At 43.2% G+C, this 288,358-nt stretch overlaps 3 protein-coding genes, 1 long non-coding RNA gene and 1 pseudogene across 11 annotated transcripts in view; 3 read left to right on the top strand and 2 right to left on the bottom strand.

Moving 5' to 3' along the window:
* NGLY1 (N-glycanase 1) overlaps positions 1 to 14,658 on the top strand; it is a 54,314-nt gene extending 39,656 nt beyond the window's left edge. For both annotated transcript variants that reach the window (XM_084795054.1, XM_084795053.1), the window contains exons 9-12: positions 1,307 to 1,471; positions 4,517 to 4,702; positions 13,337 to 13,514; positions 13,858 to 14,658. In XM_084795054.1, coding sequence (XP_084651180.1) covers positions 1,307 to 1,471; positions 4,517 to 4,702; positions 13,337 to 13,514; positions 13,858 to 14,033 — 705 coding nt within the window. In that variant the 3' untranslated portion in view covers positions 14,034 to 14,658. The remainder of the gene's footprint in view (positions 1 to 1,306; positions 1,472 to 4,516; positions 4,703 to 13,336; positions 13,515 to 13,857) is intronic.
* A 5,105-nt stretch (positions 14,659 to 19,763) lies between these two features.
* On the bottom strand, positions 19,764 to 21,462 carry LOC311605051 (60 kDa heat shock protein, mitochondrial-like; annotated as a pseudogene). The gene is made up of 2 exons: positions 20,963 to 21,462; positions 19,764 to 20,786 (listed from the first exon to the last, which is right to left on the bottom strand). The product of its transcript is annotated as a 60 kDa heat shock protein, mitochondrial-like (transcript).
* A 29,032-nt stretch (positions 21,463 to 50,494) lies between these two features.
* On the top strand, positions 50,495 to 114,498 carry TOP2B (DNA topoisomerase II beta). Of its 2 annotated transcripts, none has more exons than XM_084795052.1 (36): positions 50,495 to 50,736; positions 66,956 to 67,111; positions 68,270 to 68,360; positions 69,740 to 69,803; positions 73,297 to 73,442; positions 74,479 to 74,576; positions 75,202 to 75,414; positions 77,417 to 77,590; positions 80,371 to 80,472; positions 80,556 to 80,693; positions 82,569 to 82,707; positions 83,395 to 83,552; positions 83,673 to 83,798; positions 84,811 to 84,921; positions 85,007 to 85,112; positions 86,003 to 86,112; positions 86,402 to 86,494; positions 86,584 to 86,698; positions 88,206 to 88,327; positions 89,888 to 90,036; positions 90,521 to 90,752; positions 92,530 to 92,664; positions 93,488 to 93,688; positions 94,139 to 94,334; positions 94,475 to 94,566; positions 97,246 to 97,401; positions 97,557 to 97,640; positions 100,742 to 100,936; positions 102,810 to 102,954; positions 103,183 to 103,344; positions 105,500 to 105,701; positions 106,530 to 106,609; positions 107,531 to 107,641; positions 112,108 to 112,233; positions 112,983 to 113,077; positions 114,009 to 114,498. In XM_084795052.1, exons 1-36 carry the CDS (start codon positions 50,689 to 50,691, stop codon positions 114,174 to 114,176), a joined length of 4,839 nt encoding a protein of 1,612 aa, XP_084651178.1. In that variant the 5' UTR covers positions 50,495 to 50,688; the 3' UTR covers positions 114,177 to 114,498. The 2 variants fall into 2 exon arrangements, with proteins under 2 accessions (XP_084651178.1, XP_084651177.1); XM_084795051.1 differs by having other exon boundaries at positions 66,941 to 67,111.
* A 51-nt stretch (positions 114,499 to 114,549) lies between these two features.
* Positions 114,550 to 248,795, bottom strand: RARB (retinoic acid receptor beta). 3 transcript variants are annotated; one of them, XM_084795058.1, is made up of 8 exons: positions 248,043 to 248,795; positions 220,799 to 220,947; positions 183,698 to 183,839; positions 129,784 to 129,944; positions 121,226 to 121,402; positions 118,633 to 118,837; positions 117,718 to 117,876; positions 114,550 to 115,932 (listed from the first exon to the last, which is right to left on the bottom strand). In XM_084795058.1, exons 1-8 carry the CDS (start codon positions 248,197 to 248,199, stop codon positions 115,736 to 115,738), a joined length of 1,347 nt encoding a protein of 448 aa, XP_084651184.1. In that variant the 5' UTR covers positions 248,200 to 248,795; the 3' UTR covers positions 114,550 to 115,735. The 3 variants fall into 3 exon arrangements, with proteins under 3 accessions (XP_084651184.1, XP_084651186.1, XP_084651185.1); XM_084795060.1 differs by having other exon boundaries at positions 248,397 to 248,502; XM_084795059.1 differs by lacking the exon at positions 248,043 to 248,795 and adding an exon at positions 221,140 to 221,258.
* LOC311604626 lies at positions 191,559 to 198,616 on the top strand. 3 transcript variants are annotated; one of them, XR_014781588.1, is made up of 4 exons: positions 191,559 to 191,623; positions 191,748 to 191,852; positions 195,554 to 195,673; positions 196,084 to 198,616. It is a non-coding gene; the product is annotated as an uncharacterized lncRNA (long non-coding RNA). The 3 variants fall into 3 exon arrangements; XR_014781589.1 differs by having other exon boundaries at positions 191,571 to 191,852; XR_014781590.1 differs by lacking the exons at positions 191,559 to 191,623; positions 191,748 to 191,852 and adding an exon at positions 192,709 to 192,796.
* Positions 248,796 to 288,358: the final 39,563 nt, after the last annotated feature.

Below are 288,358 nucleotides of genomic sequence, written 5' to 3'. Positions count from 1 at the left end.
TTCGGCTTAATTAGCGATCCTGTCTCAAAAGTAAGATGGAAAAAGATAGAGGAAGAGATGTAATGTTAGCCTCTGACTTCCAGTCATGCACAAATAATAGGCACAGTGCGCACACACACCACACACACAGACACAGAGATGAATGAACTCACATGCTGAACACACACATGTGCACACAATATATTATTGCTGTGCTTGATAGTGAGTGTTTATAATTGTAGTGGTTCTAGCTGTTGAGAGGCTGAATGAAGTAGGAGGACAGTGAATTTTAGTCTAACCTGAACTACATGGTGAGACCCCAGCTGAAGAAACAAAACATGTATTGTTGAATTTTCCAACTGTATCTTGAACATAATAATGCACTTGTATTTGTGTGCAGACGTGTGTGTGTGTGTGTGTGTGTGTGTGTGTGTGTGTGTGTACACCCACATACTCATTATGAAAATGTCTAAAGTAAGTCATTGAATGTTTATAAGAGAACTAGGGACCTGAGATAGAAGGGCTATTGTATGTATGTATGTATGTATGTATGTATGTATGTATGTATGTATGTATGCAGTTTTGTTGCTGTGCCTGGCAATAAAAATGAAACCGATCATCTTAACCTGACTCTTGATTGACATGTGTGTTAAGGTCTCAGTCTACATACTCACCTTTAAGTCCCACGAGGAGCTTTTGAGAGACCCTCTAATCTGGAAATCTGAAGAACCTGGCTGGAACATTTTGTATTTGCTTTGCTTTCTCTGCCTTTGACTCTGCTAGGAATTCTGCCTTGCTTCCCAGAGATTTAGCTCACAGCTTGTTCCTGGTTTCTCAGCCTCTTCTCATACTGTTTCCTAACTGGCAAATCCCCGGGAGGGGAAAGGGGTACAATATGCTCCTTCACATTAGTTCATTTTCCCCTTGGAATTCTCTCGCATCCTGTCTCCTTGGTAGCTTCCTATTTTATGTACCCATTCACTGTCCCTCACCCCCTCTGTGTGCATGTGTGTGCACATGTGCAAACATATTCATAGCTTTTCTTAGCAAAGCCATTGGCATAATACAAGCTAGTCCATCACAAACCAGGACAGAAGGTGCTCCCTCCCATTTTAAAGCTATAGTAATCTAATTCATGGACAGTTGAAAATAGGTGCTAAATTATTTCTCAAAATATATAAAATTAAGTTTCTCATAGTTTTGAATTTTCTATGTGGTATGGAAATAAACTTGATTACTTCTTTCAAGAGCTCTGAAAAATACATTATTTTGCTTGAAAGTAGACTTCTGTACTCTCCTAAACCCTTATTTTAAACATTAATTACAGAGGCAGCTATCATTGTCAGAGAACAGAAGACAAGAGCTTCTCCAGAGGATAATTGTGGAGCTCGTTGAATTTATATCTCCCAAAACCCCCCGACCGGGAGAACTTGGTGGAAGAGTGTCTGGGTCGCTGGCTTGGAGAGTGGCCCGAGGTGAGACGGGTCTAGAGGTACGTGTTCTAGCAAGCAGGCCAAGTTGCACTCTGATGTCTAAAATCCAAGCTGATAGAAAATCAAAACAACTCTCTTCTTTGAGGTTTTATGAGTGTGAGATAGGGACAGTTATAATATGGGACAAGATTTACATCTCATTTTCTCTTTCATCTAAAAGTAAAATTAGATGCATTTCTAATAATTTGTTGCTTTAGTGGTCAAGGCTTTCAAGCTCTTCTTTATTTAGTCTGTAAGAGTTCTTATGTAGCCATTGCTGTTAGTACCCACCTGTATCCCTAGATGTTTCCCCAGCAGGAAAGTTGCAAGTTCTGTGTGGCCACGCAGTGAAACTTTTATCAGCATGAAAAGGAAAAGTAGGATGAGAGTGAAGCTCAGCAGGAAAGCACTTTCCAAGCATATGTGAGGCCCTGGGTTCAGTCCTCTGTACTGAAGGAAGTGCTCTTAAGACGCATTTAGTCTGGAAATTGGATGAATAAAATTGGAGCTGACTTGTATAGCTAAAGGCACCAGTGCAGACCCGGGGAAAGCCCGTGTGCATTGTTCTGTAATGAGCACTGAGACATAGGGCACTGGATCCCCTCTGCCCTCGGGAGCTTCAAGTAGCATTGCTGGTCTATTCAGCAGACATATAATCTAAGAAGCTACATAATGAAAAATACTTGAAAGGAAAATGACCCATTACAGATTGTCACCAGACAACTCAACAATTCCGAACAAATTAAACTTTTATATCACTTTTATCTAAATATGCCATTGTTGTCACTCGTTTTTTCATAGGTCCCAACAGAGTGAATTATCCCCAATAAATTTTGTGTTTGCTTTTTAGTTTATCCATCATCTGTGACAGGCTGTTAGGAATGTTGGTTTAGCTGTAGAATTACAACAGCCAAGCTCAACAAATAGTTCCAATCATTGCTGACACAGTGCAAGTTAGGAATCTGAATCTAGATGAAGCCATTAAAGGGAGCTCATTTCACTCACAGCTGTGCTCAGCTGAAATCATGGATATTATTTAGGCCTTGATTCCTTTTCTTTGGGGTGAGTGTGCTTCCTCTTACATGGGTGTTCACTGATTAAACTTTAAAAATATGAACTGGGTCATAGAATGAGCTTATTTTCCCCTTTTGAAAACTTTGAAACTGTCTCAGTTGCTGGAGACCATCTTAGTGCCATGGATTTAAAAAGAAACCACTGATTCCCACTTTACAAATGGGCATTCTAAAAGTGAGCATAGGGAAATGTTAACCCTAAAAATATTTGGATCTTAATCTCACAGTCATTTGGAGCAAGAAGAAATATTGCTGATGTTGTTTCCAGAAAAGAATGATGGCACATGCTTGTTGTTCCAGCCCTGTGAGACTGTAACTGGAGGATCCCAAGCTTGAGACCAACCTGATCTCAATTTTTAATGAAATATTAATCTTATTATGTGTTGCTTTGCTTTTTGCATACATGCTACATTCAGTGCATATTACTTTTTATTTTGACAATTGGTAATCATTCCAAATATTTCCCCTTGGTTAGCATTCTAAAATATCTTTGATGAAACAAGAGAATGTAGGTTGTAGAAATTTATGCCACAGATTCTCAAGGTGCTGGGTCCTCAGTACCACCAAAAGAGGGAGAGGAAGAGGGATAGAGGAAGGAAGAAGATAGGAAGAGAGAGAATGTTAAAATAAAACTTATTAAAATCAAATTCCTAAAATACAATAACATATTCAACTTTTGACAGCACAATATATGTTCTATTAAAGAATTACATTCTCTTTCATATATAGACTGATAACAGACTCTCCTTTTTTCTTTATTTTAAGATAAAGTCTTACAGTGTAGTTCAGGTTGGCACAAAACTTGCTATTCTCCTGCATCAGTTTGCTCCACTACACCCCACTTAGTGTTACTATCTTAAAACATTGACAATGATACACACACGCGCACATATGCTTGTGTTAAATAATTTTATACTGTTCATTGCTTCTTGTACATAGGGAGGATTTTTTTTTTACAGATTTTAATATCAAGAGCCTGGAGCTTAATGAAAAAGTGTAGCTTACTGTCCCGATGAAGTCATAAGTGGTATATCAAAAGCAAATTCAGGACAGCCAAGGCTGAAACCAATGATTCTCAGTGTGGGTGTTTTTGCCTTCTGGTTTTTTGTTTGTTTAGATGGTTGGTTTGGTTTGGTTTGGTTTTTCAAGACAGGGTTTCTCTGTGTAACAGCCGTGGCTATTCTAAACTCATTTTGTAGACGAGGCTGGCCTTGAATTCACAGAGATCCGCCTGCCTCTGCCTCCAGAATGCTGGGATTAACGGCGCACATGTGCCACCATGCCCAGTTCCTACTTCATGCTTTGAGATCACTGTTGTCTGTGTAGAGCATGGATAGAAAATTTGAGAGTGCAAATCTGGTACTGACATTTAGTGTTAGCGTCACACATGAAGGTGGAAGAATAGACATGAGAAAGAAATGAATGAGTCTAGGTAGATGTGTTAGTTTTCTATTGCTGGGGTAAAACCATCATGACCAAGATAACTTACAGAAGAAAAGGTTTGTTTGGACGTTTAGTTCCAGAAGGAAAGGAGTCTAGCATCATCACAGAGGGGAGCAGGGCAGCAGCAGGCAGATAGGCATTGCACTGAAGCTGCAGTTGAAAGCTCACATCTTGATTCACAAACAGGGAGCAGAGAGCTCTGTGAGGACTGCAAAGCCTGATCACATGACACACCTCCTCCAACAAGGCTAATTCTTCCCAAATGTTTCACCAAAAGAGATCAAGTATTCAAACATACGAGTCATAGGACCCATTCTCAAAGCACCACAGTACATGATGAAAATCAATTCTTAAATCACACTTCTTTTCTTGTGTTGTGTCCGTATTGAACTCATTACATGCAAGATGTAAAATGTTTTCTGAATTTTCCCTGGTGTGATACATTTTTCCTTTTCAATATGAGTGGCTCTCCTACTACTGTATGTAGCATTTCTTTTTGGTTTCATCTTCATAATGTTGAATATTCAGTTTCTACTTTTTTTTTTTAAGAGAAAGGAAACTCTGTTCACTCCTTCTGAAAATGAAAAGATTTCTAAGCAGTTTCATCTCCGTTATGATATTGTGAAGGACCGTTACATCCGAGTCTCAGACAACAGTGCAATCATTTCTGGATGGGAGAATGGTGTGTGGAAAATGGAATCCATATTCAGAAAAGTTGAGACAGACTGGAACATGGTAATTTAATGCATCAAACTGTTTAATAGTTGTGTCATTGTTTAATCAGATATATAGAGTGCCTTGATTTTCCAACTGTATATAACGTGAAACTGATGCTGTTTGGCTAATTCTTTAAATGGGAACAGGAAATCATGTTCCCAGTATTTAATCAGAAATGCACTAGAGACTTGTGTGCTATGTCATAGAAATACCCACTTTCTTCAGGGTTCAAATGTAATACTTTTTAAATGTTTCGCGAGACTTGTACATCTTTGCTTGTATGTGGTATGTATGTACACTGTGTACATGCTTGATACCCACGGAGGTCAGAGGAGGGCATCTGCTCACCTGGGACTAGAGTTTTGGGATGGTTGTGAACCACAGTGTGGGTGTTGGAAATTGAACCCCAATTCTCTGCAGAACAACAAGTGTTCTTAATTACTGTCTGAGTTTTAGTTCTTTTACCAGAAAAAGGAATCAAGTAGCCAACAACTCGCATGACTGTCTATTGTATAGCTATGTAAAAGTGCTACCATCTAATTCCTTCATAATCATATTGCCGGCCTACTAAATATTGGTGCTAGGGGGTTTAATGGATTTAGCCCGATGTTCAGAAACTATCTATCTCACAAATGTCATTAGGATGTGAGTATTTGAGCACAAGTATTGGTTATTCCCTGTTGGTGCCCTAAAAAGGTAAAGAAATGAAGGCTGCACTTTGCTCATTCACTTATACATACTGCATTGCACACTATTGTCATGGTTCCCATGAGGAGTAAGAGCTTGGAAACACCATAAGTAATCTGTGTTACCCACGTGGCAACAATAGATAATACTGTATTTTTCATTAGTAATGTTGGAGGGCAGAGGGTGGGCACATATGCCTAGGCAAATGTGTGAAGGTGGAAGAATTACTTTATGGAATTTATTCTCTCCTTTCGCCTTTATATGGGTTTCAGAGATTGAACACAGGTCAGCAGACTTGCTTGGCAGGTGCCTTTGTCCATATAGCCATCTTGCTGCCTCATGCCCTTGACTGTATTATTGAAAGCTACCCCATAGGTATTAGTTAGCTCATAGGGAGCTTTAAAAATTAACATACAAAAATATTTAAAGGGGGCATTGTTCACTTGTAATACATTGATTAGATCAAAAAAGTAAGTCATAGAATAAAGGTGCTTGTTCTTGAGCATCTATCATACAGTAGAAAAAGAGACAGCTAAGGTCTGCTTTCTTTCTTAAGTTCACTTGGGAACTTTTCTTTCTATACTTAGCTAGTACTACACTATTACAAGGTTCAGTTTAAATCATATCAAATGGGGGCTGGAAAGCACTTGGTATGCAGTCATGATCTCAGCACCCATGAAACAAGCTAGGCAACCCACACATACCTATAACTCCATCTTTGAGTTGGGCAGAAACTGGAGTATATTTTTAGGGCTTCCTAGTTTCCAACCTAACTAAGAAACAATGAGCCCAGGTTCAGAGAGCAACCTGGCTTCAAAAGAAATAGAGCATGAAAGAAGAGGCTGGCCACATTCGTACACAGGCACCCACACTCACATGTATGCATACACTCACACAGACACATACACACAAAAGCAACCTTTAAAAAGAAATAATTGCGTTTAATGATAAAGTATGGGTCCTTTTTACTGAACCACGAATAGGCTATGGGATTATTAAACTTGTAATTTTTCAGTATTTTTACTTAGCTGAAGAAATGCATAAAAACAAAACAAAACTTACAATTTCTCTGAGCGATGATAGCACACACCTTTAATCCCAGCACTCAGGAGACAGAGGCAGGAGGATCTCTATGAGTTTGAGATCAGTCTTGTCTACAGAGTGAGTTTCAGAACATCCAGAGCTACACAAAGAAGCCCAGTCTTGAAAAAGAAAAACAAAACAAAAACTTAGAATGTGCATGTCTGTAATGATTCTGTAGTTGGTAGAAGAAGGACAGCTTCTGGAAAAGTGTCTTTAGCTTAAAATTTACTAAGCAGGAAAGCAGAATGGAATAGAAGTTTTCCCTGCTCAGGAACTAGTCTATACTTGCGAAACTGAAGAAAGCTCATGTTTCTCCCTAGCCAGCTGTGTTGCTAGGGAAAATAATTGTAGAGGAAACGATGATGTGTGGCAGAAGGTGCAGTGCGCTGAGAAGAGGGCAGCTCTGGCACACTTCTTTGTCTTCTACACTCATGTGTTCATCTGCAGATATTTGCTGAGTGCCTGTTGTATCCAGGTCTATTCTCAGCTATATAAATGAATCAAATTCCTTCTCTCACCATCTAACCGAGAAAACATAAACAGCCATCTTAACCACCATGCAGAGTGCTATAATAAGGATATCAATGCATTGCTATGGAAACGCTGAGGTAATTAGCTGGCTGTGGGAGTTGGGCAGATCTCCACAGAACAGGCAGTATTTGAGCTGGACACTGAAAGATGAGTAGGTGTTCATCAAAACAGCAGGCATACATGGCCTGTTTTGATACATGGATCAAAATAGAACATTGTACTCAGAAAGGGCACATTGTATGAGGAGTAATGATGTGAATGAGTTGCAAAGGCCGTTAAACAGAAAGTGGATATGCCTGTGTGAGGCCTGGTTTGATTTAGAGTAGAATAAGGCACAGCACTTTGTTGAATAGTGTTAAATCAATACTAGAATCTTGGAGAGAGGAGGAAGGGAAGAATTGGAGGGAGAGAGGGAGGGAGAGTGGGAAGAAGAGACAGAGAAGGAGGAGCGGAAAAGAGAGGAGAGGAGAAGGGAGGAGAAAAGAGAGGACAGAGGAGCAATTATCATTAAACCTCATCGCTCCCATTTAGAGACAGCAGCCATCTTTAGTTGTTTTCCAGCTCTCTTATGTAGTAGGCCAATTCCCAGCACTCCTTTAAAGTTCAGTGACATCCCACACATCAAATAACATGCAGCCTGTTCTCCCAGTAGTAGAGACTCTGACCTGTAAGGGCCATACAGACTTACTGAGGTTTCTAGTTTCCAATATATTGTTCAGTAATTTTTGAACTGAAAAGAACATACAAGTTGAACCAAGAAGACTAGTCCACTCTTTGGAAGGCAAGTGATAGCACCCCACCTTTAAAATCAAGGCGAATGGCAGCCTAGCTCATCCCCCACCTCTGCATGGTCCCTAGTAATAAGCATGTACTCTACTCTATGCTGGAGAACTTTTTGCTGCATTTCAGTTGCTCTTCAGAAGTCATTCTTGCTGTTTGTCCAGCGTTGTCTGTGCTCTGCTTTGCAACTGTCCTATCCCTCTGCCTTTTCCTCAGAACCTCCTTTATTTTCTGTCTGACTGACATTTTGTTTGTTTGTTTGTTTTGAGACAGGGTTTCTCTGTGTAGCCTTGGCTGTCTTGCACTTGCTTTGTAGACCAGGCTGGCCTCGAACTCACAGCGATCGCCTGCCTCTGCCTCCTGAGTGCTGGGATTAAAGGCATGTGCCACCACACCCGGCTCTGACTTACATCTTGTCCTCAGAACTTGCCTTAATGTCCAGTCACAGTGAACTGAATACATTTTGCCTTCTGTAGATTCCTTTCACTATGTACCGTGCACCTTGCATTCACAGTTACTCAGCAGCTGTGTGTAAGCATAGACTTGCTCTTCTGGGTGTCTGTGGGGTGAATGGGGAACTTAGAGTGTACCTCAGCAGTCCAAGCTGAAGAAGTACTTCAGCCCTCACTGAAAGCCAGACTCCAGGAAGTCATAGCAGCGCAACACAGCAACCACAACGTGCTTAATAAGGACCTTTTCATTCTTCATAAACACTCAAGGAGGCAGGCAAGCAAATGTTTCTCAGCCCTGAAGCTAGTTCCTTTTGTGTATTTCATGACTCATACGTCGCACACACAGTCTGTACATGCACTGATCTGTGTGCAGATGCCAAAAAGGGCTGGGATTGGCTGCCAGAGAGAAGTTCAATGGTTTCTAATTTCCCCAGCATTCCTGCTAAAGCCAGACCACAGCTCTTATCTCCTCTGTAGACCCCAGAGTACATACAAATCTGTAGAAGTAACTGAAGCCTATAAATTAAAAAAATCCAGCGGGGTGCAGCCACTCTCACACCTGTAATCTCAGCACTCAGGGAGGCAGAGGCAGGCAAATCTCTGAGTGTGAGGCCAGCCTGGTCTACAAAGCTACAAAGTGAGTCCAAGACAATCAAGGCTACACAAAGAAACCGTGTCTCAAAAAATAAAAATAAAAACCTAGTAAGGAGAAACTGGTTTGTGAGTTAGGAAATTAAAAACAACCTCCAGGAGCCAGAAAGAATGCTCAGAGGTTAGGAACATATATTAGTCTTGTAGAGGATGCAAATTCAGTTCCCAGCATCTATACCAGGTGGCTCACAACTGCCTGTAACTCTAGCTCCAGGGGATCCAAATACCTCTTCTGGACTCTGTCAACACACACACATGCACGCGCACGCAGACACACACACACACACACACAGAGAATTTTAAAAGTTAAAAAACTTTAAAAATCAACAATTATAAAAAAAAAAATACTAGACAGCCAGGCCTGGTGGCTCATATCTTTAATCCCAGCACTCAGGAGGCAGAGGCAGGTAGATATCTGTGAGTTCGAGGCCAGCCAGAGCTAGCTACACAGAGAAACGCTGTCTCCAAAAACAAAAGAAACAAGCAACTAGACAACTAGATATTTATGAGCTTAAAAACGTTTTCCTTCCTAAATAGGTTAGAATTACTTGTCCTGTTGGTGTTTATTATTCACAAGTATTACTACAATCAAAAGTCTTTATATAAATCCTATTATTTTAGTGCATTTCAACTTACCAAACTAAATATTCTTACCATGTCTAAAAGTATTTCATCATTTAATTGTGTAAAAATACTATGGACAGAATATATTATATGAAAAAATATAGGAATTATTAATATAAATAGGTTCTAGTTTGTGTCCATATTATATTATTTTAGCATAAATGCCTTTTATTTGCTCACAGGGTGTGTGAGGGTAGGCATTGATGAATTAAAAACATAAACCCTAATGTATCTTAAGTTTCTATGGTTTTAAAAGCTACTACCTTTAAGACTAAGAAAAAATTAAACGTATAACCAAGTAGTTCTTTCAAGGCATGTTCAGCAGGTTTTAAAACCTTTAGGATACACTAAACGCTGCAGTTGTGACCCAGACCCTCTCAGTAAATCAAGGTAGTTCTTAAAGTAATCTAGTAATTTGAAGTTAACTTGACTTTAAATGATTATGCTTTATGCTTGTAGTTTAGGGGAAATATAACTAATGAGCTCCAAAAATACTCTGGGTGTATTTAGAAATGTATTCCGAGACATAAAGGTCTTATTTCTTCTTCACTGCTTTCTCCTAGACCTACTTCTTTCCAGCTGTCTTTCTTCTGGTAGCCCCTTCATCGGACTTATCTGCCCTACATGACAGCCTTTAGTAGCCACTGCCTTAAAGGGGTGTTCAAGCTGTGACTGATCCTGAGATGGAGAGCCAGGAGTTTAAAACAATTGAGACCAATGACTCCCAAGGCACATGGTGCCATCACAGAGTCCCAGGTTCTCATAGGTAGCTATAAGAAGAATGTAAAATAGGAAACGTTGAGCACCAGAGAGGGTGTTGTAGTGAGATTGTCCTGACCTGGAGTGGAACACTCAACAGCTCCATACAACCAAGCTTATAAACAGAAAGCAATAGGTGACTGTAGGTGTCTAGGCTGGGGGAGGGAAGTTTGTTTTGAGGCAGGGTCTCACTGTATAGCTATGGTTGGCCTAAAACTTGCTGTGGAGATTCAACTGGCCTTAAATGCAGAGATCTGCCGGTCTCTGCCTCGTCCTTTTTTTTTTTTAAGGACTTATTATTTTTAAATTATGTGTCTGTGTCTAGGTAGGCAAGTAGAGGCGCCTGTGGCAGTGAGGCCAGAAAAGGGAGTCAGATCTACAGCTAGAGATGCAGGAGGTTGTGAGCCACCTCATGGCAGTGCCAAGAATGAAATTCAGGTCCTCTGTAAGAACAAGACAGTCTTTAATACCCGAGCCATCTCTCCAGCCCCTAAGACCATCTTCTTAGAGCAAGGCTGTTCAGTAGATACAGTATCTCTAATTTCTAACTCTGATAACATTTCAAAATAAAAAAAAAAAATAAGCAAAACTGTAAAAATAAAAATAATATAAAATTAAATTAAAAATTAAAAATGAGCCAGGTGTGGTGGCTCACACCCTTAATCCCAGCATTTAGGTGTCAGAGGCAGGTGCATCGCTGTGAGCTCGAGGCCAGCCTTGTCTACAAAGTGCAAAGTGACTCCAGGACAGCCAAGGCTACACAGAGAAACCTATCTTGAAAAACCAAAAAAAAAAAAAAAAAAAAAAAAAAAAGAAAGAAAGAAAGAAAGAAAGAAAGAAAGAAAGAAAAAATGAAAATACAAACATAAAAATGAAAAATTAATAAAATAATAGAAAATATTTTAAAATTTTAAAAAGATGAAAAACAAAATAATGAGTATTGTCCTCACTAGGGTTTCTATTGCTGTAATAAAACATTGCCAGGACAGCTTGGGGAGGAAAGGGTATTTTATCTTTCTTCTTTGTAGTCCATCTGAGGGAAGTCAGCAGGAACTCCAGAGCACCCATGGAGGGTGCTACTCACTAGCTTGTTCCTCACGGCTACTTCTGTCTGTTACACAACAAAGGACCACATGTCTGAGCACGGGCCCTCCCACACCATCTAATCAAGGCAATGACCTTCATGCATATATTTTCTAACCAGTTTGTTTTGTAGCTTTAGCTGAAAGTGTCCCACCCCCTTCTTAACAAATGAAATTATCTAGCATTCATATTTTTCATACAATGAACTTAAATTGCTAAAAAGTGAACTGCTTCTCTGCTTTTCAGGTGAGATATATTTAAGGCCAGAGCTATTTCTTGATACTTGATTTTTCTAGTGGGTTTCGTTTTTGTTTGTCTGTTTAACTAGCAGGTGCTGTGTTTGTATATGTCAGTTTCAGTCCTGTCATAGTTGTAACCACTGGTAGCCTGGACTATCTGGTTCTGAGACTGATTCTATAATTGAGTTTTGTATTCACCATACCCCAGTCATTCCTCATCTATAATGTGCCCTGAATGCAGCCTCATTTTCCAGACACTTTGTTGTAGAATAAATTTTTCATCATTAGCCACAGCTCTGTCGTATTTTTTTCTATAAACATACAATTTTAGTAACACTATCTCATCTTACACGCAGCAACATTTCCTACTGGTAAGTGTTGTTTTCAGCCCCTTGCATATTAATGTAAACCTTAAGTATGTTGTCGAATATGAACTAAGGGCTATAGAATCACATGTTTTTGTTTATATTCTACTGCCATTTGCAGTATTCAGGAAGGGTAATTTTCGCAATTAAGATTCCCTCTTCCCAAGTAGATCTAGGTTTTAATCAGTCTAGCAAAAACAAGTCCATACAAGAAAAATAGAGTGAGGAAGATGCCAGTAGTGGTTATTTTTACCTGATGATAGCGACTAGAATACAAAATAGTACATACAATAGGTAGTTCCATAGTATGTGTGTTTCATATGGTCCTTTCAGCCATTTGCCCCACATCTAAAGAGTGTCAGTTGTGTTTCTAAGTGAACCAGTCTAATTTGAATATCTGCCCATCTGTGTATATTATATAATTACTTTTAACTCACACACCCCAATCCAGTGCCCATACCCTAGTATCCCTTTGATGTGGTTTCCTTAGACAAAAACACAAGAGATAATTACATTGACGTAAGGAAAGTCTGGCCAGTTCAGGCATGATGAAATCTTGAAGGACCTTGGAAGTTGACAGATTTAAGGCAAGATTCTGATATCTGAGGCACATAATAGACTGGGGGAGTGGTACATAAGAACTCAAATCTGATGAGAGTGGTTCTAATGGAGCAGGGTTAGGCAGGGCAGGAACAGCCAATGTTATACTGCATGACCAGTGCAGTATACTAAGGAAGGGGTCTTTTTCAAACAGACATACAGAGGCATTGCAAGAGTACAGATAAGTGCATAACAGTGAGATTCCTATAGTCAGGCCAACTGAGGAGTCAGCCTACAGAGGACTCAGGTACATGGCTCAGGTTCATGACACACATGGAAAGCTTCCTGTGACAGCGATATACTGGAAACAGCCAGTAGACCCAAGTGCCTTGAGCTATGGCTGCTTTAAAGTGGGAGGGAGAGTGCACTGGAAAGGCAGCCTGTATGTTGCTTCTGCAGCCCTTAGTGGCGACTGAGCTGTGCCATGCCCACTGCTAGGCTGTGGCCACACCACAGGCAAGGATGAAAAGCCCAGCTGAAGAGGTGAGTGACGGGTGCCATTCTCTGGAAGGGCAGGTCATGTCCAGCATTGTTACTCTCAATGCTTGCCTTAAATAGTGAGCTTCTAAGCAGACTATAGTTTGGGGACATGCATTGTCATAACTTCCTATATACAAAAAGATGCCACAGGAAAAGTTACTAATGGAAAGAAAAATGATAGCAGTAAAAATCTTTTTAGTGGAGAAAATTTCATTTTTAATTACTGTTGGCTCAAGGTACCCTACAGTGATAAGACTCTTTAGTTTTTTACAGTTTGATTTCTTCTGAAATTTTCTCTCACTTGCCCTGACTTTCTAGGTGTATTTGGCCCGAAAAGAAGGATCATCTTTCGCTTACATTTCCTGGAAGTTTGAGTGTGGGTCAGCTGGCCTAAAAATAGATAATGTTTCCATCAGAACAAGTAGCCAAAGCTTTGAGAGTGGATCAGTGAGATGGAGACTGCGGTGTGATACAGCTCAAGTCAGCCTGCTGGGAGGTAGGTGCCAACCAGAGTGTTTATCAGGCAGTGCCTGTTGGCCTGCCACTTGTGGGCTGCATGCATTTAATTGACATGTACCAAAGAGTAGCACATATAACTGATAATATTTTATTTGATGTAATTTTGTATTGGGTTGATGAGGATGTGTGTGTGTGTGTGTGTGTGTGTGTGTGTGTGTGTGTTGAAACAAATATAGGAAGAAGATACGTGTATATATATATATATGTAATGTTTTTTAAGAGTTGATTTTCAGTCCTATAAGAAGTGCCTTTGAAATCTCTCTGTGCTTTTCAGATTACAAAAACTCAATTGTAAATTCTTTTTTTTTTCCCTCCAACAGATAAAAATCTTCGTTCCTATAATGATTTTTCTGGTGCCACAGAAGTTACATTGGAAGCAGAGTTAAGCAGAGGAGATGGAGGCGTTGCTTGGCAACATACCCAGCTGTTTAGACAAAGCTTAGATGACCATGGAGAAAATGGCTTGGAGATAATTATAAATTTCAGTGACCTCTGAAAGTCTGAACTTCAGGGAAAAGCTGGCCCTAATCAAGGACCTGCCATGGCCTACAAAAGTATATTAACTCAGTGTGTGTCTGGTTGGCAGTTCACCCTGTCCAACAGGTTTCTTTTACTGGATATACATCATGTAATCTTCATTAAAGTATATCTTCACAGTGTAGACCATAAGAGATTTTCAATTAAATACCCACTTCTTCCTGTGACTAGAATTTGGTACAAGATATTTGTAAAAGAAAATGATGGTATTCATGATTAAATGCTGTTCATGACTGATAAAATCTGGGGCTACTAGTTACTAAACATTTTCTGATTAGATTTTCCAAACATTCTTAATTTTGAAGAACTATCAAAGTCAGGTAGCTCTTGGGTTATATGATGCATGCAGAATTTTATTATTGTAAATATATGGACAGTTAAAAAAATAAAATGGATTATTTTGCTTTACACCTTTTCAGTGCTTACCTTGTCTAAAAACAGGCTTTCCTGGTGAACATTGAAAACTACATCAGTATACACCAGTTATGAAAACATTTATCACTAACAGCTTAAATTCAAAGATGCATTGCAAATTCTCTAATGTATGGGAACTTGGATGTTCTTTACCTTTGAGTTATAAGCTACCTCATTGAATAAAATATTCTTGGCTTTGAAACTATATTGTATGACAAAGTTAAGTGATAGGAATGAGATATGAAGCCGTTAAACAGAAGGTACATGTTTAGCATATGCCTTGATATACTGTAGAGTAGACCACTATAGTTTAAGTTGCATGGATCTGTTTCTAGCTACAGGACTTAATACCAAATCAATAAAAATCTTAGTCTTATAGAGTGAAAGAGTATGGGCATGGTGTCTCACGCCTTTAATCCCAGGACTCGGGAAGCAGAGGCAGGTGAATTGCTGTGAGTTCAAGGCCAAGACAGCCAAGGCTACACAGAGAAATCCTGTCTCGGCGGGGGCGGGTGGGGGAGTAAAAATTGTAATTAAACTTCATCTCTCCCATTGTATTTCTCTTTTTTCTTATAAATATCTTCTAGCATAACCATGTCTTTAAAAAAAAAAGATAAACTGAATAAAGTAGGATCAAGAAAGAATACAAAGCTATGCTTGGCTACATGAGACTCTGTCTCAAAAAATAATTTGCCTTGTTTAATCTTTAAGTAGTTTATGTATCTGAACTTGTTGCTATGTCTTGAATGTAATTTTCTGGAACTCTCAAATTATTTATAGTATTATTGAATTATTTGTAGACTTGGAATTATTTATAGTAGCCTAAATGGCCAAGCACCTAAAGCTGGAGAGACATCAGCTAACGGTGTGGTGAGATGATCAGCTCAGTTGGGACTCATTGGTCAACGGAGATTAAGGAAACCCCAAGGTTTACAGCACTTCTGTCAGAAACATGGTTCTAGACCTGTTGAAACAACTGTTTCTCCTTAATCTTTGGAGAGAACACATTCTAGTTTTCACTGGATCCTTAAATAGAAAATGAGGAGAAGGGGCAATTAGACATTTGGAGATTGAACCCAGGGCCTTGCATACCCTAGGGAAGTGCTTTAGATGTACCCGAGCTTCCAGATTTAAATGTCGTCCATGTGAATTTTTAAAGGTGTGGAGTGTCTAATAAATGCTAATAAACATTTTATTTAAAAGTTGAGGGTTGGTAGAGAAAACTGAGAAGATTCTCAATAGTATGTGAAGGTCCATAGTAAAATGTAAGGGAACTGGTAAACTATGTGAGTGAGATGGTAATAGGAGAGCCTCGCTGATAGCCAGGCACTCACAGCGCGCCACATAGAGAAGTTGAGTTCCCACCCGCAAACACCTCTGTGTGGCTGCAGAATGCCTGGGAGGCCCCGTTCCCTGCTTCTGATAGCTGAGCCACCTGCCCCCTGTGCTCGTTATTGTTCATGTCCTGTAAATCCAACGCCCAGTTCCAATGAAACAGCTTCTGCTGCTGTGTTGTTTAGTCTTGGTGCTTTGTTAAAGATGGTGTCCTCAAGGCCAGTAGGCTATCTGATGCTTTGATCAACTTACAAGGGAATATGTGCCTCTGAATGAGAGACACCCAGGGAACATTCTATAACTGTTTAAATTATCCAATATTTATACCAGTAAAGAAGGCGGGAGGCCCAAAGTAAGGTAAAAACCTGCCGGCTTAGCGAGGTAACTTTGATTTTTGAACTGTGTACAAAATATGCTTACAAGCCTGATTCTACAACTAAAAACTGGCTCTTTAGAAATCTCTATCAGTCATTCTAGCTAGCTAGTCTACCTTTCTCTTGAGCTCCTCCAAACCTGAGAGGGCTTTCTTTCCTAGAATTCTGTATTACCTGTGTTCTTCCAGAAGCTTCTCTGTTGTTCCTGCAAGCCCAAAGAGAAGATCTCTATATCTTACCCAGAGCTCCTCCAAAAAGGCTTTTCCAAGCCCAAAAGAGAGCTCTAGAGCTCTATCAAAGGGCCAATCACTTATAAAAAGAAATCTCCAGCTCCTCCCCGACACCCTTGGCAGGCTGAACCATGTCACCATGAGGGAGGGGAGCACTCCAAGCAAAGTGGGTAGGGGCTGAACCAATTCACTTTTATACTGGGGTAGGTGGGAGGACTTTACCTCGGGTCATAGAGCAAAGGCCACAAGACCTCATCCAAGCAACTTGCCTTAAAATAGGTAGGAACTTTCCATTCTTTAGCATTCTTATCTACAGAGGCTTTTAGAGGAACACTCAACTGCATCTCTTCAGAACACACCTAACTGCATCTGACAAATGCAGTATCTATTTAGGCTCTTATATCCTGCTAACAATTAGGTTTTCTATGAACAATCATCAAATATCCTGTAACAACATTCACCTTGTCATGGAATTTTGAGGTCCAGAAGATTAGCAATAATTTAGCTCAGACTTCTTTCTCATTTTCTCTCTCTCTCTCTCTCTCTCTCTCTCTCTCTCTCTCTCTCTCTCTCTCTCTCTCTCTCTCTACTCTCTCTCTCTCTCTCTCTCTCTCTCTCTCTCTCTCACACACATACACACACACACACACACACTCAAACCCTCAAGACCAAAAATGTTAAAGGACCTATCCAAACAGTTCAGTAAATGGCAGTACAGGCAAGATTCTGTCCCGTCCCCTTCTTCCTGAAGTGTAAGACTCAGGAGTTTGTGGGTACCATTTTATGGACCTTCTAGGATACTTTAACAGCAGTGTTCTCAGAACCAGTGACTATAAACTATTCCAGATTCTGAGGGTCTTTAATAGTAGAAGTTGTGATGTTATGATTTTATTTATGCTCTGAGAAAATTTCATAAACTAAGAGATTCTAGCATGCCTTCATTAAATACTTTTGAGAGAAATGAAGACTAAGCCAATACAAATTGCAGCTGATTTATTACACATAGATGTTTCCCCTAGATTTGCCAAAACTGCTTTATTTTAACAACATTAGATGGTAGTTAGTGTCTTATCCCCAATTTATAGATCTCAAACTAAAAAGCTAAGTAGAAGCTCAATTGCTCAACAAGTGTCAATCTTAACTATTTTGATTTATTCTGTCCTCCCAAGCCTTTGTTTTGAGATAGTGTCTCTGTAGCCCACACTGGCCTCAAACTTAGGACAGTTCTCCTGCTTCAGCCTCCCAAGTGCTAGGATTACAGGAAGAACCACCACACCTGGCCTCTTAGTTTTCTCAAGACATTTAGAAATCTGCAAAGTTTAATTAACAGGAAATTCTTAAGTAAGCCGGAAGGAGTTCAGGAAAGCTAAACAACTCTGGAAGGCCTAGCAAGACGTCACTGAAATACACCATAGGTTGCTACTCAAGCTAGCTTATCAGTTTTCAAATGTTTACATTATTAAAGTTATTTTAGCTAAAAAAATAAACAGTGTGGTCCTGGAAATAAAAAATGCAGCCTTCACCCCCAGCTCTACAACACTGTTTTCAAAAGTGAGGGGCAAGGTTCCTGGTGTGCTGTTCTCAGGGCTTTCTGTGGGCTGTCAGCATGTTCACATACATCACTTTTCTCTATTGAAAATGCATGTGCAGCCTCTTTCTGCCAGCTTTCTTAGCACGGTTATAGAAATCTGTCTATTTCCAATCATTAATCTCATTTTACAGCATAGTATTTTGTGATTTATACATGTCCCTTTATTTACAGATTTTTGTTTTCCCTCATTTTATTGCTACTATTACTATGTAGAATGTATATCTCACATGGAATATGTGCAAAGATATATGTGTTTAATATTTTGGTGGCTACACACTTAGCAGTGGTGTTGAAGGAAAGCTGGGTCTTCCCCTTTTTTGCAAAAGCTAACTTGCAGCAATGGCAGCCAGCCAGTGTTCCGGCCTCCTCAGTCCCGTGCTCTGTTTTGTTCCCCTTCCATACAAAATTAGAGCTGGCTCTTGTATCCAGTCAGCTGATGGAAGTATGCTTGTGGCCTTCTGAGGTTTGTCATTAAAGGCCTTCGCTGTCTTCAATTGCCAACTCTGGAAAAGTTCATCTCTGTGACACTGGGAGCATCTAGCCATCTTAAGAAAAGGAGAGGAAGCCCCACCCCAATAGCTAGCACCAACTGGCCATTTCAGAGTGGCTGTGAGATTTCAGCTTCCCCAAAGCATGCTGCCCAGGTCCGAGCTGCCTCACCCAGGACCAGGACTGCTGTGTCCCTACCATGTGCCAGAGCCTCCAGAATCAGTGGCTTAAGGCACATGGAACAATTTTGTTGTGCAGCAAGAGATAACTAAAATAGCAGTGCTATGTTTTTGATTCTGGAGTATGAAAAAAGTCTAGTTTTAATTTAAATTTCCACCTTGCCTCATGAGGTTGTTTGCAGATGCTACTCACTGCAGCAGCACTTTCACACTCCATTCTCCTTAGCTAGTTTTCCTTTCTCTTTAATTTCCTGTTGACGAGTGTTTCTTAATAAGATTGCAGGCTAATATTAAGAGTCCATTCAGATTCTTGGGTGCGCACACCTACACCTTCGCCTCTTCCGTCTGTTGCATGAGTTCGTTGCTTGGATGTTTGTGTTTAACGTCTGGCCCCTCACAGTTGCTTTCTTGCTTGTCCTCCTGTCACCTGGTAATGGCAATGCCTTCTCTGCCCTTGAAAGTACAAATCGGAGCTCTTCTTGCAGAGTGAGCTCTCTCTGCATCTCAGTGCCTTGTCCATCACAGTTCTCCCACGTTACTGGTTTTTCATTAAATGTTTGCTATATTTGTGGTTAGGGAGCAACCTGACCATATTAGTAACTAGCTGGGGTGTCACAGCTCATTCTGTAGACTTCCTCAGACCCCGCCCCCAGTGGGGGACATGGCCTTCAGCTTGAGCTTTGTCACAGGCAAATGCCACTAGCAGTAAGTGGGCAGAGGCCACTTGGAAGACCCCCTGCCTCACCGGTGAAGGTTCATTTTCTCTAGGATGTTCCTTCTTTCCCTGGAGTAGCTTTTTCTTACATAAAACATTTACATAGTTGCAAAATGTTCCAGCTGAATGCTGAGAAACTTGCTTCTACCCATGCCTTCTCACCGCCCCACCTTCCTGGGTAGCCATGTGTGTTCCGATGTATTTCTCCCATTTTTCTCCTTTTTTTTGAAAAGGTAAGCAAAACCCACCTCTCTTCCCAATTGACTATTATAAACTACTGTAAGAGCTTCACCTTACCTTTCTGTTCTGTTTTGTTGGGGTTTGAGACAGGATCTCAATAGTAGCCCAGGCTAGCCTTGAATTCTGGACCCTTCTGCTTAAGCTTCAGATGTTTCAGGATCTTACTTTTGTAGATCTGTGCCACCACTTCCAACTTCATATCTCCCCCTCCCCCGAACTTTCTATTAAAGATATTTTTCCTCTTTTCTAGCATGGTCAATGATTCCCTTTTCTCACCATGTTCCCAGAATCTCCGAGCAGAGCATCACAACCAACCTCTGAGGAACTCTGCAGAATTTTCTCAACTATCTAAGATCCTCCAACGTCCGCATGCTTAGAAATAGTCACTGTGGGAATTTTGAGTGCTCTTTTAATCATTTCTACACCTATTTTCTGATCTTCATTAGCAGGCTTTAATGAATCCAAGGCATCACTTGTCCCTCCAGCCTTCAGCAGGGATACTCCATCTGAAAGTTTAACAAGTTGCTCATTCAGCTTTTCCTTTTCACATTCATTGGTTGTGATCTCTACCGGCTCCATGATTTCTTGGATACATTTTTCAATTTGAGCTTTGTGGCCTTTTCTTTTTAAAAGGATGGCCTCGTCTTTGGTGACAATGACCTCTCCAACTTTTCCTAAGTCAGGAGCTTTAACATCTTCAAGATTTAGATTCAAGCACTCTTCTCCAAAATCTGCAGCACCAGTAGCACAAAGCATGTTAAGCTGATTCTTCCTATTGTCCCCAAACCCTGGAGCTTTGACTGCTACAACCTCAAGACCAACCTTTAGCCTGTTCAAAACCAGTGTGCTTAGAGCTTCTCCGTCAACATCTTCAGCAATTACGACCAATGGCTTCCAGTGAGCACTGATAACCTCAAGAGCAGGTACAATGGACTGGACACTAGAAATTTTCTTTTCACTCAACAGAACATAGACATCTTGGAATTCACAGTTTTGGCCCTTTAATGAATTAATAAAATATGGGTAAATATATCTTCTGTCAATTTCATGCTTTCAATAATTTCTAATTCATCATTAAGGGTTTTTATATCCTTCACTGTGATGACACCCTTTCTTCCAACCTTTGTCATTGCATCAGAAGTGATGTTTCCAAGTGGTGGTGGTACAAGCCTGTGATCCCAGACCTCAGAGAGGCAGAGACAAGTGGATCTTTGTGAGTTCAAGGCCAGCCTGGTCTACAAGGCAAGTCCAGGACCTCCAAGACTACACAGAGAAACCCTATCTTGAAAAAACAAAACAAAAATGGATATTTAGAAATAATGTTTCCAATGTCTTTGTCTCCATATGCAGAAATTGTAGCAACCTGAGAAATTTCTTCAGAGATTATCACAGGTTTAGATGCTTTTTAAGTTCAGCAATTACAGCATCAGTAGTCAACATCACACACCTCTGGATTTCCACTGGATCAACCGGTTTTGCTGATTTTGTCAAAGCCCTTCTTGGAAATAACGTGACAGAATAACAGCAGTGGTAGTCCCATCCCCCACCTCTTCATTTGTGTTATTGGAAACATCCTGAGCAAGTTTAGCTACAATAGTTTTGTACTTATCCTTTTTTGTACTTATTGACTTTGCAACAATGACACCATCTTTTGTTACTTTGGGACTTCCCCAGCTCTGTTCCCTTTGGCCCCACTGTAACAGCTACAGCAATGACCCTGAATTAAGCATCCGCACCAAATTTTACATCTTTGACTAGGCCCCCAGTGAGATGCGTAGTCAGTGCCCAGGACACCAGTCTCATCTGGCAAAGGACTTTGGGTAGTTAAAGTATTTTCGGCAGGGTGGCCGCCGGGGAGCGCATGCTGCAAGGCAGGCTGTCAGCACCGAGTGAGAGGTAACTATATTCTTAAATATTCTGATTCCATGGGGATAAAATGTGAAAACCAACGCTCAACCAATGCATTTCACATTTTTTTAATCATTGATTTTTTTCGGGGGGGAGGGTATAGTTCCATATAAAAGTTACCTGGTTAGGAGTGTTCCGCCCTACAGGGATGCTCACGGTGTATGAATGCGTTTATATTTCACCCATTTAATAGAATTAAAATACAAGTTGCTTAAAGCAAGATTGACGTACTGAGTAGCTTGCAAAGAGGCAACTATCCTTGACACGGCAGGCGCTTAGGATCCATGAAGAGGTTGCTTAAGCTTCTGGCCGTCATTATGCTTATCAGCACAAAAATGCAGGCTGTGCGTTAATGCCTTCTCTTCCTTCAATCGTTCACGAAGCAAACGCACTCAGTTTTTGTTGCTGTCTTTGAATTCAAACTATGAGCGGCTGAGAATGTTTTGAAAAGAATATTGCCATGGCACTGCGGGAAACCACCTCTGCTGAGCTGGCCAGCCCTCTAGAGCACTCTTAATTTAAAAAATAAATAATAAATCATAATTAAGAGCTGGCCATGGTGACACATACTTGTAATACCAGTACTCAGGAACTTAGGAGGCTGAAAGAGGACTCAGAGGTCTGGGCTGGTCTAGCTACATAGAAAAATCTTATTTTTAAAAAGGAGGGGAAATTGGGGGCTGGGGGGATGGGAAGGTCCTGCACCTTGATTCTTTTTTACCAACTCGATGTGATTTTCGAGAACACCACACTCATGGTGGATTCCATCCTCTCTGTAACGTGTGCTCAGGAAGATGGTACTTTCTAAGTGCTGAAGACATTCCTACAAGGAAAGGAACTTAGTGGGGAGGGAACAGCGCAGCCTGGAAGCTATGAAGAACAGCGTGCTGCCAGCTGCCCTGAAATACCACCAAGAACCGGATGGTGTGTGTGACTGCAGTGAGCTTACAATTTGGAAACTACTGAGGCTTCAGGGAAGTGAATGTTTGGAAACAAGGGCATTTTTTTCTCATACCAAATTCCTGGGCGCAGAGACCCTGTCATCTGAAATGGTGTGATATCCCTTGCAGATGTAAAAAAAATGACTTAAAAAAACAAACAGGGCCTTTGATCTCCTCTCAATAAACCCAGCCATCGAGGATCTCACACTTGTTGTAAACTCACATTTGAAACAGATTAAATGCTGAAGGGGAACGGTGAGCTCCATAACACGAATCACAAGGCAGTGTGGTCCAGAACATTCTGGCTGAGGAAATGAAGCAACACTTTTGCTTGGATTTAGTCCACACCATGGCACTGACTGTGGAGCTCCTGGCCTCCCCAGCATTTCCTTCAAAAAAAAAAAAACAAAAAAAACGTTGCCTTCTGAAACTACCAAGTAGCACAGGAGCTGCCCAAAGACTCAGCGAGAGCCTAACATGGGCCTTCCTTCAGAGGTGGGGATGGGTGTTCCAGGGGGCGAGGCAGGAGGTTGCTATGTAGCCTTGTCTGCCCTGACACAATTCTCCTGCCTCAGCCATAAAACCATTGGGATTATGGGTGTATGCTGCTGTGTCCTTCTCTAAACACCAGACTTCTGCTCTCCAGATAGGTGGGTTCAAGGAACTGAGCCCCTGATAGATCAGCACCCTAACGCGTTCTCCCTCCATGATCCATAGAACCCAGTGGTGCTGGGTCTTCACAGACCAGAACAAAGGATTCCTCAAACTCTTCACAGGATTTTTAAGGGTTTTGTTATTTATGGAAGCTTCATTTTGCTTTATGAGTGTAGGTTAATTATTTTTCCCCAATGGAATGCAGAGTTGTGCTGAAGCCTTGTTTTCTGTTAAAAGTCCAGTTTCTATTTCACTTGTTGCAAAATGAGATGCGTCCAGAGGAAATTATACTTCTGTTTGTGAAACAATTCCTTCTGTGAACTGTTGGCGGATGTTTTACAATGGGAATGCGTAAACAGAGTCGGGAAGAAAAGAGAATACAAAGTGTGCACCCGCGTGCTGGGATTAAAGGTTTGCACCGCCACCAACCAACATGGTGTATATTCTAACTCTAGGGTTAGTGTCAAGTTGCCCACATGACAAGTACCGAGGAAGATGTGGGAAGCCAGCTTCTGCTTCGAAGCTATTTAAGACACGCTTGATTCTTTAGAGCTGGGGTTGACTATTTTGGCTTATAAGCTAAGTGTAACATTTTTCTCACTGTGCTAGAGTGGCACTGTTTGTATATAAACTCCCATTGTGTTGTTGTGACACTGGAGACTAATTATATGTGTAGATGACTGCAAGCCAAATTCAACTTGCTTCTCAAGGGTTCTGCCTCCAGCCAGCGTGATGATCCTAGACAGCTCTCACTCTTTGGTACAAGACAATACCTGTGGTGGAATCTGCCAAGGCCTCCCAGTAGCCACAGAACAAGTTTTTCATGCCCTAGTGTGATCAGTAGAACGAGCGAGGCAATTGCTGATGCCAGCATTTCTAATGCCTGGCAGTGGGAACTACCTTTTAAAGACATTTTTAAAAATTATTTATTTATTTATTTATTTATTTATTTATTTATTTGGTTTTTTGAGACAGGGTTTCTCTGTGTAGCTTCGGCTGTCCAGGACTCGCTTTGTAGACCAGGCTGGCCTCGAACTCACAGCATGCGCCACCACTGCCCGGCTTTAAAGACATTTTAAATGGAACCCAGTTTGGTGTCAAACTTTACCAGGTAGCCCAGACTGGCCTCAAAGTCAGTCCTCTTGCCTCAGCCTTACAGGTGCTGGAGTTAGAGGTTTGTGCCACCATGCCTGGCCTGGCTTATGTTTAAAATCTTTTGAGGATTATCTTTTGCATAGCAAGTGCTATCTTCTGCATAATCTCTTTTGCTTTATTTTATTCTTCTCAGGGCTGCTCTTTGACTTGGAGAATGTCAGAAGCTTGTGTCTACTGTTCATCTGACTCAGTTTGTACCAAATAATGAAGAACAGTAAGTGTGGTCATTCGAGGCAGGATCAGCAGCAGTTTTTGGAGGATTGCCTCTCATGGTGGGGATTCCTTATTCTAAATTACTTAGAACCTTACATGGTGGTTACATGCCTTTAATTCCAGCACCCAGAAGAGGCAGGAGGATTGCTACAAGTTTTAGGCTGGCCCAGACTCTGTGTGTGTGTGTGTGTGTGTGTGTGTGTGTGTGTGTGTGTGTGCGCGTGTGTGTGTGTGTGTACATACTATGTGTATATATACACACATTGGCTCAAAAGGGTTTTGGAGATGGAGCAATGGTTCAGTGGTTAAGAGCACTGACTGTTCTTTTAGAGACCCTGTGTTCCCGTGTTCCCAGCAGCTATAGAAGGCTCACAATTGTCTATAACTCCAGTTCAAAGGGCTCCCGTGTGCTCTTATGGCCTCTGAAAGCACTGCATACATGTGGTACACTGGAATACAGGCAGGCAAAATGCACATATTTTTTTTTCTAAAAAAGAAAACAATGAGTAGTTCTGACATTCATGACCACGTACCCTAATTTGTTAGTAGTATCTTTGTTTCATAAGTCTGTTTTCAGCGGGACAAAAGAGATGGATGAGCGGTTAAAAGCACTTGCTGCTCTTTCATAAGACCCATGTTCCTAGGACCCATGGTGGTTACCCCTCAAAAAAAAAAGTTGGAAGATGCAGATCTGGTTTAAAAGCTGGTTCTATTATGTCCTAGCTGGCTTGAGTCCCTCCCCCATTTAATGTCTGTGTTTGCATATGTAGAAAATGGATAATATAGTCATTGTTGGGTTGTTATGAAGATTAAGTATAAGATAAAATCACAGGGCTTGCTATACCCAAAGCATTCAGGCAGTCACCGGTAAAACTGTAGTCGTTAGCACACTTAAAACTAGAAATAAAAGTTGCTATGTTACCAACTAAGATGAAGTGTTGTGGAGCAGCATAGAAAAGCTATCTTATTATAAATGGAGAGCAAAAAATTGAATGCTCAATTCTTAGAAATCAATTGAGTTCAAAAGTATCATAATGAAATTAGCTTTGAGTTATGAGGAAAATGTTTTCACAAGCTAGAGAAACTTTTGGCTTGGGGTTTTGTTGAGATAGAGCCTGTGATGGTTGATGTTAATTGTCTTCTTGATAAAAATCTATAATCACCAGGCAGATGTGCACGTGTGGGGCTCTCTTGAGGACGCTGATGTGGGAAGAGCTGCCCACTGTGAGTGCCACCATTCCTCGGCTGGAGAAAGGAACGTTGCAGACTCCTGGTTGGTTAAGTAGAGAAAGGGGCTGAGCAGTAGCTCTCTGCTTCCTGGTTGGGGATGCACGTGACTGCCTGTTTCAAACTCCTGCTGCCTTGACTTCCCAGTCAGCCAGAACTACACCCTTGAACCGTGAGCTAAGGTAAACCCTTTCTCCCGTGAGTGACTTTTGCCACAACAGTTTATCACAGGACTGGGATAAGAAGTTAAGAGAGGGTCTCACTCTGTAGCTTAAGGTTGGCATTGAACTCTTGGCAATCCTGCTGCCTCAGCCTCAATGGGTGGGAAGACTGTTGCCATGTGCCACTATGTCCTCCTGGAGAAGCTTTTTGGTCAGAAGAAAAACCTTAAGGATAATGATGCTGCTTTGACACTGACAGTTTGACACCTGTAAAATTAAAAATAGGGGCTTTTCTATACCTGCTCTAGCTCCCAAATAATGCCACAGAGACCTGATTATTAGTAAGCTTCAAGCACTATAGCTGGGTGGATTCTCAGCTCTTCTAACCCAACTATTGACCTGGCCTCCTTCCCAGTCATGTGCCCTGTTACCCGCCAGCTTACTCTTGCCCTGGATGTTGCTGCTCCATCTTTGTCCACATGGCAACTTCTCTCCTTTATGGCAACCTCTCTTGGCAACCTTCTCATGATATGGCAACTCTTTCTCTCTCCTGGTGGCCTCCTCCTTCTCTCTTCTCTCTTTCCTTCCACCTGGGACCCTCCTCCTGGGATTGTAAGTCCCATCTCAACTGTCCTGCCCAACTATAGGCTGTTCAGCTCTTTATTAATGAATCAGAGCTGATAGAGAACAATTTTTATATGACATTGAGACAGGAGATGCTTTAGCAATAATGACAGTGCCCGCATCAAGACTGCAACCAGATCTCTAGGTACAGAGACCCGCATTTGAATACTCTTGTGCACAAAACCATCCCTCAACAGACAGCTGCCCAGAAGTTGAACAATCGAAGCAAAAGCTGCCCTAACTTCTTCAGAACACTCTAGACGGGCCTTCTCTTGGGGCTCGTGTCTGATAAGCAGATGGGGAAGCCAAGGCACAAGCTGATTTACATGCTTGGTGTTGCCTGATAGGCTCACAGCAGGATGGAAAGTGAAATCAGTTTAGTTATGGGACCATCTGCTGAGTGCAAACCAATCCTGGGGCCTGAAGATATGCAGAAGGCCACCATCCCCACCTGCCAGCGCCATCCACAGTCAGTGCCTCTGTGTGAGGATTTCAGATGTCCTCTTTGCTGTGCCAACGGGGAATGGGCAGAGCTGTTGTTGCCCCGCTGTGCCAGGCAAAAGGCATTCAGTTGCTCTCTATCATTCAGCAAGAAGCCTCTTGTGGAGGGCAATGGGTTCTCGTCTTGCCCACTAGGACCTCCCAGAAGTTTCGAGATCCAGAAGGATTTTCTTTGACACCAACGCAGAGTGGCCTCTGAGGGTTCCCCAAAAAGTTGAGTTTACTCACACAGACATTTTGTTTGATGGCATCATAGTTGGTGGCTGACAAGAACACTGTCACCCTTGTTTCCTTCCTTAGTAGTGTGCCCTACACTAAAAGCATCTTGCCAGGGTTCAGGGATAGTCTACAGCGATTTTTCTCTTGTGTGAGAGTCCACAAAATAAGCTTTGCAGCCTGGGTCTGGAAGGTCCCAGCAGGGGAAACAACGCACAGACAAGAAAGGCATCACAAGTGCTAACAGTGGATGCTAGGGCACGGCAGATTCAGAGAGCTGTTTTCACTCCTTACACTAGCCATTGGCCAGTCTCTCCCCGGCTGACCTGATCTAACTTTGTGACTCCCCTTTTGGAATGTAGTAGCTCAGACCACTAGTTTTCACCAACCCAAAAGATTAGGATACCATCAGAGAGCATCCGAAACCCACTGCTTCCCTGTAACCTCTGGCTCCATAGTCCCATAAATGTGCTTGAAAAGAAACTTGATTTATGACTTTGATTTGTTCTGTCACAATGAAACCTTTATGAATCCGTTTCTGTGGACTGGAAGTTTTTGGGGGGTCACCCGGGTGACCAGGACATAGTCACTCATACCTGGCTCCAGAATAAACTCTCTCCTTCTCTGTGAGCTGAGAGCTGTTTTACATTGACAGTGTGAAGTGGTGCTTAGCGTTTAGGGGCAGGAAGCACAGCGTCACTTTTCATTTTTACAGCATTCACGGTGCTTTAAGAACAGAGTGATGAGGCTTAAGTTGGACAGGAAACCTTAGTACTCTGGAAGCTGAGGCAGGAAGATTGCAACAATCTCAAGGCCAGGCTGGACTACAATGTGAGGCTTTATTGGTGGGGGGGGGGGGGCGGTAAGAAGAGGGAAGAGGAGGGGGAGGGAAAGAGGAGCAAAGAGAATACAGCCTATGAATCTATAAAATGAAGCCGAGGCTTTAAAAACCCACATCATGAATGAGTTTTATTACTTTTCTTCAAACCTTAATAAATTACTGGGTTTCTCTCCCAATAGCCAAACAACTAATAGCTTTGTCGAACAGCGTTCTCTTCTCTCCAAAAGGAAATTCTAATTAACTGGAGCAGTTCATTCAAACTCAGGGATTTACAGAAGGGGCTGTGCTCCATTGGTCTTAGTTTTCTGACGTCCTTTGTTAGCCTCATAAAAACTCGCTTGGATATGAATCTTCCCGGAGCTCAGTTCCGCTCTGTTTTGCATTCCTGCCTGTCCCTGGGGAGTGCTCCAGCTTGGCTCTGGTCTGGCGTCTGGCGTGCAGCTGGAAGAGGAATGTGGCTCGCGGGAGGAGGGGCTTGTCTGCTTGTTGCAGCTGTTTGAAGTCTGTGTCCCACACTATCTAGGGTTTTGTATGACTCTTAGGTTTAATGCGTCGCTTAGTAAGTTCTCAAGGGAGTCCATCGAAGCTGGACTCGTTTAGAGCTTATTTTGTTCAGACAGAGCCCTAAAGACAACCTATTTCAGGAATACTTTCCACTGTTTTCTTCCCCCATTGTTTTCCGGAGGCCTCGCCTCCGATTGGAGTTTTAGTTAAAGGATGTATGCTTCCGTCTTCGTTAATGCATCTACCACGCAGCTTCCGTGTCGCCCCAGAGGCAGAAGCTGGAGCTCCTCGCTGGGTTTACAGAGGAAGCTGCATTTTGAATGGCACGCGTATAGGACCTGTTACCACACCACGGTTTTCTTGATTTTTTTTTTCCAAGCCACACAGCCCAGCCATGGCTTGGCTTCCTCTCCTCAGCCTGGACTCACAAATCTTCTAGGGTCCCTTGGCCCTATGCTGCCTGCCAGTCTGTCACTCGGTTGCTGGTTGAAAGCAGGGTGAGGCCTCGCTCCCGTACGTCTGCTTTCCTCTGTTAGCTGGAAGCCCTTTCTTTGCTTGAGTTCCACACTGCCCCCTCCCCACCTCATCAATCCCTGCCATGAATTCCCGATCAAGCTCCTCCCATTTAATGGAATCCCGCCTGCCGTGCCGTTGCCCCAGAGTAAAATTCGTCTAGTCTTTTCTCAAGTCTCTGTTTCCTTGTACAGACAGGAACCCAGGAGCCTTGCTGCTGGAACTCAAAAGGGAAGAACTGGCAGTCTCAAGCATCTTCCTAGCGTCCAAGTTTCCTAATGCCCAGAGCCGCAAAGGTTCCAAGAGGCATCCCTGTGCCTTGTGCTTTGGCCAGCAGCTTCTTCCCCTCCCCAGCGGGATGCACAAAGTAAGGTTTCAGGATGGAACACGTTCCTTCGTTATTAGGCAATATTAAGATTCCAGCCAACGGCCCTGGATAAACAGAGTTCTTCAGGTAGATAATGCCTGGGTGTGCTATTTTCTTTACATGCACTAGGGTATTTTAACGTTTCCAGAATAACCAGTTTCCCTGCAGGATGCACAGGCCTAAGCTTCCCAAACCTTACACACACACACACACACACACACACACACACACACACACACACACACATGCACACACACACGCACGCGCGCGCGCAAACAGTTCTAGTTAAGGTATTAAGTATCCAGAATGTATACCTTGAAAAGGAGCCTCTAAGAAATCATTAATCTGCTTTACGACTGATATAAAATAAATGCCCAAATAGGAAGAGAATTGTGCACTTCCCTCAGGATTAGGCAGTGAAGCAGGAAGCAGAACTGGGCTTTGAGCTGGGGCACAAGCTCTGCCCACTGGGGCGCTGTACTTTGGCACCTACCTCTCAGCCAATGCAGAGCTGTGGAGCACATATAACCCAGACCAGGTCAGCTTGCAAGTCTTGCCATTCCCTCTATAAAATGACAGTGATGGTGTGGTTTTTGCCCTTTCAGGAAGTCGTTGGAAACCATAGGTATACCTGCTGAAGCCTGGGAAACAGAAGACTCCTGCCCCACAAGCTATGGCTAATTTTACCTTCAGACCTCTGTTACCTGGATTCTAATCAATTTAAATATTACCATTATTTTCTGCATTTAGAAATTTCATTTTATAGCTATTATTATAGAACTATAGTCTATCAGCAATTGTCATTAAGAATAGTGGAATTGGAGCCGGGCATGGTGACGCACATCTTTCATCCCAGTACTCAGGGAGGCAGAGACAGTCAGATCTCTGTGAGTTCGAGGCTAGCCTGGTCTACAAAGGGAGTCTAGGACAGGCTACTCAGAGAAACCGTGTGTCAAAAGACCAAAACAACAACAACAAAAAAAAAAAAAAAAAAAAAGGAAGAAAGAAAGGAAAGAAGGAAGAAAAGTGGAATTGGCCCAGCACAATGGTTTAGGGTGAAGTAGAATTCAAATTCAAGGCCAGCCTGGGCCTTGAGACTTTTTCTCAAACAAACAAAAGACCAGAAGCAAAATATAAAAATCTCAATAGAAAATTACTACTGTTATTAAGCTGTATTTAAAGAATAATTTTTTTAAAGGTAAGGAGCGTTTTCAGAGTCACAGGTAGGAGGGAACTTTGGGTAGGTTGAGGACCTGGCTGGAACATAAGAGCACCAAGTCAGAGCATGTCACTTGTTCAAAACTCAGGTGTTCCAGGATTAGCTGTAAAACCAGCTCCTCAGAGAATACTTGGGCCTTTGTACCTGCCATCTGCTGCCTCCCAGGCCTCGCCCTTCTACCATCTCTATGACTCTGGCTTGCTCCCCATGTGATAAATGAAGAACTCTGTCTGAGATTTCTGGTAATGAGAGCAGCCATGTGCAAGCCCCTTGGCCATGTGGGTGTATCCAAGAGGCAGGAGCTGGGGATCAGCTTGACCCACCACAAAAGCAGAGGAGGTCAGCCTGTAAAGGATGTCACAGGGGGCAAAGCCTCGGCACTCAGAACAAGGAAGCAAGCTTATGATGGAGACATGGAACGGACAGCAAAGAGACTACGGTGCAGCTCCTGATGTGACCTGCAGGGAAGGCCCACAGAGAGAACGGCAGCCAGGGTCAGAGTTCCAGGAGGTTGACTGAGTCAGAGTTGAGAAGGTGAGAGCAGAAGCTATCTAGAGGGCAGAGTGAGCTGGAGCTGAGGCCCTGGCGGAGGTGTATTCAAATGAAAAGGATAATATTCATTCCCTGATGAAAGCAAAAATGGGAGGACCAACATGGATTTGAGCATCAGAGATAGCCATCTTTGCTGTTGCTGAGCATCAGGCGCAAAGTGGACGTGGGTAAAAGAAACTGTGAATGCCCTGCTGGGGGTCTTTGATGGTTTTAAATTAATGTTTCAGTAAAAAAAAAAAAAGGCAGGATTATTCATCAAGGAGAGGGGAAGTAACAATGAACAAGTAAGGGACAGTTCGCAGACAAGTCCAACCAGTCAAGGCCAGTCTACAAAACAGGCCTTCAGCTACCTAGAGGGACAACCTCAGGCAGTGAGACAGGTGCCTCTTGGCTGCACCTGGAGACCCTGTTCCTTTGCGTTGGCTGTTGGTGTCATCTGGTTTCAACCTGCAACCTGGTTAATGCTTGATTCCCACTCCAGGCCTAAGCTGACCTGTGTGACTGTCCAGCCTTCCAGCACACCGAACCTGAGAAGTCTTGCTGTTTTTCTGAAGGCCTGGGATGGACTCAGACCTGGAGTTTTGCCAGCTGTTGAATTTAAAAAAGAAAAAGAGGAAAGGAGGAGAGAGGCCAAGAGGAGCATTGGAGGCAAGGCTCTCAGTCTGAGCAGGATGGAACAGGATCCGGGTTGTCAGAGCTGCAAGATAAGAAACAGGTCTAATGGGGCTGTCTTATAGAGGTCCTGTTAGAAACATCCACAAGAAACTGCAAGAAAGACACCAGGCTTGGTGCTTATTCTTCCTGAACACACAGAGAGGGGTGTGTTAAAACTCTTCGATCATCTTTCTTTTGAACTTAAATAGCTCCCTTTTTGGTCATCTTTGCTCTGGATGTGAACTTTCCCCTGGGCGGAGGTTTTGTGCTGGGAACTGGACAGCTCTGAGGAGCATGGGAGTCTGAGATAAGCAACATAGCCAAGCCCATCAGAAAAGGCTACAGCATGGTCCTCAGCCAAGCAAAGGAAGCTTGTCATCTTTCAGCTGTTTCCCCTTGACTTGAGTCTCCCTACTCTATTAGAAGCAGCCCTATTATGAGGAACTCAGATTAGGTAGCACCCAAGAGTCACACCTGGGCGGGGACTGTGTCTCTTTGGGTCATTGCTATTGGCAACCTCCAGAATGTGGCTCTGTGATGGGGTGATGGGCAGATGCAACTGAGATTCTGTTCAAAGAGCAACAAGAGTACCATCTTACTTTCCTTTATCGGTATTGGGGCTTTACCATAGGGCCCCATGCAGACTAGGCAAGAGTTTTACCCACAGCTCAGCCCTAGTGCATGCTAAATCTTATTAGAACACCGAGCAACATGCTCACTGACCACTCACTGGAAGAGATAGAGCCCAAACTCAAGGCACTTTGAAAATAACAATACAAAACTCCCACTCCAATACTCCAAAATCCCCAGTTTTCAGAGTTTTAAAATTTAGGCTCGATTGAAAAATTAATTTTCACTTAATGTTAATTCTAGCTCTGCCATTAGGATATATATATATTTAAATATAAATATATTTTAAAACAAATATATTTAATGCACATACACATATATGTATGTACAACACACACACATATATGTACACTCACATATATATGTACACACACATATGTACACACACATATATGTACACACACACACATACACACACACACACACACACACACACACACACACACACTCCTGAGATGGTTCAGCAGGTAAAGGTACTTGCTTCCAAGCCCGAGGACCTGGATTCAAGCCCCAGAAGCCACATGGTGGAAGGGAGAGCCAACTCCATACTCTGCTGACTATACACACAGTGGTATGCGTGCATGCACAACAATAGATAAATGTTTAAAAAGATGAATTCTATATAAAAAAATTCTAACATCAATAGTATTAACAGTTACTATCAACCAACCCTGAAACTGAACAATTTAACTACATAAAATAATTCCTTATAAAGTATTTCAGACGTGAAAAGCATACAAGATAGATAATACAATCAATACAGAATAATTTGTTCATATTCACCAACTTCAGACTAGCAGGGACCCAGTCAATGTTTGTTGAATGAATAAATGATTATCATTTATTTTTAATCACCAGGCTCCATACGTAGAATGTCCTTGGAGGCAAGGACAAAGCATCTGACTTCCAGGATGCCTCCACAATTATGGCTCCATAGTTTGTTCATTCTCTACCCCCAGGCTGTCTCTCTTTGTAGTTCTCTACAGAGAACTACAGGTTAAGCTCAGACCCTTGCACTTGGTTCTATTTCCTTCACCTCATATTTAGCCTAATGACAACCATCTTCTAGCATGTTCCTGATACATTTCTGAGAAGGGAAAGCAATTTTGGATGTGGCCTTTCATCATACCACAATAAACTTTACTATATAGTTTCTATATTTAGTGTTCGAATTAAAGATAGGCAATTGCTTGAAGTTCAGATTTTCCAGGTAGAGTAAGTCAAAATTTTATATTATAAAATAGTTAGGCCTAGGATCTTTTTCTTTTATTCAACTTATTTTATTTTAAATAATGTGCATGTGCGAGTATGTGTGCGTAGGCATGTGCACATGAATGCAGGTGCCCTTGGAGGCCAGAAGAGAACTTCAGATTTCCTGGAGCTGGAATTATAAATAACTGTAAGCCAGTTAATGTGCATACTAAAAACTCACTCTGTAGACCAGGTTTGGCTTTCAACTCACAGAGATCCACCTGCCTCTGCCTCCCCGGTGCTGGGAATAAAGGTGTGCGCCTCTGCCACTTGGCCAAGTGTCTTCCTTATTTTTATGAATTTTGCCTATGCTATGAAGGCTCAAACCTCGCACTCAATTTGGCTAGCCATTTTTTCTAGCACCATCCCATTGAAAAGGCCATTTTTTGGTGTAGGTTCTGGAGTCTATAACTGAATTCCTCTGGCCTAATAATTCTCCTGCCAGTGCTGCAGTGTCTTCGTTACTCCTCTTTGTAGTGAGTTTAGAAGTAGAAAGTATGACTCCATCTTTATTTCAGGATTGCTGGAGCTAGCGTCACTTGATTATATATGAGTTTTAGAATCCATTTGCTATTTTCTACAAGATGACAGCCGGCATGCCACCAAAGATTGGATTGCATTTAGTCAGTGTGGGGAGTAGGGCCGTTTTGTCAGTTCTGCCTTCCAGCCCAGGAGCATGGCAAATCACCCCATCTACATAGATCTTTTAAATATCTCACTGAACATCCTTTTTCAGTTTTCAGCGTGCAAGTTTTACATTTCTTTTGTTACATTTATTCTTAGGTATTTTATTCTTTTGGATGCTGTTTTTTTCTTAATTTCACTTTGTATCATTCAGAGTCTTTGTTTTTTTCAAGTAAATAAAGAGCTCAGCTGCAGGCTGGGAGCAGTGGTGCACGCCTGTAATTCCAGCACTCAGGGAGGCAGAGGCAGGTGGATCTCTGTGAGTTTGAGACCAGCCTGGTCTACAAAGAGAGTCTAGGACAGCCAAGGCTACAGAGAGAAACCCTGTCTCAGAAAACAAACAAACAAAACAAAACAAAGAGTTCAGCCACTACACAGTAGCTTGTGAGCCTGCATTTCCACCAATATATTTCTTGGTGGAATATATGATTCTACATAGATAAGAATGTTCTGTGGTTGAATAATTTTGGAAATGTTGTGTATGTGTTTATGCTGTACATAAGCATACAGAAGGGGCTGAGATGGCAAACAGGACCCTGAAGGGCGGCATCCTGTTCAAATCAAAGTCTCTGAGTGTTTCCGAATGGTCAGTCCTGAACGCAAACGTGCTCCAGATCCTTCTGAAGATGTGACAAGATACAGAGCTAATGAGGCTGATGGCTCTGTGTGATTCTTCTTGGAGTAGCTACTTATGGCCCGCCATAACATCTGTCATAAAATGTGCACTAAATGCTGCTAAAACAAGCTTCTTTTGTTTTTAAATAAAACACTTAAGTTGACCCAGTCAAACACTGCTTTTGATTGAAGTTTTTCAATAAACGTCCTGTCTTAAATGGGTGTTTCCTAACTAAATATTTTTACCAGCAGTCTATAATATTAAATGCTAAATATTTAGGAGTAGAGAAAATGGGCTTAGGGGAGCTATTAGAAGACTAAGTGCACAGTAAGTTAAGGTTGAAAAACATCACCCACGAGAGTGGGCACACATCTATTGAAAATGGTACTGTAGGCAGGTGGTGGTGCCCCACACCTTTAATCCCAGCATTTGGGAGGCAGAGACAGGGGGATCACTGAGTTCCAGGCCAACTCAGTCTACACAGTAAGTTTTAGACAGTCAGGGCTGTTACACAGAGAAACTTGTCTCAAAGAAAACAAACTGAGACAGAGAGGGAGAGAGAGAGAGAGAGAGAGAGAGAGAGAGAGAGAGAGAGAGAGAGAGAGAGAGAGAGAGAGAGACGAAGACAGAGAAAGACACAGAGACAGACACAGAGACAGTGGGAGACAGACAGACAGACAGAGAAGGGGAAGGATGGATGGAGGGAGGGGGGTACTCTTAGCTGACTGAGACTAGATGTATCTGATGGTCTTTGTAGCATCACCACTTTTATAAACCACAGAGTACAGTATATACATAACTCAAATATAAGGAAAGAGCATGGTGCCTACAATTCATTTTTGCAAAGCACTCTCTGTATCCCTGAGAGCTGTGTTTGGATGTAAAGTAACCAGCTTACAGTGTAGAAAGGACTGGAGACCATGGTCTTGCCAACCCAAGCTATCCCTCAAACTGACTCTCACACTCAAACAAGTTTCTCCCTGTACCATGTCATGTCTGCTTGCCACAGAACTCACCCCACACTCCTGTCTCAAACACAGGGCATAGCTGACGAAGCCACCTTCCTGGAAGTAGTATATTGGATGGGGAAAAAAAGGAAATAAAAAAAGGAAAGCACATGACTGCTCCTAGGTATGCTGGAGGAGAAGGTTTGCTGTAGATAAAAGGAAGAGAAAGCGTAGAGACACAGACATGGCAGAGTGCAGAGTGAACATGACCCTGAGCTGGGCCATGGGAAGAAAGGGAGGAAGGGAGAGGGCAGAGGAAGGACCAAAAGGGGCAGCCTGGGCCAAGAGGCTGGCATAGCCAAAATGGCTGAGTTATATAAGGGCCAGAGAAGTTGGGGGAAGGGAAACACAGCCCCTGGCTGGAGAATACCGGGAAAGCCTGGAGGGCAGGTCTGCTTTGGTATGTTAAGGGGAACCTCAGTTAGCTATTTGTCCCGAGTTTGAGGCCTAATGTATATGAACATTGATCCAACAGTACTTGTGGGGATATTTGCAATTTTTTTTTTCACTGTAGTTGCAGAAAGTTTGGAACTTTGTGGTGTTGCTGTGAGAAGGGGTGGAATTAATTTGAGACTGGGTACTTTTCCCTATGGTTACTGGCTTTTGCCCCTCTATTTTACTGCCTACACAGGATCCTGAAGTGCCACTTTCAAGGAGTGCACAGTGCCAGCTTTGCTTTTTTCTTCTTGTTTATTTTGCTGTGTTCTTTGCTTTGGTGGTAGGAAGTAGGGGGGGGGGTAGAAAAGGAAAGGGGGCACCTGGAGAATACCAGCACATTCTGGGCCAACTCAGGGATGTTTGTCTTCATCATTAGACTTTCCTCAGGTCTTTTTGATTAGAGATAAATTTCCAGTATCTGTTTATATGAAAATAGAATTCTTAGCAATGTACTGTGAGTTGTGACATTGCTATTTTTTTTTTAATTCTTGACTGTCTCATGATTTGAGTGTCAGCCAATGACTGGATGATCTATTTTAAACTCATGAAAATTTAATATATAAAAAAAAAATGCAGCCAATAAGTAGAAAGAGAGAGCAGCAGAAAAGCAATTCAATGTAATCAAAATCTACACAGTCTGGGGGTCTGGGGGGGGGATGTTCCCCTGGCTCCTCCTGCACAAGAGTGGCTCAGCTCAGGGTCTCTTCAAAAGAGGGGGGCATACTGGATGGCTGAGCTTGGAGGAAATAGTAGTTCCCCAGGAGTTTGACTTTTGTCCCATGACCTCTCATGAGGACACTCTTAACAAGAGGGCCTAGTACCAAGATGACTTTTTAAGTAGCCAAAGGCAGTTTTTAAAAGTTTGGATCTGAACAGGAGGGGGCTAGTCATCCCTAGACTCTCCCGCACCCCTCCCTCTACCCCCCAGCCCCCCAGTCCCCTAGCTCCCCAACCCCCCCACCCTCCCCCTCCAGATTGTTAGTGTTTAGTCCTGCAGCCTGCTGGGAAACAGTAGCTGCACTCATTACTTCTGTAAGCCAAAAGCCAACAATGTGGGTAAAACATGAAATGTTTGTTCTAAAGTTACAGAAAAGGTTCTCAGAATAGTTTTTGGAGAGGCAAGTCACACACCCACTGGTCATACATATTTCTCGAATTGTCAGTCTGATGTTTGGATAATGGTAAAAGTAAAAACATCACTGAAGTACTCAGATCCTTTGGTTTCCCAGAGGGAGGAAAAGAGACCGGGGGAAATTTTATTTTGAAAAGATTAATTAACATACTCGTTGGGGCTGAGAAATGAAGATATCCGTGAAAACTTTCAGTTAATCCCAGCACTTGGGAAACAGATAGGCAGAACTCTGTGAATTTGAGGCCAGCCTGATCTGCATAATGAGTTCCAGGTCAGCTGGGGCTACAGAGTAAGACCTTGTTTCAAACAAACAAACACAAACAGGGGGTGGGGGAGATTGGTTAAACAAGAAGAGCCACATGAATGAGTAAAAGTGGGAGACAGATGCACTGAAAAGTGAGATTCGTATAATAAGAATTTCCTAGTGAAAGTCACGTGCTAGGGAGCTTAGCACCTAGGTGTCTGCCACTTGCTAGGGCTGTTAGAGCCCTTTGAAAGGGGAAGTTCAGCTACTACAGAGTCTGTGATCTCCCGCCCCCCACCCACTCCCCCCACCCACCCACTCCCCCCACCCACCCACTCCCCCCCCCCCCCCCCCGCCCCGGCTTCCTACTGGTCTTCTTGTTCCTCCCAAACTGTTTGACTTCCAGTGTGAGTATGTGTATGTACACACATAAAATCTACATTTTCCTCATGGAGAGAAAGCATGCAGTATCTGTCTCTCCCTCCCCACTGTCCTCTCTGGTTCCACCCCCCTTTCAACCCTTCTGTCTCCACACAATCCCTTCTAACTTCATGTCACATACTTAAAATTTTACAGTCCAGATTCCACGTGTGAGAGACAAGCTGTAATAGTTGTCTTTCCTCCTCATCCTCTTCCACATGGTGCTCCTCATTCCCCCCCCCCTTTTTTTTTTTTTTTAGACAGGGTCTTACTCTTGTGTTGAAACTGCAGGTATGCACTATGCAGCTTGGGCTGCAGGAAAACGCAAATCAAAACCACATTGGAATTCCATTCCACTCCACTCCAAATGGCTGCTTGATAGAAAACAAATGACACGGGGGATACGGGAACAGAGAAACCCCGATACAAATGACCTAGCCTTCTAGTTCTTTTTCTGCTTTTCTTTTTTTTTTTCCCCCTCGAGACAGGGCTACACAGAGAAACCCTGTCTCAACCCCCCCCCCCAAAAGACATGTGCCACCATGTCCAGCTTTCCAGTTCTTTCTCTAAGTGCAATTTTTGGGTTCTTTATAAATTCTAAACATTAATCCTTTGCCAAATGACGAGGAACATAGTTTGTGAAAGACTCATTGCTGCTAGTAAGAGGGAGACAGTAATACACCAGAATGTCTCATTTTTTTTTTCAATAGTAAAAGGAAAGGAACATAGTAGCCAGCCTAGCTTACTTTCTAAGAATTGGTACCTGACCTTTTGGCAGTAACAAAGGAATAATATATACTATATATCAGATAATATAACATATGATATATATTAGGACAAATAAAATAATAAACTCCAAATGTAGTTGAGACATGCTCTGCTTACAAATTCTTCAGTGGTTTAACTTTTTGTTTGTTCTCCCACTACCCCTCACACCCACCCCATGCACAACTTTGTGTGTGTGTGTGTGTGTGTGTGTGTGTGTGTGTGTGTGTGTGTGTGTTTTGTTTGTTTATTTGTTTTCTGAGACAGGATTTCTTTGTTCTGGACTCCTTTGTAGACCAGGCTGGCCTCGAACTCGAGAGATCTGCCTACCTCTGCCTCCCTGAGTGCTGGGATTACAGGTGTGCACCACCAAACTGGGCTTTATTCCTAATCCTCAAAGAAAACATTGCTTGATGTAGCCCAAGCCTGTTTACCTGGATCAGATCTCTCCTTCAGCTGTGACTGTTCTTTCTCAATTCTAAGTGTCCTCTCCTGCCTCAGCCTCACATCCTCTGTTGGGTAGCATTGGTGCATTAACTCACTCCATCCTGAGAGCCCACCATCTCTTCCAGCAGCATCCTCTTTTGCTGCTCCCACTGTTTTCCCCAGATGTAATTACATATTTCAGCAGCTGGTTATTTCCTGTCTTTTCTTGCAGGTGCTTCATAAGAGGTGAGCTCTGTCGCTAGTTATTCTTCTTAAGCACCTGCTACGCCGCCTGACGCAGAAGGTGTTTAATAAACACTGGTAGGAATGAGTTACATGCCACGGATGCTAAAGGATTTATGCTAAATATCTGACATGCAGTAAATAATAATAGAAGCAGCTAGATAATCGTACATCTTCTGCACCCTCTTCCGGTGCTCTGTCTCTTTAGCCTTTCAAATACCTGTGAAACACAGAGCACGAGGGGCCAGCAGTGTGCTCCGCAATTCAGTGGAGCTGTATATCCACTCATGAGGATAAGGCTGAAGCGGCCTTGTCGGTAAAGCTCTTAGTGCAGTGACCTTGGAGCCCTTAGCCCTCTAACCTACGTTCCCTCTCTGAGCACTTCAGCGTGCTTAAGCATCATCTGCGGATTGCTGCTTGACCAACTCCTTAAAGTTTTCTATTTGGCCGAAATGCTTGCTTTGGTTTTGGCCCTTTTGGAAACCTGAAGATCGTAAGTCTTAACTATGTTGGAAGCAATTGAAGAGTGCTGGGTAGAGTAGTTTCCGTGTTTGCTTTTATTCTTAGCAAGTACTGATGTACACTGTCCTGTCTAGTCTCCTTATACCGGTCTTTAATGCACATTCATAGTAATTTGGGAAAACATTGAAAAGGAGATTAAAAAGAGACATATATCTGATGAAACTGTAACTCTACTGCTCACCTCACCAGAACACTGGGCAGTCAACCTTCCAGTATCAGTTTCTTGTCTATAGCGTGGTTTATAATGATGGTAAGTTATTCACTGAACCCTATTACAGTGTGGAAATAACAGCAACTCTCTCTGGCAGTGGGAGGGAAGGCACTCTGTCTTTTCAGGGGCAGCAGGTCTGAAGACACTGTTTGCACAGAGTCTTCACTGAGGATAGCGCTGGTGGCTGTTGCTATGATACTGGCTTCTGGCAGGTAAAGAGCAGGAATGCCAGTAGCATCTTGAAATGCACACACACTGCGCAATGAAGCATCCACCTCCGAGCCCAGCAGTCCTCCTGTCTGAGGGCCTGCTCATGGACTGAGAAGCAGGCTCTGAGCAAAGTGGTTATTATACAACCACATAGCCACAGATGTGCAGATGCCTCGCCAGCAAGACTGCAGGAGTGCTGTTAAAAACAAGTGGAGGAATCTCTGAGTGGAGCATAAGATTCCACTGACAGACAGTGGGCTCCTGCTGTGTGTGTGTGTGTGTGTGTGTGTGTGTGTGTGTGTGTGTGTGTATGTATGTGTGTGTGTGTGTTTCCACATACATACCCTGGAAAGACATAAGCCCAGTGGCCTGAAGCAGTGGGGAAAGGCATGCTAAGGACCATTGGCAAGTCTTCTTCTTCTTCTTTTTTTTTTTTTTAATAACACATAATTTTATTCTATTTGCATTGGTATGAAGATATCAGAATCCCTGGAAACGGGAGTTACAGACAGTCATGAGCTGCCATGTGGGTGCTGGGAATTGAACCCAGGTTCTTTGGAAGGGCAGACAGTGCTCTTAACCACTGAGCCACCTCTCCAGCCCCTTGGTAAGTCTTCTTACCTGACATAATCCTCTTCTGTAGGACTTTTCTGACCAGTAATCATGATGTAATTTTGAGAACTCTGAGAAACAAATTCTTAATTTACGCTGGCCATAGTGGCACATGCCTATAATCCTAGCACCTGGGATGCTGAGACAGGGGAGGGTTATAACTTCTTTGTCAGTCTGTACTACATAGTGAGTCTCAGATCAGCCTGGTCCTTACAGTGAGGTACTGTCACAATAACAACCACCACTACTGAACAACCCGCAATCCAAACAAATCACCTAAACCCCAGACTCCTGTTCAAATAGGATCAAAGTCAATAAACAGGAAAGGTGCCAGCACCATACCAATAAATAATAATAGTTATGACTATTGATACCAGGGAATTCCATATGTTTCATATTTTTTCACTTTGAAAATTGAGGTTTAGGAAGTAAAGTTGTGCACCTTAACATGGCAGATAAATAATTTTAGTACGGCTCTATGGTGCTTATGTGGGCAGAGACCTGGTGCTGGGATTAAAGGCATTCATCACCACTGCCTGGCATGAAGCAACATTTTGAAAGTAAACTTTTTTTTCTTTTAAAAGAACATTATTTAATTATTTTTAGGTGAATGGATACTTTGCCTACATGTATGTCTGCACACTATATGTATGCCTGCTGCCCAGATAGGCCAGAAGAAGGCATTGGATCCCTTGGAGCTAGAGGTACAGTTCCGAGCTGCCATGTGTGTTCTGGAGATCAATCCCAGGACCTCTGGAAAAGCAGTCAAACTGCTTCTCCAGCCCTTAAATTTTTTTTTCAATGTAGTGGTTACATGAAGAGGTGTAGAATACAGAAGTGCGCACACACACACACACACACCATCACCCAGTCGAGCAAACAGAAATGACTGTACTCAAGCTCACATCCACAGGTGCCCAGATCTTAGTTTCCACTAGTAGATTATTTTTACATGCTTTAAAAGTTTGTGTAAGTGGCAACCTATAGTGTGTATTCCTTTCTGTTGGTCTTCTCTAGCATGTTGTCTGAGATTCATAGAGTGTTTAATCATCAATCATTGCTAGCACCGGGCAAGACTCCACTGCATGCACAGAGAGTAAGTCTATTCAGTCAGCAATGGCCAGTTGGGTTGTTTCTAGGCTGGGGCTTCTTTGAATTGTGAGACTTGTACAATCTAGAGTGTATCTTCTGATACATGTAAGGAGGTATTTTTGTTTGCATATGCATAAGAGTGGACCTACTGGTCTTCAGCATGTGTGAATGTTCTAAACTTGTAAAATAAGCATGTTCTGATAACAGATACCACGCACAGTGGCATTGGTTCCATCAGTCTTTTCTCTAAGACACATATTCTCAGGATGTCAATAGAGACTCCTGGAAAGATCTTTTCTGTGAAGTTAATGCAACTACTGAACACTGGCTATGTTCAAGAATTTGTTCCTTGCAGGCTTTGTAAGCAACTGAAAATACAGCCTGGCTTCATAATCCTTACACACAAGAACTATGCAACAGTTCTGCATGTGTCTGCAGCAACGTTTTCAAAATGCACGGTTATAGCTCAGAGATCCAGTGAATTGAAACATCATTTGCAAAATGCTGGAAAGAAAGAAGCAAAAATGTAAGCCATAATGTGGGATACCCACAGCCTAGTCGTCTCCATGTGACTAAACACCTTGAAAAATATTCTGTGCTGCTTTAAATAGCTCTTTAGCATTGGAAGCTATCCAAAATGTGCACATAAGCACTGTCCCAGCATTTGTCTGCCTTTCCTCCTCAGCATTTGAAAGCAACTGCTGAAGAAACCTAGCTGTATTTTTAGAATAAGGACACAGGGTTTGAATGATAAAATTTAAATTGTACAGATAATCCATTATAAGACACAGGGAGCCATGAACCTCAGATTCTCTTTCATATTTTGGACTCTAAGAAGCAATTGGCTTTGTAATAATAAGGCAAAACAAAGCTGATGCAGTTTAGCTTTGAAGACAGTCCTCAGTGACACCAACTGTAGTGACTTGTCAACAGAGTTCAGCAATAAACAACCGGGGGGGTGGGGTGGCGGGGGGGGGGTGCGGAGTCAGGGGCAGGGCACAGGTGGCATGGGAGTTGCTGAAGAGGATTAAGGATTATTTAACCAGCAGTCCAAATTCCCAGCATGCTACCAAATTTTCTCTTGTGCCAAGTACGCTGGCCAACTTGGCTTTGTTGCAGATAGGGTATGACTTGAAGTAGGAGAGACTTGGCTTTGAATTTGACGTCTCATTTCTTGACCTCAGCAAGAACAATGACGCCACCTGTATCTTGGGCTGATGTTTGGCCCATACTGCACCAGCAGGGGGATGAGCATCTCCTTACAGAGTGAAGAAGGGCAAGCAGCACTATGAGGCCGTGATTGATTGCCATGGCCAGGGTCTTCCCTTCCTGCCCTCTAGTCTTTCTCCTGGCACCGCGATCTATCTTTGTCTTTCATAGCTCATACAATCTTGTTGCTTATTACCAAAGAGCAACCAGTTTTCCCCGCAAACCCACTATGGCTGGGCCTCTGCGGGATTTGTTATGTAGACCAGGCTGGCCTCAAAATTGCAGTGATCTTCTCTGTCTATTGAGTGCTGGTATTATAGGCATGGCTCATTTAATCAGTTCTTGATAGCATGTTAAGCCAGTTTAAGGTACTGTTACTCTCGCTAGTCTTCAGTGAAGAACACCTGAAAAATACCACAGACTTAAGATGTTGAAGAGTAAATGTCAAATGGCTGAGTCTGAGCATATGAATGAAGAATATCAATGTTTCATTGCATGGCTTGATCAGATACTTAATGAACATGGATTATGTGCCAGATATTTGATGCAGTTCTGCAACACTATACAGGATGGGGTTTAACTAAGCTGGCTGGCTTTATTTTTCTATTCTCCCCAAACACTTAAAACAGACATGTGTTCCTTAAAGAAGCAACCTTCTTTAGACTTCTGCATCTTCTTGCTTCCTGACAATCTCAAGGAAAGAAGCCAGCTGCCAGAGAGGTAATAGTTATGTAAAATGCCAAGTCCAAGCCTAGTCTAACAGTCTGAGAAGAAGAAATAACTTGAGTTGTTGTTAATTGGTGCATTAAAAGATGATGTGCCTTAGTGCTTTGTTAACCAATTAACACCTTCAGTGACTTTCAAGTTCCTTTGCTGCTTTATTTAAGAAGTTCTCTGTCTTTGAAGCCTTTCACTGGAGATTTTTCTAGGGTAGATGTTTCTAACCCATCCTGGGCTTCACATATCAATTAAAATGTTTTAACTGATTGCGGAAAGAAAACAATGTGGCAGCTCCAGCTTCAGAGTTCTATACTCCAGAAATGGGACCAGACAAGCAGAAAGTTATGGCTATCTTTTTTTTTTTTCAGGAATGACTCTTAGAGAACCGTGGATAAACAAGACTTCAAATGCATGTCAGTGTTGGGCAGCAGTCTAGGAAGGGCAGGCGATGGCAGCAGCACCGTGTGTTCTATGCTTTTCAGAACAAAACAGTTGTTCTGAGAAAGTCCAGTCTATTAGGCTCCATGGCGCAGGGCAAGAACAGCTTTAAGTGAGGCATGTGCTAATTGCATTTTCTACATTATTAAATTCAGGAGAGCAGTTAAGAGCCCCAAATCATTATTGATTTATATCAAGGAAAATTAAATGAAGATGTTCCTTCTGTCTACACAAGCAATTAAAACTAGGATCAGAACAGCTTACTGGCTCAAACCAATAAAACCAAATTTCTGCATTACAGGTAGGAACTAAAGACGTTCAGTTTTGTTTGTTTTGTTTTACTTTCTAATGATGAGAACATGTAGGAATGTGGTCATCACTATTGCCTTCCATTGTCCAAAATGCTTGTGTTTACACACACACACACACACACACACACACACACACACACACAGAGAGAGAGAGAGAGAGAGAGAGAGAGAGAGAGAGAGAGAGAGAGAGAGAGAGAGAGAGAGAGAGAGATGAAGTAGTCTGACAAACAAACATTAGATCACAATAGTTACTTGTAGAGATACTACAAAAATAAAATGCTACATTAAGAGACCCTTTCTTCCCTCTCTTAATCCTGTTTCTGAAGAAAACTAAATGGAAACAAAGTAAATTACAGCTAAAGGTTGAGCTATAATCTGGATAAGTGTCTACTAAGTATACTTCATGCCAGACATTGTAACTTTTCTTTTTGCTCAGTAAACTCCAGCAACTTTGTATATACTCAGTATCCACAGCTAGCAATGGGAACATCATGGAGTCTGGAGCAGCAGTAACAGCTCCAGGTGCTTGCTGGCCGAAACATCAGGCCTTTCTTTGAACCTCAGTCCTGGGGCAATCATGGTTTCACTAGAACTCTGCCCTACATGGCATTGCAGGTTTCAGTAGATATTTTCTATATTTATTTTACTGCTTGACTCAATTAACTACTGTGTATGAAGTTCAGTGATAGGTGTGACTTTGTGGAGTAGACCAGCTATAGAGAAGCAAATAAGCAAGTACAATGTTGCCTTTGGATGTAAAACATTGGGTCAAAATTATATAATGCATTTCAAAAACATCTAACAAAATTATATGAACTCAATGTAGGAAGTATTTTCCTTGTGTCTTCAGGTTTCCTTGTCCTGAGTACTTAACCCCCGCAGGCAGTTAATAGGTTTAGCACAGCAGGGCATGCCTGTAAGCTCAGCTCTCTGCAGGCTGAGGCAGGAGGATCCAAGCGGAAGGCCAGCTTGGGCTGGTCTCACTGTCTCAAAACTAAAGGCACATAAACCAAAAGCAACAAGCGATGCTGAGCATCGAAGGCTGCTACTGAGAAAAGTCATAGAACAAAGATCTTTAGTTTTAGTTATGGACACGACTTTGATTTCGTAAATTTTTTAACTAAAGCCCATACTCATTACTGAATTTAAGTCATCTTTACATGTAGCATGTTTACATATGCATAGATTACATAGTAGTGAAAAACCAAATCAAACCAAACCAAAACCAAAACCAAAACAAACAAATAAACAAAAAGGAAATATCAAGCCAGGCCTGGGAGCACAGGCCTGTAACTCCACTTACTGTGGGAATCTGGGGGAGGAAGGTAGAAAGTGTACAGCTTGGGCAACTTAGGGAGACCGCCTCAAAGTAAAAAGTAAAAATAATGAAGCAAAAGAAAAAGAAAAGAGTAGGGCAACTCATGGGGTAGGTACACATACTTAGCATGCACACGTATGTCATCACCATCACCATGCAGCAGGCTGTTGCTGTTTGGAACCCTCCATGCTCCAGTTACACTTCTGCCCAGAATGTGGGGTACAGGCATGCACTGCCAGGCTCCAGTGCTGACACAGGAGCTTTTCAACGAAATAGCTATTGTTAGAATGCTCTGTAAATTAAAATTACCTGATATTATTTCTCTTTTTAACCTTTGGAAAAACACGTATGATTTATAAGTAGAAATAATTTTAAATGACACAAGAGCCTATCAATGGAAAGACAAACACACTTGAAAATGCATATACCTATTTCTCAAATGTAAACTATATAAAAAAATTCATTTTCAACATTTAGGAAAACAAATTACAAATTAACTCAGCTTTAATGCTTTAGATCTTTACATCAATTTTGTTTCTCAGGTGAGAGAAAGCTTCTTTTTTCTTTTTTCTTTTTATTCTCCCCTCTCTCTCTTCTCCTCCTAGTCCTTCTCTTCTACTTCCCTTCTCCCTCTAATCCACTCCTTTTTCATTTCCCTTCAGAAAAGGGTAGTGCTCCCAGGGAGAGCAAGGAAACATGGCATATCGGGCTGCAATGAGACTAGGCACCTCTGCTCACATTAAGGTTGCCAGGGGCAGCCTAGTAGGAGGAAAAGCATTCCAAAAGCAGGCAAAAGAGTCAGAGACACCCCGACTCCCACTGCTAAGAGTCCCACAAGAAGACCAAGCTAAGGATTGTAGGAGCCAGAGGGGTCAAGGACACCACCAAACAAAACAAAACCTACAAAATCAACTAACTTTGGCCCACAAAGGCTCATAGAGGCTGAAGCCACAACCAGGGAGCCTGCATGGGTCTGACCCAGGACCTCTGTGTATGTTAAAGTTACTTGACATTATTCTTGAAAAGAAATTTCTGGCCAAGTTGTAAGCACTGGGTTTTATTATAAAAACATGTCTGTTAGGCACAGAGTCTTTCAGCAGTTTGGGTTTTATGATTTCTCACAAATTTCTGCTTTAAAATGTTCATTTACAGGGCCGGGCTTGGTGGCACATGCCTTTAATCCCAGCACTCAGGAGGCAGAGGCAGGCAGATTGCTATGAGTTTGAGGCCAGTCTGGCCTACAAAGTGAGTCTAGGACAGCCAAGGCTACACAATGAAACCCTGTCTCAAAAAGACTCAATAAATAAATAAATAAATATAAAAAATTAAAATGTTCATTTGCTCATTTAACATTGTGTAGTAAATTTTTAAAAATGTTGTATGTGACTACTTTGCCTGCATGTATATCTGTGCACCATGTGGGTGCCTGGTGACCAAGAAGGCCACAGAGGGCATTGGATTCCTTGAACTGGAGATACTATTACATTGAACTATTACATTGCACTGGAGATACTGTTACTATTACATGGGTACTCAGAACTGAACCAGGGAGGAAGTCAAGTGCTCTTAGCCTCCGAGCCATCTCTCCAGCGCCTAGCTAGGTTAGTGGTTTTAAAGGTAAACAAACATTAGAAAAGTTTATTCATAGTAAGAGACCTAATGGGTTTAATAGTGTCTTAGGTCAGGGAAATTGGAACATGGACATGAATTTTACTAATTAACTATTTGGATCTTGGGTTCAAACACTGAAGTTTAAGAGTTTCTAAAATAGCCAGGAGGTGGTGGCAGATTCCTTTCATCCCAGAACTTGGGAGGCAGAGGCAGGTAGATCTCTGAGCTTGAAGCCAGCCTGGGTTATAAAGTCAATTCCAGGACAGCCAAGGCTACACAAAGAAACCCTGTCTTGAGAAAAAACAAGCAAGCAAACACACACACACACACACACACACACACACACACACACACACGGAATTTTAATAGTGATGTTTATTAAAAGGAGACAAAAGCTAGAAGGTGGGATATGGTGGTAATACATACCATCCCCAGCACCTGAGAGGATTGACAGTTCAAGATCAGCCTAAGCTGCAGAGAGACCGCTCAAAATCAGAGCAAGACCATATAGCTTGGCTCCTACATAAAGCATACATAAATTTATATTTAAAACACTCAACCTTTAAAACCATATTTTCAAACATGAAATGTTTCAGTGCTTAGGGATATAAACTCACAGTATGTAAAAGAATAAAAATCTCCAGGTAAGAAAGTACGAAGTCGGTCTTGGGAAAGTTAATAACATGGTGGTTTTATGTCAGCCTCACAGCCTAACAGAGACCCTGGCCAGCGATTTATAAGCTAGAACAACAAATTCAAGGTAAAGAAAGGCTTTAGTGTTCTGAGTCACAGTCCCCAAATAAGCTGAACTTCCACGGTCTCCAGAGAGCTAATTAAGAACTACGTTTAAATTATTTCCATGTTTCAGAGTTCCCCCTCTTTGGATTCAGAATGCAGTTGAGAGGTGTGACCCCAGACGTTTTTTGTTTTCCCTCAAGGGAAATACTCAACTGCCAGAAAGACTCACAGAAACACCTCCGTACAAAGTTGTATGTTCCATCTGGATAAAGTTCTTCGCTGTCCTGTTAGTCACTCATGGAAGATTGACATCTGAGGCTGCTATCACTTTAAACCCATTGCCACGCCTGGCACAGCATGGCGGAATTATGCTCAAGGAGAACTTGTTGAATGCAATTTCATTTACAGGCTGGGTGAAGTCAAGAGCTCTTCCATCTGCCAAAGGCTTTGGTGTTGCTAATTTTGTTCTTAGAAAGCCATCTCTCTCTCTCTCTCTCTCTCTCTCTCTCTCTCTCTCTCTCTCTCTCTCTCTCTCTCTCTCTCTCTCTCTCTCTCTCTCTCTCTCTCTCTCTCTCTCTCTCTCTCTCTCTCTCTCTCTCTCTCACACACACACACACACATTGTATCTGAAAGAAGTGACTCTGGAAGTTCAAAAGGCTATGCGTGCCCTTTCAGGAATAGTGTGGTTCTTGAGAGACGAGAAGTGACAGAGACCTGTTCGCCTTGTTCAGAGGAAAGGTCAGTAGCTCCGAAAGGGAATCCTGACCTGCTCGCTATCCTTCCCGGAACGTTCTCTGAGCACCCTTATCTCTTAAGTTCTCTAAATGGTGGCGCTGCAGACTGACTGCTGTGTTCGGGGGCGGACAGATGAAGGACAGGGCACTGCCTGGTGGATGCTCTGTTGCAGCAGCGACCTGGGGCTTGCTTGACTGCCTGGTCGGGCTGCTAGTAAGCGGTGCACAGTCCCATCTGCAGTTTGCTAGCTTACTCTCGGGTCCGGTCCCTGGGGACGCCTAGGGCTTCCTGGCTCCTTCCCCCACCCTCCCCCGCTTCCCCCGCAGGTCTGCAGAACACTGCCCGGAGGTTTCCAGTGCCCTCGGCCCAGGACGCCCGGCTCCTGTCGCCGCCCCGGAATGACCCTTGACAGCCACCCGCTCTCCCTACTGATGGAAACCCCATTCACTCTCTGTCTCTCTCTTCTCACACACGCAAACAAAAAAACCCAAGTCTGCCTCTCGGTTGCTACCCGCAATGACGTTTTCCCCTCGGGTCCCGCCCCTCTGGGGGCCTGAAATTTTGGGATTGGTCGAAGGGCTGCGGTGACAAGGCCCTGATTGGGCGATCCACGGCTGACTGACAGCCGGGTGGCCGCCGCGCCCTCCCCCTCCCGGAGCGCGCCTGTGTGTGCGGTGTTATGCCGGACTGAAGGGAGGCGACCACGGCGGCTCTGTTTATTGTCCCTCTCGGCCTGTGCTCCCGAGGACCGGGTCACACGCCGCTCGGACGGCCTTTGAGGCGGTGGCGGCCTCCAAGGCGGCGGCGCTCGCGGCGGGGACCCCGCGGCTTCGGCGGCGGGAGGAGAAGCGGCGCTTCGTCCGTGTCGCGGCCCGGGCTCGCGGCTCGTAGCTGGCCCGCTCCGGCCCCTGTCGCCCCGCGCCGCCTCTTCCCCGGTCTCCTGTCGCACGCCCGCGTGGGCCGTGTGGGCCGCGGGAGGCCGCGCCGCTCGGCCAGCCGTCCCCTTCACCCTGCCTGCCGTCGGCCGCGCTTAGGCCCGGGCGCCGCGCTCGAGTTTGAGGGCGGCGGGCGGCGCGGCCTCCTCAGCGGCTCGGGGCCCGCGATGGGGCGCGGCTAGGAGCGCGGCGCGCAGCAGCGGTCAGTCAGTGCGAGCGGCGGGCCCGGCGGCCCCGGAGCGCGAGCAGCCCCTGGCCTGCGCGGGAGGCGCTGCTGCCATGGCCAAGTCCAGCCTCGCGGGCGCTGACGGGGCGCTGACCTGGGCGGTGAGTGCGGCGCGGGCGGGCGGGCGGGCGGGTGCATTGTTCGTGGGCCGTGGGAGATGCGGGCGGGGGCCGGGAGCGCGGCGGGCGCCCTGTCGGGCTGCAGGCAGGGCCTACCCCTGCGCGCATTTTCTCTCGGCTCCTTGCCTCCTCCGAGGCTCAGGCCGCTGGAGGATGCTCGCCTGAAACTTCAGGGTGCACACCAAGACGTGGGGAGCGGGGAGCGCGGGGGACCGCGGTTACGCGTGCCTATGGGCCGGCTCTCCAAAGCGCCGCGCCAGAAAATAGTGCAGAACCTGGGCCCTGTACCCGTGCCAAATGCTACCGCTTCCGGCGGCCTGCCCTAAAGGAACGTGAACTTGAATGGCCACTTCGGTTCGCGCCTCCGCTGGAAGGCTCGTTCCACCGAGAGGGTATCTGGGATGACTTTGACAGCAGGTTAGAGACCGCAGTTAGTCCATCTGCCGGTGGGATTATCGAAAGAGCTTACTTACGTCAGCCTCGCGAGTAAGTCGTGTAGGGGCCCGAAAGGTGTCCCCAGGAGGTGAGGGGGTGCTTAAGCCTGAACTTGGAGGATTGAGGAGCTCAGTTCTCGGTGGGAAGTGGAGGAGGCAAGCGCAGCAGCAGCAGTTGGAGAAGGATTCCCACGACAGATCGATAACTACAGCCTTTCACTTACTCAGCGCTGAGTTCAGACCTGGGTCATTTCCCAAACAAAACACCAGATTTAGCCAAATTGGGAGTGGGGGTGGGGCGGGAGTTGTAGCCAGGACGGAACAGTTACTCATTTTAGGGACTTTAACACACCCCCTTCCTGACGATCTCAATTCCCCGCCGCCTTTTGAACACACTAAGGAACTTTCGTGTCGGTTGGCGTTTTGTTTTGTTTTGTTCCTTGTTTTCTTTGTTTCGTTGAGGTTTAGAGGAGTCTTGAGCAGCAGTCGTTCCTGTTGACAACAAATGTTGCTTATAAAAAGGGGGTTCTCAACACCAGGAAGGTAATTTAAGCATTTGCATTACTGTGCCAAGGTGCTTTGCAGACTAACTTGCCCCGTTCTTATCTTCAGATCTCCAAAATTACTAGTATTACTAGACAGTGCAGTATGAGAATGTGTGTGGAAAAGGAAAGTTAGTGGGCACATGTGTCCTTGGAAAGAATGATTGAAATTCCTGTCTGTTACCTCTGTTACTAAGACTAAGCATCTGAAGATGGAGTGTGGTGATGTGCTAGTGTCACTCACCGTTATGGAAGCATCGAGATCCTAGCAGCTTGTTTGTGGCTTGGTTCCACAATAGCGAAATCTGTATTTATTATTTTATATGTATGGGTGTTTTGTCTACTTGCGTGCTTGTGTACCACTTGAGTGCTTGGTGTCTAGGGAAGCCAGAAGAGGGCATCAATGTGCTGGAACCACAGCTACTGATGATTGTAAGCCACTTCCTTTCTCTAGAAGAGCAGCCAGTGCTCTCAACTGCTGAGCCTCCTCTCAGATTCTGTCACCATGGCAAACACTTTGTTTCACAGTTGGATTGTTTTTAACTCATGGTAGCAATAGTTCGCTGTTATTAACTTTATAAACAATTTAATGGACACTTTGTCTTTTAAGAAAATTGGAAAATAATTTACATACGAAATTGAGCAGAACTTGTAGAGTTTCATTCAAAATTTTAAAAAAATCTTTTTGAAACTAAAATAGACTTATTGATTAAATTTACTATAAAGTAGATTATGGGAATTTCAGTAAAATAAAAATTTGATCTTATGAAGTATATCTTGTTGGATTAATTTTCTGAAAAAACCAATCTTATTAGAAATCCTCTTTCAGATTTGCTACATGCAAGTTAGTGATATGAGCATCTTTATATCTGTAGTAAACCTCATAGGCTGCTTTAATTTCTGGTGTGTGTTCAAGTGCATATGCGTGTGTGTGTGTGTGTGTGTGTATGAAAGCCCACCCATGGGCCCAGATGGCTTTGAACTTGTGACCCTCAATGCTTAGCTTCATAAGTGTTCAGATTATTCGTATGAGTCATCACACAGGGCTGACTGGCTTTCTTTCCTAGAAGATGATAGTGAGTTGATACGGGCTTTGTGATACAGGTTCATTTCCTGTCTGCAGCACATATTGTAGGTGAGACTTTTTTCAGGGAACTTAAACCTTTGTATTATTTTTGGTAAGCAGGGCATTGAGAATTGAGTTTGAATGCATCACTGCTGAATTAATGTTTGTTACTGGCAAAGTTTAAGAAAGCCATAATCTGGAATAATTGTTTGCTTTTGATTTTACATAAACTGTTTTAGCTAGGCAGTGGTGGTGCTCGCCTTTAGTCCCTGCAGTTGGGAGGCAGAAACAGATGTAGGAGAATCTCTGTAAGTTCGAAGCCAGCCTAGTTTACAAATGAGTCCAGGATAGCCAAGGGTACCAGAGAAACCCTGTCAAAAACAAACAAACAAACAAACAAACAAGCAAGCAAGCAAACAAACAAACAGACAACAACAAAGTTTTAGCTAGGTGAAAAATTAAATAAGCTTGAGGCCTTATTGCGGTGGCTTGTGTTCAAATCAGTAAAGCTAGTCTTACATTGGGAGCAGATTGTGGGCAAGGAGTTGCTGTGCTCCCTTCGATGAGTGTGTGTTGATGCTGTCTTGTGATACAAGACTAACTTTTAGTGTCAGACAACAAAGCAGAGTGGCGTTCAACACTGCCCTTCATTTTTACTTATGATTGATTTGATTTCAGTTTTCAGTATCTTAACTAAAATTTTAATAATTTAAAAGGAATATGGTATAACTTTTTTACAATTAAAATCGACACAACCGTGAATATTTGTTTTAACATATACATATATATTAAATTTAAAGCAATTAGTCAAGTTTCTTGAATTTTTAGCTTGTAAAACTTGATTTGTACAACATGATATTCTTTCATTTTGCTAATCTTTATTATCAGGTTGTAGCAAATGCTTGTGGTAACACTAGAATATACATTTATGATTGTTATTTTGTTTCAATGAATACTCAAGCTTGGTAGGTTAAATAGTATAGTAGGGGAACATGGAAGGGGTAGGAAGGGGGCCGGGAAAGGGAGGAAAAAATGTAATTCTATTTTAATTAAAAATAAAATAAAATAATTATCTTATAGACAGATTGTTAAAGTAACTAAAAATGTGGTAGCCAGAATAGTATACTATGTATCTGTTATCAGGCTTCAGTAGAACTCATTTCAGGATCACCTACCTTTCTCCACATTACTTTGAAATAATGCAGATCCTAGAATCTGATACTTTATCTGTAAATACTATAATTTTTATCTCTGAAAGTTGTTTGTCTTTAAAAATATAACTGCAGTATTATATTTTCTTTAAAATATATTACATACTTTTTTTACTGTGGATATTTTTAAAAATACATTTAAAAATTTTTTAGATTCTAATTACATCATTTTTCCTTTCCATTTCCTCCCACCAAAGTTTCTCAAGTACACCCCTTGCTCAATTTCAAATTCATAACCTTTTTTGTTTAATTATTGTTACACATATATGTGTGTATATGTGTGTGTATATTACTAAATATATAAATACAATCTGCTCAATCCATATATTGTTACTTGTGTGTATATGTTTTCGGGGCTGTTTGGTATTGAGTAACCAGTTGGTGTTCTCTTCCCTTGGGAAGATTATGTCTACCATGTTCAGCACTCTTTAGTTGCGTGTAGCTCTTTGTCTGGGGTTGTGGCCTCCTGATCTTGCTCCCTTTCCTCTTAGTTAACATGTCTATTCATGTCAGCCTTGTTCAGGTCATGCTCAGGCAGCTTGCTTGGTGAGACTGAGATAGCTCCTGAAAGTCCTTGGAGACACAGTATCCCAGCAAGCGTCCTGTTTTTCTGGCTCTTAGCAGTCTTTCTACCTCCTTCAACCCTTGAAGGATCTTCAGTCCTTCTCCCGTGGTCCCTGAGCTTTAGGTTCAGGAGTTCTGATGTAGATGAATCAGTTGGGATTGAGTTCCACATCCTTCACTTTGATCAGTTGTGATTTTCTGCATGTGCATTTTAAAAAATTATTACATTTATTGATTGAGTGTGTATGTTTGTTTGTACATGTGTGTGGGTGCACATACCACAGTGCATATGTAGAAGTCAGAGGTCAGCCTTTGGAGTTGGTTCTTTCATGCGGGTCCTAGGGATCAAACTGCTTTGATGGGAAGTACTTTAAATTACTGGTCTGTCTTGTTGGCCCATATCATTAAAGAAACATCACTATTTTTAAGCATTGTTTAAAGTTTTGTTTTAAGAACTTTAGTTTAGTGGGTGATTAATGCAAGCCAATGCTTGTAATCTGAGGCTGCTCTCCATTGAGGCTACTTTCTTATAGTTGCCGTAACGAAATGGCCTCTTGCTATTTCCCTGACATATTTACATTTCATCCAGAATGCCTCCTTCTTCCCTCTAGCAGTTTAATTATTTTATTTTATTTTATTTATTTATTTGAGACAAAGTTTCTTTGTGTAGCCTTGGCTGTCTTAGAACTAGCTCTGTAGTTGAGGCTGGCCACAAGCTCATAGAGATCCACCTGCCCCTGCAGACCAAAGGAGTGCACTACTATTACCTGGCTAGCGGTGTAAGTCTGAACTGTTCTTTAAAGCTAGCTTAGGAGTCTTACCAAACTTATTTTTCAGCTTATGTTCTTGCTATTTATGTCTTTAGTTTATGCTCTTTTTAAGTCAAACCTTTGTTACTTTATCATAAACATGTCTTTTTAGAGGATGTTCATGTATGATAGTTTTATCTTAACAATAAAGTAAACTTATGAATTCCAAGACCATATATTTTTCGTCTTTATATTCTTTGTAATGTTTAGCAAAAGTCTGGATATATAATCCATCCTCAGTCACTGTTGATGAAATAAGTATTCATATGCTACCTTCCTGAAGCTATCATTAGTTAAACACTTGTAGATAGCAAAGCTCGCCTCACTACATTCTCCAGTAAATGTAATCTCACAGTATTTAGAAGTACTTTTTGTAAACTGAGTAGAAGTAAGCTCTGTCACCTGTAATCTCAGGTCTGTTAAACACTGAGATGGTGAGAGTTCCATTCTACTAAGTACACTTTTAAAAGCAAGCCTTTTGTGTATTTCTAAGACCTTACTACAAATAGGACCCCTGTTTTAAAGAAAGGCTATTATTATTCCGAGTTGTCAAGAGGGAAACAGGACATAGAGAATAGATCAGGAGGTAGTTGTGACCTGGGCTAGTTCTCAACCATCGTTCACCACAGCCTTCCTCTAAAACATTAAAAAGCAAAACAACAGGACAGAGACTATGAGATAAGCCTGTCTCCTCTGTCTACTGATCTTTTTACTTTGATTAAACACACACACACACACACACACACACACACACACAGAGAGAGAGAGAGAGAGAGAGAGAGAGAGAGAGAGAGAGAGAGGTGGGGGGGAGAGGAGAGAGACAGAGAGAGACCTGTCTTGGAAAACAAAAACAAAAAAAGTCACCCCTCTCTTCCTTCTTCCCTCTTCCTTCTTCTTTCTTCCCCCTCTCTCTTTCTTGTTTCTCTTCCTCTGTCTGTTTCTGGAGGTACCCCCTCACTTCTCTCTCTATGCTCTTTTAATAAATTCCTCCAATGATGATGATGATGATGATGATGATGATGATGATGATGATGATGATGATGATGTAAGGACTTTATCTCCCTTTCAGGGTGTATGTACCTAGGCAGTATAATAGCATAATGGAAAAGTAGGAACTGTGAACTCAGATCACGTGGTTTCATAATCTGGCTACATTAAATGATACTTTTCTTAAGACTTCATGCACTAGGGAATCATGATGGAGGCATCTTCTTGGGGGAGCTCTTACATAAGTACTGGGATGCTCCAGATACCTCCCATCATGCTGGCTCAGAGCAGCTGTCAGATGAGTGTATACACATCTCTAACCTGCTTTTATTTTGAGGAAAGCTTGATTTGTCCTTTGGTTTGGGAGGGTATTTCTGAAGGAAATGTGTAGATAGGAGTCTGCAGACCTTGTGTATTGAAGCTGATTTCTGATGTTCCTAATGTCTTCAGCAACATTACTAAAACTGGCTAAGCTTCTTGGCACCTCTTTTAGAGATAAAGGTAGTGTTGATAACCCAGGAGAAGGCCTTCTTGTTTCTTCTTTAGCTGTTCTCCCCTCAGGCAGGGGAGTTTGTACTTAACATCTTTTTCTGGGCATAGGGCTGGCCATCCCATCAACTAAATAAGGGGCAATTTCTTTCTCTCCCCAAACCTCCAGATTTTGATTTTTCAGTGCCCTGCCCAGAGTAATCTCTAGAGTTAAATTTCTGCTAATCACCAGAAACTGAATGAGGCCTTTCTGCTAGAAAAGCTTGTAGATGTTTTGTGGGAACCTCTGTTGTTGGGGTTAGTGAGCCAGTGAGTAGTTCTCAGACATTTGTTGAGAACAGGAACATAATAGACAAGTTGGCTGAAATGTTAATTTCTGCTTTGCCAAGGTTGCCAGTATTTTGGTTTACCCAGAGAGTGATGAGAAAGTTTGGGCTGCAGAAGTAACAGCTGGATATAAACAGTGCCTCCAGACAAACATTCAGTTTGATTCTAGTTTAATTACATCTTCACATGCATGAATTAATAAGCTCTTAACACTCCTTTGTGAATTCAGTATAGAAAATTAGAAAATGTATCAAAAATAAAAATAAAACAACCCACATTTATACTTTCTATAGATAAGTTTTATTGGCATTCGCTTGGGTGTATATATATATGTTTATATTCTCTGCTGTGCATGTGTATATCTATATAATTTTTCTGATAAAATGGACTCTTCGTTCTTTTGTAACTTTCCTTAACAAACATAGTTATTTGTTTCTTATGTGAATGTGTCTGTGCCTTTATGTGCACATATGGGTGCAGTACCTGGGAGACTAGAAGAAGGCATCAGACTTTCTGGGACTAGAGATACAGGTGGTTGTGATGTGGGTGCCAGGAACTGAACCTAGGTTCTTTTTAAGAGCAGCAATTCCTTTTCACCATTGAGCCATCTAGCCTTGGAGCTTGCTTTGTATCCCAGCTGGCCTCAAATTTGTGGCAACTCTTCTGCTTCTGCTTCCCAAGTGCTGGGAATTCAAGTATATTCCACCATGCTCAGCTTAATACTGTAGTCTGATAAGCTACAAAACAATTTAAAAATAGTTATATTTATGTTGAATCTATAGTGATAGAAGTTTCTTTTTTTAAGATTTATTTTTTGTTTTATTTACATGTATATCATTATGTTTCAGTGAGTATCTACTTGTGGCTGTCTGTAGTGAGAGCAGTGCTTCTCAGCCTTCTTAATGCTACAACCCTTCAATACAGTTCCTCATGTTGTGACCCCAACCATAAAATTGTTATCCTATTGTTATGAATTGTAATGGAAATACCTGACTTGTATAATATCAGATATGTGGTCTCTATGAAAGCATCATTCGGCCCCCAAAGAGGTCATAGCCCACAGGCTGAAAACTGCTGCTAGAGGCTAGAAGAGGACAATGTCAGATCCTTTAGAGCTAGAGTTTCAGGTGGCTGTGAGCCACCTGTATGGTATCTCAACTCAGGGCCCTTTAAAGAGCAGCATAATATTCTTTCTTCCCCCTCTTTGTCTGTCTGTCTGTCTGTCTGTCTGTCTATCTATCTATCTATCTATCTATCTATCACAATATATCCTGACTACAGTTTCCCCTCCCTTCAGTCCTCCCAGCTCCACCTTCCCTCTCTTCCCTTTTCCTCAGAGTCAGTCCTTTTCATTTCCTCTTCAGAAAAGAGCAGACCTTCAAGAGATGACAGTCATAAGAGGCAAAACAAGATACAATAAATCAAGGCCAAAGCCCTCATCTCAAGGCTGGACAAGGCAATCCAATATGAGGAAAGGAATCCCAAGAGCAGGCAAAAGAGTCAGAGATACACCTGCTCTTGCTGTTAGGAGTTCCACAAGAATACCAAGTTCACAACCATGACATACACAGGAGGACTTAGTGCAGACCCATGCAGGCACTATGCTTGCTGCTTCAGTCTCTGTGAGTCCACATGTGCCCTGCTGAGTTGATTGGTGGCCATGTTCACCATAGCACACATTCTTAACTGCTTAATTATATCTCCCCTCTTGTAGACATGTTTAGTTTTTTTTTTCTTTCTGTATAATCAAGCATGGGTAAATTTATTTATCCTGAAATTCATCAATTTCTTCTAGGTTATCTAATTGTTGGCATATAATTTTAGCTGTGTCTTAGAAAAGCTTTCTTTTTGTGACAGAAATTGTAATGTCTTTTTGTTTCAAATTCAGCTGCATCTCTTTTGAAAGAACTTAGTCTAGCTAAAGTACGTTTGTTACTTTTGTGATGCTGTGCTAAAATACCTGATGGAAATAGGGAAAATGGAGGAGGTGTAGTGACAGAAGCATATCGTGGTAACTGTTCACATCAAGTAGATCAGGAAGAAGAGTGTTGTAGGAGTTCGGCCAAGGTATCTTTCAAAGAATCAACCTTAGTGACCAATTTTTTTTTTTTTTTGTAGCTAGACCTCATCACATAAAAGTTCTACACTCTTCCAAAATAACACTACCAAGCATTCAAACTTGAGCCTGTGGGGGCATTTCAGATTCAAACCATGGCAAAACCCCTGCTTTTCTTATACTCACGGTCATCTCACAGTACACAGACTACTCCATCAAACTTTTAACATTGCTCGCTTCTTACACACAAACTAATCTCTTTTGACCCTTTATAAGATGAAAATGTTATAAATGTCAATGTATGATAGCATGCAGTTGATATTACTGGTCCAAAAAGAAGAACAAAAGATCACCAAGGAAAGACCAAACCAAAGAACACTACTCATCAGGACAAACCCTTGAGTCCTGCAGCCCTACCATGTAGTATCAAGGGCATATAGTTGCATGATATGAGCTTCAACAGGCTAGAGCAGACCCACCCTTATGTCCTAGCCATTTGAAACCCATATGTGCCCTCTTGGTCTGGGTCTACTTAATGCTTGTAGTTTTTCATGGGGGTGTCCATTTCAAGCAAAGCATTATTCTCATAGTTTGATAATCCTCTTCTAGGTTACCTTCTGCAATTACCAACCTTGTTAGACACTACTGGTCTCATAGGCTTTTTTCAAATTTTTGATGGAATAGTCTATGATTCTGTAATTCCTACAATGTGAATATCTGCAAAAACAGAATCACAGTTTCAGATGCATCCTGGCCCTTTTGGACCACAACTTTTGTGGCCACTGAATTTTCTGGACAGTTAAGTCTGGGAAGCACTTCCTAGAGAGTCCTGAATAGTCAGAGCACTCCTGGAGCATTCTTTTAAGGGAATTCTTTTAAATGATTTTATAGTTTGGAGCCTATGTTGGATGGAGTCTTGCCAACAGTTCTTGAATGCTTTTAAAGTCCAGTTGTTATTGTCCTTGTCCTAGTGTATAAATTGCTTAGCTACATCGGAATAGTTCTAATTTCTCTGTTTAACTGCTATGGCCTCTTGGTCTGCTAATGTTCTTTTTCTGGCCAAATCACCTTTCTCCCCTCCTCTCTCTGCAAAGTTTGCTAATATTAACTAGCAGCAAAACTACATTCCAAGTTTTTCTGCTTTCTTGAAATTTCCTCTGCTAAATTGTCAGTCCGTTAAATTCAGCTGCATTCAGATTTCCAAGACACTGCAAAATATGCAGACATTCTTTGCCATTTGTACCAGGAGTGGTCTGTAGGCCAATTCTCAATAAAATCCCTGCTCATACCTGAAATGTTGGTGCTATGTTTCGCTGTCTATCTTTCTGTTACATTCTGATCTTTTAGGGCTCCCCTGGAAGTTACCCATTAAACCCTGCTTGTAGCATTTTGGGATTTCTCTATTCACACATCAAGCCTCTCACAATTTGTTCCCACAAACTAGTTCGAAAAGAATAACCCAAGTTCAGGTTTAGGCACAGCAATGACTCTGCTTTTTTGGTACCAGTTTCGGAGTTAGTTGTTTTTGTATTGCTGTGACTAAAATACCTGACAGGAACAACTTCACAAGGAGATTTATTTTGGTTCATGGCTTGAAGGTGTTTCAGTCTCATAGCAGGAAAGATTACAGAGTGTGTGGCAGAGTCATTCACATATCCGGCTCAGTACCAAACTAAGTGTAGCCTTCAGTGGCCTGCTTCTACTGACCTGTTTATGCAGGCTAGTACCACTTCCTCAAAGTTCTGCATCCTCCCAAAATAATACTAGTAGCTTGAGAACAGTCATTTGAAATATGAGCCTGTGGAGGACATTGCACATTTAAATCCTAAAAAGCATGTGTGTATTTTGCTGACCTTAAAACACAAAATAGCTCTCTCTTTCATTGACTTTAAGAACTTAAAAAAATTCCTGAGACAGCAAATGATGATTTATTTATTGTAGATACATTACACTTGGCTACAACTGAGAGAAGAACTAGTCTAGATTGCCTCAGGTCCAGGACAGAGGTCCAGCAGAGAACATTTTTGGTTATAAATGAGGCAGGTCTCCCAAGTGTACTTGGAGATTAGATGGTAGTGAAGTTCCAGATATAATGAGACATGTTATCCGTAGTAACACGTAGTCCAGCTACTTGTATCAGCACCTCAGGCACTGGCATTCCTTATTTCTGCTCCTGTCACCACCATGGGTACAGAGCTAGTTTACTTGGCCTTTGGCTGATCTTTCTTCTCTGGAGCTTTAGGTGGTGGATTCATTGTATATAATATGTATTCATTTGATGACATTTTTTAGCAAGCATTCACTTTTTCCACTTCATTCTTATGGCACTTCTGTAAGGAAGAAGACACTAAGACTGAGGGACTTGAGTCTGTCAATTTTAGATTTAATTCTATGGATAATATCTTATCCATGTATACTATTGGTTCAACATCTTTATTTTTAAGTTTTAAATGTGGTATCATTTTATCTTGATCCTATAAGTTTTTTTCCTCTTTTGCTTTTATGTATCCCCATATATTTTGAAAATTATCTAGTTATTTCCTCTTTGAGTCTTAGCTTACAAGTATATTGTTTAATTTCCACTATTTGGGTTTTCTGTTTCCCTTCTATTTATTTCTAGTTTCATTCTGTTATAGACAGAGAGGATGTATGTCTTTAATCTTCAGTTTGTTGAGACTAATTTTATGAGCTAACATGTGGTTTGTGTCAGAGAATGCTTCGTATGCACTTGGGAAGAATGTGTATTCAGCTGTTCTTGAGTCAGGTTGGCTGTATGCGTCTATTAAGTCCTTTGTTTTCATATTGATCTTTGGTCTGGTTGTCCTGTCCAGAGTTGAACATGGTATCTTCCTGGTAAATTATCTTTGTCTTTTGTCACAGTTTTTGTTCAAACAGTCTGTTTGTATAATGTAACTATAGTACCCCACTTTCTTTGGCTCCTGCTTGTATGAAGTATGCTTCCCTACCATCTCTCCCACAGCCCATGTGTGCTTAGATTTAAAGTGCCTCTGTGGGCACCATGTAGTTGGATTAAAAAAAATCAAATTGGCTAATACATGCTTAAACATACATTAAATCCATTAATATTTAAGGCAGTGAAAGGATTTACTGTTGGGATTTATTTTGATTTATATCTTGTAGCTCTTTTATCTTTTCTCCCATTGTCTTTTTTTTGTGAGGTTATACTTTCATTTACTTCTCATCTTATGTTTTGTCAATATTTTCTTTGTGGTTATCACTGCAATTTCATAAAACAGCTTAATGAGATAACATTTTATTTATTTGTTTGCTTGTTTGTTTTTCAAGACAGGGTTTCTCTGTGTAGCCATGGCTGTCCAGGCTGGCCACATTCAAATTTAAATTAATTTTAATTTCACCAATTGCATATAAAAGCTGTATCCATTCTTCTGCTACCCACAAGTGATTAAATTAGAGAGTTTTATTAGGTTATCAGCAATTACTAAAAAAAAAAAAAAAGGCAAAACTATAATAAAATTACAGCTTTTTTTAGTGTTGCATATTATTTAATATAGATTTATAATTGTATAGTTTTACTTTTCAACCTTTCCACCACATTCTTAAGTAAAGTATGTTTCTATATGCATGTTGAAAGTTCTAGAACTGGGCCTGTTGGTGCATGCCTTTAATCCCAGCACTCAGGGAGGCAGAAGCTGTGAGCTTGAGGCCAGCCTGAACTACAAACTGAGTCCAGGATAGCCAAGACTACACAGAGAAACTCTGTCTCTAAACTCTAAAAAAGAGAAAAGGAACAAAAACAAAACAAGACAAAAACAAAAACAAAAAAAGAAAAAAAGAAAAAAAGAGAAGGAAGTTCTATATTTGCTTTTCCCAGGAAGTCTTATGTTTTCATATGGCTTTTGCTTCAGTTTGAGGGGTTTTCATCAGTAACTGTGCTCAGCTTTTGCTTATTTTTTCTTTACAAACTTATTTTTTAATCGTTAAAATGTTTGTAGGGCAATTTTGCCAGATATTTTGCTTGGTAGGCTTTAATGTTTTGTCTTACTTATATTTTAGACTGTATCTGTTGCTAACTGCTGATAACCTAGTACCACTCTCTACCGTATGATAATTTGTTTTCCTTGTATTGCTGTCAAGATTATCTCCATTGTGACTTTTAGTTTTCTATGATGTTGGGAATTGAACTCATGCCTTTTGCTTGGGCCTGTGGCCCTATCCATGACTTTGACTGTTTAATCATATATCTTAATTGAGGTTCTTTCAGTTTGTGCTTGTGTGAATTCTGTGAGCTTCTTAAATTTGTCCATTTTTCTTCTCATATTTGGAAAGTTCTTCCCATTTTTATCTTCTCCTTTGAGTCATTTTCTACCATATATTCTGTTTAATTAATGGTAGCCCAAGTGAGCCAAATTCTTTTAATTTTTCTTCATTATATCTTTTTTGGGTTCTTTTCCATTTGATATTTCTGTCTTCATATATTCTATTTTTTCCTGTGGTTGGCAATGTCTATTGTTGAGTCTGTATATTTTTAGTTATTGTATTCTTTAGTTGTTTCAGAACTAATCTTGAGTCTTTTTAAATTGTTATCTATCTCATTTTAAAATTAGTATCTTACTGATTTTCTTGTTTAGTTGTGCATTTGTAAAGGTTGAGCTTCCTCTTATCTCCCTTTCATTTATTCATTCTTTTTTCTTTTCCATTCTTTCCCATTTTCCTTCCTTCTCTCTTCTTCCTTCACCAAGACAGGATCTCTAGCCTAGTCTGAACGTCATTTATAGCAATCCTCCTGCCTTAACGTCTTCAGTGCTGGGATTACATATGTGAGCACCTCATTTCCTTAGGGGCAATCCATGAAGATTGAATTTGTCCCTTTGAATGTTTTTGTGTTTCCCTTTTTCTTCATTTTTTTCTTTCTCTCAGAGTTGGCTTAGGTACCTCTTCTTAACAGTCTGGTTCCATTCTGGGTACTTTCATCAGCTGGTTAGTCCACCTAGACAATCAGGAGACTTTGCAAATGGTTTCCAGGGATGTGACATCTCTGGTCTTGTTCACTGAAGAGCTTTGTGTAGATCTATACTAGGGGACTGTCTGGTGTCTCCTCTGCCCTACAGTGTCTATGCTCACACACTGTTAATAAGCCATGGTACTAGAGCTCCACCTAATGTCTGTCGCTAGAACTACAGACTGGTTGCTGGACCAATTTATTTTGATTGCCTTTGTTCTCAGTGGTTCCCAGTTTAGCAGCTCCGCTTGCCATTGCTTGCTTAGATTCAAGGATGACAGCAAACAGTCCCTCTGGTAGCACTTCTTCTGTCTCTTTCCTTTTGAGATCCACTCAGGGGAAGAAGTTGTATTTCCTCTCTATTCTGTCTTATTGAGAAGGGTCATGGACTTGGATAAGGTTTCGTTTTCTTCATCAGAGGGACAAGACCTCTTAAGCAGTTTCTGGATTTCTTACAGTTTAACCTGTGTGTCTGTGGGGAAGGGTTTAGAGTTTCCTAATCTTCAGTCTTGTTGACATTATGTGTTCTGGTTTTTGACAAATCTTTGAACTTGATATAGGGATATGGTAGATTCTGGCCATTTCTTTATTTTCTCTTATAGCCATTTGGGAGTAGGTAGAAGGGGAGAGGGAGGTGGCAACTATTTGTTAGGAAAGTGCAGGAGTGTAGTTAAATTGTTGAAAATGGTATGAGGCAGGGTTTTGTTTGTTTGTTTGTTTTTTAAATCCCTGCTGTCCATCTCCAGATGCCAATTCAGCTTAGCAGAAACTCCTAAGGCCAATTTTGAAACCAAATTAGGTAGACACTAAGTTAAGGTTGAGTTAATCTTGAAAAAAAGTATATATATTTTGTGATGTTTGTTTTAGAGAAGTGAACTTGATGAGGAAGCTTTTTTCTTATGTGCTTATTAGATGTTTGCAACCTTTATGCCAGTAATCACATACTTTGAGGTGCCTTTCTAAGTTACTGGTAGAAAAATCACCTTCCTTTGATTCAGTAAGTCTGTCTTTTTAAAGTATGTAGACAATCATTTTAGTAATTATGATCTTTGCCCTAAGTATTTTGAGAACCTGTATTAGTTATTACTTCTCTCATTGCTGTGATAAAATACCTGAGAAAGCAATGTGAAGAAAGGAATTATTTTTGGTTTACAGTTGGAGGGTTCAGTTCAGCTGATTTAAAGCAGTTTGTTTTATGTGGTAAAACAATGGACCATCAGGAACAGCAGGTGCAGCTGCATGAGAATGTTTATGGTTAGGGGAACTTTAGTTTAAACTAGGACAAAATGGGGTAACTTTGAGTAGTTCAGAGGGGGAAGACATGGCATGAGAGTGCCTCTAAGTGAGCTAGCAGGACATACTGGTGAACTGATCCTATTACATGTGTGGTCAGGAAGCAGAGGGATGAACGTTAACCTGTTCTTGAAATATCCTTACAGATATAACCACAAGTCTTGTCTTCTAAGTTATTCTATGTCCCCTAAGATTGACAAGGTTAACTATCACAGTGCCCATTTTAACAATATTTTATTTCTATAAACATCATAATGGCAGAGAACATTATTAGTAATTTGAGAACTGGTATTTTAAAAACACAGTTTATCTTCTGGCTAGTAACTTCGTCATCAAACTCTTGGCAGAAAAAGAATATGAAAACCTTATGGAATTATTTTCTTTTGTACAAAGCTATTTTTAAGTGAATTAGCATTATTAGTAAGTATATAAATGAAATAAAATATGACCATAGCAAAAATCAGTAAAATTAGTATTTGAAATGTTATTAAATACCTTTAATATTATATAAAATTATGATCTTGAACAATTACAGTTAATATTTGAATTTCCATATGTTTTCCTGTTAGAAGTCTTACTCTTGTTTAGATTATTCAAAAAGCATGCATTTTCATTTTTTAGCATATATAATGACATTTTAAAGGAGTAACATATGGTGTTATGCTTATGTTAAGAAACTGAAGATAGGCCATCATAATCTCTTTATTAGTGAGTTGCCATATTAGTCAGCATTAGGGAATCTAGAAGGAAATGCTCTGTTGCTATGAGGAAGACAGGACAATCTTGGAAGTTTGATTTGGTTCTCAGCTGTTGTAGGAATGGTAACCATCACTATTACCTAGCTCTATATCCTTAGAACTGGCAGAGGAAAGAATCAGAAGGTGCTTTAGTATTGGGTCACCATGAACTGAAACTGGCATGCTCTACTAAGATGAGCAACGTGAGGACTTTCTAACCATGCTAGTCTTGACATACTGTATTTATTAACTACACAGGCTCTGTTGTGTGACCCTCAAAGCCACTCAGTTTTCATTCTGATTCTGTAACCTGTTTGTAACCTGAATCCTTTGGAAAATCTTGAACACAAACTGTTAACTTGATATCTTAGAAAGACAGGGTCTGTTGTACTAATTCTGATTAAGGCAGCCCAACTGCTAGAAGTAGGTCTTTAAAACTTGAACTTGTTTTGTTTTGTTTTGTTTTGTTTGTTTTTTTGAGACAGGGTTTCTCTGTGTAGCCTTGGCTGTCTTGGACTCACATTGGAGACCAGGCTGGCCTCAAACTCAGAGGTGATCCACCTGCCTCTGCTTCCTAAGTACTGAGATTAAAGGCGTGTGCCAACCACGCCCAGCTCTAGGTGGGCCCCTTGCCATGTGGCTATACCCTTGGTGTAGGATATTTAAATTTGATTTTTTTGGTTAATTTAGACTCTTTTTGATCAGAACAATGCTGCAAAAAAGGAAGAGTTGGAAACAGCAAACAAAAATGATTCTTCAAAGAAGTTGTCTGTTGAGAGAGTGTACCAGAAGAAGACCCAACTTGAACATATTCTCCTTCGTCCTGATACATACATTGGATCAGTGGAACCGTTGACACAGGTAATTGCTTGCTAAAATTGATTCAGATTAGGGAATATATATATCTTCTTTTAAAATATTTTAATAAAATTATAGGCATGTAGTTGGTAAGTCTCGGATTTCACGTCTGTGATCATGATTAAGAAGAGAGAGAGGGGAGCTAAGGATGTAGCTCACCATGCACGGGGCCGTGGGCCTGAAACTCATATGAAAAGGCAAACAAAACAAAATGAATGAACCCTGAAAAAGACCTAGGAGAAATGGAACCTGTTCATTACTTTATGGAGATAAGTACATAAAATATAGGCATGTGGAATATAATGGTGCCATAAGAATTTTCTTTTTAAAGTCCAACACAGTGCATGCTGTGGTTTACTTTAACAGTGGTACATTCTAGAATTAACTTATTTATGTTTACTGTGGACTTGGCTTAATATATTTATCTTGTTTGATTCTAACAATTTTGGGAAGCTTAAAGTCAGGCTCTTATTGTTTTACTCTGTGCTACTTATGCTTTAGAATAAAATGAAAGTATAAAGTAAATAGATGTTTTTCATAGTTTTAAATATTGTGTAGGTACTGTTTCTCGTGATTCTTAGTTATGGACAGAAACAGAAATCTCTAGGCCTTAGGGATTTGATTTGGGATCCCCATCTGCTGTAGAATGGTTAGAATTAGGACTGCTAACCTCTGCTTTGTGAAACTGGCAGAGAAACTGAAATCAGAGGTGTTTTGTTGGGCAGGGTCTTACACATGGCTAAGCATAAGTATTACTGAGTTACAGCCTTATATTGAAGCAGACCTTATGTGTGAACAAAATATAAGCAATATAAAGTGAACAACTTTCACTTTAGTTATTTAAGTTCATTGTGACTACTGAACTTGACTCTAGCTTTAATTTGAATGCTTCTTTTAAATAGAATAAATGCCAATATCGATGTTTATTCTTTTCTTTTTTGGGGACAGGGTTTCACTTTGTAGTTCTGGCTAGCATTGAACTCACATGTAGCCCAGGCTGGCCTCAAATTGTGGCAGTTCTCTTTTCTCAGCTTCCTCTGAGTGTTGAGGTTACAGATGTGAACAACTATATCTTGTTGACAATGTGGATTTATGCTAAGTAAAATTGGAGTTAGGGATTTATGTTGTAAAATGTGTTTTTGAATCATTCTTTTAAAACAGTTAATGTGGGTGTATGATGAAGATGTAGGAATGAACTGCAGAGAGGTTACCTTTGTTCCAGGCTTATACAAGATCTTTGATGAAATTTTGGGTGAGTATTAACTTAGGATGTAATGCATGTGTTTCTATTAATTTCAGAGCATTGGCCTGGCACATATCAAGCAAGCTTTGCAGTATAATTTTAAAAAGTATTTTGCTGGGTTTTGTTATTTAATATTTATACATATGTATATATATATTAATATTTTGTATTAAATATAAATAATATAAATGTTATATTAAATATATAACACATATATTAAATGTGTTCTTCAGAAAATTTATACACAGCTGTAATGGTTTTATATTTCTTTGCTTCCTAGCATTTTACTTATGTTTGCTCATGTGTGAAGTTAGTGTGTTGTATTTGTAATCCCATAGAGAACCTATCCTCTCATGCATGCTCTCATTTGGGGTTTATTAGCATCGTGATTATTTGAGGAGCATGTTACATAGGGAGACAACAAGGCCTTAACTTGGCAGATTGTGTGAGTTGGAGGTTAGACATATAAATTTAGTTTTTCTTACCCACTAATTAGGTGTTTCTGTTGGGCAGCTTAGTTTAGAAAGCTCTGCTCCTTTCCATCTCATGGTTAGTATAATTACAATGAAGTGGTATATCTTATTGACTCAGGCAGTGCTTATACTCTGTAAATGTCTTTAACCTTAGACTTTCTAGACATTCTCTCCTCACCTCATTAATATAGTTTGAGGTTTCTTACACTGTGATTATGTATATCTCTGAGCTTCTTCCTGTATATTCTTGGGAAAAGTGATGGAGTGTCCCTGGTTACACTTTGAATTCACGTGTTGGCCTCTGACTGGATGCTGTTATTTCAGGCTTATTACATGAGTTTTTAATCTGGAAATTGAATGCCTGTGCTTGCAATTTCTTGTGATACTAATATTACAAAGAAAAATATTTTATAATCAGTTCAAGATTTAAAAAATTAAAAATAATATTTAAAATAAGGGCATTAAGACTTAAGTTAAAAAATAATTAGTTTAATCTACATATAAAATTATTAGTTTATTGAAGGAGATTAAGACAAGATAACTATTTGTCACCAAGATACAAAGTAAGCCATATGGTTTTCTTTTAAACTGGATTGGGGATTAGATTTAGATATTTTTCTTCTTTTTTATATTTGTAGATCAATGAATACACCCTGCCTTATGTATGTGTGTATGTCTGTGTGTGTATGTGCAATTGTGTGTATGTGTGTGATTTCATGTGTTTGCTGTAACATAATAGTAATTTGGAATTACTGAGTAAAACTTTGTTTTATTTAGAAAACAATATTTTTATAGTTGAAGTTAATAGTGATTAAAGTTAATAGTGCAAATGTCACTAAGTTGGGATCCACATATAGTTATAAGTTGATATAATTCTGTATGCTTTATTACTCATTGTGATGTTTAATCTTGTAGTTAATGCTGCTGATAATAAGCAGAGGGATAAGAACATGACCTGTATTAAGGTTTCTATTGATCCGTAAGTATATTTCAAGCTTAATTTCTTTTATGCTAAGTTGTCTTATTCAGATAATCCCCAATTTATGATCAAATGTGTATTATATATGGGTCTATGGCTCTGTTGTTTTCCTGTTGTGTCGGACTTTGTCATTTTTTCTTTTTTGTCTTTTGTGTCTATTTCCTTGACCATTTTAGTTGTTAGAAAAGTTATCCGTCTTTTCTTCTTATTTTTCTTTCTTCAGGATATAAGGTTGAGACTGTGAGTGCTATTTTGGGTATGTTCTGAGATAAATATATTTTTCACAACTAGAATTTGGCTCTTTTCATTATATATGTCTTATTTAATAAATTGAATACTGCTGGGTATTATAGAATGCCTACCACATGTTTGGCTAGTTAGATTTCACTGTGATGATTTTATTTGGGAAGATGTATATGGAAGGAGTGGAGTGAGAATATTTAATCATTTTAATAGAATCTTTTTTTCTTAACGTCTTTTGTGAAAGCTTTGTATCTTTTAAATTAGGTAGTAATTTAGCATAATTAAGGATTTTCTCTAATAAACACAGAAGTTAACCATTTAAATCTTACTTATAGTCTTACTGCCAGTAATTTAGTTTCTGAGGGCATGACTAAGACTAGCAGTATAATAGAATTATAAAACAAAAAAAGTTAGTATTTGGTTGTACCATGAAATTAATTGCAAATTATACAAAAATATTTCCATACATATATCTGTGCTATTGAAATTTGTGAATTTTATATTGTTATACTTTTTTATTTCGATCATTTTATAGTTAATATATTCTAAAGACTATGTAGTTAAGTGTACAGGTACTTATAAGTTAAAACTTACTTTTCTACATTGATTGAGAGAGAGAGAGAGAGAGAGAGAGAGACAGAGACAGAGACAGAGACAGAGACAGAGACAGACAGACAGACAGACAGAGAAAGTGAGTGAGTGAGTGAGTGAGTGAGTGAGTGAGTGAATGAGTGTGTGTGTTGGGGTTGGCCATAGCACACATGTGGAGGTGAGAAGGCAATTGATGGGAATCTATTCTGTCCTTCCACCCTGTGGATCCCAGGAATGGAATTCAGGTCACTTAGTGTGAATGACTCAGTTTTGTATTCCATGAAGTTTCTTATAGAATTGGTACTTAACAGACTGTAGGTTTTAAGCCCAAGCTAGTACTGTTTGGAAGTCTAAAAACAAACACAAAAGTAGTGCAATACATGGCAGTTTTCCCAGGTCTATCATATTTACCTTTGGAGTTAAGACACACAAGTGAAACACTAACAGATAGAGTGAAAGGGCTATGTACTTTAATGTTTAGTTGTGTTTCCAGAAGGATTGTTATCTGCAAGGGAGAAAACAATTACCTCATCTCATGAAGGCCCTAATAAATAATTTAGGGTTGGTTTTTTTTTTTCCTCCTAGTTTTACAATGAGGAGAAAAATAATAAAAAGTTAATGGAGACCAAAGAAAGAAAATCCAAATCGTTTGATTTTATCAATGAAGACTCGGGAGCCAGATGCTGGGTTGAAAACCTGCTAGCTTAGAAAGGCAGAGGAAACACTCAGCTGATCTTCCTACTCAGCCAACATCCCAGAAAGAAAAAGCCAAAAGCCCTTTCTTCTTCTCCAAGCTGTCTTAAATACCCTTCTCTCAATGTTGCTCCTTTCTGTTAATCCTTGTTAACTGGTTGCTTGCTATGCCTGTTGACCTAGGGTTAACTTTAATCCTATTTACAGAAAGCTTTTGGATTAAAGGTGTGTGTTAGGGCTGAGCTATTCCAAACAAGAAACAGGCTTTTGTAGTTCACAATCTTGGGGTTCAAAATGGAATCAAATATCCTGCAACATAAACTGACCCTTGAAGTTTGGGCAAACTTTGGCTAAACAAAAGAAAGAGGTAAAAGTGTTATAATTAAGAGAAACAAATGAACAAAGAAAAAGGAATTGTGAATAGAAATGTTAAATAACAAAATTGAACCCAATGAAAATTAGGTTGAGTCCTACCAAGTGGTGGTAGCTGTTCACAGGAATATGGCCCATAGGCCTGTGACTTTAACCGAGGACTTTTGAGTTTGACTTACTGCAAATGTGGAACTGTATTGCTCTTGAGAAAGCTGTGTAAGCCTGTCAGTTATACTGAGGAGACTATTGCAGTGATCACTGTGCAGTGTCACTACACTAGTGTTACTAGTTTTACCTGGCTGTGACTGACATTTAGACTGAAAAATGGATTGACACTGATATGAAATTAATGTAGTAAGACTTAATGATTTCATTTTAGAAAATGATCAGGAAAACTGAGTAAAAAAAGTCATCAAAATTGGATATATTTGGGAGACATGAAATGCAATTGGACAGTAAGAAAAAAGACCATCAGTTAATGATTTTGGGGGAGTTTCTTTACCTTTTTGAGTTATTAATTATTCCATAGATCTTACATTGATTTTACTGTTAAAATTTTTATTACAGTTTGTTTACGTGTGTGTGTGTGTATGTGTGTGTATTATACATACATGCCAGTGTACACTTGTAGAGGGCAGAGGACTACTTGTGAGGTACTATCTTTTCACCATGTAGGTCCTGGGGGGGGTCACCAGTCTTGGTGGCAAGTGCCTTTATCTGGTGAACCATCTGACTTGCCCTCATTTTTGGCTCTTATAATCCTTTTAAAAAGTATAGTAACTACTAGAGTATTTGAAATATTAAGATATGCACTAGTAAGACATTATGTCTAAGAGTAATTGGGAAACTATCTGATTTGGCAATTGTTAGCTTTTTAAGGAGAATTTTAGTATTCAGTTTGAATACTCTGAAATGTCTCTGAAAATCTTACTCATACACAAGTGAATGTTTATTATACTTCCCAAAGCAAGATAGTAGGTAAAACTTTTTATCTCAACTACTGCCCACACCAAGGGTCTGTTACTAAGTAGCAGCCTCTGTCTAATACCATTCATGTTAGAAACTAATAGTTTTATGATAGAAAATTTAAAAGATTTAGAATAGGAAAGTTTTATATACGTAAGAATCTTTAAAGTTAATTTATGGCAGTGATTTGCAACATACAAGATATAAGTTGAAAAAGGGACACATTTTAGGCTGCTGTGTCTTTTCTGTGTATAGTGTCGGGCTCTAACAGATAGTTGGAATATTAAAATGGTAGTTGCCACTGGTTATATATACTCTGCCAAAATGCAGCAGAGAGAATCATCCCTAGTGGCTTCTTGTAAAAGTGTGCCTCCTTTTTATTCTTACCTTGGAGACAGAGAAAGGTTTCTTAAGAAATGTTGTGGTCCTATCTTATAGATCTTACTGATCCTAAAATGAGTTATGTCACTAATACCAAAGTACATGTCTTCATCAAGCTAAGCTATTTTTTTCTGGTTGACAATGACTTATGTTTTGCTTGTAACCATTCAAATTTATCTTACAGTTTAATATTGTTTTGTGGAAATTAACATATTTTAAGTTCTCAATTTTGCTTATGTATTTGCAGTGAATCTAATATTATAAGCATTTGGAATAATGGGAAAGGCATTCCAGTAGTAGAACACAAAGTAGAGAAAGTTTATGTTCCTGCTTTAATTTTTGGACAGCTTTTAACATCAAGTAATTATGATGATGATGAGAAAAAAGTTACAGGTAAAGTCTGAATGGAATTTTGATTAATAAGTAACATTTTTCTTAACATAAAATTTCTACGTTCTCATTTCTTAAAACATCTAATATAAGAAAACCTGTGATATTTCATTGTGAGAAAATCCTCTTTAAAGTTAGTATTTTTTTAAAAGTCATCTGTTTTGATTATATAGTTTTAATTGTATCATCTTAAAAGCATGCATTAAAAAACCACTTAAGCATGCTTGAAAAATACAGACTTTTAGAATAAAATTGCTGGAATTCTGACCTAATTGATAGTTGGAATTTTGATTTATGTAACAATACTATATTACCTGTCTGCTGTTATATACAGATATGTTCTTTTAGTTTTTGTGATTTTATTCTATGTGTATGGGTATTTTGCCTATATCTATGTTTGTGTACCCTGTGTGTGCCTGCTTCCCGCTGAGGCCAGAAGAGCTTGTTAGCTCTCCTGGAACTTTAATTAGAGAAGGGTGTGAGTCTGTGTGGCTGTTGGGAATTGAACCGAATGTCTTTAAACCACTGAGCCATCTCTGTAACTCCTGCACCTAGTCTTTTGATAATAAAATATTTTAGCTCTTTTCTTTAAGTAGGTCAAGGGTGAAAAAAAGACTTTGTATATAAGGTACTTTGGAAATATATTTTACCTCAATAGGTCGATAACTTCTTTTAAGTCCAGGGCTCTGAGAAGCTTAGATAAATGGATGACTTTGATACAAAGTTTAGATTTAATATTCACTTAGACTTACTGTGTCATAGGATACCTAACCTAACTTATTTTTCGTAAATTATGAAAGTAATGAATCACAAATGCTTTATTGATGCTCAGTTGTATGTTACATAGTGCCGATTATATTACTAAATCCTAATAATTTTTATTATAAAAATGTTAAACATAGGACTAGTCAGTCAGTAATTGATAAATTGATAGAACAAATAAACTGTTTTATGTCAGATTTTCCCTATGTTAGGTAAGTTAATAAACTTACTTTAAAATAACTCTAACTAAACTTTTCATATTTAACTTGTTTTACAGGGGGCCGTAATGGTTATGGTGCAAAACTTTGTAATATTTTTAGTACAAAGTTTACTGTAGAAACGGCTTGCAAAGAGTACAAACATAGTTTTAAACAGGTATGAAAAAGATATGTCTATTTAAAAATAAAAAAAATTGTTTTATTGTTTTGTTTAGATAATAGAAGTATAACTTTTTCTGTTTTTTCAAATTTTTAAATTATTATTATTATTATTATTATTATTATTTTTTTTTTACTATTAAGCAAGTTACCAAAGAGAAGCCAGAATGCCTAGGAGATTTATATAGCCTCTTTATCATCCTCTTAAGCAGGATGCTTTATTTAGTAGATGCATCCACTTAAGCATACTTGAAAAATTCCTTGTTGAGGAATTTAAGAAATGTTGGCAGGCCTTTGAAAAATTATTTTGAATTACATATGCTAACATAATTTCAGATAAACATGTCTTTTTACTTTTGTGGAAATCCATGGCATATTGAATGTGAGAGTTACTTCATTGTCTTTTAATAAAAGCTATACAGTTTATTTTCATGACCAACCTGGTATAATTATATTATTTATAATTTTTGACTTTAACATTAATCAGTTTCAAGGTGTTTTGTTGTTGTGAGGTTGGAAAATATAAATGTTGTGGTAAATGAATTTTTTTTTGTGAGTTGAGTCTATGTGTTAATGAAAGCTAGAAGCATTAAGGAAATACTTGCATGTATTTTCTTTTAAAGACATGGATGAATAATATGATGAAGACTTCTGAAGCCAAAATTAAACATTTTGATGGTGAAGATTATACATGTATAACATTCCAACCAGATCTATCCAAGTTTAAGATGGAAAAACTTGACAAGGACATTGTGGCCCTCATGACCAGAAGAGCATATGATTTGGCTGGGTCATGTAAAGGGGTCAAGGTCATGTTTAATGGGAAGAAATTGCCTGTAAGTGTCTTTTGTAAAGTAATTTAATAGTGTTATTTTGTAGACTGCAGATAGTTGTGTCTTGCTTTTAAAATCTTGTCAGATCTTATTTAACTGGTGTTATTTTAAAGTGATTATTGATGTATTTGATCTATTAATTGTCATCCTGTTAGCTAATTTTTATTTTTTGTATATTTCCTTTCTGTATTCTGAATTAAAAAAGGAATCTATTTCATATTATTATCCTTTGAAAATCTTTTTAGTAATTTCCATAGGGTTTGCAATAAGCTTTTATTTAATATTTCACATATTACACATATCTGTGTAAGTCTGTAACCCTAGGCTTTCTCTTCCATTCCTTGTGTTATTGTCATTAGACAGTTCCTGTGTGTGTGTGTGTGTGTGTGTGTGTGTGTGTGTGTGTGTTTGTACATGTGCCGTGCTTGAATTTGAAGGTCAGAGGATAATCCAAGCTGTTGGTCATCACCTTCCAGCTTGAGACAAGTTTTTTTGGTTTTTGGTTTTTTTTTGGTTGTTGTTTCCACTGCTGCATTGTGCAGCATATACCAGGAATGCTCGCTCTCAGTTTCTAGGGACTGTCCTGCCTCTTGCCCTAATTTTTCTGTAGAGGGTTGCAAGTGTGTTCTGCTGTGCCTAGCTTTCTATTGGTTCTGAAGACTTTGACTCAGGGCTTCAGGCCTTTACTGTAAGTGTTTTACTCACTGAATTACCTCCCAAGCCCATGGCATTTAGCTCTATTTATATAGGTTGTAAACGCCATATGGAGAAGAAAAGGAGGCAGAAGAAATATATTATCATAGCTCTCAGTTTCTGAGATATATACACACATGTGTGTTTGCACATACATATTTTTGTTGGTGTTTGTAGCTTTCTTGTTTTGGTGATGTAGCCATGTTGGTAAGCTACCCTGTGACTCCTAGGCTCAAGCAATCCTTCTGCCTCAGCCTCCTGAGAACTTGCAATTATACACATGTGCCATTTTGCTGTTTAATTTTTTACTTAATCGTAGACTTTTGCACGAGAATTTTCTTTAACCTCTCTTGTGGAACAACTGGCAATTTATTCCCTATTATTGTATGAGAAAGTCCTGATTTTTTTCCTTACCTATCAAAGGATATTTTCAATAGAATTGTGGGTTGACCATGGTTTTTGTTGAGCATGTAAAGATGCCATTCAATTCTTACCTGTCCTGGGTTATGAGTAGAAGGCTGCTGTGATGTCTTTCTCTGTGTTTTTTTCTTGGTAAGGTTAACACATCTTTTCCCTATGTCCTAAGGATTTTATATATTGAATATGTACTTAGTTTATGTGGTGGTTTTGTTTATGATTTCACTTATCCTATGAGATGTTCTTTGAGCATCTGGACTCTGTTGTTTGGATTCTGTCCCAAACTTTGAAAGCTTTTAGGCATGATTTTGTGAACTTCATGACCCATTCAGGATACTTGACCATACTCCTCCAGGCTTGGGCTCTTTCGTTCTGTTTCAGTTTGTTTAGTTTCTGCTCCTTGCCTTCAGCTTTATCACTTTTTCCTTCTACTTATGAGCCCTGCCAGGGGCATTTCTTATGTCTTCTGTGCTTTTTATTTTTAGCATTTCTATTTTGTTTTTTATCTCTTGGATGCCATCTCTCAGTTCTTAGCTGGGCTTGTAAAAATTGTTAATTTATTTGGTTAGCTGTTTTCCATAAGGATACAGATGTCTTTTGTTTTAATTTTTCTCATATCAGAACTCATGCTAGAAGGTCATGTTTGCCACTTGCAAAATATTAGTTTTATGAAAGACTTTATAATAATTTACCTAATTAGCCATCTTTTCTCATCTTTATCAAGTACACACACAAATGAATGCTCTAAGAACAGGCCTCAAGAAGAGAATGCTTGATGGCTTGCATATTGGGTAAAAGCTGCTATAAATGAGAACAGGAGTAAAGGAAATAACTAATGACTATATTTTATCCTATTGACCTATGAGTGATTGTTCTTTGTTTTATAAATTAATAGGTAAATGGATTTCGCAGCTATGTAGACCTTTATGTAAAAGACAAATTGGATGAAACTGGGGTAGCCCTCAAAGTTATTCATGAACTTGCAAATGAAAGATGGGATGTTTGTCTTACCTTGAGTGAAAAGGGTTTCCAGCAAATCAGCTTTGTGAATAGTATTGCTACTACAAAGGTAAGTGTCCAGATTCTTGGTTTCCAAGTCATTGGTAAAACAGTACTTTAAACAATGAAATAAACAAAAACAACAAAAGTATCTGGCTTAGTTATGTTAAAATTGACTCATGAAAATGGAAGTTATTTTATTAAATAGCTGTGTTAAAAGTGTTTAAATGTACATTTATCAGTCAGTATGCTTAGTGCTTATTATTGAACATATCTTATGGCCTTTAAATTGATAAGACTTGTTACTTTGTATTCAGAGTTTAGAGTACGGTAGAGAATAATAAGTGAGTTTTTTGAGGAGTCAGGCTGTAGAACATGTTATTTGCTATTTTAAGGAGCTTGAAGCCTCTTCTGCAGGCTTTGGATTTCAAAGTGAAACAGAATTCTTCTTACTTAAGAGCACTTGTTGGCTATGTGTGTAGCCTAGTAGTAGAATGTTCACTTAGCATGTCTTAGGCTCTGACTTTAATCCAGAGCTCTGCAAAGTATATGAACGAATAAGTAAATAAAGTAAAGGATTATTCATTGAAGATATATAAAGAAGTGAGTGATGCAAACATATACTGTAGCAGTGATTTATGACTCTTGTTTCATTCTTTTTTTTAAAAATAATAAAGCATCTTTTTTGTCAACAAAAATTTAATCTAATAATGATTGTATTCTGTTAATTAGACAGTGATTTAAAACTTTATTTAAAGGTTTTATTTTTTTCCTCTCATTTCTCACAGGTACTGGCAACAGACACTTTTAAATTGCTACTATGTTGTGCCATAATGTCATTAGGGCCTCTGTTTCTCATGTCTCTCTTTTCTATCACCTATGACATGTAGCTTTGTTTCCTGTCCTCAAACACTATTGAATTTCTAACCCCAGTTCCAAGTTCTAGAGAGAGGAAAGTGGTATTAAGCTAAATTGCCATCTTTTGGTCAGGAATATAATAGTTTTTCTTGAAGAACCACCCAGCCAGAAATTGCTAAAATATCATTGGTTGGAACTGAGTTAAGTGGCTTGTGTGTTCTTTTAAAAAAAATCTTGGAGGATGTAGCCAAACAAAAAACCATAAGCAGTAGTGTTCAGCGATATCCCAAGTAAAATATACTACAGAAGAGGGGGTGATATTGCTAGAGATTATGAAGCTACATGGAGGGGCCTGGAGAGATGGCTCAGAGGTTAAGAGCACTGACTGCTCTTCCAGAGGTCCTGAGTTCAATTCCCAGCACAACATGGTGGCTCACAATCATCTATAATGAGATCTGGTGCCCTCTTCTGGCCTGCAGGTATACATGCAGACAGCATTGTATACGTAATAAATAAATAAATAAACAAACAAATAAATAAATATTAAAACAAAACAAAACAAAGAAGCTATGTGGACTTCTTCTTCCCTGTACCTTATCCTATACATATCATGGCTTTTTCATGAGTTCTATCTTTGTTGTTAATTTTTAAAAATTGAAATGGATTTTTCCTCTCTCTTCTCTCTCTCTCTTTCTCTCTCTCTCTCTCTCTCTCTCTCTCTCTCTCTCTCTCTCTCTCTCTCTTTCTACCTTTGGTTTTTCAAGACAGGGTTTCTCTGTGTATCCTTGGCTGTCCTAGACTTGCTTTGTAGACCAGGCTGGCCTTCAACTCACAGGGATCCACCTGCCTCTGCCTCCCGAGTGTTGGATTAAAAGTATATGCTACCACCAGCTTAAAATAGATTTTTTTCTTACAATATATTCTAATTACAGTTTTTCCTCCATCAACTCCTCCTACATTCTCCCATTTCTCCTTCTACCCTAATCTACATCCCTTTCTTTCTCTCACTCTAAAAATTATGATAAAATATGATAAAAGAAAAACGGAGCTGGAGAGATGGCTCAGAGGTTAAGAGCATGGCTTCTCTTCCAAAGGTCCCGAGTTCAATTCCCAGCAACCATATGGTGGCTCTCAGCCATCTATAATGAGATCTGGTGCCCTCTACTGGCAGACAGGTTTACATGCAGATATAACACTGTATATATAATAAAATAATAAATCTTTTAAAAAACGAACAAATTGGAATAGGACAAAGCAAATAGAAGAAAAGAGCCAATGAAAAACCACAAGAAATACATTTAGATGCAGAGACACACATTCATACACAGAGAAATCCCATACAAATACAAAATTGGAAACCATAATATATATGCAAAAGACATTTAAGGTAAAAATAAAAAAGGACCTCTAAAAATGCCATTGAGTTTGTTTTGTGTTGGCCATCTATTGCTGGGCATGGGGCCTGCCCTAAGAATGGTTTATGTCCCTAATGAGGCACTCTTGGGGAAAATTAATTTTTCATTAATGATAAACTCTTAAAGGAAAGTGAAATGTGTTTCTGAGTTCTATGAACCATTTTATCAAACTGTCAAATCTAAGTGGGACATGTGATTCTTCTGGTTATACAGCAGGATAGAAGCTCAAGGGAGCTTGAAAGTTGAAGGCAATCCTGAGGAACTGAGCCACTAGTTAATGTGTAGTATCTGTGCAAACTGAGTCATATCACTTACATTCTTGAACACTCATTTGGTGTTCAGATAATCAGAGGAATGGTTTTGAGTATTAGGACACTCCATAGACTTGATGTTAGATGTGGAATGAGGAAAAATTACAAAAGATAGTTTATTGACACTAAGACCTAAAATATCTTTTTAAATCCTCACTATCATTTTCAGATACATGCTCCTAGAGGAAATAGGTATACTGAGGCTACCAAGTTGTTAGATCCTTTGGCTATAGAAGATTTTCTATTCTGTGCTTTTTCCTCTGCAGGGTGGACGGCATGTGGATTATGTAGTAGATCAAGTTGTTGGTAAACTGATTGAAGTAGTTAAGAAAAAGAACAAAGCTGGTGTGTCAGTGAAGCCATTTCAAGTAAGTGATACTTTTACATATTCCACTGAGTTACCACATCATGCCTGTTTTGATGTTGACAGTTTTTGTTGTGTTTTTCACAGGTTAAAAACCATATATGGGTTTTTATTAATTGTCTTATTGAAAATCCAACCTTTGATTCTCAAACTAAGGAAAACATGACTCTGCAGCCCAAAAGTTTTGGGTCCAAATGTCAACTATCAGAAAAATTTTTTAAAGCAGTAAGTTAAACTTTTTTCCCCCCTGAATTATTGAGAACAGAGTAAATAGGTTTACTTTTTAAATTTTATTTATGACTGAAGTCTCTCTTTCATTATAGTAACTATGGGTATAGGCATGTTTATATTATGAGCTAATATGCTTCACTCTGTTAATTTTAAAGTGTTGACCACACTGATTCACTAAACTATTATTCTGTCAAGCATGAAGGTAGGGAATTATATTGGTAAATTATAGCTTTGTATTGGCTGTTGCAAAAGTCCAGCTTTCCATTGCCAGACATGTGGAGCCTTACAGTCTTCTGCTTTCATCTATCTACTCTTTTGTTCAAATTAACCTATCGATATATATCCTACATATATACAAAATGTATTTTCAGATGATTACAAATTGCACTTGAAATTGCAAATGTTTATTTTGGCTATTCAAAAATTTTCTAAAATGAGGTTACAAGTAAATAATAAATCTTGGCTTCCCAACTGAATTTCATAGCCACTATTGGCTTCTTGTAATATGTTGTGCAATACTCAGGATTTCATTCAGTTCCCACGTTAGCACTACCACCACATAAACATTTACTAAATATCTATGTGATGCCTTTAAAGTTGTTTGACAGTAATCATGTGATCAACTACCAAAAATCATCTTTATCATGTTTGTCTGTCCATGCTGGGATGGCTGTGTGTTTGTGTGTGTAATGTTGCCCCTTTTCTTCTCCCCATTCTTTGGAAGTTTATAGTGTGGAGGGGGAATAGAGCATAGTTGCCATGGAGAATGTGTTTTTTAAATCCTCATTAGGTTTTCAAAGAGAGGGTCAAGAAATAAAAGTGAAATTGGCTTTTTCAGTTCTAGCTTTGAAACTTACTGAATACTTATAATGACTTCTGAGCTCAAAGTATATCATAGCCTTCTGCCATCATAACAATTGCTCCTACAGAGTGATTTGGTTGTAGATATTATATTGTTTCATTTAGGTGAGTCAAGTCTAGATTTAGCATAAGTCCCTTTTTTGTTATTATTAAAATGGCTAAAAACTATTTTATATGCCTGAAACCACATAAATAAAGATGATTTTTAAAAAGATTTTAAGACTTGGAATTGGGGCTGGAGAGATGGCTCAGTGGTTAGGAGCACTGTCTGCTCTTCCAGAGGTCCTGAGTTCAATTTCCAGCAACCACATGGTGGCTCATGACCATCTATAACACTATCCAATACTGTCCTCTTCTGGCATGCAGGTGTACATGCAGATAGAGCACTCATCTACAATAAATCAATCAATCTTTTTTTTTTCTGGGATGGCGGGGTGGCGTGGGGACGGGGACTTGGAATTGAAGATACATAGGTCTTTTAGGGAAACGGCTTGTCATCGCATCACATACCAATTCACTGCAAATCATAAACAGTGTGTTAGGTGAAGCCTTTGTTTGCATGAGTTTTCAAGTTATCCTAGTGTGATTTTCACATCAGTATTTTTTTCCTTATAAGGTTTTAGGATTTGCATTTTATATTGAAGGATATTAGAGATGTCAGTGTCTGAATTTGTCAATTAGTAAATTAGTGGGGTCATTAAGCTTTTACTATGTTAACTTGTAGTAAGAGCCTTATTCGAACCATCCATATTCATGAAGTTTACTATAACAGGATTTCCCCCATGTTTGTCTTTCAGACCTTTAAATCATTGTACGGTTGCCTGAGTTAGTTTTACTAACTATAATCCAGTTTTACTGCCATTGAGTAAAATTTGCTAGAATGTCTTATAATCATCATAATTTTGTCTTCAAACTGCTTGGATTCTGGCTGTCATAGACATTTCTATAAATTTTACATGAATTTATGAACTATTATCTACCACTGACCTTCGTTTAATTTTTTTAAAGGCCTCTAATTGTGGCATTGTAGAAAGCATATTGAACTGGGTAAAATTTAAGGCCCAGACTCAGCTGAATAAGAAGTGTTCATCAGTAAAGTACAGTAAAATCAAAGGCATTCCCAAACTGGATGATGCCAATGATGCTGGTAAGAGTTGAATCAAGTTTTAAAGATTTTAAGTTTAACCTTTATTCAGTTGCAGAAAAATTTAATTTATACCATGTTTTTCTGTTTAGAGTAAAATTGAAATTGCTTCATGCGGGGCTAGGGAAATGGCTCAGTGGGTAAACGTGCAGGCAGTGCTAGTATGAGGACCTAAATTTGAATCCCCAGCACCCATGGACAAAGCTGGGTATGGCTGTGTGTGCCTTTAAGCCCAGCTCTGTGGGACAGAGCTTGGGTATGGATGCAAGTTGAATCCCAAGAGCTCTCTGACTGCTCAGCCCAGCTGACACTGTGAGCTTCTGGTTCAGTGAAAGTTTTCTGTCTCAAGGGTATCAAAAGATGAAGGGGAATAAGAGCACAGCAGCTCATGTCCTGCTGTGGCCTCCACATGAGGGCGTATGCACCATAATACTTAGAGAAAAAAAAAAAAGGAAGAGAAGAAGGAAGAAACTTCTTCATGGACTATTTATTACTATTTTAAGAGTTTGAAAATTCAATATACTGAATTTACAATTTACAGTTTATAATGTAAACTTCACAAAGCATGATATAAGGTGACTGTTGTTAGTCTTCCATTATTATTGTTATGATAATTAATTTTTCTGGCTATATTTTTCTCATTAGTAAAGTAAGGATCTTAAAATATATATAATTTATAATATTTTTCAGGTGGTAAACATTCCCTGGAGTGTACATTGATATTAACAGAGGGGGACTCTGCCAAATCTCTAGCTGTATCTGGATTAGGTGTCATTGGGAGGGACAGATATGGAGTCTTCCCACTCAGGGGTAAAATTCTCAATGTACGAGAAGCATCTCATAAGCAGGTTAGTGTTCATTCCCCTAGGTACTCATAACATTTTGCTAAAATTTCAAATGTAGGTTTAGACTCACTTTTCATGTATCAGCAACTTAAAAATACTTTTAATGTTTTTCTTTTTGTATAGATTATGGAAAATGCAGAAATAAACAATATTATTAAAATTGTTGGTTTGCAATACAAGAAGAGTTATGATGATGCAGAATCTCTGAAAACCTTACGTTATGGAAAGATCATGATTATGACTGATCAGGTTGGCTTGAACGTTATTACATATTTACAGTTCATATCTTCAAATTATCTTATTCATATATGTATATAGGTATGTCTGTCTGTATGTATGAATGTATGAATGCATGCTGGACCAAGGACAAATATTTTACCACTGAGCTACCACTTTAACCTTTAGATTGACTTTTGGTAATTGTTTCAGGAAATAGCAAAGGGGAAAGTTATGTGCTTCTAGAGGACACATTGTTATATGGAAATCTGCACATGAAGCTCATTTTATATTACTTTATTTTGGGGGAAATACTAATCTAATTGGTAATTTAAGAATGTTCTTGAAATGCAACAAGTATGAAAAGAACAGGACACAGTGTTGTATCATAGTGACTAAGCCTGTGTGGAAATAGGAATGAAATGGTGGCATCTGTAAGTGAGAAACAGTGACCTAGTAGGTTGGTAGTTACTATTGGCACATCTTGGCTTAAGTCGGGATGCACAAAACCAAGGAGGACTTTAAAGTAGCAGTAATCAAGAAAGAACCAGAATACCGAAAAGGGAGAACTTTATATGTAACCAACCTTATCTCTTAAAATGTAAAAGCATTTGTGAGAAATTCAGCAGAAAAAGTCGCTATATAGTTTTAAACAGAGTTTTTGCAGCTTTCATGTCATAAGAAGACATGTAAGTACCTTTACTCAGTGGACATATAAGTACTTTTACTCAATGGACTTCCTCTTCTATTGCCCAGTGAAGTGAGGTTATGGCCATGTTTGGAGTTTTCTACCTTTAAATGTTTTGTAATATGGTACACCATACAACATGTATAATGATAATATTCATTATGTGAGGACAAGTATATTCAGTGTATTGTTAACTATGCTTGTATTTTAAGTGACAGTCATCTAATCTATACTATTTCATAAAATACTTATCTACAATTTGAATGGAATTTTGCCTTGGCTTCATTCATACATTTTAAAATTTGCTTAAAGGTATTTTTATAAAATTATGGGACTTTTTACTTTGCATTTATCTAGGATCAAGATGGTTCTCACATCAAAGGCTTGCTAATCAATTTTATTCATCACAATTGGCCATCACTTTTAAAGCATGGTTTTCTTGAAGAATTCATTACTCCCATTGTAAAGGTACTGCTTGCATTGTTTTAATTTTGCACTTTTTTTAAGTGTTAGCAGCAGAACTAATTTATTTTTCTTTTTTAATTAATTTAAGGCAAGCAAAAATAAGCAGGAACTTTCCTTTTATAGTATTCCTGAATTTGATGAGTGGAAAAAACACATAGAAAACCAGAAAGCCTGGAAAATAAAATACTACAAAGGTTTGTATTTTAATGTCTAAGTTTTATGAAATACCTGCTTATGTAATCTATTTTATGAGAGTAATACAAATTCCTTGAAAGTTTGTATTTTAGATTTTAAAACCAGCAATTTGATGCTGACTGAAGTTTTTTTTCATAGAAGATTCTATAAGAAAAATGTAAACTTCAATCAATAATAATAATGAAGTTACAGAATTTCTTTTTAGCACTTTAAGTTTTATCACCTGCACAAGTACACACACAAATATTTTGTAAGATTGGAACTACTTATGTATTTTAATAATCACTATTTTCATCTCATTTAGTCTTTGGTACAGCTCATGTTAATTTGAAGTTACTTCTAGACATTATAGTATTTCAACTGTCAGTACTTTAATATGCATCTAAACAAATATCTGTATTCTTCTTTAATATAATTAAAAATCCAACCAATGTTAAATTTTTTTATGATTACTTCAATATATTGTATATTTAATATTTTAAGTCAAGATATCTGGGCCTCTTAAATCTCTGAGTGTAACTTTTTCATATTTTATGAATGTTTCCCTTTTCATATTTTCTCATTTTAATTCATTAAGGAAGTTGTTCTGTATAAATTTATTTTCCCCCTTGTACTCCTTTAGTTTCATTTAATATGTAGCAAGTTCTTTTCTGCTTATTTTTCATTACTTGATACTTACATCAGAATGTGATCACATTTGAGTTAGAGTTGTTTGACAGAAACAATTTTTAATATGTAACATTGTATATTTAAGTCAGGAGGCATGTACTTGGTTTGAGATAAACTTGATCAATTAGCAATAGTTTAATGACTTTCCTTATAAGTTTTTCATTTGATGGTTTGAATAGTCATTGTTATTTGTGACCCTGTTTTATATTAAATTATACAGGATTGGGTACCAGTACAGCTAAAGAAGCAAAGGAATATTTTGCTGATATGGAAAGGCACCGCATTTTGTTTCGATATGCTGGCCCTGAAGATGATGCTGCCATTACTTTGGTAAGTATGCTAATGAAAGAAAAATGTGTTTAGCTACTCCCTTTTAGCCCTACATTTCCTTCTAGAGCTAGTTTTATGTGATGTCTCTTTTGAAAGTATAGTACTTACAGTATTGAATTTTGTTTTCTTCTTGGCTTTATTGTTTCTTTAACAGACTCAGCTCAAATATAATTTTGACTAAAAATTAGGAGAACCACTTTAGTTTGCCAGTGTTATTTACCATTTATAAATTTAAGTTTTATAATAAAACTAATTTTAATGTGTAGCATTATTACTTGGACTTCTTCAGGCATTTAGTAAGAAGAAGATTGATGACAGAAAAGAATGGTTAACAAACTTTATGGAGGATCGGAGACAGCGAAGGTTGCATGGCTTACCAGAGGTTAGTGATGACGGTGATCTGGGGAGAGGAGGTGAGACTAAGACTCCTGCAGTAAGAGTGACATTATTGCTATGTGACCTTTCTCCTAGCAATTTTTATATGGTACAGCAACAAAGCATTTGACATACAATGATTTCATCAACAAGGAATTGATTCTTTTCTCAAACTCGGACAATGAGCGATCTATACCATCTCTGGTGGATGGTGAGTAATCTGTGTAAAAGTCTTTGGAACCCTTGCATGCTCTGTGTGGCTTAACTGTGTGTACTCCAGGCCGCCCTTATGGCCTACTTGAAATTCTTATTTAAAGTATCAAAATCTATGCTCCATTTAAAACTCTTACTTGAAATCTTACAAAACATAGAAAATTGATTCAAAAGAGCTTAATGTTTTTGAGGCAGATATGTTGGGGGTTGGGTAGGAGGGAGGCTGAAGTCTTTTCTATTCCTTTGTGTTTTTCCCCCCCCAGGAAAATTAAGGCCAATCTTTAAAGCTTTTCTTTGGTTGTTGTTCAAGTAATTTCTAAAATTGAAAAATAGAAAATGAAGTAAAATAGAATTTTGTCTAAATATTTATCAGAGAATAAGTTTAAAGAATGCCTTTATGACAGTTGAGATGTAATATGAATAAATTAAGAAAATATATATAAATTGCCTTTATGTCTCATTAACACTTAATTTAAATAATTTATAATTTATAAATAATTTAACTTGAAACATTTAGAAACTTTATATTAGAACTGATTTTCCTATTTGGAACTACCTTACCCCCAATTATATAAGTCATGGCAAATTTTTTCATCTTTGTGTTGTTTGGCTTTTCATATAATAGAAGCTTTGTCCACCCATCATGTCTAGCCTGAGATTGTCTTCCTTCTATGAAGTATTCCTTCAGTAAAATTGGTGTCAGATGCCTGAACGTCTATGCTACTTCTTGTCTACTTCTTGTTATCTGTGCTAATTTTGATTCCTTGGTTACATTATGGAAATTTCGAAGAAGTAGCCATATATTATTATCTTATTTCTTTCATGCTCTGGCTTCACAATGACAGATGCAACAGTCAGCATATATGGATAAGGTTATTGCTGTGTCTCAAACAAGGAGGTCAAGGCAGCACATAATCTCATATAATCTTAGGACTGAGGTTATTAGAAAAGTTATATTAGTTACTTCTAGGACACTGAAACTGGCTTAGTAATTTGATTATTCACATGGCATGAGTATCCAGATTACCATAGGTTCTTAACTACTACAGTCAACGTTTGTAAGCGGTTGCCTGACTACAGATCCACTAATAAAAACTATCAAGCTGTTTGTTGCTAATAATTATGTTACTGCTGGCATAAGTCACATAGAATAGAGACTCTAGTGGAAAAAGTATACCACTTCTTGACAGTTCTTTAAGTCTAGAAGATCTTTAATTGGTATTCTTTTGGAACTATAAATGTCTTTTTTTTTCCTCTCCCAAACATGTAGTGTTGCCACTAAGAGAGCTGATATTATGAAGTATCTTATTTATAACATATATAAATGACAGAGAAGATTGGTTAACACACTTTATGGAAGATCAGTATAGGTTACATGACCTGTCAGAGCTTAGTCATGAAGGTGATCTGGAGAAAGAAAGCGAGACTTGAAATTCATGCAATAACAATATTTTAAAAGTGGCTTTAAAAGTATTTTAAAAGGAGGTTGCTCTTTTTAAAAATAGGCTTCAAACCAGGCCAACGAAAAGTTTTATTTACCTGTTTCAAGAGGAATGATAAACGTGAAGTAAAAGTTGCACAGCTGGCTGGATCTGTTGCTGAGATGTCTGCTTACCATCACGGAGAAGTAAGCATTAAGATGGAGTCAACTTTTTTGATCGTTGCTAGGTAGAGTCTCTCAGAGGCCAGCTATGCTAGGCTTCCATCTGCAAGCCTAGCAGATTGTTAATACTGTCTGGGGCCAGCTCTCTCCCACAAGGTGGTCCTCAGGTTGGGCCAGGCACTGGCTGCACATTCCCTCAGTCTCGTCTTTAACTTTATCTCTTCCTGTCTCGTAGGCAGGGTAAATTTTGGGTAGATGTTTTTGTGGGTGGATTGGTATTTTCCTTCCTCCAAACATTGGGCAGAGCACATGGAGCCTTTTCCTCCCCTTTTCATTCCGTAAATACATGTATTGTAGTGCATTATGTTGCACATAATATAAAAATACAGTATCTCTTCGTTTTTATAAAATTTTCAAAATATAAAATGAATACAAGTATATGCACAGGTGGATGCTGCAGCATGAGAGATGGGACAGTGGGCTTTGGGTTAATATATATATTATATAGCTATATAGCTTAAATATAATTATATATTTCCTCTCTTCATTTATTCTCTCAAGCCCCCCCCCCTATAGGTATACCCAGCCACTTGGGATTTAGTTAATTTCAGAGTAATTTCAGTTGAAAACAAAGAATAACCATCAACCCCCCCAAAACAAAGCAAGCAAACAAACAAACAAAAAAACCTTGTGAATGTTGAGAGAGTGAGAAATAATTTTTCTAGTTATATGACTCTTAGTTGTTATCCAGCACTATGTGGCTAGCCCCGAAATCATATACATATAAGGAACACTATACATTACACAGTCTGAGTAGGCTGCATTTATATATTTAGGCACCCACACACGCACACGCACATGCACAAACACAAATACACACATCAATAACAAAGGAAAAGATGCCATGATTTCAGGAGGGAACAAGCAAAGTGTCCATAGCAGGGAGTCTTGTGGAAGAGTCGGGGGAAGGATAGAAGGACCTGTAGATGACAGTAGCTCCACAAGAAGACCAAGAGCGCCAACTAACTAGGGCCCAGAGAGCCTTGTGGAGACTGAAGCACCAGCCAAGGACCATGCATGGACTGGACCTAGGCTCCCTACACAGATGTAGCCAATGGGCAGCTTAGGCTTCATATGGGTTCCCTAGTAAGAGGAGCGGGGCTGTTTTTTGATATGGACTCTGTTGCCTGCTATTTGATCACTTCCCCTGGCAAGAGTGCCTCTCCAGGCCAAAGAGGAAAAGGATACTCAGTCCTGATATTCTGGGGTGGGTTGGAACTGGAGGGAGGATGAGGGAAGAGAGAGAGGGAGGGTGGGACCAGGAGGAGAGGAAGGAAGGGGGCTACAGTGAAGATGTAAAGTGAATAAATAAATAATTAATTAAAAAAAAAGAATGGAGTCAACTAAGAATTGTAATTATTGGCATGTCAAATGATAATTATTTATAATAGTTTTATGAGGTCTTTGAAAATGCAATAGAATTTAGAGTTTAGACTATAATACATATTGAGGCATTGTTCCAAAAAAAAAAAAACTAAACTTACGCTATTAATCTTCTATTCTGATGTTTTTCCCATTCTGTAGCAAGCGTTGATGATGACTATTGTGAATTTGGCTCAAAATTTTGTGGGCAGTAACAACATTAACTTGCTTCAGCCCATTGGTCAGTTTGGAACTCGGCTTCATGGTGGCAAAGATGCTGCAAGCCCTCGTTATATTTTCACAATGTTAAGGTAAATAATTTTGTAACTTATTGGCATAAAGTTCAATTCGAAGTTTCTTATATCAAATGAAAGTTTAGTAGAGTTGTAATAGTGGAGCTCTAGAGATGATCGTTTAGTTATTATACTCAGGGTGAGTATTTTAAATTATTTGATCATAAGCAACATAAAGTCTTTTAGCCTTAATTTTTATATATTCCTGATAAAAATCAGTACTAATAAATATACACATTTTTGCACTTAATTTTATTCTTTTGGCTGAAAATGGGTTAGATATTTTACTCAGAATGATTGGCACTTCTTACAAAGTTATTTAACAATATTAAAGCACTTAAGAAAGTAAGTAAATATCTAAGTTAATAAGAACTCTTTATATTATGACTTGTGCTTGAGAAAAATATGTCTTTTGTACTGTTAGGTGAATTTTATTATATGTGGTCAAAATAAGTTCTTATTTCATTTCTCAGAGAAATATTCTTCTGTTTCCTTTCGTTAGCTCTCTGGCAAGACTACTTTTCCCAGCTGTAGATGATAACTTGCTTAAGTTCCTTTATGATGATAATCAACGTGTAGAGCCCGAGTGGTATATTCCCATAATCCCCATGGTTTTGATTAATGGTGCTGAAGGCATTGGGACTGGATGGGCTTGTAAACTGCCCAACTATGATGCTAGAGAAATTGTGAACAATGTCAGGAGGATGCTAGATGGTTTGGACCCTCATCCCATGGTGAGTGTTTATGGCTTATGTTGTTTATTTAAATAATAATGAATAAAGAACAAGGTTTATTCCACTTAGAAAAATAACAGTCTTTTTATTTTAAAGCTGTTATAGACAGGATCCTATTAGGATATCAATTCATGTTTGCTTACCTGAGAGATATAAATAGGTCTGGGGATAAGTTTTTATGGGGAGAAACTGAAATTTTAAAATACCTTATACCTCAGTCTTCAAAATCTCTGAACTATAGTCTTGTTACACTCATATGTAGCTTTGTTTTTGTACTAAAGTATCAAGCTGTGAAAAATGTCTGTATCATGGCATATATGATATATACTTACCTGTATACTATAGAAGCCAGAAGAGGGTATTGAGTGCCTTACCCTTTCACTGTCTTGCTGCTTTGGGACCAGGTGTCTCACAAAACTGGAAGCTGGTTATTTCAGCTAAGATGGCCAGCCAGTGAGATCCTGGTATCTGCCTGCTTCTTCCTCCCTTTGCTGGGATAACTGGTATATGTAGCTATGCCTTGTGAAACTGGGGATTTGAACTTAGGTCCTACATGCATATGCAGCAAACAGTCTTACTTACTAAGTTTCCAAGCTCCAAATAATTTCTGGGATAGTATTTTACTTAAACAGTTTTAGATACATTTGAGAATGATGAGCTAGTGTATTGTGTTAGTATATGCTTCCTATATGCCTACTATCACATGGCCCTGTATGAAGAAGTGACTTTAAGAGTTATGCCTTTGTTTTCCAAAGTTAATGTCTTGTCAAGAGAAGATATTAGGGGTTGAAATTTACAGTGATCAAAGGTATTCAGTATGCACAGAATGTCCTGTGATATATATTGAACTTCTTAGTGGCAAGAGTACATACAGATTTTAGAAGAGGAAATACTCTGTTGTGATTTGAGGATGAGTAAGTTCATATTGTTAAATAAAGTGGGGAGCTGAGTATGTGTCAGAGATCATAGATAGTCTTTTTTTGTTATTACAATGAAATATCTGAGACAGGCTCCTTTTTTGAGGGAAAGAGGCTCATTTTACTTCATAATTCTGGAGGCTTCATCTAGTGTTGGCTTTTCATGCTGGCAGAGTCCTCTGGCAGCACAGGCTTAGGTGAGAAACAAGAAGTAAGTGTGTGTGTGTGTGTGTGTGTGTGTGTGTGTACACACAACTATCTTTCTGGCCTCTCTTCTTACATAGATACTAGGATTCAGTCATGGGTCTCCACCTTTCCCTAATTCTAACTTTTCACCAAAAGCCTTAATTGTAAAAACCACACTCAGATTTCTTACAATGGTAATTACATGTTCATATGAAACCTTGGGGAACATTCAAACTAATTAGATGATAATAGATAGTGTAAGATTCAGAATCATCAGACAACATGGGAGAAAAATAGTGGTTTTACAGGGAAAAAAATCATTAGAAAAAATTAGAAATTTCAGTTGGAATCAGACAAACTCTACAAGGCATTCCATGAAAATCAAAAGGAGTTTGAATTTAAAGGATATTAAGCTAACATGGAAGCAATTTGGGGCAATAGACTGAAAAAGAGAATCTAGGAAGACTGAAAAATGTTGAGACAATTAGGTGTTCAGATTAGATTAACTATGAGTTCAAAATCACAGTGCTTAATGAGTAACAAGTGAGGATGAGTAGTTTAGTTTCAGTCATATTAACCTGCTATATCAGAAGACCATGTGGTGAGGGCTACTTAGAGGGGTACTGTCACTCAAGAGCAAAGGCAAACTCAGGTTAACTCTGTTTCCCCTGCAGCTTCCCAACTATAAAAACTTCAAAGGCACCATCCAGGAACTTGGTCAGAACCAGTATGCTGTCAGTGGTGAGATTTTTGTGGTCGACAGAAATACAGTAGAGATTACAGAACTTCCAGTTAGAACTTGGACACAGGTTAGTATAACTGAGTGAGCAGGGCATTTGCTTTATTCTTTGTGGAACAAGTAATCCACCTAATTGTTTGTTCTATGTATGTATAGGGTTTGATTTTGTATTTACTTTTTATCCTTGTATTTGAGTTTTTGTTGTGAATTTTCAAGTTTTTAAATATATGTAAAAAATAGTATGTTTTAGTTTAGGTCAGTGGTTTTCAACCTATGGGTCATGGCTCCTTTGGGGCTTGAATGATCCTTTCATAGGGCTTGACTAAGACCATCAGAAAATACATATTTATATTATAATTCATAATAGTAGCAAAATTAGAGTTACGAAGTAGAAACAAAATAATTTTATAGGTGGGATTACCCCAGCATTAAGAAGATTGAGAACCACTGCATTAAATGATGCTTCTTTTTATTTGTTTTTAAAGATGAGATTGTATCTTTGTGTTTGTTATGAAAACAAAAGGTATAGAAAGAGAAATATTGTAGACCTATATAAAATATGTTCAGTAAATTCACATCAGTGTTAGTTGCTATAAATCTAAGTGGTATGCCTCTCTACTAGGTCTTGCAAATGTCATTTTCCTTATGCCTGTAGATTTGTGGTACCCTTTGGAGTCTAAGTAGATCAGAACGAGAGCCATGACCTTGTAGATCTTTCCTCACCATCAAGCATATCCTCATGTAATACCTTTGTTATGATGAACAGAAACAACAAAGATAATATTTTCCTTTTTGCCCTTATAGAAAGTGAGGGTTTCTTAAAGGTTATGTGACTGATGATAGCATGATAGTGTATTGTAAAAACACTTACTGTCCTTTTAAATGTTTTGTAGGTGTACAAGGAGCAGGTCCTAGAACCTATGCTTAATGGAACAGATAAAACACCAGCACTAATTTCTGATTACAAAGAGTATCATACAGATACAACTGTGAAATTTGTGGTGAAAATGACAGAAGAGAAACTTGCACAAGCAGAAGCTGCTGGACTACATAAAGTTTTCAAACTTCAAACTACTCTTACTTGCAATTCCATGGTAATATATTAATTAATCTTTCTTAAATGGTCATGCATTGAATAATCATAACAAGATTGACAGCAATAAACTTGAATGCTAAAAAATCCAGAGATTAATTTTGTTCTTCTGGGTGATGGGCATCCAACTCAGGTCTTCTGCAAGAGCGTATACACTTTTAACCACCACTGAACCATTACTCTAGCCCACTAAGAAATGCTTAAAATTTTTTTTTACTCCCCAAATTTTTACTATTTTTAAACTTTACTATTTTTGATAATTGTATTAATCAAATTCATGTCACTAAAAAATATTTATAGAAATGTTTTTAATAATTTTGATTTGTTTCAGTGGGCTTCAGGGGTAGTGTATATTCATCTTAGAGTTATTTTCAGTACTGTATATAATATATAAGTTAAAATGTCAGTACAAATTTATTGAATTTAAAGAAAAAACTTTGTATTTACGTAGGTACTCTTTGATCATATGGGATGTCTGAAGAAATATGAAACTGTGCAAGATATTCTGAAAGAATTCTTTGATTTACGATTAAGTTATTATGGCTTACGGAAGGAATGGCTTGTAGGAATGTTGGGAGCAGAGTCTACCAAGCTTAATAATCAAGCCCGCTTCATTTTAGAGAAAATACAAGGGAAAATTACTATAGGTAAGGCATAACCTTTAAAGATTTGAGCAGTAGTTAAAATGGAAAGTCTTTATTAATAGAAGACATTTTTATCAGTAGAATATAAGCAAATACAAATTGATCTCTTTTCTTGATCCTAATTTTATTTTTCCCTCACATAGAGAATAGGTCAAAGAAAGATTTGATTCAAATGTTAGTCCAGAGAGGTTATGAATCTGACCCAGTGAAAGCGTGGAAAGAAGCACAAGAAAAGGTAATCACTTGCAGAAAAAGACACTCAGAGAAGCTCTGAAAGCAACTTCCAAAACAAACAAAATCCCCAACACTAGAAGTTTGAATTTAGAACTGATAAAGGTGCTAAGCTGGCTCTTTGGAGACTGAAGGCTTCTGCTAACCCACAGAGCAGGCACAGTCCAGGGATTTACAGTGCACATCCACCACAATACACACATCGCCCCCAGGGCCTTTAGAAATGACTTCATAGTTGAGAAGGTAGCTCAGTCTCCTTGATCTTTTCTTTGAGTCTGCCATTAAGAAGTTTAATTTGTCATGGTGGTTTCTATGAGATCCAGACTGGTAGCCCTTAAAATCATTCCATTGTCCAGTCTGTGATGACAGTGTGGCATCTTGTCACCATTTGCTTGGTCTAATTGTGGTTGGGGCTGGAAAGATGAGAGACAACAGGTCTTTGTTGTAGTCACTAACACTAAGCATGTGCTTTGTCTGTGTTGAAACTTTTGGTCCAGAATTGTAACACTATAATTAAGTTGTCCATTTCAGATAATAGTTGTATTAACTCAATGAATGAAGCATTTAAACCTTAAGAGTCCCCTCAAGTGTTAATTTCTTAATATTGTGATGATAAAAAGGCATTTTTTAAAAAGGCAGAACAACATTGTGACTGAGAACAGAAATGTTAAAAAGTTTAAAAAAAAAGCAATGATTAATATTTTTAGACTCTGAAATAAATTTGTGTATATAAGATAGTAATGTTAACAGTGTTTAAAAGAGTTAAAGTTGTGTGATATTCTGTGAACTGATATGTTAAATTTCCTTGCAGTTTAGAGTTCTCAACCATAGGTTTTTATATTTTTTATCAATCTATCAAAATACTGCTTTTATTCACATTAAGCTCTTCTCAGTTTTGAAGTCACTATGTTAAAGTGAGTAAAATTAAAACAAATTATGTAATATCAAGACAATAGGCTTATTTACTTTTTTTAATGAAGCAGGACAGGACAAGATGAACAGTTTTTATACTATGAATGGAGCACATTCTTTTCATCTAGCTGTGATTTAGTGTATTGCTGAACTCCAAATTGTGCTTTATATCCTTCTTGAACTTCTATGTCATTGTTGGTTTAAATTATATTTTTAAAAACTGCCTAATAAGTTAGTGAATTCAGTGCTCACTCAGTTTTAAAATATAAGGGTATCTTGGTTTCAGAATGCCCTTCTGGTGGAAGCAGAATTCACGCATAAAAGCTAGCTTGCTTTCAGTACTTGAATTAAGACTATGGAAGGTTTTGCAACATTGTTGCTAAGTGTACACTGGAAGGGAGTAAGGAGTTCAGGTACCAAAAGGAGTGGTTCTTACCAGAGCCTCTAGAGTTTTGGTAAAGAGAAATAGAATTTAAAAAACAGCTACATAAAAGATTATTTCTTATACTGCAAAATCTATCATTCAACATGGGAAAGTTCACTTTTTCTCGATGTCTAAAAGTGCCCTTAGTTATATATTGTTAGTAGGCGTGCGCGCACACACACAAACACACACACTCTTAGACTGCTCCCTAATAATGTTTCTGGTATCATGAAACCTAGATGAAATGAACTTCTGAAGTATGAGTTTTAGGCCGAACTGTACTGTGCTCTAGTATCTGGTTATTGTGGGCAAATTACCCAGATGCTGTGTAGTTCCACAGCAATACACTGTTTACTGAGGATTTTTTAAAAAAATTGTCGAACAGTCTATTATACATTTTCTAGGACTTAATTAATCATCTATCAGCTGTTCATCTATAAACTGTTAATTGAGTTTATAGTTTCATTTGTCATGAGGTATCTTGATTTGTACTTCCAAATTTTATGATTTTATTTCTAAAGTACACTCAGACCTATCTTTGTAGGTATACATTATTTTCCTTCAATGGTTTTAATTGTAAACCTGTTTTGTTTTTAAGCTTTTGTTTGTTAGAGTATCTTTGTCATTTTTAATGACAACCTTAGTTTAATTTTTTTATGTCTTTGTCTTAAAAACTTTGAAGACAATGCCACCTAAAATTATTTTTATTGAGTTTATTGTAATTTGAAACATAGTATTAGCCTAAGAAGCTTTCCTAAATTGCAATTGTTTTCCTGAGTGAAACTTCAGAAAAATCTCTCTATCTTAAATCATCACCTTAGTCTTTAGCTTATTTTCTGAGTTCCCATTTGAATAATCCCTATGTTAATAGGGGATTTTTATTAAAATTAATCTTTAGTGAGCAAATATAGCTTATTATGTATCTTTTTACAACTATTAAAACATTTTTGTAAGTGATTTATTTAGTGGTTTCATGTTCATTTACTGATCAGTATAAAAGTAGGACAATATGCAGTGACAAAACTTTTACTCAAATATTTTAAGATACAATATCTTTTCACTTCGGGACTTAGGAAAGCAATTAACTTTACATTAAGTTCTGGAGTAAATCAGGATAGCATATACTATTCCTTCTGAAAATTTTATTGTATATTTTAAAATCTTAAGTGCTTTTAAAACATAGGAAATAGGATTTATAGACCATCTTGATGGTATTGTTAAATAACTCCTATGACCCTGAAGGTGTTGCACTAACAGTGTAGCATTTAAGTCTGATATTCAGTGAAATTAAAAATGCTGACTTGGTATTATAATGGACTTTAATATAAAATTTATTATTTTTAACAGGCAACAGAAGAGGAAGACACACAAAACCAACATGATGATAGTTCCTCTGACTCAGGAACTCCTTCAGGCCCTGATTTTAATTATATTTTAAATATGTCTCTATGGTCTCTTACTAAAGAAAAAGTTGAAGAACTCATTAAACAGAGAGATACAAAAGTATGAACTTTTGTGGGTTAAATAATTTGGAACTATTTCAGTGTTATCCATATCTTTGATTTTCTTTTTTCCAAAACAAAGTATTTTGATTTATCCTTTACACATTTAAAAACTATTAAATGTTAAACTGTACTACTTTCTTTTTTTAATTGTAGGGGCGAGAGGTTAATGATCTCAAAAGGAAATCTCCTTCAGATCTGTGGAAAGAAGATTTAGCAGCATTTGTTGAAGAACTGGATGTATGTTAAATTTCTATTCAATATATATTTCAGGCTGGGGATATAGCTCAGGGCATTGGCCTAGAATGTGCAAGGCTTAAATTCAATCCCCAGTCCTGCTAAATAAATAAACAATTTTTAAAATGAATAAAATATATTTGGAAGAATAATGTTTTTGAGATAATAATGAAATTCTTTTTTAATTTGAATTACATCAGAATTTTCCTACACTTGATCTTAGCTAAAAGGTGAAGAAGAGATCAGAATTTTTCTTTAACTTTATATTAGTGTATTTATACTCCAAGTTGTGATCAAGTTATAAGGAAAAACTCTCTCTAGTGTAGATGGATATAAATATTATGGAGTTCATTTTGTAATAAATCATATTATAATGCTTTCTATTGGTTTAAGTTTCTTATCTGACTTCTGACTAGGCTATTGATTTTTTTTCTGAAAAGAGGTAAGGCCGATATATAGATATGATTTAATATGGTATTTTGACTTCCTTTAGATTGTAAGAAATTTCAATGTTTTATGTTAGTGGAATTCTAATTTAAAAAGTAAAAGTGGAGAAAATATTTAAAATGTAAACCTTTTAAAATTGTCTCTTAAGGTACTAAAATTAAATTAATGGCAGCAGAGTGAATGTCTGATTTTTGAGTATCAAAGGTAAACAGCCAGTACTATTGCATGATCCTACTTTTTAGTTACTTCATTATTTCAGATTCTTAATTATGTTAGTATTATTGTTTCATTATTTAATTTTCCTGTCTATGACTTGTGTTATAATTAGAATCTGTAGGAATAAGTGTGAACAAGTGTGTTATATTACTTACTTGATAGAATTTTTTAAACTTTTTTGTGCTGTTGCTTCAGGTACCTTTTTTGATCTTTTAAGTACCATAGTATATATTGACTTAATTCATTAAATAGATATTTTAAAAATAGAGGGATATTTTATTTCTGCTAACTTATATGCTAAAAAATTAATATTATATTGTGGATATGCTCAGTGGTATAGCACTTGGCTTTAGCATGAGTGAGACTCTAGCTAGGTTCCATCATATTAAAGATGAACAAACATATACTAAAAAGAAAACAATGGTTTTTGATTACTGTTATTCCAGTTCTGATGTTGCTTTAAATTTGATCATTGACTAGAAAAGTAAAACATCCTCATTTTGTGCTTACTTTGGTGTAGTACAGATTCTAGAGATGAAATTTACCATTCAAAGCAATCTCAGGTCCCCCAAGTGTTGCGTTTTGCTTTTAATTTGTCACTTTACTCTTTGATAATTAGCAATATTCAAACAAATGAAATTCTAGATATGGGGACTTAGAGAAACGGCTCAGCAATTAAGAGCACTCACTTCTTTTCCAGAGGATTCCAAATCACTTCTTTTGATTCATGTTAGACAGTTCTCCTATGTCCCCTATCACCATCTCTGGCCTCCATAGGCTCCCATATACAGTGAAGTATCACACAGACACATACACATGAGCAAAAATAAATTCTTAAATTTTAAAGTTTAAATTTTTTTAGATTTATTTATTTTATGTGTCTTGAGTGTTTTAGCTGCATGCATGTGTGTGTACTGTATGCATGCTTGGTTCAGAAGAGGGTGTGAGGTCCCCTGGAACTGGAGCTTCGGGTGTTTATGAACAGCCTTCTGTGTGATAGCAGTGGAACCTGGGCCCTCCCCAGAGCAACAAGTGCTCTTAGCCAGTGAACCATCTTTCCATCCCCATGATGCAGGTTTTTTTAATAACTAAAAATATTTAGACTTAAATTTCATAACCCTACAATCCTGTATGCTGGCACTGCATTGCATGTACTTCTCAAATAAGAGAAGTCGTCGTTACTATAAAACAGATAAGGACTCAGAGCCTAGAGAGTGGAGGGACTTGCCTAGAAAGGAGTTCTATTGGTATGATTAAAAATAGTTATCCATCTTGGCCTTTTTCATCTTCCCTAAAACAGATATGATAGGACTTTTCTAAAGCCTGCCCCATGGCAGGTACCCTGCCAACTGTCTGTTACTTATTAGGAGTATAGAACTAGTAAGTAGAAGTATCAGCATTGGGTTCCAATCTATTTGATAACTTTTATTAAACAAAATCTATTTAAACTTCAAGAACTATCACTTTCCCTTGCATCTATCCCAATGTGTTACGTATTAGAATAATTTTGTAGAATTTAGAATCTGTCACATTGTAGTTAATGTACATTTATTTTGATAAATAAATTCAATGTACTGGGATTTTAAAAAAGGATTTATTTATTTAGTTATATTATGTATATGAGTGTTCTGTTTTCCTATACACCAGAAGAGGGAATCAGATTCATTACAGATGATGAGCCACCATGTGGTTGCTGGGAATTGAACTCAGGAACTCTAGAAGAACAGCCAGTGCTCTTAACTTCTGAGCCATCTCTCCACACTGTATTGAGACTTTCCCCCCTTACTTTCTTACTTTAAAATTGTGAATCATATAATAATTACTGTAATGAAAAGAATAACTTCATATTTAATTTTTAAAGATTTATTTATTTTTGCTTTAGTATGCATATGGGTTTTTTCTGCATGTATGTCTGTGTACCATATGTGTGCCTGGTGCCTGAAGAGGTCCTGAGAGGGCCTGGAATCCCCTGAAATTTGAGTTAAATACGGGCATGACCTACCATGTGAGTGCTGCGAACTGAGCCCATGTTCTCTGTAGGAACAACAAATGTTATTTATAGCTGAACACTCTCTCCAGCCCCACTTCATACTTTTTAACACAACTGTCTTTGTCTGTGATTTGCCAGGTTTCTAATGATGCGAGGTCAGCAGTGGTCCCATACTGTAGTCTCATAGGACTATAAAGAACCACCTAGGTCACTAATTACCATTATTATGAGTAAGAAGCTACATATATGAATTGGGATTAAAACTCAGGTCTTCTGACCTAAAAGTTTTTTCTTGTTTTTTTTTTTTCCCTGTTATTTCAACTCAGATTAGATCAGCTAAAAAGAAAATTTTGTTTCTTAACATGTGAATAATTTATTTCAGGTTCTTATGCAATAGTGATTGTTTCTGTAAAATGTTTATGTATCCCCTTCCCCTTTAACCATATTTCAGAAAGTAGAAGCACAAGAACGAGAAGATATTCTGGCAGGAATGTCTGGAAAAGCAATAAAAGGTAAAGTTGGCAAACCTAAGGTAAAGAAACTTCAGCTGGAGGAGACGATGCCCTCACCTTACGGGAGAAGAATCGTTCCTGAAATTACTGCTATGAAGGCAGATGCCAGCAGGAAATTACTGAAGAAGAAGAAGGTATCACATGCTCTTGTGTCTGCTCATTGGGAGATTCTAATTTATGCTTGTGCTTAACCATGCTTTATGATTTGAGATGTATTTTGATATATAGGAAATATTTTTTACATGAGAGCAATTGAGCTGAGGAAGAACATCCTATTAGTCAAGGATCACACATATATATGTTTAGAGCTACTTATTTAATTCAGTTTTGTTCCCACATCCTCATCCCTTCTGTTTGGCCTCAAACACATGGACTCAACTGATTTCCTTCAGCCTGGGATTACAGGGGCCTGGTCTAAATTCAGCTTTTAGAATGAGAAACACTGTGCTGAACATCTCTCTAAATTAAAATCTTAACAAGACCCAACCAAAAACTACTGAAAACTATCAACTTTTTACATTTAAATTCTATGTTATCATGACCAATTAGAAGAAAAGTTAAGGTCGAATTGGTTTTTGAAGTAACTTATCACCTATCATCTCCTTGTTTGTGTCTTGTTAAACACTATTAAGCACATCTTGCATTGTTGTCAGTGGCAGCTAATATCAAGAACTTTAATATATATGAAATTTGCTCTTGAGCAGTCTAGGTCAGGATTGTTTAGCTGTAAAGACTAGAATGAACTTCAGAGCCCAGGAAGAAGAATGTATGATGGACATACAGAAGCTAAAGCCCTAGAAAGGTTTGTTTTACAGCCCTAGACATATGTATGCAGATATATCCAATACAGAACTAAGAACCAAGGTTCTTTATGATTAGTGAAATAAGCCTAAATTGGAATTATGCATCTGATAATTTTTTTAATTTTTATTTTTTCATGTAGAGCTAATATTTGAAGCATAGGAACATTTTGACACTAGAGCAGGTCTTTCTGTCTGATGACTGAAGTGTATATGACCTTCTTCTAGCCTGTGCCTTCACCTCACTCGGCTTTCACCTTAGCTTAGTGGCCTCTGTCCTTTTCTGTTGGTGTCTGTTAGGTTTATTTCTTATCATTCTTTTTTTTTTTCCCTACTTTATGTAGTGTCAATAAATTTATCCTTGCCTGCCCTGAGTTTGCCCACTTAAAACAATAACTCTTAAATGTTTGTCTCTGAATGTCCCAGGCTGCTGTGCCCATGTAGTCACCAGAAGGCCCAAAGCCCCTCAAACTTAGCATGGCTGAAACTGGGCCCATTACCCAGCTTTGTGGACCTGCTTTGTTTCTCATCTTGTTGCTTTCACTACTTTTCTACCCACCTGGCAAACTTAGATGGTTCCTTCAGAATTCAGAAAGACTCCCTTGGGGTGTTTTCTCTGGTCCTCCTCAAGCCGAACTGTTCACATTCCCTTGAGCTGCTGCTGTCATTCACTCTTTCTTTGACTTGTGTGGTATTGACCAGGATTCCTACCTACCAACTCTCCTGCCCTTACCAATAATTTTGGGTTAGAGTCAGTGTTATAGTGCCTCATAAAATAAATCTGCTGTTTATTTTCTTTCAGCAATTTGAAAGTGTTTTCCTACTATGTAGGATCACTAGGTATAAGCACTGATTTTGTGGGATTTTCTTTGTTGTTTGTTTTGTTTTGTTTTTTTGGAGTACTTAGCTATTGGTCTCATAGTTCCTTTGATAACCAGGAGCCTGGCTTATTCTTTATGATTTTTCTAAGTGGCTGTCATCTCACTGAGTATATCAAATATTAGGATCATATGCAGTGTCATTGGAAATAGGTAAATAAAATAAAGTAAAACATACCTCAAGTGGAATACATTAAATAAAAGCTTGCCTGATAAGAAGAAACTGTTGAATGAGAAGAAACAGTTGAGTGAAACTGTAGCTCTAAAGTTGGCATTGTTAATTTACTTTTTACTTTTACTCATGATTGGATTTGGTTTTTAACATAAAGGGTGATCCTGATACTACCATAGTGAAAGTAGAATTTGATGAAGAATTTACTGGAACACCAGTTGAAGGCACAGGAGAAGAGACATTGACCCCATCTGCTCCTGTAAATAAAGGTCCCAAACCAAAAAGAGAGAAAAAGGAGCCTGGTAAGGCATTAGAATGCTTTTGTGCATGTGTTTGTAAGAAAAAAAAGACTATAGGGTATTTCTAGAGTCTACTGACTTTGATTTGTTTATTTATTTTTAGTAATTCAAATAATACCTTTAGTTTTCATATACATTTGTATTTTATAATGAACCTTTTATAGAAAAGCTTCACTAGTTAGTAATTTTGAATAAATATTTATATGCATATTACCATTGTCTTGCTTCTAGGTACCAGGGTTAGAAAAACACCCACGTCCTCTGGTAAACCTAATGCAAAGAAAGTGAAGAAACGGAACCCTTGGTCAGATGATGAGTCCAAGTCAGAGAGTGACTTGGAAGAAGCAGAACCTGTGGTTATTCCAAGAGATTCCTTGCTTAGGAGAGCAGCTGGTATTGTGATACATTTTATATTTATTTTATTGTATATTATCATTGACCTAGAAATTGGCTTCAGTAGTATTACCAGTATCACTAAAGTATTTTGTCATTACTCTGAAGACAAAGTGAATTATGTTTTTAAAAAAAGATTTATTTTACATATATAAATGTTTTACTTATATGTATGTCTGTGCAGTGTGTGCACACTGCTGAGGTCAGAAGAGGGTGTGAGATCCTCTGGATCTGGAGTTATGGATCTGTGAGCAGCCATGTGGGTGCTGGGAACCAAACCTGGATCTTCTTTAAAAACAAGTACTCTTTATGATTGAGCAATCTCTCTAGCCCCAAATCATGCTTTCTTTCTGAGTTTTATTATTAAAGGTTAGATAATGTTCCCCCCACAGCTTTGGGATATTTGTAAAACAAAAAAACAAAAAACAAAAAACCCAAACCAAAAAAAATCTACAAATTGTACTATTGGCAACTGTGATGGCTCTGTTGAAAGTACTCTGTGTTAATATTCTTCCACATATATCCTGAGAGGTCTCCTGGCTGTAACTATCTGATTCTTTGTACTCATATTTTTAAAAATATAATGCTAAAGTTGGACTACAGCATCTTGTCGTGTTAGCATATCTCTGTTAAACATATGATTTGATCTTCTCTAAATATCATTAATTGCAAGTACTCAGATAATTAAAATCTGATTATTTTATAAATTCCCTTACATTTTCTTAAGATTCAGTTCATTAAAATGAGTGTTACAATTTTACAGTTGTTAACTCTGGCAAATACATTTTTAATTGCATGCCAGGCTTTAAATTCTTTGATTCTCTCATCAAGTGAGTACGTTTCTTTTCTTAATAGGTATAGGTATAAATGATATGGATGAATAATTACTGTGATTGGATTAAGTTACATGAAAATTAATTTGTTAAGGCTTCAAAATTTATGCATAGGTTTTTTCTATACATGAAAAGTGAACTATGAAATTATTAAGATTCTTTAATGCATGTTAGAGATTAAAATAAAACTAACTTGCATTATGCCAGTATGTTCTTCTCTACAGTTGTCTCCTATCTTGCCTGTGTGAAATTTTTCCCTTTCTTTTTTCCTTCCTTTTTCTTTCTTCTTTCTTTCTTTCTTTCTGTCGTGTGTGTGTGTGTGTGTGTGTGTGTGTGTGTGAGAGAGAGAGAGAGAGAGAGAGAGAGAGAGGAGGGAGGGAGGGAGAGAGAGAGAGAGAGAGAGAGGGAGGGAGGGAAGGAGGGAGGGAGGGAGGGAGAGACAGAGACAGACAGACAGACAGACAGACAGACACACACACACACACACACAGAGAGACAGAGAGAGAGAGAGAGAGAGAGAGAGAGAGAGAGAGAGAGAGGGAAGAGAGAGAAAGCATCTTATATAACTCAGGCTAGCCTCAGACTTGCTATATGGCTGAGGATGACGTTGATCTTCTTATCCTCCCAACTCCTCCTGCCAGTGCTAGGATTATAGGTATGTGCCAGCATGCCCAGTGTATGTATTACTGTGACTTGAAGCCAGAGCTTTTTGCATACTAGGCAGCACTTGCCAACTGAGTTGGTCCTTATGATTGTTATTTTATAGTTCAACTAACTCTAAAGGGAAATAAACATTTTTACCTAGGCAAGTTAAAAGAAAGTTTATCATTTTTAATATAATGTAAATTTTTTCATTTATAATTAAAGAAATGGGAAATCTTATGTTAATAATTCTTTGTATACGGGACACATGACATGAAGACTTATGACATAAGACCATACCAGTCACTTTTTCTGTGTTTGAATAATATTTAAATATAATGAGCAACATCCTAAATAAGTAGTTCCATCCATCTATGTAGGAGTATCCTTGCCTCCTGGAAAGTGTGAGGTAGATATCCCACTTTGAGGCCAAAGTTACAGGTTTTTATTCTCTAAATGCTCAATCTTTTTCTTGATATGTTATAAAAATATTTTAAGTGTTGAATCTTGAATTTTAAGTTTCCTATTCTTCCGTTGCATTTGAGCCAGTACTTCCCTATGTGACCCATGGTGGCATCAAGCTCCTGGGCACAAGTGATTCTTTCTTAGTCTCCTGATTATCTGGAACTTTAGTAACATGTCCCTGTGCCCTGTTGACATTCACTTCTGTTTCCTCCTAGCTGAAAGGCCTAAGTACACCTTTGATTTCTCAGAAGAGGAGGATGAAGATGCGGATGATGATGATGACAATAATGATTTAGGAGAACTCAAAGTTAAAGCATCTCCCATAACAAATGATGGGGAAGATGAATTTGTTCCTTCAGATGGCTTAGATAAAGATGAGTATGCTTTTTCACCAGGCAAACCGAAAGCTACTCCAGAGTAAGTAATGCAGCAATGAGTCTCCAGTAACTCTTACCATGAGCTCCAAGACATGATTGCTTCTAGCTAAACCTTTCTTTATGAAATAATTAGTTTGTTAATACTTTAGCTCTTCCATGCTATTGCTGCAGGTTAACTGAAAGATTGGCAAGTTTTTTTCTGGAAGAGCTTAAGAATAAATATCTTATATGTCCCTGTCCTATGGCTTTGTAACAGCTATTTATTGTTGCACTTGTAGCAGGAAAGTAACCTCAAACAACATGTAAATAAATGAGTGTAGTTTGTTCCAGTAAAATGTTTGTATCTTTAGAATTAGGAAACTTGTTTTTCCAGTAGATTTGTCCCTGATTACTTTTATTGCTTTTGATGACTGCCAGCATTAACATGGAGGGTGTGAGATTTGTGAACTAAATACATATTTTTAAAAGACAGTATAACCCAATATAACCAGCCTTGACTAGCTTCTAAAGTAACTACCCACCTGTGGTCGGCAGTCAGAATGGTATTACTACGTGCTATAATAGGGACTTCACCTTTCTCTTTGGAGCTTTTCTAATAATTAGGATTGAGCTAGTGTCACTTTGAATAATTTAAACCATTGCCCAGCTTTCATTCTTATTATATGTTAAGTATTTTTTAAATCTTATATCTGTGTTCACATATTTGCTTATATAAGACCATGAGTAAAGGGGCAGGGTATGGGTGTTACCCTATCTTTAATAGAGAAAGAAAAAAAATAGAGCTAAAGTTTTGATGATTATAATCCTGCAGTATATATTATATGGATATTTTAATTATATCCTCTTTGTGATATTTTCTTTCTAATAGAAAATCTTCACATGACAAAAAAAGTCAGGATTTTGGGAATCTCTTTTCATTTCCTTCATATTCTCAGAAGTCAGAAGATGGTATGTTCTTTTAGTCTTTTCATTAGTTAATTATTATATTATTGCTGTACTTGTAGAGAGAAAACTAGAAAAACCAATAGGCTAGGATTTAACTGCAGAACTTTTCATGAAACTTACATATTGACTGGTTAGAATAGGCAGGTACTATCCTAGCCCGCTGGGTATAGTGTCTGTGTATAAGATTTAATAATGAGAAAAATATTTTTAAAAATTGGAATTTGATTTTCATGGTGATGCGAATCTATGGCTATAAAGGTACTGGCATAGATGCAGATTTGTCTTACCAAATTCCATAGCTGAAAGAATAAAATTTTTCATAGAAGCAAATATAATCAGGGTATATCTTTTTAGTGCGTATATCTTTTTGTTCATGCCTATAATCCTAGCACTTGGGAGGCTGAGGCAGGAGGATTGCAAATTGAAGCCATCTGAGCTGCTTTGCAAGATTCTGTCTCCTCCCTCAAAAATAAGTAAGCTGAAGGGAATCTTGCCTTTAAAATTAGTCATCAATGACTTGTTGATTTAAAAATAGAATGCTTACTGCTCTTTTAGATTTGGGCATTAGTACTGATTGTCTTACAGGATTAATAGTGTTTGTATAATAACACAGTGGAGCCTTTTTATCTGAAAACAAATCACTAATATAAACTTCTGAACTTGACATTTATCTTTTAAATAATTAACTTTTGATACTATTAATTTTCACTGCCATGTGCATTTATATATTGTTTCACAACAGTGTTAATATTTTTGAGGTATAACATTGGTATATTTTTTATTTTCAACTGTTTGTACTTGTGGATTATATGGTCAAAATAGAAACTAGATCAATTTATTAGCTAAAGAGAAGTCATCAAAGAATCAGTTTACTCAGAGGTCTTTATAGAGTCTCTTTACTAAATAAAAGTTTTGAATTTTTAGATTCAGCTAGATTTGACAGTAATGAAGAAGATACCACTTCTGTATTTGCACCATCATTTGGTCTAAAGCAAACGGATAAAGTTTCAAGTAAAACAGTCGCTGCTAAAAAGGGTAGGAGCTTTATACCTGTTTGTGTTACTGTGTAAGCTATATAGAGATGATTGATATGAAAGAGAATTTAATACAATTTTAAACTATTTGTATGAGTACTTCACTATGAGACTTACAATAATATTATTAGGAAAATCTCTTTTGCTTTCTAATAACGTGAAGGAATTGGTAAAATATTTTAGATCATATTTTAAATATATAGTCCCCCCCACCACTTTCAAGTGTTTGTTTTTATGTCTGTATTCTGTATAAGAGGTAAAACATGCTAAGATTGCAGTTTAGCAGAGTGTTAAAGAGCACATGCCTTTTAAAAAAATTTTATTAATTTATTCTTGTTACATCTCAATGGTTATCCTATCCCTTGTATCCTCCCATTCTTCCCTCCCTTCCATTTTCCCCTTATTCCCCTCCCCTATGACTGTTCCTGAGGGGGATTTCCTCCCCCTGTATATGCTCATAGGGTATCAAGTCTCTTCTTGGTAACCTGCTATCCTTCCTCTGAGTGCCTTTACTTACCAGGAAACTGGGACAGAGGGGAGGACATCCTACTGGGACTCTAGATGAGAGAAGCATGGGAGAATAGCAAAGTAGAAGGCTCCAGAGGGTCCTAGAAATCTACAAGCAGAACATTATGATAGGCAGATTTGGGCCTAGGGGTCCCGCTCAAACTAAGGCACCAGCCAAGGACAATACAGGCGGTAAACCTTAAACCCCTACCCAGATCTAGCCAATGGACAGAACACTCTCCACAGCTGAGTGGAGAGTCGGGTATGACTTTCACACAAACTCTGGTGCCTCATATTTGACCATGTCCCCTGGAGGAGGAGAGCACATGCCTTTAATCCCAGCCCCGAGGAGGCAGAGGCAGGTGGATCTCTGTGAGTTTGAGGTCAGAGTTGTCTACAATGTGAGTTCTAGGACAGCCAAGCTACATAGGGAACCTCTGTCTCAATCAACCAGAAAGAAAGGAGAAGGAGGACAAGAAAGAGAAGGAGGAGGAGGGGGAGAAGAAGAAGGAGAAAAGAAGAAGATGAAGACAACAATGAAGAAGGCAAGAAGGAGGAAGAAGAATTATTCACTTTAAAGCTTCTGTAATTATAAAATAATCCCATGATATTTTAATTGATACTTTGGGCACTCTCTAGGCCCACCAAGAGCTCTTGACAGTTGATACCTTCATAGAGAAGAGGATTCATTCTTTGAGGGCATTCCCACTAATAGGTTTCTTGTGCTTATAGTGGCATTAATTGGACTTAGTGGGTAATAAGAAAAAATGAAGTTGGAAGATGGACATGTAGAGGGGAATATTTGAGAAACTAGAGAAGGTAAATAGGGAGGATATCATCATGTTTCATTGTATAAATATATGAATTTTCAAGGAAGAAATAATGGTAACAAAAGATTGTTTTTCTATAAAGTTCCTTTGGTGGATTGGGTAAAGAATACACATTTTATCTTGATTCTATAAAATGTTAGTTCTGCTTCCTTTTAGTCCTTACATGGAGGAATGGTCAGTACAGTTAGCATCTTTTCTTTCTGAATTTAGCTTCCACGTACCCTGCCATAGTGTTAGATTGTTCATGAAATGCTGAATTGATTCAATAATGTTATACAACATGCAAATCATGTATTTTGGTCTTTTTGAAGGCTGGTATTAGTACTTTACATTTGAAAATAATATGTACTTAAAAAAATACACGTCTAGCTCTCTTACTGTCCCTCCTGCACTCTCTCCCTCTCCCTCTTCCTCTCTTCCTCTCCTCTTCTCTTCTCTCTCTCTGTGTCTGTCCACCCTGCCTCTCTCTCTCCCCTCCCCTCCCCCATTCTTGTATAATAAACTTCTTCATATAATAAAAATGAGATATTAGACTATGTGGACCAATCCCTAAAAGGAAAGAAAATATATAGTACATACCACTAGAGTCATGTGCGTGTTGAATGTAGCAAAATGATAATACTATAATCCGGACAGTTTTTTTCCAAAAACACTGAATTGTGGAGAGACTGCTCAGAGGAGTGTATCTGGTCAACATTCTAGGTATAGCAGGCTCCCATTATTTCTTCAGGACATGTTGGCCTGTGTCTGCATTTCTTTATTTTTTTTAATCTATCATATGTTGTTATTGATTATTTGGGAATTTCACATAATGCTTCACTTCCCAGTCAGTCCTCCCAATGTCTACAGTTCTTTATCTGAGGACTCTGACTTTGTAGTTGTGCTGGACATGAACTCTCCATACCTCCCCTTGCTCCTTCCACCAGTGATTGAGGGAAGCTGGTATAAAAGCAGCTCAGTACCCTTACCTCTCAGGTTCCTGGTCTGGGGTTGTATTGGCTTTCAGAGTTCTCCAAGAGATTAATTAAGCCCCAAGAGTAACGACTGGCTTGATAATTTACTTATGACTAGCTGTTTGCTCTTCAGTATCTTTTTAAAAATTTTTTTTGTTTTTCGAGACAGGATTTCTCTGTGTAGCCTTGGCTTTGCTGGACTCACTTTGTAGACCAGGCTGGCCTCGAACTCACAGCGATCCACCTGCCTCTGCCTCCCGAGGGCTGGGATTAAAGGTGTGCACCACCACACCCAGCTTTGCTCTTCAGTATCTTAATTCTGTACTTTCTATCATAACCTACTAGGTAAATATTTACCCCTGAATACACATCTTGGGGTCAGTCAGGTTGTGCTTCTGAAGAACTCAAACCAAGACAGACTCTAATTTCCTTTCTAGAGATCATTTTGGAGAGATGGTTCAGTGGTTGGGAACACTTGCTGTTCTTGTAGAGGACCTGGGCTCAGCTCCCAGTAACTGTGTCCAGTGATTTACAGCCACTTCTAATTCTAGTTCCAGGGCCCTGACACACTGTTCTGGTCACGTGGACACTGCACACACAGGGAACACAGAAAGACAAGCAGGCATATGAGTACATACATGTAATTTGTTTAAAGCAACCAAAAACATTTTTTAAATGTTTAAAAAGCCGGGCATGGTGGTGCACGCCTGTAATCCCAGCACTCGGGGAGGAAGAGGCAGGTGGAGCGCTGTGAGTTCTAGGCCAGCCTGGTCTACAGAGTGAGTCCAGGATAGCCAAGGCTTTGCAGAGAAACTGTCTCGTGGTGGGGGACAGAAAAAAGAGTTTTAAAAGGCCTCTTTCTTTAAGTCTTCATTTAAAATATGAAATAATTTTTATATTACAAAATATTGTGGGATCTGTATCCCTTCTTGAAATCTGTCACCATGCTTCCTTCATTAAGCTAAGGAGTTCAAGTTCAACATGAACTAAAAGGCTAGGCATTTTCCATCTAGACTTTTTAGCTCTTTATCCACTAGCTGGATGGATCTTACTTAAGTTGATCTAGGAAACCGCCAGCAAGAGTTCCTTTGTCTACCTCCCTGAAATACAATCAACAGATAGTTAACAGATAATTAACAGAAAGGACGTACCAGGTCCCTCCTTCCTAAGAACTCTGTTAAATCTGATTTACATATATTATTATTCACATTATATTTTATAGTTCCAATATTTTGCAGCAAAAAGCAACCTATAATATTTAGATAACTGACCTATAGTTGGGTAGAGGTGTTGAAAGTGTCATATAACTTCTGCAAGCTTGAAAACATTGCCAAAGAAAAAGCTGTGGTCTCTATCACCCTGTTGGATGAATCTGCATTCCTTGGTTCCTGTAGTAGATTTAGTTATGAGGGTTCAAAAGGAGTAAAAGTCACGGTCTTTGGCTACCTCTTCCAGGTCTGCTTCCTCCTGCTGTCAGCCACTGAGGGTATTATGTCCAGCATCTTAGCTTGAGATCAGTTCTACTTTTCAGTCAAGTCAGCAGCACTTTTTAGTTTTTAATAGGAAACTTTGTAGTTTATTTCACTCTATCCGGTACATTTGTTTTCCAGACTCATTTTCACAAGTGTGATTATAGTGTTTATATGAAACATAAATACAAGATTTGTTTTTAAGGCATAATATGGCAAAGTGAGGCCTTGTATCTATAATGACCTAGGGTTTTCATGTTTCTTTTCACATGAAAAATGCCAAGTCTAGATTTCAACTATTGGAGGAAAATGAGTTGCTTTGCATTTGTTCTATTTGAGGACCCCATAAAAATGCTTTCCACCACTAAATTATTTTTATAAGATATACATAGGCTATAATTACTGTTTCAGAGATATTTTTGTCATGAATATATGTAAAAGATACTGTTTAATTTCCTTTAATACTCATTGCTTAAAATATCCCAATTTAATTACCTAAAAATCAAATTATGCCCAATTGAATAATACTCATTTTATCATCCATGGAATGATACTTACCTCTATACTAGCATCAAACAGAAAGAAACCATTTCTTGGTATAATGGCTACTAAATTTCTTATTTTAAAAAATCCACTGTTATAGAACTTAAGCTTGGTTTGTTAATAAGTACTTTACACTTGCCAACTAAAAGTATGTTTGCTTAATAGGTAAACCACCTTCAGATACAGCACCTAAGGCCAAGAGAGCCTCTAAACAGAAGAAAGTAGTAGAGACTGTAAACTCGGACTCAGATTCTGAATTTGGCATTCCAAAGAAAACTACGACACCAAAAGGTAAGGATTGCCTCTCTATAACCCTTAAACACAAGATATAAATAGGAAACTATTTTTCTTTCTTCAGTTTTATTGAGTTTGCTGAGGGGTCTCTGTTTTATTTTAAATTGGGTCACATGCAGGCAGCATTGTGATGCATTAGAGCAAAGACACAGAACAGCTTAGAACAGTTACTCACCAGTTAAAATGGTAGCAAGCTTAACTAAATACACTGAAGTAAAGCTCAAAGATGCCACAGTGAACTCCTATGGGCTTCTCCCACCTCTGTCTCTCATTTCCTTCACTAGGTTTATTTGAGGCAGGGTCTTGTTATATAGGTCAAAGAAATAGAATAAAGAGGAAAGCTAAAAATAACTATCATATATCCTATAGAGGTCAATATATACCCATATGTAGTTTGAAGCCTTGTAAGTTTATCACTTTTCAGACATAACTTAAGCACCCTTGTAAGAAGTTTTGTTTCTAAGAGCTGTATTTCCAAAATGTTTTGGAGGCCTTTGATCAGGTCTTAATCATTGAAACTTATTTCCAGGATTTTCTCACTTGTTTTAAATGTATTTTTAAAAATACTCTTTAGTCACTTAAACTCCAGAATTAAAATTGTGCTGCCAAAGTATATGTCATTTATAGCAAGAGGGTATGATTGCATGCCCCACTATTGGGCATGCCAAAGAAATAATTGTAACATTTGGTCATATATCTTATTTACCTTTGGGAGGAAAAAAAAAAACCTTTTCATGTGTTTTAAGGTAAAGGTCGAGGGGCAAAAAAAAGGAAAGCATCAGGCTCAGAAAATGAAGGTGATTATAACCCTGGAAGGAAACCAGCAAAAACAGCCAGCAAGGTAAGCAAGAACATGCTCATGATCTGTTCTGCATGTCTCACTTCATGTTGTAATGCCTGTAAGAGCTCTACATTAACCTCTCATGAATGGGAGACATTGATCTGTGCAACCAATCTATTTCTTATGTAAAGAGAGCACTATAAATCAGCTTAACTCAGAATCTTCTGTTCCATCTATTGAACTGCTGTAGGCACATCCTACTCCAATATTAGAATACTCTTATGAACTTGGATCGATTTTTTAAAAATTGAGTTTGTGCCTAATATTTCTAATTAATATGACTCTTTAGAAACCCTTTTTCTTTTTGGTAAAAAAATGGCCTTGCCACTTCTTCCTATGAAAACTTAAAAATATACATATGTGCATAGCCTCACAGTTTCCATCAGTTACCATCTCTCTTGTCTACTCTGTAGCTTTTAAAGTAGTTTGTCAATACTTGTGACAGTGTGTGCTACATACTGAATATTGCCTTGTTCTGTTCCCATGAATTCTTTTGTTTGTTCATTCTTTGTGTAGCCTTGGCTGTCCTGAACTTGTTTTGTAGAACAGGCTGGCCTCAAACTCACAGAGATCTGCCTGCCTCTGCCTTCCGCGTGCTAGGATTAAAGGTGTGCACCACCATGCCTTGCTCTGACTATGTTCTTAAAAATAGGGCAACTTGAATACTTTGATGTGGACATTGTGCATACTTACTTAGTAAGAAGCAATTTTGGAATAGTGATGTTGCATTGATGAGTCTCTAACTTGGTAAACATAAGAGCCCAAGGTAGCTAATTACTATGTTTTTTCCTTCCATAATTCATTTTAGTCTTAGGAATGACTGTTGGTAATATGCCATAAATGTAAGTATAAGGAATAATAGTTACCACTAGACTTTCCTTAACTTTGGGAGTTTTAAACTTTTTTTTTTTTTTTTTGGTGGGGGGTCTAGAAACCGAAAAAACCGTCTTTTGATCAGGATTCCGATGTAGACATCTTCCCCTCAGACTTCACTTCTGAACCACCTGCTCTCCCAAGGACTGGTCGGGCTAGGAAAGAAGTAAAATATTTTGCAGAGTCTGATGAAGAAGAAGATGTTGATTTTGCAATGTTTAATTAAGTGCCCAAAGAGCACGAACATTTTTCAAAAATACCTTGTGTTGTCCTTTGTCTTTTCTGTCTCAGAATTTTGTACATCTGGCTTATTTTAATGTGATGATGTAATTGGATGGTTTTTTATTATTGTGGTAGGCCTTTTAACATTTTGTTCTTACACATACAGTTTTATGCTCTTTTTTACTCATTGAAATGTCATGTGTTGTCTGATTGGCTTGTAGAATTGTTATAGATTACCGTGCATTAGCACAGATTTTAACTGTCATGATTGCAGACTACAGACCTGCTTTTTGAAATGAAATTTAAACATTAAAAATGGAACTGTGTTATCAGACTCTTTACTGAAGGTGAAACTGAAGTAAAAGCTCCCACACACCTTTAAAATAAATATATTTATTCTTTGCCAGGAGACTCCATGGAAAAAGGTAAACAGTATATGAACATAGAAAGCACTGTTAAACCATCTCAATGTACAAACAGAGCCAGTGAAGGTACATCACAGACTTTTGCTAATATATCAAAACCAAAAAATTCCACTAGTGCTTCCATGAGAACTCAGAACCTGACACTCAAGTCTGTCAACCACTCTACCACAGCTGTCAGTCTGCATCATAGTGATTGAACAAGGCCAGAGTAGGCCACTTACCCATACCTTCAAGCATCAAGACTGGGGGAAATCCCAGGATCAGGCATGAGTCAGGAAGGACACTGGGCTACTAGAGTCCAGATGGCAGACTAGCCTGCTGATTATCCTGTGATATTTCTCCAATGGCTTGTGAACAGGTAAACAAACTAACACTGGACATTGTTTTTGCCTTGGAGGCTATCATGACTGTAAAAATGCATCATTTTCATTCGGTAATTGTGTCATTTAGGAATAAACCACTTTTAATTTAAAGTGACATTAACAATTGAACAAAGGACATTGGATTAACTGAACTGGCAGTTACACTGATACAGAATTCTTTTCTGCTAGTGCAGTGAAGTGGTAACTATCTGGGCAACATAAAAGAAAGGATGTAGCTTGAGAGCATCAAAAGCAAGGCGAAGCTTCCACACTACTTAAACCAGAGTGTCTTTAGTCTTATCCTGTATTGTACAAAGGTCCTGGTTCCTTACTGTGAGGCCTTGTTATCCACGAAAGCAAGACATACAGTGGACGTACAGTGATCTGCTCCATAACCTTGGTGTCTTGGTTATTGAGTATGCAAGACAAAAGAAAGCACCAACATACAGTATAGAAAGAACAGAGCCATACTTCTGTATGTACAAAGTCTTCAGAAACTTAACCAGGGCTAAATCATCTCAACTGGGTCTTTGCCATGCATCTTGACTGTTCAGAGAGGAAATAGAAGCTTTAAACTAGTTTCTGGTGGCATGAAATGGCTGATTTTCAGAGTTTGAAAAGTTTGTATTTCTAGGCAAGTTACACAGTAAGGAATATATATTGATACATATGAAAATGTCTTGGTCCTTTTTGAGTTTAACATATTTCAGTCCAAAAACTAAGCAGCAGTAACAATGTTTTCCTTGCATTTTCCATGTGGAACTGAAGGTCCTGCCTCACTGCAGCAGAGGAGACTGACTGACTCCATTGTTGTCCACTGAGCTGGGTGAGACGCTGGGGCTGTGCTCGGCTGGGTTCCCACTTGAACTTGGGGTCAGGGGTTCATGTCCTTCAGAATTCTCCAGCATTTCCTGAATGAGAGGTGGCATTGATCCAGGAATTTCCATTTTCAAGGTAATTACACGTTCTGCACCTTTTTCGAGAGATAATATACACCTGTTAGATAAGGGCTCAGCTAAGGAACCAACATTCACGCTCAGGTGTGTGAAAGAGTTGTGACAAACAGGTATCAAGTGACTGGTGTCCTTGCTGACGCATGTTTACTGGGAGGAAAAGCATAAAGGTGTTTACAGTGGGAATGTCAGCCACCAGAATGTCAGCGTCACATGTGCTGGCCAATCCCAACTAGACTGGTTCTCCGGCACTGGCTGAGCCAACATTCCCTGTGAATCCAGAGAATGTACTAACAGGGCACCCTGAGCTTTGTTACATTTTTCACTGTAAGGAGAAGCAGTGGAGATAATGTGATGTGCGTATTTGACAGTTGTAGTGCTTCAGTCAGAGACAGGAAATTACAAAGAGAAGTCACTGAAGACAGATTAGAAAAATACAGGTGAAGGGATGGGCAGTTTCCACAATGGAAACATTGACTTGAGTCAGTATGTGGTAGTTTTTCTGCAACCCAGTCCATCCAGTGCTGGATGGTTTCATGCCATACACATCCCACAGCCCCTACATGCAGCTGTTTAGATGTAACTCTGTGAATAACAGGAAAACTACCTTGGAACATGTGGCTAGGGCTACTGGACTCTGCTAATATGGGACTTGGGACATTTCTATATGTGACTGTTAGTCCTCAGGTCTCTATAGACAGAGATATTAATGGCTTTATTTATTTACTTATTTACTTATTTAAATTAAAGACCTTATTCAATTGCATCTACTCAAGCACTGGTGTCTTTTTGCTTCTCTTAATCCCATGCTGGGGATGAACTTAGAATGTTTCACTGGGGGAAAAAAAAAGAACTGAGATTTCTTGTCCAAGTTCAGTGTGTACTTAAGCACTGAAGTGTAGTTTGTGCTGTGGTTTGCCAAGATCCTCAGGTGTGGAGTCCTCTAATGGGAAGGAACATGGCAGGTAATAGCAGAGTTGGCATAACGAATAATTGCTGAGTTATCTCTACATAGAAAAGCCTTCTGCATTCAGCTACAAGATGGCTTTAGGCATTTCTATAATTGCCTGAGTTGCCACGTAGACTGAGAATCATGAAGTGAAAGTATTTGTATCTCTCAGCCAGGCAAGAATTCATTTACTCTGAAGAAGTGCAGGCGTTAAGTTGCCCACACCAGAGCTGTGTCCACAGTGACTCTCATTTTTCTAGGGGTTAGGATGCCATGGAAAAACAGTCTAAATGTGTAGAAGCCCAAGGTATCTGGAAAGCTGGAATGAAATGTATGGATTCAGAAAGTTAAATATACTCTGGAAAAAGGGATTGTGGTGAGATGGCTCAGAGGGCTAGGAGCTTGTGGTACAAGATGGTTGACTTGAGTTGGTGCCCCAGGAAGCACATAGAGATTGAAGGAGAAAAGAAATTCCCCATAATTGTCCTTTGACCTCCATGGACATGCATGTGAGCCCCAACAACAATAGTTTTCAATACACCATCTGGAAGAGTGGCTCTCCTAACTAGCCATCCCATTTTTAAACTGTATAGTCTCTTAGGATTGCTGGGTACTGGTATCTGCTTTCTGCTTCTACTATCTCACACCAGAGACAACATCAAAATGTGTTCATAAGGGCACCTGAGGAGCTCATAAATGCATAGACACTCATGCTCAGACAATGCTTAATTCCTTTTGATTTCTATGAGATATGCATCCCTACTTAAGCAGTTATGGGACTCCTCAGATTAGAACATGGGGTTTAGGAAGTAGAAGCTGGCAAAGCCCTGCTGTCCTCAGCACCCTGAAGTTTTACCTTTAGCGCTGATGCTGCGGAGATCTGTGATTTTCATTAAGATCTTTGGGAACATGTGGGGCTTGCTGGGCCGTCGCTTTCTAATGTAAATCTTTAGTGCTTCCAGCAGTGGTTCTTGGAGCTTGTCTACTTTTGTTGGTTCCTCGAGGTCCTGGCGGTCTGGATAGCAGGAGAAAGTATTCAGTGTTTAGTGTCCAGATAGCTGAAGGACTGCCGGCCATCCCCTCCCTTGTCTCCCATCCCCCTTGTACAGTGGCTTTATTTGGTGATACAGTTGCACGCTACCCTGAATAAATGCAATTCAGTTAAGCAGTGGAACTTGAAGATAGTTGTCCGCTTAGTAAGCACATTTGTGGCCACTCAGGTCCAGAGGCAAGAATTACCTCTTGTGACCAGATGGTGTCAGTATTGAACTGAACAAAAGAACTTTGGGCAGGGTGTCTGTGAAACTGAAGTAGATAAGCCTACCCCTTAATTACAACCATCACTTTTGAACTCGTGTTAGCTTCTGGTTAGCCAGCAAGGGGCTACAAAGAAGGGGCCATACTTTATTCCAGCCCCTCAAGCACACGCCGGCATGGTGAGGGAGCCCAGGTGGTGTTTTGAATTCTATATTAACATAGCATGCAATTCACTTAGGTCATCATTAACATGTCTGTAAGCATGGAGCAGAATGACCCTTCCTTTACAGAAGTACTTGTTTCCTACAAGAGAAATTGGACAGACTGCATTTTGGCATTTCTTTCAGAGCAGAAAGAGCTCAGATACCACTACATAATTTACAACAGGAAAAGGTGCAACTGCTCCTAGCATGAGGATTGTATCCACATGCCTTTCTCCATGCACAGGAACCCCAGTGGAGCCACATGCTCTGCTCCACATGAGGGTCTCGTGGAGGTTCCGGGAGGCCAGTACCTCCACAGATTAAGCAGATGGCACTGAGAAGGCCAGTTTCCGTGTCGTCCATTTCCAAAGGCAGGAGCTGGTTGGCAAAGGTGAACACAAGGTCAGTCAGAGGACCGAAGCCAGCGTTGTGCATTTGAGTTCGATTTAGGGTAAGGCCATCAGAGAAGGTCATAGTGTCTTGCTCTGGGGTATACCTGGTACAAATTCTGAGAATCTGGAAGAAAAAAATATGTATGTACACTTGCTGGATCATCTATGCCAGCCTGCCCTGACAGTACCAACAAAATCTATGGTAGAAGAAACAGGAAGTCCAGAGGAGCCTGGGCCTCTCAAGGTCAGCATGTCCCACTGTTGACTGCTAATATCTTCTTTCATTAAATGATGACAGATGTTGAAGAACAGAGCTAAAGTTATTCAGGGGATCCTATGTAGAACACACATTTTATCATCATTTGATTGAAATAACTATTTCCTAAAAGTTACCTTTCAGGCACTAAGGCAGGTGCTAGGGAGAAGAAGATGAACAAGATCCTATTTTCAAAAGTTTAGTCAACCAAAAATAAGTTAAGAATGATCCTTACCAACGGTTCTGATAATCTTCATGTCAACTTTATGGGGTTTAAAATTGCTATGAGAACACACTTCTTGGCAAGTCTATATGATGGTATTTTAGAAAGGTGTTACTGATAGGCAAAGATGCACCCTGAATGTATGTGGAGCCATCCCATAGGCTAGGGGCTTCCAGACTAATTTAAAAAAGGGGGGGGGGGTGCGGGGGGAGAAACAGGAAGTCATCTGAGTTCTGGCATTCTCTAGTTTTTTTCTGGACATGTGACCAGCTGCCTCACAATCCTGCAGCCATGCCTTTTTTAAATCAATGTGGCTTGTGTTCTCAAACTCTGCGCCCATATAAACCTCTCTTAAGTTGCTTCTTTCAGGTATTTGGTCGTAGCAACAAGGCAGGTAACATATACAAGTCTTAGGTGCTTAGCACACACCAAGTGTGCTTCCCCTACATCCAACCTTTCAGACAAAAGGCCTGTTGTTTACAGATGAGGGCCACACGGCTCAGGCCACTTGCTTTGCTCAGGATCATGCCTGAAAACGAATTTGACTCAAACTCAAGGAAAGCCCTCTGTCACAAAACAGTGTGTTTGTAGCCACACAGGCAGCCATCCTGCCACACACAGGAACAGAGTTAGCAGTGCTCCAGGGGTCAGGAGGAAGTGCACTTGTGCCCACCATGGAACATAGGCAGATTCTCTGTTCTAGAAGCTTGTTCCTCCTTATGTTTGTAGCTACACCTAGACCTCACTGTGCTCCACACTCTACTTAAGCACACCATTGTTATGCAGAACTTCCACTTTCTCTATTTTACCCAAAGGGCCCAGGCCTGGTGAGCTCTCTGCACTCCCCAGTCTGTCCCTATGAGCTGTGTCTTCTGTTCGCCTACCAGGAGCAGGACCTCCACAAAATATTCCCTGTGCCCCTGCTCACTAAGCAGAGTGCCTGCCTTGGGGTGGAGGGAGCCCACAGGTTTTCCTGACATGAACAAACTGAGGGTAGCTCCCTGAAAGGCTGCTGTCAAGTCATGAGCAGTAGGGTGGGTATCAAAGTCCTCTTATTCATAAGGCTGTATGCATAGTGATCCCCAGAAGGACACAGTGCCTGCCTTTAAAGTCCCATTACCCTAGCCTCAAGCCCCATGGTTTTAAAACAGAACCTGGCCTCTGGTTGAGGAATTCCCCACTCTCACAGCCCAGAAAGGGGCATGGTGCTATTGTGCACTGAAGCCACAGCCCCATCACCCAACATACAAGGTGTTGGGGCCCCACTTCCATGGTATGAGGTTGTAGATTAAGCCTAGATGGGTCATGAGGATGCAGCCATGAGAAGAGATTAGTGCCCATTAGACATGAAGGGACCAGAGAACTCAAGGAAGGAAGGAAGCAGCCGGAGGGCCTATGACCTAAGATCCCAGGCTCCCAGCCTCCAGACCTGTGAGCACCGAGTTAGCAGCTGCTTGATCTCTGATATAATAGATGCATTAAGACAAAAGTTGCCCCAGACTAGAAGTGATGGTCTCACCAAGTTATGCCAAGGCCGAGGCCAGGCATTCCTATATTCCCTACAGATTGCGTAGCCAGGGAATCTTAATAGTCTTGTGCACCTGCAGGGCTAAGCTATGAGTAGGTTGTAAATATCCCATGGGGCTCTGGTGCAGGTTGAGGAGGGAGGTGCTATTTGTAATGACTGGACCTGGCTGGTGTAGAAAAGGGTATGCAGATGCCAGGAAGCGAGCCATCACTGCAGGCCAGTGAGGAGTCACTCCCATGATCACATGGTTTGTGGGTAGAGGAATTGGGGTTGTCACAATGGCAAGAGATACAAGGAAAGTCCTGTCAAACCCTAGTGACCTCTTTTATCAATCCAGTGACATTCCAACATATGGAAAGGACTCTCTAGATCTAGGAAGTGACTGGGACGTGGTCTCCTCAGAAGCTCCTAGAAGCCTCCAACTCCCTCCTTCCTTTTTGTCCTCTCCTCTCCCTCCTATCCCTCCCACCCCCACCCCACTCCTAGAGTTCAGAAAGAGTCCTACCAAGATGTCCAAGCAAGCGGCCTTGAGCAGGGTGATCTGGTCTGCGATGGTCAGGCCGGTGAAGCCCGGCAGACGCTTGGCGAACTCCACGATCTTAATAATGCACTTGGTGGCCAGCTCACTGAATTTGTCCCAGAGGCCCAAGTCCAGCCGGACCCGGTGGTCAGCACTGGAATTCTGAGAGGAAGGGAGGAGAAGAAGGGGAGGAGGAGAATGAATGACCACAAGCCATCAGGAGGTTTGAATGGGACACTTCCTGTGAACCGGCTCACACTGGCTTGCTCTGAGCTACCTCAGATTTCCACTTCCAAACCACACAGCTTTTACAGCAGCCACGAGACAGCCAAGGAGCGAATGAGGGCAAGTTTCCCTCCATAGTTATCTGCTCCTAACGACGGAATGACAGGCTTTCTGTTGTACATATGGTGAGCGTTGAGCATTGGTTACTACTGCCTTGTGGGTGTCCTGAGAGAAAACACCCCACCAGGCTTCAGGCTGCCTAAGTCAAAGTGGAGTCACATGAAGCCTTTCGAGACCGCTCACAGGAGATGTAGGAGCATAGTGAGCACCGCCCAGGGCATCCTGAGCCCCAGATACCAGGCACAGCCAAGGAGCCAACAAGACATTGCATAGGAGCAGCTAGAGGGAACCAATGCCCTGATGCTCATCAATGGCTGTGTTGTGAATGGCAGGGTGCCATCAACAAAAGGGGGCGGAGCCATCTGTGGCAGCCAATAGCACTGTACCAAAGAGAGGAAGGTGGATGCAGGACCAGGCCTCCCCAGGGCATCATGGAAAAGGCAATGCTGCCCTAATGGAGCTTGGGGCAGTGGTTTCTGAGGACTGTGGGTGGAGCAGGCTGACACAGGTGCAGGAGGGCCTTTCTACAGTGTTGGGAATGGCATGCAACACATCAGTCTCTACCTTCTTAAAAGACGAAGCATTATAGCATGTAAATTGCACTCCAGAAGCTTAACTCAGATAAGAAAAAGAGATATCTACAACACTTTCTCTGGGTTTCATTTCAAACAAAGAGGAGAGACTAATAAAAGTACAAAGTCTGAGCAGGCAACTGTTCAGGAGGCTTGCTGTATTTAATGGTGGCATTGCAGCTTGCTAGTCTCACTTAGAACATACACTGAAAGATGTAAGGGTAGGAGGATGGCAGCCTGACATCTACACCTGAATAACAAGAACATCAACTACTGTGTCAGGTGCAAGGAACCAGAAGGTGACCTTCAGTGGCCACCGGCACCATTACAGGGATATGGTGGAACAGGAGGTGGCATGCAGTGACCGTACAGTACTGTTCAGCTACCATGTTGTTTTGAAATATCTCAAAAGAAAAACAAAGGTCAAAAAGTGACGCAGAACAGTTTATGATGCCACAACTGAAAGCTTAGGCCTGTCAGGGTTCCCAGAGCCACAGAGGTCTTAAGCATGGCTTCCATGTGTCTAGTATCCCAGATTGCACTTCTGCCCAGGTCACATCCCTCTACCCACCTCCTTCATCTCTTAGTACATCTCTCACAATTTCCTCCCTCATCTTTGTCATCATCTCCCTCATCTCTGAGAGACTAAAAAGCCCAGATCACTTTGGTGATGGGAAGGTATCTAGCCCCTGCTCACTCTTCTCCCTCAACTCTCAGCTTTAGCCTCTCAGGTATCCTTGCTTTACCTGAAGGTCTGCCGTGGCCTAGCCTCAGGCCTTTTGTACTGTCAGTTTCCCCTCCTAGAGAGCTGTCTCTCATCTCTGCATCATGTACTCCCTTGAGTCTTTGATCAACTTGACCGTCTCTTACATCTTCCTCAATCTTCTGTGAAGACCACCCACCTTCCAGCACTCTCCCCTTCATGTCCTGTGCCTGATTATAGTGCTCACCTCTGAAGGCGAGGGTCACTTCCTCATCTACACTTGGTCCTGGGCTTATTTGCTTCCACTGTCACTGCCTACTGTATAGATGACACGGTGAGCAGTTAGTAGAGCCCTGTAAAGTTGAGTGACAGTTGTGCAAGCCTTTGCTTTGTCTGAGATGTCACAGGACAACTGTCATTCTATGGGAGAGACACCAAAGAGGCAGTTTCTCCTGGAAGTAGCCTACACCTCTTCATGAACTCCGAAATGCCAAGGCAAACTAAACCATGCAGAGAGAATAGATTCCCTAGGCCAGGTGTGTGGCCTTTTGGACAAATGCCCCAGCTCTGTACAGGCAAATTCTGCATTGCAACCCAATAGCTCCAGTGCCCTGTTCAGTCAGACCAGTCCCCAGAAGTCCATAAATCTGTCTGTGCTTCTCACATCAGTGGGAAACCAGAGGAAGAGTTTGAAGACGGGAGTCTGGTGGTGGTGGTGGCATCCTGCCTTCCACAGGGTCCCTGCAGAAATAAGCATGTATCCTCTAGATTAATTTTTTTTGTCTTCCTCAAGGATCTTTGTGGAACACAGTACACTCAGGAGTATGCGTGTGCAGAATCAAAGCATGTGGCCATTCGGGCTGTAATTAAATTTAATAGGCAGTTTATCCAGTGCACAGAAAGATGCCACAGACGAGGAGGGACACAGTTGAGCTCGGTGGGAAATCACTTTACAATGGAGTATCCATCTGGAAAAAATGACATTGCTGGATGCAGCGAGTGTGAAGGAAATCTTCATCAGCTTTGGATGAGCAGCTCCATCATGCAAGAGTGGGAGTGGGAGGAAGGCCTGTGCCTCCTTCCATTAAAACAGCGAACCACCCAGTAACGACCTGTCAATCCAGCTCACGATTATGCAAACTGAAGGCAAAAGGCAGTTAATAAAACAGAAAATAACCCCGTGTTTTATTATCCTGGCTGCTGGATTCATAGACACGAGGCTTGAAACAGCTCCTATATTATCTTCCAGCTGCGGTAGATGGAGAGAGTGACTGGCTAGGGCTGCTGATGAAAGTGGCGCGGTGGCTGCTGCAGCTGCTGCTGCTGCTGCTGCTGCTGCTGCTGCTGCTGCTGCTGCGAGCACTGAGGGGGGTGGGGGAGAAGATGCTCTGAAGCAGGTGAGGATGTGTAAAGAGGAAGAGGAGGCAAGGGGCAAAGGGAAGGAGACTTGAGCTGAGGCAGGCCTTACTGGAGGTAGGATTGCTGCCTGCTTGGTGCCAGGAAGAGGCGGGGGAGGGGTGGGCTTCTGTGGAAAAAGTTTTCCAAAATGCTGTGCCCTGCAGCTCCCCAGGCCCTTCTTGGGAAAAGCCCAGCCCTGTCAATGCAGCTAAATGCTCTCTTCTGCCATGGCACAGTCCTTCTGTTGCATGACTCACTGTTGCTTCTCTAGCCTGCATCTCTTTCAGAAAAAGTCTCAGTAGTGGTGGCAAGCTCAATGGCGCCTTGAAGCCCACTGACAGTTGATTGGCAGCTCCTGGGGCAGGCCAGTGGTTTAAGTGAAAACCTCCTCCTCCTCCTTTTCCTCCTCCTTTTTCTTTGTGGAGCTGTGGATGGAACCCAGGGCCATGTGCACACTAGGGAAGTACACCATATCAGGTCACATGCCTGTCTTGCTTCTCGGAGTCCAGGGCTCACGGCGCAGCCTGGTCTGGTGATCATCCTGGCTCCGAATCCCAAGGGCTGGGATTTTGAAGAACTGAGTTGAAGTTCTGTGGGAATGTTGTGGGCCTCTCCTGAGAAGCCTCCCTTCTTAGGCCTGGAGTGGCTCGTTTATCCCAATAATGTCCGCCCAATCCTACTGGTGAAGTATTCTACGTCTTTTGTACTCTGCGGCTCCGTTATGTACGTACGTGCTCTTTGCTCTTAAGGTAACCGCTCGGTGTCCAGGCTGCCTCAGACCTGCGGCTGTTCTATGTCTCTTACTCTTCATTCCACAATATGCCCACGAGCTAAGTATAATTATGGTTCTGTTTGGCTGAAAGGGAGGCTGAGGCCCAGAGAGGGGCAGTGACCTACAGGATCCCTGGGTAAGCAGAGGGGACAGCAGTCACCCATCCAGACAGGCTGAGGCAGCCATGCTTTTCTTGGTGTTTCGTCTCTTATTTCCTGGTGAGAACTTCACGTTTCTTAAACTTGGTGTTGTGATTGGGACTTCCTTTCTGGTCAGATACTCTCATGAGATAGCCACAAAGTCCTGGTACCACCATGCTTAGCAAGTCATAAGTGAGGCTAGCATCTTTCTGGTCAATAAACACGACGCTAGGCACTCTATGACACGATGTCCTTTGGAACATACCAGCTGGACATGTATGCCAGTGGCAGAACAAGGGCAAGTAGCAAGAGAGCTGAAGGGGATGGTGCTCATGCTCATGGAAGCTGCAGGGAGGCAGCAATGATTTCTAAGCCAAGAAAGCGTAAACCCAAAGGCAGAAGCAGTAGGAGGCATGGATGGGGCACCCTGGGACTGTCAGAGGGCAAAGGCCCTCCTCCCAGCTTGAGTGTGGACTTCCACTCTGCTGGCATAGAAGGCAAAGGTAATGCCACTTCAAGTAGCCCAGTCAGTGGAACTTTGCTAAGGTAGCTCCATGAGGCCAGCACGCTGAGAACCAAGTATGTCTGGAAAGTAAGAGGTAGAACAAAGAACGTGGCGTGCAGGTGTGGACACTACAGGGGCCTGAGACTTAGGAAGTTAGCGGCTGGTTCATGGCGACAGAGGGGTTCAGAACTCTGGACTCATGACTCTCCAAGTGTCATGTCCCCTAGGAGTTAGTCCTCCGGAGGCCCTAGGTTTCTCTTCCCTGGCCATTCACACTCCATGTGATTTCTCTAAAAAGCAAATCATGTCTGCAGGAGCCTAGAATTGCTTACACATCCTTGCTGTCGTACCGCTTATCTCCCAGAGCCTGTTGGCAAGTTCATGACTCTGTCTATGGCCACTGTTCTGAGGATTAAAGCTCCTTGAATATTATTCATAGTTCAAGTTTGCAAATCTCTTCCAGGGCAGCTCATGTCCCACCATGCCCCATGGGCGGCGTGAACAGCAGCATGCAGCAAAGTGGCCTGGGCAGCTAGGAAACTAAGGCCATTGTCGCCAACTTACTTTTCTGGAAGCCAGGCATGTGGCTCTAAATGATGCTGAGATCCTCGCAGGGTATCAAGCTTTTACTCTACATACCTTTTCTGCCAGAAACTGTGTAAGACTCTCTGAGACCTTTTTCTTCACTGAACCATCTGGCTACCATGAAGACTGTACCATGACCATTATAGAGATGAGGGGTCCAGGCTCAAGGGATGCCTTAAGTGTCACCTAAGCAGTATTGGACATAGCCAAGAGCCTGGTGGTGGGCTTCCTGCTCAGGTCTGGGGTAGAGGTGGGTGGATATGTATCCGTGTCCTTACTGTTCTTGCATCTTCCGGGGACCTGCTAATGTGTCCCTAATTGGCTGTAATTTGGGAAATAAAAGCTACAGTGAAAGATCTGCAGAGGTGGCTGCCTGCTGTCTGATTCTTCCCTGCCCACCCATAGCACAGGCACCTAACACGTGTGACACCCCGGGAGAGGGGCAGGAAGTTTCTTGCCTTTGAAGCAACTGTATCCCTATAAAAAGCTTTTAACAAATACCGAGTTCGGAACTGGGAGCTTGCAGCGGATGTGCTGTGGCCACTGTTGTTTGTGTGTGTTCCCACCTACTTCCAGAAAGGATTTGGAGTCCCTCACACTGAAAACAAAGCCAGATCGGTGCAGAGAGATGGAAAGAATAAAGGGACAGTCTGCTGGAGGCAGCACAGTGTGCCGAGGGACAGGGACACATTATCCTGAAGACTGTCCTGCTGCCCGGCATGGCAGGGAGGGTCTGGCCTTTTTCCTCACTCCATTGGAAAGGTTCCCCCACAGAGTGCTTGGCATGATGGTCACCAGGAGCCAGGTGGGCTCAATTGTGGGTGATACTTGAAATGTTCCCCATAACTCGTGTCTGAGCACTTGGTCCCAAGGCAGATGCTGCTGTCTGGCGAGTATGGAAGCATTCCGAGTAGAGGTCTAGCTGGAGGAGGAGCAGGGTCACTAGTGGCTGATCCCATGTCTCACGGGAGCAAAGGCCACACTTGGATGTGGGCCCACAGAGAAGTCAAACATTACCCATTGCAACCAGGCCATTTTATCTAGTCATCTTGTGAGTCACGGCCATGATTAGACACTGCCATGTGGAGAAGAGTGAGGGTCCCTGCGCAACATGGTCCCTGGTGTGGTTATACTCAGGGTTGCCTTTCCTGCTCTGCGTCTCTCAGTCCACTTCAGAAGCCCTGCCTCCTCTGCATTCAAAATGATGCCCATGCCCTTTCTGGCATTAGGAGTTTGGGTTGTTCCTGGGCAGCAAGAACTACCTGTTGCCTAGAACGCTGTCTACCTAGCCTGTTGCACATGGTGCAGCTTAAGTGCTGGTCTACTACTAGACCCTGAAACAAAGGAACTGGGTCCTTTTATAGCGTGGCTTATCCATGTGTATATGGGGCCAACAGTCCCCACCTACAGGGTCCTCAGGAGAAAAGGATGAAGATCATGGCTCCTGCATCGGTGACGGTGACAACTTGGTACGTACCAGCTGCACAGGTGAAAACCACCAACACAAAGATTTCTGATTTGCTATCAAACACTATCATTTACACGTGGAACACAGGTACCTTGTCAGTCTTTGAAGGCCCTGGAGATTTTCCCTTTCCTTGCTTTTCTTTTCTGGAACAGTCTGTCCTCCCATAGAATGCTATTTCACAGCTTTACCCTTGGCCTCAGCTGGAGCCAATATCTCCACCTTTTAGTTTAAGGCTTACCTTGAAACTTAGCAGTACACAAAGATACAGAGCCCATAACACCGCTGCTGATAACAATTTCCAAGAGGAAGAACAGCCTGTTCACTAGCACAAGTCACCTGACACCCACTCACATACGTGGTTCCCACCCACATGGATGTGCGCTAGGTGGTGTTTCTGTCATGACCCGGCCACATGAAAGGTCCCATTCCAGAAGAATGCCTAGGAACCATCTCATTTCACCCTCCTAGCCAAGACTGCACCCTGTGGCAGGTGAGGCAGTGGGGTGAGATGAGAAGTCATTTGCCCATACCACCCAGCTGGGGAGAGCTGAGTGAGGTGTGACTCTTGGATTGTTCCCTGATACACCTGTGCTTTCCAGTCTTTGGGTCCTTCCTACATGACTATGACAATTTCTTGGTGGCATCCAGCTTTGTCCTACTCTGGGCTAGGAAAGTGAACCCCAATACAGTGGAGACTGGGCTTGGGCCGAGAGGCAGGACAACATTTCTGCTTCTCTCAATGAGAGTAGAAAAGGCCCCCCCAGAGGTTATTCTGGGCCATGGGTTTTCACTATGGTCTGCAGAGTGTCGCTTTAGCACCCAGAACCTCATGTAAACCTTCTGGCCGTCCCCGGGGAGCTGGAGTCTGTGGCCTCGTGGGATAGGCAAGTCCCTCTGCTGCCTATGAGTTTAGAATTCTCAGTTTCTACACATGCAAAACTCTCTGGTTGGCCAGGAGCCCGGACTCATTGCCTTGTACCACTGCAGCCTCGGCTCCCTTAGGAGCCATGGGCTCGCTGGGCGTCCACCTGGCATGTCCCAGTACCAAGTTGTTCAGAGCCCTCTTGACTGGCCCAGCCACCTCTGCCATTTGCTGGTAAGCATTAGCATCCAAGAGCAGGACGCCATGGACTCCCAGAGTGTAGCTTCAAAGCCCCTCTCTTCACTGTCCCCACTCCTTCCTGACATCCTGAGGATTTTCATGCTATTATTTTACCAGCATGCCTATTACCAAACCAGAGATGGGAAACCCTTGTGAATGCTTAGAAACTGAAGTGTGGTTTACTTGCTAGCAATGTGGGCCAGCAACAATGTAAATCATTGAAAAATGTCAGAATGGGGGTTCCGTACTCTGTTCATTCCTCCCTCAAGTATCTACTAAGTACTCAGTGTGTTCAACAAGTGCATGACTGAATACAGCACATGCTAACCTGCCATGAAAAATCAGAGGTCCCATTAAGACCACCTGGAGCATCCTCCAAACAAAGCTTCCAGCAAACCCTTCCCTCTCTCCCTGTCCCTTTCTTGATGTGTAGCCATAGTGAAGGCCCTTCTCACTGAACAGGGGAACACATGGGACCACCTATTCATGGAGCTCAGATTGCCCTGTCCTGTATCCTTCTAGGCTTTTTTTTTAAAAAGGGTGTACACATCGCTTCTAGAAGCCAGACCATGACCCAGAGGATGGATGGCCCCATGATGCTGCCTTGGATCTCTAGCTGCATTGATATTTAAAAGATAGGCCCCAGATGCCCTCCAGGTCAGATGTCTGCCATAAACCATGTAATAAATTTCTGGCTTACACAGACCAAAATCCCCAAGAGGAGACACAAACATAAGTACTTTATGTGGCCATTGTCCAGCATGCACTGCACCATTCAGTAGGTGCTCCCTGTTCTAACAGGGTACATGTGGAGAAAAAGGGCACCAGCGGTCCTGCCTGCCTGGCTAGACCAGATGAGCATCTTTGGCAGGCACAGGAAACTGTATGGGAACAATGTGGATGTAACTAGGGCCTGTGGCCACACCCCGGGCATCCTGGGCAGTGGCTCTTACCGTGGTGTATTTACCCAGCTGGCAGAGTGAGGGAAAGGTTTCCTGATGGGCTTTTCGGATCTTCTCTGTGAGGTCGTCTAGCTCCGCTGTCATCTCGTAGCTCTCTGTGCATTCCTGCTTCGAAGGTTCCTTCTTCTTCTTGTTCCTGTCATTCCTGACAGCTGGAAAAGAGAGGTGAGAGGTCATGGAGCGCCAGGCTGTGCATCTGAGCAAGATGTCCCCTCTCTCTGCTCCGATAAGAGCAGCAAGAAATGAGGAAGCAGTTCTTAAGCCAGGAAAGGAACTTGACAGCCTCTGGCAGAACCATGCATGCCTTTCTTGGTGTGCAGTATGCACACTTCAGTCTGCGTAAGCTTGACCTGTAAGGAGTTCCCATGCAAACTGCATGCCTTGAGTGGGAAGGGTCCTAAGTGTGTCCTGAGTGACTGACTATACTACAAGGCCCCTGTCTTGGCTAGGGTTTTGTTGTTTTGTTTTTTTGTCAGCTTGCTATAAACTAGAGTTATCTGGGAAGAGGAAACTCAACTGAGAAAATGCCTCCATTGGATCGCCTGTAGGTAAGCTAGTAGGGCAGATCTTGATTAATGACTGATGGATGTGGTAGGGCTTAGTTCACCCCTGGCAGGAAGTCCTGGATGTTACAAGAAAGTAGGCTGATCAAGCCACGAGGAGCAAGCCAGTAAGCAGCATTCCTCCGTGGCTTCTGCTTTAGTTCCTGCCTCCAGGTTCCTGTCTTGATTAGGTTCCTGCCATGACTTCCCTCATTGATGGAGGATGCAAGATGAAATAACCTAGTCTACAAGTTGCTTTTGGTTATGGTATTTACTGCAGCAGAGAATCCTTGACTAAGACAACTCGTTATCCCTGGGAGCCAGGTCCCTCAGCAAGGATGCGTCATAGCAAGTGTAGCCTGAGCTTTCTCATTTACTTACTTTTTTTTCTTTTTAGAATCAACTACTATCCCGAAAAAAATCCACTTTCTAAAGGGTGATAGGGCTGTGGCTTATGTGTCTTTATGTGTTTTTACTTCCTGTGTTAGCCATACAATATCCCATTATTTATAACGTTATTTAAAATGGTACAAAACCCTCAGCTGGGATAACCATCTACTCATGCACCCTTCCATTCATGGATACCCTGTTCCAGGTCACTTGGGGCTAGCTGGATCTCAGCAGATACCTGCCACCTGGCCCTGCACAGCCCAGACCAACAGGACACTGGCACACAGTAGTGGTCAGGACTCAGAGCTAAGGGATAGCCTCCTCTAAGGGCCAGATATCACCATGGCTGTGAGTATAGTACTGAGCTCTTGGCAGGAACCTGAAACACAGGGAGGTGGATAAATGATCCACTAGATCATGTGACCCCTCCAGGGAGTCCATGTTCACTGGGGTGTCAGGACCCAGGCTGCCTGGATGTGTATGATGCCAGCATGACCTGGGCATGCGTGGTGCAAGATGATCCAGGGCATAATCTGATCTACCTAAGAGGATTTGACCCAGCTGCCTCCCTAAGGGCACAGAGGCCACCGGGACACACAGTGTCTGTACGAGGAGAGTCCTTGGGCCCTGCGTGGGCAGGAGATGAGGGTAGAGATGACAGCTGAGGAGGGAGGAGGAGTGGAAGGAAGTGAGAGAAGCCAATGGCACAGAAGAGAAGTCAGTACCTGTGTAAGCAGCTCATTGGGCCAGGAGGGACCACTGCTGGAAAGAGGAGCAGTTTGTGGGTGTCTTGATACCTGAACCCGGAGGTTTGACCACAGAACTCACCTAATCCCCTTTCAAGGAGGCAGAGCTGCCAAGTTCTCTCTTTACTGGATCCACTTACTACCAAGAAAGTAGACACTTTGGAGAACCCAGGCTCTCTCCCCTCCCTTCTCTGGCTCTGGAACAGAGCTGTTCTAGACAGTAGAGAAATAGAGGCTCCAGCAGGGGCCTCAGGGGCTTCCCTTGTAGCCCTGTGACTGGATGGACCTTCCTTGGAGATGTGGGGATTGGGTGAAAGGCCTGGTGTTGTATAATGAGAGAGAGAGAGAGAGAGAGAGAGAGAGAGAGAGAGAGAGAGAGAGAGAGAGAGAGAGAATGTGTGTGTGTGTAACCCAACATAAGCAGCACACAATAAGGTGGGCAGAATGGTGGTCCCTAGGCTCTCCCAGAGATGGCGTTCTGCTGTCTCCTGAAGGCTTGTATACAGGTGCCTCAGACTCATACATGTCTCTGCTTTAGCCAACACAAAGGTCAAATCCAAGCAGAGTTTTCCTGACAGCCCCGAGGAAAGTCTGATAGTCCTCACAGTTACCATATGGCCCAGCAACTCTTGTCCCACTACACACCTCAGAGAACTAGCCTAGCAGCAACATGCATGAAAACTGTAACCACAAAGCTCACCTCTGCTCTGAACAGCCTTGGTGTGGAACAGCCTACATGCCTACCTGTGGACAGCACATAAGCCAAACGGCTTGTCAAATAATGGAATGTTACTTGTTATCAAAAGGAATGAAATACCCACACAGGCCACACTGTGGAAGAACTCTGTAAACTGTGCTAAGGGAAGCAGCCAGTTGTCAAAGGCCTTGTAACATACCTTCCCCTTGGTATGCAACAGCCATGGTCAGACAGCAAAGCCAGGAAGGAGTGGGGTTGGAGGAAGGAGGCTGCGGTTGTACAATTTCTCCTCAAGAAAGAGAGGGTGTCTGCATTTCATATGGCGCAGGGCCAATATGAACACAGCACGCTTCCGGGTGCACCTTCGCATGACTAATGCTACACTATGTGGCTTCTCGAAAGTGTTTCTCAGAACAGATGCTTCTGAGGCCAAAAGTTACTAAACACCTCTGACCAGAGCCAGAGGCCAAATCTCACCTTTGACCCTCACACTCACAGCAGAGCGGGTCTGGTGAGGGGCAGCCAGTGTCTTAAGCTCATGAAAGCCCACAGGAAGTCGGCCAGCAGTTGATCATCATTCCTTTCTAGGGTTCAAGAACTCCCTCTCTGAAAGCAGCAGAGGAAAACTCTGGTGGAATATACAGAAAAGCAGAGGGAGGGAGAGATGACCAAAGGAACATGTGGGCCCAGGGCTTTCCCTTGTTGTAGTTGGCCAAGAAAGCTACGTGCTGTGTTCCCAAGGACTCCAGCTCTCAATTCAGCTGGTCTACATACTAGGAAAAAATGAGACTTCCTAGGGGCGGTGGCACCATTGTCACGTGTACCACAACCTGAACCTCGGACTGCTTGTCACGTGACAGTATCCCCCACTCCACTCCTCCCAGCACCCTGATGGGTGAGGAGGATCAGGATCCCGTGCAGGTCCTGCATCTTGCAGGTAACCTGGCTGCAGGATGGTTCTGAACATCACATAGACTGTGGCTCTTGCGAGCTGCCTGATGCCCGTCACACAAAACGATGACGAGTTCTGTGAAGGATGTCGCAGGAATTCTGCACGCGCAACACTGTGTGAGGGTGTGCACGCTGCAGGTGGTGATGCAGGGTACAAGGAAGGTGCACTGAGGGCCAGTGAGGGCTGTGGGAAGAAAGCCCAAGATCCCTTTCTCTGGGAGCCTGAGGCACGGAACTGTGCTTCGTGGCAGCCTCAAGCTTCTCCCAAAGCATCTGGCTGTTGCATGCAGCCACCCGCCCACAATGGTCCTGGGGTTTGACAAGTGGCTTTTCACCCCTGGAGAAGACAGTGCTCCCTGCCCCACTGCTCTGGGAAATATAGGAAAGGCAAGGCTTTGTTTTACCTTCCTTCATATTCCCAAAGCTTGATAGAGCCCAACTTACATTGGGCTTTCAGGGACTGTTTTGTGAGTGACAAGGAGGATGGGTGACTAAAAATGGGGTTCCATCCCTTTGGGGGCCATGTATGTGGTCAGCCAGAGCTCTTCTGAACTGTTGCTTCCTCAAATTAACAGCCTTGATGTCACCTACCGGTCTGCAGAGGAGTCACTGACTGTTCCTGCTCCTTCAGCAGTGGCCAGGAGGGTGATGTAAGAGTGCGGGGTGTGATTTATGCACCTGTGATAGGACCTGGCCCCATGTTTGCAAAGCGTTTCTTGGAGTAAAGGTGCTTCATAAATATCAGGCATTCTACTCGTGAGGGGCAAAGTGCTACAAATCAGATTTGGTGGCATGAAAGTAACATATTTATGATCCACTATCATATTGCAAATGAAATGAATGTAATAAAAGTGTCACTTATACAAATACCTCTGATGTACAGATCCCGACCTATGAATATGAAAACAGACACCCAAGCACTTTTATTTGAATGTCTAATCATGGAAATAAATGAAGCCATGTTCATTTTAATGTGTGCACTTGTGCATGTATCTGGAATATTGATTTTCATGCACGCGATAAAAATTTAATGCAGGAAACACGAGAAAGCTGTGAGCTCCACATGGACCCAGGGAGAGGACAACAATGCTTTCCTCCCTTGTCGTCAAGAAGAAAATGAACAAAAAGAAATTTTGGTTCATAAAGACTTTCTCATCTTTAGTTTAGCAAAGGGAGCACAATGGTCTATTTATTCTTTTTCGAAAATTAAAGTCTGAAATTCACACATCCCAACTCCTCAGCCCCTTGCCAACTACAAAAATGATGGGTCCCAGTTCCTGACTGAAGCTACTGTGCTGAGGTGATCAAGAGGGGAACACAGAAGTGTGCTTTAATCTGAGTTTAAAGACTTTTGGGGACTAATTACCTAAATGAACTGCTATGGACCTGAGGGCAGGTGGGTGTATCACTAATTGTTGAGACAGTACATTCCCCATAACTTAAGGACTGAACGCGTGGTGCTCAAATACATAACACAGGCGGTCCCAGTGTGAAGGTGGGCTGAGCAGGGATGTGACTGCTTCCTACACTGAGCAGTGTTCTTGAAGGCAGAGGCTGCCTTGCCCTAGGAAACCACACACACTGGCTGGGATTCAGACACGGAGAAAGATGAGCAGTGACGGGGCAGATGTTTGGCTTTCCTTCCATTCAGTACGCAGATACTACTGAACCAGCCTGGGGCCAGAGCATTTGGAGTGTTTGTGATGTGGTATAATCCTTTCATTCCTTGGGACCCTAATTTCAGCAACTCCAGGCATCCCCCTGCGTGCCACATGGCTGCGCTCCTGGAAGGACTTGTGGAGATGACTCCATAACCCAACAACTGCCAAGTTTTGAGGTAGCAGTAGGTGTCCACTGAGCCAGAGAGCAGGCAGGGGGAATGGTCAGAATTCTGTAGATAATTAGTCAATCCAGAGGGGGAAAAAATCTGGATGTTTGTTTAACAAGGACCTTACAGCTTGGACCAGCAGCCCAAAGTCCTGCATACCAGAAGGTCCAGAGGCCAAACGCTCCTCAAACTATTTTGTACTAATGAGAACACCAAAACAATTCTACCATGCCCCTCCCCTTGGGGCCTTTTGGGCATAGAGACCCTATCTTTGCCCACGGACACTGTGCCAATCCCCTTCCTTCCTCCATCTTAGCAGGTGTGGTCAACCCTTTCAGGACTGTGTGTGTTTTTCTGCAGGTCATACTTGCAAGGCAATGGTTTAGGGTACATATAGACTTTTGAAAAGTGACACAGAAACTTCAAGAATCATTTTCAGCTGAACTTTACAAAAGAGGGCAGAAGAGCTGGCCTTGGAGAGGCACAGGCTAGTTTTCCTCATCACTACTTAATGCTTGATCAGGAGGGTCACAAGCCCAAGGCTAGCCTGGGCAGTTCAGTGAGACCCTGTCTCAGAGCAAGAGTAAAAATGAAAAAGAGGCCTGCTGCTGCAGTAGTGTGGGGCACTGGGCTTAGCCCTCAGGGCTGTAAAGCAAACAAACACCAATCAGGCCACCCACAACTACCTTGCCCACCCATGTCTGGCTCATCAGACATTCTACTGCAGACACTGGACGTGTGCGATGAGCAATTTTGGACAGTTTCCGCCATCTTTCCCTCTCAGTTGGTGGTCCTTTGCTCCAACCCTCCTGGCAGCAAGGGACTACTTCAGTAATGGTTTTGTTAGGATAGTTGCCCTCTATAGATGGAGGCTGAGCCATGGCCTTGGGTGACAATGGAGATGAAGGACACTGAGTGTGGCCTAGCCATCTGAGACTGAACAAAGGCTCACCCAACACTCATCTCGGTTTTTTTTTAAAATAGTGTTTACTTATCAATTTATCATTTACTTATTTTTGAAACAGGGTCTCCCTCTGTAGCATGGGCTAGCCTGGAACTTGCAGGTGTCTAACAGAGATCTACCTGTCTCTGCCTTCCAAGTGCTGGGATTAAAGGTGTGCACCACCATATCCAGTCTTTTGCCTTGCTTAAAAAACAACTCCAATGTGGGAGCAGAGTCCGATGTCCACTTCCCAGTGCACATTCCCAGTGCGAGGTTCTTGACCTTCACAGTTATTGCTGCCCTGCCTGTCGAAACACTCACTGGTGGAGCCCCTCCCCCCTTTTTTAAAAAGAGAAGCTGGTCATCCTGGGATCAGGAATGAGCACACTTATATCATCGAGCTGCACAAATTGCCTAGCGGGCGCATGTGAACACTTTTGCATTTCCTTGTGGAGAACGTATGCGCTGTCTTCCAAAGAGTCAGAGGGAAGAGAGGAAGGTGGGAAGGAGGGAGGGAGGGAACGAGGGAGGAAGGGAGGGAAAAGCTTCTCGTAGATGGTTCCACATACATGTACTTCTCGGTCTATGCAATTGCTCTAGTTTTTACATGAAGTCACACCTTTCAAATATCAAACACTATCAAGATAAATTAGAAAGGCAAAACTTCCATTTCCCACTGTCCTCCAAACTTGTTCATATTCAGCAAGTAGGCTGAAAATTTCCTCAGCTTTCTCACTGCACTTTACCTCTTAGGATGTTTTTTTTTTTAACTAACATTTTCTTGTGTGTGTGTGTGTGTGTGTGTGTGTGTGTGTGTGTGTGTGTGTGTGTGTGTGTGTTGAGTGCTGGTGCAAATAGTAGGGGTTTGGCAGGGAACCAGAGTGAAAGAGTGTGTGTGTGTGTGTGTGTTCAGCATGGAGGCTGCAAAGAGGGCTACCTACAAGAATTACCAGGAGAAACTTTGATCATTCATTCCCTTACCTTTAAACAGGGCTTTGGAGAGAAAAGGGAAACCAAGGGTGGGACATCACTGAGACAAACTGGACCTGCACCAGGGTAGGCTACAGGGAAGATATGGTGATGTCTCTGAGTCTTCTAGCAGTGGGGGACTTGGAGACTGAGGAGGCCACCTTCTATCCAGGTAGGACTTAAAAATGCTGGGAGGGGAAACACCAATCCATCTACAAAACCTTCTACCCAAGATTTTCCCTGCTTTACAAGATGTGCAGAGACAGAGATAGAGCAGGGACTGAGGGAACGTCCAACCAATGCCAGGCCCAACCTGAGACCCACCCATAGTCCTGGCACCATTATCGATACTCGGCTGTGTTTACAGACGTAACCTAACTTAACCACCCAGCAGCAAATTGAATCAGATGATACAACTCACAGCCAAACATTAGTTGGAGCTTGGGGAGTACTGTGGAAGAGTATGTGTATATGTGTGTGGGGGTGGGGGGGGAGTGGTTAGTAGAACCCGGAGGAGACAAGAGCACCACAAGAAGACCAACAAAGCCAACAAACCTAGACCCGCAGAGGCTTACAGAGATCAACCAAAGAGCATGCATGGACTGCATCTAGGCCTCCTACACATATGTAACCAATGGGCAGTTTGATCTTCATGTGGGTCCCCTAGTAAACTGAGCGGGTGTGGTCTATGATGTGGATTCTGTTGCCTTCTTTCGACCACTTTGCCCCAATGGAGCTGCCTTGCCTGGCCTCAGTGGATGAGGAGGAGCTCAGTCCTGATGAAACGATGTGCTGGGGTGTGGAGGGGCGCCTCTTTTCTGAGGACAAGGGGAGGGAGGATGAGGTTAGAGGATGGGAAGGAGGGACAGGAAGAGAAGGGAAGAGGCTATGGTTGGGATGTAAAGTGAATATATAAACTAAAAATTTATTAAAGATATTAAAAAAAAAAAACCAAAAAGCCAAGACTGGAAACATAGTAACCAACTTCATGTCTCCTTCTGGGGACAGGCAGACTTGTTTCTTAAATCACCAGTCTGGTGTGTGACCTAGACTTCTGGCTTGCAGTCACAACAATAAGTCCAGCTTGTCCCAACAGCAGTGCAGCACCCATCTCATCTCTGCCTTCATCCCTCAGGGCTGAGGGATGCTCTGTGCCCTGCTAAGAGCTTACCATACACTGTCATTTAATTTTCCAGCAACTCCACGTGGGAGGGGGTGTTTGCCTTCCAAGATTACACGTGCAGAAACTGGGCTGAGGGTGTTAGAGGCCACAAGACACTGGCCTACAGAAGCAAGACTTAAACACACACACCTCTGATTTCACAGCTACATCTTGTGCACACAATGACTTTCGGAACTTTTTCTCTTTGCAAAATATTGGGGTCTATAACACAAATGTAATGAGGAATTTCTCTCCTCTGCTTGGTGGCCATGAGTGCTATAGAGTGATCACTCCCTGGCCAGAAGAACAAACAGAAAACCCAGGCCTGCACTGTGTGGTCTCCACAATACATTGCCGGTCAGTATTATTGCCACCTTGCCTTCCAGCGAGAACACAGCAGCTCTGTGCTATGAACCACCCAGCCCCTGTTGCCCACCTATTGAAGGGCTGAATCCTGTAAGTTTTCTGTCTGTCCCACTGAGTCTGAGACTTAGGGGAGAGTTACTAGAAAGGAAAACACTCCATCTTTTCCATTCTCGCCATCACTTGTAGCCACATACTTGAATGCCTGTCATTCACAGAACACAGTCTCTCCTCTCTTCAAAGGAAGATAAAAAAGCATTTCAAGAACAACGCACCAGACACTGAAGGCCAGCTTCACAGTCTTCTCCCTGCCCTTTCTGTAACCACCAAACCTGTGCCCACGCACAGCGGGGTGAAACTTCCTGTTTAATTGGAATGAGGCCAGCTGAGGCCTTGTAAGGTAGAGACTCCCTAGAGACTGCAAAGAGAAGTACATAGCAAAAAGGACAACTTCCTGTGGCTGCCACCCACAGTATGAGTCCACAGCCTGGGTGGAAAGTCAGCACCAGGCCTTTAGAATGACCGGAAGAACGAGCACATGACTTCTGCACACACATGGGCATGCTGCAGCCACACTCCAGGCATGTTGCTCCCCGCCCTCCACTCTCAATGTGTCTCTTCAGTAAGCAGTACTGTCTGGGTAGCCACAGTGGCCCAGGCTGGGGACCAATCGAAAAATAATGCAAGGAACTCAGGCTGCCTAGACTGTTGTTGTTGGCGGACAGGGAGCAAACCAACTGACCCACTCTACTATCTCTCCATGACAAACCTTGTAGAGAAACCCAGAACAGGAGAGAGTTAGCGAGCGAGCAATGGATGGGAGGCCGTGTTAAGAGGTGAGGGCAAGAGAGGATCTCTTATGTTGCGTAGCGCATAGACACTGGTACAGCCACGTTTATTGCTGCACCATTCACAAGAGCCACAAAAGGGAACCAGCTTTAAATCGAAAAGCCCTCACAGTTCACAACCAGCACTTACTGAAGCAGCAAGTGTCCCCAGATGACCCTTATCTGATTTTGAGCACTGAGAATAAGTCCTCCAAGTGCTAGATGTGATGCCGAGACGGTGTCTTGCCTACAAAATTCCACACGGGGTTACCTAGGGTCTCAGCTCCAGGATGATCAGAAGAGCTGAGTGAGAGGGCTGGGCTGGAATGTGGCTTGAGTGGTTGCCTAAGCTCGAGCTCAATGCTGGTCACCTTGAGTTTTAACGCATGGCTATGGCCTCAGAAGGGCACTGTAGCCCTTTCATCTGTTCACAGTCCCTCGAGATTACAACAATCACCCTCTTCTTTGCCTGGCTTTCTTCAGCCCGTATATTTCAATTACACTGAAAAGAAACCAAGTCTGTGAATACATGTCATGGTCAACCACCCTGGAGAATGTTCAGTTCTAGAAAATGTCCATTTTAAAGTATGATACTTGGAAGTAAAGACCCATCCTTAAGGCTTTTGGGCCAGCTCTAAATACAGAGGTCTGTGGTCTTTCAAGGTCTGTCTTGTCAAACACCTTAAGTTAGGGACTCGTTATTTGTATGTGGGGTGAGTGTGTAGGTCAGCTGCCATGCTTCAGCCTCCCCAGCCTCTGCCCCCACAGCTGCACTCACCGCATCTGAATCAGGATTTGTGACACACCATGATAAGCACTTTTCACTGTCCTACCATTTACTTCTGCTTCTACCTTCTGGAAACTCCCTAGCTCCTGCAGTTCTCACAGGCCAGGACTATCTCTCCGCCAGCTGTACAGCGCACCTGCTGTATGGTTCCTCCTGGGGGCTCTAAATGCCCGCAGGCTTGGTACCATGTCATCCCACCTGAATCCCTTCACCAGCAGCAAAGCATAAAAGGAGACTTTCCTTCAGGGCTCTTGCTATAACTGCCAAGATCTGATTCCATATCATACCAAAAAGGCAATCATATAAAAATCCATATTATACCCTAGATCTGGTCTCAGGGGAAGATCAGTTCCAAGTCACAAATATAAAAAGCACATCTGGCTTCTCCAAAGTGACGCAGATATCTTGAGAAGTACACAGTAAACACAAGCCAGCGTGTTTGGTTCTGAAGACAGAGGCTAGCCTCCTCATGAGATTATACCCGCGGCTCATCCTCAGACACTCACACATCAACAGCTGCCACGCGGAGTATCAGAGATACTCAGAACCAAAATACCACATCTCTCCAGACAGCATGTGTCAAAAGAGAAAGAAAGCAATGGCGATTACAGAAGGTCAGTAGGACCCCCAGCAATGTGTCAGTTTGTTCAGGTGTACCAACGTGTAGTGGAGGTTTTGAGTCTTGTTGCTTCCTCCCTCTGTTGTGGTTAATTTAAAAGTATGGCCTATTAATACTTATTAGGCTATAGTTATGACAGGGGTACTATCTAACCTGCTTTTGCAATCAATAGACACCTGATTATTTTAGAATAAGCCTTTACCTGGGGCAAGGCAGATGTTACCCCCTAAGATAGCCTCCATTATCCTTCAGTCTCCATCCCATTCCATCTGCTTCTAATAATTTCTATCTGGGCTACCTCCCATCCATAATCCCAAAATACTCGCTAAGGTTATTCATTTTGGCCATCTCTTTCCATGAGGAACTTCAGAGTTCCTCCTCTGGACCCGGTGGCTCTTTTCCTATCCCGTGGCAATTCTCCTCCATCTTCCTCCTCCATCCTGTCTGCCTCTCTCCCAAGATCCTCTCTGCTCTCAAAGGCCCAGGAAACTTAGCCACGCCTATCCTAATTGCCTGCCAGGTGTGTCGGCATTTTATCGGTCAAATAGGATTAAGTTTTTAGGCAAGGTTACACAGCAATACTTGGGGCACATTAAAAGACAGTGAGCAGACCTAGGGGGCCAGTAACTAGCATCAAAATACATCAGACCACCCTCCAGCATCCTTGTAATGTTTGTGTGGGGTGAAGCTTTCAGGAAAAGCCTCACTTAATCATCAGCAGGAAGGAGAAATCCCTTCCCAATGTCAGCACAGGTGTTGGATGCATGCCACATTTAAAGGGATGGTCTTTCTAAAGCTTCCTTGGCATGGCCTTAAAACCAAGGGAATATGAACATTGACTCTCTTGTATTATTCATTACATAATTGCTGTGCTTTGTTAGAAATATGATCTATTATAACCTTGAATAGAGTACATTAAATGACATTGAAAATTAGATTATTCTGATTATTAGAGAAGTGAGAAATGTGCTAAACATTTATAAGGCTGATAATCAATCAGGGTATCCATTTGAGTGTAATAAAAATAAATCCGGAGCTAGTGTGTTTAAATCTAATTTTTTAAGCATGACATTTTCTTCAGAGTTTCTCTCTAAAATGTCACCGTCTTCAAGAACAGTGATTGATTCTGTGTCTGGGGACAAGCACTCACTCCGATTACTTCAGCCACTGCACACAAACCCTAGTCCACCCCACAGAAGCCAATGAATCAAGGGAGCAACAACATGCTTTATGGGGGTGCAGAGTCACATCACTTCAGCCAGAAGGCCGGCCTTCCTCCTCTGCCAGACTCCAGTGAAGAGAGCATGCTATTTACATCAGAGTGTGGGTCTAGACATTCTCCAAACAGAAATGGCAATTTTCATAGCATTTTTACTTTCTGAGAGAAAAGATGGATTTATAGCACCTTGGACACAGTCATTGTCCTCACATATTTGCAGAGAAAATGATGCAGTGACTGTTAACTTCCCTTTCTCCCTCTACCCACTGATCTGTTATCTCTCCCTAGAAGGCGCCTGGGCTACATGAAGAAATGGGAAGGCAGGATGCACAGAGTCAGGGGCGGGGGTGGGGGGGGGTGGGGGGGGGTGGGGTGAAGGGTGGGGTGAGGTTGGGGGTGGGGCTCATGGTCGCAAGGTGTCAGAGTTGTTGCAAAGGATGCGGTCTGGTCAGCCATGCCCCCAAAGCAGCCAGCTTCCCTTCTCTACATGCAAGCTTTGGGCACAGTAGGTGTGAACGGAGGAGAAACGCTCGTGGGCACCTTTCCTGCCAGCTAGGCCAGAGGAGAATGCTCTACTCCCAGGAAATCCCCATTTGCTTTGTAAGGAAGGGACAAAGGTGTGGCAAGTGGGACCACAGGACAAACATGGGACAACAACAGGACAAACTGCTGACCTTTGTTCTGAAGCACTGGAATGGCGCTCAGGGCCTTGCACACGTTTGACACGCACTGTACAACTGAGCTACATCCCAGCCCCGCCCCTTCCTTTCCCCTTTTGTTCCTCTTTTCCTTTCCCATTCTGCCTCCTCTTCCTTTTCCTCCAGTCCTAGGAGCTGAACTCACGGCCTTGTGCCCACGAGGCAAATACTCTATCACTGCATCCCCAGGCCTTACCTACCGTTTTCTACTCTTTTCCTCTTCCTCCTTCCCTCCCTTCCCCTCTCCTCAGGCACCAAGGATTAAACCCAGGGCTCTGTGGAAAATGGGCAAATGCTCCATTAGTGGCCCTGCTCCTTGTATTTGTTCCATTATATTAAGATCAGCAATTTGGGCTGGAGGGATGGCTCAGTGGTTAAGAGCACTGGGTGTTCTTCCAAAGGTCCTGAGTTCAATTCCCGACAACCACATGGTGGCTCATAGCCATCTATACCAAGATCTGGTGCCTTCTTCTACCCTGCTGGCTCACATGCAGGCAGAACACTGTATACAATTTAGCAATTCAAGTGAACTGAATGCAGCCATGACAATCACTGATTCTATCACAGGTTGTTCGAAAAGCCAATCATAGATTAGGGACAAAAATATGCCTATCGTTGTGTGAGAGAAAGTAGAGGTAGTTGGAGATGCTTGGGGAAGCTAAGTGGCCTCTTTGGGACACTGTGGGCCATGGGACTTACTGGGCAACTCCTGGGGAAAGATAGAGACTCTGGCAAACTGCCTAGACACTAGCTTCACCTCAACCCCATTCCTGATGATTATTCATGAAATTCACCAGCAGAAGGAAGCTTCTCTTAGGACAACTAAATATTGGTGTGGTGTGACAGGGGACTCCCAGTTATGAGCTGAACTAGCTTAGGTAACCTTCCTGATACTATGATCCTTATCTCAAATGCCTGTGGCAAGAGGTGCTTCAGGCTTTGGTCTGTTTTCGATTCTGGAAACCCTCACCTAAACAGGAGATTCTGCGGGAAGTAATTTAGGTCTAAATGGGAAACTCACCTATGTTTTCTATGTGCTTTATGTGCACAGCAAGGAAGCAGTTTCATGTCAGTTTCAGGGAAATATATATGGTTTCCTTTGGAAAGAAAAGTATCCATTTAACAAACAGAGGCAGAGTCTGGGTGAGTTGGTCTATGCCTGTAATCCTAGCCCTTTGATGCTCTCCTTTCAACATAGGTCATACAGTATTCCAGATCTCTGTTCTCATTTCCCCAAATTTAGCATCATGAATATCTCAACATGTCATTACAGAGCCTTTGAAAAACACTGATAGCCAGCCCGGCACCCTTTTCATTGGGTGTGAGCGGATTTATACGGGCCCTCTTCCCTGTCGGTCCTTTATGGTGTCATCTGTCCTGTGCATGCATAAACAGTGCTTCAGTGGACATCTTAGACACCAAACTAGGCATGCTTTTGATGGTTTCTTTCTCTCCTCCCCCCCCCATCTCTCACACTTCCGCCCTCCAATCCTCCTTCCTCCTTTGTTTCATTTCTCCCTTCTTCTCTTTCCCTCTCCTCTCCCGTCTGTCTTTTCTTTTCCAGATAGTTCTTACTGCTCACTAGGAGATTCGTATGTAGTTCAGGCTGGCCTCGAACTCCTAACAACCCCCTTGCCTCAGCCTCCTGAGTGCTGGGATTACAGGTGAGGCCTCCATGCCTGGCTCTGCAGAAGCCTCTGAAAGGCCTGGAGCACCACAGGCTGCAGTGGCCAGGTAGGGCCTGTGCACCGCCAGCTTGCTGTTCACCTTTCTTTGCAGATGGTGGCGCTCATTCTCTGCAAAGAAGCTGTAGAGGGTAGCAGACAGCCTTACCCCTGCCATAGCAGGTCCCCAGCTACCCACACTGACAGGACATTAGTGTGTGCCCCTCTGGTCATGCCATCACTCCAGTGAACACTGCTGCTGTCCATGTCCCACCGCTGGCTTAAAAGTGCCACACTGGGCCGACGGGTCCATAGGGCAATTTAATCTGATTACAGGACAATCCATGACCCCTTTGGCCAACCTTAGCCCTGCTTCGCAAACAGCCCAACTCGGGAGTGGACATCCAGGACTGCAAGGCTTCTGACAGCCAGGGGGGGACATCCTGGGGTGTGTGGGTGTGTGCTTGATTAGTTTCTCAGACTTATTGAGCATATCCCCCAAGCCAGATGATCTTTACAAAGGGTTTCTAGCTCATAAGAACCCACCAGGAAACTCAGTAGCCTATTCCCACACTCCATGAGCATCATTCTTTAGAGGTCAGTTATGCATCTGTTCAGACTCAAGCCCAGTGGAAGCCTTAGTTAGCAGGACAATTCTCGGTGTTTGGGGGGGATATGTTCCATTCAAGCGGGATGTTTGGTGTTTTCCTGGCTCAGCCTACCAGGAGCCAGTAGCTGGAGCTGGGGGTGATGCAGTGGCCTTCAGGATCACAGCCTGGCACCCTTTTCATTGGGTGTGAACGGATTTATACAGGCCCTCTTCCCTGTTGGCCCTTTATGGTGTCATCTGTCCTGTGCATGTATAAACTTTTGTTCCCATTGGCTCCTAGTTCTTCTATGAACATTTACAATGGCATATCCTTCTGGGTTGTGACAGGTATGGGGGAAGTGGGTGTAAAGCTCTGTGGTTCCCAGTGGGGTCACCACAACAGTCAGTTTCGGTACTGAGTAAAATTACAGGCACCCTCATTTGCCAACAGCACCAAGGCAGAGGCCCAGGAGAGGTTGCTTGCTTCCGAGATGCTTACATACAGAGCTGTGCTAGGTCTGGTTTGGTACTGCGGCTCAATGCCAGCTGTCTCAAGTCATTTTCCCATTAACCTGGGGTGCTGTGCTTGGTGTCTGCCTCTCCTCCCCAGCACCCAGATTCACTGAGGAGACCATGTGCACTGTTACTGAGGCTCAGCAGCAGAGCCACCAGGCTGCCTTTGTTCCGTGACCTCAGGATCGCATCCCTTCCTGCCCTCCACGGTCCTCTGTGCACCAGTGGCCTTGCTGTTCCTTTGCTGTACCAGGCAAGTCTCCCGTCAGGAGTTTCGCATTGCTATTTCTCCCACTTGGAGACTATTCCCAAGACATTGGCACCCTTCGTTCCCTCACCTCCAGGTCTTTACTCAAATACTCCTTCCCTGTAGTGCTTCCTGCCCATGCTACCAAATAACAGTTATCTCCTTCCGGCACTTTATAGCAAGTATCTTTGCTTAGCTTCAGTGATAGCATCTCTGCATTCTCAGTCCCTCTCCGTGCAGGTGCACGCCCCACATACTCTGTGCCCCCACACATAGATGCACCCTCCACATATACTGTTTCCCCCCTCACAGGTGCACCTCCTCCACATACTCTGTATCCCCCCATGCAGGTGTACCCCAACTCTGTCAACCTTTACACAGGTACACCCCCCACATACTCTGTCTCCCTGCACAGGCGCACCCCCCACCTACTTTGTCATCCCCCACCCCCACCCCACCCCCACCCCCCACCCCCCGTGCCATCTTCACAGTGTCAGGGCTTATGGTCTGGGTTGCTCTCTTCTGTATTCCCAGGATCTACAACACTGCCCAGCATATACATGGGCATGCAACAAGTGTTTCTGGAGTGACAGGGTGAGTTGAGTGAGTGAGCGAGCAAGCGAGTGAATGAACGACAAGACCAGCTGAATGTGGATGGCGCTGTCCTCTGTTTTTACCTGGAATAGCAGAAGGGGACACAACAAAGCCCTGTTTGAGTTCATGGTGCATGCGTCAGCTCTGCCCACACTAAGCTGAACACAAGCTGGCAGTTTCAAGCCCCCCGCCCCCTGCACTGGCCTTCTGTTTCAGGGCCCACCAAGCTTGTAGTTCATACCACCATAGCTGGAGATGGGGTCTGATCATCCACAATTCCTGTAAACAGACATAATACACATCTTGGGCCTTTATGAAAATCCTGACAGTGCCTCCAAGAGAGAAAGGAGGCTTCAAAAAGGCAGCAAAGGCCAGAACTCAAGTCTGCCCACCGCATACCCACTGAGGTATTTCATGAGCCTCAGACAGAATGGCAGAACAGAAACTTCCAGTACAGCCGCCTTTCTTAATAACTGCAACCCCTGTTCACCTGACCTAGAGTCAGACTTAGAAAACTGCTCCGCCCAGGACTCAGGCAGATGCTAGCAGCCTCCACCACTTCCTCTGTATGAGAGCAACCTAACAACGCATGTGCCAGCTGGCCCCCACAGAGCTGGTGGCACACACGTAGTGTCCTCCCTGCCCCCAGCCTTCTTTAGGTGGCAGTTTACTTGACAGGTGTGGGCAAAGACGTCAGTGGCCCTAGCCACAAAGGACAAGGTACCAGCCTTACCTAGTTCACGGTGTGGGCCAAAGTTGGTCAAAGTGTTATGCCTGGCACAAGGGGAGATTGCTGAGGTAGTCTTTCCAGAATGAAGGGGGGAAAAGTTCCTTCCACGCACATTTTCTGTTTCAAACAGTGCGAGAGAACGCAAGCCCTTCATCTACCAGCAGCCATCATAAGTGAGGTCTGAGGTAAGATGGGAACTGTGTCATTTTGATAGGAAGTTCTTCGTTTAGTTAGGCGCTGTGTTGACTTCACCCACAAGCACCAGGCAGAAGAAGTCTAAAGTACCCAATCCTGATTCTAACCCTCTAAGGCACTTTGAACAAGCAGTCATGGCAGCTAGTTTGATCCAGGGTTACAGCTCCTAGATCCCCACACCAGAGCATAGTTAGGCTGTTAACTGAACAGTAGTCAGTGGAATGCTCTGGAACCTGGCCTCTTCAGAGACTTCAGCTGGGCCCTGTGCTTCTGTAAGCACCTCAACCTCCCTTAAACACACTAACACCTGGGATCCTGCATCATATGAGCCTGCCCTGGCCCATCACCTTTGACCTTTCTCTCCTCTTTTCTCTCTTTCCATATTTGTCCTGAACTTTGTCTTCTGCTAATACACCCAAGAACCCAGATTGTTGTCCCTTTGGTTTACATCTGTCCCCCAGTGTCTAGGGACTACTGGTAGCTGTGTGCTGCATCAGTGAGCGACTCAGGCACCCACTGAAGTCTGACCAGCGCATTCCCTTTCACACCCCTTATATAAAAGTCTTATTAATTAATTTGAGACCAGCTGGGACTGCATGGCAAGAGCTTGTCTCAAAACTAGTTACACAAAAAACCTCCTACTGGGGCTTTTTAGAAATAGGTGGGTCCCACTGACAGACAAAAAGTTTAGGTTGGAGCCATGGGCATCACTCTTATACAATCAAGGCCTGGGCCTTTAGGCTTTGACCTTTTCCAAACCTACTTTATTTTAGGTTCTTTAATGCTTATGCCTCCCTTCCAACCCACCTATCCTAGACAGGAGAGAAAAGAGGTTAATGGGAACAGGAGAAGTAGGCCTTTTTGAACTTAGTTCCTGGGAGCAATTTACCTGGCGTAGTTGGCAGGATTTCAGCAGAATTCCAGATTCTACTGAGAGTTGCTGCTGGAACCTGGCACAGCAGCAGGAGCCCGGAAGCCCGAAGCATTCTCTGGAGCGGCCTCTCTAGGAGCGTCTCAAAGGGGAGCGATGAGCAGCCAAACAATACCAAAACCCAAACAGGCCCATCTCCTGTTTTCAGCTCATATATATATATCTCCTCTCAGAATCTGTACTAAGATGTGTTTCAGCTGGTAAAAGCCAAGCCTCTACACGAGGTGATTAATCTTCTAGTGGATAAACATCACCTGATCTCTCACAAGTCTGTTCCCCATCCCATACTTGGGATCAAAACAAAAACATGTTTATAGCCACTACAAGAGCCTGCATCTGTTTCCGCCTTCCCCAGCTTCATTGAAAGGCCCTCCTCAGGTTTACAACCAACACTAACTGAAAGGGGTGACCTAGAGCTGAGATTAAAGCTGGGCACCTTTGAGACCACGCTGACAGAGATACTTGATTTGGTAAAGGAAGGTGATTCGGGGGGCATGGTGCCTGGGCTTACCTTCAGCACCTCAAAAAGATGGATCCAGGACCAGTGGTGGGTGAGTGTGCTGTGAGAAAGGACCTCCTGATCTACACTCAGCCAACACCATAGGATGTTCTTCCCCAGCTGTCCCACTGCCTGCTAGAAGGATCTGTACAGGGGGCTGCATGGTACCCCAAGACCTCTGCTGGAAGGTTCTACACTAGGGGGCTGCGTGGTACCCCAAGACAGGAGGCTGCATGGTATCCCAATCCCCTTGCTGGAAGGGTCTACACCAGGGGGCTGCATGGTACCCCAAGGCCCCTGCTGGAAAGATCTGTACAGGGGGCTACATGGTACTCCAAGGCCCCTGCTGGAAAGGTCTACATCAGGGGCTGCATGGTACCCCAAGACCTCTGCTGGAAAGGTCTACACCAGGGGACTGTATGGTACCCCAAGAACTCTGCTGGAAAGGTCTACACCAGGGCTGTATGGGACCCCAAGGCCTCGGTTGAACCTTAGGCTTCGCTGAAGTTAGAATCTTCAGCTGCTTTTGCGTGGGCTCCTGGTATGTAAACGTCTTCATGCCCTGGAAGAACTCAGAGTCATCAGAGGCTACCTGTTCATTGTGCGTGCCAAGTTTGTGGTGGTAGGCTACAGATGCTGTGACAAAAAGTCCCACACAAATGACCCGTGAAGGGAAGGCGCACTTTGACTAACAGTTCAGTCCACCGTGGAGGGAAGCTGCGGTCGAGCGGAACGGCACACACCAGGAGCCAGGAAGCAGAGGAAAACAGCCTGTTCTCTCAGGGTTCCTCCTCCTCTATTCTGTCAGGACCTACCGCATATGAGGCGGTGCTACCCACATTCAGCGTGGGTGTCCCTCCCTTGTTCATTCCTCACCAGGAACACTCTCTCAGACACACAGGTTGACAGGGTCAGCCATGACAACTGTATTCAGAGGTATCTGCTTTTTAAAAAGCCCCGTTCAGTGTGGTAAACCTTCAATTCCAGTGCCTGGGAGGTTGTGGCAGGAATGTAAGGGTTCAAGGCCAGCCTGGGATACGTTAAGAAGACCTTGTCTCAAGAAACCAACCCCAATGCTGGCAGCTAAGGCTAGAATAGTCACAGGCAATTTTTCCTCTAACTCTCTACGATTGACAGAGCAGCATCTTGGGAAAGTTCTAGAAAGAGCTATCACCATACTATCAGCTGCTTTGAACTCTCTGAGCCCAGTACAGTACAGCTGGATGCTCAGTCTTTATCTCTCTTAAAAATCTGGGTAGCATCAAGAGAGGCAACGGATGCTGTACTGCAGGCATTCCTCCAACCATGAGAATGAAGGACCAGGCTTTTCTGTTCAGTTCTAGTATGTCCTGGACAAACACCGTCACAAATACAGTAAAGGCAGACGGTAGCAACTGAAATGCTTCTTGACTGTTGAAACAAAATAAAGAGCCAGGCACTCGGAAGTGCCTGCTTTCGGCAGCTGTCCCCAGCTCATCTTCTGTGTGCAGCACTATTTCTGCATCACTGACCAGCTCTACTCCCAAGCAACATGGTCGTAAAGTTAAGCCGTTTAAAAAGCCACGGCTGTATAAGTGAAAGCCTGATGAGACGGCGTGGAGTTGAAAACGATGGCATCTAGTAGCCCGCAGTCCCCGTCCCCGTTTGATAACAAAATGAATTCAGTGAAATCCACTGAGTCAAATCATAGAATAATGTCAACTCCACAATTGTGAGATGGGGGTCTTGTCTTCTGGGCTGATAGGTATGTTGAAACTGCAGTGACGATTTTACCTGAAGTCCTTGCACTATCAAACATTTGGCTCCTATACTTGCTAAATTCTCTAGGAAGATGCAGGACACTTGGTCCTGGAAAATCCCGTGTAAATGGAGGGTGGCCACCACTCATTTTATTTTCTTGTATATTATTCATTCTTTTCACTATTAACTCTAAGTAGAGATGATTTCTTGGAGGCCTATGAAAACTTCCACAGACCATGCCAGGGACACAGGGGTTTTGTTTCTATAAAACAAGGCAGCAGATTGTGCAGTTAACTCAATAAAATAACACTTTCTACATGGGTAAACTGACCTAGATTTCCTGACATTCAGACAGTATCCAGAGATGAGGCATTGGAGGGTATGGGAGAGGTGGGGGCGGTGTGAGGCTTGGATACCAGGCTGCAGGATTCTCCCTTTTGTTATGGTCTACACCACACACCCTCAGCTTTGTGAACAGGGTCCTTTTTAAAGCATTTAAGCAGAGGGTTGGTTAGACAAATGGCGGTACGGTTCATTCAGCATTGGGCGCAGAGAAGGGGCCACCTCATCAAAAGGAGTCACAGAAATGCTCACTTGACAGGGTGCCTCCTCCACACCCATCATCCAGAAATGGGTGGGGCAGCACCTGAGAGGTCAGACTGCGCAGCCCCACAGAAGCCTCTACATCAAGTGAGGATTGGTCCATGTAGGGAGAATTATACTGTCTGTGCTAGTAGCTCCCCCCACCCCCACCCCCGCCCCGTCCTCCCACCAGGTAAAGCTGAAGGAGCCTGCACATTGCATCAGGAATGTACATTCTGCTCAGTGAGTGCTGCACACATGCGCACACAGTACAGTGAGTGTATGCATAGGCGCGCGCACACACACACACACACACACACACACACACACTCACCCATATGGCTCACTCAGGGCCTATTCAAACACACAAGCCATATTGAACTGCAGGGTAATGCAACCTCGGGGGAAAACTATATACACTTGAAATAATTTACAACAGCATAAGCTTACATTACTCAATTAGCCTGGCATGAGTTTAAGGCATTAAAGGGCCCTCTCCAGATGCCTCTCACACTCTTTCTTCTGACCAGTCTCCCTCCCTTCCATGGCACCAAGCCGCCCTTTTAACTCCCTCTATCCCCACGGGCTTGGGGTCTTTTCCAGACCTAGCTCTAAGCCAGCTCCTCTGGATTTCAGGGTGACAGCCCCCTGTGGCATCCTGCCCAGAGACCCGAGTCAGCTTTCTGATATGGTTGCACCCCAGGGAATGCCATTGACTCATTTTTCTCCTGATTCTGGGAATTTCATCTCTTACTCAATTTTTCTGAACTGAGTCTCCATCTTGGTTAGCACCATGTGAATTTTTCTTTCTTCCTCAGCCCAAACTGTCATTGGAAAGCCCCCCAACTTCCCCAAAGGTATTTCTGAGGCACCATTTCTTCTAGAAATTTCCAGTGCATTTGATCAGTGCAGCAACATCTATCTACATCTTATTGTTTTAAACTAAATTTTAACTATTTTTTTTTAAGCTATAACACACTTGTTGAAGCAACACCTCACCTGGCTTTGCACTTGACTTACTGGGTGGTGGGTGGCTTGACTGTGTGTGTGTGTGGGGGGGATGTGGTGATGAATGCAATCTAAGTTCCCTGTAGACCTTGGGGAAACTGGACCTGCTCAGTCTTCTCAACATTTACACTTTAAGATTCGCTGAGCTGTCAGTGCAGGGTCAGAACTCTGCACATTGTGGCTCCAGGCCTAGCTTACTGTTTAAGCAGCTGTGCTTTTGTAACCGTGTAACCACTCTTGGCTTCTGCTCTTGTCCTTAAAATGAGGTCAGATGCATCTGTCTGCCTGTTTGGTTTGCCACCATTCACACAGATTTATAAGGAATGATGGCTTTTGTTGTGACAGTATACAAGGTACTTACAATCACATTCACCCCCCCCCCTCACTTGTTACTCTTGTTCCTGATGAGCATCTGTCACCATCCACCATCGTCTGTCCTGTCCTTCTGTCCTGCTGGTCCTTGTCCTCCAAAGTGTTCCTTTTTAGAATCCACATATGAGAGGAAAGACAGGGTAGGTGTCTTTCTGAGTCTAGTTTATTATCCTTTACACAACACTCTCTGGCTTTATCAATTTTTCTGAAAAGTGGCATAACTTTTGGCTGAATCAATTCTTTATGGCTGAATCAAACTACTGTGTACACACACGTATGTATGTATGTATGTATGTATGTATGTATGTATGTATGCATGTATGTATGATATATCTTCACTTTTGTGAACAGTGCTGCAGATTCAGTTTGGGGTTCTACTTGAAGACACTTTAAGTGGTGAAACAACAGATCCAAGTGAAAGTGTTGCAGAATGACAGGTGAGGACAGATGGGGACACTGCTGTCACCTTTCATCTTGTTATCCCCCTCACCTTGCCTAAATCTAATCAGTTTGCTCTGGCTCCTGCTGTCTTCTGACTAGTGATGCTGTGTTTTCCCTTCACATCAACCAAATGAAGAAAGGACTTGCACTACCTCCACTAGAGAGGCAAGGGCACCAGGTGACAGAGCAAGCAAAGCCACCTGCCTGGAGTCTCACAGGCATTGTCCAGAGAGCAGAGTAGAAGCTAATGGGAGGCCATGTTCCTCTTCACCAGATGGGACTATCTAGGTGGACAATGTCCCGGCCAGTGACCTGACTCAACTGAGGGATTTCTACTTTGGAACTCTTCCACATCCATTGATGAGGAAATAGAAGACTAGAGAGAAACAGGTTCTAGAATGACAGACCCAGAGCCCTGGAGAATTGAGTAACCAAGAGTCACCGGGCCCAGCTAACAGCCAGATGGACTGTAAACCAGCCTGTCCATAGGGAAAAATGAACCCAGACAGTGCTCCCTCTCTCTCCCTATCAGTAACATGGTCAATCCAATCTGCTGTATATGGTTTCTCCCCAAGGCACACACATATCCTTATCACTCTCATTTGCTTTCCTGGCAAGCTCACAGACTATGGTTTCAGCTTCTGGGTAACACCTCTGCATCCTGTTGCAGAAGAGCCTCTGGGGGATGCCTGGCATCCCACCAGCAGATGCAGGAATGCAGGCTCCTTTTGCAGCATTCAGCATAGCGGCGGTGGTCCAGCTCTGGTCTGCCCCTCTCCTCAGGGAAGACCGGACACTGAGTACTATCCCCAAACCCAACACATAGAGCTCTGCAAAACACCCAAAGCTTGGGATGTGGCTACATGTGTTCTGTAAAGTGTCATTGATAATGAATATCGCCTCTGTGGAGAATGAAGTCTGTATCCAAACAGGTGGGTTCAGTGGACACCGCCAAACAACAGGAAGTGTCCCTGGAAGGGATGCAGTGACACCAGATGTGTTAGGCAAGAGGCAAAGTGGAGAAAGTGAGGAAACACATTGCACACTTTCTCTGCCTTAGTTTATCCTTCATTAAAAACAAAAAGGCAACAAACAAACAGACAAATGAAACAAAACCAGACCACGGGGCAGGGGATACAGCTCAGCAGTGGCAGAGTACTCGCTTTACATGCCGGAGACCCTGGCTTCCATCCATAGCATCATAAGGAGATTAAAAAAAGCTGAGAAATCCTGAACACTTCTTAGGTTCAAGTAAAGTGAATGAGAATCCACTAATAAGAGCAACAGCAGCTAATTTTTTTTTTAACTGAAATTGAGCACTCAGTGTGTACTGGGTAGTCGGTATCTGAAGCCCGTGTGTAGACTTCTGTCCAGCTGTGTCTCTAAGGGGCATCGCTGTCACTCTAACTTGCTCAAGGTCTTTGGTTATCAAATGGCAAACATTTGCCTTCTCAGGCCACTTTGGTTATGAAGACACAAATTGAACTCACAACTTATAAGAAAGCAGGACTAGGTGAAGTGAAGTGTAAATCTGAGCTCTCTTCCAGTACCAAAAGGAAATCATTTTTTAAACTGGGATCTGTGGAACATGTGGAGCAGGGCCTTGGCCTTGCTTCCACAAACGACATTTGAGACACCTCAGATCTCGAGACTCCCGTGGTGCAACGGGTCAGCATCACTAGCACAAGAGAGAAAGCCAAGGTTTAATTGACAATTAATTCAAAAGAGGTACGGCGTCAGGAAAAAGGCATTTAACTTCTCCCAGGAGCCCCCGGTTCTTAAATCATGCTCTTGGTTATCTGACGTTGTCACCGGTTGTACAAACTGTTCCTGCTCCCAAGTGGAACACGGGACTCTCCGCTCTTCGTCACATGGGTTAGCTTTTGCTCTCTCCAACACATCCTTTCATGAGGTCTTCACATGACTGGGCAGAACAGAAGCAACAACACACAGCCTAGATGCACTGTTCACGAGCATCTCCTGGCACTGGGTAGGAATCATTTCCCCTAGCCCCATCAACCAGACAAGCCTAAGGATCCTACACTCTTCTCCTGGTACCACCAACGGGAGCCGGCAAGCCCGAGATGCAAGGTTAACAGGCAATGCTGCCTTCTTATGGAAGACACAAGCCACACAGCTCCCAGGTGTCAGTTCTTGCTCCCCGAGTTAACCTTTCAGATCTGTTTCAGTGGTGTTGTACTCTTTCTCTGCTCCAGCATTTCTATAGGATCTCATTTTTCTCCCTCAGTGGTAGGAAAACATAATTCCATGTCTGGAACTTGGTAAGTCTTACTGAGTTGTATAAAATACACTATGCTTATCAAAGAAAAGAATATGTACCCCCCTATAAAGTCCTGTCATAACTATATTTTGTATATCCATAAAAATAGGATTCTTGTTAGTCTCCACAGCCATGGTCTTTACAAACAATATATTAGATTTGAAAGTGGAGGCAGCTCCTGGAGTATTTTTAGCATGCCTTTTGAGGACCAGTGAGATGGCTCAGCTGGTAAAGGGGCTTGCTGACAAACCTGATGGCCTTGGGTTTGCCTTCCTCCACCCATATGGTGGAAGGACCCATTTTATTCACACACACACACACACACACACACACACACACACGCGCGCGCGCGCGCGCGCGCGCATGCAAAAGAAACAAACAAGTGTGATAGGAAGAAATATCTTTTTAGTCTTTAATATTGTTAGGTTTATGAGCTTCATGGTTGAGAACTGCAACTACATACAGTATGTAGTTTTAGATGGATTTGGTCTTGTGTGCCACCTAGTGTCCACGCCCTGAAATTGCAAGCATAGGCACTGAAGCAGGTTTAGGAATGCCAGACTGGAAGTAGTGAGACTTTAAAATCAACTTTAAGCGTCTCAAAGAACAACTCTTTCTTTTGGAAAGCACCCAGTTTCATTCTCTTGGAGGAATTCCATCATGCATCTTGGTCACTGCCTGTACAAAATGGAGCCTAATTCTTATTTGAGGGGCAGTCACAGGGTACAGCTCTGGGGCTCCAGCTGTTTTGGCCACGCTCAGGAGGGCCAGATCTACAGCTCCGTTTCCCAGGACTCAGCAAAGACCATGTGCTGCTGCATCAAGCTAACCAGGCACTGCCACAGGACTACGGCAGGTTTCTAACATCATGGCCGCTGTATCATACTCTTCAGGCCAAGTGTGACAACAATTAGAGAAATTCCCACCAGGGCAAGCCCTTGAAGTGGGTTCCTTTGTTTTGGGGATACTGAATCAAAAATAAGAGATAATTCTCGAATTAAAAAATGCTGTATGTTTTTATATAGCTCCACCCATCCCCCTTCCAACTGCTGTTAAAAGTTCTGATGCTACATTTAAGCAGAAAGAAAATGTGGCCAGAGGATTTAAAAAGCACGTGTTTATGACCTGCCATGTTTAAGCATTGCTGAATAAATGCATATTGAAAACATATTTCAAGTGAGAAACCATAATAAGGGGTTTAGGGATATTCACTATTACTCTACTAATTCATAACACACCATAATTACAGAATGTATAGGCCTTCTTGACATAAATTATAACCACGGCTCAGTGAGAGTCCTGTGTAGGCCGCTCCCGGCGCATGCCCACCACCTCACACTCTCCAGCCGAACTGACACCAACAGGCACAAATCACCCCAATGGCTGTACCACGCCATTACTTCACCCTTAAAGATTTCATTAGCATTAAATAGTTCAAAATCTTCCTTCCCTGCTACACCTCCTTCACCCTGTGTGGAAAGGAGAGGTTCCAAGAACCCCAACACTGCAGCTCTTTGCATTTTTCTGATGGAAAGATGGATTTTTTTTTCCCTCTCCAACAGAACCGAATCCAGGTTCTACTCTTGGAGGGGAATAGAAATGAGACCTCTCTGATGCTCCCCTTCGCACCTGGCAGAGCCTAACACCCAACACTAACTTTCTCTCTCTCTTTCTCTCTCTCTCTCTCTCTCTCCCTCTCTCCCTCCCTCCCTCCTCCCTCTCTCCCTCCCTCCCCCTTCCCTCTCCCTCATCCCCTCAAAAAAGGATTCCATCCCCCCCTTTTAATCAAACAAAATCTACCACCATATAAAACAGAAAAGGAGAGCACATGTGGCTGGCCCAGGGTGGCTTTTTCTGCTGGGAGTCCCAGGTCTTTGAAGACCCCTTTAGGAAATGGGGGGGGGGAGGTTTTGAACTCTGGTTCCAGGGTCTCATTCAGATTCCAGACTCTACCCACAGTCAGGACAGATGCAGTTGTTGGCACTGGTCTGTCCTTGTTGCAGTCCTGGTCCCTCTCTTCAGCCCAGTCCTGATAGCTTCCAGTGTATTTGTACCGTACTTTCTCTTTGCACAAGAATGTTTCCCTTTCTGCCTGGGGCCCTGGTGCTCCACAGATCCTGGGAATTAAGTTTTCTTAGAACAGCACCTAACCAACAGCGGATGCATGCTAATGGGAGTAATTCTGACGTGGGGTTTCCGCTGATCTTGAGTTCTGTTCATTCTGTTCCACTTGTACGAGACAGCAGCCCTGTGTCTTGGCTAGGGCTTCCAGTGCTGTGATGCTACAGCTTGACCAAAAGCAACTTGGTCATCTTGGTGAGGAAAAGATTTATTGCAGCTTACAGCTTGTAGTCATCCAGGGAGGTCGAGGCAGGAATTGACACAGAGGCGATGAAGGAGTGCTGCTGAGTGGTTTGATCTCCCTGGCTAGCTAAGCCTGCTTTTTTTTTTTTTTACACAACTCAGACCCTAGGGGTAACACCCCCCTTAGTATAGGCTAGACCCTCCCACATCAATCACTAAACAAGGAAATGCCTGGCAAGCTTGCCAATAGGCCAATCATCTTTTCTCAGTTGAGTCCCTCTTACCAGATACACTAGCTTCTGTCAGGTTGACTACAACAACCCCACAAAATCACCTTTCAATCTTTCAAACACACGTTCAGGTTTATTTGTTTGCTTGTTTTGTTGTGAGATGGGGTCTTGCTGTCTCTTGCTCTCAAGTGCTGGTCACCATGCCCAGCCTGAAAAGCCACTGCTTCTTGGCAGCCTTTCTCGCCCTGTCTCCTTCTCCGTCCACAGCAGTATTTCCAGGGATTTTTATAAAACAAACCTCAAAATTATGCACATCACACCCTTACCTTCTGGGGCTCAGACTTCTGTCTAATTTAATCCTGAAATAGGAAGTGCTTTCTGCGACATATTTTCAGCATCTTCAACTCAAATGGATGATGTCATTAGTCCTTTATCATATCCGATAGAGGGAGTATTGACCTCTTCTCTAGGATGTCACATTCTAGTCCCTAGATTTGTGAACACATTAGGTCACTTGGGTGGGGAGAACGAAAGCTGCAGATGAGGTAAGGTTACTCAATAATTGCTCCTAAAATAGGGTTGTCTTGGTCTGTCCAGGTGGGTTCAGTGTAGTCACAACATCCTTGAAATAAGGAAGAAGGAGGCAAGAAAGAGTGTTTGAATCTGAGTGGAAGACTGGACCAGTCACGCTGGCTTCACAGATGGACAGAGACTTGGAAACCTGGAAACAGATAAGGAAATGGACTCTGCCCTAGGCCCTGCCAGCTGCTGCTCCAATCTATGAGCTCTGGTTTCAACCTCAGACCCCCAGATCTGAACGGTAATCAGCTTGTGTTGGTTGACATCGTTAAATTGTGGTAATGTGTTACCATAGCAATGGGTATCTAATAAGCCATGTGAACTGCAAAAGTGGCAAGTTTGAAATAATTATCACCACGCTCACTCTTCACCTCCCACCCACTTCTGTCCATCATCTCTCCTCCTGCACATCACCAAGATGCCTGTGTGTTTCAACAAAGCCACACAGCCTTTGCTGAATCCTAATTACATACCCGGCAATCTTAGAAAACATGAGGTTGGTGACACTCTTGGGATTTCTCATCCCAGTGGGACACAGAAAAACCCAGCACAGTGTAGCCAGGGCACACCTGGGACAGGAAAAGGGGAGTATCACAGGGATCTTGGCTTAGCCCAGAGGGAGACAGGCAAGCAAGTGTAGGACAGGAAGGGTTGCTGGTGACGATAGCCTAAGGTAAACTGTGAATGAACAACAGAGGGCTCTAAATAGCACTCCCAAGTAAATATAAAATAACATAAATTATGCATAAGGTGAAAAAGATCACGGTACAACAAAAAACAGTAGGTCCATCAAGCACTTTTGTTTAATGGGGGCTTTTTTAAAAATTGCAGTATACTTCAGAAAAGTCAGTGCTTCAGATTTAGTTTATGGGTCCTGATGAGAGCAGAAGCCCGGCTGTCATTAGATGCCAATGGCAACGTCACTCCTAGTGCCCTGCGTTCTCTGTAGACATGACACAGCACACCTGATGCTCCTGGGTGACGTTCTTTCATTACACCCCTACTGTCTCCCTCACTGTAGGAGTGGCCCCATCTAAATGTGTTTGCCATTTCCTCAGTTTCCCTTTTAGCACTACCATGCTTTTATGCACAGAGAAAAGGTTGGCTTAGGTTTGCAGTGTATGAGAGTGCAAAGCTATGTATTTGGCGCGACCTAGTTGTACCAGCTTCTCACATGTTCTCTACCATACTGTCTCCTTGCTGTATCTCATTGCACAGCCTGGTGCAACTGAAATCTGAGTTTCTGCCTGTGCTTCTGTTTTGCATAGAATTGTTAGATACAGTCTTGTACACACAAAACACACCTGTCCATAAACACCCAGGAGGCACACACTCTCACGCTTCCCCCCTGAGTTACTAGGCATTAGCATCTTTCACCTAGTCAAGTAATGCCGGAAAATTTTCTGTCATACTCTGCATCAGTTCTGATCAGCTGCCAATAATATGTCTACTGTTCATCGAGTTGTCCCATTGGCCAGTTTTGAGGGAAGAGCTATGATGTCTTCTCCTGAAAGATCCTTCTCGCAAAGCGGGGACCGGAGATGTCAAGCAAAATCCAGCTTGAAGACTGCATCAGATTTCCCAGCATGATGGCCTGTTTCTGTTTGAAGATCTGTGACTTTGAAACTGAGGCCAGCCCACCTCTGCAAGGGACACAGGCTGGCCTGTGAAGAGTGCTACTGGCAATATAGAAATGCCCAGAAATGAGATTTTTCCCCTTTAAGCCCCCCACCTTCCACATGATAGTAATGTGAGAACATTGCAAAGGAACTTGACTGTGAACCAGTGCCCTTTCTGTGAGGAGAAGGAGCACACTTTGAGGCTCAGCCTGATTGGATTCTATCTGGTAGACTGCAGAGCTACCCACGAATCACGGCGCAGGACCGGACCCTCTTGGTTTAGCTGCCTTTCTCATTGCTGTGACCAACTACCTGGAAAGAAGAAACTTAAAGGAGGGAAGGCTTATTCTGGCTTACAGGACTTTTTTTTTTGGGAGTTGGGCAAACTGTCTGACATGGTGGGGAAGGCGTGGTGACAGAAATGTGAGGTGGCTGGTCAGGTCACACTGTGTCCACATTCAGGAGACTGGAACTGGGGCTTGTCCACAAAACCTCAAGGTCCCTGAACACCTTTTCCTGCTAATTCTTCTCTCCAGAGGAAGCTGACCCTGAAAGGGGACCATTAGGAGGAAGTGGCCTCAGCTTGGTTGGTCAGCCTGGTTGGTGCTGCACGGCCTGCCTGCTCTGGTGCCCCCTCCTCTGCCCGTCTTATCTCCACTACGCCCCACTCTCCCTAGGCCTGCCTAGTATTTCTGCAAGGTTCCAGAAAGAGACTGAAGTAGGGGGGTCAGGCCAACTCTGTCCCCCAGTCATTCATACTCCTGTTCCATTCTTCCACAGTCTAACCATGTTGGCCTTTGGGGAGCTGGGCATGATGTCCTTTGGGGGGTGTAACTGATAATTTAAAAATTTCCCCCAAACTTTCATGATCTTGGCATTCGGCAGGCTATTCTCTAAGACCTCAGCACTAGGCTTTCAGGGTTTTTTCTTACTGCCCGCAGCCTTTCCCTCTTTTCTCTTTGTGCCAGCTCCCCAGACACTGCCAATTAGTCAAACATCAGTGTTTGGCAAGCATGTTCTAGGCTTCTGGCCCAGCTGACAGAACACCTTGTCAAGGCCTCCTGCCTGGCTTTGTGAAGGCCCCGCTGCTGAATAAAAACGGCACTCCTTAGCTGCTAGCAAAAGAGGCCAAAGGATGGAAACAGCTGGGAACTGGAGGAAAGCATTTCTCCTTAGACTGGCTTCTCTTAAAATCTGAGGGAGAAGAGATAATGGCCCATTGTTACTTTTCATCTCTTCACTTTGTCAAATGAATGCCAACCTCAGCCAGAGGGAGGAATGCCTGGAACACTGACTTACCAAGATGAATTAAAAAAAAAAAATCCCATGTGTCTCAAGTCAGGGGGCACCACGGTTCTCTATGACACTTCCTCTGTGTCTGTAAGGCTTTAGACTAAATCCTTCAAGGACAACATAATCCCCTTGACACACAGCAAATTCAACCTTGGCCCTGGCTCGTATGTGAGGAAAGTTTCTGCATACTTTGAGGTTGAACTTGAATGCACAGCTTTGATGCTCCCTGTTCTAAAGGGGCCAGGGACATTAAAAAGGCAGCATCTTGTCCCATCTGCTTTGGGGCTTCTCAAGACAACCCTCTGAGGAAGGAGCTTGCCCATAGAGCCTCGCTGGACTTAATCTCTGCAAGGAATGAGGGTAGACCTAGGAATAGTGGTCACTTAAAATGTCACAGAAGCCAAGTGTGGCTGTGTACACCGGTAATCCCAACACTCAGGAGGCTGGGGCAGGAAAATAATGATCTGAAGGCCAGCCTGGGCTATAAGGTGAGACCCTATCTCAAAGGATAAAACAAAACACAGCAACAAGAGCAAGACCTCAAATACTTGGGCTGGCAAGCCAGTATAAGCCCCGGAGGCCTTCAGAGGCACTCTGATGTTGACAAGGGAGTTCTTTACGTGCTGGCCAGCTGCACGCAGCCTTCACTACACTTTAGCTTTCTTATCTCTACAAGAAGCCAGACAGCACTTAGTCCACAGGCCAAGCCTGGGCATGTACTGAAGCAAGTGTGTGGTCCTGCTGAGCCTCTACAAAAGCCGGCTTCTGCTTCTTCCCATGAACCAGGGACAGTGAATGCGACAGAGGTACCAGGAGATCCTGGGACCTTGACATTAGACATCGAGACACTGAAAGACGGCAGAGACCCCACCAGCACACATCTACCCCCATCTGTACAGTCCACAGTTATGGACCTTTTATACCCCTCATGAGGTTTAAGCTATTTTTTTTTTAATTTCTTCTGCTACTACCTCAGTCCATGCCATAGTCATGGCATGCTTTCTAGCTACAAGTGTGATCATTCCCTTCAGAGTCCATCATGGTCAACAGCACACACTACGCTGAGCATACAAGGCAGATTCCTTGAAGGAATGCCCCTAATGCCTCTTACTCTCTTCTATTGCCACAGCTTTAGCATCATTCTTTATCTGGGTTCTTAGCAGACTCCAGAGGATAGCAGGTATAAGTCTGGTAAACATCTTTGCGATGGGTAGTTTTATGCAACTTGATACAAGCTAAAGTCGCCTGAGAGGAGGGAGCCTCAATTAAGAAAATGCTTCTATAAGAGAGAACTGTACATAAGCCTGTAAGGCATTTTGATGGTCTAGGGCCCGGCACATAGTGTGTGGATCTATCCCTGGGCTGGTGGTCCTGGGTTCTATAAGGAAGCAGGTTGGGCAAACCATGGGGAGCAAGCAGTAGGCAGCATCCCTCCACGGCCTTGGCACCAGCTCCTGCCTCTAGGTCCTTGTCTTGCTTGCGATCCTGCCCTTGCTGCTTTTGATGGTGAGCTGCTATACAGAACTGTGAGCGAAGTCAACCTTTCCTTCCCAAGTTGCTCCAGTCACGGTGGTGTTTCATCAGAGCAACAGTGACCCTAACTAAGACGATCTTCATCTTCAAACACCCTCATCTTCCTCCCATAATCGCTTCATATCAGTGGCAAGGACCCAGCCTTCCTCTTCTGCCTGTCCCCTAAGAGCCACTCCATACCTTTGCATTGTTTGTCTTGGCTTCCCTGTGACAGAGAAAGACAACTCTGTATCCTGGGGACTATCAGATTATCTTTCTTCAATAGAAAGATCTTTTTTTCTTTCTTTCTTTCTCTTTCTCTCTCTTTCTTTTTAAACTTATAGCCACTTATCACCACAAACACACACACGAACTCATGAACTTTTTTGAAGAGCTTTCTCAGACCACGTTATGATATTATGAAACCAGTTAAAAGTGAAAAGATGTCACATAGAGTACAATTCAGATGTTATCCTCCAGAGTCATAAAAGAAGTCCTATGTAAGATGACACAGGCAAGGAGCAGGGAGGACGGAGGGAGAGATGACTTCTGATGCAGATGCTTGCTAGTCTGCGGGCAAGTTGCTAAAGTGAGAGGCCTATTTGTCCAGTATAACGTCAGACCTGTGTTTACTTTTTTTTTACAGGTGGAGATGGTGCTTTTCAAGGCTAATTGTGACTCTTCTTGGAGAAAATTCCTGGTCAGGGCTGGTGAGATAGCTCTGCAGGTAAAAGCCTGATGACTTGCAATCAGTCAGACTCACATGAGGCTAGAAGAACCAAGTCCCCCGGGTTGTCCTCTGACCTCCACATGGACACTGTGACATGCATACTGCCCCTGCCCAACACACATATACACATACACACATAAATAAATAAATGTGAGTTAAAGTTCTGTTTTAGAAAAAGAAAGGTCCTGCTCAAATTATCCTTTAGATTATATTCTTTTGGCCAGAACCTTGACCTTCACTCTGGAAGCATCTCAGTCTGATTTTTCAGGTGGTTAAAAATGGACATTTATGCTCAGTGCTGTGCTAACAGAAGTGGATCATTGTAATTCATCTGCACATTTCCCCAAGCCCATTAGAGCGGTCACCCAAACCCTCTGGAAGTTAGTTCATATCAGCCACACAATGTGTCAGGGGAGAGGCCCCATTCTACTCCGTCCTGTTAACAAAATGCAGCTTAAATACTTTGAGAATTCCCCTCACATTTAAGCAATGCTCCTCTGACTTACGATAAGCAACAGATTCTCTACTGAGGACAGGGCAGTGAGGCACCAGAGACAGCACTCACCAGCCCCAGGCACTGCCCTTAGGTTATGATGCTCAATGCTGGGCTGGCAATTTTCAGATTGTGCTTTATATAGCAGTGGGAATGAGAGATTTTCCTTCTCCTGTTGTTAAAAATGGCCCATTCAAAATATATAAACAAAACAAACAACGAAAAAATAAAAATAAAACAAAAAAATCATGTGATGATGCTAACAGGTCCTGAAAAGAAGGACCTACCAAGACCACGGCTTAGGCATTACGTGTATGCCCTTTCTGGATTCTGAGTCACTGTGTTTCATTTTATCATCATGTTCAGAAAATTCCTGACACACTTTCTGGAGGAACTCTTAGCATACAGAGGGTAGTCACGTCTCTCCTGGAGGTCCCTGAATTGCACATTTTGTGGCTCAGCTGCTGAAAATGGTCTCTGAAGAGAACGGTCCTGGCAATGAAAAAACTCCTTGAAATCAGTATCAACAGGCTGTTCTTAGGCCCTAACCATGGACAAGACAGTGGCACTGGCCAAATCATTTCAGATCCTGTATTCCAGACTTGTTATTTAGGACCTTCAGCCTTCCCCACTAGAACCCACTGGCAAAAGGCAGCTGCTCCTGCCTTAAAGGAACCACACTGTGAAAGCTCACCCCACACCTTGACCACATGCTGGGACTGAAAACAAAACTCTATTTATAAGGACTTTATTCACCTGGTCATCAATCAGAAACAGGGACGGAAAGCGAATCAGTGGTACAGATGCCCTTCCTTAGCTATCCTGTTATATCCTACTGGGGACCAGTGACTTTTCCATCCTCTTTAGGCCAATGCAGGTCCTGATTCCACTGTATGTTGAGTTCTGGTCTTCTGAGAGGAGTTGTGAGAAACTCAAATGCTTCTCTGAATCATGAACCTTGTTGACCACAAGCGCTTTCTAGACAGTGCCATAAAACTGCAGGCAGGATTGGGTACCCCAAGAAAAGAGGTCCCCTAGTCTCCCAAAAGGAGCAGTGTGTACATGAGTAAGGCCTCACTGTAATTATTTCCAAGAAGCAAATGCAATTTCCCATGAAGAAGCTTTATTGACTCCAACAAAAGGATGATATTTTACTATCTGAGACTTGAGTTTCTGGAAGGAATCTTCTAGGCACCATGTCAGCAACCCTGGTGTGCACATGTGAAGATGTGATACAGTGATGTGACACCAGTGGTCACCCCAGCTGTGCAACAGTGACACGGGGATGTGACCACCAGTGGTCACTCCAGCTGTACAGGAGGGACATGGTGATGTAGCCACCAGTGGTCACCCCAGCTGTGCAGCAGTGACATGGTGATGTGACCACTAGTGGTCACCCCAGCTATGCAGCAGTGACATGGTGATGTGACCAGTGGTCACACCAGCTATGCAGAAGGGAGATGGTGATGTGGCCACCAGTGGTTACCACAACTGTGCAGCAGTGACATGGTGATGACCAGTGGTCACCCCAGCTGTGCAACAGTGAAATGATGATGTGATTACCTGTGGTCACCCCAACTGTACAGCAGTGACATGGTGATGTGACACCAGTGGTCACCCCAGTTGATGGGTAATCTCCACTATTAATGTCATTGGACTTAGAATCATTGTGGAAACATACCTCTGGGCCTGTCTGGGCCTCTGGGTGTTCCTAGAAGGGTTTAACTAAGCAGGGAAGACCTATCCTAAATAAGGGTGGGACTCTGCTCTATCCTGGGATTCAAGACTGAATAAAAAGGAGGAAACAAGCTGAGAAGCAGCATTCATCTCTCTGTACTTCCTGGCCAGCTGCCTTGAGTTCCTACTGCACATGTTTCCACCATGCTACCCTGAACTGTGAGCCAACATGAGCCTTCCTTCTGTCCTTAACTGGCTTCTTGTTACATATTTGCTCACAGTGTTGAACAAAATAACTAACACCCAACCCCCACCAGGTACCGGCACAGTGCACCTTCTGGTTTCGTGTAATCCTACCTAGCAGAGAACTCTAAGAAAAGATGCCTAGGCCTTTAGATGAGCCAGGTTTAAAAGGGAAAAGGACAAGAAAAATGCCACTGTAAGAAAAATAATCACAGGGCTCATCCTCACTTGCCACCCTTTTGTTCTGAGCACTCAAGGCCAGAAGTCTGTGCTGCCCAGGTGAGGGGGTCCCCAGGTTTGGAGTGCACACTACTCTTGCAGAGGACCTGGGTTTGTTTGCAAACATCCATGTTGGATGTCTTACAGGATGGATGCAAGTCCAGCTCCCACAGCATCCAGCTTTCTCTCCTGACCTCCATTGGTACCTCTACCCAGGGCATACACAGAGCACAGAAAGGACCATACCTGGTGCTTCTGAAGCATTTGAAACTGCAAGTGGAAAGGGCCTCAAATGACAGAAAAGGACAAAAGACAGGGAGATGAAAACACCTCCTAGGCAGGGTGTGGGGCATCAATCTAAAACCCCTGCCCTTGGGGGGCTGAGGCAGGAGAATTGAAAGTTCAAGGGCAGGCTCAATAGTAAGTTTAGCACTAGTCTATGCTACAAAGCAAGTCCAGGTCTCAGGAGAACAGGCGGCAGGTGGGGAGCACTTGATTCAAATTTGTAAGGCTCTGGGTTCCATCCCAACGCCATAAACAGCACCCGAAGAAGCTAATCCCTTGCTAGGCAAGGAAGAATGGCTCACCTGGACTTCTCTGTTCCTTCCATTCATCATTTTCTCCATGGCTGTGAGATGTGATGCCCACACACTTAGCTGAAGTCTACAGTGCTAAGCTCCCCACAAGGCACCCAGGGATCTCTTTGAGGGGAACACCCTCTTTCTCATGGAAATAGCTATTCTCAGTTCCATCACAGAGATTAATTTTGCTTTTTAATCATCATAAAAATGCACTTCCAGACTCCCAGAGAATATTTATTCTCTTTTCTGAACTCGGGCATTTAGTATGATATCTGTCTTATCCATGAAGTTGGTTGTTTCCTGCTGCTGTGCACATTGCAATATTTGACATGTCACAGTTTACTTACATCTACAGCTGAGGGACATATGGGTCCTCGAACATCTAACTGGTATGGAAAAATTGCCGCAAATATGCATGCGTGTGTGTGTGTGTGTGTGTGTGTGTGTGTGTGTGTGTGTGTACCTATTCACTCATTTCTTTTGCATACATACTTATGAGGAACATTCCTGGTCATACCATCATATTTGGCTTGAGAGAACAAAGCCAAATATTTTTCCAACCTTTTGTGAGATTTATAGTTCCTCCAACTACGAATGAGAGTTCTGCTGATGTCACCTGTCCCTACCTCTCATCTTATAGGTCTCTCTAGGGCAGTTTAAATTGATGACATAATGCTATCATGAGGAATACACAGCCCCCTGAAAGACACTATTTATGAATGCCTTCTAAAGACCTGGACACCGTTATCACTCCGAGGACTCTACAGAAGGCCGTTTCCAAGTGTCTGTTGCTCCAGGAGCCCAGCAGGAGCCCTGGTGGTCCTCTCCCTGTGCTAACTACAGTAGGTGAGTTACTGAGGTCAGGAGGCAGCGAGGTTTCTGCCTCTGAGAGTTCAAAGCCAAGTTCCTACTCAGTTGAAAATTGCTCCCACACATGGAACACAAACTGGGAACCCACCTCCCATTACATTTTATACTCAAATCTCTTCTTGGCATCATTAAACCTTGACTTGGCTGGTAACTGAAGCCGCTTTATTTTTTTTTCTGAGGAGCCATACTCGTAATAGCTCCGTTTTAATATTTAAGCCATGTTGCAGAATCAAAACACGGCTAAAAGTCAGACCACGTGGTGAGATAAGTCTCTTCCCCACAAATAAAAATGAACAAGGGTTGCATGTTTCCATACCATACCATTTGTGTCCTGTAAAAACCTTGAAAACAAAACTTTCTTCAGATAAAAGGCACCCTAGGATAACCAATATTTTACATGGGCAGAGGGGGAGGGGCCAGAGCTGAGTGTGGCAGGGCTTCAAGAGGCGACACTCTAGCCTGGGCTCTGTGTATGGACTGATTGAGTAATGAGGGTAGCCACCCTCCAGAGTAGGGCTGTCACCAGAGAAGGTGCTTATGGGTCTCCCTTCACCAGCCAGAACCCAGGGGCCACGGGAGAACTCCCGCTGCTACCTTCATGGGGGCATTTGTTTTCAAACACAGGCCATCTGCCAGCTATTTTCGAGGCGCTTGCATATTTATCCAGCCAGCTCTCTGTGCTGGGGATTGTTTTGGGCACCAGGGTTTTTTATCAATGTCTATTTAGAGCAGAATGAAAAATAGCTCAAGATGCAAACAAAGCATTTCCAGGCAAGAATGTGAGCTGCCTCTTCCTTCTTACGTGGTAGGTATCTGGTCTCTTTCTTCCTTTCTCTTACTCCAAAACTGCCTGGCATCTTTCTGCAGTGTGTCTGAGTTTAATTGGTGCTGCTTCCATAGCAGAAGGATACAAAATAATAGTGCACCTAAACGTATTATAGATTTGAAGATATGTGTGGTTACACACACTCATGTGTGTTGACATGCAGTTTTAAAACCTGTGGGGACCTATTTAATGGCTTTATCTGCTTCTCCCCACCATGAAATAAGCACCCAGATGCCATTTCATAAGGCAGCTTCCGGAGGAACAGGAAAGACAAAATTCGGCTTATTGTATCAGTGAAGCCTATACTGAACTTAACATTTTATTTGAAATCTGTGTGATTGAAATCCCCAACTCTTGAGAAGATGAGTGGAAAGCTCCTGACTCAGAATCTCGGCTTTGGAAGCATTCTTTCTCACTTACTCGGTTTATTTTCTGCTAAGTGCAAGACTCTGGGCTCAGACTCTGTTCCCATCCTCCAGGCTTAGAGCTGACACAATGGCAACTGTGGGCAGGGCTTACTTTTTCACAACAGATGCACAAATTCTCTCTCTCTCTCTCTCTCTCTCTCTCTCTCTCTCTCTCTCTCTCTCACTCACTCACATACACACACAGGCCTCTGAAGTAAATACAAAGAGCTTCAGGTAGGTTTCACTGCCCTCCTGTGTGTGTTGATGAGATCAGGAGAGACTAGAGAGGCATTAGGATGCCCTGGCATTATCGAGACTGAACACTTAAATGGCTATCACCCAGGGAATAACTCTCACTATGGGACCTGCAAGTCCAGCGTCCTTCAGCTACTGTGTGTAGAGACTATGGTTAGGGAAACACTGCAGCAGAGGAACTGAACCCCACAAGCAGACCAGATTCAGGAGAAGAAGATGCCAGAACTGTTTCCCAAGAAGCAAAGTGTGGCTGAAAGAATCTTGAGCATTAGAAACTGGATGGAGGATCCTTTTAGAGGCACACCCTGGTGTGCGTGAGTGTTTCCAGAGGGGTTTGTCTAATGTGCAAGGGGGCGGCTCCACCCTCTGATGGAAGTGCCTTACTCAACCAAAAGAGGAAAAGAGGAAGCCAGCTGAAGGGCAGCACCTCACTCCTCCCCTCTGATCTGCTCGGGTGTAAGCGGTCAGCCTCAAATTCCCACCATCCTAAGGGGAAACCAATCCTTTCATACTGGCTTCCCTGCTAAGAAGTCTGGCTGTCTTGGAATGACAGCCAGAATAAACCCTCCTCCACTGAGTTGTTCCTTGTCAGGTATTTGGTCATAGCCAAGAGAAAAGTAATACAGGCCATCCTCTTCCTGTCCTTTGCTGTACCCTGGATGACCCACAGTCCCAGGCCTGTGCTTTAGATAAGGTGCCCGGTATCCTTACTCAGCGGCAGGCTGCGTTAACACCCTCCCCTGCTGCGGCCTCATGCAGCTGACTGCACATGAGCACCAAGTGTGGACAGGATGTGGCTGGGAGAAGGGAGATAACGGTGGACCGCGAGTTCCTGCTGAGGGAGAGGGAAGGTACTGATTGAGCCTAGAGGGGAGGATGGGGGAAAGGATGCTGGGTCAGCCTGTACTGTCGGGTGGTAGGGTTCGACAGTACCTGAGAGACTCTGATGACCTCCCTTCATTCTAACTGACTCAGGAAGAGATCCCTGGAGCTGGGTTCTAGAACCCTCAGATATTGTGCCGTTTAAGTAGCTCTAGGCAAGTGAGCCTTCTGTCCCTCAGTGTGCAGGAGCCAGGGAAGGCAGGCGTTTCCTTTAGAAACGAGGCTCTTGAGCCTTGTTTTTGGCACTTGAGCATAACACTTGGGACTGTTCATCTATCTGGTGTTATTACAAAGAACTCCTATGAAGAGAGTCCCCTGCCTCCCTCTCTGTATGCCTCATCTAGACTGTGGTGGTAGCACCAGTCAGCTAGCCAGCAGCATGAAGCTGTCAGGCCCTCCACAAATGGCAAGAAAATGGCCATGTTTCACATCTACTGCATGCCAAGCACAGCATTAAATGCATGATCCGCACACCTGTGGTCCACAGGGCCCAGCAAGGTGGCAGGAGGGTCCTGGAAGCGGGGCAGCTCACTCCACTACTGGCTGAGGCAGGAGAACAGCAAGAGAGCTGTTTGCTCTAAACGACTCAAACCCCTTTGTGCTTTCTCCTGCTCTGGCCTGCTATGTAATTGGAAAGTCCCATTCTTCTAAGGTGAGGCTAAAACAACTGTCCCCTCTCAGGAAGGACAGGCAGTGATGAGAAAAGTGTAGCTAGTCCGGGAGGCAGAGGCAGGCAGGTGTCTGTGAGTTCAAGGCCAGCCTGGTCTACAAAGCAAGTCCAGGATAGCCAAGGCTACACAGAGAAACTCTGTCTTTTTTTTTTTTTTAAAGGGCTGTAATTAGAGCTGAAGGCCCTTTGGTATTTCCTCTGGTCTGAGAGTCATATGGCTCATGCCCTACTGTGTGGTGATAGGATTGGTAGAACGTGCATTTTTCCTTCCTGGGCAGTTATAAGCAGGCATTCACCTCCCAGCTAGTCAATTACTTTTAGGGCGTGAATAGGGATAAATAGGGGCATGGAGAAAAAAAAAAAAGCGAGGGTTAGTAATGGCTCATCTCTGCTGAGCAGCAAGTCCACAAAGGCAGTTATAAGCCGGGTAGCAACGAGGGAGGAATAAGGAAATAAACTAAAATTAGAAGACGTTACCCAGCCTGATGATGATTTTTATGCAAATTTCTGAGTATACAGGGAGACTTACCATATGACTCTCTGTGTTATTAAGCCTATAAGGCCCAGCAGGGGAGCCAGTGAGCACTCCAGTGAAATCTGTGGAGCAGTGAAGGTGAGGCGCCCTGGATCCAGAAGGTTTGTTTTAATGAATTAGTAGTACAGAGTCTGGACAGAGACGCTTGAAGAAGCTCCTGGAGGAAGCAATGACTGGGGTAAACATTCTCACCCCATCAGCCTGCCCTGGGGATGGGCATACCGCACATGTATGTGAGACTCCGTGACTCTGGAAGGGGCTGTTTTTAAGTTCAGCGCACCTCGAATGAGGAGGTGTCAATGAGTGTTTAGGGCTCTTACATGTGAGGATTACTCAATTGCTCTTTCTATAAATTCATTCATGAAACTACCACAGGACAGGAAAAAACAGTAACAACAACAAACAACCCTGTGGCATATGTGGCATAGACACTAAAGAGCAGTGTGTGTGTGTGTGTGTGTGTGTGTGTGTGTGTGTGTGTGTGTGTGTGAAGAAAATCAAAGACGTTTTGCCCTGTACTCAAGAACATAGCCACCTAAACAGGACATAAGAAAGCCATCCAAAAAGGTAGCCATCACCAATCTGCAGCCTCTAGTTTTAAATAAGAAATGCAAAACTGTAACAATTTGGAGGTCATTTGTGAGTCTGCATTGTAGACATGAGGTATGTGGGGTCTCTGACTGAAAAGACCAGAGGACACCTGGCCAGGGGATAGAGCATCTGGGTCCACTACTGACCCCTAACCCCAGCATGTAGATATAGCCTGATTCTTCATTCCCTCATGACTTCCTGAGTTTGATGTTGAGAGTGCTCTCCCCTGTCAGCCAGTGGTTTGTGGAGGCTTGGTGCAGGCGATCCCGAAACCCACATTTTCCCACCTGAGTAGCCTGAGCTGGGAAGGGCCAAGTTCTGCAAGGGGCTTGTTCCACTCAACATTTTTTTCTCTGTTTAATGAGACAGCGGAGGCGGCAGGGGCAGCAGAGTGGAGACAGTTGTAGAAACTGTTGTCTCGTGCAGGACACAAAGGATCGGTTCTGGTGTCACGCTGGGCTGTGTGTGAACACTCTGGCTCCACTCTGGGACCTAACAGGTACATGAGTGCTGACTGGGCAGATACCCAGAGTTCTTTTGTGTTGGGTAACTTTACAGCAAGCAAAGCCAGAGAAGAGCTAAAGGTTGTCTTTAAAAACTGTTCAAAGTACGGAGAAGAAGTGACTCATCAGTGCACACAGGCCAAAATCTCTACCACCCCATCCAGGGCTCAGCAAATACTGAAGAAGAGGGACAGAGAGAATGTAAGCGCTGGAGGATGGGGGAGAACACTGGGAAAAGCTGGCTGTTTTTTAGACTGGATGTGGCTGTTGCCCTTAGGTACTCACGGTGCAACAGCAGCATTGGTGATTACCTGTAAAAGGTCTGTACAAAACTGGTCCTTCAGCACTCCAACATACACGGGGAAAGGACTCATAAGATTGCCACCCTTCCCTGAGAACCTATAGCCCCTTAGTGGTGGTCGGGAGGCAGGAGAGGCATATTCCTCAGTGAGTATCCCCTGGTAAGCTGTCCTTATTCAACTAGATGCTCCTTCCCCTAAACTCATGCAAGCAACCCTAATTAAATGCAACAGTGTAGTGGAACACACACATACACACAAACACACACACACACACACACACACACACACACATACATAAAAGTATGACAATAGGAAAGGAACTTTCTGGAAAGAAGTTTGGTGGGTAGGAAAAGGGGATAAGATGAAAATTTGAGAAATTATACTCTGTATGTATATGAATTTCATTTGGTTGTAGCTGAGAGGCAGAGAAGTGATTTTTTTCCAGAGTTTATAAACAGGATGTGAGCCTTGCACAGAAATATAGTAAGTATGTGGGTTGTGGTGGTGTGTGCAAAGCACTATGGGAAGAGCGAGTGTCCTGCCTCAGGTATGGAATGGACTCACAGGGTCTTCTGAGGGGATAGGACACAACCACAAGCTGGTGGAGTTCAGTGGGAGAAAAAACAAGGTCAACAGAGGCTCAAGGTTATATGTGGCATAGGTGACGCATGGCTGCCGCCTGTGTCTGTGGGAAGGAACACAACCTGAGGCATTGAGGTGACAGAGTAGCCACATAGCACAGAGAGTACAGGCCAGCCGCTTAGAGTAGCTGACATATTGCAGCAAGGGGGTCCAGGTGGATCTTAACCAGAATCCCTTGCTGACTTTCTCTTGATTGTCTTGTGCCATCTTGACAAAGAAAGCCAAAATAGTTTCTATATGTCACGGCCTACCTAGCCAAAAGCATTTTCTGAAAATGTAAGTTCTCAAAAGATCCAGACCTGAAAAAGTTAAGGCTCTGAACTATTAACTCTCAGTTCATCATCACATCTGCTCCCTTGTTCCTGAGGACTAGCAGCCAATGACCCGCAGAGACAGGGGAGACCGGCACCTACAAACTATCATTCAAAATGAAAAGTGTTCTATATGATGGAACATTTAATCATCTTTAAAAGAAGAATGAGGGCTGTAGATGCTCCTCAGTGTATTCACTTGGAACTTATGCAAGCAACCTACCAGTCAGGCAGCCTCGTTCTGTAGTCATGGTAAGGGCAGTGTCATGTTGAATCTGCTCCTATGGGGGACAGGTGACTGCTTATCCACACCCAAAGCTTATCCTACTTCTCTTTATAATCATCCTTGATTCACTATTTGTCGTTCTTGGGACAGGGTCTCACACAGTGTCCCAGGCTAGCCCAGACATCACTATATATTAATAGCTATGTAGCCCAGGCTGCAAATTCTCACAGTGGTGCTGAGGATGATCAGGGACCCTGGTATGTGTATGCTGTTTTTCTATGTTTCTTGTTTTTGTTTAGGGCGTGGCATTAGAGTCCCCATGAGCCCATGAGAAGCTCTTTTTTGCAGCTTGGAGGCTCTCTGCTTTTGTGGCTTCTTCTCGGGGTCTCCATAAATTTTTGTCGCACTTTTAGAATGGTTCCTGAAAATCGATTCTTCTCGCTGGCCATTAGCACTCTTAAATTCCATGCTCTGGCAAATGGCTGCAAAAAGGCCTCCTTCAGCCTGCAAAGCCCTCAGAATGTACAAGGCCCAGCAGCATTTGCCACGAGAGAAGCCGTTAGACACAACACCAGTGTTTCAGTGGGCTATGGAGGAGTACATTTTACTAGCAAATCCCTTTACACATTTAAAATCAAATTTGATCTATCAGAATTAAATTTTCACATGGTGTTCTAGGGAATACATCTCTAATATAGAACAAGCAGTGGGCTGATTGTTTTATGAACCACTGGCAATAAAACAGAGTAGAAGAAGTAATTCAGAGTTTTAAAGGCTGCTTTTTATGGCGTGTGGTATATATTTCAGTTTGAATACAGACTTTATAATCAAACTACTTCTACTATGGTCAGTGAGATGGTGCAGGTTGTAAAGGTGCTAGCTGCCAAGCCTGCCAACGTGAGTCTGATGTCTAGCACCCACATGGTAAGGGAGAGAAGTGTCCCTACTGATCCTCCTCTGACCTGCGCGCATGAGCTATGCATGACAGGTCTATGTGTTTGCATAAATTGGAATTGATGGCTTATTTAAAAAGTAAAGGGAGGGGCCGGGCGTGGTGGTGCATGCCTGTAATCCCAGCCCTCGGGAGGCAGAGGCAGGCGGATCGCTGTGAGTTCGAGGCCAGCTTGGTCTACAAAGTGAGTCCAGGACAGTCAAGGCTACACAGAGAGACCTTGTCTCAAAAAACCAAAAAAAAAAAAAAAAAAAAGAGCTGGTTTGGATGTTCTAGCAGGTACATTTTTGGCCAGGCGTGGTGGCGCACGCCTTTAATCCCAGCACTCGGGAGGCAGAGGCAGGTGGATCTCTGTGAGTTCGAGGCCACCCTGGTCTACAAAGTGAATCCAGGATGGCCTAGGATACCTAGAGAAACCCTGTCTCGAAAAACAAAACAAACAAACAAAAAGTAAAGGGAGGCAGGACATGAAATTGGGAGGAAGAATAGAAAGTGAATATGATCAAAATACATGGTATGAAATTCTCAATATTATATATATGTGTTTGTATATACTTATATACATATGATGTATATATATAAAATAAGGGCAATGTCCCTGTCAAATTATATATGGATATATACATATCATGTCATAACATACATGCTAATAAATAATAAAAATGTAAAAATTCATTCATCGATATCTGTGTTACACTGAGCATAACAATTATTGTATTTTCCAGCATATAAGATGACCCTAAACTTTTCTAGTTCAAATATAGAATTTGGAATATACTCTCCTATAAGACTACCTCTCTTCCAATACACACTTTGTGCAGCAGACTCAGGAATGTGTCTATTTGCAGGCAGGGCACAGACAGCCAGGCACTTTATTAATTAATGGCAGACAGCCAATGCCAGCCTGCAGTGTCCTTTGAAGGCGCTCTCCATACTCAAACTGAAGACATGCAGCCCTCCAAGTCGAATTGGCGGGTTCTGGTGGAGAGCCAATTCATGCTCATGTTCTCCTCCTTGAGGTACAGGAAGATGTGTGCAGCTTGCTCCTCCCTGCTTCATACTACCTGTACACAGCGGAGAATTGGCGGCAGCACCCCCCCCCCCCACTATGCACCAGACATATGAAGTAAGGGGAAGCACGTGTGTGTGTGTGTGTGTGTGTGTGTGTGTGTGTGTGTGTGTGTAGGTGTGTGTAGGTATGTCCTCATGAGCACAGGTGCCTATGTAGGCAAGAAGAAAGCATTGGACTGCGGTATCTGGAGTTCTAAGTGTTTGGGAGCCACCATAATATAGGTTCTGGGAACTGAACTTGGGTCCTCAACAAGAGCAGCACTTTCACTGTCAACCACTGGGCTCAGGGGGAAACTATGTAGGAAGAGGAAGGGAAACAGCTAGAAGGAGAAGAGGGACATGAGAGTGCAGTGTGTGTGTGTGTGTGTGTGTGTGTGTGTGTGTGTGTGTGTGTGTGTGTATGTGTGAATATGAGCAAAGTATAAAATATACTCAGAAAAATGTTATTATGAAACTCACTTTGTATTAACTAATTTATGCTAGGAGACAAAAAGCAGTTAATACAATATCTGACATGTAGAAAACATGTTGGCTACCCCTGTAACATTATTCTTAGATTTATCTGGTCCTCACTAAACATGAAGAATGAGGAAGAGGAGACATGGTGGACATGTTAACATTGAGAGACAGAAGGTCTTCAGCTTAAGAACATCTTAGCTCCATAGTGGGTTCAAGACAGGTGTAGGCTACATGAGATCCAATCTCAAAACAAAACAAAAGAAAAGAAAACAAACAAAAAAAAAAAAAGAAAGGAAGGAAATTAAAAAATAGAAAAACAGAATGAAGAAATGGAAGATGGCATGGCCTGAGCACAATGGAACTTGGTATCTATAGGAGAAATGATGTCACATCTATATTTGGCAGGTCTGGGGAAGAAGCCACTGTCCCAGGCATACCAGACAAGGGCTTTTCCACTAAGCCACACAAGTCACTCCTAACTTTTTGATTATATGCTAAGGGATGCATTCTTCATGCTTTTGGCCCTCTTATTTAGGTAATCTTCAGCCCTGGGCTTGAGTGGCTGGCACAGGACACATACCAGTAACAACAGACAGTCTTATATTCATAGAAGGTATATGACTTAAGTCATACCAACAGCACCACAGCCTACACTGTGATGGCATGATCATGATCCAAGCCTGTTTCTCTGACTCTATCTGTCTCACTCACTCATTTACTCATTCATTACTTCCCCCCTCTCTCTCCTGCCTCCAGGAAGACAAGCCTGGAGCTGCTGGCAGCCATCTTTGTCAGCCACAGGGAACAGCTTTCCAACTAGGAAAGTCACCTAGGAAGTAGCACACAGAATGGGAAGAAGAGAAGGAAGCAAAAGTCCTTTAAGCCAGTGACTCACATGGACTGTCAGTGATAGCTGCTGATTTTCAGCTAAGCCATTCTGAGTAGAGTTTGTCATTTTCATTCAAGGGGCTGTCTCCTCCTTAGCCAGGCTTCTCCCATGGCACTATTTTCTACATACCAAATCCAAGATCTCTTGATTTGTAACAGCTCTTGCAATCCACAACAGGATTATGGTGGGGTGCCTAGCTTTCTGTTCCATGCATATGGAGAACACTGCCCATATCTTAGGCACTTCCATGACCCCTGGGTAGCATCTTGCCCAGAATAAATGGACAAGCTCAGTGGCTGTAACTGAAGAGGAGTATCAATGTTGCAAAGCAATCAGGGGAGAAGAAGAGGCATGCCTGAGCTGGAGACTTGGTTCTCCTTGCATAAGAAGGGGTTGCTGGCTGACTTGTTCATCTTTCTGGGTGTTAGTGTGCTTGCATGTCAACTAGTGACACCAATCTCTAAGATCCTTTTTCAGTTCTGATATTCCAGAAGCTTCTATTACTCCAGGGCTCCTCTCCATTACCTGTGGTGTGGGATAACTGGTTACAATTCTCATATTTGTCTGCTTCCTTCTGTTTCAGCTTTTAAAATACTGTATCAGACTCTCAATTTCTGTATTCCAAGTACTTATTTCCCCTCCAATTTCCTTCTAAGAAAAACATTTATGTTTGTGTAGTTGGACATAATAATCCCATTTTCTTACCATTTCTATATTTTTAAATCTAATTAAGGTGATAAGCTCCTTAAGAATTGAAGCTGGGGTTTTCCTGTGGGTATAAACATTATTTTTTTTAATTGCCAACTAAGCTGCCAATTTTGACAGGGAAGCAGGATATGGGTTTTAAGTAATACAGGCAGGAAATGGGTCTTCAGGCCACATAAAACAAATTCAAAACTACTGTTTTCCCTATGTTCATATCTTCCTTACTCATTTATAACCTTAGTCTGAGTTGAAGTTCTCTCACAAAAATGCATGTGACTGATACCAACACATTAATAGTGGGCAACTTCAACACCCCACTTTCACCAAAAGATAGGTCAATGAAACAGAAGCTAAACTGAGAAATAATGACACTAACCAATGTTATGAATCAAATGGATCTAATGCATACCTACAGAACTTTTGACCCAAACACAAACATTATTCCTTCTTCTCAGCACCTCACAGAATCTTCTCCAAAGTTGACCATATAGTAGGTCACAAAGCAAGCCTCAACAAACACAAGAAGAATGAAATAATACCTTCTATCTATCAGACCATGGACTAAAGCTGGACTTCCACAACAACAGAACTAACAAAAAGCCTACACATACATGGAAACTGAACAATTCTGTACTCACTGACAACTGGGTCATAGAGGAAAGAAAGAAAGAAACTGGGAACTTGCTAAAATTTAATGCCAATAAGGGTATAACATACTCAAATTTATGGGACACATTGAAAGCAGTGCTAAGAGGAAAGTTCTTAGCACTAAGTGCCTTCATAAAGAGATTGGAAACATCTCATATGGGCAACTGGAAGCCATAGGGGGAAAGAAAAAAAGAAGCAGAAACACCCAAGAGGGGTAGATTGCTGGAAATAATCAAACTCAGGGCTAAAAAAAAAAAAAAAAAATCAACAAATTAGAAACAAAGAGAACAATTCAAAGAGTTAACAAAACCAAGAGCTGGTTCTTTTAGAAAACCAAAAGATAGACAAACCAATAGTCAAACTAACTAAAAGGCAGAGAGACACTATCCAAATCAGCAAAATCAGAAGTGAAAAGGAAGACATAAAAACAGACACTGAAGAAATACAAAAAATCACTTAGTTCTTACTTCAAAAGCCTATACATCACAGAATTTGAAAATCTAAAGGAAATGGACAATTTTCTTGATAGATTCCATTTACCAAAGTTTAATCAAGATAAGATAAACAAATTAAATAATCCTATTTCTCCTATAGGACTAGAAGCAGTCATCAAAAGTCTCACAACAACAACAACAACAACAACAACAACAACAACAACAACGCCCAGGGCCAGATGATTTCAGTGCAGAATTCTACCAGACCTTCAAAGAAGAACTAATACCAAAACTCTTCAAACTACTCCACAAAATAGAAGTGGATGGAACTTTGCTAAACTCATTCTATGAGGCCACAGTCACCTTGATACGGAAACCTCACAAAGACCCAACTGAAGTATAATACTTGCAAACTGACTCCAAGAACACATCAAAGTATCATTCACCATGACCAAGTAGGCTTCATCCTAGGCATGCAAGGATGGTTCAATATATAGAAATCCATCAATGTAATCCACCATATAAACAAACTGAAAGAAAAAAATATGATCATCTCATTAGATGCCAAAAAAAAAAAAAAAAAGCATGTGACAAAACCCAACACCCATTCATGTTTAAAGTCTTGGAGAGATCAAGGATACAAGGTACATACATAAACACAATAGGCTATATACAGCAAGCCAATAGCCAACATCAAATTAAATTAAGGGAAACTCAAAGAAATTCCACTAAAATTAGGGACTAGACAAGGCTGTCCCCTTTCTCCATACCTCTTCAATATAGTACTTAAGGTTCTAGCTACAGCAATAAGACAACAAAGGAAGATCAAGGGGATCCACATCAAAAAGGAGAAAGTCAAATTATCCCTATTTGCAAATGGTATGATAGTGTACATAAGTGACCTTCAAAATTCTACCGGAGAACTCCTACAGCTGATAAACACCTTCAGCAAAGTGGCTGGATACAAAATCAACTCAAAAAAGTCAGTAGCCCTCCTGTATATAAATTACAATTTTGGTGAGAATGAAATTAGAGAAACTACACCCTTCATGATAGCCACAGATAATATAAAGTACCTAGGTATAACTCTAACCAAGCAAGTGAAAGACTTGTATGAAAAAAACTTTAAGTCTCTGAAGAAAGAAATTAAAGATGATATCAGAAGATGGAAAGATCTCCCATGTTTGTGGATCAGGAGAACTAACATGGTAAAAATGGCCATCTTACCAAAAGCAATTTACAGATCCAATGCAATTCCTATCAAAGTACCAACACAATTTTTAAAAGACCTTGAAATATAAATTCTCAACTACATATGGAAAACCAAAAAATCCAGAATAGCTAAAACAATCCTGTACAATAAAAGATCCTCTTAGAAGAATCTCCACCCCTGACCTCAAGGTATACTGTAAAGCAATAGTAATTAAAATAGCATGGTACTGGCATAGCAATAAGCTGGTTGATCAATGGAATCAAATCAAAGACCCAGAAATAAATCTGTACACCTATGGTCACTTGATTTTTGACAAAGAAGCCAAATTTATCCAATGGAAAAAGGATAGCATCTTCAACAACTGATGCTGGTCTAAGTGGATGTCTACACATAGAAAAATGCAAGTAGATCAATATTTATCACCATGCACAAAATTCAAGTCCAAATGGATTAAAGACCTCAACATAAAACCAGAACAAAATCTGTTAGAAGAAAAAGTGGGGAAGAACCTTGAACTCATTAGCACAGGAGACAGATTCCTGAACAGAACACCAACAGCCCAGGCTCTAAGGTCAACAATTAATAACTGGGACCTCATGAAACTGAAAAGGTTCTGTAAGGCAAAGGACATTATCAACAGAACAAAGTGACAGTCTATAGACTTGGAAAAGATCTTCACCAACCCTACATCTGACAAAGGGCTAATATCCAAAATATATAAAGAATTCAAGAAATTAAACACCACCAAACCAAATACCCAATTAAGAAATGGGGTTCAGAGCTAAACAGAGAATTCTTAACAGAGGAATATCAAATGGCTGAGAAACACTTAAAGAAATGTTCAACGTGCTTAGTCATCAGAGAAATGCAAATCAAAATGACTCTGAGATTCTATCTTACACCCATCAGAATGTCTAAGATAAAAAAGTCAAGTGAAAGCACATGCTGGCAAGGATGTGGAGAAAGGAGAACGTTCAAACTTGGTAGTGCAAACTTGTACAACCACTTTGGAAATCAATCTGGTGCTTTCTCAGAAAACTGGGAATAGGGCTACCTCATGGCCCAGCTATTCTACTCTTTGGCATATATCTGAAAGATGCTTTACCACACAACACAAACATTTGTTCAACTATGTTCATAGCAGCTTTATTCATAATAGCCAGAATCTAGAAACAACCTAGATGTCCCTCAACTGAAGAATGGATAAAGAAACAGTGGTACATTTACATAATGGAATACTACTCAGCTATTAACAAAAGGAAATCTTGGAATTTGCAGGCAAATGGATAGAACTAGAAATGATCATCCTGAGTAAGATAACCCAGACCCAAAAAGACACACATGGTATACACTCACTTATAATTGGATATTAGCCCAACATGAATGTTGTGCTGACAAGGGATAGGGGCAGATGCTGGGACTTGCTATTGAACTCCAGGTGAGAGTGGTATGGAAGAATGGGGAGATAGAAGGACCTATAGAGTCTAGGAATCCCACAAGAAGACCATCAAGACTGGTGGATATGGACCCAGGGGGTTCGGCATAAACTGTTGTATCAACCAAGGACAATGCATGCAGTAAATTTAGACCCCCTATTTAGATCTAGCTAGTGGACAGCACATTCTCCATGGTTGTGGGGAGAGCGGGGACTGCCTCTAACATAAACTCTGGTGCTCCTTATTGGACCATTTCCCCTTCATGGGGAGGCCTGCTGGCACTCAGAGGAAGGGGAAACAGGCTATCTGGTTGAGACCTGATAGACTGTGATCATATGGTGGGGCAGGAGGTCCCTTCTGTCACAGGTCTAGAGGAGGGGAACAGGGTGAAAGAGGGAGGTGGGGGAATGGGAAGATTCAAGTGAGTGGATAACAACCAGAATGTGATCTGAATAAATTATTTAAAAATAATAAAAAAAGAAAATTTACTTTCCTGACATGTGTAAAGTACAAATTTAATTTTTTTCATATTTAAAGGAAATTAAAATGATCAGCTTTTAAAAAAAATGCATGCAACCTCCATGTCAACAGGGCCAAAACAAGAGCATCAGGTGACCTGTCAAAAGTGTCACCCAGGTAAATAATATGGCATAGGTGTCAGACCAAAAACCAGAATATCAGGTGACCCCTCCTGGTGTCATTTGTGTAAATAACATTGTCATTTCAGGTCAGCAGGCTTTTCCCGGCAGGGGTGAAAGGTCAGCCCTAAGATAACTGAGCATCAACTTCCCAGCTCCATGGTTCTTGCTCTCTAGTAACAGTTGCTATGGAGTTTGGAGAGCTCAAGTAGCTGGATAAATGGCCACATGATCTGTCCTCTGCAGACTGAGCTGCACAGAGAGATGGTCCACACACAACCCTTCTGACTGGCTGTCTGGCTTAGGTTTCTTCCTGGGGACTCTATGCTTAAAAGGACTTTGGTTCCAAAGGCCATAACAGGTACATCTTGGTAAACATAATTGAATAATGTGGAGGCCGCGGTCATAGGGTTGGCGGGCACTGTAGTTCAGGGCTGCTGCCAAAAGCTTGCTTTTCTGTCACCTGCTTTTCCATTAGAAGGCCCAGTTTGTCATACAGATGATTTCTCATATGCCCACTCAGAAGGTGAGCAAATCTGTCCCAGTATTCTAAGGATGAGTTTTGAATTGTCTCTCTTGAGACTGTCCTAGGTACCTTCAGTGAGCTGAGCAATGTAGCTGAAATGAATAGTCAGCTGGCATAAGATTAACTGTGTTAAGCCCGTTCCTGAAGAGTAGAAAGCCAAGCAATGAGGTAAAGGAAAGATAAAGGCACAATGCTAGCAAGGGCACGCGTGTCTCTTGAGGAACAGCTACTGCAGTCCTGGGGCACTGGTAACAGAAGAAGCCAGGCCACTAGCCACTGAAGCTCTCTTTCCTTAGCTTGGGTTTCTCCTTAAGGCTATACTTTCCGGATCGAATCTCCAACAAAAGTCCTTAGTTTTAGCTATTCTAATACACAGAAAAAGCATGGATTGCTATCTGGCTTCTTGTCCTAAGCTCTTGGAGGGCAAAGGCATCTCCAGGTTCCCTGGATAGCAGCTTGCCTGGTGACTCATCTATACTGAGTCTTCAACATACCCTGAGGTGATGGAATAAAAGAAAAAGTATCAATGCCATCCATGTCTCACCTGGACACATCTCGGAGACATCTTAGGCCTGCTTCCTGAGGCATCTCCCCAGCCCACTAGCCAAGCCATTCACCTGAAACATATCCCTATGATGAATGAGCCTGATGGATGCACCATTTACCATCACATTTTTCTCATGTAGGAGAGTATCATGGAGAAAATATAATGAAAAAAAAACCTGTATCTATAACATCTGTCTACATTAATGCATCTACAATCAACTCTGCACACATAGGTCAGATGTTTATGACCCAATAAGCAATTTTTAATTTATTTAAGTATTTTGTTATTCTTGTCAGGAAGGAACGGATTAGAAGAGAAAAGCCAGTTCAACTTGAGACAAATGCCAGCGTCCCTGGTGCCCAAATGCTTCTTCTAAAACAAGTGTATACCGTGTCTCCCATCTACAAATGAGCAATTTGTACTTCCGCAAGTATTACGACTTTTCATCTCATTCAACCCACTGTCAGGATGAAGATATAGAGGAAGTGCAAGGATGCACTGACTGTCAGCTCTGGAGCCCCACTGAAATCTGCATCCACAACACCTGGGGACCTGGGTTTCACCAGCTATCCTTCAGGTTTATCTCCACGGTTATTTCATTTTCATGTCATCTCTGTTTATACCAGGCCACAGCAGCATGGCATCTGAATGTCCCATCTGAATGTCCCACGTTAACATTCGATATGATCTCAGAAGCTGAGCAAACACATTTATAGATAAGGTAAACAGGGCAAACACTTGTGCCTGAGGTTCCACTTACACTCTTTGGACATTCCCACTTCAAAGCACTTCTGCAGCCGGCAGTACTGGCATCGGTTCCTGGTGACCTTGTTAATGACACAGTTCTTATCCCGGTGGCAAGTGTAGATCATGTTCTTTTGAATACTTCGGCGGAAAAAGCCCTGCAAGCAAGAAGATGAGGCAATAAACAGCTGGCTTCGTGAGAGACCAAAACCCACCCACCTTGGGATGCAGCTTGGGCTCAGCCTACTGAAAAGGGATGGCTGCAAACTCTGAACTTAAAGCCCCAAGCCTCAGTTCTGGAGAAATGGTTCCATGCATAAGACCAGCTTTTGTCCCTGCATGGGACACAGGTTCTGTGCCCAGCATTCATACCATCAGCTCACAACTGCCTGTAGATCCAAAAGGACTCTGACACCCTCTTCTGACTTCCTTTTTAGCCCCAAAGACCGTTCTATTCAAAACTAGAGATGACTGTTAGTGTCTTACTAAGATGAAGACCAAGTTGATTTGCTTGGAAAACACCAGACAGAGCTAGAAGCCATGTCAGCTTAGCTTAACTGGTTCTTTGGCCAGTCAGATCAGCCTAGGGAACCCACCACTAAGGAAGGCATAACATTGCCCCAAACACTGTACACATCACACATGAGTTGGGAACTTCTGAGGAGTTTTCTGGAAGACTGATTTTGCATTTAGTTCCTTGTAGATGTTTTCTACAAGGTTACCAAATACAGACACGTATTTTCCAAGAAAACATCAATTATGTCTCTACCTCTGATGCTATAAGAATGCTCAGACTCTAAAACAGGCTGCAAGTGTCCCAGTACCTGAGAAGTGTGTGCTTCTGTGTCAGAAAACACCATTCTCAAAACACCGCATGGCACCACTGGTTCTCAGAGGGACCAACTCAATATTAAAAAAAAATCCTTGGCCAAGAACATGGTGGAAGGAGATAGACTGTGTGTGAGAGGAACAAAGGAAGGAGGAAGACGCCCTTTTATTTATTAAAACCCAAATACTCAGCTCAGCAAAGTTTCAGCGGCTGTGGAGCACAGAAAAACAACACCATGATCTTCAAGGGAAATAAGAGAGAACTAAAGAACTTTATACATCACTGATTACCCGTCAGCGGGGCTCAGTAACAACGGCAGAAACTAAATAGGACGGCTCGGTTTTCAAGATCAGACCTTGGCTGGGTGTCAGCGAGTCTCTGTTTCAGGAAATCATTCTCGGCATGGCAGAACCCTCCGCTGACTAGGATCCGTGCTGGGAGGGATTTTTGATCTCTGTGTTGGGTAAACAGAGACTGTCTGTGATTCATACGGAGTTCTGTGTCACCACATCTTTGCCTTCCTTCATTGACATCCTGAGTTGTGGCATAAACCTCAACCCAGCTAGAGACCTCAGCTTCCTGGACTGCACTTGGCTGAGGAGGGGGACGAGCCCCAGGCCACAGAGGCTTTAACATTTTCATATAGGATTACTTCTGCTTGCTTTAACACTATTTAAGATGGAGCTTTTTTTTTTTTTTAATCTCTGGCTTGCTTGGGAAGCAGCCTGCACCTGAGATGGGATCTAACTGAATATCAAGGGTGCAGCAGCATTTAATGAAGATTTGTGTGTGTGTGTGTGTGTGTGTGTGTGTGTGTGTGTGTGTGTGTGTGTGTTTATTTTAGTTTTTGTTTTTGTTTTTTTTAGTTGTTGTTGTTTTGTTTTGGAATCCTGAGGAAACTCATGTTTCTTATCAAAATGATTCAATGTGATTTAAAGCCATGTCTGACTCAAAGTGAAAGGCCTCATATTATTGCGCTTGAATATAAAAATGGGCTTTAAAATCCGCATGTAATAGGTCTTGAAGCAAGTAGGTGGTAGACATCTACAGAGCAAGGACCAAAAGGTTGAATACGAGAAGATAAAGAGCTGGATGTGACTGGTGAAAGGGAGGAATATACTGGTCTTTGCCACTTTGTGGGTTCTTCTTCTTCCCATCCTTTATTCCTCCCTGCCCCTGTCCCCCCAGTGGTTTCACCCCCTAACACTAGATAGGAGAGAAACAAGGAGATAGGAAAATCCCTGAATTTAATTTATTTTCTTCTGTTTTTTTTTCTTTGACCACAGCTACTAGCAAACTACAACCAATCTCCCTATGCCACCACCAACTACTGACCTGCCTCTCTGTGTCCTAGCATTTATGTACCCTCTGAAAAGTACCCAGAATTCCAAATGTCACACAATCACAGAAACTATCTGCAGCTGGCAAAACCAGCCTCTGTTAGAGCATGAGGCAAATCATAACATTGCTGCTGCTTCGGACAGTCTGTGGCAGCCTCATATCCGCACACCTGGGATTAAAATGAAAACATATTCTTGTAATATTTCTGTGTTTTTAAAGAAATGAAAATTCCAGAATTCTCACTACAGAGGAGATGTCAGACATAGCATAGAGGGTGCCCTGCCCTGGGAGTCAGGCCCCTGTCACTAGCCTTCTCACTGCCCCGGTGCCCTAAGCAACTACAACTGAGCTCTCAGCTCCTCTATCAGGGACAGCAGGATGTACTGGCATGGTCTTCTGCAGCTTTCCAGTCCTGGGTTACAAATGTAGCACTGTACCAGAGAGCAGAGACCAGGGATGGCCAAGAAAGAGGGAGTGTCAGAAGACTGAAGAAAGAGGAGTCTTCCACCTGAGCAGGAGTGGTAGTTTTCTATACTAGCTAGAAGCTTAAAGCACACCAAGTACTCCAGTGGCATTTATGATCATCACGGGGTCATGACAAGGCCTCTAGGGAAAGCTCCCAGGTCATATCTATGGCTGCCTTAAAGTTGTAACCCTTTTGTGTGGCTCCAGGGCCGATGGCTGAGGCTATAGGACCCGTGTTTTTGATCCTAAGTCTCATAGTTGTAAACGTACTTTCTGCAGTTATCCCAGGGAGCATCTATGAGTGTTCCTCATCAACAAAGCCTTTTGTAACTTATAGACATAAGGATGTTTCCTCTCTTGGCAGCTTTGGTATTCCTTCATGTATGTGTCATTCATTCAAGGACAGTTAAACTATTAAGCAATAGTACTGCCTGTTTTCATGGTTACATGGATAATACAAGCATTGCCAGACTGAGGCCATGGTCACAGCCTATGGAGCCCACAGACATAATGCATTTTTCCATTGTGGAGTTGCAGGACCACCATCCTTTCCAGTACCCATGTCCCTCTGGCATTGGCAAAAGACAGGCAGGGAGGCTGGCTCCTGTAACTCCAGCAAACACACTGGTGTCATCACAGTGTCCACTACAGCATCCTGGAATAGTGACAGTGGGTTGAATGAAGGGTGAGATAAAATCAAGGAAACAACTATTCAACACCTGGAAGGACAGCATATACTACAGCTAGGGCAGAATCTGACACATAGTAGATGTTCAATAAATAGTTTGGTTGAATGAATGATGACATTCAAGTCATAACCAGGTAACATAATTTTAAATTTTGTGGGGAGCCATGCCAAATTCTGCCATGTTAGAAATCCCGTGTTTAGCCTGCAGGCTGTGACCTTCAAGTTGCTGACCTTTGCTGGAGGAGGTCTTGTGTTCTAGGCTATCCTTGGACTATTTACCTTTGAAAGAAGTAGGGAAGTACCTACTGGGAACCACCCACAGGATCAAGGAAGTTCTTACAGAGAACTACTCAGAGAAATAGGAAGTTCTTACAGGGAGCTATTCAGGCCATTGTATTCTTGCCTGGAGGCTAGGGAGAGTGGGATTAGAATAGATCCTATTGACCTTGCTCTCTCTATATATTCTTACTAGTCCGCATTAAAGAGAATCTTGATCAGAAATTTCCAGACTTGACTCAATATCTCTTCCATCTCCATCCCTCACTTTCAATCCACACTCTCTCTTTCAGGTGAACCCTGGTTTGATTTGTCCCATGGGCCGGGACACATCAAAATTTATAGTCAGTTCATTTAATGTATTCATTAACATTAAGTGTATTCCTTAGGATAGCATTAGTTGAACTTATGAAGGTGAATCATGACATTTCTCTCAATGAAAGATTACTGATTAGTGAGTGGGCATCAGCTTTGTCAATGGGCATTTCTATTGATGAGCCTGACTTATGTGGGCCAACTGACTGGTATCAACCGTGATTCCTGTTGCCACTCCCATTGTTTTTAAATCAATCATGACTTCTGTTGAGTGTTTACCACTTTTAATGGATAATTACAACTCCTATTGATTAGCCATGATTTTACACACTGTGGGTTCTGTTGTCTGGAGAGTCAAAGCATGCAAGATAAAGAACACTCACTTTCAGCTCAAGAAGACATTCCGGCATTTCTGACAAGACTCTAGTGTTTTCTATCTGGAGTTCCCAACTTCTCTTACCTCACTTCCATCAAATCATGTCAGGATCCCCACATATGGTAGAGAAGACATATGGTAGAGGCACATGGCTTCTTTATTACCCACACTGGGGGCTGTTCTCTACCTGATCAGACTATTTCTGTCCCACATGGGGGCTCTGAGAGATCGGTGCTCTGACTCATTCCCCATTATCATCAGTGCAGAAACTATCTTAAAACAAAAGATCTTCAAATATCCTCCTCTACCTAAATAGATAAAATTCCACATTCCTTCAGTGGACTAATAAGCTTGAGCCTGCTCAGTCATAAAGTACATAGAAAGAAGCAGTCCAGCTCTTTCCCATCATATTTTGTCACGTGATAAAGTTGGACTACCTTCTCTTCTCTAGCACTTCCAAATCATGGCTCTAGAGCCACCCATCCATGGCCTGTGTCTCCTCTTAGCTTCTGGATAGTGTCATGTGTAATAGTACTTACTGTCTTTCACAGAGGCTGATTTTTTAAAAACTAAGAAACTAGTCTATAGTTGTGAGCTAGGTGTTACTTCAGATGTTAATTTTGACCCCATGAGTTAAGGCCTCTGTGGCCTTGTGCTAAGGCCTCAGTTCCCTCATCTACAAAAAGGACTGGGCAAGTTCCTACCCACTGGGTGAGTAGTGTAAGTATCAGCCGCAGGAGAAGGCCTCCATGTAGCAAGAGCTTGGGGAGTGGTCATTCTTGTTATTAGAAAAACCAGTTGCCTTAAAGTTTCATTATGAGAGAATTCCTGCACATATTCTGTGATTAAAATTAAGAGTCTTTAGTTGGAAAGAACAGTGCTGCCGATCTTATGGGCAAAATGCTGACAGTTCCATGAGCTGTTTGTGTTCACTCATCCACGTACTCACTGATTCAGTAATCTAATGGCAATCGGCTGGTGTGGATGGCAAGGCTTTGCCATGGTTCTTCCTCAGTCTGTAAGATGTTCCTTATGAATTTGTATATATGAACACTTGGGCCCCCATCTGGCCGGGCTGTTTGGAAAGATCCTGGAACCTTTAGTTAGCAGAGCCTTGGTGGAAGAAGTAGACACTGGAGGCAGGCTTTGTGATTTTACAGCCTGCCTCCTGTATGATATCTCTGTCCCTATCTCTATCTTTATCTCTATCTCTATCTCTATCTCTATCTCTATCTCTATCTCTATCTCTATAATAGATGTGATGTGAGCAGCCTTCTACTTCTGTTGCCATGGTTCCCTTGCCTATAGTTGTGTCTTCCACACCATGATAGAGTAAATCCCTTTGGAGCTATAAACCATAACAATCCTATTCCTTGTTTTTTGTCTGGTACCTTGTCACAGTAACAGAAAAGAAACTAAGATAATCTATAAGAAATTAGGACAGGTGAGCTCTGCTAAAGTCACCAGAGAGCAGTGTGGTACGAACATCATGCTTGACTTCAGCTAAAATCCGGAAGCAAGCCATGGAAAAGACTGGCATGGTATTTAGAGCATAGTAGGTCTTAATATAATTCTGGTTGAGTAGATGAAAGCAATAGGACTTCAGATGAGTTCAAGGAACTCACCACTTGATCTGTGCTCCAGAGAAGGGGCAGAATGTAAGTAGCAGGCATTTTCCCAGAGGGCTCTCTTGTTCATCAGCACAGGATGAGGAGTACAATGATGGGAGTGCATAGGGGACAACGGGAAAAGGGCTTGAATGCTAAGGATGTACTAGAGAGACACTGTGCTCTTCTATGCACAGAGGCCAGGGTCAGCATAATGGCTGGCTAAGACTGCAGAGGGAGATAGGAGTTCCTGACTTTACCATTCTTCTTCTTCTTCTTCCTCCTCCTCCTCCTCCTCTTCTTCTTCTTCTATCATTATTATTATTATTATTATTATTATTATTATTATTATTATTAAAGTAGCTGTTGGGATCTGGGCACCAATTTTTAAACTTGAGCTGGTCTTTGATGGGCAAGACCATAGCCAGACAATCCTTACTCTGAGGTAGTGTTGCCATCATTGCCTTGAGTTTAATTATCACACATAGTTGCTGTAAGGAGTCACATTGTGCTAGCCTGACAATGAGCTGTATCTAGCTTTACTGCTGTAATCAGGCTTAGATGTTTGGTATATATTACAATGGTTTAAGGGTAGGCACTAAGCAAAATCTTTATTTTTCAGAAAGGCAGTTTGGCATCATTCTTAGTCACAAAAAGTAGTTGATCAGGAGGATCACCCCAAAAAGCAGCGTGGGACACTGGGCTGGTTAGTTTTAATTGTTAACTCAGGATACCCTAGGATCTCCTGGGAAGAGAGCCTCAATGAAGATTGTTTAGATCAGGCACGTCTGTGGGGGTGTTTTTCCAATTGTGAACTCATGTGGAAAGATTCAGGCCACTATAGTGGGTAACACCATTTCCTAGCCAAAGGGTCTGGAACTAAGTTTGGACAGTGTGCTTTGCACTAAACATGCGTGCAATAATTTCTCTGTTCTTGACTATGGATGTGATATGACTAGCTGTTTTATGTTCCTGCTGCCTTAACCTTCCTAAACGATGAACTGTAACTGGAAAATGTTAGCTGAAATAAACCCTTTATTCCCCTAAGTTCCTCCCCCGACCCCACACACAATATTTTATCACAGCACCAGAAATGAAGGAGAACAAAACATATGAGTGAGTTTTGGTACCATGCAAAGCTCAAAGAAAAAAAAAAAAGAGATCCGATATTTTATCCTGTCATTAAAAGGAAAAGATTCCAAGCCCATCTCAATCCAAGAGTAGTCAGGTGACCACTCAGGTCATGGGGCTGCTGAGGGCAGCAGGCAACAGCACATATTCCCAGACCTGCCACCAGCAGGGGTCAGGGGGATTGTGGAACAATCTCCCTAGTCACTCTGGGAAGCAAGGTTTCAAGACCAGGAAACATGTTGCCTTAAACAAACAGAAAACACCCTCGGTGGGTGGAAGCCTGTTCGTGACAGCATCTGGGACGTTATTAATAGCAGGCTTGGGGCGGGCAGACAAGTGAAGACCTATCCACCCAGCAGACAAGACAATGGGAGAGAGGGAGGCAGAAAGCGGAAACAGCTACTGTCCTGATGATAGAGCATTTCTTCCTGAGGCGGTGGGCACGAGACCTAAGGCGAGGAGCACTCCAAGCCAGTCAGTGTTGTGCAGCCCAAAATGGGAACAAAGCATGAGCTGAGCCAGCTGCCCCCGAGGGAGGGGCTCAGGGATGTTTGTCTGTTTTGTTCTGGTTTTAAATCAGTAAATAGCTCCCTGTGGATCTGGGATTTGTGTAAACACAAATGGACAGCAATATAAGGTGAGTGGAAAAGCTCCAAGGCCAACTCAGGCAGAATTCTGTTTCTACATGTAGACTACTCTTTCTGGAAGACCAGAAGAACCAGCTTCCCTCAGGCCCCCGTTGCTCTCAGTCCCTTTAATCCCCAGTTAACTGAAACTCACTGCAATTGGCTATGAGGAGGTGGCCTGTGTTCTTGGCCAAGGCCAGTCAAGGCCCAACACTCAGAGTCTAAGCCTCCCAAGAAGGGTGCAGAGCTAAAGCCTAGTCTCAGGATCCTGTGAGGAAATGCTGCCGGGTAATTCAGACAAAAGGACCTACGGTTAGGAGAGATGAGCCCGTTGGATCAAATATTTTAATTTAGGTGAAAAGTGTTTTTTTTTTTCCCTCTAATATGACATTGGACAAAATAATGCTTACAGAAGCCAAAGCCGCATGGAAGTTTAATTATCACAGCCCTGTTCTAGTGGGCATGGAGTCATCCTCAAAAGCCCCAGCCTGCTAATGAAAATGGCCACTCTTTAAAGGTAGGTGAGCTGTGAGCGTGTGGTCTCTCAGGGTCTGCACAGGCTCATGCTACAGGATGCCTTTAGAGAGCCAAGCATTTCCAGTATGTTCTCGGCCTTTCTCTTTCCTGAGCACATGAGGCCTGGAAGTTGCAGGGCTCCTCTGCTTTGACCTTATGGCTATAGATCAGAAAGAGCTAGGAAGTCCCCACTGTCACATTTGACTCTCCTGGATTCCCTTGAGATGCCTCTGAGAAATTCCACTACCTTAGTGAGAGCCAGAAAGGCAAAGCTTGCAGAGGTTGTTTGATAAAGTTTTATTGTGGGCTTTCTTTCCTGCCTAGGGGGACTCTGGGAGGCCAGGGTGGGGGAGGGGAAAAGAACAGGCACGCTAAGAACTTTTCCAGAGTTGCATATAAGTTTTTTTTTTGTTCCCCAAGACTGAGGAAAAATGATGAGGTGAAACTCCAGGAGGGCCCAGAAGATTACTTGGTGACCTCTGGATGTCCCTGACCGTACTTGAGACCCACCCTAATTCGGAACAAATTTAAAAGAAAGTCAAGAACACAGGGCAGGGCAGCAGATGGGTTATCCCAAGAACACTAACAGAGGAGGGTCCATGTCCTAAAGAGGACCCCTGCGGAACACACTTTATACTTCTTGAGAGTTTGAAGTTGCAGAAGAAAATCGACATGACCGAGGGCACTCTTTAACTCTGGGCCGCAGCTTTCCAGATTCCGGGGGTCATTTCTCTGATGCTCTTCCCACAGTGCATCCTGTAGTTACCAATTCATCATCAGGGTTACATTAGCTAGCACAGTGCCAGAAGCCAACGAGTGGAAGCTTTTCACTTCTCAGTTATTTTAACTGAGAATATGTATCGCAATAGTTTTTGAGCTACAGCCCAGCAGCGAGCGGCCCCCAGCGCTCTGAGCATTGGTCATGAAGATCATCTTCATGTAAATGTAAGTGAAATATTCCCATCTGGCCTGGGAGGGAGGGGAAAGAATGTTGGCAGAAGGAAGTAGAGGCAGAAAGCACTGCAGGACACTCCAAAACTCCTGGCCAAAGACAGTGACTTTTAAAACCCGTATGTCTGGTGTGCAGTGTTCATCATCAACACAGGCGGGCTCAGCTCTATCATAACACTATCAATGATACTGAACATTGCCATGGCAACCACACACAGCACATCATTCAAAGCCCTTTCACGGATACCAATAATTATGATGGACTTACAATGTTTTAGGACATTAAAGGCCTAAATTAGTAGAGAAAATGATTATCTGCAATTTGATAGGCCTTTCCCCTCCCATCTCAATTGGATTGAACTTTCAAGGTCAGTTTGGAGTCTTCCTGGTAGAATTTTTCTCCCTGACTTTATACATTGTTCCATGCTACAGCTGAAGAGGAAAGGGAAAAGTCTGAGGCAGTGTGAGGGCCAGAAAAGGGAGGAAACTTAGGCATTCGCACTTGTGCTTTCAAAAGCCCAGCAAGTGGAAAATAACACAGGGAGAGACCTTTGCTTGCTGCCAGCAAACACCGCTCTCAGGGAGCAGAATCTTACCACATTAACCTAGAAAACAGTGCCCGAGGAGACCCAGCCAGCTTCCGAAGTAGGATCCATCCTCATACAGAATGTTAACACCAGGAGACAGTCTGACGTGAAAAGGCATCGTGTCAAGTCATAGCCACAAACGCGGAAGTGGTCGGTGAGGGGGTGCTATTTCCTATCCCTGGCAGCAGCTAGGGCCCAAGCCAGACACACCCAGCGGGTTCTGTCTTTACTGCGTCTTTGTGATCTGTGGACTCAGTTCCTTCTTTCCCCACATGCTCCTGCTCCAGCAGAGAGGAGAGGCAGACTCTCAGGAAAACGTGACCCTGTTCCCAGCTATCAACACAACAGGACACTGCCCCGTGTATACCTTTCCCCAGGACAGTTGACTTTTGCAGACAGGGCTGATTCCTCTCACTTTGGGGAGAGAGCCTGAGCAACCTTAGCATTACCATAGGAAAAGCGAGACCAGCACAGAACCTAAACCTAACCAATGAGTAGTCACCAAAATTCCTTCCTTCCTTCTTCTTTTTTTTTTTTTTTAATTAATTTTTAAGGTTAGCACAGAAAGCCCTGGGCCTCATTATGGCAGCTTTATATAGCCATGTCACCGGACCGTGCTCTTGATTGGTCCCCTTGCCCATTTCCTCTCCCCTAGAACATTCTTAGCATTAAGGAAAAGGAAAAGGAAGTGATATTTTCAGCAGCAAGGCTCCAATATCATAAATTCAGGAAGAAATGCTAATTTAGTGATTTATTCCAACTCCCCTTGTCTCTCATCAAATTAGCAAAGAGATGGGCTGGCATATCACCCGCAGGCTCCCCTTTCTTGATCTTTAACATTAAAGTAGCTGCATTATGTCAGCACGAGGCCAAGACTGGAGATCAAATAGGCCCCCAATGCAAAGGGAGAGTTCTTTTAAACACCGTGCACTTGCCTGCAATTAGCACATTCAGAGCCCCGCTAAGCACCTGCTATGGAAGATACACTCATGGAGCTACTGTTGCGTCTGAGACCTTCAATTTACATGTGCGGATCCGAGTCTGGTGAGAGAGAATTTAGCAGAATACACAGAATTAATTTTTAAGTGTGTTTTCCTGCTTGCTGCTCTGTCCAATTCTTGTGGATACAGAATGGCTGCCTCTCACCACACCAGAGGCCAGGGGCAGCAGAACAGCCCTGGCCATGAAAGAGGCACCTGCCAGTGAGTCAGATGGCTCTCCAGCTTTCAATTAAAGGCCACCTAATGGACGTAGGGGGAGCTGTTTTATTTTCCCTGACAGAGCCCTTAGTTTTAAACTCTCAGCTTCATTTTCAAAAAATTGCTGCCTTTACACAGAAGGAACATCTATCTTTTGTGAAAAGCTGCACATTCCTTCATCTCCTGAATCAAAACTGCATTTCCTCCACAGTCTGGCTGCGCAGAGCTTCCTGTGGTCCATGGTGGGCTTATTAAAGGATGGTAGTCCCTGGTGTCAGAGCCCCTGGGTGGGAAGGCTCACCTGGAGTTTTGGGTGCTTCATCCTCAGTTTGTCCTCTAGAGATAATAGGCCCAGGGAACCATATTCATCCTTCTAATGGTTTCCAGAAGGGCAAAGGAGATAACATGGGAGGTTGGGTTTCTTTTGAACCCTGGATCCAAACACATCAGGGTGTCTAAACCATATGCCTATTCTGGACCTTGGGGGATTAGTTTTCCTTAGATCAAACAAGACTGAACGTTTCTTTGGACACGGTTGGCTTTCTTCCTTGGAACACACACATTCTCAGCAAGGATATTTCTATCCAGTTTTCTCCAATGAGTAATTAGGAGATGTTCACAAGCAGGTGTAGGAAAACAAAATAGCTAGGCTCCATAAATCACAACCGAATCACGTGAACCAGCAAAGGGCCACGGTGCGGCCTCTGCACACAGCTTAGCCAGGCAGCACTGTTTCCAGCAAAGAGCCACACAGCCTCTGCACACAGCTTAGCCAGGCAGCACTGTTTCCGGACTTGAGGAACTTCAAGGGGGCCATTCTCCTGCCACGGGTGGGGGTTTTGAAGCTGGATAGATCCTGCAGGCTGGGCAAGTGCATTCCCAAGGGAAAGAAGCAGGTGGTCTGAGTTGCCCTTGATCTGCACTGGGAGCACATGCGTCTCACCCGGACTCCTGTTTGTTTTCAGTATCCGCTGAGGCTAACGTGGCGAGGACAAGAGATGGCTTCTGGGGCCATAAGAGGACTGCACAGGACACCCTGGCCAGCACCACAGACCTCAAGGCAGTGTCAGGCAGTCACACAAAAGGTAGGTCCCCGTCTTCCCAGGCAAAAGAAACCCACATGCAGGAGTCCTTCTAAAGGAGGCTTGAACTAATTTGTAATTTTAAATTTCCAAATGGCTTTTTATGAGCTTGCATGCTCAAAGCATTTCCTTTAATTTTTAATTTTTATCTGCACAGTGCTCCACAAATGCCCCAATGTGAGTTCTCTCCTCCCATCTTGTTATCTTAATGGGGGAAGGGAAAAATGTCCTGCCGGTCATTGCACCTTAGGCGTTCTCATTTACGGACTGAAAACATAAAAGTGCAGACGTAAATTATTTACAGCCCATTGTATCTACGTGTATTCTGCATTCTGCATTCACTCACAACTGTCAAGCAGGAACACAGGCTATTTTCCACTTTTAACTGTGTTGGTATCTTGTTTGTTTTCCAGAACGTAGAAATGGGGGAGGCTGAGGCAGGAAGAGCTGGGGTAAGCCACTTAGGAGAAGTAACGGCAACACACCATCAGGAAGAAGCCCAGAGCTGCCATTTATGCTTGCCGTGTGCCTGTCACTGCATCTTCATGGATGAGAGCAGGACTGCCTGTCTCCTTATAGAGGTAGACAGAAACCTGACAAGATGGCTTCCAGTTGTAATCTGTAACTCAGGAGAATGGGCAGCAGAAGCCCTGTGAATCCAAGCCCCACTAGATCAACGAATGACATGATGCTTTCCATCCAAAGGGACCACTGCATGTGAACAAGAAGGGCCTCACTCAGAATCCCCTCTTTCCTCCAAAACTGGGCCATGTTATAGAGCAATAATCATAGGGGAGCAATTAAATATATGCATACACACCTATAATACGGTCACACATATACAAAAACACACATATAATACAATCCCTAACCTGTACTAGAGGCTTGGTGAAATAAAGCCAATCACAAAAGACAGGGTTCACCATTAGAAACTCGGGATTTAGTCTAGTTTCTTCTCCTCTGTAATCCTTTAAGACTGTCACCCAGAAAGGCACAAGTGCACTGGATGTGTCTGTGGGCAGCCCCAAAGCACTTCTCTGTTATTGAATTTGAAGTAGGTCTTCCGAATCTAGCAACCCAGGATTTTGCACAGGTGAGCCTATGGTGAGGGGCAGGCATGTACAGACAATGCTGGGACCTTGGTCTACATGTCATTCAGTATATAGAATTTGTCCCAGGTCAGATCCTGGACCACACTTGGCTTCCAGTAGATATTGCCCGTGGAGCTGGGTGCATATGTCCATCTGCCACACGCCCTCCAGCAGCTGAGGAGTGAAAACACTCAACAGAGTCCACAAGGCTGGGGTGATACATCATTCTCTGCCATCAGCCCCCTGTATAAAGTGCTCAGCTGCTCTCTCAGTTCCAGTCTGAACCCCTCAAACTACCTCCTAGGACCAATCTCTGAGATCGACACACGCCTAATGGGAGGAACCTCATTTCTGTACATTCTGTGGGGGCTGGTCAACCAAGTAAGCAAAGAGCTGCAGAGAGCACCAACTGTGTCAAATACTGGAGACTTTTGGTGTTGAGTCCAAACCCAGCCAACCGACATTGATAAGAAGACACAAAAATAAGCTACATCTTCTGTGATATTTATGAGTTTCATTTCCACTCTGTCAAATGTAATTTGCGGAAGCTCACTTCAGAGCAAGCTGGCACCAGCCATTGTATCCTCTCCTCTCTGAGCCCACCTCCCAACTAGTGTGAGCCTCAAATTACTGCACTAGTGACCTCTCTAGCCATTGCCTTCTGCCTCAAGACAGTCTCATGGTCACCTGAGAAGCGAAGCCAAAGCATTCCTGCCTGCATGCTGACTGGGCTGAGAGCAAGCGAGAGAGTGCTGCTTTCCCACCCACCTGGTTTCTTCAATAAGAGGGAAAAATAAATGGAAATGAAAAGTATACAATTAAAAAATTACATTTTACTTCCTTTTGCTAATGGACATAAGATGATTCTTTTTTTTTTTTTTTTTTTTTTTGGCTTGGCAGGGACACCAGATGGGTCCTGTAATGAATATAACTTAATATGTAGGCCCTGGAGTTCACAGAAACACATTTCTCCCAGTCAGAAGGTAGCAAGCAGGCTGGCACGCGTTGTTTAATGTAGAACACTGGTACCCGCTGCTGCACTTCTCTTTTCATTGCACATTGGCCTTTAATCCTAATATCAATGTGGCCAGACCTCAAGCCATCAGATCCAGAAGCTGTCACTGCTGCGATGGGCTGGCACCACTGCACGCCCCCCAAAAGGCAGAGACCACTAACTGCTCACCCTGCTTCTCCTCCTGGGTCTCAGGATTTATACCACCAATTAAGGCCATAACAAGTGCCCTGGGTTGACCTCCTAGGAGCAAGAATTAATTAAGCACAGTATTTCTTAGCAAGGAATGACATTTCCCCAAATGAGTTAGCCAAGGTATCCGTGCTGCTGACGTGGCTGTTAAATGCAGGACTCCTAATTGTGAAAGCAAGTAGAATACTCCGAGGACGCAGGTTAGTTTATGCTTTTAATTTGACAATAAAGGAAAACAAGTTTTTACTTTTATTTTTATTTCGGGGGTAAAGAGGATGTTTTGAGAGTATATAATGTGGGAGGCACAGAATTCTGCGCATTAGCAATAGCATATCACTACTTCTAATTATTAACAACACGAAAGAAGGAAGCTGGAATTCACATTTACCACCTGCCCAGCTTACAAAACCAAGGAGTTGGCTAGAACGAATCTTCTTACCCCAGATTCTTATGGTCCCATAAATTACATAATTCAGGTGAACACAAAGCTAAAACAGGCTGAAGTTTCCATTTTGTTCATTACACAGTGATAGGTTGTCTAATCCAGGTTGTGGCAGGTTTCTTTTCCTTTTTTTTTTTTTTAATATAATCTCCTTCTTAAACGCACACTCTGTGGTGAGGGAGCATCCACATCCAACACACATGGATGAAAAGGCATGTGTGTGAATGTGTGTGGGGGAGGGAGTGGTGGAAGGAGAGACAAGTGTATGTGGTTGCCCCACAGAGGCCAGAAGGTCAGGTGTTTGTAAGCTACCTACAAATTCTAGGAACCAAACTGTCAACCCCTAGAACAATATTACTCACTCTTAAGCACTGAGCCATCTCTCCAGCCCCAGGAAACCCTGGCTTATACTCAAGTTTGCATTGAAGATAACTTTTTAAATGCATATTATGACTTAATAAAAATTTAAGCACTAAAAAAATGTAAGAACATACAAACAAAACTTCTATCTCGACTGTTTAAAACGTGGTGGGAGGCAAGAGCCATCCCATGTCCCCTTGTCTGATGCCCTAGTATAAAACACGTATATGAAACCACCAGTGAAGATGAGAGGGGCCGGCCCCTGGAGCGCATCCTCCCACACAGCCACTCAGGCTACACACCGACTTTCAGCAGCCCTCTCTCTGAGTCTCTTGGTAGGACACAGGGAAATCTGACACTGGGTGGTCTTCTCAGGACTCTCAGTCGGGAGTGAAGAAAGCTCTCAGCCCTCTGCCTGGAAACACTACCATGGCTGAATGGGAAAGAGACCTTCCCTGCCCGTCACACCCAGAACATTTCCACTTTGAGTTAGAAACCTCATCCTCTTTCCTTTAAGGAGTGAACACAGCCAGCCCCGGTCTACAAATCCCTGCAGCCTACTTGCCAATTAATGTATTTAACTCTAAGGAGCGGGCGCTGTTTAATTTACCTCATCCATCACCAAAAGGACGGTTTGGTAGAAAATATTAGGATTTCCAAATAATTTTATAGCTCTGTAAATTGCCAACATACCATCTGCAATTGAATTAACATTTATAACCAAACTGAAATAATAAATAAAGCAAATTATGCTGCAAATATTCGCAAGTGCCCAATATGCACTTGAGAATGATAATTAGCATTTTATAATCACGCTTCATTTTCTTTATCCAACTTCCTGTCACATTAATGATAAAATATTTTAAACTGTGCTCTATCTGAAGCCGCACAGTCTCTAGATTAGCCATTAACTAACGCGGAGAAGGAGAAAGGCCGCTGCTCACTTGCGCAGAATTTGCCTCCCAGTCTTGGCCTGGCTCATCTCCAGGTTTTGTGCCCTGGTTTGCTTTGCTACCTAGAGGTCCAGAAAGTTGATGCCTGATTCATGTCTTCTAAGCCTGTAGCTCTTTGTGCTTGCCCTGTGTCCTCCTGTGAGCAGAAGACATTCCACTCTAGAGTCATGCTTATTCTTTGAAGGTTCTAAACGGAGGCTTGTTAAGACTCAGGAAGTAATCAACTAAAACGTCTCAGGAAGTCCCTGAAAGCAGATTCACAACCCCACCCCCCAAGCCTGAAGAAACACAGACTAGTCAGCCTGTCTGGTAGAACCCTCCTGACCTATTAAGTTGCCTTCAAGCCTGTAGCATGCTCCAGCACTCCAGGGGTTGTGAGTTATAATTCATGCCTGGTTAGTTTTCAGTGATGCAGTTGCCTTTGAGTGAAGTAACTATGGCAGGATATTTGATCACACTATGAACTCTGAGAGTGTGTTCGTTTACTGGAAAACCCTGTTTCTAGTTGTGGTGTGGCTCAGCCCTAGCACACAACTTTAATCCAAGAGCTTTCTGCTTGAGCATTGTAAACAGGATTAAATAAAGTTAACCCAAGGTCAAGAGGCAAAGCAAGCAACCAGTTGTCAGGAGTGAACATAGGGAAAAACCATAGAGAGGAAGAGGAAGACAGGAGGACGGATAGAGGGATGACCAGGAAGTCGAAGGGAGGGACATGAGGGATGACAAGGAAGTCGAAGGGAGGGACATTCGGTTTGACATGTTTTGTTTTTTGGGTTTGTTTTTTGTTTTGTTTTCTTTTGAGGGAGATGGCATGGGAGAGTGCTTTCTGATTTTAGGACTTTAGCTGAGGAGGAAGGTCAGCTGGGTGCTTTCTCTGCCTCTCTGAGCTAGCAAGCTTTCATCCCAGCATCTGGCTCCTGAGTCTTTATTGGTAAAAGAGACCGATAGAAATTTTGTTGAAACCAACATAACCCCAATAACCTTACCAGTTCACCAGGTTGTATTTGGTGGTGGTGTTAATTTGGTCTGTCATCAGTTCCTTTCTTGGATTCAGAAGACATTTGTTTATGTCTCATCCCAAAATGCCATGCAACAAAGATAAAAAAATTTACCATTTTAAGATGTAGCTTACTTGTGCTGGCTAGTTTTATGTCAACCGAACACAACCTATAATCATCTGAGAGGAGAAAAATTCAGTTGAGAAAATGCCTACAGAAGATTTGGTTGTAAGCAGGCATGCCTGTGGGGCATTTTCTTAATTAGTAATGGATGTAACAGCCCATTGTGGGTTGTACAATCCCTGGGCTGCTGGTCCTGGGCTCTGTAAGAAAGCAGGCTGAGCAAGCCATGGGGAGCAAGCCAGTAAGCAACATCCTTCCATGGCCTCCGTATCGGCTCTGTTTCTAGGTTCCTGTCCTGACTTCCTTCAATGCTGGAACTATGGTGTGAAAGTATAAGCCAAACAGACCCTTTCCTCCCAAGGTGTTTTGGTCACGGTGTCATCACAGCAGCAGTAACCATACTTAGGATACTACTCTTTTGCTCCAAAAGACTGAACAGGGCAGAGAAGCCAATCAGCTGATGTCACTCAATGGAACATAACTCTTCCTCAAATGAGTCTCCCAGAAGCTTGCTCTTACCATTCCTTGATGCCTTTGGTGAAAGCATGTGTCAGTCTTTATCCACCTCAAAGAACAAGCAATTCAACCGCACAAATGAATGAAGAATGCACAGGTACATACACACAGAGCACACACAAACACACACACACACATACACAGAGCACACACACAGAGCACACACAAACACACACACACACATACACAGAGCATACACAGAGGGGGGGAGGCACACATGTCTCACCTAGTTTTTCAAGCATTGAGCAAACTTCCCATTATTTTCCTCCAAAAATAGTTTCTTAAAAAAAAAAAAACTATCCCAGCCTAATATGGTAGTGCACACCTGTAATCCCAGAACTCAGGGAGGCAGAGGCAGGCAATCTCTGTGAGTTTGAGGTCAGCCTGGACTACAGAGTGGGAGTCCATGATAGCCAGGGCTACACAGGGAAATTCTGCCTTTAAAAAAACAAAAACAAAACAAATAAACAAACAAAACCCAAACAAACCCTCCAAAACTATCCCACGAGCACTGGGGAAGCCAAGGTAGGAGGATTAGGATTCTGGGCTATCCTGGGCTATGTAATAAGACCTTTCCTCAAAAAGAAAACCAGCACCTACCCAAGCCTGTATCCAAAATGTTTTGCTTCCTCATATACACCAGACACCTCACAGTTCTAGTCTGCTTCCTAATACAGGAGCCACTGGCCACATGTGGCCAGGCAGCATATGGCATGTGGCATCCAAACTGAGACGTGCTGTCAAAGTGAAAGGTAGGTTCCCGTTTGAGAAATAAGCATGGAAAAGTTTAGTGCAAAAAAAAAAAAAAAAAGCTGAAAACTGACACAGTGGCCTCATCAATTCTCTTGGAGAATATGTTCTTCTAGCGACCAAAAATGATTAAGAGGCCAAATCAAGGAAAGCTGTGGAGCTGTTGATGAAGGAAGTCCCCAAAGGTTTCAGAGTGTAGACTTCCAGTCTCAGCCGCTGTCCAGCTGCTTATCGATATGTAGAGTTGAGGTACAGCCACAGGAAGAAAGAAGAAAGAAGTGGAGAGGACGTCATGGGCTGCTGTGTGCTCAGCTTACAGTCCCTCCAGCTCCCAGAGGAAAAGGAAAGCTTGGGAGGTGCGCAGGAAAGACAATCCGGTGGCTACAGGCTTGGATCTCAAGGCTGTGTAGCCTGTGTCAAGTCCAACTTCCGCAGCTTGCTGCGGATTTCTGACAAGTCACACCATCTCTCCAATGTCTTACTCAAATTTTATTTTCAGATAAAATAACATTTAAAATCAGTACTATTGCCTCTTTCTTCATAGTTATAAATGTTAGATGAGCCTAAAACAGAACCTTGCACACAAAAAAGTTCATTAAAAAAAAGGTATTAGCTTCAATAAAAAATCATTAGACAGAAGCTTCTACAGGGCAGAGGAACCTGCAAAAGAGGCAGATAAAATGGGAACGAGGGCCAGGTGACACTAAGACTGCAAGCACTCTGGACGCAGGTGTAGAGCAAAAGGAAAAGAAAAAAAAAAAAAAAAGACTGGAAGACACAGTACCTGCTCCTCGCCCAAGGCTGACAATGGGAGCTGTCAGCTGAGCGTAGTGCTGTGGGATTCCCTTTCCAGGTTAGCCATAGAGCGCAGGGGCCGTGTTACACACACTGCAGGGCCTTGCTAGCCTTCAGTCCTGCCAGTGGCTCTCACAGTGCTTTACATGGCTGAAAAGAAGCTGCAGATGGAGGCCTTCGACTCACACTCACTCACCTTCCCAGCATCTGCACAGAGGCCACAAAGTGCTGACTGCTGAGCGGAATAACAGGCTAAACTGCAGACTCACACAGAGCTGGGGCATATAATCTTGGACAAGTTTCTAAATCTGGTGCCAACCCTATAAAAGCAGGAGTCTTTGACACGATGTTCTCTCTAAGTATTTCTCATCTGCTTGCTGTATAAGCTCTGCATTTAGGGTATTGAGAGGTTTCGAGGACCAGACAATATGTTGGCAAACCTGCTGGTTTTGGCCTCTCATTCCCACAGGGGAGCAGCTCTGTAATGGCGGTCCCTAGGTCTCTGGATGTGGCTCAGTAGTAGAGCACTGGCCCAGCATGCTCAAGGCTCTGGGTTCCATCACTAGCACTGCAGGGAACAAACACTGGGGCCTCTCACCATGTGGGGGCACTTAGAGAGACACATCCCAGAGACCTTGGAAAGCAAGACTCTCATATCCAGAACCTTCCATCTCACAAAACAGAGCTGGTGTGAAGTACAGAAAGCAAATGTGATGAAGCTTTTGTGGCTCATGGGTCACTTAGGAGGTTCATTTCCAGCTAGCTGGTCACCCAGGTTCTGGTAATGGATACACGTGGACCTGGAGAAGCAGGAGGAAGTCAGTCTGTGTCACTCTCATGGGGCTGTGATTAGAAAGCATCCCAGGGGAGGGGTGAACACAGAGCAGGGCTAATGTGACTGTAGCTCTCATGCTCAGTAGTCAGCACTGATCCGACCCGGGGTGTTCATGCTTTGGTACTCAGGTGTAACAGAGACTGTCAGGTGGAAGTTGCATGAGATGCTCGTACCAGGGAGGAGATGTGAAGGGTACCAGGACCCCACAGCTCTGTTGGAACAAGTGAAAGTTGAGGGCCACCAAAATCATTTCCATCATCCTGTGAATCTCCTGAAAAATCAGTGAAATGCAATACCTTAAGGAGTTCAGTGCCACGTATACATCAGGGCTTGCACAAATTCCAGCATGCTTAAAATACATGTCTGGTTTTGGGGTTACACTTTTAAATAGGAACAAATTACTAAATGTCATTCAGGTCTTTAATCTGGTTTGAAACACAGAAAAGAGAAGCAGCATGGGTCACACCACCCCATAAACAGCAAGCGACAGCATTGCCTCTTGTTCCATAACCTGGCATACCAGAGAAGACCCAGAGAACATGACTGGCTTGCTGGTCTCAGTGAGGTTCCAAGGTCAATACTTTCTATGTTTCTCACTGCCCTTACCTTGATGTGATGCACTTCTCAAAAATTCACAGTGACATTCAAAGAGGAAAAAAAAAAGACAAAAAACAAAAAACAAAAAAGAAGATAGTACCTCCAAAACAGCCCCACCTTGGGAGTGTGTACGGAACAACTTATGCATGCTTTCGGTGCCCTTACTCTCTGTAATTAAAAGCCCACAGACAAATTTCAATCTGAAGCCAAAGAGAGTTTGGGTTGAAGACAGGGGCTCACACCGTGCCAAGCATAGCAGGGAGCTGAGCAGCACTCTGCATGGGGAACAGTATGGAAACACAGCGACAGGAGTAGGTTACCCAGAGCAAAAATGTATCAGCTGCCTAAAATCAACAAGCCAATCGCGGTGTAGAGGCAGTGGGAGCACAAGGGTTTCCCCAACTTTCCCTTTGTTGCCGCAGACTGCACACCTTCGGTGCACTTCCATCTCTGCATTACTTGCAAGCCCATCCATTCCCAGCGTTCAAATGCCTGCCTTCTGCTTGACTCAGTGAGGAGAGAGGTGGGGTGGGTGCTGTGTGAGCCCAGAGGAGAGGCTGCTCAGGCCACGCCCATCTGCAGTTGGATTGCTCTCTTTCTAATCTCTGACTCTGTGCAGAAGCCCCAGCATAACAGACTCCGAGCTATCAGGGGCTGCTAATGGGTATAGTAACCAAACGGGCCCCTGATCCCCATTCCCCCCACATCTTCAAAGTTACACCTTCCTCCCCTAAAACTCCAAACCCTCTCTTCTGCCTGAAAATAAACATGTGGTATCAATTACTCACCAGCCATGTGGCATAGAACCTCCCCTTCCAGCAAACCCCTAGTAAGAGGTCCTGTCCCCGGAACTATGTTTAAAGTGCCTACCATGCACCTGTCCATGTTCAGAGCTGATAACACTTCTAAGAAACAAGAGCTACCCAAGTGGAAAATCAGACGCACTGTCCACCCTGTGTTCAAAATCTAGGACCTTTCAGGTAAGTGGTGGGGGACCCCTGTGTCTCAGGCTGCATCAGGTCCCACCTACATTCCAACTGAGCAAAGGTGCATATTGGCCTTAGAGTAGTTTTGTAAGGAGCAGCTATCCACTTTATTTGGCATGAAATTTAGGATAAATTCCCAGTTTGCAGTAGGCTGTGGGTTCTTAACATGGCCATGATGAGCTTGCCCATGCCAGGCACTCTGTTAAACACATGATGTTAAGCATGCCAAGCTCAAGGCTTTCTTGGGCTATAGAGTACATCCAAGACCAGCGGGTACAAGGTGGCAAGAACCTGCTTCAAAATAAGTGAAAAGAGGGCTGGTGGGGTGGCTCAGTAGTACAGTGCTTTCCCAGCATGTGAGAAGCCCTGGACTCAGTATAGTGTAAAAACCAAATAAAACTGACAAACTAAAATGTCCATGGTGCCACCTAAGTCTGAGGAGACTCTGAGCCTCATGTCCTGGAGTCTGGATATTTACTGAGACTTTAGCCAAATCAAGTGGACAAAAGGAACATTAAGAAAGAAAAGAACACATGGCTTCCACCGAAGTGCTCCTCGGCAGCCCAGCTTTGGCCCCTTAGGCTATCTGTAACATCTGACCGTGGAGCTGCCATCTTGTAAGCATAGCTGAGGACCTCTTCCACAGGAAACATAACTACTAGCTCTAAATAAAAGCATCTTCGTATGAGCCGCCTTGTCAGATGACAAGTCACTCTAGCTGTTTTGGCACAGTAACAGCAGCCCAAGACACCAGGAGGCAGAAACAACCATCTAACTTTGTGATACACAGAGTGTACAAGGGAAAGGATTGCTATATACCTTCAGGTGGGGCAGTTTGTTACACAGCACTGGTAACAGACACTCTGGAGGACTTAGAAGCCATTTAACCATATACAATTTTACTTCATGTTCTTATTTTAGAAATAAACTCTGAGAAGGTATCTGTTTTACTCTCATTACAGAAGACTTATAAAAAGCAACTCTCTGCCTTGTAAACCCTCTGCCCACCTCAGTGAGCCCTCCCACTTGTTATTTCATTGGTATATATGAGGAATGGGGAAAGATGTTCCAGGTCAGTTCAACTTGGCCATAAGAAATGATTTTAATAATCAAAAACCTCAAGTAACACAAATTTAAATTATCACCTTTGGAAACCATCAGAGCACCGTCTCATCAAGTGGCACACTGAACCCCAGTGCTGGCCAGACTGTCCTCCCCAACTACAGAGCAGTGTGGACATGTGTATGTGTGTGTGTGTGGGGGGGTGTTGGGGAGACCATGAGGTGGATGAAGAATTCAGAGAAGTCTCCCTAAGCCCAGCAGCGAACGGTGATGATGAAGAACACCCAGAAAAATTGTCACTCTTCCTCTCTTTGCCACTGGGATAAGTGTGGCCCTTATCTGCCCCTTACTGAGCCTTTGTCCCATATAACTTGGACCTTGCACAAATGTGACACAATCCTGACAGTTTTCTTCTACCTCTTTTGCATATTATCTACTATTGATTAGTTCAACAAACATATGCTGACACATCCTGCCAAACTTCGGTGTAGGTACTTAGGCGGTACCGGGGATGAAGAAGGCTAAGAAAGTTCTGGTGTTTCTAGCATTGCTACTCTAGAGGAAGACGGTGAATAATGAGTCAACAAGATACTTAACAGGAAGTGCCACACCAGAAGTTCCATGTCAGGAAGATGGCCAGCACAGCACATCCATTCCATGAGGACTCCCCGGCAGTCACATGGATGAGCACAGCAGACCCTGGGACTGAGTTCTCACATAAACACTGGGAGAACAGATTCTCTTTGGATTCTCCAGGCATTCCCCAGAGAGGCCAAAGAAATTGTTGAAAAACAGAGATTTGGTACAATCATTATATTGGGTGCAGTACAATGGATTTTCCTAAAATTGTCTCATGGGTTATGCTTAGGGAACCTGTGAAGACGTTTGTAGAGAAGAAAGGTATGAAAGAGGACACAGCAAGGGGAAATGTCGCAAAGGCTTTTCACACGTACTTTTATTTTATGGGTATGGGTGTTCTGCCTGCACGCATGTCTGTGCACCACTTGCATGACCAGTACCAGAAGAGAACGTTGAAACCTCTGGTATTGGGACTATAGACAGCTGTGAACCACCATGTGGGTGCTGGGAATTGAAGTCAGATGCTCTGGAAGCACCTGGCGCTCTTCGCTGCTGTCTGAGCATCTCTCCAGCCCCTTAGAGGTTGTATATAGCACCTCCTAAAGTCCGAAGCAACAGCAAGAGGACACAGTGAGTTCAGCCTTACCGAAGGTACCAGCACCCATGGCTCGCTGGACATGTACAGTGGCAGCCCCCTTCCCCTTCTCCATCCGGCTATGTGGGGCCTAGAGAATGGCTCCAGCTGATGAGCAGCAATAGCAGTGTCAGAAGCACATGGAGGTGAGCAAGCCCCAACAGCAAGCATCTCAGACCACGCTGCCATGGACAGTGGCTCACAATGCCATGGCTGGTCCTGGAGGGAAGGTGATGTGGAGGAGTCCATCCAAGATGCAATGGGGCATAGGTGATGGCAAATAATGGCTGCTTCAGGACATGGGGGTTTCACATGTTCTTGTTTCTTCAGCTTAAGCCTCACTCTCACAATGGGAGAGTGAGATCCTTGACTGTGATGGAAGAAAGCTGTGACTAAGACAATAACCAATCACAGGCCTCACTTGTCTGGAAATAACCAATCATGGGCGTAGTTCCCGCCGGAGGGGGAGCCTATGACTCTGCACAGGATGTTGCAGAAAGCCAGTGACCCTGAAGCTGCTTTAGATCTAACTGGGTCTCAGACACAGGCCTGTGTATGCCAGGGCTCAGAGTCAAGACAGCCACACCTATGTGATTGCTTCCCAGATGGCTTGAAGGGAAGGAAGCAACAGTAACAAAGATATGAAGCTAAAAAAAAAATCCAGCTAAATCATTTTTTTTTCATTTTAATTGAAAGTTTAAAATTTGTCCTTAAGAGAAGTTCAGCTTTATTATTCAGTAAGTTACCAAAATGTTAAATAGGCTACCTAAACATAATTATCCCTAGTGTTTCTCATGGTTAGTTGTTTATCTGTGCCATGTACTTAGCAGGGAAGCACTCTTTAGAGGTCTCTACCCCTGCCCCCTTCCCACACTCAGCTCCTGTTCCCAATACTCTATGTGCTGTAGAATCAGAAGATCTGTGGTTTAGGATCACAACAGGGAAGGAATTTCCTAGATATGCTAAAACCAACCAACCAACCAAACAATACACTTCTCCTCTTCCTTAAATCACCAGATTCTGGTTATGTACCACTGAGGACTCCCCAACTGTCAACACACTGCATGTGGATGTAAGGAAAGAAATTGGTTTATATTTTAAGCCAATTATATTCTCTGGTGAAAGAGGGACTTGCACTGGCTGTGTTATGCCATTGATTAATCTTGTGCAGAGTCTGTGTGGCCTAATAAACTGGCTAACAGGGTTGCAACCAGTTGAAGGAGCCTTTTGAGTGTCGAGACATGCCTGTGGAATTCGTAAATGTCAAAGACCAGGTCTCTTCTCCAAATGCTGCTGTGCTAAAACTAGTCCTTTGTGTTTCTGAGACATGGTAGAAGTTGGAACAATAGCTTTCAAAGCATTCCTTGGCAGGAAATGTACTCCCAGGGTCTCCAGACATAGATCACCCGAGACTCCAGCAGACATGAGACAGAGAGATCCAAATGGCAGCTCTTACTTCTCCTGAGACAGCAGAGAAGCCTACTGGCTTTGGGCAACATGATCTGAGGAACTTTCCAGGCCTGTGTGAACTTAGTCTGAATACATGGAGAAGAATCGACATCATCTGGTCAGTATAGCCTCTCTGCACGTGTCCCACCATGGAAATCCCCGTAGAACCCAAGTCGAAGACTGTAATTTTAGGTGTCGACCACACCAGTGTATCCAGAATTTATGTGAGTTCTGGAATATGAACTCTGGTCCTCACACTGGTATGTCAAGAGCTTTAACCACTACAGTCACCATTGATGCTCCTCAAGGCAGATTTTAATGTAGATTTAAGCCTGGGGGGGGGGTGGGGATGGTAGGGTGGGCACAGACTTCTCAAGAAAGAATCCTTGGCTAGCTGCCTTCCCAGTAGCTGCATGTGTGATTTTGGGGCCTTCCGAAGTTACTTGTTAAAATGTCTGAAAAGATTAAAGGAATATATTTTGCCATACTTATTTTCATCTGAAGAAAAGGTCTTTGGCACACAGTCATAAAGAGTAAGGTATAGCCTGATAGGCTGAGCAGGAATAAGCACAGGTCTAGGAAGTCAGAGGAACCATTGCATGATACTCTGCCGTAATAGACAGACTGCTTTGGGGGCCTGAGAACACAACTCGAGAAGTAGACTTGACCACATGCTTTCTTGCAATTGGACACGAATGGACAAACAGCAACACCCTGGTAGAGGGCCACCTTGCCTCTATTGATGAGGGCGTGGACAAGCTTCCCACAAACACTTTTACCTTATATACCGATGCAGCCCTCTTTTGAAATAAAACAAGACCAATCCAGACCAAAAAAGAAAAAAAGAAAAAAAAAAGCCTCAGGCGACAGTGCTGGCCACAGAACTGGTGCCAGAAGCCTGGCAGGATGCTGCTAGCAGAGGAATGGAATCTTTTCAGTGTGAACAAGGCTCTGATAGGGCAGGCCTGCCAGACCCCAGCTTCCCTCCTTGCCTTAGACAATGCTAGCATTGTGTGCAGGAGGAGCACACACATCATTCAGCCTTGATCCAAAGGTGCATTCTAGAACTCTCAGAGTAAATGCTTCCCCATTCCGGAGTTGCTAATGCACACAGGCTTCTTCCTGGGGCAGAAAAATACAGCATGAAAGCCAAACGGCATAATTCATAGGATGCATAGGCCACACACCAACCCCACAGTCATGACTGTGATAAGAGGCATTGAATGACAAAACCCATCTAGAGGGATGTACAACGTCCATTATGGATTATTATGCTGGGACAGCATGGCTCTTATGCTTAGTCGAGGACATGGGCTTTTGCTGCAATCTGAAAAGAGAAAGCAACTACGTCATCTGGTGTTCCGCTACCTTAGCCAGAAGGAGCCCTGGCTTCTGTGGCCTAAATACAGTTCTCTGGGGTCACACTGCCTATGTGTGACTTCTACCCTGTAGGCTAAGATTAGAATCTAACTCTCGATAAACGTTCAACTCCACTGAGCAAGGCTTTCCCTGCCTGACAGAATGTCTAAGCATTATACTGGGCATATGAGGATGTTTGCAGTCTCTGGCTTTGAGAACATAGCTTAATGTGTTTCAAAGAAAGGGTGAAGGGCAGAAATCTATCCAAGTAGGTTTCCACAATACCCACTTCAGACGAGATTCAGATAAGTCAAGGTCACACATGGCAGAGCATGGTCTGGTCAGATTTTCATTCCCTCCTCTATAAAACAGAGACAGAAACCCTCATTCTGTTTATTTCTTTAATATTATCCTGTTGCCTCTCAGGATATCTATTCATTTTTTTTCCATAGTAAGAAGTCTATACCCAGATACATGAGTACAAATTATCCCTGTCATTCTTCTTGTAGTTACTTTGGTCATGTGACCAGTTCTAGCCAATGATGGATGGCATTTCTAGTCCAGTGGTTAAAAAGCAAATTTCTCATGTTGGCTCTCTCCATCTTCCTGGTGGTTGGAAGCCGTGATGCCGATGGACCAGCTCAAGTCAAGCTCAATCAACACTGAGCCTGAATTTCTCGTCAGTAGGTGGAAGAGAGAGGTTTCCCAACAGTAGCCATACTGTAGTGTGGCACAGACAAATTCTTCGGAGTATGTACATATATATATATATATAATTTTTTTTGTCAGTTAAACCAAATGAGTTAATGCTCAGGAGTTTCCTGAAACACAGCGGCTAAGAAAATACAGGGCTGGCTTATTGTTTCTGTTGCAGCTGCTGGAAAGGGAGCAACCGTGAACAACAAAAAATAAGGTTCTTAGTTAGCCCTGCCCCCGAGGTGAGAAGGGGAGGGTACTAAAGAAACCAGAGAACTTCCCAGAGGGATGAGCCCCTTAACCTGTCTATAGGAGTCCGTGATGGACAGTGAACAAGAATGGAGGAGTCAGTAAAAAGGCTAGAAAGAAAAGGGCTACAAGACTCACTTTCCAAAAGCAGCCAGAGCATTATCTACAAGGTTAAGGACATTAGGCAGAAACCTGTTCTATTCTGATCTAGGCCTCTTGAAGGAGGGCTTGAAATTGTATTGTTGTCATTCCTGAGTAAAACAACATTCTTAAAAATATTTTTATTTATTTATTTATTTATTTGTGTGTGTGTGTGTGTGTGTGTGTGTGTGTGTGTGTGTGTATGTGTGTGTGTGTGTGTGTGTGTATGTGTCCACAGAGACCAGAAGAGGGTGTCAGATCCCCTAGATCTAGAGTTACAGACAGCTGTAAGCCATCCAACATGGATGCTAGGAATTGGATTTTGGCCTTCTGCAGCAAGTGTTCCTAACTGCTGAGCCATCCTTCCAGCCCCTACAGTATACTTGTCAGCGTTTCTTGGGTAGTTTGGCTGATCTACACAGAGTCACTGTGCCTTCCACAATGATGTCCTGTATGAGTCTTGAGAAAGGAACTGATTTTGTTGAATATCTGACTCTTTTGCTTTAAATCAGAAAATCAAGAATTGATATTTGGTCACTAAAAAGATGGATCTAGGTGTTGCTGAAGCAGATTTTTAAGACATCCCTGGGAAGTTAAGACTGAGGGGATAAGCACACACACTGGGGATTCCTCCTCTACTGGTGACAAAGGCAGCCATTTTTACCAGTCATCTTTAGTTGGTTTACCATAACAACAGCAATGACAATGTCCTGGCTATTTCTGAATAACAGGTGAAGTAAACATTTAAATTACTGGTCTCAAATTTCAAACCATTCAAAAAATTGTAAATCCCTTTAGGACCACCAAATCAAGCTATTTCCCCTTGACCAACACAAGAAAGAAACACAGAGTGTCAGGCTAACTGAGAACTCATCCTCCAGATCCTGTTTGTATGTCAGCAAAGGGGAGGGGTGAAGAAAGGTTCTTCTGCCCTTCCAGCCCAAGCCAGTTTCTCAGATTAGAAAGATCTGAGCAGCCACACGTGGGAAGAGCTGTTCCTTTGCTGTCACTATTGCTGGAGATGGAGGCTGTTGCTCGCAGAGTCTCATGCTCCTCGATTTGGAGTGGAGTCTCTGCTGAGACTTCTCTTTCCACACCGAAAGCCTTCAGTGCTTGCAAGTACACGATTCTAGTCTCCAGTTCTTAAGGATTTGCTTGTTTTTATTTTATCTTTGTGTTTTCGAGACAGGGTCTCTCTGTGTAGCCTTGGCTGTCCTGGACTCACTTTGTAGACCAGGCTGGCCTGGAACTCACAGAGATCTGCCTGCCTCTGCCTCCTGTGCCACAATGCCTGGCTGGGTTTCTTTTTACAAATTTGGCAGAGAAGATATTTCTTGTGGTGATGATTTCAGTCTTTGATATAGAACGAAGAACTTCCTAAAAATAATTAGCTGGACTTTGGCCATTGAAGTCTCTCAGGATGTTTATAAATTTTTATAAAAGTTTGCCTGAATGTATCATCAAGCACCCTATATAATTAGGTTCAGTTTGTTATCTAATTAGTTAAATTTATAAAGGCAAGCTTCCGGGCATAGCACAGTACACAACACAGACTCTGTCCTGCATACTGAAGCAAACCCCCCTGCCCCCCCCCCCCCACAAGCAACTATCAGCATGAGGCATTCTAAAAATATTCTCTGGACGGAATTTACAGTTGATCAGTGCCAATTAAGAACCCAGTTTTAAAAGAGCGTGCCTGCATGGCACCACAAAGCCCAGGTAGGCCTCCAGAGAAGCTCTCCAGTGGTGAACACATACTCTCCTCTCCTGATTGCAAAACTTTCTGTGGCTGAGTGTTCTGCTAAGAACATGCAGGCTCCCCTCTGGCCAGGCAAGGGAAGGGACAGCAAAGGAGAGGAGGGACAGAATCAGCTGAGAGGAATAGCGAGGGTGGCAGTGAGGGCAAGGGTGGTGGTGAGGGCGGAAGGCTTACAGGCTGCTTTAAATACAGGGCCACCAGAGCAACCTTCAGGACTCTTGGAAAGGATTCCACTGAGGAAGGCCCATGGTTTCTACAGTGTTGGCTGCTACTGGTCCTAAGGCTGGGGTGCCTGTGGGAAGCTATTAGGTACATTAACTAGAACGAAATGGAGAAAGAACACAGCCCTGGGTGCCAAGCCTACAAGGGTCTGTCTGTAAGTGCCATTTCTAGGGGGAGGTTCCTCTTCCTCCTCCTCCTCATCTTCCTCCTCCTCCTCCTTCTCCTCCTCCTCCTCCTTTTTGATACAAAGTCTTACTTTGTATTCCTGGCTGGCCAGCAACTTTGTCTGGCCCTGGCTGACCTGGGCTTCATGGTGATCTTCCTGCATCAAGCTGCTGACTACTAAGATTCTAGGTGTGTGTCAGGCTAATTGTTTTTGTTGTTGTTGTTTTGTTTTGTTTTGTTTTAACAAAAGTCATCATGTTAAGAAATATTTATCACATAGCTGCCCAGGGAGTGGGGCTCTTGAGCATGACACACTTCTGCTTCCCACTTTCTTGTGTTAGTGCAGCTAAAGCAGTGGTACAGCCTTGACCAAGATCCTTGACCTCTCAGCTTCCTCATCTGGAGTGTGCAGAGCTGCTGTGGGGCCGAGTGGGCTATTGAACAAGGGCCCAGACGGTGGAGAGTTTTCTCCTGCTTACACAACTGTATCCTTGGCCATACCGGACTGGTCACCATGTGCTTCTCTTACCTGCCACAGGCCCTGAAATGGGTCAGAAAAGTGTGGTTAGGTATGAATGGTGAGCTCCTTCCTAGAAGAGATGTGCCCAGGAAACCAGAGAAGGCAGGATGCAGCATGCAGGCATCAGCCGGCACCCGGAGTCTGGCCCTCGTGCAAGGTGGCCCTGTCAATTCTTCACCCATTGGATTTAGGCTTAGTTAAGTAATTGGTTAGTTTAAAGGCACAGTGTTAACCACTGTCAGGATAGGTTAGAAATTCCGGGAAGTCGCTCAGCAATAGAGCGCTCTCCTAGCACTGCAAAAACAAAATAAACTAAGAAAAGCATATGCCTATGTGCGGCTGGCTGCCTTCTCTCTAGTTAGAACTCACTCAGCACTGTGTGAGCAGCACAGGTAAGCCTAATGGGCAGGGTAACGTGGTGACAGAAAAAGTGCACGAATCCCAGTAGGATCTGGGTCATGCAAGTGAGGCTATCTTAGAACAGCTGCTCTTAGCCTGGCTGTGGGAAGAAAGACATTCCAAGAACTGCACCAGCAATAACTGCCCAGTGAGGCACAAAGCATTCAGTGACATGCACAGCATGTGGCATGTTTTCTCATGACCTTTCAACCTGATTGCTAGGTGGTGGTAGAAGGAACTCAATAAGAAGGAAATCACAGGCTCACCTGACTATGACAATGAGGCTGTAGGCACTGTGAGGTGAGTGGCTAGAACTCTGGCACCCAGGTCGATGTCAGCCCTTTATGCAGCAGGGACACTTTGGCCTGCTCTTTCCAGAGCAAGCCCCTGGGGCCACCAGCTTCCGAGGTTTAGGCTGTAAGAAGGAACATGTCACCACGTACTGTGGGCAGGGGTCAGTTGCCACACCTGGGCCATCGCTTGTTTTCTACAAGTAAAGTTGCTGGTGCAGTGTCATCTCCATTCTATGCCACAGCTTATGTGGCTGGCTGGACAAGCAGGGCTGAGTCATCCTGACAGAAGCCTTACACCTTCAAGGCCTAAAATACTTACCATCTGGCTCTCCACAGGACCAATTTACCACCCCTGGTCTACAGCAAGACAGGTGGTCTTGGGTTGGGCCTTTGCGTGAGTGTTAAAGGAAACGGGCTGAGTTATTTTGTACAAAGGAATGAGGAAATGCTGACAGGGCGTTATCAGTGGAGTGCTAATACTGGAACTGATGTCACCTCACCCTGTGTAGTAGCTTTACTGAAATTAATGAGAAGATGAGCAGGAATTAAACATGTCTGGGCCTAGCAGGTTCCAGGTACTCCATAATCTTCTGAGTATGCTGGAAGTATGTATGTATGTACATGCGTATGTATGTATGTATGTATGTATGTATGTATGTATGCTGCTTCATCAATATCAGGCACTATCCTATAATATATGGTGTGAGCCTAGGAATTAAGTGTGCAATGATGCTTAATAGATACCAAGTATTATTCAATATGCTATTTACATGGGAACTAAGTGTGTGAGGTGTCTAGAAGGTGCCAGGTACTAGTCCACATGCTGAGTATATGGAACTGATTTCACATTCCCAATAATACTGTGATATCTCATTGTGATAGACAATTTTGATAGAAAGTTTTGATTAGATTAAGAAACACCTAAGGCGTTGATGAGGCACACTTTTCTTGATTGTGTTTCCAGGGAGGATCAGTGGGGGGGGGGGAAATCCTGCCTGAAGGCACAACTCCACCTGCTGTGGATTGAGACTCAGTGATAAGGAGAAAGGAGAGAGCCAGTCCAGCACCAGCATGCACCTTCTCTGCATCTTGGTGCTTCCAGGGTCACGGAGATGTGAACAGACAGCCTCCTGCCACCACCCAAAGATGTACTGCTCCCTCAGATGGTAGACAGATAAGCCTCTCCCCCATTAAAGGTCCCCCTCTGTCAGATTTTCAGTCACAAAGTCTAGAAAAATAATTAATCCATCCCCCTTCTCAGGTGTAAAAACAGCAGGCAGTGTGATCAACGTGTTTGTCTCCGGTCGTCAAGCTGGGGGTAGCCTAGCTGGGATCTAATTCCTGGAAATCACACTGCAGATTCTGTACTCTCAGAAAACCAATGATGGAATATAATACATGACTCAGGCCAAAACTGTGCATAAACCATATATGTAACATATATGCTAGATATGACACAGGATATCACTAGGCATCCATAGCTGTTCTCACAATCACAATCCCCTTGCTTCAGCTTCCAAATGCTAAGTCTAGGAAGTCATCAGTGCATCTGGATTATCATTTTTTACAGTCCTATGTTATGATTTTATATTGCCAAATCCTTGACTAACCACACTTTCACAGTTTGTTCTCTTTGTGCCCTGGAAAACATGTCACTCAACTGGAAGTCCCCTAACCGGGACATCCCAAGGGTGTGTCTAGTGGCTTTGTTGCCATGGTGATGTTGTGTCCACATAGCAGCCACTGACTGTCCTTAAAGGTGATCCACACCCATTCATTAAGTTCTGACCATTGTCATATGCCTGCCATGGTGGCTGGCTGTGCCACCTGGTCCCCTGGAAGATGAAGGGGCTTTTCCCCCAATAATGATAAGGTCATCAATGTCAAGGTAGGCAGAAGCCAGGGCAGGCACTACATTTATTTATTTAATGTATTTACTTTTGAAGCAGGGTGTCAAGTATCTCAAACTGTACTTGAACTTGCTATGCAGCCAAAGGTGCCTTTGAACTTTGATCCTCTTGCCTCTTCCTCCTGAATGCTAGGGCAATAGGTTAAACAGTGCTAGAGATGAGACCTAGGGCTTTACACATGTTAGAACAGCACTTCCCTAAACTGACCCACCATACACACACACACACACACACACACACACACACACACATACACACACACACACACCTTCTTGAGGGCATGTTCTGGTTCTATTTGGGACTTCTACTTCAAAGCAGAGGCTCCTCGCTGGAATAGTGCCCCTGCATATCCCCTCAGAGAAAAGCTAGGTGAACAAGGGGCCAATAGTGTCTTAACCAGTAGCCAAAGTAGTACATGGACATGACTTTGTGTAAACTTCTAATTAAACAGAGGAACTCCAAAGGAAAGTTGGGACGAGATCATCACCTTATGGTCAATAAGGAGAGCCTCTAGCATGGTCAACTTGTTATAGACCTAACAGTTGGTGGTTGGTCTTGTGCACCATGTACTCAGATGCTAATTTCTGTGTCCTGAGACACAGTCCAGACCTGGGCATTGTCATGATCATTGAAGAATATCCTGTATCAACACTGTGTAGAAATTGCTACCCAATTGTTTCTGACTGGTTAATGAAAGAAGCTGATTAGCCAATAACTGGGCAGAGGAGACAGAAGGTGGGACTTCTGTTCCTACTCATGGGTCTCAGGAAGGGACCAGAGAGGGAGAAGGACCATGAGGAGGACAAGGGGGAGTTTTCCATAAGGACAGAGAGACGCAGCAGAAGGCCAAGGCAAGACTGAGGTGGCAAGTGAAAGGGCATGTGGCTGGGAGGTGGCCAGGCCAGCATAATTGGGTTAGAATAGATGAACATCTGCCCAGTTATAGTGCTTTGAAGCTTGTTGAATAAATCTAATTGGTCTCTGTGTCAAGCATTTGGGAGCTAGGGAGGGTACAAGGAAAGGTCCCTGATAATACCATAATTCAACACTTAATAGAGGAAGCTAGTATTGGCTGTCTGAATCAAAAGCCTTGGAAGTGAAAAGGAAAGGCACCCGCCGTGGGGGTGCCAGCTGGTGGAGTGCTTGTCCAGTGTGCATGAGGCCCCAGCTTTAATCTCTAGCAGCTTCCCACACTGGCTCACACACCTTCCAAGCCACTGCCCTGAAGTCCATTTTTACTAACTCATAGATATGACAAAGGCTATGAAGTATTGCTTATAAATGATACAAATCAAAAACACCTTATTTTATAAAGGACTTAATTAGTAAGTTAAAATACAGCCACCAGCCAGTATGTTGATTGTATCACCCCAGAAACTAAATTTTGACCATGCAATATAATTAAATATAAAGACAGATTAAAAGTGGGTATATGATATGCCATCTTATTTTATAAAGTCAAAGTCTGTAAGTCCACATAAATGCTGTGTTTTAACAGATTTTTCTCTGGGGGAGGGACCATGTTGCTTTCTTATTTTCTAGACATTGACTATATTGATGGTTTAAATGACCAATAAGATTATATTTTCTATTTAAACATTTTCTTCTGGATACATTACTGTTTTACCTTCTCATTATTTTCACTTATAAAAGATTTCTACATTATTTTCTCAGCCAGCTCAAATGTAGAGTAAGTTTTTCCCTACCAATGGGGAAAGGCAGCCAGTGGCCCGCCACCCCCTGGCACCCAGTGTTCACGTTTCACCTGTGCCAGGAACTCTATGACCTGACCTAGTTTATGGCTCTGACGGAAGGACTTCCCATCTTGAGACTCAAGACTGCTTAACGGAGTTCGTCAGCCATTTGTACTGCTGTGAGTTTATTTTTCTCGGGGGTTTTTCCAAAAGGGAGTCAGAATCCCAAAGTAGAAGAGGAGGTCAGAGAATGAGCCGAGCAGGAGCTGATAAGAACAGGCTGTGCCACAGAGACAGGGAAACAGCTTACTCTGCAGGTCAGGCAGCTGCCTGAGGGAGGACAAGTCTGGTGTTGTCCCTCCCAGCCATCATGCAAGCAGGAAGCTGCCACACCTTCTTCAGATTTCTGGGCTTGAGATAACGGGAATTGTTTTGGAAATCAGGAAGCATGTTTTTGATGCTGGGGTAGCTAGCTCATGCCTGCAATCCCCGCACTCGGGAGACTGAGACAGTTGGATTGCTGTGAATTCCAGGCTATCTTGGGCTACACAGTAGGCCTTGTCTCAATAGATGAATAAGTAGATCTAAGGATATTTTTTCAATTATTTTCCAAATGAACGTTAGGAACTCATTTGCCTTCATGTTATATAAGAAGCAGACAAACTGCACCAGCATTCCATGGAAGCCCTCTCACATGTTAGGACATACTTAAGTATCCAGCTCAGGTGAGCACTAGTTAGTCATCAGTTGCATGAATATGTGCCTTTAGCCAGCGCTAACTGCCACCTAGGCAGGGACAGAAGGGAAGGCAGTTCCTTGAAGCATCTCCCACAGTCCCAAGGAGAACAGATTCTTAGGTCTTCAGTGGATTTCCTAAGCTGCTGTTACACTGTAACATAGTCTGTTTCTTAGATGGTTGATAAACGTGGGTAACTATTGTCATTGCTTTATGGGACTGAGTGACACCAACACATTTGTTCATTCTGTCACTAAGCACCCACACTGGGAGAACCGGGGCAGATAACAGGGCCTGTACCACTTCCACTCATAGGAAATAGTATCTTATTTACACGGCGAGGCTGACCACAGGCCGACGGTCCCCATCCCATATTCATTTCTTGGCATAGCTACTTGGAGCTGCTCCCTTCAAGGCTGTTCAGACCTATCGAAGCTATGCTGAGCGGATCAATGGCTTGGCTAGTGGCATGCTGCTCTGAACACCTCATGTGCATCTTTCTCCTCTCTCTTCTGGAACCCTGCCTCAGCCCACATGGAACAGAGAGGAGTCTTTCTAGCCAACAGTCAACACTTCTGGAAGCCCAGCCGAGCCAACCCATAGTTGACCCAGAGACACATAGAAGAACATGACCAAGACCAGGGCAGCTACCCAGAGGCCCAGACACCTGCGAGCTGAATAAACGGCTATGGTGTGAGGACATGGAGCTGCCAATGGCATGCTGTACAATAGTGCCTGGCTAACATGTACAGAAATTTCTCATGCTGATAAGCCCAGTGCCCCAGAGCCTATGAAGCTGTCGTAGCCCCCTAACCATGTAAACCAATCACGCAGTCTGGATATCAAACAGCAGACCTCAGCAGCCAGATAGAAAGAACTAGAAAGCAACAGCTTATGTAGGGAAGGGCTGGCACAAGACAACATAGCTCCTTGGAGACATTTCCGCGGACGAGCCGCATCTGCCCATGAGTCACTTTTGGTTTCTTCCTTAAGATTACATGGCCGTTTCCACTCAGTTATGCCTCTTGGGCTTGATAAGGGTTGTCTAGCTTGATTCAGAGCAGCCATCTCGTCTCTGACACGTGTTCAGCCTCCCGTGTTCTGTGGGCAGGGGCTTTGATCCAACTGCTGAATTTACAGCGCATCTACGGTAGCAAGTCCGTGCAAGCTGAAAATCAAAGTGTAATTCAACGGCCACAGGGCTGAGGAGGCAGCCAGGAGATAAATTCCAATTTCAACCCCTTGGCTCGACTGCAAGTTGTTTCAGTGGTGTGTCAGTCATATTTAAAAATAAAATAGAACTACAAAGACACCAGATGGCATGTCCCGAGAGAAACAGGGCCATGATACTTAGGACCCCTTCAAAAGGTTCTTAGCAAGACAGAACTTGTATGTATCTGTGTGGGTGGGGGGGGGTGTGTTTTAAAGGCCTGGTAATGTTTGCCTTTGGTCACTCATTTACAGGCCTCTCTGAACTTTAAACTAAAGAAATGCAAGCAGATGACAAACCGTGAGACAGAGCCAAGCTACAACCCCAGCTGGAGGTGATGCTGCAGCCGTCAAACGAGCTTGTTTCTGGCGTAAGGGAGGTCACCTCATGAGGGTACTCACCTTGCACCCTTCGCAGGCACTGACACCATAGTGGTACCCTGATGATTTGTCCTGGCAGACGAAGCAGGGCTTGTACACCCGAGGAGGAGGAAGCGGAGATGGTGGGCTCGGGACGAGCTCCTCAGAGCTGGTACTCTGTGTCTCGATTGCTAAGGTAGAGAAGGGAGGGTGAGGAAACAAAAGAAAACACATTTCAGCTCCATTAGGTTCTCCCCAGTCAGCTCCAACATCTCTGCTCCATACTCAAGTAATAACCCTAGTAGGACTAAACCCATAGAAGCAGTTGTCCCTGTGACCCTGGCAGCAGTGATGCTAAAAGACCCCAGCAAAAGCAACCTCACATGTATCTAATTTGAAGTTCACAGGCACCATGAGCACGACGGATCCCAAGCTACCCACGAGAAGCAGAAATTCAACTCAAGTCCTTCAGGCAGAGCCTTGTCTAAGACCAGCAGGGAGCAGGTGGAACCAAAGTCCAAAGGCAGGCCTTTGTCCAAGGCCTGGCTGTCTCTTCTGTTTCCTCTGGCTTTCTTTAACCTAGAGTCATGGGTGTATTGTTTGATGCTATTGCTCACTTAACCAAAAGTCATTTATTATCTTTTTTTAATAACAAAATAAAGAAATGTTGAAGTTTCAATGTTGTGGTGTCATATGGCCAAGCTTTTGCCTTTTGCCCTGTGGCCATAAGGACTAAAAAAAATCATGATTTTGGGAAGCCCTGCACTGCTTTGAGCTGGCCTTGGGCCTGAAACAGCAAGAACCCTGAGCTTAGAAAGTGTAGCCTCAGGCATAAAGCCCCAGAATAGCAGGCAGCTCATGTTGGAGGTGGAGCAGGTCGCAGCTGACTTCTAACTTGTGTACATCTGTATTCTGGGCATTTGCTTATATATCGGAGGAAAGGGGATTGCTATGACAGGCCAGACTAGCCTTAAACTCCCACTGCCTCTCTGATGCTATGACATAGACATATGCCACCACGCCTGGCGTTTTCTCCCAGATTATAAACCACGTGGTCCCTATTTTCATTATCCAACCGCTCCAACTCCACTGAAACGGAAGTTTGTAGAGCGTGGACCAGAGTGCTCTTCCACCAGAGTCAGAGCAGGAACTGGCCCATGGCTTCCTGCAGGCACACAGAGTTCCTAAACTGTGAAGAGTGACTGGAAGGAGGGCAACACCATTCCAGAATCTTCCGCTTTCCACACCGCTCCACACCACTCCAAATACAGAGTGCTTCCAAGATCATCAGGTTCCTAGCTGCTGCTCGTCATTGAGCTGATGAGAGGCACCCAGAGCACCCAGGTCCCGCCACTGGCTGAGCCTGATGCTAACCAAGGCTGTCTCGGTGAGGAGCCCAGTGGGATCAGCTGCAGTAGCCCTTTCTCCAGCCTTCCCAGTCCACACCCTCCACCCCTGCATTGGTGCAGGCAAGATAAAGTATCTGTCTTCTGCCTACAGGGAGCCCTATGACAGTAATGGATGAGGTCGGAGTCCTTCCCACTCTCCACAGGGCTTTCTTGGCATTCCCTGGGCAACGCTTACCTTCCAGGATTCCCTCACTGGTTGAGTTCTAAATAATCACTTTCCATTCTTTGAATAAGACAAGCTTACATAGCAATGTGAGACACGATCTCTGTGGCTGGGCCTCTAAGTCCAGCCATGGAGGGGAGGCACGGGCTTGACCCCAGGGGCTCTAGGAGCACTGCCAGACCCTGCCCCAGACAGGTGAGCAAGTAACCATGCTATCCATTTCCCTCACCCACAAAGTCCAAGCCATCATATTTAGCTGCTGCTAGTCTCTTAGATGTCAGAATGTCCCTCTGAGAGGGGACTCTCCTCTAATTGGAGTGTCTGGGCTGTGGAAGGCAGTGTTGCTCAGTGGTAGAGCTTGTGCTTAGCATGTGTGACATGATGGAACCAATCCCCAGCACCAAGCCAAAGGACGAAAGGAAAACAAAAAGGCCCCTTGCTCTCCCTGGTCACTGTGTCATATTATTTTATCTTATTTTCTATAAAGTTTTCTATAAAGGTCCGAAGTTTAGAAAGTTTCCTTGTTTTCAACTTTATATTTCACAACTGTCCCCCTACCCCACTTGCAGTCTTGTGAGGCCAGGGTCCCTACCTGTAGGGCTTACAACTATGTGCCATGGCTAGGGCTCGTCCTATAGGGCAGATGATTAATAAACCCTGGCTGAACTAATTCATGAACTTTTCCCTTTCCCCCCCTCTTTTCAAACACTAAGTGCTCTTCTAAGTAGCTACATGATAAAATTTGAAATAAAAAAGCACTCTTACACTCATTTGCTTCCTTAAAAATGTAATTAGCCCTTTGGAACAGAATCAACTATAATTATAGTATTTTCATAATTCATAAGAATCTTGGAATGGATTCACTGGAATAGTATGAGTCCTAGTAGATAAATCCATTATGGCCTTTACAGGGTAGATCTGAGGACAGTGATGAAGCCCTCTATCTCGTGCCTACTTCTTCTGGCACACAGGGCTTTGGGGATTGTGGTACAGTGGTGCCAAGTGTCCAGCAGACAGGGAGGGACTGGCTTGGGACGCTGCTGAGGCTTGCCAAGATCAAGGCCTAATGGGAAGGCATTCTCACACCTCCTCATTGCCCCTCCAAAATCAGATCAGGAATCACGGCATCCACAGCAAAACAATCCTTGATGAAGTTAATACATCCATCTTTGTAAAACTGCAGGAAAGTTAGGGCCTGAGTGCTTGTGCTCACAAACACATCTCTCACAACCTCTTCACTTAGACAGCCCTGTGATCTCGGGGCATCCTTGGCAGACTTTCTTCCATGCACTTAAATACCTTTGTTTGCTTATTAAAGTGGAATTGTACCAAGACTGGGGCGCTGTTTAGTTTATGATGTCATGACCCTAGTTCCTTGTTAGTATTTTTCCTCCAAAACATCTCGCAGGAATGAACATCTTCACAGATAATCTCAGTGTATTTCCATCTATTGCTTTAAGATAAATTCTCAGAATTGTGACTATTAAGTTCAATAGAGACGATATTTCAAAATGATTTTCTTAGTGTTTAATTCATGGTAATAAACTGACTTCTAGGAAGGCTGCCCACACTCATGGCCCTTGCTCCCCTGCTCATCTTCCAGGCTGGGTTGGTGTGTGTGTGTGTGTATGTGTGTGTGTGTGTGTGTGTGTGTGTGTGTGTGTGTGTGTGTGTCTGTTTTCACGTCAGCATCTCTGCAGAAGCATCACCAGTGAGCACCCTGCTCTTCACATGATCGAGGCACAAGCTTCCGGTAGAGCAGCTGCTCTGGCTTGTCTCAGAGAGTCGTAAATACAGTTCTGTCAGGGCTGGACTCAGCCATTACAGCCATGCCCTGAACCTCAAAGGTGGGCAGTAATTTCCATAAATATGCCACTTCACTACCTGTTCTGAAGAGAGCCCAGTGTTTCATCTTCCCAGTGAGGAAACAGAGAGTGAGCTATTCCTAAGAAGTGTGAGACACACAGAAGCACAAGGAGGGGCCTGGAGATGTACAAAATCTCCAAAGGTGTTAATGATGCCAGGGAGAGCCTTCTGTGGATGAACACATTTATAACAGTGGATAAATGCCGAGACTCTCCTGAAACCCCTCAGGAGTGAAAACCTACTCCAAGCAATGAGCCCAGCATGGCCACACAGCACGGCCACGGGCACAGGTGCTCTCACTCCTTCACCTCATGTGCCCACTTGCTTATAGCCAGACAGACTGGTTCATGCCAGGCTGTGTCACAAGCTATACAAAGCTCCAGATGAGACAGGCCTGGTGTGGTAGGGCTTTCTTCTTTGCTACTTAGAAGGTTGAGGCCAGAGAGGAAGGTAGTAAATTCAAGCTTGGCCTGGGATATAAAATGAGTTCAAAGCCCAGCCTAGGTAGGTCAATGAGACCCCATCTCAAAATTTTTAAAAATATCACACACACACACACACACACACACACACACACACACACACACACACTGAATTTATGGCAGGGTATTTGCCCAGTATACATGGGACCATGGTTTGAATTCCCAGTACCAAAAAAAAAAAAAAAAGTGTATTTATGTGTGTAGTCTGTGGTCTTATATTTCCTCTATGTGACCTCTAGTGCTTAAAGTGCCACAAAACCAAAGGGAATAGAATGAAAACTTTAGATTTCAGGAGCACCAGAGTTGGCTGTAGGCGAACACTCAAAGACATGTTCTAGAATAGAAACCAGGGTATGGCACCAAGAAAAAAGAAAGGAGGACTTCAATGGCTTCGCTTGCTCTCTACTAACATAGCATAGATACGCTTTGTCTAAGTTTATCAGAGTTCCTCTTCCTGCCTGCTTGTCCACAAAGAGGTGGGGATCAGTGGGGGACAAAGGTGGCTCTCCTTCTAGGGACAGTTTTGGTATTTAAGGTGGATACAGATGGCTTAGCCATTGATCCGCTCACCATCACCCTGCTTAAATCAATAATCTATTAGTCCCTTTAAATTAGAGTTGGATTCATCAAATGCCCTTGAGAGGCCTCAAACATTTTCTTCCTTATTCCAGCCAAGCACAATCAGTCTACAGAATGATAAAAATTTTGCTAGAAAACTCTGCCGGCTCAGCAGACAATGTGTTCTGTATTAGCTCATTCAGCAATCTCAAAACAGGCCAAAAAGGCAGCTCGGAGACTTCCCAGGGGGAATGAGCCTTGTGCAGTTCAATAAAGCAATGGCACCGCAGCCATCCTGCCGCGCTGCAGGCTGGGGAGTCAGTCTTTGAGGAATGGGTCCCATTTGCCCCTTGACTCCTGCTCTTACCCGTTTGCTTACTTGGTTACACACTGACTGTTTTGTCCATCAGGTCTTCATGCTGCCTCTTCAACCTGCAGCATCATCCCAATTGTGAACCAGATGAGGTGCTGGCTTCCTTGTTCAGGTACAGGAAGAGGAGGGGAGCCTGGCTGTGCCTGGTTGTATAGCCAAGGGATGCCTGGGCAGGACCTGTGTCAACAGCTGAGATGCTAGCAGCCCTGTATCCTCTGTATCAGCAATACCTGTATCTTAGAGACTGGGGACCTTTGAGAACTAAGGTGGAGCCAAACTTACACAGAGAGTGTTTGAAACCCCACCACTACCATAGTGTTCACGGTCTGGTCCTTTTCTTTTCCATCCTTTACCCTCCTTTCCTTCCTTCCTTCCTTCCTTCCTTCCTTCCTTCCTTCCTGTATGGTTATTTGTTTGTTTGTTTTTGTATTTGGTTTGAGACAGAATTGTATATATAGCTCAGGCTAGCCTCAAATTCACCATGCTGCTAACATTGAACTCTTGGTCCTCTTATCTTAGCCTCCTTCCATCCCATAATGTCCCTCACAGTATGGCCCCCAGCAGTAGCACATCACAGCCAGGAGAGCTGGCATTAGCCTTCAACTTGTGACTTCTCAGGTGGTCTGTGGCAAAGAGCCATTTCCCAAGCCCACCTTTTATAACTGACCGAACGAAGCCAAACCCAAAAAGAATCTCTACAATAAGGACCGAAGAAACAAAGACCACCCCAAAGTACCAGCTAGAAAATAACTCTAAAAGACAAAAGCACACTCTCAAGTTGCTTAAAAGGTTCAAACCCTGGCTATCAGTTCTGCCCATCTCCCCCTGGGACTGGCAGCAGACTGCTGAGGTTCAGGGATCTTACCTGCATACTACACCAGGTAAAACCTATGCTGCCATAATTAGGGTTTGTCTTGCTCTCAAAATGAGGCTTAAAGGAAAACTCTTAAAACAAAGCCAAAGAGAACAAAAAAACTAAAGACATAGCTGCCTGTTAAGTGGGCATTGCACTCAGTAACTGGACTCACCTGGAAAAACATAGTATCAATGTCCTGTTGTCAACAAAGCACCTGAGTGTGGTTTAAACACACAGACTGTCTCCAACAATAGCAGCTCCACAATTCCTTTCGTGCTTGGCATTTTTCTAAAGGTTAGATTAAGGCGCAGATAGCACATTTAAGAGCTCAGTAGACTCTCTGGCCTTTGTGAGAGCTAATTTACAGCCCGCTAGCCCCTGTTGACAGATTACAGGATCCTATGTTCAGCTTGATTAGAGACAGGCAGGCAGGCATCAGGCATCATGAAAGGCCTGCCTCTTTACTAGAACCTTCTGATTAAGACAGTATTTTAATGCAGCCTCTGGGCAGCTGATACTTATGTGAAAAAGGAGCTGTAAAGCAAAAGGCATTTCCTGCACAGCCCCTGGGGAATTTGGAGCCTAGCTCTAGGGTCTGCGGGTAGGACTCACTGTAGCTAATTAAGGGCGAAAGGCGAAGATGCATTTGGTCAAAACATCCAGTTAGATTTGATTTTTGTTGGCACCAGAGAGCTGATCTGGACGCCCCTACCCCCTCCACTTTTCTATGGATTCTCTGCAGGATCGCAAAGCCCACAGCTCGGCTCACATACATAGGGGAGAAAGTCAAAGGAAACGCCAAAGTTCAACTAAAGTACAAGTAATTAAAACCAGATTCGGCTGTTGCATGTGCGCACGCGCAAGAGAGCTTCCAGAGCCTTTTTATTAGCTTGTCATTTGCAGGCCTGGGGACGCCCTGGGGGTGGGTGAAAGACCCAGCACCGACCATGCCTGTGAAGGAGGCTCACAGGCCTCACCAAAGGAGGTTTGGAAGTGTGTGGTTTGCTAGGAGGACAGGCCGCTCCCCCAGTGATGGAGTCCTAGGATGCTTCACAGGACTGGGAGATGGAGCCGCGAAGGGAAACCCCACCCCAGCCTTGGCATCCTGACTCAGTAACCTGCAGGTGACCCTAGCGCTGTGTGTGCTTGCCCGGGTCAACACTGCCCCGAGAGGAGCTGAAGAAGACGTGTGAGGCTCTTTCCTACTCTGACCACACATCCAACAGGTGCTGGACACAGGCAAGGGTTGAAAAGGCTCTGAGGCGAAGACTGATTTCTGAGTCGCTGAAGAAAACCTTGCTCTTCAGAGTACAGCCCCGGAGCCTCATCAGGGTGATTTGTTAGGTCACAGAACCCAGCCCACCCCGAGACTGTGGATCATCCCAGCATCCCAAGAAACACTCAGATAATTCCTGAGGTCCCTAATTAATAATTAGGGCACGCTTACATAAAAATACCATTCATTGTCCTCACCACCTCCCTCCCAATTTCACTTTGCTGTGTCTACCTGGCTTGGGAGGGCCACCAGCTTCCCAGTGCACCCTGGGGTGTTTCAGGCCTTAAGACTCAGGCTATGTCCATTCTTCTGTTGAGGGACACGTAGGTTGTTTCCAAGTTCTGGCTATTATGAATAAGGCAGCTATGAACATGGTTGAGCATATGTCCCTGTTGTGTGGTAGTACATCCTCTGGGTATATTCCAAGGAGTGGAATAGCTGGGTCTTGAGGAAGCCCTATTCCCATTTTTCTGAGAAAGCACCAGATAGCTTTCCAAAGTGGTTGTACTAGTTTGCATTCCCACCAGCAATGCAGGAGTGTTCCTCTTTCTCCACACCCTCGCCAGCATGAGGTGTCAGTTGAGTTATTGATCTTAGCCATTCTGATGGGTGTAAGATGGAATCTCAGTGTCGTTTTGATTTGCATTTCTCTGATGACTAAGGAGGTCGAGCATTTCTTTAAGTGTTTCTCAAACTGTGGCAACAGCCAAGGAAAAAATAGGCAGTAAAAACCTTGAACCCCTACCCGGACTAGCCGATGGACATTCTCCACTGTTGAGTGGAGAAGAAGATCTAACTCTCACACAAACTCTGGTGCCCCATATTTGATCATGTCCCTTGGATGGAGATGCCTGGTGGCACTCAGAGGAAAGATAATAGGTCACCAAGGAGAGACTTGATACCGTATGAGCATATTCAGGGGGAGGAGATCCCCCTCAGACACAGACATAGGGGAGGGGAGTAGGGGGGGGAAGTGAGAGGAAGGGAGGGATGGGAGGATACATGGGATGGGCTAACAACTGAGATGTAATATGTATAAATTAATAAAAATGTATTAAAAAAAAAAAAGACTCAGGCTATGTGGAATCAGCTTGTGACATCCCAGAAACCCTGTTTTCTTTCCTGAGGTTAGATGTGGCTTGCATCCGGCGTTGGCCTCCAGGGTATTTGGAAGGAGCCTGGGGATTAGTATCTACTGTCTACTGAGCACTTGGTGTGTTTCTGGTCTTGCTATCTTATTACTCCTCCCCAAAACCACAGGGAGCGAAGGAGCAGGGGCTTTTTCCACTGCTGGAACAGAAGCACTTGCATGAAAACTCACTGCCTATCTCTCTCACTTAGTTTGAGGCTTGGGACTTCACAGCGCTCCATCTGCTGGGACACACTCGAGTTGCTGTGTGGCGGTGTATCTGTCTCTCTTCAATTCACATGCATGATTTCCCAACACTGACATGATTCAAGCTCTGGGCCTCAAAGAGAGTGAAGCTCAGGGACCTGTCCTTCAACCTATGACTCCACTTGTCTGAGCTCCCTCCTGGTAGGAGACATCACTCCTGGGAATGACTTTTATCATAGTTCGTGATGTCACAAGGGACCACCCTTGCCTGACACCTACACTGCATCTTCATCACATGCATCCCACGCCGAGGAGCATATGTGAAGGTTACCTTATAAAGTGTCCTGTGTGTGGCTGTTTCCTGGAACGCAGTAAGTCAGCACAGGACAGGGTTCAAATAGGCTTTCCCTGAGAAGCACGGCAGGCTGACACTTGTAACTGCGGATTAATGATCTGGCTGGAGGCACTGGAGATGGAGCCACATTGAGAGAACACTGGCTGAGTGGCCTTAGGAGTTGGGTCAGCATGGAATTTATTGTGCCACAATATTAAGGTCCCCTAGAGAGTTTATCCCGATGCCACATGATGCGGTTATTGTACTAACACTATTTTCACGGGATCAGATTTCCCAAGTAGAAAGTAGACTAAACCATGGCTATGGAGGCATCCATCATGCAAGCACATAAATGCTTGTGGATGCTAGGTTGGCATCAGCCTTTACCAAAAAGGAACAAGAAAGCTGGTGGGGTGCCTCACATCTGTAACGGGAGCACTCAGGAGGCTGAGGCCAGTCTGCACAGCAAATCCAGGCTAGCTTGGCTTATACAGCAAACTCTTGTCTCAGAAAAATAAAAGTTAAAAGGAGAAAAAATGAAAGCAAAGGGGAGATGATTTTCAGGAGGCAACACTGAAATCCTTGTGGCCATACTCCTTGCCCACTGCTACATTCTGAGGAGGCTCCAAGATGAGTGGCTGATATGAGAATTTGACCAAACCTTTCTTCTCAGAAACATGCTCTGCTTGGTTGCATATACATTCCCTTGAGTTTTCTGTGTTATTTCTTAAGGGTGTATACCATATTTATTGTGAAGCTAATTTAATTCTCATAAGTCTAGGCCCTCTTAATGACAGCGTACATCTATGCAGGCTTTGTGGTGGAGTTGATGGGAGTTTGTGGGCTTGGCTCCCAGGTCAGTTGGATTTCATCTCCTTCTACCACACACAAACAGAATAACTGTTAAGTTTTCTTTACCTCTCTGAGTCCCAGGCCTTCTTTACTGAAAATCCAGACATTCCTAAAATGTTTGTTGGTGACAGGAAAGGGATACTCGGAACTTGCCTAGTATACAGGAAGAGCTCAATAAGTGATAACTAATAGAACCTTCCAGTGAATATTACTCTTCTACTGTCCTTATTCTAGAGCAGGGTTTCTTAATTAGCACCAATGTTTCCTGTAGGGCCACTGCAGTATTCTTAGCTGTTGCAGTGTGGGCTGTTACTCGAGAGTTGGGGACCAGCAGCCTCTGCTATAGGAATAATACACACGCGGGCAAACAGAACAGCAAGCTGCCGATGCCACAAGCCCTGGGACCACCAAGATGGCACGGATTTGATGGAGGGCTGACTGACTCTTCTCATGCCTCCCTCATAATGTATTAGTGCAATAGGCTCTCCACCTGAGCCAGGGAAAGTTTGGTCTTGTACAAAGTGGTGTTTGAGCTGGGGTCCTCCTTTCCCGGCGCTACTGGCTTTTGCAGGCAACTCTGCCTTTTGAGTGCCCATCTGTGCTTCTTTTTCTATACCCATGTTCATGTCAGAGCTGTCTCTGATTCCTATACTAAAGGAGATTAAAGACAAACCCAGCCAGCGACTCTGGTACCCTCAAGGCAGAGTTGTTAGAGCCGGTAGAAGACATCTGATAGCACCCAGCGAAGACCTTTTCCCTCAATGTAAAATGGCCTAGCCCAAATGACAGAGAGTGCTCAGTGGGAAAGGTGGGCGAGGAGAGTCCTTGTGAAAAGACTCGGGCTAGACATCACAGAGGTAGTTTCCTTGTGGCTTTCCCAAATGGCAACTGTAGCCCTGAGGACAGGGGGCATTGGTGTCACCTCTGCTCTGATGCTCAATGTCCACAGTGGGGGCTGGGGGAATGCACGCTCACTGCATCTTGAAGTGAGCATGGCCTCATTCCTCTCTGGCCACAATGAGGAGGCATGAAAACAGACAGGAGCATTAGCTAACACTTGCTTATTAAGTACTGAGGAGAGGGAACATCCATGTATTCATATGGCTCACAGTCACTAGAGGAATGATGGATGCCCCTGAAGTTTAGTCAAATAACGGCATCAGGCAACAGAGGCAGGCTACCTTTGAGCAGGTAGTATGCTAGTCATAATACTCTGCTCAAAGCTTTCTCAGTGTGTTAAGTCCAGAGAGTGCTGGATGGAGGAACCTTTTAGAAGCAAGAAGCCAGGGGCACAGGGTGGCTAGAGAACTTTCTGGAGGCCAGGAAAGAGAGTGTTGAAAAAGTCTGGGAGCTTGATTGAGCCTGGGTTGAAGAGTATAAGTCTGAGTCAGGGATCAAAAGAAGACAATAATATGCTCTTAAGACTTCCTTGAATGTTAAGATAGACAGAAAGACAGACAGACAGACTCCCAGTTAGCATAATGTACAAACAGGTGAACTAAGAAAACAGCAGCAGGGAGACGGGGAGACGGGGATGACACTATTTTTCCATCTGAGTTGAGGACCTGAGCAGTCAGCATAGAGCCTCACACGAGGCATTCATACATCAGGCTCTCCCCCTCACTCCCGCAGGCACCACTTGTGCAAAGGTCACTTTGTGCAGGAAGAAAAGCAAGGTCAGAAAGCCTGAGGTCTCTACTGCCGCTGTCATCAGGACCTGGCAGGTGGGCCGGGAGATGGGACACCGGATGTGGCATCCAGTCCTCCTGTGCCTTGAGGTAGTGCGCTGATTCTGTTACTGACGGAGCCCAGGTCAATGCAGCAACCTCAGGGGACACTCCCTTCCAAACTGCTCAAGTTTCCACACAGTCATCAGCTTCCCCTACAACCTGGTGGCACCTGCGTGGCTTCGATCCCCATTTCCTAGCAGGGTTCCTGTGTGAGAAACAGCAGTCTTCAAAGTGTCCTCATCTTATTCCTTTGTAAAAAAAAAAAAAAAAAAAAAACGACTGCGAAGGAAAACGTCAAAATGTTCCAGCTGTGCGCCGTTCCCAAGGTTCAGGAACTTCTTGGATATTCTGAAAATGGGTCCATCTTTAAAGATGGGCAGCTTGTTTGAGAGTTGAGGTTGTGGATAGAAACCCTGGAGCCAGCCTTCCTGGATTCAACGCCCGTGTGCATTATTTCCTGGCTGGGTGACTGGAGAAACTCCTTAACTTCGGAGCCTCGCTTTCTATGGATGTAAAATAGCATGGCCCCCACTGAATCAGCAATAAGATTAAAACACACAAAGCGATAAGATTAAAACACACATCCCCATAAAGCACTTGGCACAGAGCCTGCCTCAACAGAACAGGGTGGTGCCACTCAGGCGGGGTGACTGTGGGGGAGGGGTGCCACTCAGGACCGCTACTCAGGCAGGCATCACTGCCGTTCACCCTCCTCGCTTTCTCTGAGCTATTGGTGTCCTATCTTGATTGGTTAACCTTCTCTTCCACTTTCTCTCCCATAATGGTTTCCTCTCCTAACAGAACCTGGAGAGTCTTTGGAAGAATATAAGTGGAGCAAGCCATGTTCCCTGGTTTCTCATAGTGTGTTTCTTTCTTTTTAAGCCTATGGACATTTGTCCAAAGCTCTGTGCTGCTGTTGCCCTTTCTCGTGGCTCACCCTGGTAGCTAGGTCTCCAGTCAGCACCCTTAGAGTTCGTACCTATAATCCCGGCACTTGGGATGGAGTGCTGAGACAGGAGGATTGCTGTTAGTACAAGGCCACCTTGGGATACAAAGTGGTACCCTGTCTATAAAAACAATGAATGAATGAATCAAACAAACAAAGAGATAGATGAACTATCTGGGTGGACAAGGCAGTGTGGGCAGGAGTGACTAACTGGTGTTACAGACATGCACCAAACAAATTATTAGGAGAGTCTGCCTACACAGAGAAAACAGCAGACAGCCGGCTGGAGCCAGGCAGCAGAGGATGTGGTGGGCCCAGCCTGTGCACACAGGAGCATCACTAGGCCACACAGCAGCATCATTGCCTTGCTTTTCCAAGATGTGGGCAGACCATCAGCGGAGTGATGCAGCTCTAGCCTGCATTCAGCTGATTGGGTCTGCCCAGGAGGGTAATTCTCTGCATTGGCAGATAACGGAGGTATGTTGTCACTGCACTGGCCTAGATGCTTTCTGGTGACAAGGGTGATGGAAAGCTGGGTCAGGTCACGGAAAGAACTGTAATCCATATAAGGAAAGTCACAGCCTAGAGACTCCATGGTGTGGCCTTGTTCAAAGACTGAACTGGCTTGCTGTAGGACCCACCTTCTTGTATCCCTACTTGTGGGTCTTGTGAAAGGCACATCCCCACTGCTGTTCTTGAGGCTCTGCTCATTTTTGCAGGAGTTTGTTTGTTTGTTTGTCTGAGGCAGGGTCTCACTGTATGGTCCAGGAGACGTGGAATTTAAGATGCTTCTTTTGACTCAGCCTTCCAAATACAGTGAGTATCAGCATGACCCACCCCGTTCAGCTTGGTTGGTAAGTTTTAGTGCAGTGTCATCTATAACAAATGGCATGGAGTAAAAAAGTCTCAGACCCCGTGGCCTTCACAGCTTCTGTCCAAACAGTTGGCCTCTGCTGCCAAAGGGAGTGTGCAGCCATCCGAAAAACATGACTGATAGGTGTGGCCTGGCCACAGCCCATTTTAAGCTAATCTGCTGATTGTACTTACTGATAAACTAAAGTAAAACTCCTCTTCCTAATGGCACCCTCTTGTGTTAGGATAAAATTCATGAATCCCCTTACTTCCAGCAGAGAGAGAGAGAGAGAGAGAGAGAGAGAGAGAGAGAGAGAGAGAGAGAGAGAGAGAGAGAGAGAGAAGCAACACAGCTGTATGTCACCGAGACTAGGCCATGTTTTGAAGGTACCGTCATCACGATGTGCTGTAAGGGGCTGGCATTTTCTACAAAGCTCACCTCATGGATACACTTTTATTAGTTGGAGAGGTCAACATGCTCACCATAAATACATTTTTTGAACTCCTTCCTGCATCTTCTGTCAACTGGGATTATTTTTCATGTCCTGTTTCCTGGCCTACAGCCAGGCAGAATGTGGGAGTTTTAATACCTTTAATCCATTATATGGACTTTTTAAAGGTCCATAAGACAAAATAAAATGCACTTTCACGGTCAAATATGCAATAAACCTGATACGTCCCTTAATATTTCATATCCCAGCTTCTACCCTGGCTGTGACTGTTTCCCGGTTTCAGTGTACAGAATGGTATGATGTAAGCACACTTCTTGTTGCTTTCTCATTTGACTGTAGAGACTTTTGACCATTCATAAACAGTGCATTTCACTGTGCCCCTTGGAGAGATTATTGCTCCCCAATATTCTGGAGATCTGAAATCACCACCCACATCTACTGCTTCTGCCCCAGTATGACCCCGAATGGCAAACCAGTCACGTGGATTTTTTTTTAAAATTTGTTTGTTTGGTTTACTCCTGAGACAGAGCCTCAGCATGCAGCCAAAGCTGGACTTAGAAACTGCACCAATCCCTGGCCCCCATGCCTCCTGAGTCCTGCGACTATAGGGGTGTACCACCACACTAGGCATGGTCAAGTTGATTTATATCAGGTCATTGTTTTGAAAAGGTGGCAGGATTTCTACAGGCAAGTGGCATGTGGACACAAGCCTTATAATGCAATTTCTTCATTGGACTGCCTTCCTAGTTCACAAATTGCTTGAAAAATTCCCCAGCACACCCAGTAAACTTGCCTGTGACGGTGGCTACCTGCCTGTCACCTGTGCACTCTCTTCAGGCATGCAGATGTCAGCTTCTGGGGCTGCTGTGTTTTATTTGCTCCCATTGGGGGAGTGAATTGCCCTCCCCACACTGGACACTGCAATTCACAATCATTGCAGAGGGCCTGGGGTAATGGGCTGTAAGACTCACTTGATATCCACTAGAGGAGGGCTTAGATCACTGCCCTATTACCTTTTGTGAAACATCTGTTTTCTATGAGCCAGTTAGAAGTGCAAACATCTGTAAATAATAACCCCGTGTGCGAGCATAATTTAATGAACTAGGACATAGAGGGAGCTGAACAGTAGGGCACAGTAATTAGAGTAACTGCCCATTTTGTTAAAAATGTATTTTTTCTTTTCTTTCACTTGGGAGCACTTGCACTGTGGGTTCTGAGGTTCCCAGCCTTCTCTGTCTGCCCCCCACCCCCACCCCCCGGACACTGGGAATGTCTCTTTTGGCCAGCACAATGTCGTGTGTGTGCCCTACGCCATCCCTGCTGCTCCTCAGCCTCTGTGAGTCAGCTCTGCTTCCCTCTTGCCCACAAGCGCTTTTCTGTAAGATGAGGGAGCAACAGTGCCTTCCTCTGCAGTCCAGTGCCACCTCTAAGTGAGGGCTCACAATAAGCTTTCTAAAAGCTGTAACCATGGTGACTGTCTCACTGAAGACCAATCACAACGAAGACACTGAGGCAGGAAGTAAACTTGGGTCACGTTTCTCCTAACTTGTATTTTAGCTTTATTTCTATTTTCTTTCTTCACATTTTTTAGAGATGGATGAAAGAGAGGAAGCAGAACATGGTACTGTCTTAGTGAACAGGAAGGGCCATTAGAAAAATCTATGTTGCCACCAATGGGAGTGCCCAAGGCCACATTAAACCCTGTTTTCAGGACTTAAGATTCCTAGATTACACCCACAACTGCTTGTAGCAGCCAGCAGGAACTGCCCCAGCTTTAACTGCTGCCTTGGCATGAGTAACCACCAAATCTCTAAACAACCAAAAGCAGAGACCACCTGAGGTGTTATGCAAAACTCATTTCCACTTTACTACACCCAGCATATTTCTGAGTATCCATTGTGTGCCAGGCCCTGGGTTACAAGCAAGGCACAGGTGATGTATTCAGGGGGAGAATCCTATAGAAGAGATGCCTGGAACTTTCCAGAAACAAATAGGGGCTTCCTTGGAGTACAACTCATTTTCTGCTTCCTGCAAGTTTGTTGGGATGTCCAAGCTGACTTGAAAGTAGTTTGAAGATGTTAGAGTAGTGTGTCCCCTGCAAACCAGGACAGGGATGGACACACTGTTTTGTTCCATGATACAGTTGCCAGAGGAATCTGGAATAGAAACCACTGGGTTCTCCATACAGTTAGGAGGAAGCCTTTGCCTGGCTGAAAGAACAGTTCCCTCAGAGGGAAAAGCAATTCAACATTTGACTGAGCTCTCAGCCCTGCAACTCTGTTTACATTCTCCTGCAGTCTGTTTGCCATCTACTTAAAGAGATAATTAGAGCTTACTAATAGAAGGGAAGAGAAGCCAGGCTGAAGGGAAAAGGGTGGCAACCAGAAGAAATAGAGCTCAAGTAGACAGAGCCATCGCTGCCCCACAAGGCCACACGGCGATTGAAAGTTGAGTGCGTTCTGATAAATACTAGCTGTATGTCATGAACTCAAGAGCCATATGTGACTCTTGATGACTGTATCAGACAATGTACATGACCACATATTGTTCCTGTCACTTGGAATATCCTACCAAAGGACATTGGTATGGATGTACAAAAGGATGTGGACCTTAGCATCTCCGGGGCTCCATGGCATACAGCTAACCAAGTGCTCATCATGGACGAAGAACCATGCCAGACCTGATAACACAGAGGTGAACATACACTGCCTGACCTCAGAGATCTCCTGGAGCAAACATACACTTGCTCAAGGGCACATACACATACCCGTACATACAAAAGCAAGCAAACAGACACAGAAAGCACACCTGACAGCAGAGATGGCAGTAGCATCTGTTTGTTCACTGAAAATAATTGCAAATTTTGTGCCCTTAATTTTTTTTCCACAATAAAACTTCAGGGAACAGGGTGTGTTTAAGGAGTAGTGAGTGTCGCGCCTGTTACTCTCTGTCAACTTGTCTCAGACTAGAGTCACTGGGAAGACAGAACCTCGATTGAGGAACTGCCTCCAATTTGTTGACCTGTGGACAGGTCTGTGGAACATTTTCATAATTAATGATTGATGTGGGAGGGCCCAGCCCACCATGGGAGGTGTCCTCTCTAGGCAGATGGGCTTGGGCTGTACTAGAAAAGTAGCTGAACAAGCCAGTACTCTCTGGTTCCTGCCTCTTCTCTTGCCCTGAATTCCCTCAGTGATGGGCTGTACTCAGAATGTGTAAGACAAATACACCCTTTCCACCCCCTAGTTGCTTTTAGTCAGCATTTGCCACAGCAACAGAGACGCACACTAGGACGCATGGCATATATCCTCTTCCTTAAGTCTTCAGTTAAGACTTGACCTTAAGCTTGTAAGGCAAGCATTACAGACCGGTTTCACAGATGAAAAAGTGAGGCAACTTGGAACTCAAGGTCCCAGAACACGGCAGTAGATGGAGAGCATGCTCCTGATGCTGCTGTGGCACATGGGCCATGAGGCTCTCTATCATCACACGAGACACCTACCTGTGAAGCCGCCATGTGACTTCCAACATAGTGTGTTCGAACTGTATCTGAAGTCTCACAGGATTGAGGATAGTATCTGAACAGCCATTAATAATCATTATGATTATTATAATTTTGACAAAAATGATGGCTAATTATGGCTGGGATCCTCTGTACACAATAGATACTTCAAGCAGGCAGCAGATGTCAAAAGAACCATTCACTTTCACTGTCTCAGGAAAAATTCTTCTCCCCCTCTTCTCTCCTCTCTCACCTACCCTACTCTCCACTCTCCCTCCACCTCTCCTCTCCTCTCCTTTCCTCTCCTCTTCTCTCCCTTTCTGCCCTTTTTTTTTTCCTTTCTTGTAATGGAGAATGCTGCTTAAGGCACCACCTTGCACAAACCACTCACACATACTTACAGAACTAGCATGGTATGAAAAGCTGCATTTCCCAGAGCTTATATCCCCCAAGAACGTCCGTGAATGCTGAGCAATCTGCCCCGGCCTCAGGAGCCTTGGCAGTAACTAGGAGCACAGCCCACAACAAACAGGATGCAAGAACAAAGAAGCTGAAGTGTAAAGGCTCCTTACGGTTCTGGCAGTTTCCTTCACGGTCTAGAAGCCCATCGTTTATGTTAGAGAAAATAATGCAATCAGAGGAAATCATGTGAGGCACAATTCTGTGGCTTTCTACTCTCCCCACCCTGCCCCTAACACTCCTGAGGGCCTTTCTTGGCATTATTAGAACATAAAACATTTAGGGGAGAGCATCCACTCAGTAGACAGAGATGACAGTCTAATGGCAGAGACTAAAGACCTGCAATGTGAAAACTGTGTGGAAGAAAAAGATCAACTTGGTGGGGTTGCCGCCCAGGCTCACAGTTTGCTGTGCATCCTCAGTCATGGCAGTTGCCTACTCTGAACTTCAAGTTTCTCATCTAGAAATGGTGGATAACAACATCCTTCTTACAGCCTGTGGAGAATTGACTTGATCTATATATGGTCAGCCATATAGAATGCTGTTAAATACACAAGAAGCCAAGAGGCAAACTCGCTGGCAGTTCTGATCATTCTTCTGTGTGGTCCCGCCCAGAATACAAACTTTCTTCCTGCTGCGCAGCACACATGCTAAGATGTTATACAGACTAAAGATCATTGGACACTGTTGCCACTGCCACCACCAAGGGGTGGGGGACAGATTTACTGACTCCATCACTGATTAGACAACAGAACAGTGTGGGGAACCTGAGGCCCCCTCTGAGTCTTAGCTACTTTAGCTTGCCCTCCTCAGAAGGCTGGCTCCTGAGCTAGGAAAGACTTCTCCATCTTAGCCCCTATTCTGGATCTCCAGGCCATGGCCCCAGCTGAGCTCCCCACCGGTAGTTAACAAGCACTCCAGCTCTTGTAGGGAACATTGGTGATACTGGATACCACTGCCCAGCTGATGTCACATTCATTTAGTGGAAGGTCTGACCAGTTAAGCTCATCCATAGCATGGTCATAAAACAAAGGGTTGGGACACTAAAGTTTGGGATGGTGTGTTGCACAGCAGTAAACCATAGGAGCTTACATAAAGAACGAAGCATTTCCAAGAGTCTAAGTAAATCAACTCTATCCCCAAGGAACACAATTACCCCTTAGATGCTCCAGAAACATCCACAAAGAAGTGAGCCTGGAAGACACACATTACTTTTGTCATGCAGGGTAGACTTAAAGTCCTATTTCTGTATCTCACTTAAATATAACTGTGGGCCTCCACTGTGACAAAAATGGTCAAGCCATCTGAACACACACTTTTTCCCCAGATTTGGGTCTCAGGGATTTGACCGTCAATCTTTGGTTCAAAGTCCCAAGGATGTGCTTATGTAATGAGGTGTGTGTCACATGACACACCCTAGTTTCTTCCAAGTTTGGAAAGAGCAAAGACAGTGGCTAAAGATTCTTGATAATCCCAGAGGCACCTGATGACAGACACCCAAGTGCCTTTGCCGAATGGAACTCTGCAGCATCCAACACATCGACAAGTGATGAAGATGCAGGTGCCACACCGGCTAAGAGTACCACAATAACTTTACAAGTGTCTTTGTCACTGTCAGTAACGTGGGCAAATCTAGAGGTTTGGTAAACGGCTGTCCCTGAGTCAGGTCCAGAGAGCTGTTCAAGCTGTGACAAGCAGGAAGGACTGTCATCTAGATGAGGAGCTGCAGACAGCAGGGAAATGATAAAGAAAATGGTCACAGAAGTAGTGTCCGCTGTTAGCTAGCCTGCTTCCAGGGGGCGGGGTGGACACACCCAGTGATAATATGTACGTTCCCAAGAATAGAATCTTATTTTACATGCTCACCAGTCCTTCCACGGATCCTGCATGGTGGACGTTATTGTCCCCATTTCATAGCTGTAGAAATCGACTCTGTGTTGAGTCAAGCTATTTCTGCTATCTCGGGCAGTGCTGGAGAGATGTGAGGAAGTGTAGGAAGGAACAGCTCTCCCAGCCTCTGCCTGGTCAAGGGAAATCCTCATCCTTTCACTCCAGAAGGCCTTCCCTGCACAGGTGACAGGGGCACCGCTGATCACCCATAGCAGTGGAGGGATCCTAGCTCCCCCAGAATACTCCAACTTGCCAATCCAGACTTGTTCCCATCTCCACTTCCTATTGTTTCCTCTGATAAGCAGGGCCCCAGTGAACAATTAAAGCTTTCAATAAATAATCTCTAAGCACATTCATTTGATTGACTGTTATTTGATACAGCAGTTAGTTTCAATGGGGCAGTTAATATTGACCACATAAAGTACTCCAGACAAACATGAAACAGCTCCAGAACTCCATGCATTGTTGCCCTTCATCTGCCAGTCATCTGGGCTACTTGTAATGGTCATGGAATTTAAAAATCAATAATAACAATTAGTGTTCTGTACACCAAAACAGATGAATCATGTGAAATGGGTTTTCATATAAAAATCAAAGGGGAAAGAAGCCTGGAACTTGGCGAAGGCCTTGTGAATTCCCGGGGCAAAATTTGCAAAGTCCCTTCATTCAAGCCTTCAGGTCAGGCAGCTAGAGTCAAAGAGGGAGTGCTCAGGGCAAAAAACGTGGCCGCTATACACACAGGAACCACACAGGCTCTCACTCCAAAAGGCCGAAGCGCAGATTAACTCCATCAAATGAGTGTTAGCAAACAGTAAAATTAATGGAACTGGTAATTTACTTCCTCGGAGATGTGTGGCTAGCGACCTTTTTAAAGCTTTCAATTTTTAGGCATTCACTGCGGTTGTTTTGCTGTGAGATGGCAAGAGCGATATTCCAGTTTCGTGCACAACCCCTGCAACGTCTAGATAATTAACATGCAAGGCAACAGGGACTGTCTCATCACTAAACTGTAACCAGGGTACTATGTGAAGCCATCCATTCCAAAGACTTGTTTTTCATCAATTATTTGTTACTTATCTGATGTAAATATAAGAAGGACTAATTAAAATGTATGCCTTTTTTTTTTTAATCCAACTTCATGTCATTAAAGCCAATGAAATCATTTCTGAGGACCATAATGAAATAATTATGTGGGCCTTTAAGAATTCTCTTCAACAACACATGGTGGTGCTGAGCTAAATGAAAACACTGGGAAGTAAACTTCACAGCCTCCACTTCCATTTTAGCTAATTATCCCCACAAGCTTTCCGAGAGGCCACACTCTAAAAACTCGTTTGAAGCTGCAAAGACCTTCAGACAACCATCAACCTTTTCATAATCATGGACTCTGAGGACATTACAACAGCAGGCTGTAGCCGTGGCAACCTCTAATATTTTTGAGAAGAAGGAGTTATTATATTGCTTCTTCATTTGTTCTGAAAATTGGAAAAAAATTGGGATAAATGATATCCAAAATCTCCTTTTCCCCCAGTTAATTGATCTATTTGTTTAGTCTTACCTGCAGTATTTTGAATTTGGTAACATTTTAATTTGAGAAAAAAAAATAGTAGTTAATACAGAACAACCCCCCATCCGAAGAAGAAGAAGAAGAAGAAGAAGAAGAAGAAGAAGAAGAAGAAGAAGAAGAAGAAAAAGAAGAAGAAACCACCTTTTTTTTTTTTTGTCTTGACTTTAGAAAGCTGTTTAAGTAGCTGACAGCTTTGGTCCTGAATTCTGATTCTTCAGCTTTCATCTCCAAAGCACTTGCGTTAGTTACAGAAGGATGCCACTAAGCCCACCAGAGAAACAAGATTTTTAAATTTTTTTCCCCCAAGTTCAAGTCAAAATAAGGCAATAAGGCCAGATTAAATTTTACAAAGGTGTGACTTTTAAGGACAAGTGTGAGCTTAGAAAACATGACGGGGCCTTTCATTTGAACTTTCTCTGCCCTCTCAAGGCAGATGAATAACCTCAGTTTAAGTGAAAAGGAAAAATGGAAATGGCAGTGACTTGGGGTCTGGCCACGTGATGCAGAGTCGGGTGGAACCTTTGGGCTTTAAAAGGTAAATGGGGGTTGCAGAGATTGGCCCTAACAGTGTGAATTTTCTCACGCTGAGGGTTTGTGGGAGGTTGGAACTGTGCTGGACTGTTAGAGAAGACAAGAATGCCACCGTAGGGCTACAAAATAGGCTCTCAGAAGACTTTCATTAAAACCCCTGTTTTCCACCAAGTTATTCTTGGTTTTCCTGGGGAGTGTCGGGGACATAATTGCCCACCATGACCCTTTTAAATCTGAGATTTCTCCCTTCTCTGGGCTGATTCTCTCCATTGGAGGCTCTGAAGGCCTGACAGAACTCTGGCGAAAGTGCTCAGCAGGTTGGGTCTCTGGTCTGACGTCACTTCCTGTCCCCCTGTCCTTTTTCTGCACAATTAGGAGTCCTATCCAAGTCACCTCCTTGCAGCTCTGCACCTAGCAAGGCTGGAGAGCAAGCAAACCCACAGTCCCATGCCTGCCTGAACCCCAAGACAAACAGAAAGCCCCAGATGTCACCCCTCCTGCTTCCGGTAGTCTGAATTTGCAGCCTTTTTGTTTAAAGAGGCTTGAGTAGGACGGGATTCGGACAGTGCACCGTCTTCTTTGTTTTCTTTAATTTTCATTTGAGACAGTGTCTCACTCTATGACCTTGGCTGGCCTGCAACTCGCTATGTAGACCAGGCAGGCTTCAAACTCAGATCTCCCTGCTTGTATCTCCCAAGTGCCAGGATGAAAGGCGTGCACTACCGTGCCCAGCAGATCTTAATAACGAAGCAGGAAACCAGGCATGAAAAGAGGATTCAGGGCAGCAGACTGACTGATGGTGTCACAAGATCTCTCGGTGGGGTGGGAGTGGAAGTTATCAAACATTCTATTTAACAAGGGGTACTTAGACCAGCCACTTTCTGACAGGATCCTGATCTATTTGAAACCTTAGGTGACCACCCTCCTTCCTCCAACACCTCCAACCACAACTTGTTAAAAAGCTGGTGAAGGGTTGCTACAGTTGTGTTTGTAACCATTTAGCGAAATTCCACGCCCCTCCCCCATTTCACCTCGGCCCACATGTCTGTCGGTCAGGCCTCTATTTACAGATCTACAACTGGCTACAAAAGAAATCTGTGCTTGGAAGAAGGACACAGAAACACAAGGCAATCCCCAGTCATAATGCAAAAATTCCCCCAATTATACTGACCATGGAATCGCAAGGCTTTCTGTGCCACCCGTAGATTCAAGGGGTAACCTAGAGGATGTTATAATAGTCAAATATCTGGCATATTTCAGTGAGTGACATGGGAACTGCGGCAGAACATTTGAAATGGAGGTTTTCTAGAAACTCAGAGAAAGATAATTGCTGTAACTACCCTGTAATTTGAAAGGCAAGCTTCGACATCAATATCTTTGGGAAAGGTTTCCAGCCAACATTTTTCTGATTAACCTTCATCAAAAACTCCCATATCTGAAATAATCTATTTAATTGATAGTTAACTGAATTTATATTAGAACATTTAAAGTATAAAAATGCCATTTAAAGATGAATTTATTGGCACTTACATGTAGCTCAAACTCTGAAGAAGATTTTCTTTAAGAGCTTCTAAATCAGTGGTTTTCAACCTTTCTATTGCTGCGACAGTTCCATAAAATCATTTTTGTTGCTACTTCATAACTGTAATTTTGCTACTGTTATGAGTTGTAATAAATATCTGTGTTTTCCAATGGAATTAGGCGACCCCGGTGAAAAGGTCATTTGACTTCCAAGTGGGTCGCGACCCGTAGGTTGAGAACCTGTGTTCTGAATGAATAGTTTATTTATTTATTTATTTGAATAAATAGTTTTTACTGTCAGACCTGGACAACTTGAAAATGAGCTTCATGCTTACAGTGTCTGAGTTGCCATCTGCCTCTTCCTCCTCGACACCAACTTCCTAGTTAAAAACTCCCCGGCCTTTTTTCTTAAAATACTTTTTTAATTTAAAGAATAATAAATCCCCTAAGAGCAGAAATGATAATCTTCATAGTTTATCATGTATTTCCTTTGTGGAGTAAAGTTAACAACCTTGCCTAGTGTGTAAAGGAGAAAACAGTAAGATTTATTTTCAGCCATTTGCGTGCTTAATGTGTTAACTGTCTTTAAAAAAACTGAGATCCAAATAATATTATATTCTTGTGATTTATTAGAAAAGAAAGACAAAACAAAACAAAAACCAACAAAAATCAAACAAAAACCCAGGATGGTACTTGCTGGTTATGTATGGATCGTCTAAAATGAGAAGGAAAACCTCTCATTCAGGTCAGCTAACCTAACAGAAACAGACATTGTGGTCACTTATCTATTAAGAAAAAAAAAGATCAGATTCAATGCCAGGGCTTTCTACTCCTATTGGTCAGGCAATTTAAAGCAGAGCTGTGAATCCAGTCCAAAATACAGTTTAAGGTTAAGTAGCTCCAGGGTGCCTACCCCACCCCAGGACTTGATCTTGAATTTTGGAATTCACCGTTTTTCTGGCAATAAAATTTAATTACTGCTCTTTTGTTTTCCCCTTCCCGATTTGCAAACTCACCCATTTATCTGGGAATTGACAAAACCCTATTATTTCTCTTTTTTTTAGGCTGGGAAAGCAAACTTTGTGCATCTTTTGTTTTCATAATGACCCTGCGGTGCACTCTCTCTGAGATTTAAGCAGAAGTCCCTTCTCCTCCTCTCTTCTTTCTGATGGTGTTGCTTACTGAGTCATGTGGTTGAGCAGCAGAAAATTGTGTCCTACTTTAGAAAAACAATTGGGCCTTTTCACTGAAATATTTATTCAAAACGCCTCTCAGTTCATATGGCGGCTGTCGGTCGTCATTGAATTTCTCTTTCAGAAGGTAACTTTGATTTTGCCACTTTGACCTCAAGTTACAGCTCTGTAGGAGAGGAGGCTTAGATCCTGCTTAATGCTTCAAATCCGGGTCTCAGGGCTCTAAGAGGGGAACTTTCCTTCCTCCTTAATCACACATTGCTACTATTCATTTTAAAAATAATTTCTTCTGAATGGGCAAAACCCTATTCAAAAAGGTTTTTTTTTCCTCCCCTCTTTTGATGTGTTAAAAAGGGAGAACACAGGGAAATGGGCCAAGATGCTGTCATACTGGTGATTCTACCAAAAGCAGCTATATTTAGACCGAAAAATATTAAGATGTATCCCGTGCCCACAGAGCAATTAATGCAGAAAACATCTGGAGTTACCTAAAACCAAGAGACTCCAGGAAGCGTCTGAATAGACACTTAGTGCCCCTTTCTGTTATGTACACCACATTCCCTTAGTGGCCCCTAATCCTGATTTCCAATGTTTATACCAAACAGTTCACAGGCCCTGCTACAACCAACAGCTGGCTGGCATATCAGTTTTCTATCTTTAAAATTAAAGGGAAAATAAAGGGAGTATTCTAACACTTTACAAAGTGAGGTTCTGGGGGTCATTCTTATGTTCAAAGGTTTTAAACACACAAAGACAGAAATGCAGACACACACACACACACACACACACACACACACACACACACACACACACACAGCCTAAGTAGGTTTACAAGGTTGAAAGTAGTTTTGCTGAATTTAGTCCCACGTTTCCTCTGCCCCACTGTTTCCTCTGTGTTAAAAGCAAAGTTGATCTGTACCTTTTCAAAACAGCCATTAGGTAAGATGGAAAACTAAGTCCACGGGATTTAAGCTGTTACTTATGAAACTTGGCTCTCACAGGGTTTTCATTTCAAAGCCCCAACTCTGCAAGACACAGATACTTAATAAACCAATTTTTTTTTTTGAAAGAATGTTTTAGTTATCCCTAATCTCTGGAACAACGGAAAGCACTGGGATTCTGTGGTTTGTAGACAGCAGAGCCAGAGTCTGCAGGGCACGGGCAATATTGACACTTGACTAGTTCAGCTCCAAGTTGGAGTACGGGGTGAAACCCTAGCCGAAGCGGACTGCAATGAGCACAGATTGCCCTGCTGACAAAAACAAGACACTGGAATTTCTGGACCGCTTTTGTCAAATGCCTTTATTTACTCTGTCTAATGCAGGTTTCTTTGATTAGCAAAACCTCGTTGCTGTTATCAACACTTTCTGCTTATCGGCTTGCCCTAGGCGAGTGACACACTCAGCGCCAGCTCTCCCCAGATAAAGCAAATCCCTTGTTTAACTTGTTCAAGAACAAACAAAGCTCTTCCCTTCCAAGCTTGCAACCTAATAGGCATTAGGAAGGCTAATTGCAAAAGGGAGACTTTCTGCAAGTAGCTCTGCTCCACGGTGGAGTCTCTTCCAGGACAGTTTTCCTTCTGTTAAGAATGTTTCAGGAAACTCCTCAATCTAACATAACAACTCAGTGCCCAGTTCCCAGGAATCCCCAAAAGAAAGTTCACATTGTTTTAATCTCTGTAGAAGGGAGGACTCCGAGAGCCGGCTAGTGATTGGAAAATACTTTCTAATACTAAGTTTCTTTGCCTTCTTCAAAAAGAAAATGAGCAACCAAAAGGACAGGGTATTATTGGGGGCCGCTGAGGAGTAAGAGACTTTCTGGATCTATGTTCTCTTTGCCTGCCTGTGCCTCTATGGATCTTAAGTTGGACAGCCAGGCTGTTGGCATCAAATGCTTATTGATTTTCCAGCTACAAACCTGTTGATTTTTCTGGCCCAAGAAGCAAGTCTTTTTTTTTTCCTCCCTCCCCCTTTTCCTAAGAAAAAGTTTCAGCGCGTGAGCTAACCCTGCCACTGCCCCTATGCGCTGTTTGCCTCTTTAGACAAGTCACCGTGTTCTTAGGAAAACTCAATTTCTTCCAGTTAAACTTTGACCTCTTTGAAAACAAAGATTTAAAATGTCATTTTCAGGCTAATGCTCCAATGAATTGTCAAATCAAGTACTAAAAACATTTTGATAGATGGGTGAGCCATTTATCTAAATCACTGTCAGGGGGGCGAAGCATCCTGCAGCCTCCCACCACAGCCGGCTCTAGGTAGGATTTCCCAGGATCCCAGGTCATTTCTCAGGCCTGCAGCTGAGCTACTGTTGACCGATGGAGCCGAGGCACTATGTCAGCATCAGATAACCAAACAGTCAATATTGTTTTTAAAAATGAGGCCGCTCCGTTTAGAGTTCTTTTGCTTTAAACTGAAGTCCAGGCTCCTGGCTAAATTGTAAGATATGGAAATAATGAATGGCCGGCCCAAGCAGTGTTGGTGGCCAGGAGTTCTTTAGCAAAACAGCAACTTCTTAGACCAACAAAGTGACCCTCAGAGGTGGCAGTGGGGTCAATGCTAAGACATATTGCCTTTGCTCAGGGAAGGGAGTGAGGAAGGCGGCAGCGTCCTGCACCATCCTGCTCTGTGCCTCATGAACTCTGGGAGCAACTGCCTTCACAAGGTTGCATTCCTTGAAGGGGCGATGTCACATTTTAATTACTTCGCACTATTGAAATACACAGGGGGAAGCGTTACTGGGCTCAGGGCTAATCCCAGCCAAGTGAACCCCCCCCCTCTGTACTCCTAACACAAATCGCATGCTGTGTCAGATCGTAATACTTGAAGAATGTTTCAAAGTCTGTGGGCACCGTCTATTTCCCCCTTCTCTACGGACGTATTTTTTAAAAAAAAACTATCTTCAAGAGAGAACGGGTGGTAAGGGAGAGCAGGAGCCCAGGAGGCGTTTCTAGGGCAGCAAACCTTTAAGAGGGAATTTCCTGAGATGGAATCCATATGCATGCCAGCCTATCACACCCCTTCAGCATTAAATCATTAAACCCTTTGTCTTGCCACCACTTTATTCCGGTGTCTTTATTGCATGCAAGAGAGACATTTTTTTTTCTTGGTAGAAGAAAGGAAAAAAAAATAATAAACCTACATTGAGCAGTGTGCCGGTGCTGCCATTCGGCCTGGGTGAATCCACTGAGGCAGGCTTTGAGAGCCTTTTCCTGCAGCATGCAGGAGGATGGGCTCGCGGTGTAGAAATCCAGGATCTGCCCGGGACTCACTGACAGAACATCCATACAGTCAAACATGATCTCTCCGCACCGCGCTCTGCAAAAGTGCTTATCCTCTAGGTGTGGAGGCGAGCGGCACAGAAAAGTCCACGAACTCCATCAAACTCTGCCCCTTTTTTGGCACGTAGGCTGTTGGTCTTTTTCCCAGCCCCGAATCATGAATTATGACAGACAAGCCAGCTAAAAGCCTGTAATTGATCCAAATGATCATTTACCATTTTCCAGGCTCGCTCGGCCGATCCAGCCGGGGCGGGGGTTCCCGCACGGATCCCAAGTTCTCCCTTCCAGGCGACGCCGGCGCAGGCCTCCGGGAGCGCGCGGGTCCTACCCCGCCGGTGCCCAGACGCGCCCTGCTCGGGTGGCTCGCGTCCTCGGCATCCCAGTCCTGCGGCCGCGGAGCAGGGGAACTCTGGTCCCCCCTTTGGCAAAGAATAGACCCTCCTGCCTCCGAGCAGCTCACTTCCTACCACTTCTGTCACACGGAATGAAAGATTGAATTGCCTAATATATGCGAGTGAACTTTCGGTGAACCCTTCCCGGGCTGCTAACCTTCAAATGACCCAACCAGTCTGACATCACCAACTCCCAGGATTCTCACAGCGCTTAAAAACTCCCAGCAGCCCTGCAAGAGCCGGCAGCCAGCGAGGCCGCGGCCAGCCGCGCGGTGCTCCCCACGGCTCAGCGTGCAAACAATGCCAGGAGCGCAGGGAGGAGCGGGGAGCGCGGCTGCGGTTTGCGCCTTTTCATCTGTCTGGCCCTGGCGGGGAGACCCTCGCCCCCAATCCACATCTGAAATTCCTCCCAGCTCCGCTGTGCCTGGCAAAACCTTGCAACTTAGGTATCTTTCCACTCCTGTAAAAAGCACCGGGCAAGCCCGATCAGGGGCCGCGCCACCACTCGCTGAAGGAAGCCACTCAGGCTGGGAAACTTTCCATTGTCCGCAGTCTTTATATTTCTTCTTCTTTTGTTTGTTTTTGCTTTTTATCTTTCCTCCTTCTTTCTCCCTCTTGCAGGCTCTAGCAGAAGGGGTTGCCCTGGCTCCGGAGGGGGGAGGGGGAACACCTTTGGGGATCTTCTTATATTTAAAAATCCCCTGCAGGCAGAAACACCTGGAGCAGTTACAGATTCATTACAGCACCAGACAGTGTTTTCTCCCCTCTCATTTCTCTTCTTTTTCTCTCCTTTTCCCCCAGCGTTCCCCTGATCCCTGAGGGTGGTGTGTGTGTGTGTGTGTGTGTGTGTGTGTGTGTGTGTGTGTGTGTGTGTGTGTGTGTGCAATTATGAGAATAGATTTTAGATTCTGGCTTACTGGCTGGCGAAAAGACAGTAGCTCGGCTGCTGGCCATCTGCATCTGTGTGTCTAAGAAAATGCCGATTTTCTCTAAGACTCAGTTTTCTCATCCGTGTAATGGACCTGTGCAATACCATCCAGAGGACAAAAACAACTACCTGTAAATTCTCAATAAGTACACAAAAGGAACATCAACTTTGTCTAGCCTCCTGTTTCTAGCTGTGGGACTTCTGCCAGGGACAACCAAAGTTGCCTGAGATCGCAGGGCTCAGAGACTGATAGACATGAGCTCTCTCTGAACCCCTGTTGGTGGCTTCTCCACCAAGCACCTGTTCCCACACATAATTAAATGCATATTTTGAAAACTAGGTAAGGATGAGAGTTTTATGTTTCTGAAAGCTAGGCTTTGCTTAGGCCAACCCTGCCCAATCATCCCTGTTTTTTTTTTTTTAAACAATTTTCAACTAAGAGGGTTTCTCTTTTTCTTATTTTAACCTGTTTACGCTGACTGAGCCCAGAGGAAGGAGCTGATTTTTAGTTCTCAAACCCATAGACAACTGGTACAGACGCAGCCAGGAAGCCAGGGTTCTCAAAGGAGAAGGTACCTGCAGCTGGTTTCCAGCTTCTGCTGGATACAGGAAAGAAGATGCTGGGAGGAGTCAGCCCTGCTTCCTTCTCTGCCTCCCTAGTAAATCTCCCACAGAAGGCCGACAAGGAAATTGGCAGAGTAGCCCACCCAGGTTCCAGTCCTCCTTTCTGGGCAGCGCTGGGAGGGGAAACCTGTCAGGGGCACCCACCCTTGTCTGGCGCAGGATGGGAGCCTGTGCTATACCCCATCATGGAGGCAGAGCGCCCCTCAAGAAGGGGAACCTGCAGCTTGGGGAGGCTCAGTTGGTGCCATTGAAAAGTTCAGAGTGCCTGAAGGGCGAGATCTCACTCAAATATGGGCTGCTGCTCTCTCCTTTCTGCAGCCATCCATTTTGTGAGGGGGACTTATTGTCAAAAACTTTTCAACTACACAGAAAACCCACATGCCAAGTGAGGAAGCACACAGGGATTTACAAAACAAGACCTTGTAACCCACTGCCATTGAGCAAATGTAAAGATACACAAAACCCTGGGCTAGGTGTGACTTTTCTGCACTTGGCCCGAGAGAGACACACTGTCCTGAATGTTTCCTTAGGGTCCTCGGTTTCCTGGAAACAGAGTCACTCGCACCCAGGACTGGAGGTGGAGGGAAAGGTAGGGACAGAGGGGGGAGGAAGCAGTTGGACTGCAGTATAATGTCGTTCAATGTGAGAAAGCTTGGGTGCCCTGTCTTCAGGAGCTGCTCCACTTCCTTGCTGATCCTGGTCCCAAAGTACAGGGAGGTACCTGGAGATGAATCCCAAATTCTGTTCATTGCCAGCCCCGTCTAGGAGAGGAGGGAGCACTCCCAAATGTCTCCCACAAGTTCCCTACTATGCAATTTCCTTCCCATGCCCCCTCTGTCTCTGTGTCTCTGAACCCCACCCTCTGTCCTTCTCTGTCTGTTTGCCTCTGTCTTATCTCTGTCTGTCTTTCTGTCTCTCTCTTCCTCTCTGTCTGTCGTTCTGCACCCCCATGTGTGTGTCTCTGTCTCTCTCTTTGTGTGTTTGTGTGCGCATGTGTGTGCAAGTGTGTGCAGGTGTGTGTGTGTGTGTGTGTGTGTGTGTGTGTGTGTGTGTGTGTGTGTTGGGAGAACTAAGCAGTGTCTAACACGTCTCCTAAAACTAAGGTTCCAAGGACAATCAGAGAGAGGCACAGTTCTGCCAGAGGCCACTCTGGGAACTCAGACTTCACTAGGCTTCCTTAGACAGCAGAGGTGAGAAGTTACTTAGCGGGGCATGTGTGCTCCTCTGCCTCCCCCCCCCAGTACCCACTCCTAGAAAGCCAGTACTCAGCCTGATGAGAGCTTCTCCACAGCTGCACGGCCGGGACCATGTCCTTTATATACTTCAGCCCTTCGCCAGGCCATGTGCTATTAAGGAAGAGTTGCACAAAACAGATGGCAGGGAGGGTGTCATGAGCCTCTCCATCCCTCCATGCCCAGCTAGGATTATCCTTTTGCAAGGGGGGGGGGGGGAGGAGCACAGCTGAACTCTCCAAGATGGCATTTGCTAGGCTGAGAGCAGACAGTCACTCACAATGCTATTTGGTGGTGTGATGTGGTGTAATGTGTGCCTGTGACTGGGGGATTTTTTTTTTCTTTGCACAAGGATAATTTAAATTTATAATCACCTTGAGATTCTTTTAATTGTAGGGAAATGAACTTGATCAGTATTTAAATCTGTGTGGATGGGATATTATGGGTTCCTTATAATGCAATGGGACTCACTAGTCAATTAGTCATTTCTCCTCGTGGATTAATTACACTGGGAGCAGGGATCGAGGCTATTAGTAAGTGCTCATTCAAAAGCCGGTTCCAAGTTTGCTGCGTTTTCCTGCCATCTCTTTGTCAGTACATCTACTTCTTATACCTTTTGAAAACATGACTCGTCCTCTGAAGTCTTTCTTGAAAATAGAACCGAGGGAAGTGCCAAAGGTAAGTAACAATTCCTTAACTCTATTCACTTATGGAAATGATTAATGAATAGGATGGAAAGTAAAAACTAGCTAACTTGTTCACAGTGACGTGTAAATGATTGACACTCACTTTAAATCTGACTTCAATAGCAAGCAGGAAACTTCTCAGGATCCCGTTGTGGGGACACCTATTTTATCATGGACGACCTCTTCTATTTTCTTTGTGTTTGATCAATGATGTAATAAAAGTCTTTCCAATCTCAACAACCAGACACCAAGCAAAAACAAAAAACACAAAACAAAACAAAACAAAAACACCCACAAAAGTTTGAGAGCAGAACTCATTTTGTTTGACAATCACTGTGTGTTTGTCGGTGTGACACAGCACATTTGAAAACCATAATCATAAAACAGGAATTTATAGCCAGGGTTCAGGGTCTACATCTGTTTCTCCGGTTTTGAAGCAGCAATTACCCACTGGACAATCGTGAGCGAAATGCCATGAATCACACTCGGCAAACATGTCGGAGCCAGAGAGTTTCCTGAAGAGAAAAGCTTGTCTGAGTGTGCCCAGCTAGCCTTGCTCGCAGCTCCTCACTCCAGGCCCACAGGAAGTCTAAGCTCCTCCAGCTTCAAATGCACCACCTGGGCCACAGCCACACAGCCACCTGAGCCACAGCCACACAGCCACCTGGGCCACAGCCACACAGCCACCTGAGCCACAGCCACATGGACCACAGTCACATGGGCTGCTGCAGCGTGAAAATTCCCATCCATACTGGAGCAGAGCACTTTGTCTTAGAAAGACAAATCTAGCTTTTTAAAAAGACTTTCATTTTTAGGGCATTGGGGCCATGGCACTGTTGGGGGAGTATTTGCCTAGTGTGAAGCCCTGGTATTTGATCCCCAGCACCACATAAATAGGGCATAGTACCACACACCTGTAACCTCAGGCCTTGGAAAGTAGAGGCAAGAGATCAGGAGTTCATAATTAGCCTCAGCTTCAAATTGAGTTGCGGTCAGGTTGGGATACATGGGACCCTCTCCCTGAAACACACAAAGGCAGAAAGGTGTTTTCCTGTTAGGCCACCAACCTTCTTGGATTCTTCTCTTTTCAGTGCTCTTCTGTGGGAGAGAGAATACACTGGGGCTGTGTTGTAGCTCAGTGGTATAGGCTGGCCTAGCACCAGCGAGAAAGGAGAAAAGGCAAATATTGAACGATCTGTGTGCCTTTCCAGGGAGTGTGGACGGCCTAAGGCTGACTCTAAAGCCTTCCCAGCGCTGTCCTACCAGCCAATGCTAGTCTTCATCGGCTTTGCCTGGCAGCTTACTGAAGCCTCTCTGGCTGGCCTGCCCTCTGAACACCTGCTGATGCATCAAAGTGCATGCAAATGAATAATGTGGTTGCAAGTGTGAAAAATGGAAATTTATTTCCACAAACTGGTGGAGGACTAGGATTGGCACATGACTTGTCTGTGCCCTGTGTTCTCAGTATTTTCAGAATTTTACTAAACTCTACATCACCTTGTCTCTATTGGTATCAGGTATAGAAATATACAAAGAAGTCTTTTGTATGGTTTACTTTGTCTTTTGCAGTGGAGGAATGTATCCCAAGGCCTGACACATTGGTAAAACACTGCGGAGTCATATGCTCAACCCACAGCAGCTCATACATGCTAGGCAAGCATCTACCACAGCCCTGCACCCCAGCCCTGCACATTGACTTTTGTTAACATCCTCATTTTCCCTTTTCTTTGAAAGCACTTTCCAGTTTCAACTTGTTCACACCATGAATCATGTGGCGTTTATTATGCCTGTCATCCAGGGTGTTTCATAATGTGTCACCCAGAATCATCGTTCCTTCTTGGTTCTCAGTGTCTCACTTCTCCTTTGCTCTCAGTTCCATCTGTGAGGAATGCTCACCGCTTCTCCACCTTTGAAACACATCCTCCAGCTGAGCACACTGGCACTGCCTGCAAAACCAGCACCCTGAAAGCTGAGGCAGGAAGGGGAAGGAGGTTGAGGGTCCCCTGGGCTACAATACAAGACCTTAACTTCAAAACCAGCCAACCAAGCAACCAAAGAAAAACACAACAACAACAACAACAACAACAACAACAACAACAACAACAGAACCCAGAGGCCTTGTTCTCTCCTGTCCAGCAATCCTGCTTTCTACCCCAGCATTTTCACTAACACCCCATGGAACAACAGAATCGGGGAGATGAAGAATGGGTCCGTTAGTGCCAGCACTGCCCCCAAATTGTCTTACCCGTCTCCAGCTTGCTTACAGTTCCTTAGTACTACTCTGGGAATGGCTCCCATAGACTCCTGTGTTGGAATGGTTGGCCATAGAAAGTTGCACTATTGGGAGGTGTGGTCTTGGTGAAGGAAGTGTGTCACTGTGGAGGTGGGCTCTGAGGTCTCCGTATGCTCAAGCCCAGTGGGAGAGTCCCTGCCTGCTGCCTGTGGATCCAGATGTAGAACTCTCAGCTCCGTTCTCCAGCACCATGCCTGTCTGCGCAGCCCCATGCTTCCTACCATGATGATAATAGACTGAACCTCGGAAATTGTAATCCAGCCCCAATGAAATGATTTCCTTTATAAGAGTTGCTGTGGCCATGGTGTCTCTTCACAAGCCATAAAACCCTAACTAAGATACTCTGCTTGATTTCCCCTCCCCGCTCTGGGGTGTGTCTCATTTCAAAGTTTTCCAATGAGCTAAAAGGAGCCAAGCCACCTAGATGGGTGAATGATCACCAACACAGTCAGACTCTTTCCCTGGATGGGATGAAGTGTGACATTTCAGGATCACAGTAGTGATAGAGGCAACATTTCAGTGGCTGCCTACATGCCTTGCTCAGCACAGCCTCTCCAGAGATCATGTACATGATCCAAAAGTCCTTGGTCCTTAAACTGTGCTGCTAGATTCAAGTGAAACACTTACAAAATCAGTTCCTCGGTCACTTAGAGGCATTTAATGCCCTGGAATGTCACAGCTAGTGGCTGTCATGTGAATGGAACTGTGCAGACATTAGACACCACTGTTCAAAGTTCTGCCAGTGTCAGGCTAATGGGTATAGAGAGGCAGTGTTGGGAGGCAGGCACTGAATTTAGACACTGGGTGAAACTTACCTTTGCTTTTTCCTCTCTGTCTGACCCCAAGTCAGCCAAGCCACTTTTTCTGCAAGCTTAATTCTCTCACCGAGCCTATGCAGAGTAAAGTGATACACCTCAGGGGTAGTTGCACGTGAACAAATGACAAACTATAACTTAGAATGTTGTCTGAGACATAGTACAACTTGGAAAATGCCAGTGTGGGACCTTCCAGGAGAAAGTATAGCCAGGAGCACATTGCCAGCTCCTACCCAGCTTGTGGGATGTAGGCCTAGAGGATTCTGTCAGAGTGGGCATTTCAACGAGGTTCTTAGGCCTGTGAGAGCATTTCCCGCAGCTTTTGTACATGCCTGGTTAGGATCAGCATACTGTGTGCTGAGGCAGGCTTTGTGAATGGAGTCTCTAATTTAGGATGTCTCATCTTAGGCAGTTTTATTGTGGTGCAAGCCAGACGCACTCAGGAGAAGCTATATTTGCGATTTTGACTTTTGACCTTTCCCCTACGGATTAGCAGTGTGAACTAAGATACTTTTCTGAGACAGGTGTTTGCTATGTAATCCATGATCCTTCTGCCTCTACCTTCCAAGAGCTGGGATGACAGGTGCATGACCTAGGTTGGCTTGGCAACCCGCTCTCTTCCTCTGCAGGGCAGCAGTGGCATGCCACAGCTTCTCATTCACTACAGATCAAGAGAGAAACAAAGGACCCTCTGCCTTGTGCTACGTTGCTAAGCTATGATGACGGGAGGTGATCTGCATGAAGGGTATTCCTGATACACTATATCTTCAATCTATGGCAGGTTTGCTGAAAGGAAATATCTCCACTGAAATCAAGGAATGCCTACATTACACAGCTCCTTTTATTTACAGCATGGACCGTGAGTCAGAATGGCTATTTATTTTTAGAGTCCCCTATACCCCTGTAGGAGGCAGAAAGTAGATTACACAACTTGCTGTTTTCTTCAGAAGGTGTGTTCAGTCTCAGGAACTAAACACCAATCATAGTAAATTAAATGACAATGATATTACAAAGGATAGAATATTGACATTATTTTTCTATCTTATTTTTCTATCCATTCATCCATTATCCATCCAGTCCACTTAATCATTAATCTGACTATCTCATTCATCTTTTCAGTCAGTAGCCTGATTGTGATGGCTGTTCTTGGTTGTCAACTTGACCTCATATGGAATTAACTAAAATGAAAAAAAGGACTTTTTTTCTAAATTATATCATTTGAAATGGTAAGAGTCGTTTTTAATCCAGATCTTTGAGGTGGGAAGATATACCTTTAATGTGGGCTATACCTTCTTCTGGAAGCCTATATGAAGGCCATGGGAGAAGGAAGCTTGCTCCCTTTGCCTGGTGGCTCTCACTCTCTCTGGCAAGCCCATTCCTTCATTGGCATTAGAGCCTGCTTCTTCAGGGTTCCAGCACATACTGACAACCAGCTGAGGCACCCAGCCTCGTGGACTGAACAAGTACTAGATTCTTGAACTTTCTGTTGTTTGTTGGACTACTTGGAGCATAGCCTGTCAGCAATCATGGCTATTCTTGGTTGTCAACCTGAAGACATCTGAAATTAACTAAAATACCACTCAAAAGAATTTTTTTTCTTAATTAAATTATTTAAAATGAGAAGAAGCATTTTCAATATGGATCTTTTGAGGTGGAAAAATGTACATTTAATCTCTATCTATCATATATATATATATATATATATATGTGTGTGTGTGTGTGTGTGTGTGTGTGTGTGTGTGTGTGTGTACATAAATACACACATACATACATATCAGTTTTGTTCCTCTAGAGAACCCTGACTAATACATATGATGTTCACAGACCAATTTGTGGTCCATTTATCCACCTACTCATCCATCCATCCATCCATCCATCCATCCATCATTTTCCCATGATCTAACCATCAGGAACGAGGCAGAGTGGCTTCTAAGAGAGCATCATACAAGACTTCTCAGATCACACTCTTAGCCCTGTCTAGCATCCTTCAAAAGGAATTTCTGACAGAGATATGAAGGCAGAAGCAAGGCTGACAGCATTGGTCCCATGGATTTAGTTAAACAAGATTGACAAGTCAATCCAGGATAGGGAGGGCCCACAGACCTAACAGAGTGCTCCAGGATCTGTGCTAAATGACAACACCCAAGATTCTGACTAGAGGGAAGCTGAAGACACCAAGGGTTTCCTTCAGACTCTACTGGGAACAGGGGTATAAAAAGTGCAAATACTTCAGAGAAGGGGTATAGAGGGAATGAAGCATAAATTCATTCCAGTGTCTGACAGAGAAAAGGGCAAATAAAAATCCCAAGGTGACTGAGTGAGAGCTGTGAGAGAAGAGTGAAAGTCAGGTTGAATCCCCGAGGAAGTTCTGTTAGGCAGATGATGATGCATGTAGAGTCGGGTTAAGGTCGTACGTACCTGGAGCATTAGCACCGAGTACACTTTTCTGATGAAAAACCATTTTCTCTCTTTGTTCGGATGATATAAAAGCAACCTTCCTTATCCACCTCAGGCTAGAGCTTAGAGACCTTTTGGGAGGACAGGGCTATGGCTTCTAAAGTTAGCTTGGGGCCTGCAGTGAGTAAGAATGCCTCTGAGGGTCATATATTTGAATACATAATCATCAGGGAATAGCACTACTTGAGAAGGAATAGGAGGTGTGGCCTTGTCGGAAGAAGTGTGTCATTGTTGTGGTGGTTTCAAAAGCCCAAGGCAGGCCAAGTGGCTATTTCTCTTCCTACGGCCTGTGGATCTGGATATGGAATTCTTAGCTACTCCTCTAGCACCGTGCTTGCCTGCCGGAATGTGCTCACGTACCTCACCATGACGATACGTGCATGTACGCAGGTCCAATTAAATGCTTTCTTTTATAAGAGTTTCCATGGTGATGGGGTTTCTTCACAGCAATTTAACACCAAGACAGGGCCTTTCCCCATTGTGCGTGTGTGCCTGTGTGTGTCTCTCTGTGCATAAGCACAAGTGTGCACAAACCTGGAGAGGTCAGAAGAGGGTGTCAGATCCCTGGATCTGCCCTTTCTGGGTTGTTGTAAGCGGCCATGCGGGGGCTAGAAATGAAACTGGGTCTTCTGTAAGACAATCGCTCCTAATGATCATCTCTCCAGCCCTCGTTGCTTGTTTTTTGAATGAGTGAAACTTCAATAACGATTTTCAAAGCTACCTCAGAAGGTAAAAGCTCTGATATGTACAGGCAAACAAATTTAGGAGGAGCAAGAAAAAGAAAGACTAAATGGTAATATGAACCACTCACTTCTATTTAAGCAGAATGTGGCGACACAATGTCAGAGCCATTGTAAGCAGCCTAGAAATCTAGCTCTGGAGTTCACATTCAGGGCTGCCTAATGCAATTTCCAGGGCCAGGGTCCAGAGGTATTGAACAAAGGATCGCAGGCAATTGCCCTGCACACTGCACTGTCAGCCCTTTGATTTGGGGCTGTACCACTTGGTTAGCTCCATGAGGACTTAGTGAGTGAGGTGGACATGACTAAGGCCAGATTCAGGCAGGTCCTTCAAGTCCTGTGCATGAGCAGGTTTGCCTTTGTGTTTCCCCGTGTTCTTTCAGAATGCAGCAACAATTCCATGGAAGGAAACAGCCCTCGGCCAGAGTATTGATAGTTCGGGGCACACTGCCCAGGGCAGTGTCTTGGTGTCCAAAGATCAGAGTGACCAAGAAGTCCCATCTCACTTTCCTTTCCCTTTTCTCCCAGGAGCAGGGTGTAAGACCATCATTTGAGAGATGCCTTCTCCATACCCTGAGGAAGGGGCCTGAAGACACAGGGATAAAGAGAAGAATCTGAACCCACAGGCTGCACAGAGTTCTTCCTAGGCCAGCCCCAGCAGATCAGACTCAATGGACCACTTCACACTCAGCCAGCTCACTTCTGCCAGCGGGAAGACACAAAGGCTCCTTGGCTTCTTTGCATCCTCTCTCTCTCTTTTTTTTTTTTTCCAGACGCTCATACCACACAGAATTTACAAGTAAGTACACCTTTTTTTTTTTTTTACAGTGAACTGCTATTGTGAAGTCTTCAGCCATGCATGGATCCCATAGAAGGGAACCGTGGCCAGAGAGGCCAAGCTACAGGTGGCAAGAACCTGAGTCCTAGCCCATCTCTGTGAATCAGCTGTCCTCAAGCCCTGGGCCACTCACCGCTAGATTTACATGATGACACGAGAAAGCAGTGAAGGACCACAGTCATGCATTATAGTTTAGGGGGTCTTTTTAAAAATCATGGTTAGTCTATAATCTCATCAGAACTTTCTTCATGTGTCCCAAGAATTTCAAATAGAAAAATCAAAAAGATTTTTTTGATATTTTCCATGATGCTGCCCAAACACTGTGAGCATCTCCTTGAGTGGATCACCTCTTCACCTGCCCTGTGACCTGCATTCTTATGTCTCTTAATCCTGTAGAGATTGTCCTGCCCAGAGAAAAGTGGCCAAAATCTCCCTCTGCTTCTCTCCATGCTCCAAGCTAAATATGGCAACATGGCATTGCCATGTTTTGAGTGCTATGTTTTGTAGCCGGTCTACAAGGAGAAGAATGGGTTTCCCTAACAAAGCTGAGTTTGGATGCCGCCCTAGTTTGCTTTCTGTTCCTGGGAATAGCACTGTGTAGCCAAAAGCAACTTGAAGGGGAAGCAATTCATTTTAGCCTACACGTTATAGTCTATCATGGAGTGCCACAAAGGCAGGGACTTAAGGCAGGAGCATGAAGCAGAGACCATGGAGGGATGCTGCATACTGGCTTGCTCCCAGGCTTAAGATCAGCTGTTTTTCTTGTACAGCCCAAGCCTGCCTAGCTAAGAACGGCATCACCCACAGTGGGCTGGGACCTGCTACACCAGTGAGAGCCTGAGAAGTAAGTCTATGCAGAACTGCCAGTGTGTCTTGTAGAGTCTGAACCTGGAGTGCTCCCCCAGAAACGGGGGGTTTGAAAGTTCAGTGTCCAGTTTGTGCCACTTGTTTGAAGGCTGTGGAGCCTCTCGGAGGCTCTTGGCTGAGGAAGAAGGTCTCTAGGATTGTAGCTTTGGCAGCGACACCACCCTTGCTTCCAGCCTGCTCTCCTCTGCTTCCTGGTCCATGCCAAATGAACAGCCTCCATCTCAAGCTCTCACCATCGTGAACAGGACTACTCGGCATGCCTTCCCCACTATGCTGGAAACCATGGGTCCAAATAAACCCTCCCTTATGTTGTTTTGTCAGGTGCTTGGTCACAGTGACACAGAAGTCAATAACAATACAGCCTCTGAAAGATCCAAAGAGGGCTGCCTGACAACATTCCCTTGGTTGGGGCTGGCAGACTCCATAGAATAAAGTTTTACTGGAGCTTTCATTTGTTTGTAGACTTTCTGTGGCTTCTGTTGTACAGCAAAGGAGAGCAATTGCAGCAGAGACAATGGGTCCACGAAGCTTTGCAGGTTTATAACCTGTGCCTTTATATCAAAGAGATTGTGGGCTATATGCCTTGGCTACCATCCACTGAACTTATTTGTAAGGACCACTTTCCATGTCATACCCAGGCTTTCTTTTGCCTGAAATTCTCAGTTGCAGTGACACAGAAAGTGTTTGCAGTGATCTTCAAACATGTGGAACACAGTTCTTCACAGACTCTTTCTTTTTGTTTTACCATGCTCTTTGCATAGATGTGAACGTAATTACTCTATTATCATTTTGCATATTTAAAAAATTTATTTATTTATTCACTTTACATCCCAATTGCAGCCCCCTCCCTCTTTTTTCTCCTGGCCTGACCTTCCCACTCTCTTCTCCCTTCCCCCCCTTCCCTTCTCAGAAAAGCCCCCCACTCTATTACTTTTTAACACCTCTCTTTGAATGTCAACCTAGAGACAATGACTCTAATTAAAATAAGACCCTAACCCTGCCTCGTCAGCAAGCCTTTGGTTAGGCATGGCTTAGTTTTTAGTCCTTTCTGCTGTGTCCTTGCTACTTCTTACTGTGTGTCTCTGATAGTGGAAAGAAGCCCGCTTGAGTACAGAGACTCAGCTCAGGTCTCTGTTATCTATCTCAGTAAAGCCTGGCTGACTAAAAGAATGACTGAATGGCAGGGGGTCTCTTTGAAGACATCGGTTATCAGAGCTATGCATACTTTAGTAGAAAATAAAAATTAGTTGAAAAACCATGGTTTACTGCCTCAAAGCAACCATAACAAGCCCATTATAAGTAAGATGAGATTAGAAACAGCTATTAGATGACGTCAATAAGTGACATGTGTGTCACAAGCCTGCGTCTCTAAGGCATTGATAGAAAAGTTTAAGTCATATTTTCTAAATGAAGGTTCTGGAACAACAAGATACCCTTTGCAAGAAAATGAAACAATAGAAACAAATCATCTTATAGCACAAGACTATACAAATTTAAATAGAATAGATCAAATCCAAGAAGGAGAACTTTTAGAAGAAAATACAGAAAAGCTATCTTATATATAAACCATAAGATAATACAAAAATATTAAAAATTCACAAATAAATACACATCTTTCCTCCAGCCCTGAATGGTAATTGGTTTGAAATGGAAGTGTCACAAAAGGCAACAAACCCATGAAAAGATGTCATACATAACTAATCACTAGAGAAACAGAAGTTAGAATTAATGAGGGCTAGAAACATGGTTCCACAGACACAATGCTTGCCACTCCACAGAGGATCTGAGGGCCAACCCTAGATGCCATGAGAAAGCCAAGTGTAGTAGTGTGAGTTTGTAATCTCAGTGCCTAGGATTCAGGTGAGACAAGACACCTGCCGGGGCTTCCTGGCCAGCTAGTCTGTGAGCCCTAGGCCAAAAAGAGAGGTTGTGTTGAAACACTAAGGAATATTATCCAGGTTGTCCTCTGGGTCCCTACATGCACATACACATACATGTACACACATGTGTGCGTGCAGACACACAGAGTACTGTCACATAGCACTTGGAATAAGTAAGCCTAAAATCTGTACTAATAAGTGTCAGGAATAAGGTTGTGTGCAGGAAGCCAGAAATACACAAAAACACACAACTCTACTCACACAGGGTCAAGAAGAAAGTCCAATTGATCTCTGTGATTAGAACTCAGGACGCTGGTCAGGAGCAGGTCAGGACCGAAGGATGGACAGGCTCTGACATGTTCAGTTTCTCGATCTGGTTAGATGTTTGTGTTCATTTGTTGTAAAAAAAATTCTGTCTGTCCTAATGATGTGTGCACATTCTCCCATATATATCATTCCAATAAAAGCATTTAGTTAATAAATACAGAGTGGAGGGACAGGTGGCTCACAGATCATTTGTACATACAGTGAGAACCAGGCCTTCCTTTGCGTCGTCTTCCTCCAAGTTAGCTCTGAGTTATCCCACCTTCATGTTTGCATGGGCAGATTTTGCTCCCTGCAAACTACCACAGCAGTCTCTGGAAGATGCTGGAAGCTCTACCGCAGCTCTGGGATGTTCTGGGTTGTCATCACTAAACAAAGAACTGGGAATCACTGACTTGGAGAAACAGCACCGACTCCTCTCAAAATTGTTCAGATGCTTCAGTAAGGTCTTGACTCTTGTGCCAAACCCAGGCCTGACCTTTGCCTGCTGTGCAACAAATATTTACCAATGGTGGTGGGGAGAGAAAAGTGCTGGCTGTGCTGCTCCAGATGCCAAGGGTGTCGATATTCTGGCTGAGGCCAGTTTCAAGAATGCAACAGTGAGATATCATGGCTCTGGAGTTGAGAGGGGATACCCAAAATTAACTGGAATGAACCTACATAAGTGAGGCAGCCAGATTTCTTCTTACACAGCCTGGTATTTTCAGGTGACTCCAAAGGGTTCCAAGGAACCATAAACAGATAAAGCTAGAACAAACAAACAAATTCCAAACTCATCTGGCAAGGAAATTGGCACCACTAGGCTCAGATAGTTCTCTGTTCCAAGATTAAAAAGAGAATAAAGACAAGAAATAAATCGAATAATGCTTTACAGGGCCTGTTGACATCAGGTGCAGTGTTTGGGTAAAAGAGCTGCCATTTTCACATGGGAATCAGAAGCCATTTGGAGCATTCACTCCACCACCAGCTTGAGAGAGAACACTGCAGACAGATGTGTGACACCAAGGAAGGACAGCCCCTGCCAGATGTGTTTCACTGAGGAAAGCTGTCCTCTGCCATTTGAGTCCCACAGGGGAAACTCAAGCTAGCAGCCACCTTGTGTTTATTATTTAAAGAAAGGGACGTCACTGTGACTGACATTATTTATCAGCCATTTTTGGGTCTAAGGCCCATCTGGTATGCTTTGGCCATAGTATAAGGTCTCATCAAGAGAGAGTGACAAAGGGCAGGAGAGATGACTTAGTGTCAGGACTCGACTGCTCTTCCAGAGGATCTGGATTCGGTTCTCAGGGTCCACATGGCTCACAACCATATGTAACCATATGATTTCAAAAATGATTTTGAACTCAGTTTTCTCAAGGAGATCTGAAGTCCCATTCTAGCCTCTATGGTACCCAGATATAGATACAGAAAAAAAAAAGACCATACACATAAAATAAAAATAAACACATCTTTAGTGATAAAGAGACAGAATGGTGAGTAGGTCGTTGCTAACCTATGTGCAGAGAATGAATGAAAGCAAGTCCGGAAAGCGTAAGCAGTAGTCAATCAAACTTAAAAAGAGGCCAAGATGTACATGATGGGAAAACTGTCTGAGGGTGTATTTGTCGAGGACTAAAAGGGGCATATGTCCAGTGTTTCTGAACTCAGCTGTAGGAAAGGACCAAGATATCTTCTGTGCTTGTGGCAAGATGGACGGTGGGACTTCCTGACAGTGGATATGGGAGAATCACCCAGTTTGTTTGCTCATTGACTAAAATCAGTCCTTTGAGTTGTTAGAGAAGAAACCAAGTCGAGGCCCTCGCTAGCACTGGCTTCCGTTAGGAAACAAGATCTAGCACAGTTTATGGGCTTCACATCTCTCTATCGCTGTTGAGTCCTTATATGTTTTAAATACAGTTCTAAATTAGAGGTGCCACTGTCTAGTGTTAGCAGGGATGGCGCTGTAGTGTTTCATATTCTCCATTAATTCGAAATCTCCAGCTGCTCGGAGAAGACTAACTCTCCAGTGCTGCAGAGCTAACACCCTTTCGACTGAAGGTTTGAGTCTGTGATGAATGTGTTCAGATATACACAAAGTTTGCAGTGGCCAGCAGCCAGGAAAATGTGCAGCCCCAGCAGATGATGCATATGGAGTCGGGGCTAAGCATGGACATTGAGCACAAGCCTCAATGACAGATGCTCAGCGACAGAGCAAAGTCAGTTGGATGGTCTCCCGGGAGAGTGGGGAGACCTAGGTGAAATCATTTTTTTTTTGTAATGTCAGTGGAAGATATTTCTGAGTTACACATTTTTTTTCCTGTGGTATTGAGTAATGAACCCATAGTAATGGACATAGGCTGCTGTGACCATGGGGTCTCAGGTCGCCAGATGGAACCGGTAAGAACCTGCTTTGCCGACACTTTTCCTACCTGAGTACTTAGCAGGATCAGTTGCCGTCCTTTCTTAAATGCTATGGTGGCATTTCTTCTGTTATAGCTTGATTTACCATCTATGTGGAGCCTGGCAGGTCTTCCTGGAACAAGCCTTTGGTGGCATGGGAGACAACAATGAGGCATAACAAAAGCTTCCTTGTGGCCACTGTGTCCTGTGTCCTGGTGTTCACAGCCTACGACTAGGCTCAATGGGAAACCATGGGAGAAACAACCAGATCCATGTAGCTGAAGAAAGGCAACACACATTTGTGTCTAGGGTTGAGTTCCCAGAGGCAGATGCTGAAACGAGGTTTGGAATGAGAGCTGTGTGGAGATCCCAGGAAGCTGTAGCAGGTAATAGGACTGGGAAGCTGACACAGGACATGCTATGGAAAGTCACTGCCACGCGCAGTTGGACTCACTCCTGAGCAGATTACAGGAGACAGTGCAGAATGCTCTCAACAGTCCTTTTCTTAAAGAAACAACATACCTACTTCCTATCTATCATTGTAGGGGGCTGCTCATTTTTCCAACGCTTCCAACCTCTATTGCATGAGGACCAAGGATATGCAATTAATTGTTCAGGGGCTAAATTCTTCAGGTGGAGAACTGCAATTTCACAGCAAGTACTCTTTGGCATGAGACGGTGGAAGGAAAGGAGTAGGACTCTGACACTCTCTATATCAGTGCGTGCGTGTGTGTGTGTGTGTGTGTGTGTGTGTGTGTGTGTGTGTGTACAAATAACAATATAAAAGAGATGTTGTATGAATGGAACTGAGTTATACCACAAAAGGCAAGTGACCACAGCCAGAGTATAGGTCAGCGTCTCCAACGGAAAGGTGGAGGTGAGAACACTGACTGTGCTTTTGACTGAGAACCCATATTCCACAGAATCTCGTGTCCTTTTATATATTATGAAATCTCTCCCCTGCACTATTCAAGGCAATTGTTAGTGCTCTCGTAGTGTAGATGAAGAAACCAAGCTGCAGTTAACATGCCAAAAGCCCAGTGAGGCGTGGCCACACAGAATCTACATTCAAGCCTGTCTGGCTATGTATTCTTTTGATCTGCACATTGGTCCGCAAGGCCTGGAGCAGGTGATGGGAAACTAGGGTCTGTTGAAGTTCACCTCAAAAATGGGGCCACAGGCATAGAACCACCACAGGAAGTAGAGAAGCACACATAAGAAGCCCACAGTAACTTTCATGGAATAGTCTGGAAACTGTGGTATGGCAAGTCAGTAATTCACAAACCACCATGTGAGGTAGAAATGAAGCATACAGCTGTGAAACGCAGCCCTACCCCAGGTAGAAATGAAGCATACAGCTGTGAAACGCGGCCCCACTCCAGGTAGAAATGCAGATACAGCTAGTTCAGGTAGAAATTCAGTATACAGATGTGAAACATGGGCCTACCCCAGGTAGCACTGTAGGTACAGCTGTGAAACATGGCCCTACTCCAGAAGCCAGGGAGCAGGGGAGTCAATAAGCCGTGATCACTATGCTCAGTCCAGGTACTGAACAAGGCACCTGGCAGCGGTGGACAGAGTGCCACTGTCCCCCTGGCTCAGTGTTGTGTGGCTTGGACTCTGAGGCATTTCCACGTCAGAGTTCTAAACTCCTGTCTCCAAATAACATGAATTTGGCTGCAAGATCTTCAAATAAGAGAGTTAGTTAAAGGGGGAGACACTAGGTCTCACAAGAAGGGGGTGCTTCTTCATGTCTGGGGGCCCAGTCATATGAGAACAGCCCTGACAATAAACAGCTGCAAAGCCATGCAGAGAGACCTCAGAGGAAACAACCCTCTGGCTCCTAGGACCTCTGGTCTCTGGAGGGAGGTGATACACTTCTGTGGTTGAAGGCACAGTGTGACTCTTTGTCATGCAGCTCCACTGACTGATGAGCTCCCAGGTGAGGTCAGGCTACTGCCTCAGAGTGAGTGCCCTTCGCACTCAGAAGAGGGTTTGCTTCTGACTGGACCCAGGAAGGGTCATGAGCACCCCTACCAGCAATACCAGGCATCCTCAGCTGTGGCCACCGGTGGCTCAGGTCACCCTCAGAGACTACTTGCCTTTCTCCTCAGCTTCTAGCCCCTCCAAAGCTCCCTCCTTAGCCAAGTCTGCTAGCATGCTGCCAAGTGAGCCATCACTAGTACTGCTTCTGAATTCTCTGGATGTCTTGGCTAACAGCATAGTCTGCAGTAACTTTCTACAAAGACAGAGACATGTCCACAGCATCAGTCACATGTCACAGCTGAGTAACAGGATGCGCACAGTAATGGGAAGGAATGGAACCTTTCAGCAGTCACACACAGCTGGTGGCTCACAGCACCTATGTATGGCACCGGCACACGGAAGTGTCTACTGTGGCAGGTCTGGCCCACACGGGAGGATGTGAACCTCTTCAAAACCCACAGCGAGGACTGAAGAGGGCAGGGGCTCTTTGGGATAAGAGCCTTCTTTACGCATCACCACCCCTGACCAACTAGGCTTATGTGGCTATAGAATTGTCTTGAGTGTCTGACACGGGAGATCCACTGATGGTCTTGTACCTCAAAAGAGAAAAGTTTTCAGTGACCTTTGTGGGTTTCACTGGATGCAGGTCGCCGGTTGGCTGGGACAGCTAAAATGTTAGAGGCCTGATCTCAGAGAAATGGCCCTTAGTCAACACTGCAGATTTAAACAATGCTAATTGCCCTCCAGTTGGCCTTCAGGGATCAAGGCCTGTGTTCTTGGTATCCCCCACTTCCTCAGATTCCCAGAGAATCAATTTTCTTTTCCATAGATAGGAGAAATGTAGAGTAAGTGCTGGCTGGGCATAGAACCATCTGGATTCCTGAAAAGAATACAGTAAGCAAATACGTTCGCTGAGACGCTGGCACCAACTGGAGTGGGTGTGGAAAAAGGACATGGAAGTCCGCCTTGGAAGGGCAAACTGAAGATGTTCACACGGCCGCGGGACTAAGGTGTGAGCTTTTCTCTGTTAGCGACATTTGAAAATCAAAGCAGCTATTCTTGGGTCTGCCTGCCACCCTCTCCCATTCTGCATCCTGGGGAACTTGGAGGTGGCAGGTGCTCAAAAGCTTAAGCACCCACTCAGGTTCCTTTTCACTTTCCAGAGAAAAATAAACAGGAGAGAGCTTGCGGGATTTTAAATTCTACCCTGATCTAATTCCGTACGCCCCTCCCCCAGAACAGCCATGCTCCTTTAATAAAAATGCAGGCAGTTGGGTCAGCCGTGATCTATCTTGTCTAATGCGCACAGACTCTTGAGAGCCTGGGTGGGTGCACGGACTTGAGGAGACGAGTCCCCGTGGGCAGCTTTCTACGCTGAGTGCATAGCTGTTTTCAGCCTTCCTGGAATGTAAGCCGCAGGGCAGCCCCTCCAAAGTGTGGAAAGAAAGCTCCAGGACATCTCATCAGGAGAGGGGGCCTTGGAAAGTGTGAGCTAATAGAAACCACTGGAAACAGAGCCAGCAATCCAAGACACCAATGACATGTTGACAAACACCACGCCTCCCTCTTTCTTCAAATCTAAATCGAGCTGTTGAGGTGCTAGCAATTTGCAGCAGGATCTCCACATTCTGACCCCGGGCCCCTCCCACCTCTCAGCAGCCTCTGTGAGGCCAGGTGGAGCGTGTCCAGGAAAAAGAAATCCTGAAATATGCAGTAAAATCTGTGAGCCGCTTCTTCCAGGCATAAGCTCCTGGAAAACAGAAGTTCACCTCTTTCTTTCCCTCCCTCTCCCTTTCCTTTCTTTCTCAAAACAACACGCAGTCTGCAAAAAGTCCGTCTTTCTGTTTTAATAGAGGCAGACCATGCTTGACTTCTCAGAAAAAGAAATGGAAACGCCAAGGCTGCTCCCAGCATTCAAAGCAGGCTGCCCGACTTCCCAGGCACCTTTCGGACTTATAAGAAGGCTGAAAAAGTCATTAGGATGGTCACATGGTTTGGGACACAGTCTCTTCTCGTTTCAGAACAAATTAAAAACATTAAATCACAGGACTGAAATTTTCATTTCGGTTCTGGTTCTGACATTAAGCCAGGGTCACGGCCCTGGCCTCATCTGCTGGGATTACCCTGGTCTAAACAGGAAGGTGAGGTGAAGTTCAGCACCAGCCACTCTGTCTACCCTCACTCACAGAGGCAAGGGTTGCAGGCCAGAGCAGAGCCAACCATCAGTGCTGGAGGAACTGGTCTGGAACCACGCCCCTATCACCGGGTTTGGAGGTCCAGTTCTGTGCTATGACTTTACTGGGGCATCAACCTCATGGTTTGTGTGTGGCATCTCCTCTTTGATGATCCTCCTGTGGAAATCCAAATATGAATGCTGGTGTTTTTCTCCTTGCATTTCTTTACTCTTCTTAACTCTTTACTTTCTTGCCTTTCTGAGCCTGATCTGTTGACCTGGCCTCTCTTAGAGTTCTTTAATTTATTCTTTATCTGGGTCTTTCCTGCTATCAAACTTACCTCTGGGATCTTGGGAGAACATTATAGTTCTAGGATTTTGACTTCTGTTTTTAAAAACAGTGTTTCATTTTCTGGTAACGTTTTCCAACTAACAATTTATATCTTGAGTATATTAATCATATTGTTTTAGGTAAGTATAGGTTATGGATGACTTCTGGGTATGTTCTAGAACCCCTCCCTTCTCTTATCCACCCCTTCTCTGTCATCTCCTTTCTTCTTTCCCATTTCCATCCTTTCAACTTAAGCAGTTCTCCCAGAAGCTATCCAGTGACTTTTTTCACACCAATGTAGCTCATACTATACATCTGGCTGCCCCTAGCTGCAAGGGAGTCTAGGAGACAGGACATTATAAGTAGGTACATTTCTATATGGAAGAAAACAAAACTATTTTTAGTAAGGTGTAAGTGGAGAGTACTCAGCATATCTTTCACAGTTGCCAAAGCTTTAACTGAAGTCAAGGGAAAAATAATTATTCCCAAGGGCCAGCCAGGCAGGTCAGGTATGTGTCTTGGTAAAAATCTCACAATGAAGCTTGGGTTACATGAGAAAGTCTGTCCTTCTGGATCAGGTCTGTGTTTATGCCTACCTATAAAGCCCTCGTGCTGCAAGGCCAAAGGGATATGATGTAAAGAATTGTCCACTGGGAAGTAGATCAAGGCCACATTTTGTTGTGGCCACACGTAGCTAAGGGCACAGTGGACAGGATACCAGATTTACACTCCTTCCTGTAAGATGCAAAGAAATGCTGGAGTCCTGGCCGTGTCAGAGAAGTGGGGAGGTTACAGCAAAGAAGTGTGGAAATATTCTCTAATCTAGCAATCGGTATATCTCTTAAATTTGCTAGGCCATGTTTAAAAACTGGAATTGCCTGGGTATAGTGGAGCATGTCTGTAACCTAGTACCTGGGAGGCTAAGCCTGCAGGACGGTGATCTTAAGATCAGCCTGGGAGATCTAGAGAATTCAAGGATGGCCTGGGAGACAGCATGAGGCTTGTACTAAAATTAAAAAGATAATAATAATAACAACAACAACAACAACAATAGTTGGAGGGCCTGGAAAGTTGCTGCATTTGCAGAGGACCTGACTCCAGTTTCCAGTCCCAATGTTGGGTGGCTCATAATCACCTGTGACTCAAGATCCAGCTGAGGGATCCAACTCGTTAAATAAACAACTGTAAATTATTAACTGAGAAGTATAAACAGAAGCCTGATTATTTGACAGCCCTTCCCTGTTATTTAAACTTTTACTTAAAGCAAGCTTATAACACTTCATGCAAACTCAATGCATACAGCTATAGATAGTGTTAGATGAATACGCACGCTCATATGTGCACATGTGCACAGACATTGGGTGGCTGCTTACTTATGAGACTCTTTGATGCCTCCGTCATGGAATTTACAGTCCTGTACTTTAGGATTTGAGCTTCTGGCGGCCACATGACTGTGCGATCTACTTCCCATATGGGGGAGGAAAGGGGTTGGAATTATCAGTGCATCTCAGCCTTAAAACCATCACCTCTCCCACTGGAAATATGGCAGCGGTGTTGTATTTTCCAAGATATATGCCAACAATATTTCAAAATATGATTAACAGTGCCAATAGCTTGTAAAGTTGGGCACATCTTTCCTTGTTCTGCCTTAGTGACCCCGTCTGTCTTTGTGAAGGCTTATCTATGAAATAGCTTTTTAAAAGCCCGATTGTGGCCTTCCTTTCCCCTTGGTGTAGTAGTGTAACTTTTGTCAATAATAATGGGAGTTATGTGGTAGTGATGTGGCTCGTGTAGTTAATGGTGATGGACCAGTCTAGAAACTGTGGCCTGGAGTGAGCCTGTACCAGGGACAGCACATGGGCACACAAATGCAAACAAATTTCTCCTAAGAGTCTACAATTTCCAAATCCACAGTTTTAGTGTGTGTCTTCAGCTTAATTTTTCTTATCAATGAGGATAAGTATTTTAACACTTCAAGGTTTTATAAAAACCCAACATATAAGATGTATATATTAAAGGAAAGCTTTTCAGCACAAGAGTCTACTAAGTTTTACAAATAACATGTTTTGTGTGTGTGTGTGTGTGTGTGTGTGTGTGTGTGTGTGTGTGTGTGTGTGTGTGTATAGGCCAAAGGTCTGTTTCAGGTGTCTTCTTCAATAATTTTCCACTTTATTCTTTTGAGACAAGCTCTCCCACGGAACATGGATCTTATTGACTCATCCAGGCTTTGAGGCCAATGACCTCCAGAGATGCTGTACTTTGTTAGTGTGGATTTTTTGACATATGCTGTTGTCCTTGGCCTTTACATGGGTTCTGGAGGTCTAATCTCTGGTCCTCATGCTTGGCAGCAGGCTTTTTCCTGACTGAGAATTTCTTCTTCTTAGAGACCTCTTTAACAAGATGCTAATCCCATTAGTGATGGCTTTGCCCTCATGACTTGGGCCATCTCCCAAGGCCCCACCTATAACTGGAAATGCAGGGTAGCTAGTGACCTGATAGGCTGCCCAGTGCCTCAGATGCCTGGATTCCATCAGGACATAGCCATGTCCCATTCTGGAGTGTCTGAGTGTGGAGATGTGTGTACGGGAGGCAGGCTGAACTCTGAGTGACATAAGGTCCTAGGATATTACTTAACCTTCTTAAAATAGTTTTCTGTCCCTAGAAATTTCAGAAGGACCATGTGTCTCTAGTCAATGAAAAACATCTGTTCCTAAGTTAAAAAAAAAAAAAGTCCTCCCTTCAACTTCAAACAAAAATCTGGTTATGGTTTTAAAGAATTTTAGATTTTAAAAATGGCTGTAAATTCACCAACAAAAGGCATAGAAACACACACATACACACACACACACCCCTTTCCCACACACTGTGAACATGCAGAAGCCACTGTTGTCTGAGTCTCAGTCAGTTTCATCAGCTTTCCTTCATGTAGTTAAATTACTTTCTCATGAGAAGCTTTCTGAATTGTCACCAGAGCTAATGGGAATTCCTATACTGCACAATATTTAATTTTAAGGTTTTTCTGTCTAATTTATTACCAACTACAAATTTCATTTTGCCAGGGAAAAATCAATTTGTTTGTTTCATGTTGAAAGTAGTTTTTCAAATAAATTCTGAAGGTATACTTATCAAGCTCTCTTATCTCTCATTAAACTAATGCTTTCAAGGATAATTAGGAATAGGCTAGAGAGCTAAGTATATTGTAATGCTGTGACATTAAAGAAGACATATCAAAATGAATTTACAATCATATCATTACATCAAGCTCTACTGTGACTGCAATAGTATTATAACCATAATTAATTAGCTGTGGTACAAATTACTAATAAATCTTTAGAAATTAAATGCCTAATTTTTCAAAACCATATGTCTTTGTAAATTGATTATTTAGAATTTAGAGGCTTTTTAATTAGGAAGAAATTTATGCAATGCCCTATGTAATAATTAGGAATCAGCTTTTCTGTAATATTATTGAACATCAGCAAAAAGTTAAATCTAAGGAAAATAGTCTGGGTTAATTATAGTATTTCACTGTCAAAAACCAACATATATGTAAAACTTAAGAAGCTAATATGGCCTTTCTTTTCTCTAACTTCCACCCTTACCCATCCGTGATGGAACTAGCAACAGGATGGAATCCAAAACTAAGTGGGGGAGAGACGAGTCCCCGGGGATGGGAGTCTTTAGGGTATTTCCCTGTAGATTTTCGTTTCACCAATCTAGGCTGCACATTTAGCACCCATTTTCCATTCCTGAAAGGCCATGCAGGGCAGGGTGTGGCTCCTGGGAGTAGCCTTAATTATTTTGACATACAACACAAAGACTCCTTTGCCAGGAAGGAGGAGTGGGGGCATCATTTGGTGGGGCGGTGAATAAAGATATTGCCGAAGTAAGATTTCTCCCCGTGGCTGATCAAAAGACCCAGAGACAGGGGCAGGCCTGAGGGCAAGCTGCTGGGACCCTATCAGGCCCTCGGAGGGTGGGGCAGCCTTCAAAGCCTAGGCGCTCCTGTAGTGGAGGAGTGGTGGGTAGCCACCTGGGGTGTACCTGTTCCTGCCTGCTCTGGGGAGATGTTTCAGATGCTCCAGATGAGAAGAGGACCACTGTTGGGACCAGACCGAGATGTTGCAAACAGTGTGGAAATAGAAGTAGCCTCCTTGCTCGAGCTCCTCTGTTTTGTAATTGAAACTCAGTAGACGGGCTCTGTGCACCCAGGTGATCTTGAAATGAGGCCAGTTGCTAAAACTGTACAGGAAGCAGAATTCCTCCTTGCCCATGAGTCATCCTGTTTCCTCCACTCAGGTCTTCCGTGAATGTCAGCTGGTCCTTTACCTAAAGGACTTGCAGAATGCCTGTCATACTCCTGAGCGTGCAAGGCCCAGGGCCCCTTGGTCTTTAGTTGTTGCTAGCAGGAGAAGGAAAGAGCAATCACAGCAACCCTGCTGCCTGCTGCTGGTAGTAAAGTCAACAGGAAGCTGCACCTAGAGGAAGAATTGCTTGTACATAGAGTGAGAGCCCAGACCTGACAGCCACAAAGCCAGTGGATGGCAGCCATTTTACAGCCATTTTATCTCAGACAAATGCAGCACCTTGCACATTGTGTGCAGTGAAGACTCATTAGCCCAGGGATATGACGACAGCCCAGGGGAGAGTTCTGAAGGCTCTCAGGAAGATAGTTACAGAAAGATCTCAAAGCATGGCTGCTAACACACCTTGGTGGAGAGCACAGCTCCTCTCCAAAGGACCCTTGGGAAATGGCTCCCGTTTTTGAATTCTAAATCCAGTAGGCAAATTTGCCAGCTGACTCAAGGAGGGCCTTGGTGGAAGGCGAGGGCTCTGCCCAGGATGTCTTCACTGTATGCCAAGTAGGGCTTGCACGGCCCTCAAGGGCCCAGCCTCTGCCACACAGCCAGGAAACAGCCCTCTAAGGGCTACTATGTGCGTCTTAAAAATGCCTGGTGTCCTTGTTTGCCACCAGGATGGTCTCTCTCCAAGATGATCTACACCACTGCCCCCTCTCACTTCCTGCCTGATATTCTTGGTCTCTCACTGGTGAGCAGCTGTTCCCCACCCCTCCACCCCACCCCCAATTTCACTTTTCTGGCCAAACTTCCGTTTCTAGCTTCCTTCCTCCTGCCTCCATGATAACCCCCTGACTTCCCTAGCAGGATTTATCAACAGGCTGCAAGTGTAGCAAAGACGCAGACATAGCTGGACATACCGACTGACTTTTGTACTTTAAATTTTATGGGTGAGCAGAATTTGGCTAGCTGTTCTGTGTCCTGAAAAATAGGCTAAGCCATTCCAAATGGTTCTTTTCTGGAGCGAACAGAGACAGGTGAAGAAGCTACAAGTCAATAGCGCCAAATATATCTCCCGTCAGCCCACCTCCTGCCACGGCAGGCTCGCAGCAAAGAACATGCTAGAGAGAAGAGGCATGTCAGCTGTATGCTACAGAAAAGGCTGCCAGTTGTCACGTGGGCGTGATTATAGAGAGAGTTGGCCTTCTGCAGCTTTAGAGAAGGAGGTAGCTACGGGCAGGCCCAACACCCTGTCAGACAATGAAGGCCTGCACCATTCACACTCTTCATGTTTAAAGACAGAAGCTGAGAGTCCAGTGTATACATTCCTAACATAAGGCCCTCTTACCATAAGGGACATTTTTGTTAGTCTGTAAATTAGTCCCTACCTCACTCTGGAGGGCAACAGGAATGACAGGGGCTAAAGTTTGTTTGCTCACTCACTTGTAGGGCTGCTGGTGTTTCTCTGTCTCTGTCTCTCTGTCTCTCTCTGTCTCTTTCTCTCTGTCTCTGTCTGTCTGTCTGTCTGTCTCCTCTCTCTTTCTTTCTCTCTCTCTCTCTCTCTCTCTCTCTCTCTCTGTGTGTGTCTCTGTGTCTGTCTGTCTTCTCTCTCTCTCTCTCTCTCTCTCTCTCTCTCTCTCTGTGTGTATCTGTGTCTCTCTGTCTGTCTGTCTGTCTCTGTCTCTCTCTCTTTACACACACACACACACACACACACACACACACACACACACACAATATACACCATTATGTGTGAATATGATATATATGTGTATATATATATATATATATACATATATATGTGTGTGTGTATATACATATATGAGAGACAGACAGAGGTGGAGATAGAGACAGAGATAAAGTGATAGAGAGAGACAAAGAGGTGGGGATCCCACACCAGAGTGTTCACAACTGGATTGGCTTTTTGTGGGATAACTAGGGAACCTATTGCATCGGCTGTGGGGCTATGGGAGGCTATGTCCCAGCACTTTTGGAGTTTCCAGATGTGGTGGCACCTTAGGTTTCCCTCAAAGGCCCCTGTACCAGGGGCTTCACCCCCGGTCAATACTTGAGGGAACTTTAAGGAGGTGGAGCCTAGGTTAAGACTTGGGCTAGGGAGTACATCATTGAAGGGGCTTAGAGGATGCCTTCCCCTTCCGTTTTTACTTCCCAGCCTCTGTAAGGTAAGTGGTCTGGCTGTACTATGTATTCTCACCATGGTGTGCTCTCTTGCCAGCAGCCCAGAGCCATGAGGCCACTCCACCATGAACTGTACCCTCCAGGCTCTGAAGGGACTTTTTGTAATACATGAGTCTCAGGGTTTGTTTTTTGTTCTTGTTTCTTAATGCAGGTGATAAGACAAGGTGCTTTAGAATTCCTGGTGGGTGGAGAAGCTCCCCTTTCAGGAGGATCATGGATATGATCTGTGCAGCCATGTCTATGTCCGAAGGAGGGCCACAAAGTCGGCAAGCCTATGGCATATGGACACATATCACACAGACGTTGCTTGTTAAATGCATTGAGGAAACTCAGTCCACTTTGCTGTTGACGTGGATCAGAGAGTCCCCAGAGAGACAGCAATCAGAGAACCTATAGGCAGGCCTCATGAAAAGCCTCATACGAGGGCACCAGGGGCACACAGGCAGGAGGACACAACAGCAATTGTTTACAACTACTGTTTTGTGAATATACTTCTGATGTAATATCTGTGTACTAAAGCTAGGTCATTTATTGTTGTACATGTGTTGATTGCTATGTGGACTGGCTATTTTTTGAATACTAACTTTTTTTCTTGATCTTTTTTCTCTTTGAGAATCTCATACATATATACAATGAAATATGGTCATATTCACTGCCCCCATTTTCTCCTTCAACTCTCCCCAATACCTCCCTTTCCTAACTTCTTATTTAAAATTTTTATTGTATTTTTATTTTATGTATATGAGTGTTTATATGTGAGCCCTTGGTGCCCACAGAAGCCAGGAGAAGGGATCAGATCCCCTAGAATAGACAGTTGTGGGCCACCATGTGGGTGCTGGGAATTGAACCTGGGTCCTCTGCAAGAGCAGCGAGTGTTCTTAGTGCTGACCCATCCCTTCAGCCCATTGAAGATAGTTTGTTATTTTAACATTTTTATTTATAATTATATGTATATGTGTGTTGAATCCCCTGAATCTGGAGTTCTAGGCAGTTGTGAGCCACCCAGCACATGGGTTCTGCACTTGGGTCTTCTGAAAAAGCAACATATGTTCTTAACTGCTAGGCTCCAGATGCTATCATCTTTTGATAACTTTCTAAGTCCAATTACTGTTGCCCACACCTGAAGCGGTGCATGGCAGCCAGTGAAACATAGAAACCTTCCAGTAGCTATACCCTCAAAGAAGAAAGATATTTTTTTCTTCCCCAACAGCTAAAACCTGCCGATAGCTCTTAAGTTATGCTTGAGGCCTGGAGTTACCTCCCCAAGCCGTGAGAACTTTGGCTGACTTGATTTGTACAGGTGTTGTGGGTAACACAGCTACTGTGAGTTCTTGAGTGCAGTGGCCATGCTATGTCCAGATGACAGTGGTCACAGTACCCCAACCCTGCAGCTCTTCCATTCCTCTTGCCTCCTCTTCTTGGAAGCTAACTCAGCTTTGGTGTAGGTGGTAAAGAGTTTATAAAAATGCCTCATTCAGGGCCGAGTTGTCAGTCTCTTCTTAGCATGCTGTGGCTTGATTATTCTAAGAGGTAAAAAGCACTAATACTTATCTCTGTACCTGGACCCTTTAACCACATGCCTGTGTCGTGAAAATGACCTCATGATCTCTCTCCCCACCTTCTTCCCTTCCCCTTCCCTCCCCCTTACTTCTCTCTCAGCTCTGATGTGATTTGTACTCATCTACTGCATTACTTTGGAGTTACTCCTTTTGGTCTCCAAGAAGTGACTGGCCACCATAGGAAAGAAAAGTGATAACTCTAACAATCCTTATTGGCATAGTACCAATTTTTTTTCCAACAGCTTATTTCAAAGGACTTGCAGCACACAAAGCCCCTGTGTGTTATTGGGAAGATGCACATGAGGGGAAGCAGCCCCACTTGCTATTATGTAGGAGATGTCAGGACCCAGAACCCAGAAGGGGGAGGAAGGAGTGATGGTTTAAGGCCCTCCATAGCTTCATAGTAAATTTGAGGCTAGCCTTGGCTACATATGACACTGCATAGTAGATTGAGTAGATAGGACATCTACTATGCGGGGGCAGTTCTCAAACTTTGGCATTGACAGAATAAGATGAAGGGCTTATTAAAAGTCAACACTCCCCAGTCCCATTTATGAGTTTCTAATCCCATAGTGAGATGGGTATTAGGGTGGGCACTGAGAGATGAGGTGTGTTAGGGTGGGCGTGACAGCATGTGCTGCTAAATGGTTCTTAGAAGATGCCTGTATTTCTGGCCCCCAGAAGGAACCATTGAGGATTCCTGTTTCAGGACTTCTCCATGCCCTAACCCAGAGTGAACATGTGTGAGGGGGAAGGCACATCTCAAAGTTCCTATTCCATCAAGTCTGGTACCAGCATAAGAACCTCATACATGTGAAGAAAACAGTTGCAGGACACATAGCTTGCACTGTTCTAAGAACTCAGATTTACACACACGAACTCTCGGAATCCTCACAACCACCATTTGGGAGTTGGAGTATGTTATCATCACAACTGTCACAGGGCTCAGGAAGCAACCTTCTGAAGGTCTGGGCATAGTGGACAGTGCCACCAAACCACACTGCCTCTATCCACAGCCCCTTTTCATTCCACTCTTAGCCGGGAGCGTGACTACACTCCTTTAAGGTGGAGTGTCCTCTCAGAACCTCCCCTAAGTGTGACACCAGTAGGCTGCTGGACACTAGTCTTGGGTCAGCTGGCCCAGCGTAGTGACAGTGCATACAGCTTCCCATCTGCCTGGACCCTGCCCTCCTGGGAGGTTTTAATGGGTCAATAATTATAATTTTACAAGGGAGGTGGAAAGACATAACACATAGAAAAACAGCGAGAGGAGGAACCCCGAGAAAAGGAAGATAAATAAACAGGAAACAGAAAATAATAAAGCAGTAGGAAGAAGGAAAAAACAAAAAACAAAAAACAAAAAACAAAAAAAACCCGAAAAGGTCCAGGTAGCAAACAAGAAAAATGAAGATTATAAGGAGCAAAAATCCTACATACTGAGCAGGGATGAGAAAAAGGGCAAACTCTGGTACATATACTAAGAAAACAGGAATGCGAAATCTAAGATAAAACCCGCTAAGAGGAGGCACCATAAGATGTTCTTAATTGAATTTAGGGCACTTTTTTTTTTATTACCACATGTGAGCTATGTTCATTTTGTTCTTTGTCTTCAGGAAACTTTGCAATCTTCCAAAATACAGGAAATGCCATTTGGTTTTGTCCCAGGGCTGGCCACTCAGCTCCGGCTTGGTTGTTTATTTTTTCTTAAGGAAAAGAAGTTCCACTAAAGGTTGGCATGTGGGATAAATCTTCGAGAGGAACGACAGGGGAGCAGCTTGGGAGGAAGGAAGGATTCATTGTGACAGCAGCAAGGTCAGGGAAATCGCCACATAGCAGCATTCCTGAGCGAGCCGGCCTGCAAGGAACTCAGCCTGGCGGAGGCTGCTTGCTTTTGCCCTGGGACTGAGTTGGGGTCATCCTGGAGGCCAGCCATGGGGCCTGGGACTCCGAGTGTTCTGTTTTAGATTAAGAGCTGGGTTCACCAAAGGGGTACAGTGTTGGGAGGAGCAGGGACGTGTCGGCTCTCGTGCGACCTTGCTGGAAGTGGTCTGTTCACTGAATGGGGCACGAATGGTGTGTGTGCAGGTGGTGGGTAGAGGCGCCCACCTCCCCGTCACCCCATCTCAGTACTTAGAGGCCTTTCTTTATATTGCTCTTGTTCTGGGATAAGAAAGGAAGGGCTTAGTAGTGATATGCTTTCAAAAATGTGTTCTCTTACCGCATACTACACAGGTCTTTATTTTTGAGAAAGGGTCTTTTTATGGAGCCTGGGCTGGCCTCGAAATCAGTGTCCTAGTACTGAGATTGAGGCCACTCATGGCCATTAACAGCCTTAAGGTAGTTCTCACCTGGCTCATTGTTAATTTTCTGTTCATCCAACCAAAAACGTGCCTTTCCCTGTGTCCTTTGGAAATCTGTCCTTCAGTCCCGGGGGAAGGGGGGGGAGCTATGTGTGAGGCCATATCACAATACACTGGAATTTAAGGTAGTCACAGTTGTTAGTTAACCCCAGTTTTCAGGAAGCTGAAACAGGAGGATCACTGCAAGTCTGAGCCACACAGCAAGTTTCAGGCCATTTTGAGTTAAGGTGAAATCTTGTCTCCATAAAGCAAGCAAGCAGCGCTGCTAAATTAGACAGGCCATTAGCAAGGAGACTAATCTTGATTCGGAGGATTTTATAATGGTCGTAGCATTATCTTGGACCATGAAACATGCCACCTCCTCTTTCATGGTATCAGCTCCTAGAGAGGAGTGACTATAACTATGTCCCCTCCCCTCCCCTCTGAAGCCACTCCGATGCAAATAGCCCTTTGTGCTTTACTGAGGTAGCATGCTGAAAACCTAGCACACGGGGGCTGGAGAGGCTGCTGGGTCATTCAGTTCCTGGGACAGCACATTTTGCCCTTTATCTTTTCCAGGAAATTCAGCAAGCGGGCAGGTGTGCAACTGTGTTCGTACATTATCATCTGAAGGCCCATGGTCACATCAGCAGGGTCATCCCGCTGGAAGGTAAGCATAGGCCTCAGTTTAGCTGCTTTTAATATTCCTGTGCTCAGGAACCGTTAGGACAGAATCAGGCTCCTTATGTCCCACTCTAGCTCCCAAGGAAGTGAGGCACCTGACTGGAAAGTAATGAATGAGCCCTTGCCCCATCTGCCCTGGCATGGGGTCCCCCCCCCTTTTTTTTATCTTGTTGGCTGCTACCTGTCACCGGGTGGTGCTTGGTGCCGACAGTGGGGTGTTTAAACACACCATGACAATCTAAACAGACCATTAAGAGGTAGTAAAGCAACACCAGTGAATGACAGGCCAATAAATCTCCAACAACTTACATCTCCTGCATGAAGCTGGCTGCTGCGGTGGCGCTGAGTTTACATAAAATCAATTTTACAAGTGATCTTAAATAATTAGGGAGGGCACCACCCCCCAGAGACAGTGTCCAGTCAGCGCAGCGGCTTCAGCATCTCGCTCATTGATTTCTTTTGTTGATATTCCATGTGGGCTTTTTCCTCAAGCTGCTCTCTTGTCTGATCGCTTCTTTAGGAACTACTGAAGCCTTGCTTTATGAGGAACTGAGAGATGCATCCTTATCAGTATTTTACAGACGAGAGACCTTGACAGTCTCCATGAGGCCAGGCTTACTGAAGCTCTGGTCTTTATGTATTTTCCTTGAGTTCTCTCATGACCAGCCCTTGAAGCATTTGGGGACAGGTATGCTGGGAGAGGGGCAGACATCAACATATACTAAGATCCAAAGTTGAAGATCAAAAGCGAAAATCATTTGTGTGTGTGTGTTTGTGTGTGTGTGTGTGTGTGTGTGTGTGAGAGAGAGAGAGAGAGAGAGAGAGAGAGAGAGAGAGAGAAGGAGGGAGAGAGAGAGAGAGACAGACAGACAGACAAGAATATTTGATGTAAGTTCTTTTTCAAGCTTTGCCCTGTCTTATTGCCAAGTCCCTGTTACAAAGCTTAAGTAAAACAGAATTCTTCTCTGTCCCACTTATTAATGATCTGGCACATGGGTACCGGGTTAAGGCGACATTTTCATTGAGAAAAAAAGGTCTTGTGATTCATAAGCAGAGTGTCATCCACTTGAACTGCCCACCAGGTAGAAGGGAGCTACTCTCCCTCACGGCTACGGTGTGATAAATCCACCCGCAGGCCGCTGAGAGCTCCATCTGTTCCCTAAAGTGCTTCCGTAAATGGCCTCTCTGCCAGCCATCTGCGCAGGCTCTCATGCCTTCATGCTGAAACCTCGTGCTACGGCAGCAGGATGAGTTTGCAACTTCAGATAAAACTCAGTTTGTCATTGCTAAGACCCAGAGCTTTGCAGTAGTGTCTTCTGCGGATGGGCACATGCCACACTGGTGCCTGATGGGGCTAGAGCTTGCATTCTTCTTAAACCTATACTGCCACACTCCAGCACCCATGTATTTGTGCTCAACAAAGTTTTTGGATTAAAAAAAAAAAAAAGAACCTGTGACTGAAAAAGTTGTGGGCAGCAATGTGGAAAAAAAAAAATCTAAGATTCCTAGATATGAAATATTTGTGGGTGCTCCTTGGCCGGGCCTAAGCATTTGCTCTTTGAAAATGGGTATTCTGGGTTAAGTTTAGATTCTAAAACTGTGTGTGTGTGTGTACATGTTGCATATGTATGGATGCAATCTATTTGAGGGTGCACAGGCATGTGTATGTGTGTCCCTGGAGGTCTGAGACTACAGGTGGGCAAGCAGGAAGTGAAGATGAGGACTCTCTGGAATAATCTGGCTAGCCAGACTAGCCAAAATGGCCAGCTCCAAGTTCAGTGAGAGCCCATTTCTAGATGCACATAGTGGAGAGCGATAGAGGAGACATCCAACACGAACCTCAGTCCTCCAGGCACCCAGACCCTTCCCAGTATACCATAAGTAAACACAGCTTGCTGAGACCAGGAGTCTTCTCAGCATGATAACAAATGCTTTGGTTGTTTTTTTTTTTTCTTACTTTCTTTTTTTAATCAATGTACTACATGGTGTATATGAGGGAGGGGGCTATGTGTATATAAATGTGTATGTATTACGTATGTGTCTAAGTGCGCATGTATGTTGTATGCATGTGTGTGTTTGTGGGAGAAAAGTCCAGTCCATTAAGTCAGGTGGAAAGAGAGGGTGTGTTGGTTTCCTGCCCTCCATAGCAGTCACAGAGACAGGGAAATTTACGGGGAGGGACACTTGATACATCTGTCTGTAAAAGTATACTTCTACATCAAATCAAGTGCTGGAAACAGATAGATCACTGTTGGCTCCCATAGGAGGATCTCAGCTTCTGTGGCCTGGAGCAGATTCTAAAACCACACCAAGTGGCGATGTTCCTGGCCTTAAAGCCTGGAAATTACAGAAAGTCTCGTTTTACTGAACCACACGTTAATACCAGATGGCACTGTGAGAGAAACTGGTAGAGTGTGATCGATTAGACCAACTCCACAAACACTAATGGGGTCCCTACCATGTATCAGGCATTAGGCATTTCCCTGGGAAGTTGGTAATGAGCTCTGAGGAGGGAGCGAAATAATAGGATACCCAAGAAGGAGAGGGCAAAGTCCCAAGTCGTGTAGCCAGCTCTACACTAGCAACCCATAGCTCCACTGGGGGCTTTGCTTAACAGACACAATACGACATTACACCTGCAGCAAACCAATCCTCTGTGAGCTAAGGTTTACAGAGCTCTCCCTGTGGGCCAGGTGTGGCTGTAAGAGCTCTACACAGATTAGCTCATTTATTCCTCATTAATCCTGAAGGGCTATATGTAACATTATCCTCACTTCATAGCTGGGAAAATTAAACCATTGGGAGGCTCACCAGCCTTCAAGGCTGTGTAGCTCAAAAAGGATAAGGGAAGACTGCGATCCTGGGAGGCTGGCTTCAGAAGTCTTGCTTTTAATCATTCCTTTTCAGAAAAAAAAAATGACTAGGTTGATTGCAGCCAACTACAGCTCATTCTTTGTTCATGGTTCACAGCTCTCAGGAAATACCTGCGTGTATTCAAAGGAGGGTTCGGAAGACGGCGATGCATGGATTCCCTCAATACACGAGCATCTGTTAGTGAAGAGACAAGAAATCCAGGCCCAGGAAGGGTCCAAGCTAGTCTCAAGCCAATTATTTATTTCACATGCATTATTTATGTCATATGCATTAGCCATATTTAGTTTATTTATCCATCAGAGTGGTAACAGGGTGATTCACTCCACAAACAGTCCTCAGAGCAAGGGCTCCCTGCTTGACACACTCCATCCCCACGTTCCTGTGTTATCTCTTAGTAAGGCGGTGTGGTGGTTTGATTAAGAATGGCCCTTGTAGGCTTTTATTTTGAAATCGTAGTCGTCAGGAAATGGACCAGTTTGGTTGGATTAGAAGGATTAGAAGGTGTGGCCTTGCTGAAGGAAGTGTGTCGCTGGTTTTGAGGGTTTAAAACCCCTTGCGGGACCCATTCACGATCTCTGCCTGCAGATCAAGATCAGCTACTCTCTCGCACCATGCCTCCCATGCCTCCTACTATGCTCCTTGCCTTAATGACAAGGGGTTAACCTCTAAGATGTAAATGTACTGGCTGCTTTTATGTCAACTTGACCCAAGCTAGAGTCATCAGAGAGGAAGGAGCCTCAGTTGAGGAAATGCCTCCATGAGATCCAGCTGTAGGGCATTTTCTCAATTAGTGATCAATGAGGGAGGGCTCAGCCCATTGTGGGTGTTGGCATCCCTGGGCTGGTGGTCCTGGGTTCTATAAGAAAGCAGGCTAAGCAAGCCATGGTGAGCAAGCCAGTAAGCAACACTCCTCCATAGCCTCTGCATCACCTTCTGCCTCCAGGATTCGGACCTACTTGAGTTCCTGTCCTAACTTTATTCAGTCATGAACAGCAATTTGTTCATGTGTAAACCAAATAAACCCTTTCCTCTTCAACTTCCATTTTGGTCACAGTGTTTCGCTGCAGTACAGAAACCCTAACTAAGACAGTAAGCAAGCCCCAATGAACTGGTTTCTCTTGTAAGAGTTGCCTTGGTCATGGTTTCTCTTTATAGCAAAAACAGTGACTGGGGCAGATGGATCTTAAAGCAATCACACCCAGCACAGGGATTCTACATAGGTAAGAATCCATGGCTGTGATAATAGCTATGGAACCCACTACTTCAAGTCACAATATGAGGTAATTTGTCTGCACTGACAGAGTGACGGGAATGAGATAGCATTGGCTACTTCATACATGTGGGGTCCTCTGTTTCTGGCCTTCTTTGAAGGTTATGAGTCTTCACAAGAGGGAACACTGATGGAGTGTAACCCCTTAGGTTCTATCTTCTACCCAGCAGATCTCCTACAGTATATATAGTCTTTGTGGCCAACAAAGGGTAGTGATTTATATCTACTCTTTTCTGGCAATATGGTTTACTTCTCTCTGCTGAGTTCTCAATGAAGGCCATTATCAGCTTGACAGATAATCAGATAAGCATCCTACACTATATAAAAAGTTGTGGGCTTCAGAGAAAACACCAGGTAAAACCGAAGATGCATAAAATGATGTCAGAACCCTCCATGTTTTTCTGGATATGACCCTGTAGCTCTTAGCTCTCCTGTAGGCAACATTTAGATTAGACCTGAAACTTGGTGTAGCTACTGTTCTGAATACTTGGGTAGAATGCTATGCACTCTGTGGAGCAGAATCCACCCCACTGGGGGCCTGTGGAGAACTCCGCATCTATTGTTACTGGTGCCCCTCCAACTCCCGGGCCTCGTTTGTGCTCTTCGTCTGTCCCAGGGGCTAATATTTAACCTTAGAGCTCAGGAGAGAGAGAGAGAGAGAGAGAGAGCGGCTGAAGTGGGGAGCTGTTTAGTCTCTCAGTCCTTTTCCAGGTTTGGGCAGCTGGCAGAGAGTGTTAAGCCACTGAAGGCCACAGTTTCTGTTGGGGGGTTCCTCTCCCTGAAACGCTCAGTATGCACTAACTTCCTTTGAGCTCTGGGGTCTAGGCGTGTCAGTGAAGGTCTGTTGTTCCTAGTACCAGAATGGCTTCCCATCTCTTGATCTTGCACAACTCTATAATCACTTTCCCTCCTAGTTTCTTTCTCCTCCCTCCCTCCTTCCCCTCCCCCTCTCTCATAATTTATTCACGTTACACTGCAATTGTTAACCTCTAGCTCTTATCTTCCTGTTCCCACCTTCCCTCCCTCTTCTGCCCTATTCCCCTCCCCTAGACCTCTGATGGAGGCAGGGCTCCTCCCCCATGATCTGATCACAGCCTATCAGGTCTTATCCAGATAGCCTGCATCCCCTTCCTCTGTCTGCCCTCAAAGCCACCCCACCAGGCGGCAGTGATCAAGTTGCAGGCACAAGAGTTCACGTCAGAGGCAGTCCCTGCTCCCCTGAACCTTGGAGAATGAGCTGTTCATTGGTTGGATCTGAACACAGGGTCTAGGTTCTCTGCATGTGTCGTCCTTTGTTGGTGCATCAGTTTGTGCAGGCCCCCTTGAGTCCAGATCTGCTGGCCTTAATGGTCTCCCTGTGGAGCTCCTGACCTCTCTGGGTCCTTCCATCCCCGCCCCCCACAACTTCCATACAACTTTCAGTGCTCTGCCCAGAGTCTGGCTGTGAGTCAAAATATCTGTCCCTAACCCCTGCTGGGTGGAGTCTTTCAGAGGACTTCTATATTGGGCTAAAATCCACTTATAAGTGAGTATATACCATGCATGCCTTTCTGGGTCTGGGTTGCCTCACTCAGGAAAGTCAGTTCCATCCCTTTGCTCGCAAATTTCAAGATTTCCTCATTTTTAATAGCTGAGTAGTATTCCATTGTGTAAATGTACCACAGTTTCTTTATCCATTCTTCAGTTGAGGGACATCTAGGTTGTTTCCAGATTGGTTGAGCAAATGCTGTATAACCACTTTTCGCCTTCCTTTAACATTTCCCTTTTCCCTGCTTGGAACTTACGTGGTACAACACCCTCCCCTGAGACTATCTGTTCTTTACGCTCTGTTCTTTCCTAGGCATGGTCTCTGTGCTGGGTTCTGCTCCCTGGAGCTGACTGTGATGAATAACCTTGACTGCCAATTTGATAGGACTTAGAACCACATCAGGAGCAGAACTCTGGGCTTGTCTGAGACGGATTATCTAGATTAGGTTAGCTGAGATGGGAAGAGCCACCCTGGTCTACAGGCTGGGTGCCCAGACTAAGCAACTAAGCAATGGGAGAAAGACCTGAGCACAAGCTTCACTTGCTCTCTGTTTCTTTTGAAAAGTAGTCATTTTTTTTTATTATTTGTGAGTGTGCACATGTGCATGCACACACAGGCAGGCGCATGCCTGTCACAGATTATGTGTGAAAGTCAGAGGACAACACTGTTTGTTCTCTCCTTTTATCTTTATAGGACTTCCAGCGTTGAAGTCAGGTGTCAGGCTTCTGAGTCAATCCCCTTTCCCCTATGAGCCATCAAAGCCAGTCCCCACTCTGATCCTGGACTACAGATCAGTTGCCTTGTACCTTTCATCATCCTGACTTCCCCACCATGGTGGAAGTGCACTCAAACTGTGAGCCAAAACTAACTCTTCCCTTCCCTAAAGTGCTTCCTGTCAGATATCTTATCATAGTAATGAGAAAAGCTGTTAATACTTGACCATTTCCCTGGCTGCTGCATGCAGCAGTGAACCCTAATCCTTGTACCTTGTCGACTCACCCTTCTTATGACTCCTCTTGGAGAATAAGGAGGATTCCAAGCTTAATTGAGAGTTTGGCTGGTGGTGGCTCGAAGTATAAAGTTTTCATGGGATGCCACGAGCCCCTCACTTTGTTCCCTTTGGGTAATTCATCAGGGTGGCTCACACGTGGATTCTCTTGGAGGGGATGACTCTGGCTTCTCGTCTGAATCTGTGTGTGTGTGTGTGTGTGTGTGTGTGTGTGTGTGTGTGTGCGCGTGCGCGTGCGCGTGTGTGTGGTGCTCCTGCCTACTAGCTGTTCATCATCAAAGACTGAATGCCATTTCAGGAAAAGCTTCTTTCTCTGGAAACAGTAGAAGTTGCTGGTGGGTGTCCTACCAATCACTGGCTTACAAGGTTGGAAGGGACCAGAAGCACTCAGTTAATTCCCTGAACATATAGGAGGCCAGTTTATAGCTTTCTTTCCATTATCAAAGGAGAAGAACAACCCAAATGGAGATTCCAAGTTATGAAGCAATTAATTCTCTAAGTTCTGTAGTGTTGGGTACATGACCTGCACACTGAACTTCACACATAAAAACAATCAGCTGAGTAGAAGGCATTCAGGATCTCTCGGAAAGAACATATTATTTATCATCATACATTGTGGGCATAAAGTTATTGTGTAGTTTAACTTCTGATTTCCTGTCTAAATATTGTGTAAATTTTGCTCCCCAATTGCCCCCCCCCATATGTCAATAAAGCAGCTTACAGCCAATCAATGAGCAGGGGAGAGAATGAGGCTAGACTTCCTGCCAGTCAGGGGAGGAGAAGTTAGGAGATGGATCAGGGGATTCAGCCACGGGTAGAGGTCCAAGAAAGATCAGGAGGAAGGAGCTAGAGCCAAGGAAAACTACATAGTATAAGTATTTCTGGGAGTAAGACAAAATAAAATAGAGGGCTAGGAGTAGACTTAAAGTGCTCAAGACTGTGTTGTGAAGAGTGTATTATATAAGAGTCTCAGTTATTTGTGGATAGTTGGGTTAAGAGTGAAACCAAGAGAAACAAACACAATTTTATAAAAATAATCTCAACAATTCCTCATCGCCCTCCTTTTAAAAAAAGAACTTTCATTAGCCAAACTTGGTCCCAAGGCTTGCTTCTTCCTGCCTCATTGGGGTCATTTCTTGTTTTCTGGCTCCATAAAATCACCTCAGAAGTCACAGGTCTGATCTGAACTGTGTCATGTCTCTTATTTCTCAGTACACACTCTTCTGGACTGTCCCCCATTGACTTCCAGATCCTCTTTATCCATTTATTGTCTGTCTGTCTGTCTGTCTGTCTGTCTGTCTGTCTGTCTGTCTGTCGGCTTGTTAGTCTGAAATCTAACCTGAACTACAACTTTAAATGCTACTTAAGCAACAAACACTCCAAAACTTCTATCTTTAGTCATGAATACCCTCCTTAAGTCTAGACTTCCCTATGTGGCAGAGTATCTTCCTTTGAATTCTGATGGGTTT

The sequence above is a fragment of the Acomys minous genome (assembly GCF_964271855.1).
Source record: "Acomys minous genome assembly, chromosome: 9".
Classification (NCBI taxonomy): Eukaryota; Metazoa; Chordata; class Mammalia; order Rodentia; family Muridae; genus Acomys; species Acomys minous.
The sequence above is the reverse complement of the archived record's forward strand: the minus strand, read 5'-3'. Positions and strand labels throughout refer to the sequence as shown.

Bases quoted from the DNA above. Each gene is read 5' to 3' on its own strand.
- TOP2B (XM_084795051.1), top strand. From the start codon at position 50,689: ATGGCCAAGTCCAGCCTCGCGGGCGCTGACGGGGCGCTGACCTGGGCG. The intron at 92,665-93,487 runs GTTAGTATAACT...AATGTTTTGTAG, and splicing joins CAGTTAGAACTTGGACACAG to GTGTACAAGGAGCAGGTCCT. The intron at 113,078-114,008 runs GTAAGCAAGAAC...TGGGGGGTCTAG, and splicing joins CAGCAAAAACAGCCAGCAAG to AAACCGAAAAAACCGTCTTT.
- RARB (XM_084795058.1), bottom strand. From the start codon at position 248,199: ATGTTTGACTGTATGGATGTTCTGTCAGTGAGTCCCGGGCAGATCCTG. The intron at 220,948-248,042 runs GTAGGTTTATTA...TCTCTACCTTAG, and splicing joins GCACCGGCACACTGCTCAAT to CAATCGAGACACAGAGTACC. The intron at 117,877-118,632 runs GTACTGGCCTCC...CCTGCTATCCAG, and splicing joins CATCTGCTTAATCTGTGGAG to ACCGCCAGGACCTCGAGGAA.